This window comes from Canis aureus, chromosome 32, assembly GCF_053574225.1.
Source record: "Canis aureus isolate CA01 chromosome 32, VMU_Caureus_v.1.0, whole genome shotgun sequence".
NCBI classification, from domain to species: Eukaryota; Metazoa; Chordata; class Mammalia; order Carnivora; family Canidae; genus Canis; species Canis aureus.
In genome coordinates, this window is record NC_135642.1 from 28,124,007 (window position 1) to 28,375,943 (window position 251,937).

At 45.3% G+C, this 251,937-nt stretch overlaps 1 protein-coding gene, 5 long non-coding RNA genes and 1 other non-coding gene across 12 annotated transcripts; 4 read left to right on the plus strand and 3 right to left on the minus strand.

The window, feature by feature from the left end:
* The first annotated feature begins 4,919 nt into the window (after positions 1-4,919).
* LOC144303289 (uncharacterized) lies at positions 4,920-10,289 on the plus strand. The gene is made up of 3 exons (XR_013370350.1): positions 4,920-5,055; positions 6,940-7,067; positions 7,815-10,289. It is a non-coding gene; the product is annotated as an uncharacterized LOC144303289 (long non-coding RNA).
* Positions 10,290-22,209: 11,920 nt separating this feature from the next.
* Positions 22,210-33,981, plus strand: LOC144303290 (uncharacterized). 4 transcript variants are annotated; one of them, XR_013370351.1, is made up of 5 exons: positions 22,210-22,528; positions 22,826-23,617; positions 24,654-26,051; positions 30,387-31,584; positions 31,670-33,981. It is a non-coding gene; the product is annotated as an uncharacterized LOC144303290 (long non-coding RNA). The 4 variants fall into 4 exon arrangements; XR_013370354.1 differs by lacking the exon at positions 22,210-22,528 and having other exon boundaries at positions 22,536-23,617; positions 32,477-33,981; XR_013370352.1 differs by lacking the exon at positions 22,210-22,528 and having other exon boundaries at positions 22,536-23,617; positions 31,401-31,584.
* LOC144303292 (uncharacterized) lies at positions 26,164-40,275 on the minus strand. The gene is made up of 5 exons (XR_013370355.1): positions 40,189-40,275; positions 30,899-31,060; positions 30,688-30,741; positions 29,864-29,971; positions 26,164-28,121 (listed from the first exon to the last, which is right to left on the minus strand). It is a non-coding gene; the product is annotated as an uncharacterized LOC144303292 (long non-coding RNA).
* A 20,819-nt stretch (positions 40,276-61,094) lies between these two features.
* On the minus strand, positions 61,095-95,477 carry LOC144303295 (uncharacterized). Its single transcript, XR_013370358.1, has 4 exons — positions 93,996-95,477; positions 93,572-93,631; positions 80,394-80,493; positions 61,095-61,348 (listed from the first exon to the last, which is right to left on the minus strand). It is a non-coding gene; the product is annotated as an uncharacterized LOC144303295 (long non-coding RNA).
* LOC144303698 (U6 spliceosomal RNA) lies at positions 77,103-77,205 on the plus strand. Its single transcript, XR_013370676.1, has one exon. It is a non-coding gene; the product is annotated as a U6 spliceosomal RNA (small nuclear RNA).
* LIPC (lipase C, hepatic type) lies at positions 78,654-238,433 on the plus strand. 3 transcript variants are annotated; one of them, XM_077881253.1, is made up of 10 exons: positions 78,656-79,060; positions 96,934-97,060; positions 202,555-202,742; positions 206,470-206,652; positions 207,212-207,329; positions 210,167-210,400; positions 212,745-212,993; positions 223,012-223,129; positions 224,596-224,814; positions 237,966-238,433. In XM_077881253.1, the coding sequence occupies exons 2-10, from the start codon at positions 96,976-96,978 to the stop codon at positions 238,120-238,122; spliced, it is 1,551 nt and encodes a 516-aa protein (XP_077737379.1). In that variant the 5' UTR covers positions 78,656-79,060; positions 96,934-96,975; the 3' UTR covers positions 238,123-238,433. The 3 variants fall into 3 exon arrangements, with proteins under 3 accessions (XP_077737381.1, XP_077737379.1, XP_077737380.1); XM_077881254.1 differs by lacking the exon at positions 237,966-238,433 and adding an exon at positions 230,310-230,677 and having other exon boundaries at positions 78,689-79,060; XM_077881255.1 differs by lacking the exons at positions 224,596-224,814; positions 237,966-238,433 and adding an exon at positions 223,941-224,177 and having other exon boundaries at positions 78,654-79,060.
* On the minus strand, positions 119,730-130,071 carry LOC144303293 (uncharacterized). The gene is made up of 2 exons (XR_013370356.1): positions 129,808-130,071; positions 119,730-123,807 (listed from the first exon to the last, which is right to left on the minus strand). It is a non-coding gene; the product is annotated as an uncharacterized LOC144303293 (long non-coding RNA).
* Positions 238,434-251,937: the final 13,504 nt, after the last annotated feature.

The window sequence follows — 251,937 nt, forward strand, 5'->3', positions numbered from 1 at the left end:
TAAAGTTTTAGAGTTTTATCTCCAAAGGCTTACATCTCTTTCATAAATGTCCTTCCAACCACTTTCTACTTTTTGGGGTTTTTTTGTTTTGTTTTGTTTTTAAAGATTTTATTTATTCATTCATGAGAGACACAGAGAGGCAGAGACACAGGCAGAGGGAGAAGCAGGCTCCATGCAGGGAGCCTGATGCGGGACTCGATCCCGGGTCTCCAGGATCACACTCTGGGCTGAAGGCAGGCTCTGAACCGCTGAGCCACCCAGGCATCCCCAACTTTCTACTTTTTGTTGCTAATATAAATAGTATCTTGTAAAATTATATTTTTCTAAATAATTGCCTCTGGTATATAGAAATGCAACTGATTTTTTTTTGCAATTGATTTTTATGTCAATTTTATGTTGCAGCCATCTTGCTAAACTCTTAACTCTAATAATGAAGATATAGATTATTTTGGGATTTTTACATCTGAAAACAGTTTTGTTTTTCCTCTTCAATGCTTATACTTTTCATTTCTTTTTCTTTTTTTACTGTCCTAGCTGCAACCTCAGATACATTGCTGAATAGGAATATAGGAAGTGGGCGTTTCTATCTTATCCCTTGATTTTAAACTTTTGACTATTAATAATGATGTTTGTTCTAGGTTTTTAAGAGGTCCTATTTCAGAAATATCTCCTCTATTCCTAGTTTGCTTTAATTGCGTTCCAGAAGTTTCAAAACAATATTTTCATCATATTCATTTCTATGTATTTTTAAATTTCCATTATGATCATTCCTTTGATCTATGAGTTATAAAAGCATGTTTTCCATTTCCAAATGTAAGGGTTTTTTCTCATTATAATTTTTATTATTGATTTCTAACTTAATTACATTTGAAATTTATTCATAGAAATTCCATTTATGCTTAAAAGGAAGCAATAATTTCCAACTGCAGAGTACAATGTTCTCTATATGCCCCTTTTATCAAGCATATTAATGTGTTGAGTCTTCTATGTCTTTATTGATATTTATCTGTTGAATCTATGAATTAAAGATGATAAAGATGTTTGTATGATAAAGATGTTTAAAATCTCCCACTAGCACAGTGGATTGGTCTAGCTTCATTTTTCATGCTGTCATTTGTTTGCCTTATGTATTTTGAGCATAAATAGATCGATAATGATAGATAGATGATAGATAGAGAGATAAATAGATAACAGATAGTCTTACCAGTTTGAAATTGTTTTATGTGTTTGGGAAATCAAGCATTTTACTACTATGTAGTGACCTCTTATTACTCATGTTGTTTGCCTTAAAGTCTGTTTTTTTCTGATACTAATATATTTTTCCAGCTTTCTTTTGATTAGTATTTACCTATTGTATCTTTCTCCCTCCTTTAACTTCCAATATTTCTACATCCTTATGTTTGAAATGTGTCTCATGTAAGTAGCATATGATAGATTATATATTTTTTTATCCAGGCTATCAGTTTTCCCCAAGTTTTTATTTAAAATCCAGTTAGTTATTATATAGTGTAATACTAGTTTCAGGAGTAGAATTTAGTGATTCATCACTTACATATAACACCTGGTGCTCATCACAAGGGCCTGTCACCCACCTAGCCCATCCCCCTGCCTAGACTCCTCCAGCAGCCCTCAGTTTATTCTCTATAGTTCACTAGGGTCTGTTTCTTGGTTTGCCTTTCCCTCTCTCTCTCTCTCTCTCTCTCTTTCTTTTTACTTTCACTTTTGTTCATCTGGGGTTTTTTTTCTTAAATTCCACATATGAGTGAAATCCTGTGGTATTTGTCTTTCTCTGACTTATTTCACTTAGCATTATACTCTCTAGCTCTATCTATGTTGTTGCAAATGGAGAGATTGCATTATTTTTGATGGTTGAGTAATATTCCATTATATATATATATATATACATATATATATAATATACCACCTCTTCTTTATCTATTCATCAGTCAATGGACTCTTAGTTCCCATAATTTGGTTATTGTTGATTCAATTTTTGTCTTTTAACTGGAGAGTTTAGTTCTATTCCATTCATCATAATTAGTAATATATTTGCATTTATTTCTACCATCCTACTATGTGTTTTACATTTGTCTCACTTTTTCTGTTTTCCCACACTCCACTTCTCGTGAGCTAAGTGAGGGGTTTTTTTTATTTATACATTTGTATTCCATAGTTTTTTTTCCCTATTGGCTTCTATTTGTTTGGAAGTTATAGCCTCTGCATCTTTTCTTCTTGGGGTCACCTTAAAAATTTTAATATGCATTTTTTAATAATTCTAAAATTAACATCTTTACCTCCTCCTGAAAAATTCATGGTTTTTAAATGTATTTTAAATTCCAATTATTCCCACCTTCAATCCAATGTTTATGCCAGTTAATAGTTTACTTCTAATATGTTTTTACCCTGGAAATGTGATATTATCATTTTATAGAATTAAGGTTTATTCATATTTATCCACATACTTAGAATATATTTGTGCACTATCCCTTCTCGTATCTCACATTGTCCCTCTTGGACCATTTTCTCCCATCTGAAGTATAATGTGTAGAATTTTATTTAGTGGAGATCTTCTGGGTAAATAATCTGCTTTATTCGTTTTATTTAAGATTTTTTTAAATTTATTTGGCAGAGGGAGAGAGAGAGAGAGAGAGAGAGAACAATCAGGGAGAGCAGAAGAGGGAAAGGGATCCGGACACAGGGTTAGATCCCAGGACCTTGGGATCATGACCTCAGTTGAAGGCAGACACCCAACCCACTGAGCACCCAGGCATCCCTATTTCTTTTATTTTAAACATCTTTACTTTGCCCTCAGTTTTGAAAGAATCATTTGGCTGGATATAGAATTTTTGTTAACAGTTATTTTCTGTCAGCACATCATGCCCTCTGGCTTCCATTAAAGTGGAGAGAAGTCAGCAGTAATACTAATTGCCATGCTTTTGTAAAAGACCCATCTTTCCTCCCTGACTGCTTTCAACATCACTTCATCACCTCTTTTTCTTTATTCTGTAGTTAATATGTCTAGGACTGTGCTTCCTTTTATTCATCCTCCTTTGGCTTTGTTAAAGATTAGTGTCTTCCAAGAGTTCTCGAAAATTCTTAGCCATTATCTGTTAGAAGGAAATCCTCTCCCCATATCTAAAGGAAACTTCTCATTTGATTCTCTCTCTAAACTTGCCTTATTTTCATATTTCTTAACTTCTCCAGTTTATATCCATGGTAATGTCATTGCATCTGTCTTCATTATTTCTCTCTAACTGTATCTAATTTTCTGGTTACTCCATCATTCGAAGTGCTAATCTCCATTATTGTATTTTTCCTAGTCAAAAGTGTTATTTCGTTGGTTCTTTTTCAGATCTACTTGCTCCCTGCTCACATTTTCAAGATTCATTTACCTCCCAGAATCCTTGGTTTCAGTTTGTTTGGGAACTGAGAGGATTATCTTATTTCTATATCAGCTCAGAGATAACATTTGTAAAGATTTAAAGAAATACTTTATCCAGTATTTCAGTTGTTTTGGATGGGAAAATTGTTCTGGCTATCCAATCTACTCTATTGCTGGAAACAGAAATGATCAAGCTGTTTTATTTTTAGCCAAAGCTAATTTCCAGATCGCTCTGCACCTGTAAACCTGAAACAATTTGCATGAACACTCCTTCCCTTTCTAACTAAAAAGAATTTCCAAAGAGGATAACCAATGGACTTTTCTTAGAGGATAACATGCCAATCTGCCTGTTCCAGAGGCTCCCAGAATGACATTTCTAACTCACATTTGTTTGTCAAGCATATGTGTATTAGAAGTGTTACCTCCATTTTCACCATCACTCTCTGAGGTAGATATTATTACTAGTTCCACTTTACTGATAAGCAACTGAGGAGAGAAATGGTTATGAAATTTGCCCAAATAACGTAGTGACAGTGGGAAGCATTCAAGCTCCAGAGCACATGCTCTTAAGCTCGCTGCTATGTTATCTCTGTTAGAAGATGAGCAATCAGTGCAAAACTAGCTGCCTGAGAAATGTGGCCCATATTGGATTGTTCAGGGGAAATTATTCCTCTAGCATCGTGGTTCTTAACTGGCACAGCCCATCAGAAGCACCCAGGGAGTGTCTTCAAAACATACGTGGCACCTTCCAAGTAGACATTCTAATTTAGTTGGTTGGAGTGGAGTCTTTTATCAAGTCTCCCCTGCAGTACTGGTGGACCCTCTTGATCAGAACCTCTCCTCTGTGGGTGTTCCAGGGCTCTCACCCCGAAAAGCTTCCTCTCTCTTAGTTCACATGTTAGAACACTTTATCAGGTTTTAACTTCCCAGAGAAATGGACGTTGGGCAAGAGAGATGTCATCTCACCAGTCACCATCTGGATGTCCTTGAGCAATTCACTCCCCCAAATCTGAGCCTCGGTTTCTTCCTGTCAAATGAGAGTCTGTTTTAGTGCTAACATTGAAAATTCTCAGTCACTGAATAAGCCCGATATATTTTGGATCAGCACTGTGTGGCAACAAGTCAGTGCTCAGAGAAGGAAAGTTCTGGCTTAAACTAGGCCTGGGAATTACTTATGGATTTCATATATCCATCACTCCATATGCATGGATATTTGGAAGAGAGAGTCATCGCAGGATGCTGCCACTTAAGTGATCCTAACTCATCTCCAACACAGAAGACCCTTGCTGAAAGCCCATGCTTTCTCCTTGCTAGTTAAGTGCTTAAGAAAAGCACAAGCTACAATTTAACTGGGGAAGAGTCACTAAGGGACAAAATCCTAAAAAAAGACGGGGAGGCCCAGACTGAGAATGCCACCCACCTCCACACACACACACCCCTTCTGTCAAGGATGCTGAAGCCATCTGGTCAGAAAGAAGCTGCTTTTAAGGAATTTGGCTTTGTTGGGCCTGTGTATAAAATTCCAACACAGATGTTCCTTGGCAACCAAGCACCTGACTTCTCTGGACCAACATGGTAACAACTCTCCCTCCCTGGCTAGTTCTGGCCCTGGGTTTGAACCAACTTAGTCCTTCATTCAGTGCTTCTGGCCTGAGCTCTCCTAACCCCCAAAGGTAACCAAACATTGCCCTGCAGGGTTGAGCCAGATGTCCTTCTCCTCAGTGCTCCCTACCCTGTGCTTTATAGGGTTTCACGGCTCTGCTTTGTCCACTCATAGTGCTCCCAAGCCCAGAAGTCAGGGAGAAGTCCCTTCACATGTACTTAGAAATGTGAAGGTGATATGCTGAGTTTTCTGAGGACCCCAACCAGCCATGGGCATTGATTCATAAAACAACCTCACCTATTCATGTGGAACCCCCCAAGACATGACCTGGCTTCCCCACCAGCCCCGTGCCTGTCTCTGGATCACCATCTAAGCCTGGTTCTGTTGCCTAGACACGCCTGGCCTCCTGTGGTTGCCTTTGTAAATCCCAGGTGAGGCCTTAGTTCCTAAGGAGAGGGGCTAGGCCTTCATTCTGCTTCCCTCACAGAGGTTCTTTAGAAAGGCCACTGGGGGGATCCCTGGGTGGCACAGTGGTTTGGCGCCTGCCTTTGGCCCAGGGCGCGATCCTGGAGACCTGGGATCGAATCCCACGTCGGGCTCCCGGGGCATGGGGCCTGCTTCTCCCTCTGCCTATGTCTCTGCCTCTCTTTCTCTCTCTGTGACTATCATTAATAAATAAAAATTAAAAAAAAAAAAAGGCCACTGGGGGGATCCCTGGGTGGCACAGCAGTTTAGCGCCTGCCTTTGGCCCAGGGCACGATCCTGGAGACCCGGAATCGAATCCCACGTTGGGCTCCCCGTGCATGGAGCCTGCTTCTCCCTCTGTCTATGTCTCTGCCTCTCTCTCTCTCTCTGTGACTATCATAAATAAATAAAAATTAAAAAAAAAAAAAGAAAGGCCACTGGGCAAGGGGTTGACAGAGATGGTGGCAGTGGGAATGGAGGCTAGGAGGACCTGGTTCTATACGAATAAGGTAATGTATTTAGTGCGTTACCTGGAGTACGAGAAAGACTTACCATAGGTTGGCTATTATTAGAGCGCTTGGTAGGTGGCAGATCTTCCAGATACCATTTGAAGCACTCTGCATATATTCTCCACAATTCCTAATAAATTTCCTTCTAGCTGTTATTATTCTCACAATTTTATAGCTGAAGAAACAGAAGTTCAGAGAGGTTAAATAATTTGTCCAATGTCACACAGCCAGCAGCAGTCATTTCAAATACAAATGAGTCCAACTCTAAAATCTGGATGCTTTCCACTATTCTAGGCTGTCTTATTTCCCCTATGAAATGGCAAGTCTCTCAATGCATTTGTTTCTTAAAACAACTAATAAAATATTCTTTTAAAAATATTCATAGGAGCTATGAGGGGGAAAAAGGCTACCCTAATCAATCTGGATATTGTAATAGAGCATAAAACTATGCTCTGGCCTCCTGGAAGCCCAAAGAGGAAATGAAAGAGAAGAAATTTGTCTTCCTGGGCCCTCCTTTCCTGATGGCTCTTGCTTCCTCCCTCCATTCCCCCACCCCTCCCCCCACCCCAACATCTACTTCTGTTCCTCTACCAGAAGGATTCTGGAGCCTGGTGCTTTATTCTCAGCCAGGGCAACATCCCATGCCCTGTCCTGTCTCTCCGCCCTCAGCCTGCCAGCCTGCCACCAGTTATCATTTTTTTCTGTATTTGATGGTTACATAAAAATCAGTGAGTAAGCCCTATGCACTTAAGGCTTGATCTGAGCAGAACAGGTAATTACAGACCAGAGCAGAGTATGGTGAAGGGTGGAGTTTAAGGTTTAGAGAAGGGCAGTAGACATGTCTCCAACAGAGAAAGCATCTCCCATAAGTGGCAGGAGTAAAAGGGAAAATTCAGAATGGGAGTATCTTTGGGAACCCCACATATTGTAGAGTCCCCTAACTGCTCTACCATGGGTTGGGCTGCTCATCCTCTTAACAGGTCAACAATACAAGGTCAAGCAAGTTTCACTAAATAATCCTGGAAGAACAGGACTGCTTCTCTGGACATTGTATCCACCTCCTACTCTTCTGGTGTGCAGGGCCCAGGCAGCTAATGAAATCCTATAGGTAAGCAAGAGCCGATCAGCCTAGTCCCAATTTCCAGAGACTGAAAGTATTTTGAGAATCTGAGAATCCACGTGTCCATCAGGCATTTACATAAACTGAATGACCATTACTGTGAATCACTATTTCACAAACATACCAGACACTGTGAAATTTATTGTCCTTGGTTCTTTTGATTTTAAGGAAGAAAGTCGGGGGAAGGGCTCTTTGGTAGCGATGTCATTGAGTGACGAAGGAGGCCGATTCTCCCGGTATATCAGTCAAGATTCTCCAGAGAAATAGAGACAGTAGAGGTATGAGTTGATGCTGAAGTCTTGGAGCAGAATTTCTTCTCCAGGAAACTTCAGCTTTTGTTTTTAATGTCTTCAACTGATTGGATGAGGACCACTCACATTATTGAGAAGAATCCTCTTAATTTAAAAGTCAACAGATTGTAGATGTTGATCACATCTACAAAATGTCTTCATAGCAAAACTTTTATTAGTATTTGATCAAATAATAGCCTAGCCAGGTTGACATAAAACTAACCATCACACATGCACATCCAGGAACAGGAACCATCACAGCCTCCTGAAGACAGGAACAAGAATTGTTCTGGATCTACCAGTACCCAGACATTAATGTGATTCAGTCGCTTCCTCCCAATCTCTTCTACTCCCAAATGGCACTTTTTTTTTTTTTTCCTGTACCTTCACTTCAGATTTCCCAGAAAGAAAACATATTGATTCAGGTCATTTTTTTTCATCCTAGGCCATGTTAAGGTCAGTGTGAGGATAGATTGACCTGGAGTCAGGTGATCTCCCCATGGCCCAATCACCATTTGTCCCCATGCAAAGGCCAGCAAGGGCTTTGTCTCAGAAGAGGCTACTGTGGGCCAAGAGTTTCAGCTACGCAAGAATTTGGAGCACAGCAGACCCCGGACAGCACATCTACACCTGCCTTTCTACCTTCACAGCACCAAGCTAATGGATCCTAATCACAAACACTGCTGCACAGAACTCCTCTCTCCCAGCGAGGAGACAACCAAAGACTCACGTCCAATAGGCAGAGTGTGCAGCGGCCATGTGGGGCGGCCCCTTACAAAGTGGTTTCTCAGCATGAAGGCCACAATCTGCTGCTGATACTCATTCCTTTCATGTTCCCTCTGCAACCTTTTCTAGGGGTTATTCTTTATCCTTCTGCAAACAAAGGGCAAATGGTGAATGTAACAATCACCAACACACCTAGTAAATATGAAGGAAAAACAGAGCATTCTTAGGCTAGCAATAACTAAATTAATAACATCTACCATTTAAAAAGAAAATGGAGGGGGATATGGTATAATTATCCAATTTTCAGATATTTTAACAAGGAGGGGAAAATAAACCTGAAAAAAATGAGAGATACCATGCCCTTAATTCTAGAGTTAGTTCCAAGGCTGTAATTAACATTAGTGGCTCTTCTCCTCCCTCCTTCCATATTACCTTTGATTTTTGCTCAATGGAGTTGAATCTAACTTTTGCTATCAGGAAGTCTTTGGCTGCAAATAATAGAAAATCCAACGAATAGTGGCTTAAATAAACAGGGATTTGTTTTTCTCATATAACAAGATGTAGAAAGCAATTTCTGATGTTGGTCTAGCAATGATGTCAGGAATCCAGGGGACCTAAGTCCATTCCACTCTCACCCTCTCCCTCCTGATCACAAGATGCCACCGTGGGCGTCCTGGCCGTGTGCAAGGCAGGAGGACTAGAGAGGAATAGACACCGGCTGCGTCTTGACTTTTAATCAGCAAAGCCAAAGCTTTTCTAGGAGCGTCCAGCAGGCTGCTCCTTCTGTCTTCTTGGCCAGAACCCCATCACATGACCACTCCTAGCTATGTTGGAGGCTGTGAAACCAAATATCTAGCAAAAAAAAGAGAGAGAAATGTCATAACGGACTTAGACCAAATGTGATTCTTTGGTCATGGCAGATTACCTTCCTCCAAACAACACAAGCAAGGAAGAGGTGAGGAAATGACTGTGTACTTGGTGCACCTGCCTACACGAGAGCCATAGTTTTCTGCTACCTTTTATAGTTCCCTATGCCCTACTTTATAGTAGCAACTTCCTGGATAATCAACACCAATCTGTTTGGCCAATGTCCTGTACCCCCCAACATTTATCAAACCACCTGGTGGCAGATCTGGTTCCACGGGGCTTACATCATGGTCCTCGTTGGAAGTATTTCTCTACTGGGTCGTGAAACTTCCAGACCAGTAGAGTCTAGCTGCAGTGGTAAAAATGCATCATCAAGCAGAGGCATGAGTAGATTCCCACCTCCACCTGGAGACTCTCAGCTTTTTAAATTTTCTGGTTGTAGGAGGAGATAGAAGCATATAAAAGAACTTAAAATTATTAATGAATTCATAGTTCCTTTATCTCTTTATATCTTTTCTCAACCAGTCATTACCAAACAAGAGTGATATGAGTGTCTGTGAAATGGTTTTGACTTTCAAAACCCTTTCAAAAGGGTTCTCCATTCTTGAAGGAAGACAGAGACCCACTGGTCCAGTGGGAAGATGTCCAGGAGTTAGAAGTTTTTTGTGTTCAAGCTGGCTCTGCAGCTACCTAACCAGCTGGGCACCTTCGGAGAGATCATCTCCTCTGTCAGGACCTCAGCGACATGCTCTGGAAGATCAGCAGGATGGACTAGATGATCACAAAGGCCCTTTCCAGCTTGCTATATTTTCTAATTTATTAGGATTAGGATTAATTTATTAGGATTATTAATTTATTAGGATATTCATTAGAATTATAAATTAGGATCTATTAACTTATCTTGCAATTTTGAAATCTTATGATCCTATTACTCTCAGGGTTGAACTTTCTTTGCTGTTCTTAGTTTGCCTCCGTTTCAAAAGATAGACATCCTCTCATTTACCCTAAAGGGAATGGGCTTTCTAGGTTAACTAGAATATACTGCAGTGGCATGTAAGAAGACACCCGGTGGTGATTGGTCATACCATATTATTCACAACTTCTATTTTCAACAATAAGAAAAAAAGGAAGGAAGGAAGGAGTTTGGTACAAAAGTCTTAAATCTCCCCTAAGAAAAATAAAGCAAATTGAAACTGTCTGGATTTTATTGGGGTCTTTCACCTTCTAGACTCATTGGCAATGCATCAAAAGTAACACAAGGTTCTAAGAGAATTCATTAATGCCGAAGTTCATTTAGTCACATTTGGTGCAAAAATGACGGTGTACTGGGGTGAAATAAATCTTCATTTAAAAAATAAATGTCAAGGCTGTTTGAAGATTTCTTCAAAATTGTTTGAGTTTTTTACACCTTTCTTTCTTACCCATAAATGATTACATGGTATGCTACAGAGAACATGGAGCTAGGAATCAGTTACCGAAAATCGTTGGCGGTACTAATCATGTGGCCCTAACCAAGAAGTCCTTTTATTTCCTTTAGTTTCAAAATAGAAATGATGATAATTAACACTAAAGGCTTCAGTGAGAATAAGATCACACCAGAAGAAATACAGTAATATATGCCAAAACTTTTGTAAGCTATAAAATGATATAATTATAATGAAAGACACCTTTGAGTTAATGTGGAAATGATTTGAAAAGAATGTAAAATATATAATTTATAATTAATAATCTTTTTTGAAGTTCAAAAGATCTTTTCCACCTGATATTTTTTAGATACATTTACCATAATCCAAAGCAGCTGAACTCATATATATACACATACATACACACTTTCTTTAGTAGCATGTTAGAAATTTGTTTTAATTTATTCAGGAAAAAGAAAAACAAAATATTTTCAATACCCTAATTGTAGTTATTGTTTTACAGGTGCACACATGTCAAATCTTATCAAGTGTACATTGAAAATACGTACGATTAATCAGATATCAATTATATCTTAGTAAAACTGTAAAAAAATATTAATTCTGAAAGGTCAACTAACTTGGAAGATTAGGGCAGCCCGGGTGGCTCAGCAGTTTAGTGCCACCTTCAGCCCAGGGCCTGATCCTAGGGCCCCGGGATCGAGTCCTTTGTCGGGCTCGACAAAGGGCTGCATGGAGCCTGCTTCTCCCTCTGCCTGTGTCTCTGCCTCTCTCTCTCTCTGAGTCTCATGAATAAATAGATAAAATCTTTTTTAAAAAAAGTAAATAAATAAAAATAAAGTGAATTCACCACGAATAATATTGTCTAAAAATAAAAATTAAAAAAAAACATGGAAGATTATATTCTGGTTGACTCACTCTTCTGGCTTCCTTGTCCTGCGTCTTCATTCCTGGAAATGTTCTGAGAGAATGTAGTCAGCACACATTCCTAGCATTGAGCTCCTTCCAGTTAAGATTTCAAGACTCCCTACCACCTCTGGCGGTCATGTGGCAGTAAATGAAGACGGGGACTCTGCAAGAATCCCTGGCCCTGATGGGAGCCCAGCTTATCCTTCTCTGAGAATTCGGCCCTGAAAGGCAGACTCATCAGCTCATTCCTCAGGGAGATAAATGGAAGAGGAAGGATGAGGGGAGAGAGAGAAAAAGAGAGACAGACAGACAGACAGACAGAGAGAAAGGAAGAATGGGCAGCCCTGGGATTCAAGCCCAATACAAAAGCAAGCAAGAAAAGTAGGGCCGCCTTGAGACAATGGATTGCTGCCTCCCAGCATCCTTCCTTTCCCTTCGCCTGAGGTTTTGCTGCCAAACACATTCAGGCGAGGCCAGACAGGAGAACAGATTCAACTGAAAGCCATTTCACCCAACACAGAGATTTCTAAACGGAGAGACCATGTGAAGTTTAATACAGGACTAGAAGTGATAGGACATTTGCAAGATGACAGGAAGTTTTGGCAGAGATGCTAAGAGAAGGCTGACCACTCTGCCCAAACGGAGTCCTCTCCCGCCAACAGCAGGTACTGATTCATTCCTTTGCTTTCAGGTTTTGACTTTTACACGAAGTCAATCCTTCTGGGAGTGCCCTGTACAGATAATATTTTTATTCTCAGACAGGTTTGATAAGGGTCAGAAAGCCCAAGCAGAGGTTCTCAGGATTGCTTGCCCATTGAAGTTATCTGACTAGATTTTTAAGCTACTGATACCAGGCTCTCAGCTCCACAGATTCTGACTCCACTGGTTTGGGCTTGAGCAGAGGGATTTTTTTTTTTTAAGTCCTCCAAAAGATTTTAATGTGCAGCCAAAGTTGAGAAGCATCTCTCTTGGGCAGGGGACCCACACGGCTGGCTGGTAAGCGGATTCCCTAGGAGCCTGGTGAACATACAGATGTGTGGCTCCTCCTCAGACCTTCTGCCTGAGAATCTCAGGGGGTTTGTCCTACAGCCATCCCTTGGCCCTGGTGGTAAGAGCTCCAAGGAAGTATCCTCATCCACAGCCGCGCACTCTCACTTCACCTAGAGCATAAGGCCTAAAGCAATGCTTCTCAAACGTGCATACTGATTACCTGAGAATCTGGTCAAAACGCAGATTTGAGGAAGGAGTCTGAGACTCTGGGTTTCTAACTAGCTCTCATCTGCTGCCCAAGCTGCTATGGACCACATTTTAAGGAGCAAGGGCCTATAGCCGTGGTTTTCAACCCTGGCTATCCATAAAAAAATCCTGCAGTCTGGGGAAGTCTGATTCAATCGGCCTGGGGCACTGGGATTGTTTTTTAAAATGCTCCAGATAATTCTTAACCAAGGTTGAGAACCACAAATAAGCAAAACCAAAACACTATGTTGAAGGGATATATCTGCTTTAGGATTTTTGATGCTTTATTCTACGACAGGAACAAAATACATTAAAACAAGAGCGTATGTAATTTCTCTGTAGAGAATGGATCTTGAGGAAGAGCCTTTTGCTTGTCAAAGAAATGGCACAATGCAGAGGCTGGTGGTGGAAAGAGAACTCTTTCTACAGAAAAAAAAAAAAAAAAAAGGAGCATGGAGCTCTGAGAGAAGATGATTCCCAGATGCTGCATGACACAGGAGACAGGGAAAAGCTGCTGTGAGGATGGAACTTGGGTAAAGACAGAGAAATGACTCTAGAGAAATTTAAGACAGTTTTACTGTGCCTAGGGCCATGTAGCCTCCTTCCTCAATGTCCAGAAACCTTCAACAAAGACCTAGTCCAAATGATAGTTGGCCTCCCCTCTGTGGTGGATTTTGTTTGGTTTTTGCCTGGGTCACTCTACCTAATGGGGTTCTCATAAGGACCCTATTATTATGTTTGGAGAAGGTAAACAATGTGCCCCAAGTCTGGCAGCTGGCAGGCCAAGGCAGGGCTGAAAGCTGAATCTGACCCCCCAGGAGGAGACTGAGGCCTCTGGCTTAGCTGGGTTTGCTAGAGAAGAAACAAGGCTTCCAGGAAGAGAAAATAAGGGTTTGGATGGAAGAATAGGCTTCTGCTAAAGGCAGGAAGGCTGCCACTCAGCCCCCACCCCCCCACCCCCATCCAGGCCTGAACCCCAGGGAAAGAGAGAGGAGAGAAGAGTCATGATGTGAAAAGTAGAAGAGCTTTCTCTTCAGGTATCTCTGGGCAGACCCCAAGTGGCCTGCCTCAAGAACAAAGAAACACAAAGGTAGGCCAAGGGTTCTTCTTGCTCTGACAGGAAACAGGGCTTCAGGAACTCTGGGAACACAGCACTCGTTCAACAAAACATTTATTTAGCACCTACTGCATGCCTAGTGTTGTGGCTTCAGTGACAAGCAGTTCTAGTGCTAGAACGAAGACACGCCTCCAAAGATGTGAAGTTCACAGGCTTCTTACGCCCAAGTTCACCGAGGGCAGAGGTGCCTCTCTCTGTACGTGTTTCTGCCTCCCACACCTCTTCAACATTACTCATTTCACCAGGGAAAAATTATTTCTAACTTTCCTCATGCTCTAAAGGTTTCTGGAACTCAAAAATGAGAAGGAAGTGTCCATAAGATTAAAACAACTACCGGGTATGTTGCAAGAAGGTTCTCTCATAGCTCCTTCAGGAATGCACACAGTGTAATGTAATCCACAAATCAACAAGAGTTCCAAGGGTTATTTCTTTAGTGGCTCCTCAATATAAGTTTCCACATCACACCAAGGAGCAATTCAGCAAATAACTCTACAGAGGCCCATTTCGCAAGGGCCCGCCCAGAGGGGCAGCTGCATTCAGGACAATGTTAAACAAATAATTCTTAAATTGAGGGGTGGTTGAGGTGTTGAGATTCCCTTCGAGAACTGGAAGAAAACACTATGGAATGTCTCCCTGAGAGAAAACAGACATCTTGCACTAACACACAAAACGCTGCCTAGGATTCCAGTTCCCAGACCCCCTGAACCCCAGTCACAGACCTGTCAGGGTCTGTGAGACCTGAATACCGATTTGAGGATGCCTAGCTCAGGGGAAACGGTGAACAGCACATCCTTCAGGGCACCCTTCATAAATATTTTCTTTCAGTGGGGTTCTAGACAAAAACAAGGCAGCTACGAGTTTGAGGTTATGTTCTCAACAGGAAGCTGAAGCAGCTGCCACTCTTCAGTGACATCATAAACACAGGGGACTCATCATGACTTCTCTGGCTCATCCAACTCCTATAGTTGAAATCCCACCCTCTTCCGTTTACCTCCCATCAGCTGGTTTGGAAGAGGCATCATCTTAAATAACCTGCCCTAAGATATAAATGACTAATAGCCCTAAACCCACCTGGGGATCTTTCCATTTCAAAGAGGGGCAATGTTTATCCAAATGGTGACATTTCAGAACAAGCGACAAAAGAAAATAATTCCAGAGGGACAAAAGAAGGAAAATAGATAATGAGCACCTACTACATGTCAGGCATTGCATGTTATTTATTTGATTTTCCCAACGCTGCTGTCCACCCTTTACTAAGAAGGAAGCTGATGCCCCAAACACAAGATAATTTAACGCCGTAGAGCAGGGTTCTCAACTTGTGTGCACACTGGAGTCACCTGGGGACTTTCAAAGACACTGGGTCCCACCCCAGAGATTGTAGCCTTGGCTTTGGCATTTTTAAAAGATGCTCTGAGCATTCTACTATGCGGACAGGTTGGCAACCCCTGTCAGAGAGGAGATGGTGGAGGTGTCAAAGGCCCCAGTTCTTTCTTACTTCAGGGCAGATATCCTGCTGGACACACCCAACCCTCATCTGAGTTATATAAATCTTGGACTAGTTTTTTTTTTTATATATATAAATTTGTTTTTTATTGGTGTTCAATTTGCCAACATATAGAATAACACCCAGTTTGAACTAGTTTTGTAACAGTTGGTATGTACCTGCCAACTCAAGTCCCTGTCCTCCCCATGACTCCCCTTCCTTGCCCTGGCTCCAGGGTACCCCCTATGCCAGGAAGACTCTGGCAAAAATGTTGTCAAGTATCTTGAAGATCATCCCTGATAGTTTCTGTGCTTATTTGCCTTTCACACCACCTGAGTACATGTGAGCAAAGTTGGAAAGAAAATTGGGGAAGTTTTCTGGGCATCAGTTCCACGAAGCTGAAAACTCTACCCTTCACCTGTTCACCATACTGACACTAACTGGAAATACCAACAGCAAATTGGGACCGTTGCTCAGTTTTTTGCAAGATATAGCTTAGGACTTTGAAATCAAAATATGTTTTGTTCTTCAATGTACCAACTCCACTGTCAAGTGGTCCCCTTGAGTTGTCCAATAAATAAGAGATACTAAGAAAGAAAAAAAGGCTCAGGAAATGATCTCAGCCTTCCCAGCCGACTATACTTTCCTGTAATACAAGCAGCAGGTCAGGCAAGTCTGAGGTTTAAGCAAGAAATTCTTGTCCCCTGTGGGGCAAAGAGCAGAGGAGTACAGCTTTCCATCATTAACCAGAGTAAACCACATGAAATGGGACAATCAGGCAACATGCAAAAACAAGCTGGAAGCACCCGGCCTCTATACATCTGGTCAGAGACAATAAATACAGAAAATGAAAACAATACATTTCACTATTAGTTCCATCTCTTTCATAATTAATTGCAGAAGAATATAAGTAGTGATAAAGATCTTTATCTTACCTAAGGCACCCCAGCTGTCTGTGTATCCCCCACGTTAGTGCCTGTAGAAAGTGTGCCCTTCTTTATGCATTGAACAAACATCAGTGGAATGCCTACTATTTGCCAGGACCTCTGCTAGGAGAAAGGGTGGAATGTAAGCCTGAGTAAGACATGATGTTGGCTCTCAGGAACCCACAATCCAGGAGAAAGACACAGAAACAAATTATTATAATGCACTCTGATAAAAGCTGTAACCAGTGCTCGTGCAGGGTGCACGGGAGCTCCGCACAAGGTGTAAGTAGTTTGGCTGCGGGTTAGGAGAGAACTCATGGAGAAGTCATACCTGACATTATGCTATATAGTGGATGGGTCCAGTTGATTCCTCCTATTTATTCCAACCCTGTCTTCAGATTTTATAAAAGAAGAGAGAAAGACACACTGGAAGCAGTCCCAGATCAAGCATAAACATGTTTTAAAGGCCCCCAAAGAGTGTCTGTTAGTATCTGCTGGGTCCTGAAAAATGTCAGACTAAGGTATGACTTGAAGATTATGTCATGACATTTAAGAATCGTTCTTTGGCCAGAAAATGGTAGATACTTTTGCTATGAATCATGCATTTCCCCCAAACCTCTGATTCTCTCAAATTTTCCTTGGGGCTTCTCAGAGGCACTAATGAGCTCTCTGAAATGGCACCATATTTGATTATGTTTGCCTCAGCATTCCAATAAGGAAAACTGGGCTTAGGCTTTCACATTGAAAGTTTGGTTGGATTTTGTTTCTTCGCCTCCTCTCCTCCTACTTCTTTTTATGGGCTGGCTTGGAGTGCTGTTTTCAAATAAAATTTAAAAAGAAACTCCTGACATGCCTAAGCAGAGGCTTCGGGGGGATGTGGTGGACCTGACGATTCTTTGGAAGTATAAGTGGAGTCACTGAACCCTCTTCCCTAAAGAACAGCTTTCTTTCAAAGCCTGCTGCCTGGCAGGTAAAGGCGTGTCGGAATAGGGGAGTGGAGAAATTTATTCTAAAAGTAAATCTAAGAGCAAAATATTTGAGTGAAATGAGCAAAAATGACCCCTTTCATTCCCATTCAACAATCACTGAAGGCAGAGGCTTTTCCCATAAACTCATGTGTTCATCATTCTATTTACTGAGCATCTATACAATCCAAGAACTGGAGGTGAGGAATCAGAAGTGTAAGATGAAGGACAGGGCTCTCAAAGGATTATACACCTTATTTATAGACATGTACAGTAATTTTATTCTTTAAAAATCTTGAATAAATAGGGCACAGTGCTGAGTGTGGAAGTGGCCAGTCTTAGTCTCTATCTATTCTACTGGAATCTATCAATGTTTTTTTCATTATCTTAGGGCCTTTTAAGAAAAAAAGCCTTTGCGGGATCCCTGGGTGGCGCAGTGGTTTGGCGCCTGCCTTTGGCCCAGGGCGCGATCCTGGAGACCTGGGATCGAATCCCACGTCGGGCTCTCGGTGCATGGAGCCTGCTTCTCCCTCTGCCTATGTCTCTGCCTCTCTCTCTCTCTCTGACTATCATAAATAAATAAAAATTAAAAAAAAGAAAAAAGAAAAAAAGCCTTTGCAAGAAGCAAAGGTTATATAGTTGAGATCATCTTGAGTATACAATTTGAGGTTTGTTTTTTTTTTTAAGTTTACATGAAAAAACATGTCCCCTATCATGAAAACACCCTAGCCAATATAATCTTTAACTAGTTGCTTGGTATAACATTGTGTGGGTGTGCTATATAATTCATACAATTCATACTGTTTCTACAGTATTGGGCGTTTAGGTTGCTTTGGCAATAATAAATAACATAGCGATTAGCATCTGTGCCCATACATCTTTGTCTGCATTTCTGATTATTTCTCTAGAAGATTCCCAGAAAAGGAATTACTGAGTAAAGAATATGAATATTTTAAAGCTTTTTAAGCCCATTGCCAAATTGCTTTCTTGAACATTGGAAGCCATGCTTTTCTCCCCACACCCTCACCAGCCTTGGGTGATGCCTGAGTCTTAACCTTGCATGATGCAGCAGGGGGCAAATAGCATTTTATTATCGTGATTTGCATTTCTGTGATTACTGGTAAAGCTGAATGTGTTCCCATATATTTGTGAGGCGCTTTTATTTTCTTATCTGTGAACTGTTCACAGTATCTACCTACTTTCCTGTATTAATGTTTCAGTGTTCTTCTTATCGAAGTAGAAACTCTTTAAAGAATGAGGCTATTAACTCCTTCTCTACCACATTTGTGATAAATACGTATTCTTAGTTGGCTTTTAATTTGTTGTGTTTTTTTGTTTTGTTTTGTTTTTGTTTTAGAGAAAGAGAGAGAGTAAAGGAGGAAGAGGCGAGCAATTAATTCAAAATGCAAAGAGGACAAAAGCTATAGGGGCAGGCGGAGAAGAAGAGGGAGAATCTTAAGCAGACTCCACACCCAGTGCAGAGCCCTACAAGGGGCTCAACCTCACAACCCTGAGATCGTGACCTGAGCTGAAATCAAGAGTCACACACTTAACTGACTCAGCCACCCAGGCACCTTTGTTTGTTTTTGTTTTTAACTTGCATTTACCATACACCTTAGTCTGATTCATTTCCTTCCCATTCTTCATCGATACTCCTATGTCTAATAACTCAGGGTGGTATATTCTAAAGGGGCCATATGTGAGGGACAGCCCAGACTCTGGAGAGGGATTATAAGGCCAGGAAATAGGGGCTGTCAGAACAGGACTCTTTTGGGCAGCAGGGAAGACATACGGCTAAATGTGTGAAGAGGAAACAAACAGGCAAGATGAGGCAAAGGGAAAATAAGGGTGGGAACATAAACAGAGCCAGAAGTGAAGTCTATTCAGAAATGAAAGCCAAGAGGTTCTACACTCTTCTTAAGGGTTGGCTCTCAACCTTCTAGCACACAAGAGTGAAAAGGTATGAAAAGGCTTTAGTAAGTCAGAGAGAGACCGTGGGGGAGAGTTAAGAGGTGAATATGGAAGGAACCAGAGAACAGAGAAAAAAAGAGGCAGAGTGCCCACAATAGATGTTTACTAAAGCTCAGTCACCTTCAGACGAGAGTGATGTGGTATTACAGACTCAGCGCATGGGAAACAAAAACTTCACCAGCTCTAGATGGTGACGTGCTGGGTTGGCCACAGAGAGAAGTGCTAAGATTGATAACATCTGACATTTATACAAAGTCTGGAAAACATATTGCACAGTGAAACATATACCTCTGCAAATTGGCACTAAGCTCTCCAGGAACCAAGGTGCCAAGACTCCTAAGGTGGGAAGCGTGAAGATCGCCATGGCCTACATGTGTGGGCGCAAGATGGACTGAGCTGTTGGATCAAACACAGATTGCACCACAGGACTAAGCTTCTCTCCACACAGAAAAGCATTGCTTGGATCTTTAGGTTCAAGTAATGGCATGTGAGATCATTTAGACCAACCTCCTATCCAAGATAAGTTAATGGAGAACGGCAAATTCATCTATGTGAAAAATCCAATGGAATCTACAAATGGTTGCAGGATACAAGATCAATATACAAAAATCAATTTTGTCTCTATAGATTAGCCACAATCAGGGATTGCAGTTATCAGACATGAAGATTTTAAGTGAAAAAGTGCCACAAGAGACAAAGAAGGATATTATATAATGATAAAAGGTCAATCTACCAGTAAGATAAAATTGTAAGTACATCCGCACATAAATCAGATCACCTAAATATATAAAAAAAATATATAAAACAAACACCGATAGAACTGAAGTGGAACTAAAAAACAATAATAGTAGGAGACTTCTGTGCTCCGCTTTCAATAACAGAGAAATCAACCACAGAGTTCCAACAAAGAAACAGTGGACTTAAGGGACAACATAGACCAAATGGACAAAAGAAATATCCAGAACTTTCAACCCAACAGTAACAGAATATATATTCTTTTCAAGCATACATGGAACATTCTCCAGAAGAGGTCACATGTTAGGCCACAAACCAAGTCTGAACAAATTAAAGAAGACTGAAATCATGCAAAGTATCTTTTCTGACCACAGTAGAAATTGCAATTAAAAATCAGTACCGTTTACAACAGCATCCAAAAATGAAATAGAGATAAATCTGGAAAAATTATGTAAAAGGCCCATACACTGAAAGCTATAAAATATTGCTGAGATAAACTAAAGAAGACCTAAACAAATTAAAAAATATTCTAGTTCATGGATCAGAAACTTCGATATTGTTAAGAAGTCAACTGTCCTCAAATTGACCTACAGATTCAAAACTATCCCAAAAACATCCTAGATAGGAATTTTAAAGAAATTAACAAGCTGGTTCTAAAGGAATGAGAATGATCAAAACAAATCCGAAACAGAACAAAGTTGAATGGCTCACACTATCTGGTTTCAAAAATTATTACAAAGCAGGCAGCCCTGGTGGTTCAGCGGTTTAGTGCCACCTTCAGTCCAGGGTGTGATCCTGGAGACCTGGGATCGAGTCCCACATCGGGCTTCCTGCATGGAGCCTGTTTCTCCCTCTGCCTGTGTCTCTGCCTCTCTCTCTCCTTCTCCCTCTCATGAATAAATAAAATCTTAAAAAAAAAAAAAACTATTACAAAGCTACAGCAATCAAAACAATTTGGTATTTATATAAAGAGAGACAGATCAATCACTGAAACAGAATAGGATTCAGAGATAAACCTACAGATATACGGACAACTAATTTTTTACCAGGGCTCAAAGGCAATGTGGTAGAGAAATAATAGTCTTTTCAATAAGTCACAGTGAGATACCACTTCACACCTATCAGGATGGCTACTATCAAAACGAAACAAAACAAAAACCCAGAAAATAATAAGTGTTGGTGAGGATATGGAGAAAATGGAACCTTTGTGCACTATTTGTGGTAGTTGCTATGGAAAACAGTATGACATTTCCTCAAAAAATTAAAAATAGAACTATCATATGATTCAGCAATTCCATTTGTAGATCTATACCCAAAAGAATTGAAAGCAGGATCTCGAGGAGTTATTTGTACACCCATGTTCACAGCAGCATTATTCACAATAGCCAAGAGACAGAAGTAATCCAAGGGTCCACTGACAGATGAATGAATAAACAAAATGTGGCATTTACACGGAATATTATTCAGTCTTAAAAAAAGAAGGAAATGCTGACACATGCTACAACATGGGTGACTCTTGAGGACATTACGGTAAGTGAAATAAGCCAGTCACAAAGAGAAAATGTTATAGAATGCCACTCATATAAGGTACCCAGAATAGTCAACAGTGGGTTGCGGAAGAGAATAAGATTCCATTGTTGACATCTGAGTTTGAGATGCCTGCAAGGTTCAAGTGTGGAAGTTGGATTAGCAGTTGCAAATATAGATCCAAAGCTAGGAAGAGTCTTTCAAGCTAGACTACATCAAAGTATGGATTTTTAAAATAATAGGCATGACCGAAAAAACTGGGGTAGGGGGTGGGGAGAGGTAATTGTTTTGAGAAGAGACCTGAGCCCTGAGGGATTCCTGGTAGGTTGAAGTCAAGAAGACAAAAGGTTGGCATTACCGTCCCACTTCATAAATGAGGAAGAGCAGGTTTTGGCAGGGTAGGCAACTTGCCCCCAATCCTGCAAGTCAGAATGGGGCATGGCCAGGATTTGGACCTGTTCCATAGCCCCTCTCCTCCTCCCACTCAAAAACAAAGAAACCACTCAAGCAGGAGTGGGCACCTTGCCAGTAGTCCCCCTCACCAGTGGGAGGCCTAGTTTTCTCACCTGCAAACTGGGGAAAATGTGACTTCTCTTTCCTGGTGCACCGGCCTGTGGCGAGGACCAGGTGAATCCCAGATACAGACAACTGTTGGAGGTGAAATCTTGCTTGGTGGGGCTCCAGTCTCTGAGCAAGGGGAGACCCTTCACCCAGTTGGCCTGCGATAATCTTTTATTTTTTTTAAGATTTATTTATTTATTCATTCATTCATGAGAGAGGCAGAGACATAGGCAGAGGGAGAAGCAGGTTCTCCATGGGGAGCCTAATGCAGGACTCGATCCCTGGACCCCGGGATCACGCCCTGAGCTGAAGGCAGACTCTCAACCACTGAGCTACTCCCCCGGCACTCCTGGCCTGTGATAATCTTAAAAGCAGAGGTCATCATCTTCCCACGAATCGGCTGAGGTCATCAGTTCGAGCTCAAACTCACTTCCTCATGTTTACCTTTTTCTCTGGGAGCCATCAGACCCAGCCCAGTTCCCAGTCTCTGCCAGGCCTGTTCTCTGCCAAGCTGGGGCCCCCTCTCTGCAGGCTGGCCCTGACCTCATGCCCAGTGCAGGATATTGAACCCTTATCCTGCTCCAACCCTCTGGGACAAGAAACTGCCTTGTTCTTGGCACATCCCCACTCGGTACCAGGACTGGAATCTGGGGAGAGGCCGGAGATTGCAAGCTGCCCAGCTGGGACTTTTGAGCATCCCCCGAGCCTGAGAACTGTGAGTCACTGCCCCTGCCCACTGCCTGCTTTGTGGCCTCAGGCTCACTGCCTGCTCGGACCACACCTTTGCCTTAGAATCACAAACCTACTGGGTTCTATGTGCCGCTCACCAGCAGCCTCCAGACATCCTTTCAGCAGCCTCGGTGGGGCCCCCACCCTTTACCCAGCACCCTTATCCACCAGTGCCTGGCCCCCTCCATTGTTCCTGCACCCTTTACCCCCAAATGTACATGCTTCCTGAGATCAACTTTCTTCTCTGGATTTACTGTCCTCTGATCATCTTATCTACTCCTAGGGTTTCAACTAGCACCCTCAAGTGGAAGAGGTCTAAGAATATAAAGGTCATTTTCTTTTTCTTTTTTTGAAGATTTTATTTATTTATTCATGAGAGACACACAGAGAGAGGCAGAGACATAGAGGGAGAAGCAGGCTCCCTGTGGGGAGCCTGATGCGGGACTGGATCCCAGGACCCCGGGATCATGACCTGAGCCAAAGGCAAAGGCTCAACCACTGAGCCACCCAGGTGTCCCATAAAGGTCATTCTCAAGTTAGAATGACCAGGGCCCGAGGTTGATTGGTAGAGGAAGAAGAAAAAGAGTGAAAGTCAAGAGGAAGGCTGAGTCCCATGAAGGATGGCCCATCACCACAGCCGTGGAGGGAAAGACCCAGGCCGCCGTGGGCTCTGAATCCTCTGGCCTGGCATAGTGCCCGCCACAGATGGGTGCAGAGTCTCTGCTGGATGGATGAATGAATGAACGGGTGAAGGTACAGATGAGTTCTTCTCTCTCCGGATCCTAGTGCATTTTCTGGAGCCACCGTCCCTCCTGATACACAAGGCCAAGGGAGGAAGTGACTAAGCCAGCCAAGTTCAGAGAGGAAACATTAGCCCCTGTGACATCTGCCCGGGAACGGGAAACTAAGAGAGGACAGGATGGGCACCCAGAATCTGAAGCAGCACCCCAACTCTTGCTGGCTCTTACAAAAGCTTGGGTCCCACAGGCTTAGCCACACCACTGCCGGCGCGGCGGGGTGTTGAATAAGCCCTGACTGTTTTTATCTCGTTTAACCCTCCCGAAGACCTTCTGAGGTAGGTACTATTATTTTCTCCAATTTACAGATGTGACTACAGAGGCAGGAGGTCAGGCAACCTGACCAGGATCCCATAGCTTATAAAAATAACCGAGCTGGGATGTTTTTTTTTTTTTTTTCTTTTTCCTGCAATGGTGCTGTTTCATCTTTAAAATACCAGCAATTTGCCCACATGCTCAGCTCTGCTACAATGTGTTATTTTCAGATCTAGCAATGAACTACAGAATGGTAGAAATGGAAGAGCCTTTGAGATGAATTAGTCCAGGCCAGAGTCGGGGGGAGAAGGGGGAGGAAGGCTGAGCATACAGGCTGCAGATCCTCCCCTCCCTCTTCTTTCTGCTCCTAAAATAAAACAGGACAAAAGACTGGAAAGTTACTGGATTAGAGACTTCAGCCTCTCCCTCCCAACTCCCTGGGATTTTATGATTCCAGATAGCAAGGAGGCCCTACAGCCTGGAGCAAGGACAGGCTAAGATCTGTCCGCTGGTGGATTCAGTGATTTTGGAAGGGCTGCAGGGCAGGGGAGCCCAGGTTCCTCCCCAGCGGAGGGCCTCCTCCTAGAGCCCTTCCAGGGTGCAGGGAGGCTGCAGGCGGCCAATGCGGCCCGAGGCCTTCCCACGCTCACCGCCCAGGGAAGACAGCCCTGTCCTTCACAAGCCTTCACCTCCCCTCTGCGTCCCTAATTGGCATCTTCTGGTGACTTCATTTTTCACTCTTGGCTAAAATGGGCCTCCGATGATTTATTCTATCCTGGGTGTTGACAAGCTCAAGAAGTTGTGTGGGGCCCACTGCCAGGCACTGGTGGTGACAAAGCATGACTCACCACTCCCAGGTCAGTTGTGGGGGGTAGGAGGCAGCAGAACCAGCCGGCAGTGCTCCCCACTGCAGCGCCGGGCCTCCTGCCCTCTTGGGAGGCAGCTCGGCTCCTGGATTAGGAAACAGACACCCCAGAACCGGGTGAGGGAGACAGGACAGGCAGCCCACAGGTCTATCACATCTCAAGGCTGCTTCTCTGTTTTGTCTCCCACCCCCAGTGCCAAATGCTGAACTGCCTTTCTGAGAGAGCTCTAAAAGGGAAATACAAGCCAGCCCTCCTCGAATCCCCTCCATCACGTGTGCACAGAACAGGAGCGGTGGGGAGGGGGGAGCAGAAGAAAGCCTCAGAGATCACTTAACTCCATCTTTTTCCTGTTGCGAGAATTTGAGGCCCAGAGAGGTCAAGCCATTTGACCAAGGTCACAGAGTGAGTTAGAGGTGAAGCTGGGACTAGAACCTGGGTGTCTGTTGCAGACTTGCACTCTCTTGCCAACTAAGATACTGTGAGAATTTCACTCGCACCTCTGGGAGAGAAGAAGCAGACTCTCCCCCAGGAGCAGGGGCAAGAAGCACTACGCCCGCCCAAGGTGAGATGCGTTGGCTAGACTTCGGCTTTGCCCTCTGTTCCTCTCAGATGGGGCTCTGTGCTTTCTTGGCTTGTGGAGCACCCCAGAGTCATTGGGGCTCCAGTCTGAGCGTCCAACTCTCCCAGGAATGATGCTTCTCTCACAGGAATGTACCAACAGCAGGTGTTCTGCAGACTCTTCCTCGGCTTAGCCAAGAGCAAGTTGCCCTTCTAAGAGCCTGTTGCATCTGGCTGCTAGATGACCTTCTTTCTCATTTTCTCTCTACTGACCTTCTGGGTAAACAGTTCGGGGAGACTTAAATTCATGGAACCAGTAAATGAAAAGGGGCCACCAAGTTCCCCTGGTCTGTACTTACTCCACTCAATCCAGGGACCCCCTCTATGACACCCCAGGTGGATACCACCCTCAGCTCGAACCCATTCTCAGGATGAACCATTCCTCCTGCCTCACTCCCAGCGCCCCCTGCTGCTGGACCCAAGCGATAGAGGAGTCAGTCACCCTGTGATGACCCTTTATGCTGAAACAGACCAAGTGTTTACCCTTCTCTGGACTACAGCCTGTGTTTTCGATCATGAACAAGGAACAAGCCCAAACAGACATGACCATTCTTGATCGGCCAAAGACTGAGTGTCCATTTGGCCAAAGACTGAGTGTGGGCTAGATCGGGCTCTCGCTCAATTTACTTTTCCTATCTGATTTCCGTGAAGAAAAGAAAGAGAAAGAAAGAAAGAAAGAAAGAAAGAAAGAAAGAAAGAAAGAAAGAAAGAAAGAAAGAAAGAAAGAAAGAAAGAAAGAAAGAAAGAAAGAAAGAAAGAAAGAAAAAGAAAGAGAAGAGAAGAAAAGAAAAGAAAAGAAAAGAAAAGAAAAGAAAAGAAAAGAAAAGAAAAGAAAAGAAGAAAAAGAAAGCTTGTCTACCTGCTCTAGAGAAATTGAGCAAGAAAAAAAGATAAGTGCCCAGCCTGTTCTTTTACTTCTTGCTAGCAATCCTGGTGAGAGTTCTGACTGAGGAGGAAATTGGGCCCACCCAAGGTGAGATGCAGGGGCATATGTGCTCGGCCATTAACCTCTTTCTTCCTCTTCCCCTTGCCATTGAAGACAACTAGCATATTCAAGAAAAGTATTATTGTTGTTCTTTTTTTTTTTTAATTTTTTATTTATTTATGATAGTCACAGAGAGAGAGAGAGAGAGAGAGAGGCAGAGAGAGAAGCAGGCTCCATGCACCGGGAGCCCGACGTGGGATTTGATCCTGGGTCTCCAGGATCGCGCCCTGGGCCAAAGGCAGGCGCTAAACCGCTGCACCACCCAGGGATCCCTATTATTGTTGTTCTAAATTCCGTTTTTTCTTTCATTTTGGAAACCACATATGAGTTTCATGCAGTCAGAAAAAAAAATCAATTACTATATGCCAGGCAGGATTCCAGGGGCTATATTAGTGAGTGAAACAAAGCTCCTGACCCCAGGAAGCTTACTATTCCACAAGACAAAACAGAAATAAAGTAATAGTGAAACATGATAACACAATAAACATTATAACAGGAGCTGCCATGTGCTACAAAGGAAAACAAAGCGACATAAGGGGTGAGAGGTCATGCTGCTGTTATTTTGGGTCCAAGGCCAGGGCCAGCCTGGGAGGTGACATTGGAGCAGAGGCTGGGGGAGCTAGAATAAGGGACCCCTCCTTGGGCCTATGTGGGGGAGGCGTTCCAAGATGAAAGAACTGTGAAAACCACAGGCAACCCCTGATCAGTGTGCAACCAGGGTCAATTAGAATGACTTTCAACGAACGTTTCATAGATGGAAATAATTTTCAAGGCACATTTTGCCAATAGCTTTAAAGTTCCACGTGACATTACCTGCATTTAGAAGCCATTAGCACTCACAACCTGATTTCCAGTGGGAGGTTGGGGGGGACCAGTCATCTGTGAATGAGGCGATCAAACACTCTTCTCTCTCTCGGGAAAGCTCCCTCACATACCATCTTTTTAAATAATCACCACAACCCCACAAGGTGGGGGTTAAAGTTCACGACAGTGTCACAGGCGGGAAAACCGAGGCTGTGAGCAGTGACTCTGGTCCTGACCCAGGCCACCGGTATGCAGAAGTGCTCCATTTCTAAAGGACATTGTCCTGTTTCATTGAAACGTTCAAAAACATCTGGGCTTGGGAATTTAACTTCCATTCAGCACAATAACGGATATGGGAGACCAATACCTCTGTGGCAGTGTGGCCTGCACCACTGGGCTCTCCTTCCAGAGGACTTGCCAAGGGGAGCGGCCTTCCTGACGGCCCCAGTCAGTGCCTGTGGACGTGGAAGCGTCAGGGCCACCCTTCCGCCCGTCTCCCAGCCCGTGGTGGGGCATGGCGGGGGGACTCCAGGGCAGGCCCATCCTGCTGGAGGCCTGCTGCTTCCAACAGGAAATATTGAGCTCTGGGACTGCTGCTGGCCTGCCTGAGAGCCTAACGGAAAATACCGCAGACCCAGAACCTCCCTAACTCTTCCTTCCCTTCTTCCTCTCATGGTGCCAGACCGGCCTGAGGGGCTGAAGGCCCTCCCCGCCATCTCCTGAGCACCCTCCACCCTCCCTCACAGACAGCTCTCCCAGCAAACCTACTGCATGTCCCAGCTCATCACTTGGCATCTGCATCCCAGAGGATCCACACAGACATTTCTAATCTCAATAGTTTTGTTTTACTTCTTTATAGAAGGATTATGTTATTCATTATATCTTTGTCTTTCTGGAATTGAAAACACAGAAGAGAAAAGAAGAAAAAGTATTTTGTCATCTGCCAGTGTCAGACTTTTGGCCTCATTAATGGTCCATTTTAACAAAAATATAAAGGGAAATTCTGGGATTTTACTGGTGTTAACTGAGGTGAGGTTTTGGCCTGAGTTCCGCCAACAGCCTTTTATCTTAGCGGCTTCCGATCTGCTTTCACAGGTCCTGTCTAAGAGGAACACTTCACTGCTTTGTGTCCAGGCTGTGAACTCCAGCTTAGAGCTAGTCAGAGCTGTCAATGCATATTCCAGAGTATTGAAGTGGGTACAGGAGGTCGCTGGGGTGCTCCAGGCAGACATGGGGGTCTGAACCAGTTCTGTCCTAGAGAAATAAAACGTGAGCCATGTGTGTAATTTAAAATTTTCAAAAATAAATAAATAAATAAAAATAAATTAAATTAAATTAAAATTTTCTAGAAGCCACATTTGAAAAGGAAAAGGAAACAAGTAAAATTATTCTTAATAGTATGTTTTATTTAACCCAAATACATCTAAATTATCATTATATGTAATCCTATTTAAACATTATTGATGAGATAATTTACATTTTTGTCACAAAGTATTTATTAAAAAAAAATTTTTTTTTTCAAGTGGGCTCCACACCTTATTTGGAGCTCAATACAGGGCTTGAACTCACGACCCCTCACACTAAGTCCTTAGATGAGGCACAATTCAAGTGCTCACTAAACACATATGGCTAGTGGCTCCTATGCTGGACAATGTAGATCCAGGCACTTTCAAGTCTGAGGAATAATATTTAAATATGAAGCAGTTAGAAGATACCTGGGTGGCTCAGTCAGTTAAGTGACTGTCTTCAGTTCAGGTCATGATCTCAGGGTCCTGGGATCCAGTTCCGAATCAGGCTCTCTGCTCAGTGGGGAGTCTGCTTCTCCCTCTGCCCCTCCCTCCTCTCCCACTCCCCCTTGTGCTCTCTGCTCTCTCTCTCTCAAACAAGTAAATAAAACCTTTAAAAAAATATGGAGCAGGGGATCCCTGGGTAGCTCAGCGGTTTGGCGCCTGCCTTTGGCCCAGGGCACGATCCTGGAGTCCCGGAATCAAGTCCCACGTTGGGCTCCCGGCATGGAGCCTGCTTCTCCCTCCTCCTGTGTCTCTGCCTCTCTCTCTATCTCTCTCTATGTCTATCATAAATAAATCTTTAAAAAAAATATGGAGCAGCTGATAAGCTATTTTTTCTTAGCACTCCTCTAAGCTCCTCACCCCATTGAGAAACTTTGAAATCATTACCCAAGGGGATTTTTATTCAAAACTTTTGTTTGCTTTTTTTTTTTTGCTAGGAAATAGAAAATATTCACTTTGAAATAAAATATAAAATAAGAGGGATTGAGTTCTTAGGCATGTATAAGATACCACCAGCTCCCACAATTATTTTAAATAAATCTTTATAGCTGGAGAATCCAGGGTATAAACCTAAGAGGCTATTTCCTTCTCCCAAACATGGCTGAGCCTAGCAGCCCATTACAGGACTCATTTCTTTGGCCCCATCCCCTAAGTAGCCCTCTCCTGCCCACCCTCGGCAACATACACCCCCAGCAGAGAACACCAATCATGTCCTTTACTACTATAAGAAAACATTTATACTCTAATTTTTAAAAACCGGAATCATACATTTAAAAGCTACTCCACACAAGGCAAGTATTCACCTAGGCATTTACTCACTTTTCAACTTTATACTTTTCTCCCCATTTTGCAATTCCAGAAAGCTAAGTAACTTGCCCAACGCCACATCACTCACTCATCATTCTACAACCCTTTAAAAGTTGGCATTGGGAGACCACATCCTGAACCAATTTACAATATTGATGGCATTGTAAATTGGTTTAATCTTTTCTGAGATTAACTTGAAAATGTCTAACAAGTTATAAAATGGCCCATGCTCTTTTATACAATGATATTGGGATTTATTCTAAGGTAATAAATAAAATATATATGGACACACTCACATATCAGCTTGTGCAAAGATATTTATGACAGAAAACTTATGGTCATTAAAAAATTGTTAAATATCTCAATTTTTCATTTATTTAGCAAACATTTATTGAGTACCTTCCATGAGTCAAGCACAGGTCTAATACCAAGGATTCAGCAATGGAGAAAAAAGCAAAAGGACACAATGATTCCTATTTTCATGGAGAAGTTTCATAAACAAAGATCCTAGGGGTACAAAAGAAGGATGAATAATAAGGGCAACATACATAATTTGAAGTTGTCAGTAGTCACATTAAAAAGAAACAAGAGAAATTATTCTTAGTAATATACCTTAAGTCAATATATCCAAAATATTATTCTAACATATCAGCACAAGAAACTAAGATATTTTGCATTCTTTTTTTTACAGTCTTCAAAATCCAGTGCACATTTTACACCTATAGCACATTTCAACCTGAATGCCAAATTTTCATTTTGCCATTTTGTCTTTGATTATTAACCACTTGGCAACTATTCCTTTTGTTTCAAGAAAAAAATTTGGACTTACTAGTATAGTAAATCTTTGTAAAATTTTTCCACAATTCAAATAATGAATATTGGCAACCAGCATTAAATCCATTGTCTTCTATTTTTTCAACAGTTCTGTAAACCGGAGATGATTCACAGCATTTCCACATAGATACTGAACAATCTCAACAATTTCATCCATGACACCTTTCTGAATGTCTCCTTCAGAAAACTAAGTTCAAATATTGTCAGCATGTATCACACACAGTGGAATGAAGCAATAAGAAAAACATCCATCTCTCATTTCAAAATTCCAATAAACCTGGATATTTAAAGTGATATAGCTGGATCAGAGTACATCATGAAAGAAATGAATTTCTTCACATATAGCTAAAATTTTTCGATAAATATAAAAGATTCAAAAATATTCATACCTTGAATTCAATTTTTAGACCACACGTTGATATTTCTTCATAAATGTGGGAGTCCTTTGAGGAAAAAAAAAATCTAAATGTTACTGTTCTAGTCATAATACTAGCTTCTGTATCTCCATGTGATTCTTTGTCTTAAATTTAAATGTTCATCTATACTTATTTTTTAACTAGAAAAATAATTATATCACAATTAAAATAAATGTAGGGGTACCTTGGTGGCTCAGTCGGTTAGGCATCAGACTCTTGACTTCAGCTCTGGTCATGATCTCAGGGTCAGGGGATCGAGCCCCATGTTGTGCTCCCCGCTCAGCAGAGAGCTGCTTGAGATTTTCTCTCTCCCTCTCTCTCTTTGCCCCTCCCCCAATAAAGAAATCTAAAAAAAAAATGCAATAACATTAGAGATTTTAATAAGTGTTATTAATTATAATTTACATAGGTATCACTATAACTGCACAAAATATTCAGAAAAACACAAAACAAGTTACACCAGATAGAAAACCATCATTCAAACTGGATCAATCACCTGGCACCAACTAGATGGGTGAAGTATGTATGGGTAGACTACAGTAAGCTCTTACCTGATGGAATTAAATGTCCTACTGTAACAGTGATGTTTAACAGAAAAATATACTGCTGAAGCTTTTAAATTAAAGTAGATTAATTTAAAGTAGAGTAATAATTCCATTCTTCATTCACCCCATCTATGTTTTCAGGGCCAGGTAGCAACAGGTGACTGGTATGGGACAGTGAGAAACCCTAGTGGGAGACAAGGAGAGGGTCCAGATCACTGGACTTCTTCTGAGCTGCCTTGTGTTGCCTTGAATTTCCATGAGTCTGGAGCAGTAGAGAAAGCACTGGGGGTAGGACTTCTGGATGCTCCCCTTCACTTCAACCAAGGTGACTCCACTACCATCTGCTTTACTTACTGAATCTTCACATTAAGATTTGGTTGGAAAAAGGTGTTCCTGTGTTTTTGTTTAAGGCTTTGAAACCATTGCTCCTCGACTTTCTTGCTTGTCAATCTGGTGAATCTAGCATTGGCATCTCCTGAGAACTGGTGGGAAATGCATGTTCTCAGGCCCCACTCCAGGTGATTGATGTGCACACTGCAGTGTAAGAAACTGGGTTTTTCAGCTCCATAATCTCCTTCCCTTATGAATATCCTCTCTCATTTTCTCTCTCTCTCTCTCTCTCTCTCACACACACACACACACACACACACACACACTGTGTTTTAAAGAGGAGTTAACCCATCATGAAATCATAGCCAAACTGTAGCATTTTAGAAACAATCACACATCAGAGAATGTAGCTCTAACATCTCCTTCCTGCCTCAGTGACCTGTGTGGAGCTCCTGGATCCTGAGTGATTGTCCCCAGCATTTCCGTCCCACTCTGCTATCGTTTATCCCTGACGAAGCCCCCGAGGGGGGGGGGGCATTGTTATCATAGCAGACACTTCACTGACATGGTGGAGGAGGTATGCTTAGTAGCGAACAGTATGAACCCTGGAGCCAAACTGAGTGGATTTAAATCCCTGAGTGGATTTAAACCTACCACTCTACAGCGCTGAGACCTTGGGAAAGTTTCCTTGGGTGATGATGATGTGTCGATGTAGGTTTGTCAGTTGTAACAAACATACCGCTCTGGTGGGGGATGTTGATAGTAGGGGGGGCTATGCACTGGGCGGGGAGAGTCTGGAGTACATAAGGAATATCTGTACCTTCTCCTTCTTTTTGCTGTGAACCTAAATCTGCTCTTTAAAAAAAATGTCGTTTTTTTTTTTAAAGCCCTTCAAGTAGTCATTTTGTGGTGGACTCTGTGATATGCCCCTAGGTGAGAACAGAAGCCAGAATTGATGTCCACTCCCAATTTCTTGGTTGAAGTCATAAAGATAATGGCAAGAAGGACGTTTATGCTGGACTGTCACTATCTAGAGGATGATGTTGGACAAGAAGAGGAGGACAAGAGTGACATTTTCTCCATCAGAGGAATGAGCTTCCCAACCATGGAGAGTCAAAATGGAAGAGCATGAATTATATACTCAACACAGATTCCCAGGACTGGGCTTTGTATGACCACCTAATGGATTTCCTTGTGGACCAAGGGGGTGGATGACACTTTTTTCAGATGAGTTCAGCATGGCCCTTGATCACCAAACTTTCTCAGAGACCTCGAAAGTTTTGTCAAGAGCCAAAAGCATTTTGCCAGACAAAATGCTGAATACTTTGATTTTATGGCAGGCTTTGGTCAGTGAACAAAACCTACTTTGAAGCCAGATACATGTGCTTCAAAATGGTTTTCATCCTCATATCATAAAAAATGATTCAAATTGATTTCTGTTGCCTTCTTATTTATAATTCCTTTGTTTCTTCTCTACAAATCCATTATTTCTAGGTTTTTGTATAACATCATGATGGAGAATAAAACTGGTTTATCTCTCCCACGCCCACAAAAAGGAAGGAATGAAGGACTTCTTCCCTCAGCTGCTAGGAGTAGCTTGGAGGCCAGCTCTCAGCGGGCAGCAGCTCAGGAATTGCCTCAGCTGAATGAAGAGTCATGTCCCCAAGGTCATGGTCGCATTCCTGATTGATACAGAGATATATATATCTAGCTCTCTTGTCTCATCTCTGGATAGTTCTGAAGGGTCATCCATCTTTAGAACTGCCCTCAGGGCCACGGTCGCAGCTTCTCTTGAGACTCCATCACAGTTGGGCTTCCCCCTCTGCCGAATCTGCTCCCTTCCCAAGGACATCCCTGGTAAACTTCTCATGTACCGATCTTTCTGAGTCTGATTCCCAGGGAACCCAGAAATGAGCTGTCCATTTTGAAAGAAAGGAAGTCACACACAATATTCATTCAGAGTTTCTAACTTAGAGAATTCATGACATAAAGTTCTTTTGATTTGAGCTAGTTCCCCTATTTGACACCTCCCACAGACAAAGAACCCACCCATTTATACCTCTTTGTTTATAGAGAGGTGCGTATATTTATGAGAAGATAATTATACCTTCCCAGGGCCAGGTTTGCTCATCATTGCTATAAAAGAAAGTTGAAAGAAGCAGATAATTCACCAAAACTCTCTTTACTTTTTTGTCATTCAGTGAAAACTGATAATCACTTTGTTCTTTTAATTGGCACTGCCCCAACCAGTGAGGTTGAGAATGTTTGCAGGTGTTTATTAGCCAGGTAAATTCTTCTCCTGTGACTTGTCTATTCATAGATAATTTGCCTATTTTTCTTTTTGTTTTTCCTGTCTTTTTTCATAATAACTGGTAATAAATTGTTGGACATATGTTTCTTTTTTTTTTTTTTTTTTTTTTAATTTTTATTTATTTATTTATTTATGATAGTCACAGAGAGAGAGAGAGGGGCAGAGACATAGGCAGAGGGAGAAGCAGGCTCCATGCACCGGGAGCCCGACGTGGGATTCGATCCAGGGTCTCCAGGATCACGCCCTGGGCCAAAGGCAGGCGCCAAACCGCTGCGCCACCCAGGGATCCCCCATATGTTTCTGTCTTTAATGGCTTTCTTTAATGGTGACCTTCATCACTTTTTTAAGACAACACTTTACGTGTTGGTTTTGGGAGGATAATTTTCATTTTGGTTTTTAAAATCCATCTATACAAAAGCATATAATGAAGAAAATAACTATCTTAGTCCAAAACAAAATACCATAGGAGGATGGGTGGCTTATAAACCACGGAACGTGTTTCTCACAGTTTTAAAGCCTGGGAAGTCCAAGACCAAGGAACCCACAGAATTGGTGTTTGATGATGGCCTGCTGTTCCTCATTCCTAGATGACTATCTTTTTGCTGTGTCCTCACATGGCCAAAGAGACAAGGGATCTTTCTGGGGTCTCTTTCATAATGGCACTAATCCCCTTCATAAGAGCTTCACTCTTATGAACTAAGTACCTCCCCAAAGCCCCATATCCAAATACCATCACACTGGGGATTAGGTTTCAACACATGAAATTGGTGGGGGTGGGGTGCAGACATTCAGCCTATATGAGCAATAATGATTTAAAATTTTTCCACTTAGAGAAATTACTGCAAAATTCTTCATTTTTTCCTGTAACTATTCCCTGCCCAGTTTTCCAAATTGAGATAATGTGTTAAACTTCTACGTAGTTTTGAATTCTTGTTTTTTCATGTAATATTTAAGCATTTCCCCAGGCCATCAAAAGCCTTAATAAACATCATTTAAATGGATGTCTAAGGGGCACCTGGGTGGCTCAGCAGATGAGTGCCTGCCTTTGGCTCAGGTCATGATTCTGGGGTCCTGGGATCAAATCCTGCATCAGGCTTCCCACAGGGAGCCTGCTTCTCCCTCTGCCTGTGTCTCTGCCTCTCTCTCTGTGTCTCTCATAAATAAATAAATAAATAAATAAATAAATAAATAAAATCTTTAAAAATAAATAAACGGATGCCTAGTAGTTTATCAAATGGATAAAACCACCGTTTGGTATAATCCCTTCAGAAATGGTAGATGTGTGGATCATTTCCAATTTCTCTCCACAAGTAATACTGTGACGATCATATGCAGAACTGTTTGTATTTCTTTTTTCTTTTTTTTTAAAGATTTTATTTATTTATTCATGATAGACACAGAGAGAGAGGCAGAGACACAGGCAGAGGGAGAAGCAGGCTCCCAGCAAGGAGCCCGATGTGGGACTCAATCCCATGACTCGATCGTGACTCGATCACGCTCCAAGCCAAAAGCAGACGCTCAACCAATGAGCCACCCAGGCGTCCCTCTGTTTGTATTTCATATTATCTCTTTAAACACATTCTCTAGATTGGAAGGGAGTTAAAAGTAAAAGCATGTAAAGCCTCTTGTTATACATCTCAGTTCATTTTTGAGGAGTCATTTGCAAACCAATGTCTTACATTGGAAGAGAAATACTGCAGTGAAAATATCACATCCAGCTTTGGCCCAAGCACTGGAGGGAGGCCCCAGCCTCCAAACCACACTCCATCAAGCAAATATGTATTACACCTGCTGCTTATAGGCGACTATTTTAGGCACTAGTGGGATGCCAATAGGTTGAGCAGGATCCTGCCTCCTGTCAAAGAGCAAAGGGTCTGAGAGAAAAATAAGCAGTAGTTAATTAATCATAACACAAGAAAGGGTGAAACAGATCTTCAACAAAATGGTAAGTCAGCGTGTGTGGGATACAAGGTCAAACAATGCAGCCAGGAAGGTAAGTTGTTACATTATGGTCTCATAAACACCCTAGAGGGCACCAGGACCTTCCCAGATTCAATACTGGAAGTACATGAATGCCCAGTTTAGGATTTGGAACATAGATTCAGTATTTTACATAATGGCACAGCTAACTATGTTTACAGCTTTGCTTTTATGATCCCCTAGTGGTCAACCCTATGGCTTTCTTGATACTGGGGGTCCCCGGCGTGCAGCCTCCACATTTTTCCTATAGAATTGCATCCTCCAGGAGCCCACTCTGCACCATGGGCTCAAAGACTGCAGCGTGTCTTCCAGGCAAAGACCACTTGTACTCTTCGATGGTTCAGTCTACGTGCTGCTCAGCCCCGGGGAGGCTCCGGTGGGTGGAGAGAGACCCACTGGCTTCCAGCAGAGCGTGCTTCCTCCATTGCTCTGAAGCGGACAGTACCCCACACTCCACACCCCAAGCTGAATCACCTAAGGCAGTAATGGTGGATGGCTGTGGAGTCAGAGTTCTGAATCTGATCTTTGCTTTCCCCACTTAGTAGCCCTCCACCTGGGCAACCTACTTAAATCCCTCACCTTTCTTCCCTCAACCACAAAACAGAGCCAAGAGTGGTCATGAAAAGACAGAGAGAGAATGGATATGAAAGCACTTGAAAAGAGTAAACTGTCTTTGAAGTATCAGCACTTATTATGTTGTGGAAAATCTAAACAAAAGATTTTCTAGTCCCTCCTCTCTGAACAAATTGTGATGTCCATGGGGGTAGGGAGCCAGGGACAGGAGTTCATTGATTTACTCTTTGTTAATTTTTAAAAAGCATGCCTTAAAGCAATGTAACAGAAGAGCTCCTTTACTGGCTTTGCTGTATCATGAGAGAGGCAGACTTTGGCTAGCTGAGAACACGTTCTTGTGTGGGTCTAGAGTTTGGGAAGCTAGGAGGGGACTCTTGTAGAAGGCTAGGTGAGAAGTTTTCCTTAGGGTCTACAAGTCGATTCTAGGGTTACGAGTTGGTTCCCCACAACATGCAGACCCTGAGCCCTCGGGATTTGCCTTCCAATCCATCACGTACACAGGGAGCCCTTGGGAAGCAGACTCTAACACGATGAGGGAGATTTAGCCAGGCTCCTGGACAAGTGAAGCTCAAAGGATATCGTAGCGGCGATTTTCAGAGAAGCACCCCCACTTTGTGAGCTTATGAGGAAACTTGCAGAATTGCTATTGATCCCACTTTTGTTGGGTGGAGAACATATACAGCTTCTTTAAGAGCCTACCCACCAAGTGAAGGAAGCCATTACCCTGAGTGATGTAGTTAGACACACGAGGAGGCCAACTCAGAGGGGCTACGCCTTCTTTCAGAGACGCTCAGAGGAGAGACAGAAGTGACTAAACCGTACTCCCCAATATATATACCCACCCCCTTGCCAGCCAGCCATGTGACAGCACCGAAGAGCAGGATTGCGGCATCCCTCCCCACTCACACCCCACTTTCCATCCTTGCTGGCGCCCCGACATGGATTGACAGTCCCTGTATTGCGCTGACAAGGGGGTTGCTTCCTCTGCTGGCCACACTTCTGCTTTCCCTGCCTGCCTCCAAGGACCCTCCCCTGCTCCCAGCAACATCCCAAGGCACCTGCTTCTCCAGAGGAAGGCCAGCCCCTCATACCTGATGTCTCCCACAGCCTCTCCCCAGCCTCTGGGCAGAGTCCCCCCCAGCTTTGCTCTCCACCAGGCTTCCATCTCATCTCACGTAAGCATCCTCTTTCTACCCTCTGCTCTGAGATCCCCATGCCTGCCAGGGCTTGAAAGAGGGTCCAGGGAATTCCCAGGACACTCTAAATATAATTCAGCTCCTGCTCTGTGAATTCTCAGGCCCAGTCAGAAACATGTGGAGCCTTGCCTCAGCTCCCCACCCTGGAGAAGGGGTATTTTTAGAGGCATAGCAGAATGGGGAGGGTCAACCCAAGTGAAAAGACAGGTCTGCTGCATACAAACCTTGCTTAGAAGGAAGTAATAATCCTAAGAGGTAGCAGCTGTCATTTTCTGAGACACTTTCCTGTTTACATGTGTGCTCATAGCCATCATCTCCTTGACTCTTCAACATCGCTTGGTGAGGAAGATAAGCAGGTATACTGGCTCTGCTCTACAGGCAAGGAATTGTAAAGCCGAAAGCAGATAAGTGAGCGGCTACAGCAGAACCCTGGACTTGGGGGTTGTTGATATTTGAGGTCTCTCCAGCGTCTGACAACTGAGAGAGGGCATGGGGGAGCAGGGAGGCCAGGTCTGCCCACCTGGTCTCCGGCTATGCAGCCAGTCACCCTGCCTCCACCAGCCAGGAGCAAGGAGCCGGGCCAGCCAGCCGAGACAGGCCTGCAGTGGAGCATGCTGCCCAGAAGAACAAGGCGGGCGTGGCGTCCTGATGACAGCCTCACATCAAAGCACGGCTGGGAGCCACGCAAGCTAAGCTGTGAGAGCAATAACCCTCCACCCTCACATGAAGCAGGAAAACCTCACTCCAAATCCTCCAGACTGGGCATCACATGCCGCCACTGTTGATGCTACAACAGGACAAACTCAACCGCTCATCCTCCCATTGCATTCCCCACTGCATCTCCCTGGCACCCAAGTGTGTGCAGCTTGTTCTTCTCTCTTCCAACAAGTGGGCAGGACCTGGTCTTGAAAGCATTTCCGGCCAAGAGCAGACACAGCTCATGGGCCTGTGGCTACAAGGGGTCTGAGCAGGTGTGTCCGAGGAGAGGAACCGGCACCAGATCCCAGGGCTGGGCTGCCCTCTTCTGGGGGAGCTGGGGGGGCTCTTCAGCTCCCCACCCCCCCACTTCCCCCACCCCGGCAGACAGAGAAGGGGAAGCAGGGGCTCCGAGGCTCCTGCAGCCCCACGGGGGCATGAAGGAGACCACCTTTATCCTACATGAGTCTGAACATGGGGATCCACTTTTCAGGGTCATTTTGCTGTTTTTTCTGCTCTTTCTGGCTCCAAAGCTCTGTACCTTCCCTTAAGAACTCAGTGCTCCTACCAGGAAGAAAAAGGTGGGCGCTCTTAAAGATTTACACAGGGTACTCATCAAAGAAGGACCCTGAGATGTTAAGGACAAATATTACAGTGCTTTCGCAAACATTGACTCATCTAAGCCTCAAAGAGCGCCAAGGCATAGATGGAAAAGCTAGTAGTAGTATGGGTATGAGTACTAGTGACGTGGGAAACAAAGCCAGAAGAAAAATTACTAAAAAAAATTTTTAAATGAAAAAAAAGAAAAAGAAAAAAAAAAGAAAAATCATTAAATTCCCTCATTACCTATAGCCCATTGACGAGTCCTTGAAACAGGCAGGGTGACAGGCTGCCTCCTCCTAGATGTTAATGCTTTGCTAAGGTCAAAAGGCAATCTTAGCCCGACCCTCCAGGATCCTGTAAGTCTACTTTAACATGTAAAAAGTCCTCTGGAAACTTCCTTTATCTCTACCCCGCCCCCAAGACACATGTTGGTAATCATCCCCCAAGCATTTGGCCCACCGATATAGATCTGAAGGGTCTCACCACAGGTTTTATTAGACAGTAAGAAATGACCTTTTCTCAGCAATAGCTAATCCCCTCAAGGTCCTGGAAACCTTACTTCCAAAATTCTTTAGAGACTTATGCTCTCCCTAACCCCTCCCAACTTGAAAGCATATAATGGGCCACTTCTCCTGAATTCCATGCACCTCTTTCTGCCCTCGGGTCCTGTCGCCGTGCATGCGCCGTGCTTTAATAAAACCACCTTTCTGCACCAAAAATGGCTCAAGAATTCTTTCTCAGCCATTGGCTTTGAATCCTAACATCTTTCCTAAATCAGTAGTATCTCTATGCATATTCCTGCTGCTACTGCTATTCACGTTAGCATTTGTATTTGTATTAGAATTTGGGTTTTTCCTTTTTTTAAAAAAGATTTTATTTATTTATTCATAATAGACACAGAGAGAGAGCCAGAGACATAGGCAGAGGGAGAAGCAGGCTCCCTGAGGGGAACCCCATGAGGGACTCAATCCCAGGACTCCAGGATCATGACCTGAGTCGAAGGCAGACAAAGGCAGACGCTCAACCGCTGAGCCACCCAGGTGGCCCTATATTAGAATTTGTATTCACATTCACATTAGTATTTGTATTCATGTTTATATTCATATTATCATTCATATTCCTAGTACCCATATTGGTATGTGTCAGTATTTTAGGAGGAAGAATGGTGGGTGCACAAACAGCTAGAAAGCCCAGGGCTGTCACATCTTGCCTTCCGTTCTCCGTAAACATTGGAGATTACCTCTGGCAGTAATGACAGGTATAAAGCCTCTAGAGTCCTCTTTAACCCGGGACAGGAATGGGCTAATGGTGGTTCTCCTGGAGCTCTGCGAGAAGAGAAATTACACAAGTAAGGTCTTAAGCATGGCCTCCAACTCTTACATGAGAGGGCAGTGTTATAGCAAGGCAGTGGGAAATTATGCTAGAAATGGGGACAGGGGGACAAATTCTGACATTATGAATAACATTATGGGTTATGATAAGGGACTTGTTCTACTACAAAAGTGAGGCACCATCGAGGGTTGAGCACTCTCTCAAGACCCGGGACCCAGGCTTGGAACTCTTTCCCTCACCCAACACACCATGCACAACCCTTACACACATTCACACACACCCTTACACACATCACATGCACCCCCCACACATGCACACTCCATATACTCACCCCTACACACATACCACACCACACACACACATCACAGACACCACACACACATATTACATGTACCCCCATACATACCTCATATACTCACACATATACACCACACAAATCACACACACGTCACACACACTACATACACACCCCTCATACACATCACAAATACATATCACACACGCCCACACACACCACACACAGACACTCTGCACAGAGCTTCTGACAGTCACCATGCCCATATGTGGCTCTGTCGCTTTGAGAACCCTCACAGAGCACAGTCAAGCTTGTTACCTTAGCCCGAATAAGTTTGAGGCTTGTTCCACAGATGTCAGCCCCAGGGTGACTGGTGATAGCTATGTTATTCACAGAGAGTCTACACCACCTCAGCACATCCTTGTGACAGGAAACCAAAGCATCGACAGGCCTGCTCTTTCTGGTAGCATTCAGCCTCTGGTCACACCCTGAGATACAGAGGCTTTTGTGGGGAACAGGCCTGAGCCACCTTATGTCTCAAATGTCCTTGCAGGAAAGACCAGCACCTCACGTCCAATCCTTCCTTCATCTCATGTCCTGCTGTGGGAGGACACAGTACGAGACAGCACATCTCTGGGACTTTTCACCACAGGAGGCCAATACAAAGCCATGGGTTTCCTCTTATCATGCTATTTCATGACATAAAAGAAAGCACCCACCCGGAGAGCCGGAGTCTGAAAAATATGCACGTTCCCTTACATTAGCATCCCTTTGATCTGGAAGGACAGCAGAGAGAGGCATACTCCAGACTATAAGGGCTGCATCCTTTCCTGTTCATCATCTTCCTTCCTGCTTTGGGGGCAGTGAGTCTCACACATGCCTGGAAACCAGGTAAATGCCTGGGCTGGTGAAATGTACAACTTCCAGAAGCACACTGACAGCCGAGGTCAGGCATCAGAGTTAAACCTTTAACATCTGAAATGCAGCTTCTTGTACTTTTATTTCTTACCCCTGGAAAGACTTCTAGACCATTACAACTGAAAGATACCAGAGAGCTCACCTAACTTCATCTTTCCACAGATGAGGAAATTCAGGGATCCACTTCCCCAAGTGTGATCCTCTGAGCAGCCATCAGAATCAGCTGGAGGTAGATCCCTCAGGTCCTTCCCCAGATATGCTGAATCAAGATTTGCCGTGGAAAGGCCTAGGAACCTGCATTTTAAGCAGACCCTTTAGGAAATCATATACCTGAGAATGTTCTAGAAGGACAGCTGGTTGATACAACTCAGACCACCACCACCACAACAATAATAGTAACTATAGTACTGAGGCATGATAAATCAGGATGGCCTCGGAGACTCATCTCCTCCCGTCTTCAGAGCTTAGCAAGAGCTGGTTTGGCAGGTCTGTGCAAACCGAGAACTCGGTCACCAGCCACAGAGCTCCCAAGGTGCCTCCTTCCTAACAAGCCTATTTTCTCAGCCAGGAAGCCACTGACCCATAGGTGTCCCCTACTCTTCTGTCCCTATAATGAGGCAAGGTCACTCTTCAGGAGCTCTTGCCATGGTATGAGCAGTCCTGTCAGATCCAGCCCAAACGTGTCTCTCATTTTAGTGATTCCACAAATATCTCTTGAAGGAGCTCTGTGCCACACACTGCGCTAGGTACCAGCAGTATGATGATGAAAATAACGAGCATGGCATCCGAACGTGGGTCTCCACAGAGAAGAGGCTGAGAACTGCTCCCCAATCCTGCAGATTAGAGATTAGGTGGGGAAAGCCTTCAGATTTGGGTAGAAGAATTCCTTCCTTCCAAGGAGGAGATAGAAAAGGAAAGAGCTTCTCTCCAGGGTGGCCCTGAAGGGGGACACCAGGGAACGTGTTCTTAAAATGGTCCCTAAAATGTGCCTCTTGACCTTCTGTGTCACGTCAGCCTCATATAGGCAATTGCATACAAAATGGCTGCAGGTTTGGAAGCTCAAATGTGCCCACTTGCCTGCACTTGCCAGCCGCAGAGTAGCCACCTTGCAACAGAAGCTCTTGCCGCACGCCTTCCCCAGAGCTGAGGGTAGGTCCACCTGCACTGTGCACCTGCATCAAGCCCTGAGCCCTAGGCAACCTCAGAGCAACACACACATGCACACACACACACACACACACACACATCTAGATGACCGAGAGCCTGCTGCTGCCGTGCCAACTAAGCCTGCTGCAGAGTCCTCCAGTGCTCCCCTCCCCCAGCCCAGTTGGGTTAGTTGGATTTCTTCCCAGAATGACTGCTCTGGCAGTGTGCCCTGAGGAGTGGGCTCTCTGTCAGTGCCCCTCTCTTGGGTCTGGAGTCCTAGCCCCAAGCTGCTCACTGGGGCCTGCTCCCCAGGTGACTCTGGCCCCGGCCGGCTGCCTGGTTCCCACTAATGCCCTGGCCAGTGATGAGATAGATCAAGGGCTTTGGAGTCAGGCCTCACCTACAATCCCAAGTCCACCACTTCCTAGCTGTGGTATCTTGACTGATTTCCTTAATCTCTCTAAGCCTCAATTCCTACATCAGTAACATGAGAAAAAGAAGACTTCCCTCTCAGGTTGTGCTGTGGTCTAGAGACAACCTTCGTGAACACCAAGCACGTCTCCGTAGCAGGTGCCTAGTACATGATGGCTATCACTGTCACACTCTGTGTGCCCCGGGACAAATCACCTTTGCCCCCCAAAGGAGCCATCCACTCAGCCAAATACTTGTCAAGCACCTACTCTGTGCCAGGCACTGCAAACACCATGAACAGGACGGAACCCCTGTCCTCATGGAACGTAGGTCCACAATAAAAGAGATAAAGGGTCTGTATTCGTTTGCTAGGGCTGCTGTGACAAAGGCCCACAAACTGGGTGGCAATTTATCATCTCACATTTCTGGGGGCCCGAAGTACAAGATCAAGGTATCAGCAAGGTTGGTTCTTCCCCAGGGCTGTGCCACACCTCTCCCCCAGCTTTTGGCGGCCTGCTGGCAATGGTAGGTGGTCCTCGCCTTGCAATTGGTCTGATCTCCATCTCACACAGTGCTTTCCCTGTTGTTGGGGTAGGGGGTAGGGGTCATCTGTCTCTCTCCATGTCCAAACTTCTCCTTTTTATAAAAGGAGAAGTTTTGGGTTAGAGCCCACCCTAATGACCTAATTATAATTTGAGTACCTCTATAAAGCCAGTGTTCTGGGTTAGAGCCCATCCCAAGGGTGTCATTGTAACTTGAGTACATTTATAAAGACTCTATGTCGGAATGAGGCCACATTCTGAGGTACTGGGGGTTAGGGCTTCAATGTATCTTTTTTTTGGGGGGGGGGTGCACTTCAACCCATAACAGTGGCCCTTTCCATGTACTCATTCAGCCTCATCTGATTTCTGAATGGACTTGATTCCGCACAGGCCTCCTTCCTATCCAGTTTAATCTGGAATCAGGTGCATCCCGCATGTTCAGGGCTCTTAAAGGCTATCTCCAAGAACCATCTGTCTCCTCTCTGCTCTCAAGAAGGTAAAAGACCTGGACGTTGACCTTCCCCTGACTCAGAAGAGGGACCACATGATGTCCCCAGCCAGGGCTCAGATCATAGCCCCAGAGCCCTTCCCCGGGTCCCTGACTCCAGCCACGTGTCCAGCAAGCGCGGCGTCTGATGCAAGAGCACCCCTGCCGCAGGCCTTGGGCGGAAACTTCACATCCTGCGCACAGCACCTAGGTTCCTCTCTTGCACACAGTCATCTCATATAAATGGAAGAAGCATCTCTTTGTGAAATTGCCTATCTCCTGCAGCTCAAGTTGGAAGAATGTTTACTTATTTGGCCCCAGGGAATCGTAAACATCTTGCAGCGTATGTTAACCGTTACTCCATAATACCGTTCATTTTTAGTATCTGAAATTACAAAGTGCTCCCCCCTCTAGGATTTACCTCCAGTTGTTAACAGACTGATGGGCTCAGTTCGCCTTGTTTCAGGCCTCAGAAGGACAACATTATTGGTTCTGGTTTGTCCCCTTTGAAAAAAAAAAAAAATAATAACTCTTGATGTGAAAAAACAGAGGCACCAGCCACCGGTAAGGACCCTCATCGCGAAACTTCCATAAATGCCCAGATAGAAGAACAGTCACCGATCATAAAAGATCTAGTGGTTCCTGAATGCCAGTGAATGAGCCTGAGCGAACCTGGGATTTGGAATATGGACACCTGGAGCCCACCCCACTCCCCCGGCCTATTAAAAATCAGAATTTTAGTAGTGAAAGAGATTCTGTGTTTTTAGTGAACTCAGAGGTGGTGGTGAAGAACAGCCAGGTTTGGAAAGACGGGGTTACTGAATAAGACAACGCTCTGGTACCCTGCCCTGCGCCTCTCTGAGCCCCCACCGTTCTGGCAACCCTGCTGCTCTCTGGGTCCCTTCCAGTGCCCCCTGTCCAGCCCGCAGGGACCCTCCCCGTAACCTGCCCCAGGCATCCCCACTGCCCTGGCCCCTTGATCTGCCTCCTGCTTCCCCCCCACCACCAGTCCATCACCTCTCCCTGGGACCCCCCCAGAACCCCGTGCTTCCCCTCATGGCAGCACTCACCAGGCTCACCACATCCCTGTTACCTGGCTGAGTGAGGCCAACCCACCCCCATCAGGGCTCCCGTGGGCAAGCTCCCTCTGTCCCTCCTTTTCTGTCCATGCGTCTGTCTCCATCTCCCTGGGGCTGCGTGCACTGGACGTGCCCTGGAATCCTCAGCACCGGCCAGAGCCTGCCCGACAACTCCCTCATCCTGCAGTGAGCAGGCCCCTCTGGCTCTAGCCACCCGTTTGCCTATCTCCCCAGCATCGAGCGCCGTGCTTGGCCTCTGGCAGGTCCGTGTAGCGATCCGTGGCTGGCGGGCGGGCTGGTAGAGACGGGGTGGGCTCCGTAGACGCCGCTACCCCGAAGTCTCAGATTCCGCTTCCATCCTCACACCCCAGAGTGGATTTGCTGCATCATCCAGAGCTCATTCATTGACAGCTGTGGCTCTTGGCCTCCTTCTCTGTAACCCCTCCCATGACGCAGGTGAGTTAGGGTGCGAGGACAGTCTTAGAGCCCCTAGGGCTGCCACTCCCCAAGCCCAGAGGGGTGGGCCGCAGGCTAGCCACAGTGGCGTGGTGCCACGGCGCAAGCACCCCCAGACCCTGCAGAGGGAAGGGGCAGGGAGGGAAGAAGCAGGACTCCTCACTCCAGCCGGCAATCTGGCCACAGCAGCTGAAATCAAAAGCCAGTCACCCTCAGGAAGTCTCAGCCACGCCAAGGAGTTGCCGTCACCCAAATCCATGACCTGTTGGCCCTTCTGTCCAGCAGAACGTTGCCCAAGGTACCCCAGTCATCCTCTACGAGCCAGAACTGAGGCTGCCACACCTCTGCCCAGGTCAACCAACTGTCAGATAAAAAGAAGTGTACAGGGCAGGCCTGCCTGCAGGCCTCACGGCCCAGGGGTGCTATGGTCTTTCACCACATCCTACATACTGGGAAGGAGTCACCTGCTTCCTTCCAGGAGAGGCTGCTGGCTGACAGCTCAGCAGAAACTGCTGCCTGGAAGACACCAGAATAGACACTCCGAGATGAGCCAGCCCTGCCCAAACTGCAGACAGCAGGGTGACACTCCTCTCTCAGGAAGCAAGGCTGTCTGAGGGAAGCTCCCCGAGATGCTCCTATCAGGTCCTTGTGGGAGTCCCTGGGAGGGCGCCTTTGCCCATCCTGCCCGGGATCAACCAGGTGAGCATACAGGGGCTTCACAAAGCATCCATAGCCCACAGCCTCTCTGGCTGTGTGCAGTGTTCAGTGCTGCTGTTACTGCCATCCCTTGTTCTTTGTCTACCCCTTCTGTGGATCATGAGGAGGAAAGCTGACACCAGGATTGGCAGAGTAAGTGGCTACCTACTTTGCTGTGCTTTCATCCAACTGTCCAGCAAACACCAAGTGTCACAGGCTGTGCCTGCCTCCACTGATCCCTATCCCGACATGAGGATTTAGGAATGTCACGATTAGAAGGGACCTCTTGTTACGAGGTCAGATTACATCTGTGGATGCGAAGGTACTGGGGGTCTCTACTCAATACTTGCACCTCATTAAATTATCTGCTCTTCTCCAGAGTTCATTTTCATTTGCAGAGGAAAAGAAAGCAAGAAAACTTCTCATCTTTCAAGACACAGTCAAGCGTGACCTCAACAGAGGTTAGTTTTCTCAAAGAAAGAAAACAGCATCTTAACTTCTCATAGCTTGTTTACATTGTGCAAGCCCTATTCCTTGCGCTGCCTTCGTGACACTCTTGCAAGTTAAGCAGGGAAACCAAGCCTCATTTCCCCCCTTGACAACTAAAAAAAAATGAAAAATTAAAAAAAAAACCCTTAAAGGGTTTATCACGTTTAAAAGAATCTGACACTCTTTATTTTTAGCTGAAAAGTATAAGAGAATTTTAAGTTTATAAATAGTTGTGGCATGTTTAAGAGAACTTGATTTACTATAATTATACGTTTATTGGCTACATGAGTAATTTAAATGCTTAAGAGGGTTTTGCTTATTAATATTGTAAGTATACCCTGCCAGACATTTGAAGTGTCTAAAAAGTAAACATATTAAATTTATACATGTGGTTGGAGATGTCTAAGGGAATGTAATTAAGTTTGTAAATGGACTAATTTTAATCTTTGCCCATGAGTTACTTGAACATCAGTGAACAACTGGAAGTTATTTGTTCTCGATTTTTTATAAGAATCATTAGATGCATAAACAAAAATATGTAAGAGTTGGCTGTAAATGCATAAAGAAAATGAGCCTTTTGCATCTGAACTTGGCTGTCTAACTAACCATCTCACACACGCCCTCAAGTCTAGTGGCTTAGCCCTCCCACAAGTGTCCCCATCGCAATCAATGCCAACTTTATCCTTCCAGGTGCGCCAGACAAAAAAAAAAAAAAATCTTCAGTCTTCCTTGACTCTTCTCTTTTGCTCACATCAATCCAAGAGAAAATCCTAATGACTTTACCTTCAAAAGACATAATCCAACCATGTCTTAGGACTTGTCTGCTACACTCTGGCTCAAGCCGTCACCCTCTCCATCCCGGGTTGTGGCAATAACCTCCCACCTGCCACTCTGTCCCCTCTAATCAATTCTCAACTCAGCAGCCAGGGAGATCCTGTTAAAACAAAGTCAGGTCACGTCACTCCTCCACTCAAAGCCTCAGAGTGAAAACCAAAGTCTTCACGGTGGTCCACAGGGCCAGTACAAACAGGCTCCCTTTCCCCCATGACCACACCTCACCAGAGGCTCCTCTTGCTCACCCAGCTCCAGCCTCATATACCTCTGGGCCTTGGCTCTAGCTGTTCCTATGCCCTGAAGACTCTTCACTAGATGTCAGCATGGGATCCTCTGGGCTAGGCAGGATAATTGTGTCCTTCGTCCAAATATCCAGGTTCTAACTCTCAAAATCTATGAATATGTTGGGTACATGGCAAAGGGGCATTAAGGCAACAGATGGAGTTTGTGTTAGGGACTCAATTGCATTACCCTCAAAACTCCTGTATTGGAGCCCTGACCCCCAGTGGCTCAGAATGTGACTGTATCTGGAGATGGTATCTTCAAAGAGGCAAAATGAGGTAATTGGTAGGTAGGCTCTAACCTCATACGACTGGTAAAGAGAAGACCATGTGAAGACATAGGGAGAAGGCAGCCATCTCCAATTGAAGGAAAGAAGAAGCATTAGAGGAATTCGACCCTGCTAACACCTTGATTGCAAATTTCTAGATGCCAGAATTAGGAGAACAGGGAATTCTGTTGTTTAAGCCACCCATTCTGTGGCTCTTTGTTATGGCAGCCCTAGCAAGCTAAGAGAGGTTGCTAATCAACCATCCCTGAGATGAGATTACCCTGGATTACCAGGCTTTAAAATCCCAGGGCCTCCTAATGGAGTCACAGGGATAAATGAGAGTATTCCTGCCCTCAAGCTACTTAGTCTACCGGGAGAGATGTGAAGAAACCATGGTCAAATGTGAAAAGAGCTTTCCCAGAGATTCACAGGCACAGAAGGGTGTGGTGATTAAGAGCATGACTTCCAGTCTGAGCCACTTCAAATCCCGCTTCCACCCCTCTCTAGTCGCCTCTCATAACCTTGTACACATGGATGTGCCTCATGTCCTCCACTAAACTGGAGATAAGGAGAGAACAGACTTCAAAAAGCTCTTGTGAGAGGACACCTGGGTGGCTCAGTGGTTGAGCATCTGCCTTCAGCTCAGGTTGTGATCCCGGGGGGCTGGGATCCAGTCCTGCATCAGGCTCCCCACAAGGAGCCTGCTTCTCCCTCTGCCTATGTCTCTGTGTCTCTCATGAATAAATTAATAAAATATTTTTTAAAAATAAAGCTCTTGTGAGGAAAAACTGAGACAATGAGTGGAAGGGGCTTGAATAGCACTCAGCACATGGAAAGCTTGCTAGCTATTCGGTTCTCTGTCACTGGGCAGTGGAAGCGCAAAGAAAGAAGTGACCAAAAGGGGACTAAAGGGGTCTGGGATGGCTTCTCAGAGAAGAGATATAAGGTGAATCCCTTTCCAGAAAGGAAAGAGGGGATGGGCATTCCAAGTGGAAGGAGTGAATAGCCAAGCACCCTGAGGGTGATAGGGAACCAGTGAAAGTTTCTAAGCAAGAAAATGACAGGGAGAGATGCGTGCTTCCATTCAGAAGAGAATGAAGAGGGACGGTGAGTCTGAAGGCCGGGAGGTGAGTTGATGCTGTCAGTCACTCAGGGCGGAAATGAGAGTAGCCCGGAAGAGAGCAGAAGGAAGGCAAGGAGGGCAAGGAAGGCATGGCTTCACAGGTAAAATTGCTGACACACAGAGCGAAGGGGAGGGGAAGGGTGAGGACAGAAAGGAAAAGTTCATCTTTAGAACCCTCAGGGCTCCTTTCAGCCCTCCTTCCCCAAGGCTAACTGGACCTCCCTGAACAGCCCTGGGCCTCTTGGCTGGTGCAGATGTGAAATTAAATCTCCTCTAAGAGAAGAGACTTCCAGAGCAAATGAGCAGATTCACAAAGTCTCTGGAAGCGAGTCCTGGAGCCAAGAGAGAAAACAAAACCTGCCCAATACAGGGAGAAGGTGATGGGAAGTTCTGGAAGCAAAGATAACATCTCGAGGTGCCATGAAGATCCTACGTCTCTCTCTGGACACTTGCTCAGGTGGGTGAGCATTTGTCAGACACGAATGAAACTCAATCCTGGCCCACAGGAAGCAAGTAACTCATAAACTGTAAGAAAAAAAAAAAGACAGATATCCCCCAGCCCGATCCCTTGACATTTGCCCTTAGCTCCTCAACACACAGGACTGCAGGACACAAATAATCAGGGTATCTGGAGGCAGGCTTTCTTCACCAGTGTTTCCTCCTAGCCTAAGTCATTCTACCGACTCTAAAACTTGAAGAGAATTTGTCTGACAGCTCCAAAGATCCATCACTCAGCCACATTATGCGTGACAGGGCGTTGTTGTTTGTTTTGTAAATCTGGGTAACAACAAAACCCCAAATATTAAACATGAAACCTTCAGATCTATATTCCCCCGTTGTTGTCACTGTTGCTGCTGTTTGTCATTGCCAAATACACAAATCCCAAACATCTGAACATTGTTCCTCCAAATATAACTTCAGAATTCAAATGAGGTTTCTATCTAGAATTTTCTTTTGCTCTTGAGATGCCAAGTCTGAGAGTTCTGAGACCAGGAGAAATGAAGATACTGTGTTTTCTGCAAAGACTGTGGCTGGCCCACCACTGTAAAGAACCAGGACGTGGCTTTGAGTGACTACTACTCTCTGGATGGCCTGCCTCCCCCACTCAGGACAGAGGGGACCCCGCCCCCCATACCCGCCCAGGCAACCAACTGCTCCATTTCCTGCTACAAATCTCAGCAATTATTCTTTACAAAGAGGGGATGGAAACATTTAATCTCCCAGTCCCAAACTGAGCTCTGGTGAATGATCAGCCCACCCCGCTGTTGTTTGGGGGTAGTTTTGAACAAACGTCATCCTGGAACTCAGAGGACAAGGCTGCATTCCCCTAGAGCTGAGCTCAGCCAACTCAATGCTCAGTGATTTCTGCCCCCCACACACCCATGTTCTAAGGAGCCAGGTTCCCAGCCCACTGTGGCAAAGATTCTCATTGCTCTCTTGTTCCCACTTTCTGCTTTCTGTGTCCAGGGAATCACACATCTTTTCAATCTGCCAAAGGGCCTCATCACTCCCTTTCCCCAAAGAGGTTTTTCCATAGAGCCACCAGGTCAACTCTTAAACATGGGTTATAACAATAGAGTCAAGGGGGTTTGCCTTAGCCAGCTTGGGCTGCCATAACAAAATACCATGGAATGGGGGGGCTTAAATAACACACATTCATTTCTCACAGTTCTGGAGGCTGGGAAATCCAGGACAAAAGTGCCCGCAGAGTCACTTCTTGGTAAGGAGCTGCTTCCTGCCTTGCAGACAGCCACCTTCTTGGTGTGTGTTCATATAGAGGGAGGGAGCTGTATTCTCTATTCCTCTTCTTATAAAGGCACTAACACCAGCAATGGGGGCCCTACCCGATGACCTCATCTAAACATAATTACCTCCCAAAGGCCCCCACCTCCAAACACCACCACAAGCAGGGGTGGGGCTTCCATACGGGTTTTGGTAGAGACACAAGCATTCAATCCACAACAGGATCTGAAATTTAAAAAAAAAAGTCTGGTTGTCTCTTTCTCCTTAGGGAGGGAGCTCCTTCAAAGCTAAAAAGAGGTTTGTTTTCCTCCAGAGTTGACATGATTGATTTGCAGGGACATCCCTCGATGAGACAAATTTATAGTAATCATGCATATAACACAAGCTAAATTTTCAACAGGATGAGCTGCTGCACATATTGATAAGCTGCCTAGTGATATGGCTCGTGGGCCTCACTTTTCCCATTACCTATAACAGATGACTCTCTCCATTCATAGTAAAGAACCCTGTGAAGGGAGAAATACACACAAACTCTACTAATGGTTTCATAGAGGTTGAATCCCAGCATTGAACGGGATTTTGGTATCACTCTCTCCACCACACACTCAATGTTTTAATTCCCTCTAATGTTCCTGCCAGTGGTTACTCAGCTTATTGTAAATACCTCCGGTGCCAGAGAACTCACTGCTTTCTAGGTACAGTCTTGCTTACTTGCTTGTTTATTTGCTTGCCCGCTTCTGAAAACACACACATTCTTGGCAGGTTGTAAGTATAGTGTAGCAGACAAAGCCTGGGCTTTGGTGTTAAACAGACCTCAAAATCCCAGCTTTGCCATTTTCTGTCTGGTTTTAGAGAAATGTTGAACATTTTGAGCTTTAATGCTGTCATCTGCAAAGAGGGAAGGGCAATAATGCTTACTTCTTCGATTCTTCCATGAATATATTAGATAATAAAGTGCCCAGGACAGAGTAGGTGTCAGCTGGTGTCAGCTCCTCTCTCACTTCCTCATCACCTTCCTTTCTAGCCTTCCCTTCATTTCCTGCAATACGGATTTAGACTAATACAGAAACACTAGAGCCAACATACCATTGATAAAAGCATCACAGAAAGCCGAAAAGGAGTCATTATGTTGAAAAGGGAGACCCTTGCCTGGTAAGCAGAATCATAAATCCATGATGATAATTAATGTCCTCATTTGATTATGAATTATTCAAGGGCATGGATCTGTCCATACTCCCCATAGAATCTGGCACAGGGCCTTCTGTCTGGTAGACACTCAATAAATGTCTCTAAGCTGAATTTTGTTGGATTTTTTTTGTAAAATTTTATTTCAGGAATTTATATAGATCAGTGCAAAATACAAATAATATTTAGGTATCTGTTATTTGGAGGAATAGCTGCTCCTGGAGGCGATTACATTAATAACTAGGCATTCATTACTAATCAAACTTCTATAAAATTTAGCTATTTTCATTAAATGCATGATTGAATTACAATTATTTTTTTAGAAGACTGGAGTATTTGATAAGTTTATTCCCAGTTACCCCTATATTCCTAGTGCCTAGTACAGCACCTGGTACTGACACAAGAGACATAAGCATTCAATCCACAATAGGATCTGAAATAAAAAAAAGTCTGGTTGTCTCTTTCTACCTATCTCTTTCTACTTCTCTCTCTCTGGTTGTCTCATCTGTCTATCTACCCACTAAATATGACAATATTGTGAATATTGTGACTATTTCTACTTTGAGTATATTTGCTGAAAAACATAATGAAAATAGGATTTAGGATTATACCTAAAGGTCTAGCATATGCATTATTTACTTAAATATACACATTATAATTTAGGTTTTAATACTGTATTCTATCTGGTTCATTGATTTATTACAGAAGTCATGGTCAGAACATAAGTTACTCCGAAGTCATAAAGATAAATCACTCTCTGCGAATGAATCTGGTATAAATCAACAAATAATGAGCTTAACCACTGCAGAAATTACCCTTCCCAAGAGATCATTTGTAAATGTGTTGCTGTTACCAACTTAAGAATAATCTAAATACAATTAAGGTGATTAAAATGTGATTTTAGTGACTTAGAGAGAAAAAAGGTGAGATGAAGAGATGTGGTCAGCAATCAGTATTCTTGTGTAGCTCCCAACACTGTCCCATCTTCTTATATCTGTGCATACACCCTGCCCCCGTGAAACCAAACGTTCCAAGAACAAGCCCTTTCTTATTCATTATAAAAGCTCCCCAGCTCCTATCAGAGAGCCTGGCATACAGTGTGTATTAGGGTTTCTAGAAAAGCCTATATGTTCTCTTCTGGTCTGGTCCTCTCTAGACTCTAAACCACTTGGAAATAGCCCACTCAGTAATCAGTACACCAGCTTTCTTAATAAGAGAGCTGGAAAGCCAAAATAGTTCTTACTATTGCCCCCTATAGTGAGATCCTGGAGTTGGGAGAGTTTGACCTCTAGGAACGACCCTCATCACACAAAAGAGGCTGTAAGGCCAGGAGTATAAAGCCTATAGTTGTTGCTTGCAGGGAATCAAGGGCTCTTACAGTCAAAATTGTGGACAGTCTGGGATTTTACCCTATTTTGCAAGCTAACGATCTGGCCTATAACTGTTTCATGGATACTGGCAAGAAGATATGAGACTCCTGGATCAGAGACAAAGGACTTTATTACAGCAGATGTAATAACCAGAAGTATCAGCATGATATTCATATCAGTGTCCCAGGCCCTCCCCCAGGTCCCACAGGAACAGTGAAGTTGGCCCCAGAAGGACTCTGTGAATGCAGAATTATGTTCCAGGAGAGGAAGTTGGAGTTAGGGTGATTCACCACTTTTATAGCAAGTGAAGGCAGGCCTATTCTTTGTCTTTTTTGTCCAGGGAAAGAAGTGACCTCCTTTCTCAAGGTTACTCACTGAAAATGCAACCCTGGGTAAGGTGGGTGAAGAGCAATCTGTCTCTTGCATTCACGGCATACACAGGAAGAACGTGTAGACATGGTCTGGGCCCATAGCAGATTGTCTCTCCCGACACCAGTCAAACAAGGTCCCCCTTTCCATAGAAGGTGAAGAGGAGGGTAAAGGGAGTAAAGAAGTGTTATTCCAATATTTCTCTCTCCTGAGAAACAGAGATGCAGCCCCTTCCAGGGGCACTTCCCAGCTTTTGCGTACTTGACGTATTGGATTTAACAAGATCAATAGGCTTGTGGCTGCTCCTCTTTGGGGAGGAGAACGGCAGTTTATCAGATAGTACTGCTCCCATATTTACTAGGATATGTCCAAATCTACTATTGTTGCTTTGTATTAACTTTTGGGGACAAATTACGGGCAGTTCAGATTTTGTCCGCCATGTTGGTTAGTTTTTTGCCAACTGGGCTAGGCAAAAGTTACTGACCCAGTAACTGACCCAGTTACTTACTCAAACGCTAATCTAGGTGTTGCTGTGAAGGTATTTACAAATGTGGTTAACATCCACAATCAGTTGAGTTTAAGTGAAGGCAAATGCACCAGATAATGTGGGTGGGCCTCATCCAATCAGTTGAAAGACCTTAAGAACAAAACTGAAATTTCCCTGAGTCTCTCAGGACTGCAACATTATCCTTGCCAAGAGTTGCCAGCCTGCCAGCCTGCCCTACACGTTTCAGACCTGGAGCCCTCACAATTATGTGAGCAAATCCCTTGAAATATACCCTACGGGTTCTGTTACTCTGGAGATATCCAGACTGGTATCTCCACATCTCAGAAATAGGTCAGAAAAAGATAGTAATTAAATAAACCTGTACCTCCTTGCTCACCACACAATCATGCTGTTGCTTTTTCAGGGCCTCAAGTCTCTTGATACCTGGCAGTGCCCAGACCTCAACAGTCCATGATAAATTAGCATCTTTGCTGTACTGTCCATATTTTCTACACTAAAATATCAGAGCACATGGCCTGACAGATATAAGTGTACTTATAGGGAAAACTGGAGAGAATATTTGAAACAGAATCTGTTCCAAAAAATCTGGGACGTACAATTGATGTATTTATATATCATACAGGTCTACTTCACCAGGCCCTCGGTCCACATAAATGCTAAATACACCCTTCAGAGCCCAACTTCTGGATCCTGCAAGATTGAGGATCTCCAATTATTCAACAAATATCTACTGAGTACATACACAACAGTCCAGGCACCATCCTGGCGTTTCAGATAAAAGACAGAAGTTACAAATGCTCACTAATAGCTCACTGCTGGGACAGATGGGCAGGTAAGGAGACTATTTAAAACAAGAGCCCTGACAGAGCCAAATCCCAGGTACCCCCTCAAGGCTGTACCACCCCACCCCAGAAGCCCCCACAAGAGAGCTCCCTTCAGTGCCATTTCACCCATTTTAAGTTCAACAAAGGCTGTCTGTAATGTCCAAACTAAACTCACTTCTCTGCAGCCTACAGTCATCTCAGGGGCCCATATTCGGGGCTCTCAGTCACTTGAGGAGAAATGACCAAGCCAAGGCCCACCCTGGCAATAGCCATCCACTAAAAAGCCTAGCTTTTTGCCCTGCTCAGGCAACCCCAGGTCACCAAGGTCTGCTCCAGGCTGCTGGGTCCAGAGCCCCCTTCCTCACACTCGACTTTTGATAAAGACTAGATTAAGAAATATTAACTCTTAGGGACACCCGGGTGGCTCACCGGTTGAGCGTCTGCCTTTGACTTAGGGCCTGATCCAAGGGTCCATGATTGAGTCCCACATCGGGCTCCGGTAGAGAGCCTGCTTCTCCCTCTGCCTCTCTCTCTCTCTTTCTCCCTCTCTCTCTCTCTCTCTCTCTCTCAAAAAATAAATAAATAAATAAATAAATAAATAAATAAATAAATAAAATCTTAAAAAAAAAAAAAAAAGAAGGAAGAAATATTAACTCCTACACCCACCCTCACCCCCACCCTAGACTGGCCTCGCCAATGGTCTTACAGCTCTGGAATGTAGGAAACTGCTTTCACAGAGCCTGGGGCAGTGCCTGGTCTAGTCTCACTGCTCCACACCCCATGTTGAAGGGAAGGGGGGGAAGAGGGGAAAAAAGGCTGAAAGACACATGACACATGAGAAAATCCAGTGACAAGGTTAAAAAAAAGCGCTAGCCAGCTGGGGAAGGAGTCCTAGATTTAAACACTGCCAGGCCTTCACCTTTAGTGTGCCTTGGGGCAAATGACTCAGCCCTTCTGACTTTTCCTCACCTGTGACTATGGGATCATAAGAGCGTCTACCTCACAGCAACAGAGGGAGATGTCTCTAGAGCTTCCAGCACAGTGTCCGGCAGACAATGAACCCTGCATTTCTGTGCACGTTACCATCACAGTTATTCCATCATCGCTTCTGACCTGCAATGACCCACCTAGACAATGAAGGATATCAAACCACATGACTCCCAACTCCCTTCAAGCCCCAAAGTCCTATGACCTGGTAAGGCATAAATCAGCTTCTTTTTACATCAACTCCACATGTGACAACAGGTGAGGAGAGCAGAAGTGCTGGAGCACAACTCTGAATTCTGCGCCAGGCACCCAGGCCAGTACCAGCACCCACTTCATGGCCAGGCTGTTGCTAAACCCAGCGGGAAACCTGCCAGCCCAGGTTCCCCCCTCCCCAGTGTGACTTGTGTCTCACCTCTAGTTACAAAGCTAAGCTACTATTAAATCTTCCTGTTCAGCACACACTGCATTGCTATTGATTGGCACATTGTGTCTCAGACTAGCTTTAATGCATTATATATTCAGTCACGCACAGCTTGCTAAAACCAGCAGAGTCACATCTCAACTCCCCGCGGCCCTAGAATGTTTTCAGGACTGTAAATTTCTTAGAGAATTGAAGAAAATGTCCATTGAACAACTGGCAGCTTTCATTGGACAACTGACACTGAACAGCTAAGGAAAGGAACCTCAAAAACTCTGTCTGCGAAGAATATAAATTACTAATGATCAATTTCAATGACTCCCAGTGCATGAATCATTCCAATAATAAAACTGTTTGGGCAAAGACTGAAGAGTTGTGTCTCTTAATCTTACACTCCCAGAATTCTGTTATTAAATACGTCCAGGGCAACAATGGGTTATGGATTCATTTGAAGAATCACCTAATTCCTCAAAACTCTGAGGACTCCAGTGGAATTTGCAAGTGGAATTGGAAGATTTGTTGCTCACTAGAGCTACTCAGTAGAGCTGAGACATACGGGCAATTTTTATCTCATTAAGGAATCTTCCAATCCTTGAAAAGTGATAATCATTAAGAATTATACTTGTCTGGGACAAACAGGAGAGCACTATGGTTTTTCTTCATATTCTACAGGATTCTCCTTCTCCAACAAAAGAAATCTTCCACTTTTTCTAATAAAAGTTGCTTCAGTTTTTCTCTCCTCTTCCCCAAAAAGAAAATCACAAGCTCAGCTAAAAATCAAATCGCAGCGTGTTTTACAAGTTAGTAGTCAACTGCCCCCATATTGGTTCTTGACTGTCAGTGCTGACTCCCGAGTAGATGGTGAGGTCCCTGGCAGCGGAAAACTCCAGCCGAGGCTTTCCCTGGCTTCTCCCACATGCATTGAATGGTAGCTCTCAACGAGGACAACTTTGCCCCCCAGAGGACATTTGGCAGTGTCTGGACACATTTTGATTGTCACAACTCGGCTGTGGTGGGTGCTACTAGCCTCAAATGAATAGAGAGAGAGACCAGGATGCTGCTAAACATCCAATGTACAGGGCAGCCCACAAAAGAAAGAGTTGTTTTCCCTGAATTAGTCAATGTTTTCCAGAGAAACAGGACCAATAAATATATAATTTATATTTATTATTTATACTATATATAATTTATATTTATCTATACTTTATTATTATATAATATTTATTATATTAACAAATATAATATTTATTATATTAACAACAAATCCTCCAATTCCTCTTTATATATATAAAGAGACTTACTATAAAGAATTGGTTTATCATAAAGGATTGATTCATTCTCTTACAGAGGGTGGCAAGTCCAAAATCTGCAGATCTGATGTCTCTGTTCAAGTCCAAAAGTCAGCAGGCTGCTATACAACTTGGAAAATCTAAATGATGTCCCAGTTCAAAGACCATAATGCAGGACAATTCTCTCTTACTCAGGGATAGGCATGATTTTTTTTGCTGGTCAGTCCTTCAACTGATTGGATGAGGCCCACCCATATTAGGGAGAGCAATCTGCTTTACCCAAAGTTCACCAATCTAAATGTTCATCTCATCCAAAAACATTCACAGTAACACCAAGAATAATGTGTGACTAGATATCTGGGCACCCCATGGCCCAGTCAGGCCCCATCACATAAAATTAACCATCACAATACCCAAAATGTCAGTAGTGTTACTGACTACAAAATAAATGCTCAAAAATGTTAACTGATGGAACAACTGGTTTGTGTTCACTTGAGACAAAGGAGAAGTCAAAGCGAGGTGAGTTAGTCACGGGGGCAAAGAAAAGACAGGCTAGCTAGAAACTTGGAAGTATGTGTAGAATTTGGGTGGACAGGAAGGAGAACAGAAGACATTCCAGAATGGGAGAAGCTGCCTCAGTGGGGCACATACAAGGGGTCTCAGAGGACAAGATCCCATCCATTGGTTAAAACTCTAAACACTTGAGACTATGAGACTCTTAGTAGAACAGAACCCAATATCAAACCTGAATGAATGATGTGGTTCTGTTTGGGAGTTTTTGCTTTACAATATCATAAATTTGCTTCCTTGTATCTTTTGAGGTGGGGGTTATGAGGGACGGTATCACTGGTATTTGTGGGTTCAGACTGGCTCTACCACTTAGTAGCTCATGACCTTGGGCAAGGAGCCAAATGTGTGACTATTAAATTAGTTCATAAATGTAAAGCAGGCAGCACAAGGTCAAACATATGGAAAATGCTCAATCATGTTGGCTGTTTCTGTGACCAACATCTTTTTAATGATGGCTCCTTATTCCAGCCTGTAAGATCCCACTGGATTCCCACTCTAACAAGCAGCATCAAATTGTCTGCTGGTGGCAAAACTAAGGTGCATGAGCAAGCCCCTTTCAGGACTTTCTCAACCTTTTCCCACAGGATACTCCTCTAGAGTGCTCAAAACTAAGTGACTTCAGTGGTGCTGTTTGAGTGACCACACATTTTCTCCTGTGGCCTCCTTATTAAGCCTGTAGTTTGGACAAGCAAGCACTAAAATCAGCATATGCAGGCTGCTGCTTTGAGGAGCCAGCTGAGTAATGATGCCCTCTAGAAAGGTGTGTGTGTGCGTGTGTGTGTGTGTGTGTGTGTGTGTGTGTGTGTGTGGTGGGAGGGGAGGGGAAGGAAGAAAAAGGGGATTGCACTAGGACAAGCTGGGGTTTCTGAGAACACAGCACCAGGCTGCAGTGGGGAGGAACCTTTACCTATCCCCAGTAATCAGTATCTCTACATGGAACTTGTGTCCAAAAAAAAAAATTGTGAGAGGAGGGGAAATTTCTCACCGAAGTCACCTCCCTCATTTTTAATGGCTCATCAAAGGGAAGGGAATCAGAGGAGAGCCGGCAAGCTGGTGAGGAGGCTGGAGGCTGTGCCAATGAAAAGGACTAGGGGAAGAGACACTAATGGGGACTATGGTGGCTGCCTTCGAACAGATGAGGAGCCAACAGTGTGGATGGGAATGAAATATGTTATGTGTAGGAGCCAGTTGCAAGGAGCAGGTTTCAGAACAACCATACTGAATCCCTTTCTACTACTTAGAATAGTCTAAAAATGCAATTCACTGTTAAGAGGCAGTGAGCTCCCCATCACTAGAGTTATACAAGCAGAGGCTGAATGATTATTTTGTGGGGATGTGGTAATGATTTCATACCTTAAAGTGATTTCTGATGATATAGTTCTCAAACGTAAAACTTACATTGCCTATTTGGTTGTGAGATCTAGATACTGCATGTTGTCCCTACCTTCCTCGAGCTTAACTCTATACCAGTGATTGAAAAGTGTCCATATTTCCAAGGCCAGCTCTTGTTGATTGTTGATTGTCCCTGGCTGTCTGGAACACTGCTAAGAAGGTTTCCAAGGCTATGCAATGTGATAGATTGGTAGTATCTGCTGAAAACCAAAAAAAGGAGCAAAACAGCTCATTTTTTACCACTGTTGTATATGCAGCAGCTGTAATATATAATATGGATAATATTTTTAAAATATTTAAAAAACTAACCTCTCTTCTCAATAAGCAAAAGTCTTCTCTTTCCACCGGCATGGTAGATAAGGCATGAGGTTTATTGCCTCAGGGAAGGGGCATAGGATGGAGCCACCTAGAACAAAGAGTCCATGGGTAAGAAAGAAGATATGACATAGAGCAATTTCCAACAGACAGAAAGGAAAGTAGAGCTCTACCTGGGAGGAAGTGGAGAGTTCTGGAAAAGAAGAACCTGGGAAGAAGTAGCTGCCTAAGATCCTCCCCCCCACTTCCCCCAACACCCCCCCCCACACACACACACACACACACACATATACCTCTAGGCCTTAGCTCAGGGCAGGGGATGGAGACAGATAGAAACTCTGAGGGGAAAAAGGAAAAGCTGAACCCAGAGCAAGATCCACTGCATTTCCATTTGGAATTCCAAGGGAGACCACCTCAGGTTGCACCTGTGCCACCATGGGGTGGCCACAGCAGGTACAGGTTACAGTGTGGGATGTTCAGGAAGAGAGAGGACCTGATGCCCCTGAATGTCTCTGCTTACATGTGGAGGTGCCTGGAAGTTCCCACCCACACATGGCAAGGGACAGAGAAAGCTGCAGGGCTGAGAGCAAGGGACCCACCTTGGGTGGCCCTCCAATGGCCAAGTGACCAGATGGAGGACGTGGCTGACGTTCAGTGAGGTCTGACACGGGGTTGAGTCAATGAGGGAGGACAGCCAAGCCCTGAAGGTACCAAGACAGCACAGCCCCAGGTACACCACCGTGATGTGTCAGTAGCTGACGTGCCCAGGAGCAGATGCCAGGTCAGGAAGGGTCCAGACGGAGGTCAGAGGTCTTGCTCCAAGACAGGGGGGAAGGCAGGGGGCACCCTCTGAAAGCTCTGACAGCGGCCCTGCACTTTAAATTGGCTGCTTTTCCGAAGGCCCTTTAAACCCAGAAAAGACTGGGTCGTGGTGTCAGGCACGGCTCAGACAGAAGCACTTTCTCCAGGCGTGATCGGGACCGTTTCAGCGTCAGCTCCCTCGCAAGCGCACACCATCCACGCATGCACGGTCAACCACCAGCGCCTGAGAGGGGTCGCTAAGGCCAAAGGTCTGTAACAGAAGGAAAGAAATGAAAGGATGAGGCGTGCAGGAGCCATGATAGTGTGAGAGGAGGGAGAGAGAAGGAGAAATCCATCCGAAGGGTAACAACCACTAGCACTACTGAGTATTGCTCATGGAACAGACACTCTGCACCCCCACTGCTCTGAGCATCACCCCGAGACCAGCAGTGCAGGCATCGCCCAGAGCTTGTTAGAAATTTAGAATAGGGCAGCCCGGGTGGCTCAGCGGTTTAGCGCTGCCTTCAGCCCAGGGTGTGATCCTGGAGACCCGGGATCGAGTCCCACATCAGTTTCCCTGCGTGGAGCCTGCTTCTCCCTCTGCTTGCGTCTCTGCCTCTCTCTGTGTCTCTATGAATAAATAAAATCTTAAAAAAAAAAAAGAAATCTATAATAGCAGGCCACATCCTAGACCTACTGCATCTTTTTTTTCTTTTTCCAGCTTTATTGAGATATAAATGACATGCATCAGTATAAATTTAAGGTGTACAATGTGAAGACTATATATGTGTGTGTGTATTATTTACTACATGTGTGGTCTATGTGTGTATCACAGTAAGGTTAGTTAACATCCTTCACCTCCCATAATTACCATTTTGTTGCTGTTGTTATGATGAGAACATTTAAGATTTGCTCTCCTAGCGACTTTCAAGTATTACATATACAGTATTGTTAACTGCAGTCACCAAGGTGCACGTTAGCTCCCCAAACTTGTTCCTCTTATAACTGGAAGCTTCTACCACTTGCCTAATAGCTCTCCATCTCCCCTGCCCCCCAACTCCTGGCAACCAGCTTTTACTTTCTGCTTCTGTGAGCTCAGCTTTTTTAGATTCCATGTTTAAGTGAGATCCTGCAGTATTTGTCTTTCTCTGTTTCTACTGATCTTCATATGACCCCAGGCGATGTGTGAGCACATTCCAGTTTGAGACCCATTATGTTACATGATTTAACACAATCAATTCAACATGACAATTCCATGACTTAAAGAATCTTCTCCACCCCCCGCCCCGCCATTTTGCAAATGAGCAAACTGAGACCCAGCTGAGTTCACATATCCAGTAAGTGGTAGAACCAAGATACCAAGGCAAGCAATCTGACCCTAGAGCCCACCCTCTTCACTATACCAAAAGCTTAGGTGACTCCACTGGTTGGTTTCTGGTCAACCGTGTGTTTGCAATTGTGTTGATGCATGCCTAGAACATTTGGAAAGATCTGTGGACATACGGCACGGACAAGATTTCCTTTTCCAACATGTTTTCCAAAGTAAAACACCAGATATTCACGATTCAATCATGTCTAGGATTTGGAGTGATCAAGAGCCCCCAGTATTTCAAGCTTTTGGGCAACTCATAACTATCATGTCTAAATTGTTCTGCTTGTTCTAAATTTGCCCTACGTGTGTACCTTTCAAGAACAGTTCTTTTAGCTGATAAACCCCCATTTTCAAATGCAAATGTGTTTTGGAATGTAACCGTTCAATCACTTCTCCCTCAAAATCATACTACAGCTGAATTACTCCAAAGGAATCCGTAGTGAAGCACGGAACATTTTCAAGCATAATCCTGTGGCGCTTTTCATCTAAAAAGGTGACTAACAGCTTGCATAAGCTTATAACCAGACTTAAAGCTTAAAATCCCTGTGGAGTTTGCAAAGGGCATCGAGACAGCAAGCCAAACCCGAGAAACACAAATGTCTTTGCATGCTGACTTATCCACCAGTCAGTCACGAAACCAGTCTGAATTAAAATTGCTGTTACTCATTTCAGTTCCACAACCTCTATTTTCCTGACAGTGAGTTGAAAAGGCACTCCCTCCTCTCTGTTAAGAAAAATAAGAAACAGCTCCTACCTAACAAATGTTAATTAGGTCACGCAATGTGGTGAAAAGCGATTTGAAGTGAGAGGAAGCCCACGCACCACTACCTGACATCAAGGGGGTAATTGCAAACATCTGTTTAAAGGAATGAATGACTCTAGCCTCAGGTCCGGAACCCACCAGCTCTTTGACCTTAGGGAGCTCACTGTGCTTTCCCGGCTCATTTTTCTTGGCCTCAATGATTTCCTGAGATTCCTTCTAGCTAGCTCCACAGCCTCAGATTTTAAATCAGACCTTAATTATGTGCTAAGTAAAGTATAATATATTTCATTTGAAGGATGGCATACTGACAAAGATGGTTAAGAAGATGACAAGGCAGCATGGAAAGTACTCATTACATAACATGGAATACAAAATGTTGTTTATACTTTCTAAAGCTATGTAAGATTCTGGGCGCATTTGGACAGAAGCTAGAAGAAGAGGGAACAAAGAAAACAGAGTGAGATCATGGGTGGGTGAAGTTTCCTTGTAGTTTGAGTTCCATTAACTTGTGTTTAAAAAAATCACATTTTCAGGGAAGCATCTCTTGATGTTCTATGGAAGAACTGTTGGCCTGGTATTCGGCTCTCAGATTTTCTCAGCTTCCGAGTTGATGGTAGCCAGGCTGAGCTCCCTGCTGTTTATGGACTGTGTCAGGAGGGCTCGATGTTGTTCCCAAAGTGGTCATATGCCTGTGCCCAGGAGCTAGGCCTCCATCCTCTCGGCCTAAACCTACAGTCACAGACTCTACGCTTGCATTTCCCTCCACTGCTGGCAGGGGGGGAACAGGTATGGAACATAAAGGTACAATCAGAGGACCTCGGGTGGAAAAGGAGCTCCAAGTTTGCTCTGTCCTTCCTCTGAGGGGGTCCACTTGGAGTGTCTGCCCGGTTCATGAAGAAGCCTTTCACAGCCTGCCCTTTTTCCACAACCAAGGGCCCCAGCAGCCATGTTGGACAATATGTCCCTGCTCCCTCCCATGGCAACATTTGATGAGAGCAGCCAGCACCTGAGATGGCCAAGCAGAGCCTCTTTGCCAGAAATTTGAGGTTGGAACTAAGAAAGAGTCAGTCTCTATAGATGGTTAAATCTAAAACACGTACACATGGGTGCTAATGGGATAGACATTTCTGATCACCCATGTAGACTGTAAAAGCAGAGAAAGCTCATATGGGGAGTGGGATGCCTTTGTGCTCCCTGTGCCAGCCCCTCCCTAAGGGATACTGCAGCCTGCCCTTGGTTCTGTGCAACAGCCTGAACCCTTATATCAAGTCCCCTTTCAGCTTAGGCTAAGGCAAGCTGGCTTCTGTTCCTTGCCATCAAAACTGTCCTAATACGGGGCGCCGTGGGCGGCTCAGTGGGTTAAGCATTGACTTTTGGTTTCAGCTCAGGTCATGATCTCAGGGTCCTGGGGTGGAGCTCTAAGTCAGGCTCTGTGCTCATGGGGGAGTCCCCTGGAAGATTCTCTCCTTCTGCCCCTCCCCCTACTCATACACAGGCCCATACTCTCTCTCTCTCTCAAATAAATAAATCTTTAAAAAAAAAAATCCTAATACAGTTTAACTATGGGAGCCTCCCAGATGCCATACAAGTACGTGAGATTCCTTCTAACTCCAGAGTGATCTGGCCCTGCCGAGAGCCCCACCTGGTCACCCACCTGCGTCCCAGCCACACTGGGCCTCTGCTGGTGGTGCCACACACTGGGTCTCGCTGGGGCTTCATTGCTACTCTGCCTGAAATGTTCATAGCCTGCTGAGCTCCTTCTCCCCAGCCCAAAGGCAGAGGCAGGTAAAAAGCCTGGCTGCAGAGCCCGCTTCCTTCCTCCCTTTATTTCAGCCTTGCATGTGATTAAAGCACTCAGAGTGCCGCCTGGGCTGCTGGGAACCGCTCCTCCTAATCCTGCCCTGCCAGAGGAGACTTTGAGCTTTCGGAGAGCAGGCCCTTGCGGGGAAGCTGGGGGAGACTCGTTGCTGCAGCCTGCGATGCTGCTGCCCTCATTTGGTTTTGCTGCATTCTTTATTTATAAGGATCCTGGCCATCCAGGTTAAAGGCTGGCAGTACCCAGCATCCCCGCACTTAATGAGGAGCCAACAGCGTGGTGGAAAAAAGTCGGTCTGGGCTGCTTCTCGAGTTACAGGCACAAGTGAAAGAAGAGAGCTTCTCCAACACACCTGGGAGAGGGACACCCTGCCTCCTAAAAGATTTTCCCGGAGAGCAGCGAATGTGCCCACTTTAATCCTACCTATTTGAAAGGAACGCCAAATAATGACTTAACATTATGTAGTGCATAACGCAGCGCCTCCCAAAGTCATCTAACCGAGGTAGTGTTATCATCCCTGGTTAACAAATCAGGAAACTGGTTAAGCAACCCACTGAGGTTACACAGGGACGAAGTGGGCCTCTGGGCACAAAGCTAATGGCCTGGCTCCAGCGACTGTCCTCTAAGCCAGTGGTTGTCAGGATGTGTTCCAGGAACCAGGAGCATCGGCATCACTTAGGAAGAACCGGTTCGAAGTTCTTGGGCCCCCACCCAGACCTACTAAATCACATGCTTTGGTGTCAGGGTCTGGCAATCTGGGTGTTAACAAGCCCTCCAGGGGATTCTGGTGCATGTGCTAGACCCTCACTATTCAGTGGGGTCTGGGTTCAGCTGCATCAGTATCACCTGGGAGTGATTAGAAATGCAGACCCTCAGGCACTGCCCCAGGGAGTCAGAATCTGCATTTTAACTTCTTCTGGTGATTTGTTTGCACATTAGAGTTTAATAATTAAAAAGCACTGCTCTTCACTATGAGACACAAACAGCTGGCCCTTAATATAGTGCCAGAGTGGGCGCCTAGGTGGCTCAGTCAGTTAAGCATCGGTTCAGGGTCCTGGGATAGAGTTCCACATGGGGCTCCCTGCTCAGTGGGAGTCTGCTTCTCCCTCTGCCTCTGCCTCTGCCCCCTGCTCTTGTTCTCTCTCTCTTTCTCTCAAATACATAAAGTAAGCTCAAAAAAGAAATATGTGTAGATATATAACTAATAAAAATAACCAAGAACTACTCAGTTAAGAAATAGCATATATATATATGACTATATATATATATATATATATATATATATATATATTCAGAACTCTCAGTCCTAGGGCACATGCTGCTTGGCCTAAATAAACAAAGTGTGGTTCCACTTTTCTTATCAGTGATTGATTTAATACTAGACCTGTAAGCATAATTCTAACCAATGAGTCAGGAGAAATGAGCATAAATGTTTCCTTGGTAGTAAAAAGAAACACAAGGGCCACCTCAAACTCATTAAGATGGGTACTATTGACAAGAAGAAAGGAAGGAAGGAAAGAATACAATAAGTATTGGCAAAGAGGTGGAGAAATTAGAACACATTGTAGGGATCCCTGGGTGGCACAGTGGTTTGGCGCCTGCCTTTGGCCCAGGGCGCGATCCTGGAGACCCGGGATCAAATCCCACATCGGGCTCCCAGTGCATGGAGCCTGCTTCTCCCTCTGCCTCTCTCTCTGTGACTATCATAAATAAATAAAAAAAATTTTTAAAAAAAGAACACATTGCATTGTGGGAATGCAAAATGGCACTCTGGAAAACAGTTTGGCAGTTCCTCAGAAAATTATAAGTAGAATTACCATATGATCCAGTAATTCCACTTCTGAATGTAGAGACAAAAGAATTGAAAGAAGATCTCAAACAGATATGTGTGCACCCATTTCGTAGTAGCATTATTTACAATGGCCAAAAGGTGGAAGCAGCCCAAGTGTCTATCAGTGGATGAATAGATAAACAAAATATAGTATATGTATAGAATGGAATATTATCCAACCTTAAAAAGGAAGGAGGTTCTAACACATGATAAAATATGGATGAAACTTTAGGACATTATGGTAAGTGAAAGAAGCCAGTCACAAAAGAACAAATACCATATGATTCTACTTACATGAGATTCCTACAGGAATCCAGTTCATAGAGACAACAAGTAGGCCTGCTGCCAGAGGCTAGCTAGGGTGAAGGGGGAATTTGGAGTTGTCAGTTAATGGACATAGACTTTCAGTTTTGCAAGATGAAAATAGTTCAGGAGATCTGTTGCACAACAGTGTGAATATACTTCCCACTACCAAACCGTATACTAAAAAAATGGTTAAGATGACAAATTTTACGTGATGGATGTTTTACCAAAATTAAAAATAATTTTTTAAAAAAGAGGCCCCAAAGAAGAGAACATCTCCTTTTCTGCTTCTGGATATTATCTTGTCTTCATGTAGTAACTGGAAGAGCTGCCAAAATTTTGGGGCCCTCTGGAGAGAGAGGAAAAAAAAGTTGAGAAAAATACAACTCTTTAGTGATGCCTTTAAGTCATTGCATTAACAAGCCCTGGATCAGCCTTATCTCCAGGATTCTTATAACGTAAAATATTTTTAATTACTTAAGCTACTTTGAGTTTTCTGTTATTTACAGCCAAAAACATCTTTACAGATACAGGGCTCTAAGTGCCCAACAAGAGGCAAGCAGCCAATATGGCTCATGAAGATGAGAGGCCTGGCTTTGAAGCTTTCAATTTTGCTGCCACAGCAGTGAAATTGTCTGGCGGTGATTATATAGAGAAAGTCTCCATGCCCTACTTGCTCATAATTTTTTTTTTTTTTTTTTACTTTCCAGATATCGCTGTGCAATATATGCTTTTATAAGTAATCACTAAATTATGCTAACTTCTTGGATGGCTATCATATCATGAAATACAATGCAGCCATTAAAATGATGTTGAAGAGGTTTACTTATTAGCATGAAAAGCATCTTACCTGTGCATTAAGTGGAGGTAAATGCAAATTACAGAATGGTATGATTCCATTTCTTATGTATTAGCTCCAAATAGTTATAGATGACAGATAGATGAATGGATAGAAATATAAAATATATGTGCAGAGGGAACAAGAAAGCAAGCAAAATATTTATACTGATTATATCTTGGAGCTGGGGATTATAGCTATGTTTTATTTTATTCTTTTTCTTATATATTTTTCTGAATTTTCCTCGGTGAACCTACCTAATCTCGGCTAATGAAAATATAGGTCTTTTTAAAACCTTATGCAATAGTTTAATTCACTTTGCTCACTCGAATCTTTTTTGTTTGTTTGTTTGTTTGTTTATTAAGATTTTATTGGTGACAATAGAGCTTAAAACAAATCGACCCAAAATCAAAAGTTACATTAAGCTGGTGCAGATGCTCCATTTGGAAAACAGAATAACTACTGCTATGAAGGTGGAGAACAAAGCGAACAGCACAAAGCAGAGGCAAAGCGTTCCAAGGAACAGAACAGGGCAGGCGGGTGGGCACAGGGTGTGGCCCACGGGGTGTGGCGCACAAGGGCTCATAGCGGAAACCTATCCAAACTCTATGCCTCTATGTGGCCTATCAAAAGAAGGAATTGCCCTACAGCAATGGTAATAAATAAGAAGCCTTGCCAGAAGGAAGGTGACCTGTATGTCCCCATCTCCCAAGCACAAGCTGGAATCTGGAGGCTTTAATAAGGGCGTCAGCCTCACAGGGACGGGGACGCTGGGGAAGGGGGTCAAAATCATACATACATGATTTTTCTCAAAGACCTGAGGATTTAATTCCTTATGTGTCGAACTTTTTAACCATTTAGAGAAGACCTTTCCATAACGTATGACATAGGTCTCTGACCCTCCAATGTAGGACATAGGTCTCCGCCCCTAAAATGTGTCTAGTAATCACAATTAATGATGCTGACGATGTGGGTTTGTTGCATTATATCCATCATTACACTGTAGTGTTCTCTGTTAATATTCAAGGCTGTGGCACACTTTGCCCCTCACTAAACGCCCCCAGTTTGCTGTGTTTTTAGTTCTTGGATCTGCTTTAAATAGTTTCAGTACCGTCAGGCATTCCTCATTATTTCTCCTAGTGTCTGGCTGTTACACACCCTCTCCTCGCCTCTACTCCACAGCCTCCAATACACTGAATCTTTCGAAATCCAAAGAGCTCCACGGTTATCACTGAGTGTAAAGTAGGAGTAAATATCTTCTGAGCAAAACTCCAAAAAAGCTGTCTTGTGAGAGAGGCCCAAGAGCTTTGGTGGGAGGAAGCTTATGCCATTTGGCTGTACACAGCCTTTGTTGGCTCCCCTCCTGGCTCCTACATGTTTTCTAAATTGGCAAAGACGCTGGAGACCATAGTTCTGCATAAATGAAGTGAGAGTGCTTCTAATAACTAAGAACTACTCGATTAAGGAATAGCATGACTCCAAGTCTCTGGACGTGTCTCCTAAAGAAGAAGGGTGCAGATGGCAGGAACAGAGCCAACCGGGGTCCCTTCTACCTCCATCAAAGTGAGGTTATTTAGGTTCACCACCTGGTTATTAGATTCGCCAGATGGCAAGCCTGAGTAACTGCTCGGAAAGAGGGTAACCAGCCAATCCATTACCCTAGCACAGCCGATACCGTTAATTTAACATGTGATGCACATACTAGTACATAATATGGGTAATGAGGCATCACAGAGCCATCATAAAGGCAGCCATCTGGGCTCATGTGGGACAGCCCTGTGCACAGTGGCCCTGGGAAAAACCCGACTGAGTTTGGCACAGCAGGGGCCAGGAGGAGGTGGGGGTGGGGGAGGCAGGAAGTGGGGTGCGAGCCCACGTGTCCGCTGTCCACAGTGTTCAAATCTTCTGCTTCCATCCATAAGACATTGCTGACTCCTGCCCGGTTCTGAGAGTCACCCAGGTCTCAGCTTTTCTGTGTCGTTGTTTTCCACTTTGATGAAAAAGTATGATATTTTTACACCAATGCAGGGGAAATGGAACTGTGACTCGAGGTGGCTCTGAATGCTTTGACAGTTCTAGTCCAGCTCTGACAGTTAGTGGAATGGCTTTCCTTTAGGAAAAGCTGTGTGTGTCTTGGGGGAGCTGGTGGAGGGGGGTTTGGGGGGAGAGTTCACGCCCTCTGGCTCTCCTCTAGAACAGGCTTGTGGAGGAGAAGCTCCAGCTGGTCCCACTGGGACTGCCACAGAGGATCTGGGAGCCACTGGGAGAAAGGCCCAGGAAGAAAAGCGGGGGAAGCAGGCTGTGCCCCCCAGCCAGGCACTGGACGCCGCCTGGGGGCAGCGGCGCTCCTGGTCCAGGTTCATATCCCTTGGGGCTCCCCACAGTACGGGGGGGGGGGGGGGGGGCACTGCCCACATCAAGCCTGGGTTCCTGGCGGTGGGCATCTGCGCTTACTCAGCAGGTGCTTCGTGGCTGCTGGGCGCCGGGGCACCCCAGCTAAAGGGCTCCCAGGATGGCTCTGTCTGGCTTAGTACAACTAATTCCATATGAATCTGTAGTTACCTCAAAAGGAAAAGTGTAATTACAAACTAAATTAGAGGGATCCCTGGGTGGCTCAGCGGTTTAGCACCGACTTGGGCCCAGGGCCTGATCCTGGAGTCCTGGGATCGAGTCCCACATCAGGCTTCCTGCATGGAGTCTGCTTCTCCCTCTGCCTGTGTCTCTCTCTCTCTCTCTCTCTCTCTCTCTCTCTCTGTATCTCCCATAAATAAATAAATTTAAAAAAAAAACTAAATTAGAAAACCTTGACTGTCTGAAAGGGAGCAGCTGGGCAGAAACAAGTGAAGAGATCCAGGATTGTGGTGAGCAAGGGACGGGGGACAAGCACTGCACTGAGGGTCCCGTGAGGAGAGGGAGGGGGAGGAGGAAGGGGATCAGCAGAGGTGCCCAGCAGCGGGGGGCCGGGGGCCCCTTTCCTGGCTGGGCCCCGCAGGCAGACCCTGGGTGGCCACCCGGTAGGCACCTTCTAGGTTTCTTCCCAGTTCTAGGAATGCATGAGATGCTGACCTATTTTAAAACCAATTTTCTTCCCTGGCTCATGTTTTGTTCCCACTGACCTGTGACTGTAAATAAAGCCGTGTGTGTCTTTAATCGGCTCTTCACAGAAGCTGGGGACTTTCCACCACTGAACTTCTGAGCTGTCAGTTGGGGCGGGCACTGCTCTCGTGACCCATTCCAAGTGCCCGTCACCAGCCCTGCTGCAGTCTGAAGACTGTCCTGCCCCACACGCGGCCCCTGCTGCCGTCACTGCCACTGCCACTGCCCCGGGGGAATGGAAAGTCCTCACCCGCGCCTTGTATCAAACATACATTATTCTTTGGGGAATATAAAAATTAGTGAAAGGGAATAAAGGGAAAGGAAAAAAAATGAGTGAAAATATCAGTGAGGGTGACAAAGCATGAGACACCTTCCTCTGGGAAATGAACAAGGGGTGGTGGAAAGGGAGGTGGGCGGGGAGTTGGGGTGACTGGGTGATGGGCACTGAGTGGGGCACTTGGAATGAGCACTGGGTGTTACACTAAATGTTGGAAAATTGAATTCCAATAAAAAAAAAATACAGGAAGAAACTGAAATGCCAAGGGGACTTCAATGTCCATGACGGTTTTACAGTATTGTCTAGACGACTGTCGTGTTCATTTCAGATCCCTGAAAATGCACAATAAGCCCGCGAGGCCGCCAGTGCAGGTATCTCACAGAAAGAGTAAAAGGAGAGACAGAGCAGGCCTCACACCCCCAGCCTCTGACCCCAGCGCACGTTCTTTATCCTCAACCCCACTGCTCTCAGCCTAGGGTCTTGCTTTCTCAGTTCTTCTTTGCCTTCTCTGATCTCGGTTTCCCTCTCTCATAGTTGACCCCCATGCACCCTCACCCTTTCATCAGCGCTAACTTCGCTATTTCAAGGTTGGCTCGGCCTGGCCTCTCTGTGACTGGCTAAGTCGCCCAGACTGCAGTGTCTCCAGCCTCACTAGCTGATGTGTTCCTAGCCCCTAAGCCCTTGATCTTCTCCTGTCTTCCTCCAGGATAATTCCTTTGGGGGAGCAATCTGAAACAAGCCTTCCTTGGATGCCAGTCTGTGGGCTCTCGGTGGGGTTTCTGCATGTTTCACAGCCACCGCGGTATGGAGCACAGCAAGACCAAAACCCAGGATCCCTGAGCCTAGAGAATCAGTGGCAAGCAACAGTCCCAGGAGTCCAGCTGGAAGAGGTTGATGAGACCCAGGAGTGGGTACATGAAGTGAGGAGACCATAGATGAGGAGTCAAGGAAGTGGATGATGTTACAGGGGGGCAAGCCCGAGGAAGCAGATAGTGTCCTGGTTTGTCTGCAATAGGGAAGGGCCAGGTGTGGCTATCTCCTTTTGCTCCACAATGTCTTAAAGGCACCACCTGTCACCTGCCGGATGACTGATTCAGCAGCCTGGGAGCTCACAGGAGGCCAGCCTGCCTTGGACACAACCCTGCTGATTGGAGCCAAAGCACCTCACATAACCATGAGAGGTCAAAGTCAACAGATAGCTTCACACTCTGAATCATAGAGAAAGTCGGGACGGGAGAAGAATAATTGACAGTGTCCCTGATCAAAGGAGAAATTGGCAATGTCCCTGATCAAAAGAGACACCTTGTCACAGCATATTTAGCGGAAAATATGTGGAAAACAAAAGTCGAATTCTCTGTGTCAATGGCAGAGCCTAATACATCCCTGCCAAGAAGAAAGCATTTAATAAAATCCTTCCTTAAGTTGTATCTGGGGTAGGTGCTGTATGGAGCACCCAGTCAGCAAGCAGCCCCACCTCCCAGCTCACGGTGCACTGCGAATACCCCGGATATGGACAAACAGACACAACACATCGGCCCAACAAATACTTACTGAGCATACCTCCTATATGCCATGCACCAAGCAAGGCTCTGACAGTAGACCAGGCTGCCCTATGAAGTTCCCAAAACAAGTAAAAATAGACGATAAAGTCTGACCCCCATAAAACCAAGTGACAAAGGGGTTGTTATCCCCACTTTGCAAATGAGTAAATTGAAGCTCACCAAGTTTAGATGAGTGGTCCAAGGCCATATGACTAGTACTTAATGTATAGCTTAGATCAGTGGCCACATAAACTTTTATGCAAGGGAAAAGAATCTCAAGGAATCTTTGCCCTTCAAGTCCCCAGTTGCCTATGGACGCTTTGTTACCTGTGCCAAAAGCCAGGTTCTCAACCTCTACGCTCACTCTCCCTCAGATGTCTCCACCTGAAATGCTTTTTCTTTTTTTTTTTTTTTAATTTTTTTTTTTATTTATTTATGATAGTCACAGAGAGAGAGAGAGAGGCAGAGACACAGGCAGAGGGAGAAGCAGGCTCCATGCACCGGGAGCCCGACGTGGGATTCAATCCCGGGTCTCCAGGATCGCGCCCTGGGCCAAAGGCAGGCGCCAAACCACTGCGCCACCCAGGGATCCCTGTAATGCTTTTTCGATAGAAAGGGTAATGTATCAGTAAGGTTTTGTTCAGCTTCAAGCAACAGAAAAACCAACTAAGAGTGCCTTAGGCAATAAAAACAATTCTCTTACATAACAAGAGGTGCCAATTTAGGTAATTCCAGGGCTAGCTCTGTAGCTTGCAACTGTCATAAAAGAAAAAAAAAATAATGCATTGAAAGAACCACGATCTGTCCTCCTTTCCAGTCTCCCATGGTTAGGCTCGTCACCTCGCATCTATAAAATGGCTGCTCCAACTTTTGTTTCATGTTGTCGCAGGATTTTATCCAGAGGCAGACCCACATCACGTGGCCACCCAGCAGCAAGAATCTGGTATTTGTAACTTCCATGGGGAGGGAGCGGTGCACAATGGGGAGAGTGGGGAATGGCTATTGGAGAGCTTAATCAACAGTCTCTGCTGCTGGTCACTTTCTGATTCCTGATTAGGGTCAGAGCTGAAAACTAATTTTTCCTGAGCAGAAATATGGATTCCTTGACACTTGCTTTATTAGTTTTCTACTGCTGTGTTAGAGCTTAATGCAGTGGAAGTCTTGGGAGCTTAAGACAATACCTGTTTATTTTCTCACAGTTCTATACGTCAGAAGTCCGGGAAGGCTCGTGTAGGTTCTCTGCTTAGGTACTTGCTCAAGGTGTTAGCTGGTCTGAGCTCTCATCTGGAGCTCTAGGGAAGAATCTGCTTCCAAGCTCATGCAGAGTGTTGGTAGAGTTCAGTTCCTTGCAGCTGTGGGACTGAAGTCCCCATGGCCTCCTTGGCAATCCACCAGGCTCACTCTCAAGTCCAAAGGCCATTCTCCACCCTTGAGCAAGGCCCCTTCCATCTTTAATGCCAGCAACAGTGCACTGACTCCTTCTCATGCTTCCATCTCTCTGACTTTCCCTTCTGCCACCAGCTGAAGAAAACCTTCTGCTTTGAAAATGCAATTAGAGGGGCACCTTGGTGGCTCAGTGGTTGAGCATCTGCCTTTGGCTCAGATCACAATCCTGGGGTCCTGGGACCGAGTCCCCCATTGGGCTCCTGGCAGCGACCCTGCTTCTGCCTCTGCCTATATTTCTGCCTCTCTCTGTGTGTCTCTCATGAATAAATAAATAAAATATTTTTTAAAATGCAATTAGAGTAAGCCCACCCAGATAATCTGCCTTTTGCCATAATCATAGGTGTTAACACCAGAGAGTGACAGTCATGGGAGCCATCTGAAAATTCCATCTACCTCAGTTGCCATTGGAAAAAAAAAAAAAATCAGGATTTATTCTTGAAGGTCAACCCAGGGTCACGCTTCCCCGATTCATAATAAGGGCAGGAGGACTTGCAATCAAAACAGGGACTCTGTAAGCCAAAAAATTAAAATTAATGGCTGCTGGGTGGACAACCAAGAGTGTCTGATTCAATCAACTTTTTTGTGTGAAACTGACCTATTAACCCTAATGTAGTTACACAGTGTAATAATCCCACCTAGCTGGTGGACGTTTTTTTTAAATGGGAACATGGTGAATAAGAACCAATGACCGGGACGTGGATTCCTGCTTCATTTAACTCCCTCCCTCCCCCAGTCCCCTCCTCATCCTGCAGCTGCTCAGCCTGCAAGGTGCCCCCTCCCCACCCCAACTCATGAAGAATGCTGACCCACAGGGGTTTGATAGGGTTTTCTTACAAATATATTCAGGTGGCTAGATTTCTCATGTTGATTTTTCACCAGTTTGCATGTATCTACTAGGCAAAAGGGAAGGACAAGGGTTTACAGGAAGAGGAAGCCCATCTCCCAGAGCTTACACAGAGCAGCTCTCACACTGCCCGTGGTGTTGATAATGAGCCCTGCGGGCTTTTCCACATCCTTCGAAAGAGAAATCACATGCCCTCTCCTCTACAGGGATGCTGCATTACTAGGTCTCGCAAGGCATTGTTTTCTATTTCACTGCCTTAAACTCAACTCAGCCCGTGGTTTTTTTTTTTGGTTTTTGTTTTGTTTTGTTTTGTTTTGTTTTTAATTTCACTTAGTGTTTCCTGCTTTCTGACATGTGTGGACTTCATCTTTTTTTCCCCTCCACCAAAAAAAAAAAAGAAAAAAAAGGAAAAAAAAAGCCTAAAATCCCAAGTCAGATGTCTCCAAAGAGCTTACCTGTGTTTGCACAAACATGTGAAGAGCCTTAAGAACTGCAAATTATCAACCAGGAACAGCGCAATGCCTCTGAGAATTCTTTACTTTCCTGGATGCCGTGTTTACCTTTTAAGTGCTTTCAAGCCCATTCTCTTGAAGTCCCTTGCCTTACCAGGAGCCTTGCTCGTTTGTTCTTGTCTCCTTCATTCAGGGGCCTCCATCCATCAGTTTCTGAAACAAGGCAGGTTCTGTGCAGAATCAAAAGCCACCACATCACAGCCGACGGCAAGAGAATGCAGCGAGCATTTGTGCTTGTACACAGGCCTTCTCTCTTTGAGAGGTACCTCTGTTTGAAATGAATGAGGCAGACGAGAATGGTGGCTTCAAACGTAACTATCCTCTTCTGGGCTTTTCCTGTTGAAAAGTCCTGAGCAGCACTCTTACTAGAAAGTAAAGAGAATAAAAGGAAATCGGAGGTAGGCAACAGGTTTCCTTGACGAGAGACTCACACCTGGCCTCAGCAGGCTGTGCCGCTGGACATTTGCCTTTGCTTTGTAGATTTGGGTCTGCAAGGTGAACATGAGAGAGGCTGTTTATTTTCCCCCAGTGATTGTGAATAAAAAAATACATAAATGTCCTTCACCAAGAGCCTAACCTGGAAGTCTGACAGGCTCCTCTCTTTCCCGGTGCTTCTTCAGGGTGTCATTGCTGGTAGGAGAGCTGCGGGCACTACCGTTGCCATGGCTATGACTTCTGGACCAGGGGATTGGCTGGTCCTTGGCCCAGCTCTTCCACCCAGCTGTCATCTCCTCTGCAGTGAGAGGCCTCCTTATTCCTTGATTCATTTTCGTATTTGGCCAGTATGTTGGAGAGCACAGTTCTCCATGCCATTTCATGACCCTTCTTGTAGATCCTTAATGACACTAATGTTGATTTGGACTTAAAGTCTTGGGCTAGTGGAAAAGATAAAATGAAATTCAGGGCTCATAGAAATGATGATCCTAATAATTGGCTTGAGGATCATCACCTTCCTCTCCGGGTTGCAGAAGGTTTGCAATGACTGCTTGAAAGTTCGGATCAAATTATCTGGCCCATGACCAGAAAGCGAAAAGAAGAGTAGAACATGAACATGATGTGAAACCTCATTCATGAATTCACCTTATTTTTCCCATCCTTATCTTCCATACCTGAATTTTTTTTAAGTAAGTCTTGCATCATTTGCATCTTTAAAAAGTGTCTTAAATTCTTTTGAAGCAAGGCTAAATATAAAGAAAGTGTAAGTATATTCCTCAGAGATCTGATGGATTCTTATTAGGATGAAAGTAAAAACAAGTGCAAAGGCTTTTCTTGCCAGGAGGGGAAGACTGCATAGCGCAAAGCACCTAGAACACATTCTGTGTAAAAAACAAATGGGATCATTTAAGTGTATATTTTCTGTTGAAGAAAAAAATATACACATGATCCTTGCTTTGGCAGCACATATGCTAAAACTGGAATGTTACAGGGAACATTAGCATGGTCCCTGCTCAAAGATGACAGGCAAATTCATAAAGCATTCCTTAATGAACTCCCACTATAAGATAAATAAGATCCAGGGATCTAATTCACAGGATAGTGACTATACTTAACAACACTGTATTATATACTTGAAAGTTGTTAACAGAATAGATCTTAAATGCTATCACTGTGCATGTGCAGGCATGCGCGCACACACACACGCACATAATTATGTGAAGGATAGAGATGTTAACTAATTATATCGTGGTAATCATTTTGCAATATATACAAGTATCTAATCATCATGTTGTAAACCTTAAAGTTACATATCTGTCAATAATATCTCAGTAAAGCAGAGGAGAAAAAATTGCTTTAACTACAGAGAAAAAAATTCACACACACGCGCGTGCGCGCACACACACACACATATGCATACACATATGATTGGATTCAAGAAAACTAGAATTCTGATACAAAGGCGGGATAAGGACATGACACTCCTAATTTCAGGAAGTCCCCTACACAATTAGGGACCCGTTAACATCAAGTCACTCACACAAGATTTTGGTCAGCCTCTTCAAAACCCTAGGGTGGGTCGTGTGGACATTCCACACCAGCAAGGAGGTGCTTGGGGGGTTTTGGGAATCCCAGTTTCTAGTACACGGTAAAAGCTTTATACATATCTGCCAAAGAGATGGAAAAGATAAGCAAACAGGACAAAACAAAAAACCCACAACAGCAAAAGCAGATGAACAACAAAAACCATTATGCCTACATACTAAGTAAGATAACCTTCCAATGAACTCGGGCAGAAATGATTTGGCAGCAGCCAGAAAAACAGGAGCAACCCAGGGCCTGTCCTTTGAATCTTCTCGACAGCACTTTGAGGTCGATGTTTTTATCTCTACTGTTTTTCAGATGAGGTTAAGGAAGGTTAACTAATTTGTGCAAGACCCCATAACTAGTAGGTGAAAGACCCAGGATTTAAGCCCAGAGCCGTCTGATTCTAAAAACAGACAATTCCTTCCATCTACCCCAATATTGCCCGAGCTCTTCTCCTGTCAAGAACACACATCTGAGGCCCCGTCCCAGATGCACTGAATCAGAGTCTCTGGGGAGGGACTTGGAAGCATATGTTTAACAAGAGACAAGATGATTATGATCATCACAGAGGTTTAAGAAAGGAAAACAGCTCTGTTGCCTCAGGTGGGGAAATGCACCCATCTCTCCCTCTCACTGATCAAAGAGAAGCTATCAGAGATTTGAAGCTCACACAACAAAAATCAATCATGTCATTCTGGAGTTTATCAGATTATAATACTCTAGGATATTTATTCCTCACTTTAGTGATATAGCCTCGTCTGATTTAAGGTTAACTGGATCCTGAAACACAAAGACCATTTTGGAAAGTTGAAAACAGATGCTAGTGGAATCCTCAGACTTCTTTCACTTTCCTCTCTGTCCCTCTTTGGTCCTTTGGAGCAGAAGTATGAACTCAGCTTCAGCTCCTAGCAGCTTGAACTGATGCAGGGGTTCGGCTGTACAGGAGCTGGAGGGTTGCTGGAAGGAGAACGCTGGGCTGACCTCATGTCTGGTTGCCCACCAGATGGCTGTCATTGGACGAGCAAATTCCATGATCCAGGAAGTAGAAAATCCATCACTGCTTGGTTTGTTTTTCTTACCGTCAGTTTTTCCACGCCCAATGACAAGAGAAGAAGCCAGCTAACTCTGTCGCTTTGATCCCCCTCATGGAAGCAAACGACTTATTTGGGCCACCTAAATACTTAATGAATTAAATGGAAAACGACACGGTGATTCCTGACAGGGCTGAATTTAAGTCAAGCTGTGAAACTCCACAGCGCAGCCAGAAGTAGAGCTGGACCAGTCGAGCTGAAACCTGACCACTGCTTCTCAGCAATTTTACTGTAAGTTATTCCCATTATCTCAAGGAGAAATTTGAGATGAGTTTAGAGAAAAGTATGGAGCTCATTTCGCCCATGTTGAGCACAGATCGTTGTTTTAAGAAATTGTTTTATATGCTATTGCCAAGAAACTTGCTTTGAATGAAATTTCCAGGCCTGGTATCTAGAATAGCCGAAAATGACAGTGACATTTTACAAATAATAGTTTAATATGCTTTACTCTGCTTCTATTCCAGAATGTTCTTGATCTCATTTAATCTTCGCAACAACTCAGTAAGGTTTATACTCTTAATTAACACGATTTTACAGATAAGGAAACTGGTAACTTCCTCATGGAATCCTTAAGTAATTTGCAGAAAGCCCATAGCTTGTAGCCAAGAGTCCATCTCTTATCACTGTACCAGCTGCATTCCAAGGGAGACCATATATATAGGCCGTTCGTTTCTCCAAAGACAAATTCCCCTATTAGATTAAATCGTAAGACCCAACAACATGTTTGTTGCTTAAAGATAGGTATCTGTAATAAAATGATGCTGAAATGCTAAAAATATAAAAAGTTTTATTGAAGAAACTTGTATAACAAAAAGGAAACAGCTGGTAAAAGTGGGATCATATAAAAGAGATCTTAAAATCAAAGAAGTGGAGTACAAAGAGGTTCCTGATTATAATGAAAAATATAGAAACAACAGTGAAGACATGGATTACCAAAGTTAGAAGTGCAAAAACAAAAGGAATAAACTTTAAAAACCAGACTACCATAACGGGAGATGTGAATTCATGATCAGACTAAGATAAAAATTAGACAATCTTAAAAATTAAATAGGCAGATTTCAACAGACAAAAAAGTTAAAAGTAATTGAAGAAATGACAACAGTAGATATAATTTGAAAAATAAAATAGAGGTTATGAATGCTACGCTTAGTATACTAGAACTAGTGGGCATATTTTGAATTCAGTAACAACATTAACTATACATTTTTCTCAAGGTATTGGAAATTGTATATATATATATATATATATAACTCTTAAATTAAGGTTCCAAAAATGAATCCAGAGGAAAGTTATATAGATATATTTTCTCACCACAGTGCAATAAAGCTAAATGTTAACGATATAAGTAAAAATGCAATGAAAGGAACTTTAGATAAAATAACAATTGAGCCTATAGCCTTGAAGGAAACAGTCCAGGGTTTAAACTGTAACTCCATCTCTTACCTCTGTGTGACCTAGGCATTTTATTGAACCTCTCTGAACCTTGGATCCATCATCTAAAATGTGGCTCTACTTTGCAAAGATGTTATGAATTTTATCTATAAAGTACATAAAATAGGAATACCTGGATGGCTCAGTCAGTTAAGCGGCCAACTCTCAGCTCACATCTCCATCTCAGGTCGTGAGTTCAAGCCCTGTGTTGGGCTCCAAGCTGGGCATGGAGACTGCTTTAAAAAAAGTACATACAATAATATAATACTAAGACTTAAAGGAAAGCTAAAATCCACACATCATATAATTATGATGCCATATTTTCAATGTACTTATACTTTATTTAACTAGGAAGAAAAGCCCAGAATCTTTGTGGATTGAAAGCCAAAGTCTAGAAAATATATCTCTAAATACTAACAGTGCTCATCGGTATGCCCTGGGATTTCTGGTGATTTTTGTTATTTTGCTTTATTTTTTTACTATAAATATAAAGGTAATGTACAATAAATAATAATATAATATGAAATAAATATACACTTCTTTAAAAAATAGTACAAGAAGAAAATTAATATTAACATATTGAGTGCCCTATAGTTGGAGATTGCTGTGAACATACAGTCATTTCAGTGGTTGCCACAAACATATATATACACATACATACACACACATATATACAGTGTATTTACAATATATAATAAGATAAACCCCAATTTAATTTTATATTTAGATCTATAAATTTATTTACCTAGATATTAATTATTTCCTATAATATATACTATAGTATTATATATAGTACTAAAATACTTTATATTCAGGGAAATATAAACAAAATATAAACAAATGGTGAATCTGGGTAAAGGGTGTACAGGAGTTCTTCATACTAGTCCTTTAACATTTCTGTAAGCCTAAAATAATATAAAAATAAAAATTTACAGAAACAAAAACCAGTAAAAGTAACTAATTCGAAAATCAACAGCGAAAGCTCTCCTTAGCAACAGGGTGAGGTAATAAATTAAGAGCATGATAATAACTTATGGAATACTATAAAATTGAAAATACCACCTGTCAAAAGTAAGGGGAGTACAAACAATCAGAGCCCAGAGGTAAAGACCGAGATACATTTTTGAAATATGATATAAGCAAACTAAGCATCTGATTTAAAATCTTTTTTTTTTTAAAGATTTTATTTATTTATTCATGATAGCCACAGAGAGAGAGAGAGAGAGAGAGAGAGAGAGGCAGAGGGAGAAGCAGGCTCCATGCAGGGAGCCCGACGCGGGATTCGATCCCTGGTCTCCAGGATCGCGCCCTGGGCCAAAGGCAGGCGCTAAACCGCTGTGCCACCCAGGGATCCCTGATTTAAAATCTTATAAAAAGAAGAGAGTCAACATAAGGGAAAATAGGAAGAAAATAATAACAATGAAGAACAAAAATAAACAAGTTGAAAAACAAAAAATCAGTGGAAATAATTAGTAAATTTAATTGTTCGGTCTCTGAAAAGATAAGATATATTAAAGCCCTTGGAAATGTAGTAAATAAAAGAAAATTATGAGTCAACAAAATTAAAAATATACAATTGATTTAACTGGTATAAAAGCTTTTAACCTATAAATGATGGCAGTGCACAATTTATGATAATTTTAAATGTTCAACCAAATGGGCAAACAAAATATAAAGCTGGCAAAACAAGATGGAGAAAACATGAAAATGATGATAAAGGAGGAGGAATGTGAAAGACATATTAAAGAAATCCCTCACCTACTCAAAGAAATATAACCTCAACAAATATAGTGAACAATATTTCTATATATTCAAGAAACAGATTTTTCCATATGATATAAAAAGTTCTCAGTCATGGAGAAACAAGACCAGCTACCCAATTCATCTTAAGCGATAAGTATCGTGCTCATCCACAAATCTGTGAGAAATACCACACATGCACACGCATGCACAAACACACTCTTCGGATGGCAAACGTACTCAAGTGCCAACTCCAGTAAAACTGGTTTGAAAAGATTACAACCAAGTTCAGGCACCCAGTAGACTTTCCAAAAATAATTGTTGGCTAAGTGAATCCATAAATAAATGGCTATATAAATGAAAAAATTAATGCAGTCAATTAGCAAAGCTTCCTGAGGGCACGAAAAGCAGGAATGGCCTGTGTGAACCACGTATCACCTCATCCATATCAGGCCCAACGAGCATAGGCAGAAAAATCATTTTTCACTGAGCTTAGAGAATGCAGCTGTGACACGACAGTGTGATAAGCAATAAAGGTAAATTCCAGGAACGCCAAGAGATCACAACAAATCAAGGACACCTTTTATAAAAGAATTCGAGTTTTTTCTCTCTCTTTTTTTTTTTTTTTTTGATGAGACTTAAAAGAAAATATGAAGAAATAAAGACACTAAGGATTGAAGAGTTAGAATTTACCATCCCCCAATATGCCACTTTGGCATTAGGATCAGTTTGAGCCAAAGGCACTTGAAAAACAACAGATTCGAGAAGGACATTCTAATCTTCCCTTTCTTCCTAAAACAGGAGATAAGAATTCCCCTGTGGAAGATGCCCTTCTAGTACCAGGGGAAAGAACCATTCTTCAACAAAGAATAAAAGCTAAAAGAAATCTGTATGAACAGACCTTGTTAAAACACTTCTTATCTTCCTTTAGCTTCCCTACATAATTCAATTACTCCTCCACGTTGCCTCTCTTTGTTCAACCCCGCATAAGAGCATTTCTTTAGGTCTTCATTTCCTCATGAGGGCTCCCGTGTCCCGTAAAACTCACAAATTTGTACATTTTTCTTCTGTCAGTCTATCTTAGGTGGGCTTAATCCTCAGGCCCAGCCAAAAAACCCTAAGAGGGTAAAGGTAAATTTGCCTCTGCTACAGGATGTTCCTGAAGGAAAAGACTGCTGGATCTGACTACATGAAAGTTTAACACTGTTCAACAAAAAAACACCACGGGCAATGTGAAAAGATATAATGCAGATTTCGAGGAGATAATTTGCAACTCATGCCACCACAAAGAATCGACATCAATAAGAGAAACACTAATGATGCAATAGGAAGATGGTCAAAAGATCTGAACAAGCAGTTGATAGCACAAGAAATTGAAATGACCGATGACACGCATAAAAGGAAGCATCCTTATTTTATTGAGCTTATTTTACCAGTAATCAGAAAGATGAAATTAAAACAATGAGATACTAGTTTACATCTATCAACAGGTGAAAATGAAATCGTCTGACACTACCTGGTGCTGCTGATGACGTGAAAGAACTGGAGAAACATTCACATTTTGATGAGGATGTGTTCACTGGCATAACCATTTTGAGAATAAATAGTCAATGTCCAGCAACACCAAAGAGATCCGTATCTTAACAACACTGAGATTTCACTTCTAGGAGTAAACTCTAGGAGTTCTCACTTGCAGACAATGCAAGTCCATTGCAACATTGTTTGTAACCGCAAAAAAACACACTAACAAAAAAGTAAATCACACAAATATCCACCAGCAGAACGAACTAATTGTGATAGACTCATACAATGAGACCATCTATAGCAGTTTTATCAATAGAGATAAATCTCAAAAATATAACGCTGAATGAAAAACCAAGCTGCAGATAAGTAAGCAGAGTATAAAAATTTGTAAGCATACAAAAGAATGCCATATATTTTATAGCTACATACATATGTTGCAAACATATACATAGAGAGACCCATAGGCACCAAACTCAGGATGTGGTTGCCTCTGCGCAGGGAAAAATAAGATTAGGTTTGGGAAGAGGTAGACAGGTATTCAATTTCATATCAAAAATTAGAAGCATATATGACAAAATGTTAGGATTTGATGGGTCTGAAGAGCAGGGTGGTATTCATAAATATTCACTATACTGTGATTGAAATCATTTTTTTAAGTGAGCACCCCAATTTTAAAGATACATTAAAAATACAAAAACATACAAACTAGTATCTAAAATGTATAAAAATCATTAATAGGCAACTCATAAAGAAAGAGAATATCCAATAAAAATGAGAATGATGGGAAAGCCAAGTTTAACTCATTAGTTAAAAAAATTAAAAAATACATATACCATTTTGGCTTATCAGTTGAACATGAAATTGCAAAAATATGAACAGCTAATGTTAACAGGGGGAAGGGGAGGATAGGAGGGGGACCACATCCATTCACTGCTGACAAGAACTTAAAATGATATAAATTTACTTAATTTGGCAGTATATATGAAACAGTGAAAAAAAATACATTTATGTATATATGTGTATATATAACCTTTGCCTCAGAAATTCTACTTTAAGAAATTTAGGAGCAAAGGAAGTGATAGGAAATGTGGGCCAAGATTTATGCTTAGGTATCTTTACAGCAGGATTGCTCATCGTGGTGATGTTTTAGATACACTAAGTTGATGAAAAAAAATCAATAAGGAATTAAGGCAATTATGGTACATCTATAGAATGTCGTATTCTGTAACTGTCTCAAATAAAATTTTAAAAGAATATTTAAAGCCACTGAAATAGTTCATTAATAAGAGGTTACAAAAACATTTGTAGAGTTGTATTTTTAAAAACAAATAAATAGGAAAAATAACTTGGAGGAATCCAAATCAAAATGACAATAGTGGTTGTCTCTGGATGGTGAAATTTCAGGGGTCTTCTTCACTATGTTTTTCTTTTTGCTCTTCATTTTCTCAGTTTTCAATAATAATTATTGACTGATTTTTTAATAGAGTCATTTAAAATAAAATATTTTCCAAAATAAGCTTTGGTTGGTTAAAGATTTAAATATAAAATCTAAAGAACTTGGGAAAAATTGATAAAAAAATGTTTATCACCTCTCTGGGGGAATTTTTCCTTTCTCAGCCTGGAAGCAATTTTAATGATTGCACTATAAAAATTAGCATTACTAAAGATTTTTAGGAGGGAAAAATATTTCTATTAAACATTACAAAGAATTAAGATCTATCACGAATAGCTAATTCAAATTTGTAAAATCAATGTCAATTTCTAAAAGATAAATAGGTAAAAGACAGGACCATTCCCATAAGGGAAATACAATTAGTAGACAAACAGAGTGGGAAAATGCTAATTCTCTCTAGAAATCAAAGAAATGTAAATGAAAGCAGTCTGAAGATGACAGTTTACATATTCTAAAAGAGCCAGAAAAAATAAAAAATAAAAAGTTGAATGCTAATATCCAGTGCTGGTGAAGCTGCCCAGAAATTAACTCATACGTTCATTTATAACCATATCACTCCCACCCTTTAGGCAGAAGTGCTCCCACTAAGAATTTATTCCTTTTTTTAAAGATTTTATTTATTTATTCATGAGAGACACTCAGAGAGAGGCAGAGACATAGGCAGAGGGAGAAGCAGGCTCCCTGATGAAGGACTTGAACCCAGGATCCCAGGATCACGACCTGAGCCAAAGGAGGTTACTCAACCACTGAGCCACCCGGGGGCCCTAAGAATTTATTCTTAAGAAATACTTTGGCAGAAGCAGAAAGGTCCCTCCTCATCTACCTGACTCCTAAACGTTGGAACTCCCAGGACTCAGCCCTCTAGCATCTTCTCTCTTCCATCCATGTGCAAGGTTTGGAGGAGCTCATCTATACATATACCCAGACCTTTTTCTTCACAAGTCTCCAGGGAGGAAGCAGACCAGAGCAGAGATTTTCCTGGGGATGAGTGAGGAGGAGAGGGTGGATCTTCGAAGTAGTTCGAAGGCTCTGAATTCAGTCAAAGAAGCAATGAAGATAAGAGGCACCAGCAAAGAGACACCTAAAGCAAGTTTCATCATAATATTCGTTGCTAGGGTTTATAACCAAACGTTCCCTGGGTTATCCGCTAGGAAGTACCAGTGAGGTCCCCAGGAATCCCCTGATTGCAGTAGCCCTCAGCTCACCTGTAGACCACCAGATCTCGACTGCCTTTAACCCCCACCTCCAAAGTCTGAGGGAATTGTTTTTGTGAGGTTGTCCATAAACCACTTGAAGTAGTCAGCTCAACAATTCTCCAGAGCTCTGACGCACTAGAAGCCAGAACTCTCCCTCGGCTAGTGGCCACCTGGGACCCTGTGGCAACAAGGTGCATCCAGCTCAGAGGTCAGGAAACAGAAGCACTTCAACCCCATGTCCTACACAGTCTCTTGGTTCCACAGACATACTCCTCCATTTGGTGTCCCAGTCTGGGTTCTCTACCTCATGTGGGTCCTTTCATGGCTAAAGTATATTTGGACGTTTACCATCCTTCATTCTCATGACCCTATGAGGTCACCGGTTCCATTATCCCCATCATTATTTAGAGGTCACGACTGAGCCAAGGCAGAGCTGGGCTCAAACCCAGATCTTTTGTCTCTCCCCATGGTACCAAGTCTGGCCAAGACTGGGTCTTGCTACTCGCTTTAACAGCCTACCACTTCCTTTATTGTTCATTCATTGTCTGTGAAAAATGGACAAGGGGAGTGATTTTCCTAGCCAGAGCTCAAACAAGCGGCTTTGCTCTGGTGATGATATGACTGCAAAAAGAAAGAGTCCCCAGAGGCAGGGAGCGCTGTGTAAATCTGACTGTGCTGTCCTCCCAGCTCCGAGATCCCAATTACACACCGGCTGACCTCTGGGATCCAATCTCCGCTGTTTCTTAAGGCATCAGGAGGACAATTTGCTATCCCAGGAGTTCTCAGGACCATCAGATTAGGAGTGAAATTCTGGAGTGAAAAACAGCTCTCTCCATGGCAGTGCTCCAGGCCCATAAATTTGAAGGAAGCCTAGACACAGCAATATTTTCCTCCTCCTATCCCTGAACTTTGCCTAGAGGTTAAAGCTCCTTCTCCAACCTGGCTCAGTCAAAGCAAACACTTACTTGTTTCATCCCTGCAGAATGCAGGCAGCTAAGGACAGGTGTGCCTGTGGCGTTCACCTGAATGATCTGACAGTTTCTCAAAGCATAAAGACTTGGGGCTGATGGAACCCTGAGACATTCAGAAAGTCCTGTTTGGGGTTGAAGAGATTGCCCCTCCATCAGGCTCAAAAGGGTGGGGGGAGGAACTTCTCAAAGGCAGATTTGCACCAATTGGCCTGGGCAGGACCCCATAGACGATCCTCTCTGGTGCTCATACATGCTTCCCCCAGCAGTCCATGGATTCTCTGGCCCCTGGGGTCTGAGGAGCCTGACCGGGTATAGACTCCCCACCAAGCTCCTGGACCCGACTCCAGAAAATCCTCTCTCCAGGCCGTGGTGTACTATCGCCTGTAAGGAGGGCCCTTCCCATTTTAGAACATGTTTTCTCCTACCACTAACTTGAGAAAAGGAATCACGTTTTCAAATTTCAATTCAGGGTAGCTGGTTCAAGACAGGCGATGGGAATTACTCAAAACACAAGAAAGCAAATATCAGGTGAGGGGACTTTATTTTTTAAATGGGAAGGAATACATCACAACCTATACAGTTAATTTTAAAATCAAGGACAGGACACAGATGTCATATTTTTTTCAAAAACACTGTATCTCGGGGATCCCTGGGTGGCTCTGACTTTGGCCCAGGGCGTGATCCTGGAGGCCCGGGATCGAGTCCCACATCGGGCTCCCGGCATGGAGCCTGCTTCTCCCTCCTCCTGTGTCTCTGCCTCTCTCCCTCTCTCTCTCTCTCTCCCTATGTCTATCATAAATAAATAAATAAATAAATAAATAAATAAATAAATAAATAAATCTTAAAAAAAAAAAAAACACTGTATCTCGTTCTCCAATTCTTTCTTATAGTCAGTTACATGGGCAATAAAAGAGAAAGAGAAGGAACATGTAAGGGTAGGAGAAATAAAAAGCACAGTGAAGGGAGCACCTGGCTGGCTGGCTCAGTTGATTAAGCGTCCAACTCTTGGTTTCAGCTCAGGTCATGACCTCAGGGTCACGAGATCAAGCCCATGGCAGGCTCTGCGCTCAGTGCAAAGTCTGCTTGGGATTCTCTCTCTTTCTCTCCCTCTGCCCATCCCTCCTCTGTTTCTCTGTCTCTCTCTCTCTCTCTCTACGATAATAAATAAATGAAATATTGAAGAAAAACACACAGTGAAACATTATACTTAATAAAAATAATCATTGTGGACATGTGTTGTGCTGGACACTGTGCTAAGCACAGTTCCTGGATTTTCTCACTTATTCCTCCCTCCAAACCCTTGCGGTTAATAATAGTACTACCCCGGGTTAGAGTGGGGAAACTGAGGCACAAAGATTTTAAATAATTTGCCCACTAATCGAGCCAAGAAGGAAGAGGGCAGCATGAGGATCCAGTTCTGTTATCAGAAAGCTTCCACGCAAGAGACAAAGGTACAGAGACACAGCCTCTCCTCTCAAAGGAAACTTATCCTGCTATCTTTAGAATTCTGTAGCTAAGTACTTCCCTTTATCATTTCTTAACAATAGGAATTACAGGGGAGATTTTGTGCTCCAGTGGAAAACAACGCATTGTCTATGCACTGCGCTGCTGTCCTGGGTTATCTGATTTTGGTGTTCACTACCCTTGAGGCGGTTTACGACTCTGTACACCGAAGATAACTATAAGCAACGCAAAATGCAAGTTCTGTCCTGCCTTGTGTGGAAGTTCGATTGACTTTCCTCCCACGCTGGAAGAAGCGAGCCATGCTCCCTCTCGCACATTCTTTTCAACAGTCCTTTATCCATATACATTGAAGGGGGGTGACTTCTCCCTTGAACTAGTTATAACAACACCCTTACCAGGTTCCTCATTATAATGAGTTAAATAAAATACCTAGCATATGTTCTTTTTTAATATCTAAGTGGGAGCCATGATCTTATCTTTTTAAAAAAATTATGTCTTGGGGCGCCTGAGTGGCTCTTGGTTAAGCGTTAAGCATCTGCCTTCAGCTCAGGTCATGATCCCAGGGTCCTGGGACTGAACCCCGCATCAGGCTCCCTGCTCAACCTACCAAAGCACCCCATGGCTTTCTGGAGGACCCTGGGCATGATCTAACCTGAATGGTTTCAAGAGCACATGGTAATGGCAATGCTGTGTAACTAAGGCTACTCCTAGTGTAGCCTCTCCCCCGACAATTTCCTGTCGAGCAGTGTTCTGTCCAAGGCAAAGCTTCATGAGCAAGAACTCCAGTCCCCTCATGTTCTCTGGACTTTTCTCACCGCTGATTGGGGAAAATTCATCTGTATATAAAGTATATGGTTCTATCCCAGCGTAATGTCACTGTTGCTTTTCTCTTGAGCTAGTCTCATGGGTTCAGGGGTGTCTCCATGAAATAGCTGACAAAGGGTTTGAGAACATTTGTTTTGAAAATAGTAACATAGCAGGTATATGATCTATGTCTTTATGTGCAGTTCAAGAGCACACAGCACAAGCTTGTTTTTTTTTAACCTTAGATACTTGGGGATGGGACACTTGGCAAACCTGCTTTTTGTTGTGTGGGCTATAATTCAAATCCCATTCCACCACTTACTAGAACGTGGGTTTGGGCAACTCAGTAACTTCCTGAATCCTCTGTTTTCTTCTCTGCATGAGGTGGAATAATCACACCTGTGTCATAGGACTGTTTCTGAGGTTTCAGTGAGTCACATAGAAAGTCTGGCCTCTACGGTAGTTGGCTCCTGAACTGTTAACCCCTGACTTCTGACCTGCCTAGCAATCAATAACTAACCACATCATCGACATACCATATTTGCTGGAAAAACGATGCATCACCAGTAGCACTTGATACAGATCGTTGGAAACTGCTCCTGATTTTTCACAGCCAAGGACTTGACTTGCTAACCCCAGAAAGCTTTTGTGAGACGAGTGCACGACACGGTACAAATACCCATTGCTGCAGAGAGGTGTGAGCATTTCAATCTGAGATGCTTTAGCCCTATCTGATGCTCAGGATGGGGTCAGTGCCCCTGGGTACCCAGAGAAAGAGAGCTGGCATGCTGACAGCCCACCATCCCAAACTGTGTCTCTAGTCTGCTGCCATCAGCTTTTTAGTTCATGGCGTGGCTGGTCCCCCCGAGTAACTCAGCATCATCACCCATCACCAAGCCCAACCAACAGCCCAAGCAGATGGAGGATGAGGCAGAGTCTAGGCTATACCCTCCCTCTTTCCCACAGAGGAGAAACCCCCTTGGCAAATTTTAAGGAGCCACCAATGTTTCGTGTCTATCTGGCTGCTCTAAATCTACTTAAATCTTGACTTCTTTTTGCTTCCAAGCATAATGCAATCAGAGAAAAAAAGATTTGCCATTCTACTGCAGCTACTAAAATCATAAGACGCATTATTGGTCCCAGAGTACCTGGCCACAAAACAAACAAACAAAAAACACCATTCTGGTTTGGGGGTTTTAGTTTTTTTGTTTTTTCAATTGTTCCACAAACAAGCAGCTGAAATTCTGACAGTGAGAGTAAGTGGGCCAGCACAGAGCAGGAAACAAAAATAAGTTCAGAAACAAAAATAAGTTCTTTGCTCGTTAGCTACTTGGATCTTCACTTGAGCCTGGGAACGAGAGCCGCGGAGCTTATGGGGACCTGGAAGTGTCCCCATCCAATCGACATCTGCCTTCTGCTCAGGTCGTGATCCCAGGGTCTGGGGATGGAGTCCCGAATCGGGCTCCCTGCAGGGAAGAGCCTGTGTCTCTGCCTGTGTGTGTGTGTGTGTGTGTGTGTGTGTGTGTGTGTATGTGTGTGTCTCATGAATGAATAAGCAAAATCTTTTTTTAAAAAATTAGACATGTGGCCTGCCTTGGACAAGGAATCTGGGAGCTTCTGTTTTCTGACCCGTAAAATGAGGGAAATAATTCCTACCTCATTTGTCACAAAAATCAAATAAGTTCTGACTGTGCCAAGAGCTGTTAAAGGTGCCTTCCACGTGATAACGTTTGATCTCCTGACTCCATTTTACAGAGGAGAAAACTGAGCCAGAGAGAGACAACAGAATCTGCCCAGGGTTGCAAAACCAGTCAGAGGCAGAACCAATGCAAAGTTTATCTGCAAAGTTTTATCAATAAAGGAATGATGATCTCACTGAATAAATACCAGCCTGTACTGCGTGAAACACTTCATTCTTTCAAATAGTCTAAAACATTACCTGCAAACTTGTTTTCACCTTTCATTTGTTTACTGATCTTAAAAAAAAAAAAAAAGAGAGAGAGAGAGAGAGATAAGGAAAGGTTAAACTCCAGGCCAACCCCTCTCCAAATGAGGACATGTTCCAAGCCTTCTTGTTTTTGCCATACTCCCACATGGTACAAGAATGTCTACAAACAGATCAGTGACCCAAAAAAATCCTGGTCATTTTCCAGGATTTGGACCAGTGGTAGCCTGGTCCTAAGAAGCAATAAGGGAAGGTGTCATTTCCCAGTAACATGGTCCTAAAAGCATCATAAACATCATCTTGGAAGTGGACTGCAATTAAGGCCTAGGAAAGAAAGCCCCATGAAGTCCTAAGGAAAACCAGACACATAGGGATTAAGGGTTAGTGGTTGTTAAGAAAACTGACCCTACACTCAGATGGCCCTGAATCACCCCTCTCTGTCTTTTACTGGGGAAATATGGTTTTGTTCCAGGTCTTAATCTCTTAAATCTCAACCGCAAAATGAGGGAAATAATAGTACCAATCCAAAAGTTATTGTTTCAATTTCACTTGTTTGAGAGCTCCAACTTGAGGCTGCCACTCTTGCCTGTGTATCTCCAGTTTCTGAAGATGAAAGCAAGAAAAGCTGATCCTGAATATAAAACTCTGTTTCTTTCATAAGTGAACTTCACCATGATCCCCTGGCTTCTCCCCACCGGGGACTTGCTCTCTTTATCTCTGTAAAATATTTATTTCTTTTCTTCTGATTAACTTTCTTATCACCATTACACCAAAGGAAAAGGTTACAGTCAGGTCATCAAATGCCAGTCTCTTGAAATTTCTATTTCTTCACGAAGCTTTTCAAATTAAAAGAGAGCAAGAATTGGGCAATTTTTAAGAATCTAATTATAAAACCATTATTATTTTAGACTGAGGATTCCAGACAGTAATGATAACTCTGCTGGAGGCTCCAGCTTCCATGGGACTCGGGCCTTCCTCCTTTACAGTTCGTGGGAAATGAAGAGTCCCCCCATAAACTGCTGGGCTTTCTTCAGCATGGAAATGACTACAGATTCCACTAATAGATCTATTGGCTTTTCCAATGTTTTTGTTGTTGTTGTTTTTGTTTTTTTTAGCTTTTCCAATGTTTTGATGGAGTCAACCACATTTCAGTTAGGTCATTAAGGCCTAGAGCCACTCTATCTTTCTACGGGAGAGTTTTCACACCTTTTCAGTAAAGCACACGTATCAGTTTAAAAAAAGCTTTGGGGGCCTGGGTGACTCAGTAGGTTAAGCATTTGACTCTTGATTTCAGCTCAGGTCATGATCTCAGTGCTGTAAGATCAAGCCCCGTGTAGGGCTCCACACTCTGTGCTTAAGATTCTCTCTCTCTCTCTCTCTCTCTCTCTCTCTCTCTCCCCCTCTCCTCCTCCTCCTCCTCCTCATCCCCATATGTGTACTCTCTCTAAAACAAATGAACAACAACAAAAAAAAACAATTTTTAAGCATTCCGCCCCAAATATATGGGCATTTATATGCTTCTAAATTATGTATCACCAATATATTACATAGTGCTATATTCTAATTGTATAGTATGAATGTATTATAAATATAAACACAAAATTTTCACCTTAGTCTATCTGGGCTGCTATAATAGATTATCACAGACTGGGTAAGTAACAGAAATTTATAAACAACAGACATTTATTTCCCACAGTTTTGGAGGCTGGAAGTACAAGATCAAGGGATTGGCAGAAGCAGTGTCTGGTGAGGTCCTCATAGATGGCCATAGATCTCCTTCACAGGGGCAAAGCAAGGGATCTGCGTGGGGTCTCTTTTACAAGGACACTGTTTCCACTCATGAGGGCTTGTCCATTGTGACCTAATCACCCCCCAAAGGCCACACCTCTTATACCATCTCCTTGGGGGTTATGCTTTAAGATATGAATTTTAGAGGGACACCAATAATCAGCATCTAGCAAGAGATATAAGAATATCTGAAAGGTCTGTTATTTTCTTCTTGTGCCCCCACAGACCTTACAAGCACCAGCTGGAAGCAATGGTCCAAATTTCATGTGACAAAGAACAGCCTGGAGAATTTGTTTAGTATGAAACTTCTCCAGGCATCAGCGTGAAGCTTTAATTGGACTGTTCTTGGGATGGGCCCCAAACCCGTCCTCTCCCTGAGTTCTTGGGCTGACTCTGATTCCAGTGCCCAACCTTCTGCTTACCTACCCCTTTCATTTTATCACTGTGGTTCGGTTGTTGTCTACTCCTGGAGACCCTCTTGATGCCCTAGGTAAATCAAAAACAATTCAACAATATTAATAGCCATCATTTATTATTTCCTACTTGCCAAGATTGCTTTTCCTCGTTCCGTTACCCCCTCTAACCCGATCATGGAGGCATCAAGTAGTCCTTATGCAGATGAAAGAAAAAAGCTAAAGCTCCAAACACTCATGTCTTGCCCTTGGTCACCCCCAGTTAGAAAATGACAGGCCAGGGATTTGAACCTAGATCTATCTGATTCCAAAGCCTAGGCTTTTGACCACTGAGCACGTTGCCTCCAAAATAAGTCACTACGTTTACTGAACCTTTAGTATGAACCAGGCACTTGGCTGGGCGTTCCCCATGCAAATCTCTAATACTCATGACATACCTCCTTTTGTACAGGGATGGATCTCAGTCCACGAATTCTGAGATACAAGCAATGTCTTCATTTTCTGTAAGCCATCTGAATTACTGAACTCCTATTTTTCAGGGCCTCTGGGATTTCTCCTTTCCACCCCCACCCTATTATGCCATAGTTCTGGATCAGACACAGCACCCAACCCTGGTGGTGGGGGTGGCACCTGGTTGTCTGTCACCCATCCACACAGGTGGCCACTGAGGGACTCGTCCTCCCATCTTACATGACCTGTTAGTACTGGAGGCTCACAGCTGCTCCCACCTCATGCCAGGCACAGGGGCAGCTTTTGCCCATCTGCCAACACCACACAGCCATATCCTCTTTAGATTTTTACCACCTTCTAGCAGGGTTTGGGGGAAGCCAGGGACTGTCTCATCTACCCCCCAGACCTAGGGATAAGTCTCTCCTCCCCCACCTACCTACGAAGGCCAAGAGGCTCTCATCCTCGTGATGAGAAGGTAGGAGTGCTCCTACTCCCCTCAAATCCCTGTAAAACATGGTTAGCCTTTTGCTTCTCTTTGAGGGTTACAATTCACTTGTCCTAGGTCCTAGTTTGGGGAAGACAAAAGATTTGTAGAATTCTCTATAGTTTGCCCTTCTTACGAGGGAGGAAGAGCAAGGGAGAGAGATGTTGGGAGAAAAATAATACTAAGTTGGTATTTCCAAATATTATCTCTGGCTCATGTTACCCCATTTTACAGGTGAGGGGATGGACTCATTCAGGTTAAGTCACATTGTGCTCACTAGTAGAAAGTGGACCCAGCATCCTCAGGCTCTGGAAAGCTCACTGTGAAGTTCTCCCCTCTTCCCTGCCAGGTGTCTCCCTGGCCAGCTTCAAGAAAACACAACAGGGCTGGTGCATTAAAACCACCACAGAAGGGTGACAGGCCAGGCAGCCAGAGCTTGGGAAGATGGGAGCAGTCAGCACCCTTGAAAGGGAACAGACATCTCTCCTCCTAACCCACCCCACGAGAGCCTCACAAAACAAGCTGGTGTGAGACAATAGTAGCAAAATTCTTGGTGAAGCAGGGACTTCTAAGAGCCAGAACTTTGAAGACCTCTTCCCATGTAGAAAGTGGTAAGAGAGTGTACTCTGCAGAAATTGGGAGGGAGGGGTCTTGGTATTCTGGAGCCACTTGGATTCACTGCTTTCTTGCTGAGTTAATCCCCAAATGATGTAACTGGTTCCAGTTGAATGCCCTAGGGGCACCTCAAACCTCACAATGCCCAAGCTGGCTGCATAATCTTCCAACACCAAAACTGCTCCACTCACAGCCTCCCCACCTCAGCTGTTACCAAGCCCAATGTTTGCTTGCTCGAGGCAAAGTCCTTAAAGTCATCCTCAAGGCCTCTCTTTGTCTTGCATCTCACATTCTAATAGTCAGGAAATCCTGTTGCACCCATCTTCCAAATATATCCAACACCCATCCACCGCTCCCCAATTCTACTGTTACCATGCTGAAGCAAGCCACCATCACTTTGCACTGGGTAATTGCAATGACCCCCTCAAATCCTCTCCGACTTGCACCCTTGCTCACTTACAATCTGTTCCTAGCCTTGCAAACCGGAATGATCTTTTAAAATAATAATACAAATCATGTCACCCTTCTACTCAGAATGCTCCCCATGTCTCAGATCATAAGAGTCAAAGTCTTTATAAGGGTGTTTCCTGGGTCGTTGGTCTCCTTGTTGTTTCTGGAACCTAGCAGGCACACTCCTACCTCAGGGCCTTTGCACTGGCTACTCTTTCACAATACGTCCACTGAAACCCTCGTTTAAAGTTCAACCTCCCAACAAGGCTCACCCTGGCCATTCTATTTAAAATCACTACCTCCCCAACCCCGTAATTCTGCTATACTTTCCCTTTTTCCATAGCTCTCACTCCATTCTACAATCTCCATAAATCTCTTCTTGTGTCCATTGTCTATCATCTGAGTCCTCTCACCTCCAGTGGTACATAAGCTTCACAAAGATAGGAATGTTAATCTGTTTTGTTCATTTAAATATCTCAAGTACCTAAAACAGTGCCTGGCATATAGTAGGCATGCAAAAAAAAGGGGGGGGGGAGGTGTTGAACAAATAAAGTTTAAATAAAACTAGAGATCTAAGGAATCTCACAAGAGTCATACACAGTAACATATCCCTGGCCTGGTTTTGTGGAATGGCCTGACTTCTCAATCCTCCACACAGTGCGAGCATTAATTAGCACAGAGTTGGAGAGTTTATTCTAGGGTCATCTCCCAATGGGCCCCTCTCCCCCGCTGCCTGCCACCCTCCTCCCACCCACCCATCCCCCGGCAAAGGCATCTGGTCCTGCATCTTTGCTTTTGCTTCAGTTCCTTCTTACACTGACGTTAGAGGTTTTCTGCCCCTTTCAGCTATAGACAGACACATCACCCCACCACTCTTTGACTTCAGGCACCAGCAATTTTGCTGAACCCATCAGAAAATGGACCCTCCGGCAGCTCTCTGCTTGCCAGAGCCCTTTTCTTTTCCTTTGTGCTTAGCCTGCAATTTGAAATACCTCTGCCGTGAGCCGGCATCCCCAGTGCACTGATGTCAGAGGGAGAACGAGGTAACCATGTGCGAGCCACTGACCCCTGACCTTTGACAGAATTTCCAAACACATTAACTTTAAATTGATTAATTTGGAACTTTGACCTTGGCCCAAGAAGGTAAGAATACATGACAAGATATTTGATTTTCAAAATGTATCAGGGTTTTTTTTTTGTTTTTTTTTTTTTAAAGCTTTTGTAAATCAACCTTTGTTGAATTAGGTAGAGTTAGACTTGGGGTTGAGGGGGTAGCAAGAGAAGCGAACACTTGATAGCATGGTTAAAGGTTAATTATTAATAAGCAGGCTTCCCTCACAAAGTATCAATAGGCAATCTGGTCTCTTTAACTTCAGAAATTAGCAAGAAGACCTCGGACCCCGGGTGAGACAGGAGAAATGGAAAGTCCCCCATGTGTCTCTATTTTCTTGGTTTTGTGCATCTTTATCCAATCAAGTGCCCATGGACAAAGCCTGGGACTAGGTAAGAGCCTACCTCCTCTGCGGAGATGGGCATGGATTTTCTTCTTTAAATGTCTGTCAGAATGAATCCAAGTGTTCTTGATGGTGTGGGAGAGAGCTCAGTTCTATTAGTGGTGTCACGGGTCACAGGGACATGTCACCATTCGTGCAGGATTGAAATTTAAGGAGATCGTTCTGGAGATGTCTAAAAGCACTGGCAGCTTGCGCTGAAGTCTCTCCCGTGTCTGATTCAGAACGAGTCATGATAAGACTTGGATGGAGAATGATCTGAAAGAGTTTTGGATCTTCCTGAGTGCTAATTTGGCATCTAATTTGTGGCTGGGGAGCACAGCTTGCAACGAAATGCTCCGTCTTGCTGAGGTTGTCTGATTGTTGGCTCTCTCAGAGGAGAGAGGAATTTGTAGAGTCCTATTTCCAGACAGGTCTAAGGAAGAGATAGTGTTGCACATTCTCTAGGCTTCATTTTTTTCTGCCGAAGGTTTACTCTGAGATTGAGGAATCCAACAGCAGTCACACCCGTTTGATCTGTAAATTCATAAACCAGATTGTTGGCCAAAGATCCAAATGCCTGATCAGGTAGGTGGACTCCAGGTGCCTGACTAAACAGTACATTGAATCAGTAAATGACAAATATGAAGTAAAGTGAGCAATTTGGCCAAATTATACAGATATTTGGGACTTTTTTGTGTGTGTGCTGGTCAGGAGCTAGTAACTCTAAGGTAGAGGGTTTAGATTTCTCTTTTCTCAAAGACTGTGCTTGGAAGGACCTCTAAAAACCTTGAGAATGAGAAATTTAGTGACCAATATATGTGAAAATTCCAGAATTTTGTTTCCCCTTTCAAAAGGGCTGTTTGTTATTTTATTATTATTTTTCATCACAGGCCAGTTAATAACTGATTGGTAGTATTAATTATTACCATTTACTAAGCATTTTCTATGTCAAGCATTGTGCCTATTATTTTGCATTCATCATCTCATGCATGAAGCAGGTCCAAAAATGACAATAATAATTTAGAGGCAGACAGGCAAATTCGCTGATGATTATTATTTCCTGGGTTGACCAGGATTTTGCTGAAGGGTCTGCCCTGACCTTTGGCCCAGAATGTGGTCTTTGTTTGTTTATTTTGTATCAAAGTATAACATATATTAAGAAAAGTACCTAGATCATAACTGCCCAGTGAATGGTGGTAATCGGAACCTACATCCCAGAAGCTTCTTTTGTGTACCCCTTGAGCCTTAACATAGATTATGTTGCCTTTGGGGGGAACTTCTCATTAGGGAAGCATACAGAATGTGCTCTTTTGCTTCTGGCTTCTTTCACGAACATTACCCTGGTGAGACTCATCCGGGGCACATGTATGTGGTGGTGACTCATTCATTCTAGGGGCAGAAGCATTCCATCGTGGGAATATGTCTCCCTTCATTTACCCGTTGTGCTGTCGATGGGCTCAGAATGGTTTTAGGTGGAGACCTGGAGGTCAGAAGCCATCGATGTTGAGCAGGAGGCTGAAGGGCAAGTCAGCCTCCTCCAGGCTGCTGGACGTTGTCCAGATTTCTATCAACAGATGTTGTGTTGTCAGCTGCTGCTTCCTCAGGGCCTGGTTTGTCCCAAAGCTGGGGGAAGCAGCCATGATGAGCAGGAGGGTTCTTCAGGGAAAAGGATCAGAGTCCAGAGGTCTCTTGCTCCCTTGCAAGCAGAATCCCTTGGCAAAACTCTTTGTGCTTGAGCCCAATCTGTGTATGATGCTGGGGCATCGTCGTCCAAGGCACTGGCTGGAAGCAAGTGCCCACAGTGGAGGCCTCGTCAGATGAGTATCTAGACTGGCAGGTCTCAACCAGGGGCAAAACTGTCCCCTAGGGGACATTTGGCAATGTCCAGAGACATTTTTCAATTGTCACAGTTGGGGATAGAGTGCTATTGGCATGTAATGGGCAGAGGCCAGATACGCTACTAAACATTCTACAGTGCACGTGAGAGTGCCCACAACGAGTTATCCAGGGCAAAGTGCACCTAGTGGGTCAAGTGTTGGGAAACCCCAGTCTGTACAAAGCTCCCACTGTCACTAGCCTTGGGCCAGGAAGAGCTCCCCCAAGGACACTTCCTCCTGAACCCCACCCCTCCCGGCCTGCCTCTTTTTGTTTTTATGAACGACTTACTAATGGACCCACTCCGGCTCTGTGCACCCGGTACGTGCCAGCTGTTAGCCCATCCTCGCCATGTGGGAGAGTGAGCCAGCATTTGGGTGACCTGCAGGGGTCCCATGGCTGTTCAGAGCCAAGAAAGGAGAAGCACAGACAGCTCAATCTGAGGCTCCAGGCCTTTCTCTCTTTCCATTGTGCTCACTGCCAGGGATGTGACAGCCAGAGGCCCCTCAAAAACAGTTCTGTTCAGGGATCCCTGGGTGGCGCAGCGGTTTGGCGCCTGCCTTTGGCCCAGGGCGTGATCCTGGAGACCCAGGATCGAATCCCACATCGGGCTCCCGGTGCATGGAGCCTGCTTCTGCCTCTGCCTGTGTCTCTGCCTCTCTCTCTCTCTCTCTCTCTCTCTCTCTCTCTCTGTGACTATCATAAATAAATAAAAAAAAAAAAAAAAAAAAAAAAAAAAAAAAGAAATTTAAAAAAAAAAAAAAAAAAAAAAAAAAAAAAAAACAGTTCTGTTCAGTTCTCATTCAGAAATATGGACCGGGGCAGTTGTTCCAATCTGTCAGCACCAAGGGGAACAGGATCTGTTCCCCCGGGGCACAGAGCTACCATCACCCTCATCCCCAGACCTCACAGCTTGAGGCCCAGACCCACCCCACTGGTGTGGCCACGAGAGCCCACACTGCTCTCAGATGGAAGCTGCTGCTCCCAGGCCCTGGCAACCCCACCTTCCAGGTATCCATCACCACTGCCTCCAGGGGCCTGTCCCTCCCTCCCATCCCAGCTGCAGCTTCCAAATCCCAGAAGGCGCTGGCACCCACCCACTGAGTCCCTCACTCCTTTAACCAACCCCCCGTGCAAGCATCTGCCGTGTATAAGGCCACACACGTGTGTGGCAGTTCGCAAACTTCTTGATCTCGGGACACTGTTACATACGGAAAAATTCCTTAGGACTCCAAAGAGCTAGAGTTTTGTTTTGTTTTGTTTTCTGCGTGGAACACAGCTATCGATATTTATGATATTAGAGACTAAAATTGAGGGATTTTGTAAACTGTAATGCCTTCAAAAAGAACAGCAAACCTATTGGTATCAATACATATATTATGAGAAATACCTCATATTTTCAAAACAACAACAGTAAAATGGGAGTCTGAAGAGTGATATTGTTTTACGAAGAAGTGTTGCAAATTTCTTGAATGTCTGGCTTAATAGAAAAGGGCTGGATTCTTTTATCTGTGTCTGTATTCAGTGGATTGTGATGTGTTGCTTTGTTTGGAGTACATGAAGAAAATCGGCTTCACATATAGGCCATTCCAGAACCACTGCATTTGGACAGTAGACACTGTACAAGTTGGCCCTTGTCCCCAAATCCTGCCCTGAGCTGTTGAATCAGGGGTGGACCAGGGGTGGGGAGATGGGAGCCATCTACCCCAGATGTCAGTGATAAAAATAGACCTCCTACCTCTCAAAACAGTTTTTTACTAAAGTTGCAAACAACTGCTATGGTTATTGTTGGGTTTTATTAATATATGTGTAAACTTCGAATGATCACATTTTTATTACTTACCCTTTAATAAAAATTATGTTCCCTATCAACATTACTTTTTTTAAGATTTTATCTATTTATTCACGAGAGACACAGAGAAAGAGGCAGAGACACAGGCAGAGGGAGAAGCAGGCTCCATGCAGGGAGATCGATGTGGGACTCCATCCCAGGACTCCGAGATCATGTCCTGAGCCAAAGGCAGATGCTCAACTGCTGAGCCACCCAGGCGTCCCTATTGAGGTTAATTTTGAGAACTCCCAGTTATGTGGTTGGCCCCTGACATTTACCCATTTGGTGATGTGCTCACTGCAGGTGTCATGGTTTTGAAACCTCCCAACTCATTCTGATCACCCCATGTCTCCAACTTCTATGATACTTACTGCATTTCCCTACATAGAAACAAAAAATTCAAAATCAAAGATGATACATAATGATTGTGAAGACGAAGAAGCAAAACCTGAGAACTTACATTCTGTTATCCTATGTGACCACCATTTAGAGTTTTTATGTTTATAATGTAATACAGTAAGACAGATATTAACAGGGAACTGGGAGGTATAATACAGTTGGCCCTTGAGCAACACGTGGATTAGGGGCACTGACCCCCCCACCCCATGCAGTCAAAAAGCCACATATAATTTTTGAATTCCCCAAAACTTAACTACTAACAGCCTACTGTTGACTAGAAGCCTTACCGGTAACATAAACAGTCGATTAACATCTATTTTGCTTGTTATATGTATTACATATTGTATTCTTACAAGAAATAAGCTGGAAAAAAGAAAATGTTATTAAGAAAATCATAAGGAAGAGAAAACCAATTTACAGTACTCTGTTGTATTTATGGGGAAAAATCCACATATATTTGCACCCATACAATTCAAATCTGTGTTGTTCAAGAGTCAACTATATTTTGTTTAGTAAGTAAAAATTGTAGTTCTTACAGGAAATACTTTTAATGCATTTGAGTATCTTCAAAGTTGCAGTGTGTTCTTCCTCTTAAATTGTTCATTGCTCTAAAATTAAAGAACAAATTAAGAAAATAGTGATTCCTGATTTTTGCAACATTACTGAGAACAATTTTGTCTTACAGAGCAGAGGCATATTAAAATGATCTGTCCTGGGTATCATATACATGAAGTATATCATTGAGTCAAAAAAAGGAGATAAGATGTGTATATAAAATTTTCACGACTAGGACATGGAATGTGATGAGTACCACTAGAAAGGAGTACGATGGGTTGAATGTTTGTTTCCTCCAAATTCATGTTGAAGCCCTAACCCCAATATGCCGATAGTTAGGTGCGGACTTGGGGAAATGATTTGGTCATAAGGATGAAGCCCTCTGAATGGGATTAGTGCCTTTATAAAAGGGACTCCAAAAAATAAAAATAAAAATAAAAATAAAAATAAAAATAAAAATAAAAATAAAAATAAAAATAAATAAAAGGGACTCCAGGGAGCTTGCTCTTTTTCCAACATGTGAGTAAACCAGGAAGGAGACTCTTACCAGAACCTGACCATGCTGGCGTCCAAATCTCAGACTTCCAGCCTCCAGAACTGGGAGAAATAAATTTCTGTTGGTTATAAGCTCCCCCCACCGCCCCAGTCTACAGCCCTTTGTCATAGCAGCCCAAATGGACTAGAACTAGGAGCAGGTAGGGAGGCATTAGAGTTTACCTCCAAGTGTGGGGTACAGGGAAAGCTTTAGGGAAGCCGGTGGCATTTGAGCAGGGTCCCGCAGGATAGAATCTGAACAAAAGAGGAGGCTTTCCTTGTGCATTAGCAAAGGTATAGGGCTGGTAAAGTCCACATGTTTTTCAAGCCTAAACATTTCCCCAGGACAGGCCTTCTGGGATGAAGAAAAGTAAAGCAAATTCTAGGTAGGAGTTGACAGCAGCCCAGGTCACAAAGGCCAGAAACTAGAAACGACCGGAATGCCTAACAATAAACCATCCAGTTAGCAGTAAGTCCATCTTTAAACAAGCATTGTTTCAAATACCTACTAAAGTACTAAAAGTTCCAGGATCTTTTGGGTAATAAAGATGGAATTCATAAATAGAAGGCTTAGGGCTGGCCTCCAGGCACTCACAGTGTAACACGAGGGATATTAACTTGGCGAGGTGGGTTTCTGGAGTCTGGTTGCCTCCTGGGATGGCACCCAAGGCCATGTGTCTGTGCACTTTGAGTGAGGGAGAGAGGTCATAACTCTGGCAGATTATCAAAGGGATCTGTGACCTCCAAAAAGTTAAATAACAACTGGTCTTGTAGCTTTTAAAAATAAATACAAGGAAATCTTATATGCAATAAAGTGGGGCGGGGGGGGACAGGACTAAATAGCCTACATATTGAATCACAATTATGAAAACATCATATACATGTATATGGCTAGGGATGAGAAGCATATTTAAAGATATATACAGAGTTTAAGCTCATAGAGAGTGGGATTTTTTTTTAAGTATTTGAAAGTAAGAGAAAAAATTAAAATTAAAAAGAAAAATCCCAATTAGCTGCAATTAGATTGGTCTTGGATTTGCTGTCCCAAGGGGGCCACTGCGAAAAGGCCATACCTATTTCTATGACTTCAGACCTGCCACCTCCACTCTCATAGGCTCAGGCCCAGACTTATCCTGCAATGGGACCTCCGAATTCCTGATAGGCCTCCCCACCTGCAGCAAGAGTCATATGTGAGTAACGTTGCCGGTGACATCCAGAGATGGAGCATGTGCATTAGGAATGCACGGGGAGCCGGAGTCTGCAGGCCAGGCCCCAGCATGCTGGAGAAACGCTACCTTCTCTCTGCTAAAGGACAGATCCCATCCACTATCAGACTTCCCGGCCCAGCCCCTCGAGCCCCACTGAGGGTAACACACCCAGAGAGGACAAGCCTGAGGTAAGAGGACAGCAAGCAGCCTGTCTTCCACCCTGCTTGCTTTTCACAGGCGACCCAGGACTTGCACCCATATTCTTAAATTCTGGGTCAGGTGAATAGGACGTTTTTAGAAAAGAAACTGAGTGGCCGATTGTTGAAGGAACTGGTTGGGCCTGGGAATTGACCGTAGCACATGAATCACCAAGCAAGGAAGGCAGCCAAAAGTCAGATGCTCCCTGCCACCTCCTCCCTGCCTGTTTCCTGCACCTGCTGCCACAGTACAGCAAAGCATGCTGGGTCCTCACTTGCTGGCTCCCTCAGGGAAGGGCAAAGGGAGTGGGGCTGGCCCACAGACAGGGGTGAGCAGTCCCAGTTACATTCTCCCCAAGGACGGGGCCACCCTGACCTCAGCCCGAGGTGTCCCTGCCATCCACGGGATCTGTGCAGGCCAGAGGGCACGGCCAGCCTCACGGCCAGGAGGGTGGCTGTATGCAGGTTCCTGGGAGGGTGTCCGTTTTAGGGAGGGGCCTTCTCAGCTGGGGACTGAGGTCCACCCACTAGGGAAAGGGGGTGGCCGCGACCAGGCAGGACATCTGGATTCCTGCCAAGCAGCTTGAGGGTCATGGCTGGACTTCAGCCCCAGTGTGGAAACCAGGACCATGGGAGGGAGCACAGCCAGTCCTGCAGGGAGGGGAGCTCCCACTCAGGCCCCAGCCTAGGGCGAGGAGACCAACTCCAATGGGCTCCTCCCCACCGGGAGACTGGGTGGGGTGCTGGCCTTGCTGGTCACGAGCAAGTGCAACTTCCAGACATAGCCACAAGGGAGCACAGTGAGGACCCGACGGCTCCAGGGTTGCAGGAGGGGATTTCAGGCTTGGGAGAATGGAGTTTCTGGATGACTCTGGAAAACTCGGGGCTGCTGGCTAACCTCCCTTTCCTCTCCATTTATGACTCTGTTTCCAGGAACACTCACAGTTTTGATTTTTCCACAATGGTCCTTGCAGGGGAGGGACAGGACACAGGGGAGAGAAATCAAACGCCTCAGAGGAGAGGCCTCCCTGTGTGTCCAGAGCATTCTCCCCTCCACATACACAGTTCACCAGGGCCTGGTCAAGTACCTGCAACACAGCTTTCCATGCACTGCTGTGTGGCACTCAGAACAGTTCCGATGAAGACGTGCAGGTGGCAACACTGAATAGTATTTATAGAATTTATGTTAAGCAGGAAAAAAGCAGGATACCTGCTTATGTGTGTCCTGTGATCACAAAACTGAAAATACGTGTGTGAGGGGAAAAAATATGAAGGAAATGCACATGGAGGTTTGACTTCAGTTAAATTTATATCTAAATTTTTGTCTATTCCAAATTTTTTATAATGTTATAGTGTATGTGTGTGTGTGTGTATATACATGTAGTATATTTAACGATTTGAATAATTTTAAAAATAAATTTATATCAAAGAGATGAAATGGACTTGACCAGATCGATGGTTCTCAAACTTCAACGTACATCAGAATCTTATTAAAATAAGATCTTCGTAAATCGTATTTATTCATAAAATAAATAGTCTTATTAAATGTATTAAATAAATAAATCTTAATAAAATAAGGTTTCTGGATACCAGCTGCTAGAGTTCCTAATTCAGTGGGGTCTGGGGCCAGCTCGGGAGTTTCTATTGCTAACACGTTTCCAAGTGCTGTTGCTGGTCTGGAACAACACCTGGAGAACCACTAGGAAAACTGCCAGTCGGTGGCAAAATAAGACTTGGACCCAGTGTCCTGACTTCCAGGCCTCCAGGGCAAACCTGGCTTCATTCTGAAGTTTCCTGGTAGGGAAGAGGAAGGAATCAACAAGGACTGATCTTGCATTTGATGTCTCTCAGGGAAAACCATAGCCCAGATAATACCAACCCCCAGATAGGGACACCTGGGTGGCTCAGTGGCTGAGCATCTGCCTTTGGCTCAGGACATGATCCCAGGGTCCTAGGATCGAGTCCCACGTCAGCATCCCCGCAGGGAGCCTGCTTCTCCCTCTGCCTATGTCTCTGCCTCTCTCATAAATAAATAGATAAAATATTTTTTAAAAACCCACAATATTCATGACACTTTATCCTTCCAAAATAAAAAAATGGGCATGCTGAAAAGAAAGTGACTCTTGAAGAAAAATCCCCAAGCAGAGACTTACTTGTAATCGGTGGGAAAATACAAGCTGCCACAGTTAATGAACCATACACAGTGAACCCTCCTTGGCAGGCCTGAAAATAGGATCGAGAAAATTCTTTTCAGATGTGTTGGGCATTTCCAAAAGCTGGGCAGGGCCGTGGATCCTCGGTTCTAGGACTGGCCTTTCTGATTGCGAAAAACTTTCCAGTGACAAATGTTCCAGCTTCCTTGTCCCGAGAGAATCCCAAATAGTGAAAACAACATACAGCTCCACACTGAAACATAACAAGATCGACGGCAGCAAATTCCAGCATTCATTAGCCACCTACTGTGTACCAGGCGCCATGGTCAGCACAAGACTGCATCCCTGAGGATCCAAAAATGAAAAAGCACATTTCATTTCATCAAGGAGCTTCCTACCTGAGGGGGTCTCTGGCTCCCTACAGCTGCAGGTGAGGGTGCGCACAGGTTAGAGTTCGGGAGAAGCACAATTTCAATAGTGTGCTAAGTGCACAAGTAACACCAGGTACAAAGCATCATAAGGCTCTGAGGCAGAAGGGGTCAGCTGAGAAGAGAGAGACATTTGGGTTGAGTTTTGAGGGAAAAGATGTGGAAAGACATTGCAAAGCAGAAGGACAAGCATAAACCAGTCTCGGAGACTTGAAAAAGGTTCGTGAAATTGGGAATCCCCGAGACATTTGCTGTGGCCAAGGGTGGGCCACATAAAAAGAAATGGCTGGGGCCATGCTATGGAGTTTGGCCCTCACCCTGGAGCAACGGGGCCACCACTGAGGTTAGGGTTTAAAAAAATAATGAAAAAAAAAAAAAAAAGGAGGAATGAGGCTGCTGACTGCCTTTTTTTGCTGGGTGGATGGCTTTATCTCTCAGCCCAGCTGAAACCACAGCCACTCCCTCATGGAAGGAATGGTGGTATCAGCAGGAAAATACAGAGGTGGTGCTCAGCAGTCACCACCTCGCAGGCGCCCACAAACACTCAGATCTTCCTCCCAGGCAGGCCCCAGCCTTGGGCAAGTGTCTTTGAAGTCTTCGTGTTCGTTGCTATTCCTCACACGAAGTCGTAGGAGGGATTTACGCCGGGGAAATGAGGCAGGAACACATAGTCGAAGGCTGAATAGGAATCTTCCATTTCAAAAGTACTGTCTTCTAAGTCTGGAAAGAGAACCCTTTGGAAATTCCACATCGCGTTAGCTTAGAGACCTGCAATTTCAACATGAAGAACTCCTTCCCACCCACATGATACCACTTGCTTCTTAACAACATCCCTGTAAGGAATATCGATGGGGCAGGATTAGTATCCCCACTTGACAGATGTAAACGTTCACCAAGCAAAGATCACCAGGCGCCCACTCAGGGTCAAGTGAAAGGCTTATTGGCCTTACTGCAGCAAGAAAGAATACACCCCAGAGAAACCCCGGGGCATCCCAATGTGAGCTGTTGAGGGGGGCTTCTCCGTAGATTGGGTTTTACTGGCTGAGACGGAGAAGGGGGTGGGGGCAGTTCTGGATCAGAGTCCATTAAGGGGAGGATGGGCAACCCAATGACCAGATATCTTCATAGTTTAACAATCAGGCACCTGGGTGGCTCAGTGGTTGACTGTCTTTGGCTCAGGTCGTGATCCTGGGGTCCTGGAATCGAGTCCCACATCGGGCCCTCCGCGGGGAGCCTGCTTCTCCCTCTGCCTGTGTCTCTGCCTCTCATGAATAAATAAATAAAACCTTTATAAAAAATAATTCAATAATCAGTTATTGTCAACTCCCCCCTTGCATGGCTTAGTCAACAATGATACAGCAGGCAGCAGCGGGGCTGGGGCTGGCAGTGGCACAGGGGTGGCATTCACTGCTGTTGGCCAGAGGAGGGGAATGTTTAGTCATGTCTGGGTCCCTCTTGTCCCATCACAAACATAGAAGGTCCGGGTAGCACATTGTTTCTATTCTGTGGCCATTGTCCATGTTCAGTTGGGAACATCCTGGTGCAGCTGCCCACCGGGCTGGTTTCTGGTGCTGCTGTGTTTTGTTTTCATTTTGTCACACCCCCACCCCCACCCCTGCTCCAAGCAACTCAGGAAGTGCCATCGAGGTCTCCCAGTTCCTCCGCACCAGCTGCACAGCCTTGGTGGGGGGGCTGCCTTCGTCCCCTGTGCCTCTGATTTCCTGTGAGTGGCATGCAGGGACCCTTCTAGCACTGACACTCTGGGTGTCAACGAGGACTCATCGGGAGGTCATCACAGTGCCCCAGACCTTCAGTGGTTGCCTCAGCTGATGTCAGCTGTTTAAATGTTAAGGGCAGAGAAAAATATGAAAGCCAAGTTCTATCCACTTTAAACACGAGACATCAGCCCTGCCTTAATCCTAGGGTGACTCAACTGCCTTCAGTGATTCAAAGATTCCCAAACACCAGTAGGACAAAGAAATAATTCTGTAAGAACGATCCAAGTGGTCAATGACCATTGGACTGTTTCTTCCCCAAAGCTGTTTTTCTCCGGGGCCTGAAGGGCAAGGGGTGGAGGAAGCCTCCCGAGGTCCCTGGGATTCTCACTGATGGGGATTTCTGGCGATGCTGGTGTCCCCCGCAAAGCCCACATGGCTATCTTGGCCTTCAGACATGTTCTACTGTGGGTGTCGTTGCCAGGGGAGCCTGGGACATCCTCTGAGCCTCTCTGAACCTGACCACGTCTGATCAACGCTTACCCTCCCCACACTCACTATGAGTGACGGCCACCTCCTCAGAGGCCTAGCAGGAAATCTGTGTGCAGCCGCCAAAGTTCTGCTCCCTCTTATCTCAGCTTCCTTCCCAGTCCCTGGTTCCCCAAAGGCAAGCTCACAAACTAGGTGCAAACACAACCCCAGGCAGCCTGAAGAAAGGAGATGCCCCATGATGGCCAGACTGAAAATTCTGGGCCATTTGAAGATAACCAAGCATACTTTAGAAAAGCTAAAATATTTTTATTCACTCAGGAACCCTCTAGGTACAGGGCTGCTTTCACAAATAGACTCCCCTAAGCTTCTCTGAGGCTTGCTGACCCCAAGAGAACACCGGAGAAATTTCCTCTGGTGAGACTCCCTCTGCAGCCTATAACACAGGTCTTGCTGCTACCCCATGACTAGGTCACCTTGGCATGTACATGTCCAAGTGCTGGCCACCACCTTCATGCCACACAGCGGGAGGGGTTCCCGCACCTGAGATTCATGATAAGGGTAGATGATTTTGAATCAGAAAGAACTGGAGAGGGCACCTGGGTGGCTGCGTTGGTTGAGTGTCTGCCTTCAGCTCAGGTTATGATTCCAGGTCCTGAAATCGAGTCCCGCGTCGGGCTCCCTGCTCAGCGAGGAGCCTGCTTCTCCCTCTCCTGCTCCCCCTGCTTGTGAGCTCTCTCTCTCTCTCTCAAATAAATGAATGAATGAGTGAGTGAATGAGCTGGAGCAAAGACTCATAAGGGAGGGTGGCCAACAGCCTATCCCCTCCCCTCCAGAGAGACACCCAAATGACCCATTCAAGCAGGGAAGTCCACACTGGAAGGATGACTTCTGGGGCACGGACTTCCTCACAGATTCAGCCACACATCAGTTCTGTGCCAGGCCGGTGCAGGGACACCAACAAATTCAATATTCATCCAGTGCCCTCGTTTGCCGGGGCTGCCATCAGAAAGGGCCCCAACCTCAGAAATTTCTTTTCTCATGGTTCTGGAGGTTAGAAGTCTGAGATCGAGGCAGAAGTAGAGCTGGTTTCTTCTGAGGCTTCCCTCCTTGGTTTGTGGCTGGCCATGGTCTCCCCTTCATCTTCACAAGGTCTCCTGTAGTGCATGTCTGTCTAATGTCCTTTTTTTATATAAATCATATGCACTTAGGGCCCGTGCCAGTGACCTCATTTAACCTTAATTACCTCTTTAAAGACCCTAGCTCCAAAGAGGGTCACAATCGGACATACTGAAGATTAGGGCTTCCACGTAGGAATGTGGGGAGGGGTGAGGGAACACAACTGACCATCCAGCAAACACTTGCGAGGCGAGGCTCTGACCCGGGTCCTGGGCCAGGTACTGGAGACACTGGAGCTACATCATTGTTTGGTTTGAGCTTCAGCAGCAACCCCCTAGGGGGCTTCGGGGTTAGGAAAAGAGGTTTATAAATATACATGAGCTTGGAGAGCGGAGTAGTAAGTCTGCAGGCTCTGAATCGGGCCCAAACAGGGGAGCCTCTGCTGTGGGGGTGCAGAAAGTCATGGCCCAGCTGAGAGGCCCAGGAGCCAGCTGGCAGCTGGTGGGGGGAGGGGGTGCGGCCTCTTTCAGCAGCATGATTAAGACTTTCTGGCAGCACGAGCAATAACTGGCAGGAAACCAAGAAGGAGCCATTTATCTGGCTCATATTGCGGGTAAGTGATAAAACTTACCCTCTGGCGGGGTGCCTGAAAGACCAATCATCTTTGCTGGAGTGTGCTCAGTGGGAGCCCGTACAATGGCTCTCTCTAGCTTTGAGAGGCCTGTTTCCCACACAAGCTGTCTTCAGCCAGGCTGTTTCCTAGATGCGCCCGGGCCTCAGCCAAGGAGAAAGGGCCCAAGGTCAGCTGCCCTTTTGTCCAGGGGCCTGCCTCCCTTGTCTTCACCCCCTGCAGACCCAAAAGGAAAAGTGGTGGGTCACTTACTGGGAACAAGGAGGACCAGGGAAGATAAACACTGGGGCCTCCTACTCACGGCTGGGCACTCGGCCCCCCAGTACAGGCCGGAAATAAGTCCTGAGAGAGACTCTGGGTGACAATGGAGAACTGGATTTGGAGTCTAAAAGCCTGGGTCTCAGTCCCCACTAGATCACTTAGCCTTGGACACCCCACTATGGTCTCTAGGCCTCTGCTCGTGAGCCAGGGGGATCGTTACAGACCCCACGGAGCTGTTGGGAGGATGGACTGCGGTCGCACAGGGGAAGCACTTTGCAACTGCGTATTGTGAGCCATAAACACATGTTTGTAAACATCTACCGTGTACTCAGTCATAGACCATGATAATGCTCACCTGATGCATGCACTACCCCCAAGGTTTTCCCCACTTTTAATTACAAGTGTTCAAGTAGAGAAAAACTAGGAAAGGATAGTATAATGAGTTACTGTGTTTCCTCCAGATAGGTTCAGTAATTGTTAACATTTTAGTATCTTTGCTCTCTCTCCCTCTCTCCCTGTGTATACATATATGCATATTCATATGTGTGTGCACACAGCACAACCACTTAATTCCATCCCTCCCTCTCTCTCTCATTCTCTTTCTCTCTCTCATAGATGAATATATGTATCTCATCCCTCTCTCTCTTTCTCTCGGAGATACATGAGCCCACTGTCCCATGTCATTTGTAGACCTCTTGCCCGTGGCCCTTGGCTCATCACTCTTTGATTTATCTCCCAGCGCATCTGTCTTTTCAGTAGACTATGAGCCCCTTGTTCCTCGAGGGCAGGAACAAGTTCTAGTCCCCACTGTATCCCTAGGACCCGCGCAGGCCTGGCATGGAGGAGGCTCATGGCAAATAACCATTGAGCGTATGCCTCTTCATCAAAGGGCTAAGCACCATACATTTGTTTTAAGTAAATGTGTTTGAAGTCATTACATTTAGCAGGCTCTGCGTCCCTGCTGGCACTAATGGAAAACATCCCAGAGATCCAGGAAAACCACCTCCAGTCCTGCCCTCCTTCCCCATCTAAAAACACAGGAACAGTGAAGTCACTTGGGGCTCTTCATCAGAGGTTGCAGTCTACATCTGTGACAGAGCTATCGCCTGGCAAGGAAGGAATGATCCCCAGACCACAGTCTACTCTAGAAAGTACACACACACACACACAGGGGCACACAGAAGCTGGCTCTGCAACCATTATGGATCTTACAGAAGTGATTCTAAGTCATTTGGGTTTCCATCAAACCAAGAAACCACTTCCAGACCAGCGGGAGTGGGAAGAGGGTGTGCACAGCACATGTGTATTATCTTCTTGCCTGTAAACTTCCCACAATGCTCGCTCCCTTAATAGGAGTTTTTAGGTTTCCCCCAGCTTCAGAAGTTGCTTTCGAAAGGAAAGCTTCTCAAACTTTAATGTGCATGCGAATCATCTGGGGAGCTTACTAAAAGGAATGTTCTGTTTCAGTACATCTGGGACAGACTCCAAGATCTTGCATTTCTAATAAGCGTCCAGGTCATGCCAGTGCAGCTGGTCCCCAAACCACGCTTTGAGAAACAAAGTTTTAAAGAACACAAAATAGCTCCTCACTTACTCAGTGATGCAGTACTTAGCACCTACTACTAGATGTAAAGCAGCATGCTAGCCCTCGAGCAACGGGGAAATGGGAAAAAATATAAAGACAAGTAAGACATAATTCTTTGCCTCCAATGGGCTGGATATGCCTAATTACTATGTCTAGCATTTTGCTTAAGTTGGCTTAATTCTTACAACAAACTATAACCTACAATGTGTATATTGTTATTCGCATTTCACATGTAAGGAAACTGGGGCGCACAGCCTAATTGTTTTGTCTAAATGAGGAAAAGGATGCAGCGAGATTTGAACTGTGGTCTACTTGACTCCAAGGCTTGTGTCTTTCCCCCATGCAACTTTCTGACTCTTCGTCTGGATGAGCTTCTCATGGAGTCCTCAGACTTGATAGTGGAAGGGCAAGGAGGGGCCTGGAAGCCGACTGGGAGTATTCCTGGGAGAAGGAGATGAGGCATTACTAAGCAGGTGTTCTCAATAACCAGCAGCGGGGTGGCAGCCAGGGTTGGGGGGAGAACATTCTAGAACCTAGTAGCTTGGTCACACGCGAGCTATTTCAGATAACATGTTGTCCTAATGTGGTGGATAGAACACTGCGCACACTAGCGATCTTCAGCCATGGTTATGCCTTGAACTTTGACACCAAATGGCTGTGTGACTTGGATAAATCACTGCCCTCACCTGGGCTCAGAGTTGGGCACTCTGTACATTCTTTCCTCTCTGACAAAAGCTCTTTCAGTTTCCCTTTTTGTCGTGTCCCCACTTGGGGTCCCCCAGCCCAAACCTGTTAGCTCAGGACCAGTACTTTCTGGAACTCACCCTGCAGTCTTCTTCCTCTTTTCCTTCCTAACTTCACACATGTCACCGAGTACGTACCCTGCCCGGACCTTGTGCTCAGGGCTGGGGATGCAAAGGCAATAAGGTGCATTCCCTCCCTCAAGGAGGAGACCCAAATTAGACCACAGCCCCAGCCTTAGGCCCTGGGAACGCGGTACAGAGCACCTAACTCAGTAAAGCAGGGGCAGGCAGGGCGGGGTGGGCATCTGCCCTGCACACCAGGGCTTCCCTGGAATAGTCCACTTTGTGCTCCAGCAACCCTATAAGGTACGTGCTAGTATGTCCCCATTTTAAAGATGAGGAAACAGAGGCTTATAGAAGTCAAGTGACTGGCCCAAAGTCACACTGTTCGTAGATCAAGTGAGTCAACGTGCAAAAAAACACCTAGCAGAGCATCCGGCCAAGTAGTAGATGAATGGTAACGGCAGTGCCTTATTTAAGTGGCAGAGCAGGGAGTGGGAGCCAGTCTCATTCTCAGACACAACAAATCAACAAGTTAGAGAAAGGTCTACAAAGGTCCTTGAGGACCTTTTTTTTTTAGAGCTCAGTACCATTTATGCAAATTAAATACACTCATCAGAGATTGTCCAAGGTCACAGATGTGTCTACATAAACTCATTGGAAAGCAGCAGTTGGAAGCAGTAAACTTGATGCACGTGCAACGATGCAGTTAAGGTTGACGAACACGGTGCTGAGTGAAACAGCACCAGAAACAGATGAGATTTAGAGCACAGTACGATTTATGCAGGTCAGACGCACATAGTGCCACCGCCACCGCACAAGTTCAGGATACAGATACACTTAAGCAAACGTTATCAGTAGAATACAGATGGAGTCCATGGTTGAGAAAAAATGGTGGGAGGGGGGTATAAAAGGGAAAAAATAGAACGAGAGAGAGACTCAACATGAGCTAGTGACCTTTGAACACTTGAGGACAAAGAGCAGGCTTGGAACAGGCCATGCATGATGAGGAAACTGCTGAGGAGAGGAGCAAAAGAAGCCTCGAGAAAGGGCCTGCTGAGCTCCAAAGCGCTCCAAAGCACCAGAGTTGGCATGTGCTCCATGAAGGTGGCAGCAGTTAGTCGCGCTGGGGGAGGCTGTGGCACCTCGGGGGCCCTTGTCCCCCCTAGATGGCTGCTCCCCCCAGGCTCCGCTGCTCCATGTTTCGGCTGCCATGCTCCCCAGCTGGGTAATGGAGCCTTACGAAGCATGTTGGCGGCCATCAATTAGTGCTCAACTGCGTGTTCATTGGCTTGTCTTTCCAGGGATGCTCCACTCAGATCCACAGCAGAGGTAAACCTTGCTCCTTCTCATTCGACGGCTCGGAATTAAAATGCCACCTGCCATCTTCTCCCAAAGAAAAGGAGATTTATGGGTCACTGTCAGTATCAACACATGTTGGCCATTATTTGTATGTCTCCTCGCTCCTCAGGACTGATTGCTATTTGCTCTGAAAGATAAATGTGGCTTTATAATCCATGAGCGTTGCTGGGAAGAATACATTTCAAAGTATCAAAGTACATTTGTTTCTTCCCTTGGAGATTTTTTCATTCCACTTCCTTCCTTCCGCATAAGCTCCACCCTGCCCCCACTCCTTGGATGCTCTGATGGATTTGGGGCTCTGGAACAGAGCCAGGAGAAACCACCTGTCTTCAGTCTAGGTGCCAGTGTGACAACACGCAGAGACTTAGTGCCTTCATAGGAAAATTGCCCGTCTTAAGGGCTGACACGGCTAATATGTGATCTGGGGCCAGAGTGGGGACCACCAAGGAGCTTGCTTGGGGAGCAGGAGATGGGCCCCTCTTGAACACTTGGGGCCTTCTGTGTTGCCAGGTGGGCTGGAAACTGAGGCAGGAACTGACTCACTCAGGTAGTGGTTTGGACAGTGATTCTCAAACTCAAACCCGAGCCTGCATCCGAATTGCCAGGAGACTCTGTTAAAACAGATTTCTGGGCTGCATGCCAGACCTCCTGATTCAGTAGGCCTCGGGCGGAGCCCGGGAATTTGCATTTCTAATGAGGTCCCAGGTGATGCTAATATTGAAGCTGGTCCTGGATCCCCCCCTGCAGAACTGCCTTAGAACAAGAGTGAGAAGTATTTCAGGCCATGAGTGGGAGAGAGGAGGCTGCTGGCAGTGTTTGGCACTCTGGGTAAAGAATAGCAACATCTAAAGAGGAATTTTTATCGTTTTGCTGGGCAATGTGTGATTTAAATCCTTTTCTATGAAATCTTCAGCTAAAGGTCAATTTCCATTAATAAGCTGTGAATTGGAATCTATTCTGGAAATGCACTGAAGTGCTAATGAGTTTGGCCACCCATTGGTGGTCTGCTCTGCCTAGATTACTAGGAAGGTCATAGTCTGCCTACTGGGATGTTCTGATAACTTTATTGGGTGACATTTGTAAGGAGATCCCTGGTGTTATTAACAGAGCCCTCGGTGCTGGTTCCTACAAAATAGTCCCTAAGAGAATTTTCTTGCAACAGTCAGGATTTGCAGATGAAAGTGGGCCCAGGGCAATGAAGGTACACAGTCTAAAGACCCTGAGAGTTCCATGTTGAACACTAGAAGGTTGTTGGAGGCACGTGGTAGCTTTTTTTGTGCATCAGGGGTCTTACATGTGTAAGTGTAAGTCACAAGGCTGCAATTGCCCCGGGAAATGTGCTAGAATCATTGTGTACTGAAGCTAGGCTGACCCAAGCCCTCTCCATCGAAGTCCAGTGGACTGAGCAGGTCATCACTTGGTACTCATTACTTGGAGGTGGGTGTCCCCAGAGCAACCAAAGGCCCTGATGCTCACAGAATTTGGAGGCTGGTCCTAAGACGGGTGGTACAGTGGGGATGAAAGAAAAATCAACATATTTGAAGATGCAGGAAAAGTAGATAAGAGTATCCCATGGTTGTATTAGTCGGGACTTTGAGTCACAAGGGCAGAAATCCAACTCTAATGAGCTTAGGGAAAAAGGAGGCTTTATCTACTCACATAACAGGATGTCCAAAATACAGGCTTCAAGTGCAGCTGGATTCCTGCCTCTAATAAAGTCACCATGTCTCTCCGTCTCTCTGTTCTCTCTCTCTTCCTCCTCCTTCTCTTCTTCTCCTACTCTGTCTCTTCCTCTGTCTTCCTCCCCCTATGCTGGCACTTGGGAGTCCCACATTTCTATGGTCCTTAGAGCTTAAAATTCCAGAGAGATTATATCTTATCACGTAACTCTAGCAAAACTTTCAGAAAGAACTCTGCTGGGCCAGGTGCTCATCCTTACATAGATGACTATGGCCAGAAGGATGGGACCTCCCGGCACGTACTCCTTGTGTAGAATCAGCTGTACCCAACCCTGACCGAGCCCAGTCCACAGGGAAAGGACACTTCCTCTGAAGGGGAGTTACAGCCAGACCAGAGAGTACTTGCTGTGATGTGCAGGGATGAAGGGGAGAATAATTTCCCTGTCGCTGCTTACACACCTTCGCTATGCACATTGGGACCCTGCTCAAAGGTTTGCTGCAGCAGCTGATTCATTCACCTGGGCAGAGCTGGCCTCAAGAGCATGGGAGGGTCCTGGTGACCTTGCAGACTCCGTTGTTTGTAGAGCAATGGACTTTCAACCTGTTCTTTTTTTTTTTTTTAAGATTTTATTTATTTATTCATGAGAGACACAGAGAGAGAGAGAGAGAGAGAGAGAGAGAGATTGAGAGGCAGCAGAGACACAGGCAGAGGGAGAAGCAGGCTCCATGCAGGGAGCCCGACGTGGGACTCGATCCCCGGGTCTCCAGGATCAGGCCCTGGGCTGAAGGCGGCACTAAACCACTGAGCCACCCAGGCTGCCCCCTCAACCCGTTCTTTAACACAGAGGAGCACCAATGAGAGCCTTGAACCTCACTCCCCCCAGGGAAAGTAGTAAAATAAATCAAATCTTTATAAATTTTTTCTCAAGTTTGAGACCAGTGTTCCGTACATATATTTGATTCAATTCAAGTTCAATGGAGCCACCTACTATAACAACTAAGACTTCCATTATGAGTTTATTGATCTGTTTGAATTTAGAGGGGTATAAACCTGAAACTTTTAGAGTTCTCCCATCCCTGACTTTGACCATGTGCTATCAAGCCATGCTTTTCCATCCCTTAATACCATCTTAGGCAGGTTTCTTAACTTTTGGTCAGTTCTATTGCTAAAATTTAGTCTAATTTATTATTACTTAATTCTAAAGCCTCAGTGTCACATCCATTTGACATTCTTCCTTTTGTGCTCATGAGCTAGATTCGGGGAGAAGGTGTGATCTGAAATGGGGAGGAGACATTTCTACTCTTTAACTCCTCTTCCCACTGGGACACTGTGGGGTGGGATGGGAGAGCAGGCCTGGTTCTGGAATTCCTCTCTGGGGGAGCTAGCCTTGGGGTACAGGTCAGGGACACAGAGAGAGGGCCTACCCTCTCTGCAGGAAACTGGTGGTGGAGTACAGGTGGGGGACATAGAGATTCTAACTGCTTGTTTGTCTGTCTGGTCTCAGCTTACTCTGGGGCCATCTGCTCCAGGATGGTCCTGTGAGGATGAGTACATGGCTTTCTGAGGGTCCTGTCAGTGTGAACCCAGCCTGTCCTGGAGGACAGCTGTGGCCCCTTTGGCTTCTCCAGTGGCCCATGCCCTCCCACTCTGTACTCCTTTACAGAGCCTCGGAAACCACTAGGCTTGGGATGCCTGTGTGGGTCAGTGGTTGAGCATCTGCCTTCAGCTCAGGTCATGATCCCAGGGTTCTGGGATCCAGTCCCACACTGGGCTCCCCACAGGGAGTCTGCTTCTCCCTCTGTCTACGTATCTGCCTCTCTCTGTGTGTCTCCCGTGAATAAATACATAAAATCTTAAAAGAAGAAAGAAAAAAACCACTGGGGTCTTCTTCCTGCTGCCCTCTTAGGGCTGAGGGGAACTGACATGAGGGAGTCCCTTCTTCCACCTTGTCTGAGCCCCCCCCCCATCTGTCTTCAGATGGCCAAAGCAGGCACAGCCTTCACATTCACTCAGAGGCCCTCAAACTCCTGGAGACACAGGTCACACTCTCCCCCAAAACTCTGTCACCATCTCCCCACCACAGATGGGGCCAAGAATCTCGATATCTCAACAAGCATCCTCCTGCCAGCACCCTTACTCTGCAACCTCCATAACTGATGCTGATAGATGCCCCCAACATGACCTCAAGAGGAAGAGTCACAGTGGGAGGGGCAGAAGTGAGTTACTTTCCTACTTTCTCCTACCTCCCTTCTCCCACTTACCTCCTCCATGTGGCCAGAGGAGGGTGAGTAATGGTGACTGGGCCTGCTTCCTTGGGAATCTGGTCCCAGTTGCTGACAAGTCTCTTTAGAGAATGTGGGTTACTGAACACCTGGTGTTTCCAGCAGAGGCTCCGCTGCCAGTCCTGCTCACTGTCCTCTTACACTTACTATTTGCAGCATTGTTTTCACATATATTATCTCAGTTGACCTCACAATAATCCTGTGAGACATCTAACCTGCAGGGAAACAGGCTGAAGCCCAAGGTCACATAGCACAGTGGTGATGGTGGGATAGGGGCCCAGTGCTGCAGCCCCTGGGCACCTGTCCTTTCCCTGCAGGACTGAGATAGATGCCTCAGTGTCACTTGTCTTGTGGCTCTAGCAAACTCAAAGCAACTAGCCAGAAAAACAGCTTGCTTCCCAAGGTCACTGAGCAGCTGACAGTAAAGGGTTTGAGGCATGATGTTTCCTTAAAGAAAACACCAGTTGGTTCAGCTCATGGGTCTTGACTGTTGTTTTCCCAGGCCAAGGCCACAGGACTCCAGGGAATCAGTCAACCAGCTGCTCCTGCTTTCTTGGGGTGGGGGAGTGGAGGAGAAGGCTTATAAGTTGGTACTTCCAAAGCAGAAAACTGGGCATAAGCTAGGACAGGACTGACTGGCCAGACCCTGTGCTCTATTCCCATAGAATACCCACCCAGGTCATACAGGGTCAGGGCACCATCTGTGCCTTCTGGATGGCTCTGTCTGAAATGACTCATTTCCACACATGGTGGGTAGAGGTTCATGGTTACACTCCCTATAGTGGCCAGAGTACATGGCCACTAATTTTCTCATCAACAGATGGTATTGGAGTCCCTGTTATACACAAGAGGCTCCTTTCTTCAAGTTTAAGTAAAGACTTAGGATAAGCATGAGACCATGGCATGCCCTCATCCTGGGCAGAAGTTTCTCCAGGGCTAGGGTGCAGTGAGGCTCCACCCAGATGGGCTGGGATCATATTTCTCCACCAAAGACAAAGCCCTCAACCTTGACAGAGACAGTTGTTACATTTTCAAGAATTTTGTGAGCTGATTGTTAAGCACAGCCATGATTTTAAAATTAAGTTATAAAAACTTACAATTAAATAAATGATGTTTAAAAACAACAGTAGTGGGGCCCCTGGGTGGTTCAGTCACTTAGGTATCCAACTCTTGATTTTGGCTCAGGTCATGATCTCAGGCTCAGGAGATAGAACCTTACAGTGGGCTCCATGCTCAATGCCATATTCTCTCTCTCTTTGCCTCTGCCCCTCCCCCTCAAATAAATAAATTTTAAAAAAAACGTGGTAAATACTAAAACTCCTCTGTTCCCATTTATTTTGCTCCATTTTACTCTTATCTCTGTTCTTAAGGTTACTGACATTTTTGAGGGAAATACTGAATAGCACCATATATGCCAAAGTGCATATCTTTCCAATGCCCTGTTAGCAACATCACTGGTAGTAAATATGGTAGTAAATATTTTTCCCTTCGTAGGCCATGTGGCCAACTACACAACTTTGCCATTGTAACACAAAAGAAGCTACAGATAATAAATAAATGAGTGGACGTGGACATGCTCCAATAAAACTTTATTTACAAAAACAGCGGCAGGCCATAAGTTGCCAGCCCCTGGTCTAGACTTAAGAAAGCCATGGAGAAAATATTAATAATGAAGATTAAATGTAAAAGTGTATTGTGTCTCTAGTTGTTCCAATCGTAAATAAGACAAAAATAGAGAACATATTCTTCTAGAATTCAAAACCAATTACCTGACACACCAAAGAAGTAGCTCATGTCATGACTGAATGATTGAAGTTCCAGTACACATCCTCATTGTTTCATTTTTGTCTTGCTAATGTAAATGAAAATAATCCACCATGGGTTGGCTAATGATAGAATGCGAAAATGCGAAAATAATTGGGGGCATTCTGGGAGACGCAACTGGCTACATGGAGGTTACAATAAAGGGTACTGGATATTTTATTATTATTTGTAAATTGTATAATACACATCCTTGGTATGGATATAATATATGATAAACATATATATGTATCTATTCCCCCCCCCCCAGGGAGACTGTTATTAAATATTTTCATCACACTACTGCCTGAGGGACATCTACATAGAGGGGGGCCTAAGTCTCCAGAGCAGCACATGTTGATGATCAAAGGGAGTCCAAGGAAGGGAAGGGACGTTAGGGAGGGAAGGATGATGAGGAGGGCCCTCCCAGGTGTCCTGGAAGGCATCATGGAAGACACAGGGCCCAAAGAATCATGAGACTCAAAACAAATGGAGAGTGGCTGCACTTTGGGCAGGTAACTGGCACGAGTGAGGAGTGGAGGTTAGAGTGCCCTGACTTGGAGGCTACCAAAGAGGCGTGTCAGCACTGGGAAGCAGTGGGAATGACAGGGAGGCTGGAGACATTTAATGATGCAGGAACATGTGAGATTGAGCCCCAAAGAAGCCAGTCACAAAATGTGTACATTCATGTTAAGAAGAAGAAAAAAAAAATCACTAGAAGAAAAAAGCACTTAAATGTGTGAAATGTGAACTGGGTGATTAGATTATAACTGATTTGGGGTTTTGCATTTCTTAATATTTTTCTGTGCCTTCCTATTTGTCCAAAGTGGTGTGTATTACTTTGATAATCATGAAAAAAAAAAAGTTTTTCCTGTATGAAGGGCAGAAAGCAGGCAGCCCTAGAGCACTAGGTGATGCCTGAAGCCATAGGCAGGGACAGGACACATCTGGTTGATGCGCCCCAGAGGCCCCTGAAGGGAGGTGTTGAGCAGGGACACTATGGAGACCCCCCTCTCCTGGGAGGATTACAGGGGCACATGGGTGACCACCACTGATGCCCCCAGCCCCGCAGTAGCCCCGTCCACACAGGGTGTCTGCCCCGCCCCTACACCTCAGGTAGGTCTCTTCCATTTCTCCGTTCTCCCAGAGGCACTGATTTGCAAAGGTTTCCCCCTCCACATTCACAAAGGCAGAACTAATTGGGGAAAACAAGAGATTATCTTTTCAGAGCTTCATCATTGCTATTTTCCCAACTGAAGAAGCATGTGTGTTTTAAAGTACACCTGATTCATAGAATTGGAAATTTGGAAGGGCTCCTAGAGCACATCTAGTCCAACTCATTTCTTTTGCTAATAAGGAAAAAGAAGCTAAGAAGGTCAAGTGGCATACCCAAGGGTGCAGAGCAAGGTGGAAACTAGCTTCCAGCAGACATGACGTCCAGAGCCTGCCACCTTTTTTGTCAGCATCCAAGCACTGTCGAATGAGCCCAGGAGCTCACTGCCAGGTAATGTGAGCTGAGGAGCCCTAGTCTTCAGAGCATGGAAAATTCTCATTTTTCCTCAAGCGTACCCATGGAAAGCAAGGTTACCTACAAAGCATCCAGCTTATTAGATCCACTTGCTTCTCCAGGGCAGGGCCACAGCAGCTGTGCTTTTTCCCTCCTTTGTAGGCCAGACATTTGGAATAGCTCTCTCCACGCATCAGACCCTCCTCACCCATGTTGGATGAGACCCTCAAAGCTGTCTTCTCCTTAAAGTCTTCTGATGATGAAGGTCATGTCATTTTGTGATCAGTCACCTTCATTGTTACTATCTTTATTGGCCAAACCAGCCAGGTAATCCCATTTGGCAATCAAAAGGGCTAAAAATACTGGCTTCGTCATTTTCTCCAAATAAATTTGACCAAAGTGGATATAAGGTAAGGATTTTCACCTTACACTTACATACCTAGCAGCCTCTGCCATTCACACGGTTCCTTCTCTTCTTCCTCCTGGACCAAAGCACATGTCTTCATCCTGCCACTGGTGCTGGCTCTTTGGGTATTTTCCACACGTCCCTCTGTTGTATATGCCATGTTGTTAGTTTTAAATGATATGCTCCTGGAGTACAGGGGACATATCAGTTTATGCTTTTTCTGATCAGGAGTATCTGTAGCTAGGAGATTAAGAAATACATTTTCATGAGCTGGATAATAAAAATTAAATGGCAAAAGTCCTTGCTGTCCCCAGTAGCTGGAGAGGTTTAAAAAAAAAAAAAAGTACCTATTTTAGTTTACTCCTACAGAGACAGGGAAATTTCCAGAGAAAAATTTGTGCCCATGTATCTTGTGCCATGGTTCTTCAAAGGAGAATAAAATTTTAAATGGGGTCATCAGGAAGAGCTTGCTGAATGTGAAGCTCACCAACTGACCTTTAAAGTTGGGGCATGGACTTCCCCAAGCAAGGTTGGCATATGCTCTGGTTAGAAAACTAGCTGAGCCTTCCCACCAGGTCCCTCTGCCTCATGCAATGAGAGCATAACCCAGACAGATTAAAATACACAGCATGAGCAATCAGGTTTGTTTTTTGTACTGGTGTGCATGTCGTTGCTGCTGTTTGCAGCAGAAAGATCATCCTCATCCCTGGCTCTTTCCTCCAAGCCAGAGCACCTGGGACAACACCTTTTAAAAACCAATGTCTTATGGGACGCCTGGGTGGCTCAGCGGTTGAGTATCTGCCTTTGGCTCAGGTCATGATTCTGGGGTCCTGGGATCGAGTCCCACATTGGGACTGCAAGGAGCCTGCTTCTCCCTCTGCCTATGTCTCTGCATCTCTGTGTCTCTCATGAATAAATAAATAAAATCTATTAAAAAAAAAAAAGAACACTGTCTTTTGAGGCCTTCCCATCTCTCAGCCCTCTATCCTGGATACTTCTAGCTTTTAGACCAGCTTTCTGCCAGAGCCAGATACTACTCTTGGTCCCTTTCCCCATGAGGAAAGATCAGAAACCAAAGAACTCTGCTCTGAAGCTCTTTCCAGTAGAATCTGGGTCATCCATATGCCCTACAAATTACAAATCCAGTACCACCTATCTCTATTCCTTGTCCTTAACTCCAGTGTCCCAATAGAATGGGGGCTATAGGGGTTACAGAACCTTCTGGAAAGGCCCCTTGCTAACTATCTCTCTGGTCTTTAGGAGATGGTTTAGTTGTACATTGGGTCAACCCCAGTAACACCGCTGAGGTCCTTACATCCGTGGCTTTATTATATTTCTAATGAATATTTAAGACAAGTTACTGGATCGCAGAACGGTGAGAAGGCTATAAACCTCCCTTTGGCTATGGAGGCAGTATGTTCCAGGAGGGAGAGGTGGAGGACACGCTTCTACTTTTTAGGTGAGATACGTATCTTCTAGTTCTATTGGGATAACACCAGCTTTCAATCATTGAGAGCCAGTGGCCTAGTGGACATTAGGCAGGGCGGGCCTCTTTCAGCACTAGACCTCTTTGAAGTCAAGTCAAAAAAATAAATCTAGTGGCCAACATTTGACCTTTCCCAGTAGGCAGGAGATGCCACAGAAAGCGTCTTCTTAGAGGTCCTGCTTTGGATAGTGCTCCCCGAGGGGCAAATATTTGCTGGTGAGGTTGGATTTTAGTCCTCTGCTTAAGTGGAGTGGGATCATCTTTTCATAGCCTTTGAAGAACCGGCTTCATTGTTTTGTTTTGTTTTGTTTTTTTCCTTCTGAGATCCCTTTTAGAAAGTTAACAATAAATGCATGAGTACATAAATCAAAGCCAAAGTGACGTAACAAGTCCCAGGCTTGGTCCAGGTTTTCTGGAATGCAGCAATTTCTGGAGGAAGTTGCACCCACTCCTAAAAACAGAAAATAAATAAGAGGAGAGTCCACCAGCAAACAAGCGTTTTGTATTTCCTCTAGTCACATCAGTAGATTTTTACATTTATGGGAAAACAAATAAACATTCCCCCGAATTGGACTTGACCCATAATGAAATAGAAACCAGCCCTGGGCTCTGCACAGTGTTCTGGCTGCATTTGCCACTGTCGCAGGAAGGAACTGGAGAGCGCACAGCCCCTTCCCAAGGACGCCTGAACTAGAACAGATACTGGCTCCCTTTACTCTTCAGAGAGGGACCCAGTTATCTTACAGCCTCACAGGCCCCGTGCACGCAGCACGGCTTCCTCCTTGGCACGAAGGCCCCAGGTGGCCCTGGGCAAGGCCCTCCGGTTCCTCTGACATCAGAGCAACAGTGAGACGTGGGGACAGCTGGCTGCACTTGACAAGAACTGGCCCCTCCCACTTTCCAAGGAAGGGAGAACCATTCTCTGGACTTATCCTGAAGGCAAGGCAGTGAAGGTCTCGGCCCCTCTGCCTCCATGGCTGCCAGGGGACATCTGAGTGCAGCCCTGTGGGGGTCTGCTCTGGATGTCCCACTCAACTGGAGACAAGGGGCTTCAACATTCCAGAGCCCCGTACTGTATGGCAGACACACTACCAATCCTTCACTTAGGTTATAAATCCTAACTCCCCTTCTTTCCCACCCTGTAGGGAGCTCTTCTAACACCTCTTTCAATGCCTGGAGCACTCAAGTTCAGGACGGTTACCTTACTTGTTCAAGGACACTCCGTAAGGGGCTGGGCCAGGCTGCAAACAGTGTCACTGCTGGCATGGCTCATGCAAGCCCATTCCCCACCCTGCCATGGTGTCTCCCAGGGGGATATGGAAAAGCTCTGGGACTGGGAAATCATGGGGCACCAGAGTAGGGCATTGGGGAAAACAGGGCAGCCCGTTAGAGGGGAAGGAGTCAGAGGCCGGGATCGGAAAACCCAGGACCCCGCACCAGTCAGCTTTGGAGTGTGGCCTACTCACTTAGCCTCTTTGGCCCATGATTTTCTCATCTATAAGGGAAAACTGGCCACACTGGTACTTCTCCAAAACAGGGCACATCAAGACCTTTGAGCAAAGAAGTGGCTGGAACAGGACGCAAAAGGGGCTCAGTTTGGGGCTGGTCCACAGGCTGGTTGCAGGGGAAGAAAGCAAGCCAAGGCCAGCTTCCTAGACACGCAGAAACGCAGTTGTGAGGGGAGTAGAGCAGTGCTCGGGAGCAGAGGTTCAGGTGGTCACTGCCGCAAGAGAGTCAAAGCAAGACGCAAGGAACACTTCAAAGGAAAAACGAAGAGCATTTGGAGATGGACTAGAATAGTAACAGTAGCAAGAGCTAACACTTCCTGAGGGCTGTGCCAGTCATCCCACCGGGCCCTCAACTACCCATCTACCCAGCGGCGGGGCTGGCATCTGAGCTCAGGCGGCCTCCGTCCAGAGCCTGTGTCCTTCATCCCCTTAACCTCTGCCTTCTCCCCACGTGCCGAAGGAAAAGAAAACACTCTCCTTCCGGCCCCTGCGTTCTGTTCACGTTGCCTTTCTTGGCATGCCTCCTCCCCTCCCTGGCTAAAATGCCCTTCAAATTCCAGATTTCAGCTCCACCTTAAAACTCCCACCCATCCACACCTACCTCCCACTGTTTTGCTCTGCTGCCTCGGCCCCCCTCCAACACATCCAGCATCAACACCTCCTCATCCAAGTGGGAGGCCGAATGTCATCCTTATGCCCTTGGAGGCCCCCTTCCTCTTTGCTTCCGTCATCTCTACCTGCTTCTGGCATATACCACGCTGTCATCATATTTTTTGTCTGCTTGCTCATATTTCCACCTCCCCTATAGGACTGTGAGCACTTTGAAGACAGAAAGAAGCTGGGCCTCAGTCCAACCTGTGCATAGTGCATGGCATATAGTGGGTGCTAGATAAATGTTGCTGAGGGAATTAACGTGATTGATTGACTGATTGATTAACTGGTTTAATTCATTAATTAACCTCTGGGTCCAGGCCAGGAGTCCATCTGGTTCCAACCTTACCCTATCATCTTTATCATAAAGGCTGTCTGCATCCTCCTTGAAAGGCTAGCACTCGTGGTCCCCTTTCTGCTTTGTCTCTAATCCATCAGTTTAGGGGCACCTGGGTGGCTCAGTCAGTTAGGTGTCTGCCTTTGGCCAGAGTCATGGTCCCAGGGTGCTGGGATGGAGCCCAGCATCATTGAGCTCCCTGCTCAGTGGGGAGTCTGCTTCTCCCTTTACCTCTGCTCCTTCCCCCTGCTCGTGCTCTCTCTCTCTCTCTAATAATTAAATAAAATCCTATCTATCCACTTAGACACACACACATTCATACACATGAATGTGTGCACACACACATACTTCTCCCCGACTGCACCCCATACCAAAGCCAAGGAAACAAATGTCCCTTTCCTGCCCTGTTCCCATCCAGACAAATTAGTTCTAAGCACGAGAGGAGAGACCCTCCCTGGGGAAGGCAGGAGAAGGGCCAGCTGACCTGACGCCAGCACCTTAGATGTAAAGCCTGGTGCGGCAGGGTGACTGCTGGTTTGGTTTTCTCACCTACAGGGCAGCTCTTGGCCTCCCTCTCCAGTGTGGGAGGGGCACAGCTCTGGCTCATCGGAGGCTCCAGATCATTCTACCTTCCCAGGCAGTGCTGAAGGGAACATGTGAGCTGAACTCTGGCCTCTGCAGGCCTAGGCAGAGGGAGCAGGCCTGAGGAACCCCCTACAGGGACACCCAGGCTCTGCTCCCCTGCTGGGCCCTGCCTTCAGAGACAGGTCAGTGGAGTTATTCTTGGTCCTCATTAGCACTTGCACAAGTCCTGGAATTATTCCTGTATTGCTAAGTGGCCCCCAGAACACTGCAGACTCAGCCTTGCTTTTGAAGTCATTGTGGGAGACTCCATTAAGTGGATCCCACTCTTTCCGCCCAGCAGGGACCCAGTGGCAGAGCAGTGCTATGGAGAGTAGAAGCCAGGGGCCAGTCCTTCAGTGAGAGATGACACGCTGTGGCAGGGGCCTCCCTGCCTGGCTGCCTTGTTCCGTGGACCACTGGGATGAGAAGGGAGTCATTTGTCACAGGGTCCTGATAGCCACTGGCTCAGAGCAGAGTGCTGCTGGGGCCTGCAGTCTGTGGCCTCTGGAAAGGGGCTCAGCCCTCTAACACTATCTCTAGTACCTGTCCTGCCTCTTTAAAGGAGAGAACTATGATCACCTATGTGAGTGGACTCTGAAGCATAAAGAAGCATGTCAGTGTGACCCTCCGGGCCGCAGAAAACTGTGTTCTCACTAGGCTTCAGCAGATAGTTTGGAAGGAGGGACGTAAGACCCTTACTCCCCACAGCTCAATATCCTCCCTGCTGCCTGACAGTGGCTTTATCCATGGATGACAAAGAGCAAAGGAGACTCCCGGGCTGGGGTTTCCCTCTGGGCCCTGAGCAGGTGCCACCACTAGATCATCTCAGACAGGGGCTTGGGGAAACCAAAGGGTAGGAAAGAAGGGGTACCTAGTGTCTTGCGCTAGCACCGCCTCACAAGTAAAACAAACAGAGCCAGATGTTAGGTGGGGGGCTGTAGCAGCAGTTGAAACTGGGAACCACTGAGACTCCTTGTCTTTTTGATACATGTGGTCAGGCCCTGTGCCAGTCTGTCCGTGTGTCTAAGAGACACGAGAAAAGTAATCACAGCTTCTAGCCCAGCGAAAGCACAGTAGGAACTGGCCCAGGAACCTCACCCTCTCAGCCACACCACACCCCTCTACATGTTGCTTATTGCAATCTCTCTCTCTCTCTCTCTCTCTCTCTCTCTCACACACACACACACACACACACACACAGAGAGGCAATGCCCCAGCAGCCTGACCTCTGTCCCAAGCTCACCTTTTCTCTCCAGGTTTCCTACAGGCCATTTTGCCTCAGGGTCAGCAATGGCCTATCCTGGTGTCCACAGGGGGCAGTGGGGGGTGCAGTCAGATTCCCCACGCCCACCCCCACCCCCAGCCTCATTACACTATTTCACCTGAGGAAGAGTTTAAACCAACCAACCAACCAACACCAACCCTTTTCGGCAGCATTATTCATCTCTCCCACCCTCCTCCTCCTAACTCTTCACAACACTTGCTTCAAACGGTGGACACCCCCACTTCACTCCTCTGAGCGTCCTTGTACAGGCTGCATTCATTTGCTGGGATCTGCCTCGGGCTTCACCCCCCCTCCCCCTCCCAGGAGCCTTCGGGCCTTCCCTCTCCTCTGGACAATGCATGACTCACCTGTCCCGAGCACTTCCACTGCCAGGCTGTGTGTAACCCTACCTGGTTGTCTTTCATCTCAATGACCCCAGGGCCCTGGTTCATCAGAGGAGGAAGCTCTGGCTCAGAGACCTTGCATTAAGTGACTCAGGGCCACACAGACCCAAGGGCCTGACGGCAGGCGCCGTGCAGAGTGGCTTTCCATTCCGCAGGCCGGAGCTCGGGCAGGGCCACCTTGGAGAGGTCACTGCTCAGCGCTGCAGGGTCTGCTTCTGAACAGGTACAGTGGAAGGGGCTAGGGAGACACCCCACCCGCATCCCCTCCCCACCCCCTGGCCCCCCAGCACGCCTTGCTGTCTCGGGCAGCCCCCTGTTCCTGTGACCCTGCTCCTGCCCCTTGTCCTGTCTCCCAGGCATCGGTCGCTGCAAGTGGTGGGGGGGTTGTCAGCACCCCGGAGGGGAGGCTGCGATGTGCCTCCTGCCTTCCTATGACCCCGAGAGCCCCTCTCCCCGCCTCCCCCGGGGGACGTGCCACAAGCATTATAACCCGCTGATGGAAGTCTTCAAATGGGAGCGTCACCAAAAATGCTTTTGCCGCTGTAGGAGTCTGTGCCCCAGATCCAATCAGGCTTCTGAAATCCTCTCTGCTCTTTCCCTTCCCCCTCTCTTGCTGTGGGGTGTTCATAGGGCGAGAGCCCACACAGACCCCAACCTCCTGCCCACCGCTCACCTTCAAGCTCCGGCACCTGCCACCTTTACCCCATCAGAGCCCGCAACCAGCCCAGGGTCAGCCCCGCTCCACGTGTCCTCGGAGAGTCTCCTCTCCACCTGCCCTCGAGCTCGGGGGACCGGGGACCCGGCCCTGGGCACCAACCGGCAACTCCAGTTCCCCGCCGACTCTCTAAGGGACCCTCACCTGCTTTGCTCATCCGGGAACAAACGTCAAAGAAAGGCACTCATTATCTCTGAACGTTAGATTTCCCGGGACATCTGGCATGACTCTCAAATACGAGGTCAATACAAATAAAATCATTTAAATTACCTGATATTAAATACTTCTGACCCAAAGGGTAAAAAGCTTTTTGATTGATCGCGCCATTGATACAAGAGTCACAATGACAGGTTTCTGAGATGAAAGTAATGGATCAGAAAATAGAACCGTAGAGAAAGCACAGATGAAAGGCAAATAACCCCATCTGAAATCCAAAGCTTTCACTTTAGGGGGGAGGAAATTGCCAAAAGCACTATTTTGTGTTAAATGGATCATGATGCAAGGAGCACACACTTGCTACCTACTTGAGTTCTCATCCTCCGCAGGTGTGTGTCACTTTCCACCTTTAAGTACCGTGGCCTTTGTTGTGGCCGGTTTGTAGGCCAGTGATGCCACTAATGTCAGTGCCACAGACACTGGGGGGGAGGGGGAGGGCCTGCCCCCTGAGTGACTGATGGGGATTGGGGGGGGTACTCCCCAACCACAGGGTTAGCTGAGCCAGATACCAGCCTGCTTCCTCACTCAACTGGAATTCAACAGAGCCTTTCACTAAAAGAGCACATAATGACAAACAACCAGTGCAAACAAAGCATTTTATTTAGAGCAAGATTTAAAGACATATGAACATTAAGCGTCTTGAACCACTGTTCTTTAGCTGTCGTTCACCTCAAACTACGCCAGTCCCTGGGTCCTGTCACATTTCTGTAGAAGGCAAGTTTTCTAACTTACCTTCAACTTTCTCGGGGTCAGTCCCTTCCAGGTTTCTTATTTTTCTAGAACTTTCTGTGGCTTCATCAGGCATCAAAACAGGCACGGTCCTTCTTCTACTTTACCTTTAAAGTCCAAATGAACGAATATTACTACTACTGGTTTGCAGTGGAGTAAAGAAAAGCCCCATTATTGCAGCCTTATCACTTCTCTGGGCATCTGGAGTTTCTATATATCTTACCCCTTCAGGGACCAGAGAAAGAAACGAGCTTATCTGTCACGTATACCCCACATTTGCCTGTGTCATTCCTGTCCTTCCAATCAGAAGAGGTTGTTTACTGCCTCCCTACCTACCCTCCACTCTTTGCCCTTTGGATCAGGATGTGTTTATTGATTGATTGATATTTACTTACAATTGGTACTTATGAATTGCAACAGTTTTTACACTTGGCTTCTGACAGACTGTGCTCTTACATAGTTGTAATGAAAACTTAAGATTTTTCAAAAGCCACATTTGGAGAGAAGTCCATGAAATTCCATGTGAACAATGGAAAAGGTTTTAAGTTGGAGATTAAAGTGACCAATCAAATAAGGATTATAGGAAATGACTAATGGGCAGGGCTAGACTGGTTGAAGGAGACAAAGACCAAGAGTCCAGCTAGAAGTGGGCTGATAGGTGATGGGGAGAGTATAAAAACAATTCAGTTAAGTGGAGTACCCGTGCGGCTCTATCAGTTAAGCATCTGCCTTCAGCCCAGGTTGGGATCCTGGGATCCTGGGATCGAGTTCTTCATTGGAGCTTGCTTCTCCCTCTCCCACTAACCGCCCCCCTCTGTCAAATAAATAAAATTTTTTTAAAAATTCAGTAAGCTAGAAAGAGGGAGCAAAGAACTTAGACCAAGCATTCTCACTCCTAGGAAATCAGCTATCACAGGAAGGCTTAAACAAGTCCTGGGGATCGAGGGACGAGGAGGTTAGAGTCTGAGAGTACAGTCATCACAAATAACACATCTAAAGAGCGCTCTCTATCCTGTCTTCATCTCTACTTTCTGCAGTGTGTGGTCAATCTAGGTATAGGTACACATGAAAGTAGAGAGAGAATCATAGACCCAATGTCTATCACTTCTAATTAACACAGGGGCAGGGGAGTTAGATCTTCTGGTGGTTATCTAAAAATCCTCTGAAGTCCTATCAAGCCCCATCTCTGATGATTAAATGCCAGTTCTAAAATAAGAAGACTTACTCCCAAAACCAACAGATGTTTGGGCTGTCATCATTTTGCTTGTTCTAAACTCATCTGTGATTTCACTGTGAAGTCCTGTCTGTATGATTAATAGGAATCACTTATATAAGATTATTTGGAAAATCTTACTTGTCTTGAGGCATCTATCTATTCATCTCAGTGACTTGTCTTTTATAGCAACATAGTGGGGCATTTTGAAGGAGCATGTGGTCAACCACCTCATCGATCTAGAAAGTTTCTAGAAATGAGGCCTTCAAGATGGCCTCTCTCAGATACCTTGGTTTCATGAAAGGTAGATTAATGTTTTCCATCTTGTATACAATGCATTCCCTAATCACTTATAGGATCTTAAACAAGCTACTTTCCTCTATGGGTTTCAGTTTTCTCACCTGTAAAAATTAATTAATAAACTACATTATTTCCACAGCTTCTTTAAGTTCTCAGGATTTAGCATTATTTTAAATGCTTCATTAGCTATCTTGACCAAACTAGCATTACAGGTGAGAAACAGGCTCCAAAGACAGAAATTCTTCTAGGTTTACACCCATTAGATAAGAGCCAACCACTTTATACATTGTTGGGTTATTTGTTGATGAATGTGTCACAACCTTGTCCACATTGAAGTTCATCTATTTTTCTGCCCATTTCACATGGCCCTATTCATCAGCTGAGCATTTTACCTCCTGGGATGTATATATATCCTTCCATCTCCTTCCATATTGTATAAAACTCTTATATGTTATCACAATTACTAAGTAAAGGCACTTTTCACATCTCTTCATTCAGAAAATCATCCCAATTTTTCTGATGCCTTTATTCTTTTTTTTAAATATTTTATTTATTTATTTGATACAGAGAGAGAGAGAGCATAAATGGGGAGGCAGGTCAGAAGGAGAGGGAGAAGGAGACTCCCCACTGAGCAGGGAGCCCATTGTGGAACCTGATCCCAGAACTCGGATCATGACCTGAGCCAAAGGCAGATGCCCAACTGACTGAGCCACACAGGTGCCCCTATGATGCCTTTATTTTAATGAATAACAATTCCCATTTCCAAAGTGCTTTTCACACATCCACTGACTTACCTGACCCATCACAACAATCCCATTTTTTTGTATAAAAGTAATTTGTTACACAACATTCCTACCCATGTGAGATAGTTCTAAGAACTTCTTTCCCCGGTAAACTTTGGCATGAAATTTCATCAAATTTTTTTTTTTCTGACAGTTAAAATGGTTTTTATTCATTGTATTCTTCCCCAAAGACTTGCTTACCTCGGAAAAGAAATCTGGTAGACCAGTGAAGCATGAACCCAACTCACAGAGGGTCATTGGAACTGAGAGCTAAAGTGGCCTTCAGGGATCATCTGTCCCAATCACCCCAAACATAGGCTCTCTCGTTTCCAGGGACCAAAAGGTGCTTGCCTCTGGGACTCCCCTATGTCAGAGTGCAGAACCTTTGCATGGTCTCCTCATCTCTGTGAGCTCCCCTGAGTTGCCCCTGAGCTCACAATCTCTAATTTGCACATATCAGGTCCCACCTGGTGGCTTTTCCTGGTCCCCTGTTGTGAGCCTCCTTTTCTGTTGTTAGTGCTTTTCAAAGCTGCCCTTTTCCCAAGATGGCCGCTTTGACTTAATGAATCAGCTGCAGCATTTGTGATCTGCTGCCAGGTTTTCTGGGAGGCAGCTTCCTGGGCTTCCATCAGGCTTTTAAAGAGCCCTCTGGTCTTCCTGCCGGCTGTTTGCTCTGCTCCTTTTTCCTCCTAATTAATGCCTTCGTCTTATCTGAGTGGCCTGTTCTCAAACATCACAACTGAGTGATTGATGTGTTTTGTTGTGTTTTCCTTTAGAGCCCTCCTATCTGCCCAGACTTGATTTAATTGGGGTTTGCTCACTGTGATTTAGACTGATTCGCCCACTAGGTATCCCTTATATCAAATCCTGCTCACCACTTAGAAAAACCACTTAAAGATTGTTTGGCAAGTCTCACTGTTCACAGGGTTTCCCACTGAGGGTCAGGGTTGCCTCAGCAGTTGAGGGCTTGGGCTCCAGGGTCAGCTGGAATTGCCTCTGACGCAGTGCCCTTGACAAGGTAATGAAGTTTCCTGAACTTCAGTCTCTGAGCCTGTAAAGTAAGGATCATAGGACCTACTTAGTAGAACTGTTAAGGAAACAAATTGAAATAATGCATGGAAAATGCTCAGTACCTGGTAAGGGCCCAATTAGAGTTATTCTTGATTATCCCACTCAACCCGTGAGCATAGGCAAAGCAGCTCATCTTACTCCCAGATTATGGGGGAACATGGGCCCATAAAGTCCACGTGGCTCACCCTATGCCACACAGCAGGTGCACGAGCCATGGCATGCACTGGACGCCCAGGCTCACACTTTATCCATTTCCCTAGCAATGCCTCTCAGAACCAAGACCTGTGTCCTCTACAACAGTAGTTCCCAAAGTGTGGTCCCCAGACTCCCAGCATCAGCGTCACCTGAGAACTTGTCAGACATGTCTACTTTTGAGTCCCAGATCTAACTCATCAGAGGCCCAGCAACCTGGGCACAATGGCCCTCCTGCACTCTAATGCAATCTCACATATGAGAACCACTGTTCTATGGAATAATGAATTATCTCTTGATCTAACTCCCGAGATGGAGTGATCCCCACAAACCCTGGTGTGATCTCCAACATGAGTTAACCATTCCAGCCCTATGACACTATCCTCTTTGCAATTGATATCTACTGATACCATTGAACTATGGAGTGGTTTTCACCCTTGAACGCACATTAGAATGATCTAGGGAACTTTTGAAATACACAAAGGCCCAACCCAGACCACTTAGTCATAAAGACAACGTGGATTGAGAACCTGGGAAGTAGAAACTACCCTATGGAACTCTGCTAATCTGGGAATATGTTCATTAAGGTTTATGTGCTTTACAATCCACAGCCAGCAAACTGTTTCTTTCCTTCCTGTATACCTTGGATATCTGCCCACTTATTTGCACAGCTGCTAGCATTTGTACAGAGGTAGTTACTTATACCTCAGCTTTGCTGCCCTGTCCACACCCAGAGTTATCCTGCTTGCTCTAAAGATAGTGACAAGATATGATAAGCATTCAACAATGACTCACTATAATTCCTATTTTCCTTCTAACTTAGAAGGAATATGGGCAAATTGTGTTATGAGCACATTGGAATATTAAGGATCCTAAGATGACTCCCTGGCCTGCCAGGGTCACAATCATACACAGGGTACTGAATACCTAAGAAAGAATACAGTGTCAGCCTTTCTCACCCTCACAAGGGCCAGGAAGATATGGCTTGGGCCTGAAGCCTTCTGCTCAGCCCCTCTGAATGGATGGTCAGCAACCTCCAAAAAAGAGCCACCTCAACTTGTCCAACTGGCTCTGATAAAGGAGGCTGAGAATCTTGGGGCTGCCTTACTTACCCCAGGAGGCCTGGCCACTGTGTTCACAGCCCAGAACAGAGGAAGATCCTGGCCTTTGCAGGACTCCATCCATAGAAGTGACCTTGCCCTCTGGTAAAAATGTGGCCTGTGGATTCACATTATTAACAAACACAGCTCCTACGCAAGAGGCAAGAAAAGAATAGAGAAAAAAAGCAGGTGCTCCCTTTCTAGCACTTTCCCAACACTGTAGGGTTGATAGACATTGAACCCTATACAATGCGCACAGCCAGTTTCATGGGGCCTGAAGCCCCATATAGCTTGAGATAGGAAGGGGAGGCTCACTTTAAGAAAAATAATACAAAATTACAAATACAAAATTCGGCATGAAATTTCAAAAGGGGACTTGCACACTAGGGCCTAAGTTCAAATTTCTTTTGCCTTAGAGTATTTGCCTCTCCACCTAGATTCTTTTAGAAATTGTTCTGGATTTTAAAAAAGCAAAAAAACTGATCACCTCCAGGTGTACATCTTTCACAGTGCTAGACGACTTTCCATCATTCTCATTATCTTCACGGAATATACTATTTGAATTTCAAAAGACTGTAAATGGGAAATTTGTTCATAAAGAGGGCATTCATGTGTACAAACACAAAGACCAGCACTTAATTTATTGCCTTTATTTTTTACGAGGTATTCTATTCACATGGTCCATTGTTTAAAAGGTACAAAAGGATATATAGCGGTAAGTTATCAGCAAGTTTTATAAACTTTAAAATAAAATGCATTATTATAGGGGCATCTGGGTGGCTTGGTCAGTTGAGAGTCTGACTCTTGGTTTTGGCCCAGGTCATGATCTCATGTGTCATGGGATCAAGCCTCGAGTCGAGCTCCCCAATCAGCCGAGACTCTGCCTTTCCCCCCACTGGTGTGCGCACATGTGCATGCACTCTCTCCCCTCTTGCAAATAAATAAAAATAAATCTTAAAAAATAAAAAATAAAATGCATTATTATAAAATGCATTTTTTCTATTAAGAAAGTAATACTTGTCTCATACAAAATTTCTAAAAAGAAAAATACAGAAAAAAATCACATTTAACCCATTATCCAAAGTCAAAACTTAAGATCTTTCCAAACACCTATCAAATATGATTAGATAAAGGTGGGGACTTGTTTTTTTGTCTGTCTGCCTTTCATCCTCTCAACACCTAAGGCTTTTCCAATCTTTCCAGTAATGAGTAAGAAACAGCCTTCCATAAAGAAAGGAGGAAAGAATTGAAGCATGGTAGTATTCTATGGGGAAAATGATAAGCTTTTGAAATGTATGGAGGCTTCAGGCCATACCCAGTGATCTAAGACTCTAGGCCAAAAATGGTAAGTGACTTTCAGCTCAAGGAGCAGTTCCATTCCATTAGGGATGATTGCCATATGGAGGATCATGGGACGACATCAGACTCAATGTGAAGAATACTGTGATCCATTAGCCATGTCTGTCATGATCATGGGGAATGGGGAGAGACAATCAGAGAGCCATACACATGTCATAGTGATCTAGCATGGGCTAACCAACAAGTGGAGATTTGGCTAACCAACCTAGACAACTGGGTGATGGGCACTAAGGAGGGCACTTGATGGGATGAGCACTGGGTGTGTTATACTATATGTTGGCAAATTGAATTTAAATAAAATATTTAAAAATAAATATTTTTTTAAAAAAAATAAAAGAATCACCTAGAGTCAGAGCTACAAAAATGAAAATCAACTGCTTTAAATTAATTAAAGCAGACAGAAATATAGGGCTATCCAATCCTCATTGTGTAGAGAGGCTTGCAGAGGGCAGATGCCTGAAGGTCCTCCATCCATCTTTTCTCCTCCCCCTTTTTGGCAACACTCCCCCCAGACAGTACAGGCACATGCCCTCTCCCTCCCCTGATGACCCTTGGGCTCCTCTCCTTGGGGATCTAGCTTATCTCCCCACTGGAGTGCCCAAGGGGTAGGGGTACTCAGGTACTTCCTCCCATTACCCTCCTCCAGGCTCTACGCAGAGTCCTTGCACTGGCTGTGAGCTTCCCATACTTGACAGTTGTAATGAATCTCTCTGGCTCCTCAAAGTATTGGATCACACTCAGCCCCCGGTACTTATTCTACCCTTTGTATTCAGAGATGGAGAAGATCTAGCCCCTCCCCGCAAGGGGCTTACAGTCAGTGAGGGAAGTAAGGCACATACATAAATCATTACAATTAGATAATAAATTATAGTACTTTAAATGTTATCGATTTAAAATGTGACTTTAATTGAATTTTTATACCTATTTAAATTAGAAATAAGAGAAACTAGGTGCCAGGGAGGGACGCTCAGCATTTGATTTCTATACTGTATTTAATGTAATCTTTACAACGGCCCTGTGAGGTTTGCTGATGTTATCCCCGTTGTCAAATAAAGAAACTGAGGCTTAGAGCATTTAAGTCATTTCAGTTTGGGGCTGGCTAAGAAGGGGGAGTGGTTTGGGTCACTTTGAAACCGTCATCACGACCGTCACCCTCCAGTGTTGGCAGAGGAGAGCTGGACAACCAGGGGAGGGGACAGGGCAGCAGCTAGGAGTGTCCACCGCAGTCCTGACTACTGGGACCCACCGCAGCAAACAAGGCTCGCCCCGCCCCCGGCTTAGGCCCCGCCCCCGACTTAGGCCCCGCCCCCAAGGCTCCTGGCCCCGCCCCCTCAGCCCCGGGTACCAGCTCCGAGCTGAGAAGGCTGCTGGGAGCAAGTGGCTCTTGCATCTACCGTGCACATGCTGCTGGGGTGGGTTTTATAAGACCAGAGAGAGGCGGGGAAAACTGATGAGAAATCAGAGATCTGCCAGAGTCGGGAGATGAGCCACAGGAAATGCTTTCGTCTAAAAATATGCCATTTCTGAAAGGAAAACAGTCATTAGAGGGTGTGAGAAGCCCCCGTGGTGAGGAAAGCAAAACAGTGAGACTCACTGGGAGGCCAGTGGAACAACAGAGAAGCCCATTACCCACCCACTTCCTGAGCTATTAGCGAGACTTTAGGAGGATGAAAGGCACGCAGACAAAATGACAACCCACAGAACTCCAGGGGAAATGTCTGGGGACAGCATCCCAAGATGCAGCCGGGAGGTAGGAGGAGAGGAACCGTTCCAGTTAATACTTTTCTCGCATCAGCTGGTTCAGCTACAGATTTGGCTAAAATGTCCTGTATACTTCCTATATGCCGGGCACAGTGAGGGGCTTTGCATACGTCATCTCCTGCAATCCTATTGACCACGCTAAGAAGGAGGAACATGCGCCTTAGAGGTTAGGTGACTTGTCCAAGGTCATAGAGCCAGCAGGGGACAGAGCGGGGGCTCTCTCCCAGGTTCCCTGACCCCAAATCTCACCCTCATTCCCAGTCTGCTGAGCTGCCTCTGATAAGATCAAGCGTCCTGACCATCCACAACCTAGGCAAGTCAGGGCCGGTCCCTCCGATTTTCCTGGTGGACTACAACTGTTTCACATTCTTTATCTTGTCTTGCGTCACGGCAGGTCTTGTTAGGGGGAAATTTGCCATCGTTGATTAATGACTCGTTGTCCGCTGAAACATGCTGCAGCCACACCAGCTCCACCTACTTACCCGGGAATAGTGCAGTCTTGGGATGGGAAGATAACACCCCAGCCACTTGATCCAAGGTCCTTCTACATCCATCATGAAACAACTGTCCTTCCCCTGCTGAGAGTTCCAGGGACCGGGCAGGGGAGCATGGGGACCTTTGGTGGAAGAGGAGGGGAGGGTCCATCGGGGCGTCCTGACCATTGAGGAGCACATCCTCTGTGCTGGGAGCAGGAAAGAGAGCTTTATATGCATTTCTTATTCCACCTTCTTCCACCCTGATGCAGGGGATGTGTCACCATCTTATAGATGAGAAAACAAAGTGTCCCTGACATCGAGCCCAGATCAAGTCCCTTCAGGCTCTCACTCACATGTCAGAATTTAGTATTTGGGATCACAAAGCATTAGATCTCCGTGAAGACGGAAAGGGTCACCGTAAGGGTGACAACTTCCTCGGCCTCTGGACTCTCTCAGTCCCCTCCTCCCAGGCTAACCATCCTCAGGTTCTTCAACTGCTCTAAGTCATTTAGGTCACAACGTCACTCCAACACTGGGTCGGCCAGAGTGGCAGATGAGTCCCACACGTTGGGGGGGGGACGGGGACAGGAGGCAGTAAAATGCTCTACAGTTGCTGCCTGCTAGCAGTTAGCTCAGAGGAATGGCCTTGAGCTCCAGAGCCTCTCCCTCCCCATTTCTGCTGGATTGCACTCTGCCCCAGTTCTTCTGCACCCCAGCGACAATCAAGCTTGTTTCAGCTCAATCTGTGCCACTCTGGAGGGTCAGAAGGGTTGGTTGGTGGGTCCTGCGGCACAACAGCCTCATGCTCAGCTGCTGCTCAGTCAGTGTTTGCTGAGCTCTGAGTGGGGTCTTTCCCTGCAAGCTTCTTCACGTTTCCCTTTTAAAATATTTTCTCTTCCACTATAGTCCGCAGGCATTGGATGATGAAGCCAGCCAGTGGTCGATAGGGTTTCTTCCAGAAAGGAAAAGGGCTTTGCCATCTCCTACCTTTTTATTTATTTTTTTTAATTTATTTTTGTTTAAGGATTTGATTTATTTATTTGAGAGAGAGAGACAGAGATAGCGACCAAGAGAGCACATAGGAGAGGGAGAAGCAGCTCCTCACTAACCAGGGAGCTTGACTCGGGGCTCGATCCCAGGACCCCAGGATCATGACCTAAGCCAAAGGCAGACAGACACTCAACTGGCTGAGCCACTCAGGCACCCCCATCTCCTACCTTTTTAAACAAAACGTGTCTTGATTTTCTCTGCCAGGATCCCTTTGGACAGAGGTAAGGTGCTTCTGAGGCTCCATGAACTGAAAAAAGAAGTGAAAGAAGGAAACAGGAGTGAGACAGCCATGGTTCAGGGGCAGGCCCCATGTTTTCCAGAAAACCTGCCTGGCAGCTAATTTACCACAGACTGGGCTCCTGGGGACAGGCTGGAACAGGCCCAGAATCAGGAGACGTTATATGGACCAGAGCACTTTGAAAGTTTAATAATTCAGGGGGGACAATATTCACCACGTCATCATAAAGAGCACAAACCCCACACAGAGGAAAGTTAAAAAGTTCAAAAATTGTCGACAGTGCTTCTCCCTTTCAGCCTGTGGAAGACATGTCTCCATTCACCCTGCCTGCCCCTGAGGGAGCACCCACAGAGTCTCAGAGCCGGATGATGTAGAAGTTAGGAAATGCCTGTGTTTTCTGCTCACTTTAATTTGGGAAATTGCCTGACTGAGCAGTAATTTAATTTCATTTTTAGGATAAAATACTTGATGTCCAGGGAAGCTAGGCCTCAAGCAACTGATTTTTACCAGGTCACTTCTCCTTGACCTCTGAGGACTAGCTTGATTCTTGGAGAAAGTTTTAACCACATGCCAATCTGTAAGGATCGATAAGTCCCTCCGTGGTCTGGTCCACCTACCTCTCCAGCCCTATTTCATCCCCCTCTGCTCCCGTCAGAGGGACTTATAACCTCCCTATACCCACCTTCCCAGGCTCTAGCTTCCAGCTCCTGCCCCCACCAGGCTCACATCCTCCCCACAGTTCCACAGATCGAAGCTTGACCCACACCAAAGCCATCCCTACCCACCTTGCCTCCAGGCCGGAAGTAATGACTCAACTCCAAGAATAGTAATTATTATTATTGTAGCTTGCATTACTTGAGCTGAGTACCAGGCATTTCACAAGCTCTCTTTCAGGAACTCCTCTCAGGAACCCTGCAATGTAGGTATTACTGTGATTTCTCCCCATCTCACAGATGAGAAATCCAGGACTTAGGGAGGTAATGCAAATTGCCCCAGGTCATATAGCTGGAAAGCATAGGAGCCAAGAACTGACCGACCTCAGAGTCTATTTCTAGGCCTATGGCACACCACCTCTCCCAGGGGCGTTGTTTGATGCCACATATCACCTTCCACCTTGCTCTACTAGAAGTTCCGTGAACTTGTTTTGTAACCTTTACAGAGTTAAAATTCAGTGGACAAATACCACGCATACCCATAATTCTTCATACCTCCAAAACCACTGAGCTCTCAGGAATGAAGGAATGAGTGAATGAATGAACGAGAAAATGTACATCAGACTAGAGCATTGAGCCAACTTCTGTAAGCATTAATGGGTTGTCGTGTCAATAAAAATTCATTAAGCGCCAACCATGTGGCCGAGTTGAAGTCCACTGGACTCCCAAAATGTTCAATGGACATTTTCCAACCTACAAGACCTACTTCTCTATTGAGCACTGATTTTCAGTCTCCTGGCAGCTTCTCTGCTCATTATTACTTGGCAAACAATGTAATTTATGCATGAGATACACATATTAGGATGCAATGTAGTTATTCCAACTGTCATAACTACTAAATTGAATTGAATGGCAATCCACTCATAGTTCAACCTCTGCAGGGAAAGAAAATTGGTCTGAAAATAGTCAATTCAATAGTACTTTACAGATGTTGCTAGAAACAACTGTATAAACAGTAAGAAAGGTGATGTCATAACTATCATTTAGTAACACATGGAGTTTTGGTGTTCTGCACCGAGATGAAGGCCACAGAAATGCGAAGCTAATTTGTCCAAACAGAAATTCTAATAAATACCTTTGATTGTTCCTTTGTCTCTATACTTTACCGAAGACAGGCAATTAGCGGCGTTTGCAATATTACAAGCAAATGAAATTGGGTCTCTTCCCAGCCCGCCTACAAAGGACTTCTATAGCAATAAAAATAATCAATTGGATTCTTCATTTTCTGCTGGGTCCATGTGATTTCCTTAATAATGTCAATGCAGATTGTAATTTGCAGGGAAAAATAAATATCACTTGCATAAGGCGTGAAATTTCAGGCCACAGAAATGTCATCTTTTCTTACAGAATTGTTTCGTTACAAGGGTATGCAGCTTGGACGGCTTGAATAGACCTCAGGTCTGGTGCTCAATTTGTCTTTCATAGACTGACATATATTTTGTCTCCCAAAAACATCTTGTCTGTTTCTCCTTCCATACTTTTGCTCTTCAGCAGTTAGCAAGGGAAAGCACCATAGTGAGGATCAGAACACTGACACCAAACCCCCAGCATGGCCACACACTGGCCCAGTGACTTAGGGCATCAGTTAATAGCCCCAGAACCTCAGTTTGCTTGTCTATAAAATGAGGCATACAAATATGAAAGTGCCGAGAACCTAAGTTCTCTAGACTCCTAGAAAGTCGCACGGCCTACAATAGGCATGCAGCACATACTGCTTGAGCAAATGAGTGAGTGTGTGTCTTGCACCATATCTGGCAGCTGGTCAGCACAAATTAATTATTGCTTAGAAATTAAAAATCCATCCCTCACCTCTAACACCCACCTTCTTCGTCTTGGCCCAGAAAAATATTAGTCATTCTTCAAGGCTAGCATCAAATTCTGCTCCCCCTGAGAAGTCTTCCCAACAATACCCCAGCTAACCATGATCTGACCCCCCCCAAACTCCTAAGAAATTTGTTGTCCATAAGCCTCACTTAGAACTTTGGCTCCTGACCCTGTATTGTCACTTCTCTTCTCATAAGGGATTTGTTAGCTGCTCAGACTACTCGAGCTCCTTGAGGACAGGTCCAGAGTCTTTGATTCCTGATGATCCCAACAGCTCTTGGTAAAGTGCATGGCATATATTGAGTGCTCCATAAATATCCATAGATTGGCTGGTGGAGGAGAAAAGCTCAGTCCCCAGGGAGAGGGGCAAATGTCCATGAGCTCCTAGGATCCTACGCCTGCCCTGGAGAGGCCACTGAACTGTCCTTACATCTCTCAATCAAATGCACTGTGTCTCTAAAGACCTACTCTTCCTTAGAAGAAAAGTTTGCTCCACTCTGCAAAAAGCCTTCCCTCTTGTAAGGAACCAATATTTTCATGCCTTGTGGTGGAAGGGCAACTGTATGACCTCTTTGGGGGGACAGCATGGCAAGATCTCTCAAACCACACCTACAATTTTTCAAAATTAAAGACACACAAATATCTTTCGAGCCAGCAATTGCGCTTTTAAATGTTGATCTTACAGATTGACCTACACATGTATAGAAAGACACATTAAGAATATTCACTCTGGAGGAAGAGTCCCTAAGTGAGTGGCTCAGTTGTTTAAGCACCCAACTCTTGGTTTCAGTTCAGGTGATGACCTCAGGGTCATGGAATCAAGCCCTACATTGGGCTCAGTGCTCAACATGGAGTCTGCTTGAGATTCTCTTTCTCCATCTACCATGCTCCCAACACTCACTCTCTCTCTCTCTCTCTCCCCCCCCCACCCCTAAAATAAATAAATAGATAAAATCTTTTAAGAAAGAAAAGAGCATTCACTTTGGGTTAGCAGAAGACTGGAAACAACGTGAATGTCTGTTAACAAGGACCTGGATGAATAAATCTTGGTAAACACTTAGAAAACCACTATGCAGCCTTCAAAATGAATGAGGCAGACCTGTATGTACTGATGAGGAATATCCTCCAAAATTTAAGTGAAAAAACAAGGCGCCACCCAATATGTATGTCCTAATCCAACTTATGTAAAAGAGGACATGTGCACATGTGTGCTTGTATGTGCGTCAAGGGTCTCTAGAACAATAGCCGTGGCTGACTGGGGGAAGAAGGGTGGCAGGAGGGCCTGGGGGCCAGAAGTAGGAAGACACTTGTCACCGTGTTCAGTATTGCCATTTGTGCAGACTATATTCGTTAGCAAGTGCCTACCGTATCTTTCTCCTCTCCCTTTAAATTTTATTTATTTTTAAAAAGGTAATACATTTGCATGTACAAAATTACAAAAGCTGCAAAACAATATATGGTAAAAAATTTCCCTCTCAGCCTAGCCCCCAGACTCCCAGCTTCTACCCCAGAGGAGGCAACTACTAGGGACTCTTCCTTTTAAAGGTAGCCAGTTTTAAAATATAATATTAATAAAGTAAACTGGGGGAAATCTTCCATCTGCCTCATCTTCCCTCTCCAGCTTTCCAACCCTCTCCCCATGGTCAAGTCAACTTTTGGACAGGGTGGTCTACTTGCATGGAGTCCTGAAAAGAGCTTCCTCAGGCTTGGGAGTCACACAGATCCAAGTCTTCAGTAAATTACCTGATTTCTCAGGGCTTCATTGCTTCGTCTATAAAATGGGCAAGTGATATACATATCCCTCTTAGGTCTTATAGGTAGAAACAGTTAATGAAAAGAAGGAAGGTCACTAGGCAGGTGTGTAGAGCCACTGTGGCCACTAGAGCTCTGGACACTGCTCGCCCTCCTTGTCTGGGCCCTTCTGCCCTGAGCAGTGTTCCTGGGGACAACAGGAGACCATAAGACCCCTGGAATGTATCCTCCAACCTCCAGTAGGGACATCCCACATTTCCGAGGCAACATTCTTGGCAAACATCTACAGCAAGCTTGAAAAAGTTTAATGGCGTGGTTTTATCCAAATGATCAATACCAGTCCTCGCCCTGATTTGGAGACTTTTGCAAGGGCTCAGGATTAGAAGTCAGTAAACCTATTTTTGAGAACTGACTCTACCACTAACTGGGTCTCCTTGAGCAATTAACTCTCATCCAGAGCCTTGCACAGATAGGATAGATGATTTCTCGAATCTGGCGAGCCTTATAACCTCCCAGCGGTGATGTGTTAGGGGAGCCCTAAAGGGCTCAGTGGGAAGGTAACTTTGGGCAACAGTGTGATTTCCAGTCTAAACTACAATCTCCCTAGTGATGTAGGTATAGAACGAAATGATCTGGGTATAGAATAAGTATTTCCTAAATTCTTCAAAACTAACCAACCAAATAACTTAATTCTTCAAAAAAGGAATAAATATTTTACATTATCTTTAATTCATTTTTATCATTCCTGAAATGAAATGCAAATCATATGAACTGTGTAGAGTATCAGATACAATCCTCCCTCTGTCAAATGCTAGGTTACTAAAGATTAAGATGTGACCACTAGTAACAAAAATTTGACAGAGCAGTAAAATGGCCATTGAGGGGAGCTTTCCTGAGACTCAGTCCAATTCCAGGAGGCTCTGATCTGACATTTGGCAAATAAGGAATTAACGCCCTGCACTGTGATTTAGAATCACACCCACAATCCTAAAGAGAGAAGGGGATTTTGCACCTAGCAGAAGCTCCCCAGGAGTGCACACTGTGCGCACACACACACACACACACACATGTGCACCCCTAGAGACGTGGGTGGGGTGTGAGGGGAGCCTGTTGTCAGGAGAGAAAGGGGTCACCTGTGTCCCTTCACCAAGTCTCTCTCATTGCCACATCACCATTCAGCATACAGACTCCATTCCCAAAAATAAACCACAGATACAAAGTAGAAAGATGGTTCTCCATCTATTTTTTAAGTAAATTTGGGAAGTGAAAGAGCCCAGCTGCCTCCAATGATACTATGCTCATTGAGTAAAAATATCTCTTAGCAAGTTGTCCTAAATCAATGTTTTTAATGAGTATTCTTTTTTCCTACTTAGTATTGGTAATTTAATAGCTCTGTGAAAAGTGCTATTGAAGCAAGAAAACTAAGTATTTTCTAATTTCTTCTCTGGGAGATTTATCTATTAATCAAATATCTTAATTCCCTCCATACTTAAAAAGGGCATTTTAAAGTAACTTTCCCAGCCATCCCAGATCACTCTTCAAGTTTTTATTATCTGTTTCTTAAATTTATGTCCAACGTGGACTCTCTTCTTGAGGACCAAGCTGTTTGAGAATATTTGTATGGAAATTTTGAGAGAGACCACCAGTAGTGTTGAGTCTACCCAAGAGGAGGCTCATCTCTTCTGACCCTGTCTTTTTGGCCTGTCATTCTAATGGGTATGGAAAGAGTTCATGGAAAGAGTTATGCAGGTCTGCCTTTAGGATATTTCAGCCCTTCTTCATCATATTATTCTCTTCCAATTCTATTTGTCAATTCTCTGTGCACTGGGCACTTTTCTGGGCACCAATATACAGAGAAAGGCCTAAGCCATGTGCCCTACCTTAAAAAGGACTTTATGATTGAGAGGAAGGGGGATGAGCACATCTGACATAAATGCACTGTCACAGATGCCACACCTGGGGTGTGGGCGAAATGCTCAGGGGGCAATTCTTTTATCTACGTAACAAATGCTGATACAGCACTTACCGTGGACTGGACATGGTGCTCTTCAGGGCATTGCCAGTATTAACTTATTTAATCTTCACAACAACTCACTGAGTTGGGCCCCTTATCATTATCTCTTTGCACTGATGGGGAAACCGAGTCACAGAGTCACAGTGTGGGTAAATAGCTTGCCAAGGTCACACAGCTGTGTCAGTGCCAGGTTTTGAGCCCAGGTACCCCAGCTCCCAAGTTCACACTCCTACCACTGGGGACACTGCCTCTCAAAACACCTTCTCCCCCAAATTCAAAGATGCTTAACTGGGGTGCTTGGGTAGCTCAGTGGTTGAGCATCTGCCTTTGGCTCAGGTCGTGATCCCGGGGTCTCAGAATTTAGTCCTATATCAGGCTTCCCACAGACAGCCTGTTTCTCCCTCTGCCTATGTCTCTCTCCCTGTGTCTCTCATGAGCAAATAAATAAAATCTTAAAAAAAAAAAAAAAAACCAAAGATGCCTAACTAAAACCAGCTGCAAATGGAACACGCTGAGAATGCTACAGGACACAGTGAGGACATGACATTTACATTAAAACCTAAATGGTAACTAGGAGTTAACTAGGCTAATGGGAAGGAAGTGGGTTGCAAGTCAAGGTTCTGGGTGGAAAAAAAGTGAGATGTGTTCTAGGAACTGAGCAAAGCCACCGTGGCAGGTGGGTGGAGATAAAGGAGGAAAGTAGCTCAAGGGGCAGCTGAAAAGTGGTCCTAAGCCATAAGCTTCAGCACCAAGGGTGGTCTTGTGGCTGGGTTCCCCAAGGGTAATAGGTATCTAGCAAAGGGTGTTAGGAGGGGGATGAGGGCAGCAGCTCTGCATTCTCAGGTGACAGTGCCAGAGGCAGGTGTGTAGAGTGGGCTGGAAGGAGCCAGGGTGGAAGGAGAGACGGGTGCGGAGGTAGCAGCCAGGAGAGACCTGACGGTCCCTTGGATGGGGTGTGGATGGATAAAAGGGGATTTAGGAGAAACCTAGGAGGTAGCATTAAGAGGTGGTGGTGACTGATCATAAGGAAGATGGGAGGGAGGTGTCCGTGATAGTTCTTAAAGATTTTGGGTGTCCGTGGCGTTGGGAAGCCCTGGAGGTGGGACAGGCTGGCAGGGTGAGCCACTTGGGCAGACCCTCAGATGTGGGCCTCACGACATCCCTACAAGGGAACTCTTGGCATCCTTGTTTACAGATTACTGAGGATCCAGGAAGATCCAGCTTCAGCCAGTCCTTCAGGTGGGAGGTCACACAGTCACCCCATGCCACCTTCCCAGCAACACCGAGGGACAGGGGAGCTTGGCCGGGGCCCCTTCTCCTCAGAGGCACTAAGGTTACTCACCACGCAGCATAGAGACGTGACTCAGGGAGCCGTGCGACGCTCCAAGCCCATGCTGGGTGGGGTGGGGCGGTGAGGGCCTCGGCAAGAAGCCTGGCTGACGACCGCCAGGCCCAAAGCAGGTGTGCACCACACAGCACGCTTCTCTGTCTCCAGAATTTGCCCAGGGAAGCACCCCCCAAGCATCAGGCAGCCAGGGGTTCTCTGTTCTTCCTAGAAGTAGGTTCCAGGGAACAGACCACCCCCAGCGTAACTAAGCACACACCACATGCCTCCTCCTCTGCGATCGCTCGTTGACTTGGACCCTCCACCCTAACCATGCTGCTCTCTCAGGCCACTGTCCCTTTGCTTGTCTTCCCCTCAGCCTGGCTCCCCTTCCTCTCTCTCTCTCTCTCTCTCTCTGTAATGTGCCCAGAGAGGTCCTAAACATTGGATAAGTCTCACCTGGAGCATCCCTTCCACATCTCCTTAGACTGGGTGAGGGCGACCTGCTGTCCCAGTTTGGCTGGACTGAGGAATTTCCTGGTTTATGGGACTTCTGGTGCTAAATCAGGCAGTCCCGTGTGTAAACCAGGACAGCTGGTTGCCCTACTTAGAAGATGCCTGGATTGCCTCAGCTTGCTGCAAGCCCAGCAAGTGTCCAACTGCCTTGTACTCTTTGGTTCTCTCCTCTGTCCTGTCTCTACAGTAGATATGCCTCCTTGAGGCCCCGTATCCTGGAGGTCCAGGCATTGCGTGCAGTCAGTGCTCATGGGATGAGTGTGTGATATTAGCACGGGCCCAGATTGCACATGGTAGAGGATGGCTCCTCCCACCCAGTCGTCAGAGGGGGAAGCAAAGCAGCCAGAGGGCATCTCACTAAACTACACGAACAAAATTTGTGGCCTGCAAAAGACTGAACGCTGGCCCAGGAGAGTCAAGGAAGCTGTTTTGCTTGTTGTTTGTTTCATTTGCCAGCTGGAAGCTTGTGGAATCCCTTCCCAGATGCATTTAACTTGAAAGAATTCAACTACAGGTGCTTGGCAAGCAGACAACCAGACAGTGAGCTAGCACGGGAGAGAAATAACGGTAATAATCATAAGCACAGGGATGGTTCCGCTCACCAGGTCGCTTGGTGAGCGTGTGCCCACCATGAGTGTGATGTGGAAAGTGCACCTTCCCACATTGCGTGTCCCACATTGCTTGAGCCTCTTGCTGCCCTGAGTGTGATTCTAGCATATAAAGATACTTATTTTTCATTCAACCCGGCCTTCATCTGATGATCCACTGGGAAAAAAATACAGGCATACCCTGTTTTATTACCCAGGGTTTGCCTTCTTGCACTCTGCAGTTAGTTGTGTATTATACAAACTAAAGGTTTGGCAACCCTGCATCGAACAAATCTATCGACACCATCTTTCCAACAGCATTTGCTCACGTGGTGTTTCTGCATCACATTTTGGCAATTCTAGCAATATTTCAAATTTTTCATTATTATGTCTGTTACAGTGATCTGTGATCAGTGATTACGACTTGCTGAAGGCCCAGACAGTGGTTAGTGTTTTTTAGCAATAAAGTAGTTTTTAATTAGAGTATGTACTTTTTTTTAGACATAATTCTATTGCATGCTTAACAGACTACAGTCTAGTACAAATGCAACTTTTACGTGCACTGGGAAACCAAAAAAATGCATTTGACTCACATTATTGTAATATTCGCTTTATTGTGGTGGTCTGGAAACAAACCACAATATCTCTTGCACGAGGTCTGCCCGTATTGGCTGAACTCCATCCTGTATGAGTGATCACAGGATCGTCAAGGGCAGTTCTGACTACACATACACGCTGATTTTAGAATCCTCTTGAATGAGAGTTGGGGTCTTCCAGCAAATACCCCCGGGTCTGAGTCCCAGCTGGACTGCTTAGTAACATAGATCTTAAGTAGGTAAGTGATTGAACCCTGCAGAAACTCAGTTTGCTCTTGTGTAAATGGGGCTATAGGTCTTACCTCTACTTCCTCAGTTTGTTGTGCAGGGTGCAGACGATGCATGCACGACACATAACAGAGTACCTGGGACATAGTGAGTACTTGATAGACACTAGCCATTGTTCTTTAGCGGTGGTAACACCATTGATTTTGTGGGGCATTTAGAACTTCTAAAAATGAAAAAACTATAGAGTCAACCTGGGCATTTCCAGGTAGTCCTTTAATAAATAGCCCCCAGAAGATTTGACACTTAAAACTGACTGCATTTTTGCTTCTTGATTATCAGTCACGTTATTTCCTACCTGATGGTTCTTCTTCCAGGACAGTGTGGCCCAAACAGGCTGACTAATCAGTACACATTTCCAGAGCACATACCATCATTCAGAAGCAGTTTTCTCAGCAATTAGCAGATTTAACAGGATTGTCTTTTCCCTCCTCCCACCCCCACCGCAGGAGCACATCAAGTTATTTTAAGGAAATTCAGCTGAAGTATTTGTGGGGTTTGAGGTAAGCTTGTGTCCATCATGGATGCATCTCCAAACCCTGCTGTCAGGGACACTGAGAGAGTGCACCATGTGCCCGGGAGGCTGGAAGTCAGGAAAGCCAAGCTCTGCCCCGCAAGCAGCTGTGTGGCCTGGGGCAGTTAGTTCCACAACTCTGGGCCTCAGCTTCCTCATCAGTAAAGTAAGAAAGTAGGCTTACTCTATCCCTAAACCCCATTCCGGCTCAGGAATTGGGTGGTTCTCTGAGACAAGTGCCCAAGATCTCAGGTTGGCCACTGAATTACATGGAGCCACCTAATGCCTCAGTTTCCTTATCTATGCCACTCACCCAACAGCTGTTTATTAAGTCCCTAATAGGTGCTGGGCACAGTGATTGGTGTTTGGAGTAGTCACTGTCATATCCACCCTAACTCAGCAACCTTGTTTCCAGAAGTAGGCATCTTGGAAGGAAAAACAATCCCAAGTTCCATTTCCTTCCCATCTCTGCCTGGAATCTTCGGGAGCTGCCTCTCTGACCTGCCATGTCCTCTAAAATATGTTAGAGGAGTAATGCCCAGGCTTGTGGCCTTCAGCACAGAGGGACCAGCTCTGGGGAGAGGAAGAAGTTCCAGGACAGAAGAAATCCTGAGTTTTGTGTTTTTGGTTTTTTTTTTTTGCCTCTCATTATAGTAAAATAATTCTATAGATGAGCCAACCTCTTCCCTCTAATACTTCCTTTTGGCAATACCTGGGACTCCCTCTAATATGGGCCATACTGCAGCGTCTTCTGACAACCTAGGGATGAATTCCCTAGTACATCTTACTAGGGGAGAGAAAAACCAGGATTTGCAAGTCCAGATTTACAACTTGACAAAGGGATTTAATCTTGACCTCCCGTTTTGTCATCTGCAAAATGCAGCATTGATAGTTACTTGGAAATGCTGAGTGTGCATTTGGGAGAGCATGATAAACTGGAAAAACAATACCTGTGATCCCTCCTGGCCTTCTTCCACTTCATGGTAATACACAGCGGACTCTCCAAATAAGCTGAAAAGACAGACATCTCCATAGAATTTGAATGGCGCCAGCAAGTTTCACCTGTCCAAAAATATCTTCCCCATGGCCTGAAATTCAACTATTTGTGATTCATTCAACCACCCTATTAAGTAGCTTTGCCGCCTGTGACCTACCTGCTTATATTATAAAGAAAAATCGTATGCATTGGGACCTTGTCATGTCCTAGGCCCTTTGTAATACTTCTTTCTCATTTTTCTTTTTTTTTTTTTTACCCCAAATGAATGCAACATAGGGATTATTATTTAATACATTTTAAAAACTGGGAAACTGGACCAAAGAGAGTCTGGGGAAACTTGCTAGAGGCCCAGATGATTGATAGGGTCGGGACTTAAGTATGGGTGGGCTTAGGAAGGTGGCAGGCCCGGGGGTACACACAGGACAAATCCCGGGGAAAAGAGTCTAGAGGAGGGACACAGGTGCCAGGACATTTGGGACCCTCCACAGCCTCTAGCCTGGTGCCCTCAATGCTGGGTCACCTCCACGAAGACAACTAGAGTTTCTGCCAAGAAAGAGAGACTCTTGAGGCTGTTCACTTTCTGAAACAGCATCCCCCCTTGCAGCTAATCTGGAACTATTATTTACAGGGCTCTAGAATGCCCCTTTGTAGCTGAGTGGGCGGATAGGCACCACAAGTATTTGGCACTGCTGCTCCTCTGCAAGCCATCGCCGCTCATTGGATAATTACCCTGTTGTCTTCTCACCTCGGGAGAAAATGCAAGACGCCCTCTTTCCAAATCAGGCCCATCGCGCTAGCAACACTTGTATTTTTAGAAGCTGTTTTTCCCTGATAGTTCCACAACCTCTAATCTGCCACTCTCCGGATGAATATAAATTAAAACACCATAGTGAAGTACGGAGACATATTTTCTCCCATCATAATCTCTGGCTCTCTGAACCCAGGTCCAGGAGTGGGGGGAGGCCTGATTTGTCTCCAAAGCAACCAGAGAGCAAGAGCGGCAAGGAGAGGTGTTACCTCGTGGCTTCTGGCTCTGATGAATGACTGCCAACCAGTTATTAGGGAGGGGAGAAGCGCTAGCAAAACCTTCAGGTCTCGGAGACCCTGGAGCCAGGAAGTGTAGAGGATTATAATTACACCCAGGTGGAAACCTGACTGTAGCTCACCTGCTAAGGAAAGAGTGTTCCCATTAAATTGGCTGGATGGAATGGAGTTCACAGGGGAGTTGAATTTCTAGCAGCCTCAAAGCCATTCTCAAATTTATCCCCTAAAATCTGCAAGTGAAGAAACAAAGGCACCCCTTAAGAACAAGTCACAGGAGCCCTGTCCAAAGGGAGGGCCATCCTGTCCTTAGCTCTTGACACACATCCTGTTTACACTGCCCTGCCCCTATAGCTCAGGAAAGCCCCAAAGCTGGAGGCTCAGAAGCTGGCATTTCAAGAAATGACATGGCTCCCCACTCCCCAAATGCAAGGGAGAAATGACAGTGGCTTAGTGCAGTAAGGGAATGCCAGAGAGTGGTCGAGTGTGTGGGTCTGAGCCAGTCACAGGGTCTCATCCTAACCCTACTCCTCACTAGCTGTGTCATCTAGGACAAGTCATTTCACTCCTCAGTTTCCTGGTCTGCAAAGTGGGACTAATTATGCTATTACCTCGGTTTAAGAGCCAAAATGAATGTGAAGTGCCTTGCACACTACCTGGAACATAAAAGGTTGCAAGGTTAGTTTAATCTGTCCCTCTCCCCACCCTCCACCCCCGGACTCCCCTACACCAGAGAGCAAATTCTTAAAAGATTCCCAAGCAATGTCTCCGCTAAATACTGGTTACAGTGTTGTAGCCGGCCGCCAGGCAGCAACAACTCCACAGTCCTGCCCCATTGTTCAGAGAGGGCAAGAATCCGATTCAGGCTCCGGTGGGCACCTGCCATCGCCTGACAGGTGGCACCCAGCACCATCCCTCCCCCTCATCCTGGTACTAACTACAGGCTGTCACGGCGAGAGGGCTGGGGCACCGCAGGACTATTGATCCCAGGGAGAGCTCCATGGTGCTGGAAAAGCTGCCTGGCATGTGATTCCAGGTGGATCCTTCTGGGTGCCAAGAGACCTGGAGCCTGGGCAGCCTCTCTGCCTGCACTGTCACACATGCCCCAGAGCCGGGGGCCCACTCTACGTAGCTGCATTTCTGACCCAGTTAGATACCTCGACACAGTCCCAGCAAGCAACAGAGCACCCATTGTCCAGCCCTCCCGGCCCCAGAAAGGGACCTTGCCTGCCAAGTGCAGACGTACCACCCAGACTCTGGCAGCAGAGAGAGGCTCCCGAGCCCTTCCACCCAGCAGCACAAGCACTCTCATCACATGGCCTGGGGCCGGCCTGGCCCTCAGCTCCTGCAAGAACCTCGGCTCTGTCTGCCCTGCAGGTTGTGAAGGGCCTGCAAGTGAGAGAAACCGAAACCATGCTCTCTGCCTGTGGCCATGGAGACTTTACAGTCTATGGCTGTGATGAGTAATATTCCTATAACTAATCTCACTGGAATTAATGCTATTATAATATATATGTAGCTATAATATAAACATATAATGTAACTTTAGTAACTGACCTTTATTCTTAGTATATGGCAGGTCTGTCCTAAGCATTATCTCATTCTAAACTTCCCATAAAGGTGTGAGGTAGGAACTATCACTCTGTCTATTTTATGGATGAGGACAATCTAGACAGGCTATGTTACTTGCCCCAAACCAAACAGTTCCTAGGAGCCTAAAGTCCTATGCCACTTGGCTCTGTAGATGTGGTCTCCCAAACCTCAGGCTGGCCGTGCTAGTGGCAGAGTTCTGCAGACCAAATCGAAGCACCTAGAAAAAGGTGCTCTGCTCAGCAAACGCCCCTCCACTCCACCTTCACTTGGGGCCTAAAATTGGTCAATTTGTGTTCCTTTGTTTTAATGCTTCAACCTCTTCTTAAATGCAAATATCCTTGGGGCAGGATCAAAATCCACAAATAGATGCCTCCGTCAGTCTTATTTATGCCCTTTTCCTCCAGATAGCTAGCCTCCAGCAGGAGAGAGGGGGTCCTGAGCAAATCTTCAATATCCCATCAAAGTTTCTTTCTCCCTTCTTGTGCTTCTCATTTTTCATGCTTTTCCAACCTGCCCATGATCCAGAACTTTCACACTGTTGTAAGGAAAGCTGACTTAAGAAACTCATACTGAGGGGATCCCTGGGTGGCGCAGCGGTTTAGCGCCTGCCTTTGTCCCAGGGTGTGATCTTGGAGACCCGGGATCGAATCCCATGTCGGGCTCCCGGTGCATGGAGCCTGCTTCTCCCTCTGCCTGTGTCTCCTCTCTCTCTCTCTCTCTCTCTCTGACTATCATAAATAAATAAAATTAAAAAAAAAAAAGAAAGAAACTCATACTGAGGGATGCCTGGGTGGCTCAGTGGTTGAGTATCTGCCTTTGGCCCAGGGCATGATCCTGGAGTCCTGGGATCAAGTCCCGCATTGGGCTTCCTACATGGAGTCTACTTTTCCCTCTGCCTCTTTCTCTGTGTCTTTCATGAATAAATAAATAAAATCTTTATTTAAAAAAAAAAAAGAAACTCATACTGACAATGCTTCCCCCTTACCACCCTCCTCCCCCATGATATCCCATATCCTCTTCAGACCCAAGGCACCCCTCAACCTCATCAGAGACTTTTTTTTTTAGGAAAATATATATCCACATCGTTAGGAAGCTAACGATGAGTTAACCTCACCCAGCCTCAATTTGGACTTACATAGTAAAAGTAATAGAGTCATCAGGGCTCAACCATGTCCATGAAACCATTGAGTGGAGTTGTGCAAATGTAAGGCAACATTATCTTGATTGTTCAGCAGTCATAGTTCTGGGGACTCCTACTCTCTTGCGCCCTCAGGCCCAACTCACCTGTATAAATCAGCACCCTTGCATATCTCAGATTGCCAATACCCAAGGTCAGAGAATGAAGTGTTGCAAAATACAGCTTGGGAGGAACCTCTTTAGCCATCTATTAGATTTGATTTATAATTAGCCTTTCACCTGAATGCAAACAGTTCTCACTAGTTCTTGCTTGGAAATTATCTGTACTCTTCATTTAGAGGCCCTCCCTTCATCCCATTTCCTTAGCGACCCTGGTGTTTGTATTTAACAGACAATACAGAAGTAAGCATTCAGTCCAGCCCTCTCGGAGATATGACAGGTTCCTAAGCACTCAGCTCTAGCGTCATCGATCCCAACCTGCTTGACCATCCCACCCCCCCCACCCCACCCCCACCCCCCACCCCCCACCCCCCCCCCGGCCTGCCCCTGCCCTGGAGGCTTTCAAGACAGACCTTCTTCAACTCCAGGATTTAAGGAACTGAGAACTTCCTCACTAAGAAATGCCTCTTTCTGGAACCCCAACAGTGCTGGTCAGACAAAAAGAACACTGGACAGGAGCCAAGAATCTGGGGCACGAATCCCAGCTCTGATCTTTGTCTTTGGTGTGGCCTTGGCCAGGTCGCTTCCCCACTCTGAGCGATTTCCAGCTGTATCAAAGCCTCCACAATGCTACCAGTTATTCCCTGAGCACTTCTGAGCCTTCTCCGATGCCCCCTCACCTGCCCTACAGCACCCCGCCAAAAACAAAGTGTATGCAACCTTCGGAGGTACTCCTCGTAATTCTGTTTCTCTCCCTATGGGACAGTGTTCTGAACACTGGCAGGATTCACTTGTGTGTGTCATGCACTGAGCGTGGCACCATGATGACTTAGTGCTGGTAAATCAGCCTCACCTTCACAACTATCACAGCTAAACCTTACTGAGCACAGTGTGCCAGGTACTGTTCTATCTCATGAAATCTTCGCAGCAGCGCTGAGGTCATAAATATCACCATCTCCATCTTAACAGGTGAGGAAACTGAGTCTCAGAGGGTAAGCAGAGCCAGGATTCAAACATAGGCAGGCTGGGACCAGGTTGGGCTCTCTTGGGACTGACATCTTTTTCCACAAAGAATACAGATTTCTTGACCGCAGGCCCTATTTCTATTGTACACAGTGAGCATCTGTCAGCATTTGCTCATTAGTATTAGTATTAGGGGAAGGATTAGGCGTCTGTCCTTGGCATTGTAAGTATATGATAAAGCGTAAACTTTATCCTTCTCTTTCCAGAGCAAGTGACATAATACATTATAAAAGATAGAGCCAAAAAAAAAAAAAAAAAAGATAGAACCAAACTTACATAGACTCATAGCGTTTGGAAGGAATGTTTTCCCAACTCCCATTTTGCAAATAAGAAAAGGGAAACCCAAAAAGTAAGCAAGTTGCTTCTGATCACAGAGCTCACTCCCTTGCAGCAGAGCCAGGCAAGGAGCTCTGTCCATCAGGAGTTCCGTCTAGGGCAGTGGTTCTCATTGGTCCTCAACCAGAGTGATTTCGCCCCCTCACTGCTCTTCAAGACATTTGATACTGTCTAGGGACATTTTTGGTTGTCACAACAGGGGGCCCCTAGTGAGTAGAGGCCCTGGGGTGCTGCTCAACTACCTACAGAGCACGACACAGCGCCCCTAGCCAATAATCATCCGGTCCCTAATGTCAGAAAACCCTTCTATGGGACTCACCAAATTCCTCCGAGGCTCTCTGCTCCTGTTTGCTTATGTGTAGTCACCTACTGTTGGACACCTTGTCTTATTCATCCTGGGTTCTAGTGCCCAACAAAGTACTTGGCATGGAGTAAAAGCCCCATGAATGAGAAGGAAGGGAGGACAGGGGAGGGAGGGAGGGAGGAAGGGAGGGAAGGAAGGAAGGAAGGAAGGAAGGAAGGAAGGAAGGAAGGAAGGAAGGAAGGAAGGGGATGACAGGAAAAGATATCTGGCTTTTCTGGTGGACAAAGAAGTCAAACACTATAAATCAAGAGCTGTGTTCATAAAACAGAAGACTATCGACCTCCTGCATGTCTTTCCAGGGAGAGGAGACTAACTCTGAATACCTTAATTACGCCTCAGCATAATTTAGGCCAATTCTAACCAAGTGAATTAAGGAGAGAACCCAACCCTGCTAGAGAGATTTTCCCCTATTAAAGTAAGTCCTGATTGATGGATGTGGTGGAGCCGGCGAGGTACAAATGCACTACCCTTTTTAAAAATAACTGGTTCCTTAGAGGTGTCCACCGGGAAAATTGCAGCAGTTACAGCTGCCACTGAGGAAGACAGAACAGACAACTCTGGCTCCAAGGCAGCCGAGCTGCGGGGGAGGGCTGGCCAGTGGGCTGGAAATCCAAATAGCCACGCACAGCTCAGGCCTCTGCCCCCAAGCGAATGACAAATGGCGCCCCTGTCAAGCTGGCAGGTGAGACACCCCCCCCCCACTCTGCCTACCGTGGTGGGACGATCTGTCAGCCACTCATTCTCAGGAACGGATGAGGAAGGGGGACAAGTCGGCCAGTGGCTACTGGGCAAGGAGAGGGGGTGTCTGAGCCCAATGACCTTCTCGGGGAAATGCAGCTCCTGCCCTTTGTGGCAAATAAGGCTCCACAGCCACCTGGAGGAGACCATTGTCTCTCTGTGTTTTCATGAAGGTGTGGCGAGCACCTGGAAGCATCCTGCCTTGGAGCATCAGATAGAAGCACCCTTATACATTCCTGCCCCCTCACTCTATACCTCTCCCCAGTGCCCTCATCATGGGAGCCTTCCCCTTCTCCACTGGTGTGCCTCTTCCAGAAACCAAAGGGCGCCTTCCACAGGGTTTTTCCCAAGCTCCACACCAAAGCAATGCTCTCCCCACCCCAGGCCCCGACTGCATATGTGCCTCCCTGGCAGGTGCCTGGCAAGCTCCACCCCCCTCACCCAGTAGGTCAGCCTGTGTGGCCTGCAGCACTGCCACCACCCGCTGGGTCCTCCACTGGGCAGACTTACATGGAGCCCATGGAGCTGATGTTTCAAGACTTCCCTAAGGCCTCTACTCAACCACGCATTCACGATTTTGTACTCCTTTCCCTACACAGGAAATTGTATCTACAACTCAAGCCCCACAGAATCTGGTTCTTTCCTGCCCACAGTGCCTTGCATACGTTGTACAAAATAGGTGCTTAAAAAGGATTGGAGAGATTGAAAAAAAATGGATCCTGAGTACGATCACAATTAATTAGGAATCAGTATTTCCCACAGGCAGGCTCTAATAATTCTTCTTCTGTTGCTGAACCACAAAAACCCAGTGGTGTCCTCTATCAGCTAGTCCAGTGGTTCTCAAACTCCAGCGTGGAGGGCTTATTAAAATACTGCTGGCTGGGACCACCCCCAGAGGGTCTGGCTCACTTAGGTCCACAACAGGACCAAGACTTTGCATTTCTAACAAGTTCTCAGGTGCTGCTGCTGCTGGCCAGAGGACCACACTTTGAGAACCACAGTAAGTCCATGCATTCTCAACAAGGGCGGTGCTGCTCAGGGGAGGTGAAATGTGGTTCTTAGGGAAGGGGACACAGGAATCTTACTCTTTTTATTACAAAGCAGACATACACACAGTGCATAAACAAAGCTGGTGGTGTTAAAATTTCATGGATGGGCAATTAGGAAAAAATGTCTAAAGAGACTCCTTAGGGAGCAATAATGAAAATAAAGCCAAGAATACTGATCTGGCCCAACTTTCTGCTTGGTGCTGAGTCCCCAGTAGCCTGAGCCAGGACCCTTCACCTCCACCCCATGTCTGATGCTGTGAAAGGAGCACTGGATGGGGAGTCAAAACCCCAGGTTCTTTTTTTTTTTTTTTTTTTTTTAAATTCACAAGAGACAGAGAGAGGCAGAGACACAGGCAAAGGGAGAACCAGGCTTCCCACAAGGAGCCTGGTGTGGGACCCGATCCCAGGATCCCGCCCTGAGCTGAAGGCAGACGCTCAACCACAGAGCCACCCAGGTGTCCCAAAACCTAGGTTCAAATGCTAGCTCTGCCCAGCAGCCACTGTGGGTTCCTTCCACCCAAATCCACTTTCGCTTGTATACCAAAATAGAGAAGGTAACGTTGACCAGAACTACCCTCGGAGGGGGTGCTATATGTGGTTGGGAAAGATACTTTCGGAGGCTGTTACAAGGCTGGGGGCAGCGAGTCCCCAAACAGCATGTGGACAACGAGAACAGCACACTAATGCGTCCTGCAGTGAGGGTGGGCCTGATGACCCACCTCCTTGCCTCGCTGTGCGACGGGTGCATGAGAGTGTGCATCCTGGGGCAGAACAGGATGACTGCACACAAGAGAGGCCCGGGTGGCTAGGGGAAGGATGGAGACAGATGGGGCTGGTGGCAGCCCAGGAGAGAGAGAAACGCCTACAACACACACGTCCAGTCCTGCTGTGGGCAGCTTTCTGAGAGGCAGCTGTATAAAGTCTTTCTTCCTCACCCCTGCGATTTCTGCACTAAGTTCCTCGTCACTAAATAATGCTCAAGGAACCGGTGGATTGTTTGGGGGCACAGCCAAGAGGGATGGAGTCTACCTTAATATGTTGGCTCAAAAACAGACTCACACACAGGGACCGTCACACCGCTGTGCTACACTTGTCATCCCTACTACGATTTGCCCAAACCTGGGACCTGTCACTCCTCCTTCAGTCCTCTTGGCCCCCAGAGCCACCAAACCGTGGGATTAAACGAGGCAATCCTCTTCCCCTCCAGCTCTCTGACTTCCTGAGACCAGCTCTCCTGTGTCTCTCCAGGAGGCTTCTAGGTCTCATCTAGGCCTCAGCGCTGGTTCGTGTTGCTTCCCCCTCAAGATGCCTCCTGTGGTCCTCCTCTGCATCTCCAGAGCCACACACCTCATCGGGGCCTTTCCTACCTCCCCCAGAGAACCAGAGCAGCATCCCCCTTTACAGCTACACTCTTTCTGGAAAAGATTCAAGGCAGCTCAGCATGTGCACTTTCAAATGTCCCAGGGTCCCTACCTGAAGGGCCCTCTTTCTATTTCTCCCACTTTAGGTTTTTTGTTTCTCTTTTCAATTCTACACTCTAGTACTTCTTTGATGATGATGACAGATCTTCTCCCAGAATGACAAGGAACTTAGAAACATTTTCAACTTATTTTTAACGTCTGTGTCAATGAACAAAGAAATCATCGTTGGTGACAGGGTGGGGAAGAAGGAGGAAGGGAACTTAATTAGCTTGAATTTTTATGGGTGCGGGCTGAGCTGGGATGTGACCACATCTGATTGGGTCTAATCACAAGAAGGAAAGGTACGATAAATTGCCACAAACATATTTGCCAGTTTTTACAATGCCATTTTTAAAACTCTCTGCAGAAGCCAATTTCCTCATGAGGAAATTACCGTGCTGAGATCTTTTAGAATAAGCAAACCCCGAATTTCTTTCTTAGCGTAAGGCAGTTCATCAGGCTCTAACACGGTGATTCTGAAAACAGACATCAGTGCAATATTGGAGCTTCTGGCTCTCCACCCTTCCAGAATTTTCCATGCCTGAACTTAGGTAAGGAAACCCAAGGATGACAGGATTAACCAGATATCTGTTAATATATCTTTGGGTTAGAGGGTGGGAGTAAAACCCCAGCTCAGCCCCCATGCCTGGGTAAGCTAGAATTTAATAAAATCTTGGAGCTGTGTGGGCCAAGAGGGAGGCAGTAGCTGAAGGTGCTCGAGGCTGGACCTAAGGCCTGGCTAAGTAACCAAAGGGCAAGGCTGGTGAGTGAGAGACTTGCATGGGCCTTGGTGACAGTACAGCGCCTGGCGTGTGGCAAGAAGGAGCTGACTTATCACGACGTCTTTCTCATTCTTTTCCTCTGCTGTTGCTCTGATGGCCCAGCCCCATCCGGAAACCCATGGGCCCTTTCCCTCCTCTGAAGCCCCGCAGCGCTGTCTACACCTCTCCCACACATCGCTGTACCCCACATTGCTCATCATGCACGGGATCCCCCTCCCCTCCAGACTGTACACACCCGGACAGCAGGCACGACTTACTCGCCTATGTATCCTGAGCACTACCTGGCTCATAGCAGGTGTCAAGCGTGTATTCCATTAAAAGAAAGAAATGTTTGTGGGGCATTATTACTCAGCTCCTGCACTTGCGTTTGAAAATTTTGTGCTCACCACCACGTAAATTTCTCCCTCTTTGGCAAAAACATGGCCATTTAGCTTGCTGACACTCTTGCCAGAGGGTTACACATGTCAAAGTAATCAGCTTCGAGTCACTAATGTGTGGTCATTAGGGTTTAACGTTCCAAAATCAGAAATAAATTTTCTAAAACTAGACTTTCAAGGCTGGAGAAAAGTATAACACGAGTAGGGCATATTTATCCATCCACTTATGTATTCAATAAGCAACTTCTGGGGTGTTCCTAGGCGCCAGACAGCATATTGGATGTGCAGTGTATAAAGATGACTAAGACGTGGTTACCACCACCCGGAGACTCTCTCAGCCTGTAGACCTTTCCTATCATTCAGCAAGTATTCAATGGGCCTATGAAACATTTTCCTTGGCCAATTTTTTTTTTTTTTTCAGAACAAACACCTCCATCACACCTGCCAGGCAGCACCAAAGATAGTACAAACATAAATAATTTATATGGCTACTTTATGAACATCAACTATTATCTTTATAGTAACTCTTTGAGGTAGAGACAATTAATTAGCTATTATTACAGAAAGAGAATCTCTCTTTTCTTTTTTTTAAGATTTTATGTATTTATTCATGAGAGACACAGAGAGAGAGAGGCAGAGACACAGGCAGAGGGAAAAGCAGGCTCCCTGCAGGGAGCCCGATGTGGGACTCGATCCCGGGTCTCCAAGATCCCACCCTGGGCCGAAGGCAGCGCTAAACCAATGAGCCATCCAGGGATCCCAAGATAATCTCTTTTAAACCTCACAACTGAATGAGGACGATGTTGCTAATCCCGTGACAAAAATGAAGGAGCCGAGGCTCCGAGAAGTTAACTACTTTGCCCAGAGTCACACAGCCTATTTAGTGATAGAACCAGGATTTTATTTTCCCTCTGGGATAAGAGAACTCAGTGTGTTCCTTAAACCGTGAGCAGGACCTGTCACCAGATTTTCCTGCTGTTGATTCAGAGGCTGGAGGAGGATGCCAGAGGCCAAGGTTACGGTCTAAAAGAAGGAGTAGGGGGAGATAGTTTGTGATATGACTTTAGGGGTAACACAGGCCCTAGGGTGACTGGGACACAGGAGACACCAAGGCATCCTAGGCAGGACCCCAGGAGGGCACGGTCTGCATGGGCAGAGCCCTGCATGTGGTCCCCACTCCCATCATCGTTACCTGCCACGCAAACAAGCACCACCCCTGAGTGCCTTGTCCCCAGGAGGTCAGGCTTCCAGGCCACCTGCTCAGTGCAGAGTAGGGCGAGGATGAGCTCAGCCTCTGGGGCCCACCAAAGGAACAGGGCCCTGGAGCTTCCCCCGCCACCTGTCTTTGTGAGGCCCCGCACATGCCAGGGACCAAGCGCAGAACAGGCGTCTGAGAGCAGAGAGACCAGCAGCAGAACCCATGGAGAGATGGCATATCAGGCCCAGCCTGGGACTCTCCAGGCCCTGGGGACCCACACCCCTCAGAACCCAGGGTAAACTACACACACACACACACACACACACACACACACACACACACTCCTTAGTCTTATTTCCTCAGGTGGGCATTTTCTTAAGAAAATCACAGTCATACTACAAAGCCCATGTTCTGTATCAAGATCTTATAGGACATAATTTTCAAGAGGAAAAAAGAAAAGATTGCTCAGAAAACCCTGTTCCCTGCAGAACTCCGTACCCCAGTTTGAAATCCTAGTCTGACAGAGGAGGCCAGAATACAGCCCCTGTAGCATCCTAGTTACGGTAAAATGAGCTCCATCTGGGCCTCCCAGAAACCCCAGGCCCCTTGGCTTCAATGTCTCCTTTGCAGTGAAGTCATTCCAGCCCCATCTAGGGCAATAACCTCTCAGGGCAGAGGAAAATAAATACGCCATTGTCAGAAACCACAGGGCTGAAGTGATGACAGCTGCCCCTTCTAAATTTTTCTTTTTTATACCTGTGACCAGCCTTGGATCTTTCAGAAAAGAGATGGTGTCAGAGTCTCAGGCAGGCAATTCTTCAAGTCAAAGCTACAAAGATATTCCCACTATATCCAGTTCTATCTCTGGAGGTCAGCCGCCCGCACCCCCTCCCAATGTCAGAGGGGGCCTTGGGGTGGCCAGGTGAGGCCGAGCAGAGTGGGGTCCGAGGACTGCACTGTTGTCTCCATCAGCTGTGAGGCTCCGGGTTGGTCTCTCCTCGCTGGTCTCAACAACTCATTTTCTAGTTGTTTTTTTTTTTAGATTCTATTTATTTATTCATGAGAGACACACAGAGAGAGAGGCAGAGACATAGGCAGAGGGAGAAGCAGGTTTCCTGCAGGGAGCCCAATATAGGACTCGATCCCAGGACCCTGGGATCACAATCTGAGCCAAAGGCAGATGCTCAACCACTGAGCCACCCAGGCATGCCGTTTTCTAGCTTTTTGGTTGTTAAGAACAAATTTTGGATTGTTTTCCCCTTCTCCTTCTCCTGGCAGTTTCAAAGGTATCAAAAGACAGGAAATTTCTGCCATTGTCAGAAATGAGACCAAAATAACATGTTACCATCAAACATCAGTGTCCTTGTCACCAGAAGGCTGCACACCGAGAGGAACTGACCTCTAAGTACTACAAGGGAATCAAATGGCCCTGTTAACTCAACACCAGGAGAGCCAGGCGAGCTGTACCCTGTCTTGTAAGGCCTGTCGTGGGGGGCACCTCAGCTGGTTAAGCATCTGACCCTTAATTTTGGCTCAGGTCAAAATCTCAGGGGTCCTGGGATCCAGCCTCATGTTGGGCTCCCCACTCAGTGGAGAGTCTGCTTGAAGATTCTCTCCCTCTGCCCCTCCCCATTCCATAAAATAAATATATAAATAGAAATTATAAGGCCTGACATGCTTCTGATGGCCAAGAAATGATCTCCCGGTTCTTAGGTGGCACCAAGGACACAAGCACAGTCGGAGGAAGACTAGAGCTCACATAGTCAGATATTTTAATTCATGTGAGCCTTCCAAACCAGAGCCACACAGATGCTAGAAGATCCACTGAGGCAGAGAAGGAAAATTGCTCAGACGCTGGTCATCAGAGGGTCCCCAACTTTCTTCAGGAAAGCCTGGTGTGAGAAGCTGCAAGAGAAAGCCAGTCCCCAAGTAAGAAGGGACCAAACAGGCAGGAAAGCCACTAGAAAGCTATTCGGGTGCTAGGCCAGGGTTGGACTGATGCAAAAAGACATAGACTCACGTGCTGACCTGACCTGAGCCTCTGCTCCCAGGGCCACACACACACAGAGCCCCCTCACCTCCACCCTCCCCGCCTCTCACTAATCAGGTGGCCTCTGCAGGTCACACAGTCCTGAGCCTCAGCTCCTTCATCTAATGAAAGACTGATCTACTTCATAGGGTTGTTGAGAGGATTACATGATATAACATACAAAAAAGTGTTTCCAGCAGGGCTTGGCACATAGTAGGTGCTCAGCAGTTGCTGGACGGGAAGTCTGGTGGGCAGGGATCTCTATGAGGTGGGATCACATTCCATGAGTGAGCGTAAAAGTAGACAGTTCGCATGACCCAATCCATTGCCATTAGAATTGCCTCCCTTTATTGTACCAAGATGTGTTTCCTTCATACTCCACCCAGCCTCATACCAGCTTTTCTCTTCTTTGGCTAACTATGCCTTCAGCTGGTCCTCAGGTGACATGGTTGCCAGTCCTCTCACCCCAAGGTCAGTCGGCTTGGAACAAGCTCAGGTTGCTTAATGTCCAGCTCTCCAGCCAGTTTCCACTCAAACCAACAGTCCAAGGCCAAAACCATCACTCCCATCGCTGAGCATCCACTTCCATTCCCGGGACTTCAGATCGCATTTGCAGGGCTGCAGGCCGCCCGTCAGCTCTGCGGGAGCCAAGGCCATGCAGCCCCTTGAGCCCCCCATTCACGGCAGGTGGCTGTTGCCTCCTTTGGCCAGCCCCCACCCAGGCCTCCGAGAGAGGACTCCAACTTCTCAGTCTCCTGACACAGCCAGTCTGGAGGGAATGCCACCTCAGCTGCAATCTATTTCCCTTGACCCTGACCTCATGGAATGCGCCCTGCCTCGATTGCTCCTGGACCACTCTACAGCACCTGCCCCCCCTTGTATCACCTGTCTGCCCTGCTCTGGTCTCACACAAACACCTGGGTGGGACTCCTATCCCCAGGACCTGGCTCTCCTTAGCCCCAGAGAGGAGAGACCATCTAGGAGAGAGATGGCCACACTGCCCATGGCATCGTTGGGGACTAGGGCGTTGTCTTGCTGCCTTCGTTGATCTTTAAAACCATGGCTAGGCCACAACCCAGAAATAGAAGCCACACCCAGCCTGTGTGGGATCGGCACACTGGCTCAGCTCTGCCACAACTGAAAGGGCACATTTCCACAAAAGACACTCGACCAGCTGTTCCAGGACAGCCTCTGCTGGAGGGACAGGCCCTGAGCAGGGTGGGGGCCTGAAGAAAAGGCACAAGAAAGGGGACCCAGGCACCTTCCACTACCCCTACATTCCCAGTCAACTGCCCTCAACTCCGAATCCAAGCCCCTAGCTTCTGAGAAACCCATGCAGGCGGCAATATTCTTTTTCTCCAGATGATACGAACCACTGAGAGGCCCCCCGATAAAGCAGTAGTGTTCTTCCTAGGGACACAGGCTCCTATTGTGCTCCGCGCCAAGCTGGCTGTTTCTCGACTCCCACCCAAGCCCTGCTGGTTTCCTCCACCCCCCACCTCTGCTGAAGGCAGACACCACGGGCGTGTGGGGCCAACAAGCAAACACCACCATGTTTCCCTGTACCCATCCACTCAGAAACAAAATTGGTTTTCACTATGGCGAAACTGTTTGGAATCCCTTCTTTTTTTTCTCTTACCTTCCCAAGTGTCTTTTTAACCAAAAGTGAAAAGTATATCTGCTTTCTTTTTTGTCTCTTAAAAAAAAAAATTAAATCAGTATAAGCCACACTAACTTGGCTTGACTGAACTCACTATTAAACATACAATTGGGATCACCCCTGTTCTTGAAGTGTGACCTGTCCTCTGCCTGCAGGTCACATGACATATCTATGGTTGCATTACTTCTTTGAATCACACCTCTCCTCTCACTCCCAGAAAAGTACACGGACTTGCCTTACTTGGATAACCAAAAGGGTTCACCAAAGCGGCACCTCCTAAAATAAGGAGAAAATAGTGGTCCCTGGGATGAATTTCAGCTTCTGGAATTCTGGATTGCAGAAAGGACAGCTTACCAGTAGCTTTAAAACTTAGACTCTAGGGGATCCCTGGATGGCTCAGCGGTTTAGTGCCTGCCTTTGGCCCAGGGCTTGATCCTGGGGACCCAGGATCAAGTCCTGCATCGGGCTGCCTACATGGAGCCTGATTCTCCCTCTGCCTCTCTCTCTCTCTCTCTGACTCTCTCTATGTCTCTAATGAATAAATAAATAAAATCTAAAAAAAAAAAAAAAAAACTTAGACTCTACCAAGCACTGCCACCTTTTCGTCAGTGAAGCCCAGCCCAGCATCCCCAAAGCAGTAGGAAGTTCGGCCAGTTCCTTTCATGACAAGTGATCTGAGCACAGGCTAGTGCTCAGTGGTCACTGCAGGGGGCGGGGGGGGTGGCGAGGGCAGCCTTAACACGCCTTGGTAAAATGGGAAATGCCTTCCCTAGCTCTCTGCTTTTCTGTTTGTTGCCCACCCCCTTTCCTTTGAACTGATGTGTTAATATGGGAACACTTGTATGCATCACCTTTGCTCTGAAATGAAGCTCTATTCTTCCCCAGATGCAATGCTGGGAGCTGAGGGAGCATCTTTAAGGCTGAAGTTGTCTCTGAAAAGGTGCTCGTTAGTCCTGGCTTCTTTAATGCCTTTTTCTCCCCATTCTTTCTTGCTCCCTGTCCAGCCCCATGTGTGAAGAACCAATCAACATGTCCTGACCCTGGTGAAAGAACTGTGGGGTTTTAACCCTTCACTCTTGCTACTTTTTCTCACCATTCTACGCATCTTCCTTTCTTCCTCCCTGGCTTCTCAGCCCTACTCTCTCTTGAGTGCAAGTGGCAGCCAGTCCTCCTCCTTTCACGACACCCCAGAGCATTTGTGTCCAGTCCTAAATCAAAGCAGATCACGTGTGATAATTCTTTTGGTAACTGCCAAAAGGACTAATGAACCAAACCAAGCCAAATGAAGTACAATAAAGAAGATATGTGGGGGATGGTGGGGACATGTTATCGTAATCCTCTCTTTGCTATTTACTCAAATCCACAAGTGTTCCTCTGTGTTGTGTGGAAATACATCAGTCTATAGCCAATGGTTCAGATAGGATAGAATATACCAGATTCAACACCTTGCCTTCTTTCCAAATGATGAGCCACATTTGTTATCCCAAAATGCATTGTTGGCCCAAGTCTTCCCAAACATCCGTAACTTCTGTTGGACATTCCACAAATCTCGGGTTTTCTGAGTCAGTAAAGAGTGATTGACAAAGCCGTGGCTAGAGAATCAAAAAGACTTAGACTGGAATTCTAGACGAGCCATCCACTAGCTATGGAAAGGTGACTCCTTCTGAGTGTCAGTTGCCCCGTGTGCAAAGGGAAGTAATGCCATCCAATCCAAGGGTTTGTGTGAGGAATACATGATACATGCCAGCCTAGTAGGTGTTCAGTAAATATATATATTCTCCTTCAAAGTTCATTTCTTGCCATCACTGGCATAACCCTAGTTTTTCCATGCCTTTCTAAAGCATAAAAGTCATACTGTGACTTGCCAGTTCTCAGCAAGCCGGGGCCCTCATGGACTCTGAGTGCTTTACCACGTTGTTCACAGGGAAGCAGCCCTGACTCCTATACGCCCCAGCTTACATTGCCAGCTTACATTGATCAAGAATCACTCCTGTCACCACCTGATAGAATGTCTGTGTTCGGAAACTGAGAAGTGTTATATGCAAATACTTCCTAGTGTGATAATGAAAATTCTATCAATGGGAGTCGACCATATCTTTTCCCGTCAAAACTTAGTCCTTGTAATTGGTATCACCAGTTACATGAATTCGGAACAAAGGAGTTTTTAAAAACAGCAGAGCTATTTATATACTATTTTATTTCCATAAGACTTCAATCAATTCCACAGTTAACAAAAATATACAAGTATAGGATTCTATTAATTCCTTCATTCATTGGACACATATTTATTGAGAACTTTCTATATACCAAGAATGCACTAGGTGCTGGGCCCATAGTGGCAGACACAACAGACAAGAACTCAGCTCCCTGATAGTGCTGACACTATTTCATCAATTCCAAAGCATGCAGTTCTTCATATTTAAAATATGTTCAAAATTAAAAGATATCTTACAAACACTGGGGCCAAGCCGTGGCTGTGAGATTGATCAGAAGTGCTCATATTATCATCACTTCAACTGAGTTTTGTGCATGGTTGGGACTCCATGGGTCAAGCTTCATTGCCAGTTAAAATCTTTTTGCAAAGACCAATCTATGATTTGCATGTAAAAAGGGTTGGAGATGATATGAAGGCATACATCTGACATTTATTATTGGAGAAATGACAGTTATCCCATAATTTTTTACAAAGTAACAAACAAGTGTTTTATGGGAAGATAATCACAGTATAGGGAACAGTGCTTTACCGATGCATGTGCAAAAGGACTGTCCATTATGCTCTAAGCAAAGCAACTGGCAGGAGGAAAATACCAAACCTCCAGAAGAGACGAAAGAAATCTCAAAGCAATGAGAGGCTACTGTGACCGATTCATGCATGACACAGGACTATCATTAAGGCATCATGTCACATCTTAATTTGTAGCTGCCTTTTTTTCCCTTTTTAGTGGTATATAAAGCAATGGTGTATCATACTAACCATGGTATGTTAGGGTCAATGAAATACCGTCATAAGCAAGTAAGCAAGACAAAATCATTCCACGTCTTGAAAAATGTCATGAAACAATCAGCAAAATGCTAATAGGGAATTACAGAGCAACCTAATTTGTACAGAGAAGTCAAGGAAGGCCTCCCTGAGAAGGTAGGTAGAGTTGAGGAGAAGCCAGCCCTGCAAAGACCCAGCAGAGCACTTCAGGCAAAGGGCAGAGCTAGCATAGAGACCTGAGATGGGAAGGTGTTCTGGATCCTGGGAGTATTTCGCCCCTGGTTGTAAGGTCCTGGTCTTCTTAGAGCTCATAACAACATCATGAGGCCACAAGCAAGTCCTACACATAGCTAACCTGACATCCAGCAAGCTTTATAATAAAAAAATTATAGAAATATTTATTATACTTCATCCTGATAAATATGTAGAGTTTAATATTGTCTAATTATTCTAGTAAAGGCAATGCCCGTTGGCATCACCACCCACAAGGAAACTCAATAGTAAATAATTATGAGGGGAAGGGAATGAATACCCAATTCAGAGAAGACAAATCTCACTTTTCTGCCCTCTTTAGCTTGAGTGTGTCATTCTCTGGCATTGTCCTATGCCTCATCTTGGCGTTATTCGCAACCATGTATTTTGCAGAAATGCCACAAATCCCTTCAAACCAAAGGATAGTTTGGGTCAAGCGATTTCCAGGAGTTTAGAACTAAGTGAACCTCAAATTTACCAGTATACTGATAAATATACTGGTTAATTTTCCATAGTCAATATGCCTGCTGCTATATTAGTTTCCTTACATTCAAGCACCTAGAACGCCCCTCCAGAGCTCGCTTTCAAAAGCTTGTCCTTTTATATGTGATGGTATTCTTTTTACAACATCTAGGATGCACATACTAAGTAAGCTCCATTGACAGACAAAAAAAAGTCAAGCCAGGCAGGACAAGTGACTTGCCCCAGAGCACCCAGCTGGTCAGGGCAAAGACTACAGCCCAACTCAGGACTCTTTCATTTACTTAAGTAGGTCATGTGACCTCAAAGCCAGGCGAGGTGTAAATTGGGGTTGCCAGATAAAATACGAGACATTCAATTAAATCTGATTTTCAGATAAATAATGGATACATTTTGATATGTGTGTCCCAAATACTGTATGGGACATACTCATATTAAAAAAGAGTATCCATTACTTATCTGAAATTCATATCTAACTGGATGTCCTGTACTTTGATTTGCTAAACCTTCCAGTTAAATGGATGTAGACTATTCCTTCCCATTGTTCTCTCCTGTTGCACCAGCCTGTATAGTCAATTGTACCTCATCATGAAGGATTCTAGCTGCTCCAGACCTCTTTTCCGTCTACACACGAGTTTTCCCTCCCCACGTGTTAGAGTGGAGTTGTATGTGTACTGTTCTTACGGATGCAAAGCTTGCACTCCAAACTGGGCTGTCCACTCCGTGTGCTATTCTTACTAGCACATTTTATATAAGGGGACTCCGCCTCTGTGGCTGGAGAAAAGAAGTAGTGAAATGGCCAAAAGAGCATTAAGAGAAATAAGGAGCAAGGAAATTCCTGGGTATTTCACTAACTCAGTGCTCATCCCCAAACAGATTGACTCGGCTGTCCTTCAAGGAATAGCACCTACTCGGGACCAAAGGGTACCACACCGTGAAGGCTCGCTGTTAGGATTTTCCTAGTACCAGACAGGCCTGATTTCAAATCCATGTTTTCCCACTGACTGGCTGGGGGACACTGAGCAAGTGGCTGAGCCTCCGCTCTTCCATCTGTTAAAGTGAGGTGCTAAAGCCTCCCATGCGAGGCTGTTGGGGGATTGAATGAAATTACTTTGCAGAATGCCTGACTCTTAGCATTCTGCACTGAATGGGCACTTTATTATATGTCTGTCTTCCAGTCTGGCCCTGCCTTGGTAAGACAGCACAGACATACCATACGGAGGACAGGCACGTTCTCTTTGGCTCAACAACCTCCTGCAGCTTCCTAACCAGAGACTTGCTGGCACCTTGAATTCTCCTCCCAGGTAAAAAACCAGCCAGCCGAGTGGCACAGAGGTGTGCCCACAGCATGTTGAGTACTGACCCAAGCTGAGAGGGAGCGGAGAAAGCCTCCTTTCGAATCATGGTTGTGTGACCAGCTGCAGCCCAGCCTATGCTCATCTGAGGCTTGCACAGGCTCTTCTGCAGCAGAGACAACAGCTTTCATAGGGAAGATTGTCTCTTCACCCGCATCATTCCCATAGAGAAAAATGATGCCCTGCATGTTGCCCTGAGTATCCTCACTGTCCCAGCCACAAAAAAACTTACATTCGTTTCTTTAATCTATGGGCATGTGAATGAATAGAAAGCAAAACCGTCCATGTGCCAGGCACTGTGCTAACGAGTTAACAAAATTCTTATCTCATATAAAGCGCTGTTATAAAGTCATGAGCCTTGACCTTGTCTATTTTATTTCCGGTTTTATTCCTAGTATCTAGCCTAGCATGTGACTTCTTAATATACGTATATTCTTTTCATTCTCCCTATGTTATATATATGAATTGATGAATGAAGGAATCAGTGACTACATGAGAGGATATCAATGAAACCCCTGGCACATAGCTGGTACTCAATAAATAGCAGCTTTTTCCCTTGTTTTTCTGTTTTCCAACTTGCCCCTGCCTCAGCAGGACATCTGGACACACCTCAGAATGCAAGGACCTTATTCAATTCAGTGCTGTCATTCAGTTCATAGATGAGGAAGCCAAGGTTCTGAGGAGGTTACATGAGTCAGCAAAGGTCGTAAGGCCACTGGGGGAGCAGGCCTGGGACTGTGGCTCCCTACTAGAAACTTCCCCAAGTCTACAGAATAACTATACCAACACAAATGTCTATCCCACTTAGTCCAGTTTCCGATGACCTGCACCAGGCAGACCCAAACTCAGTGGCCCAAAGGCCCACAGACAGCTGACCTGAAATATAGCGAGAATGGCACATGGTGAGGGGCATTTCAGATGGAGTCCATACAGACAACAGCACTCCCCTCCAGGTAGGCCTCAGCATACAGAGCACTGACACACAATATCTCATCTCAGCACCTCAACAACCACACCTGGAAGGCATTATTATGACGCATATTTTACAGATGGGGGAGGCAGTTGGAATTGGTTAAGAGACTCCCACTCCCCCGCAAGGTCACTCAGCTAATGCCTGCAGAATCAAAACTAGAACCCAAGACTCCTGACTGCCCATCCTGCTTTCCCTCTGCACTACATGAAATGGTGCAAAATATGAATTCAGTGATCATCCACATTCATGTGGAATTCTGGCTGAGATTTCCAAGCTGTCGATCCACCTCAAAGGTATCCTCAGTCTTCCTCCCTTATTCTTTTCTAGTTCCTGGGGAGGGAGCGTGGTAAAAGGAAAGTACCCAAATCCTCATTAAATGCAAGGCACGAACTCCAGGAAATGTGGGCAATAAGTCATCTCACTGCGCTACCCTGGGGCTTTCCAGTGAGGATGGCAGATGCTACAGGAACATGAATGATAAATACCATACCCCCAGGGTTTAGGTTCCCATGGGAAAGGTATAGGTGTGGCTGACTTGTGACAGGCAGGACCCACTCTGGTCACAAGCACAGTCTGTTCGTGGTTTGTAGAACTAAGAGCAGTAAGGCTAGAGTCAGGAGAACAGACAGTGGCAATATGTATTAAGAGTCTTTAAAGTTCAGGGCACTTAACCTCTTAATTCCACTTCCAGGAATTCATTCAAGAAGGTATTCATCCGGGATGTAGAAAGAGGCCCATAAATAGAACTGCATCACAGTGCTGTTTACATTTGGAAGGGGAAAAAAAAAAAGTGGGCTTTTTTTTGGTCAAAGAATTCCAGAACAGCCACACAACTGGAGTTGTCCACCGCCATTGAAGCCAATTAGTGATGTTGCGGGGAAATGTCCAAGACGAAATATTAAGTTGTAACATATGTATATATTTATGTACACCTACATATACGCACACATGCAGACATGTCGCATTTTAAAGACTCAAAAGAAACCATAATACGATGGCTATCTCTGATGACAGGATTACAGGTTATTTCAGGTCTTTTTCTTTATACTTCCAGTGTCTTTCTCTATTTTTTAAGTTTCCTACAATGAACATGTATTCCTTTCTGAATTAAAAAAAAAAAAGTTTGAGTTAGGCTTTTTTTATTTGTTTCATTTTGCCTTTTTAAAAATTTTTTTATATTTTATTTAAATTCAATTTGCCAACATATAAGACCCAGTGCTCATCACATCAAGTGCCCTCCTTAATGCCCCTATCCCATACCCACCTCCCCTTCTGCAACCCTTTGTTTTGTTTCCCAGAGTCAAGAATATCTCATGGTTTGTCTTCCTCTCTAATTTTTTCCGGACTCAATTTCCTTCCTTTCCCTTATGGTTGATTTTAAGAGAGAAAAGGCCACCTAAATGAGAGGCAGGGATAGATGTGAAAAATGAGGATAGGGTCTTGGAGCCAGGAGAGAAGCCAGGAAGGAACGTGAATGAAAGACCAGGAGACAGCCTGGAAAAGCCGCAAGGATCGAAGGCTGTGGGGATAACTTCTCTAGATCCAACAGTCTTTTAAGAAAGCAGATGGAGGCTTAGACCTGTCCTATCGTATCTTTGAGTGGCCTGGCCACGTAACTGGAGCGGTGGCAGATGCATGCGTCCCGAAACAAACAGGGGCTGAGGGTTGGCTGCGCAGAGTATCAGGCGTGGGGGGGGGGGGGGGGGGGGGGGGGGGGGGGGGGATGAAAGAGGAAATCATGGCCTCTGTCTTTGTCCTCAAAGAGCTCACAGTCAATGTGAGGAAGTGAGCCAGGCATAAAAGAGGACCTATCCCAGTGAGGCTCACCCCACAACATCCTGCAGACCCCACTGCAAAAGTTCCATCTTTGACCTCCAGTAAATTAAGCAAAACAGAAAACACCAACCAAAACAAAACAAGCATCCAAAAAACAAATGCATAGAAAAGGAGACACAGAGCAGCACAGAAAAGGAAAACGAAAACAAAAACTCCAAAGTGATGACTGTCTCATCCCCAAGGACCTTTCTGAGGCATCCTAACATGGAAGAAGTCAATTCTTTCACAGCCCACAACCCCCAGATTCCACTTGGCTCAGCCTGGAATCAAGGAGTTCATTTAATGGAAGCTTAGCAGATTCAGATTTCTCTAAAATTCCACATCCCGCTCTGCCAAGAAGCTGTTTTGAAAGCTGACACTCTCTTGATGTGAATTTGCAGCCTGCCCCATTAACAGGGCTTCACTCAGAAAACATTTTTAGATCGACCCCGTTCCAGACACTTGCTCCCAAGGACAGATTAGGAGAAATTCTGCACCAGCTCAAACCTTTCTGAGCTCTTTGATGATCAGAAACGAGGGAAAATACTAGAATGAATTTGATTAATCCAAATAATTCTCAACAGCCTTCAAAGCCAACCGTGCAGCTCATGCAGAGTAGGCCCCGTGGCCCTGATTCCTAATAGCCAGGCCAACCCCTTAAAAACAAACAGATCTCAGAACAAAGGGGGGAAACGTTAAAAATCAAAGGTAAAAAAGAAAAAGGAAGAGGAAACAGATAGCTGAATGAAGGGGAAAGAGGATTGGAAAACTGGCTGCGATTAGCGTGCCTTATAAAAAGAAAAATATGAGGTATTCAAATGGCACAGCCCCCTCCAGGAAGCCCCCGGCGGTCACTCTTGTGCCACTAAGCAGTCTGCAGAGACCCCGAGGCAGCCAGCATCTGGGCCCTGTCTCGGCTCCCACTCACGAATGGCTGAGCGCAGTCCTCACCATATGCAACCGCATCTCTCTTGGGCTGGGTGGGAGGGGCGTCCCCGTTTCCAAACCTCAGAGCCATTTGCTCTCAGATAAACAAACAGCTCCCCAGCCTTTGCCAACCTCGCCCAGCCGGAAAGTCGTAATGCTGAATTAGTAGCATCTCAATCACTTCTGTGACAAGGCGGTGACAAGCTGGAATATGATGAGTGGAGCACTCAGATGTTGTTACAGGAGAGAGGAATGAAGAGAGAAGGATAACAGAGGGGTACAGTAATAATGATCATTGTAATGGGCCCCATTTACATAAATTTATAATTGCCAGGACAACAAAGTGAGCAAGAGCACCTGTTTGCAGACAGACAGACAGACCCGAGACGGAATTCTAGCTTCCTCCACTCGTAGCGGTGTGACCTTGAGCAAGTCTTCTCGACCTTTCTAAGTGTTGGTTTTCCCATCTGGTAGAGGTGGACAATGATCTATCCCTACTTCGTTAAGATTGTTGAGGAGTGTGAATGAAATAGTGTCGGTAAGGAATTTGCACAGCATTAGAAGTAATAACCAGCGCTCGTACGACTGGCATTGGAAGTAGTGTTTCTAGTATTTCTGCTAGCTTTGAATGAAATGAAAACTATTTCATTTCACGTTTGCCTCATGTAGGAGAGATAGTTTTAACCCTACTTGGCTGAAAATAAAACAGAGACCGAGGAAGACTAAATGTCTTTCCAGTTAAATATAAGAAGTTAATAGGGAAACAGGGACTGGGCTACTTTCCTAATGCTTCGGTAGCAGATCACTATAGATTTAGCAGCTTAAAATAATACAGGTTATTACCTTCCAGTTCTAGAAGTCAAAAGTCCTAAAATCACGGTATCAAGAGGGCTGTGTTTCTTCTAGAGGCTCAGAAGAGAAACACCTATTTCCTTGTCTCCTTCAGTTTCTAGAGGCTATCTGCACTCCTTGGTTCATGGCCACTTCTGACATCTTCAAAGTCTGCAGCCTCTCTCTTACAAGGACCTGTGCAACTGTACTGAGCCCATCCAGACAATCCAGGACAATCTCCCCATCTCCAGATCCTTAACTTAATCAAATCTGCAAGATCTTTTTTGCCATATAAGATAAAATTCACTGGCTCTGAGGGATTGGGGCATGGGCATCTTTGGGAAGAGTCATCATCCAGCCTACCCCAAACGGAAGCCTATTCGGCAGACTATAATTATTTGAGTTTGGTTGGGGGTTTCCTTGTTTTTGTTTTTGTTTTGCTTTAAACTCCCCTTTATTTATTTATTCAGCAAATACTCTGTGCAGGACACATTTGAACTTATAACTTGCTCCTCTCTGGACATAACCACATCAGAATCTAGCTTCATTAGTGTGAAATAATGAATTACAGTGAAATAAAAGAGGTCTCTCTATATACATGTCCTAAAACATCATTGAAACCCAGACTTCAAAAGCAAAAAGAACCCTGGAAGACCCATAAGCAATCCTCTTTTTTTTTTTTAAAGATTTTATTTATTTGTTTTAGAGAGAGGAAGAGAGAGATTGAGCAGTGGGGGGGGGGAACAGAGAGAGAAAGAGAGAGAAGCAGGCTCCCCACTGAGTAGGGAGTCCAATGTAGGGCTCCATCCCAGAACCCAGGATCATGACCTGAGCTGAAGGCAGACATTTAATCAACTGAGTCACCCAGACACCCAAGCAATCATCCTGGGTTTTTTTTTTTTTTTCATCCTGTTTTATAGAAGGGCAAACACAGGCCCAGAGGGATAACATGACATCTCCAATGTCAAATAACGGGTTTCTGAGAGGTTTTGAGGGCCTGGATTCGAACTACAATTAAAGGAAGAGAAGCAAATTGAGGCATTTGGAGATAAAATCAGATTTAGGGTTAAAGAGATATAAGAATCAAGTGCCTGAAGTGTAAAGTTTGGGGGTGTCATTCACTGAGCTGGGAACATATAGCAGAGGGAACATGTGTTCTGGAACTTGGGCCTCTTTTTGTGGAACTAGCTTAGCATCATCGTGAAACTCCCAGTACTCTCTCTCTCTTCTCCATATTCTCTCAAAAGGGTAGGCACGGGGCTATAATCTTCATCTGACCATCACATGTCAGTACTTTTTTTTAATTAATAAACTTTATTTTATTTTATTTTATTTTTAAGAGAAGAGGGGCACAGAGGGATAGGGAAAGAGAGATTCTTAAGCAGGCTCTACATCCAGCATGGAGCCAGATATGCAGCTCAATCCCCCAACAGTGAGATCATGGCCTGAGTCGAAATCAAGAGTCGGACGCCTACCCGACTGAGCCACCTGGGCACCCCTATAAACATTTATTTTTGAGAACACTTTTAGGTTACAGCAGAATTGAGAGGAACAAGAGAGTTGTCATATGTCCCCGCCCTTACATATGCACAAACTTTTCCACTAGCAACATCCCCCACCAGAGTGGGACACTTGTTATAACCGCTGAAGCTGCACAAACACATCATTATCACCTAAAGCCCATTGTTCACATCAGGGTTCACTCTTGGCTTTGTTCACTCTGTGGAATTGGACAAATGTATAATGACAGGTGTCCACCACTGTAGTACCGTACGGAGTAGTTTCACTGCCCTAAAACTCCTCTGTGCTCACCTATTCATCTTTCCCTCTCCCTGGCTCCTGGTGACCCCCAATGTCTTTACTGCTTCCATAGTTTTGCCTCAGTGCTTTGACTTTCCTACTCATACCGAGCTAGGCCTTGGGGATGAGATTCCGTCCCAGCACCTACCAACTTACATTTGTCCCAAGGCAACAGAGTTGGCTGCACATGTCTATTTGAGCTTTAAAGATGTTGCTCCACCGTCTTCTGGCTTGCGTTACTTCCAGGGAGAGACTGTTAAATTCTCCTCTGTGTTCCCTTTATGCAATGTGGCTATTTACTCAGGCGGTTTTTAAGATTTTCTCTTTACCACTGGTTTTAAGCAATCTGATGATGCTGTACCTTGGTGTGTGTGTGTGTGGTTTTTTGTTTTTTGATTTTTTTTTTCATTTTTCCTATACTTGGGATTCATCAAGCTTCTTAGATCTATGTGTTTACAGTTTCCAACAAATTTACAATTTTCTGCCATTATTCCTTCAGACATTTTTTTTCTGTCCACCTCTCTTTCTTCCCCTTTGGAATCTCCAATTACACAAATATGAGGCCACTTAAAATTACCCCCAAGCTCCCCAATGCACTGTTCTTTTATTTGGAGTCTTTCTTCCCTCTGGGTTTCGTTTTGGATAGTTTCTATTGCTATGCCTTCAAGTCCACTAATCTTTTCCTCCGCAATGCTGACCTGTTGTTAATCCTGCCCAATGTATTGCTTGTCTCAGACACCATTTCGTCAACCTGGAAGTTCAATTTTGATTTTTTTTTATATCTTCTATATTTCTTCCCACCATACTTATATTTCCTCCTACCTTCTTGAACATGTGGAATACAGTTATAACAACTGTTTTAATGTTTTTGTCTACTGATTTTATCATCTGTATCATATCCAGGTTGGTTTCAGTTCATTGATTTTTCTCCTCATTATAGGTTGTATTTTCCTACTTCTTTGCATGCCTGGTAATTTTCTATTACATGCAAGACAGTAAGAATTTTACCTCGTTGGTGCCAGATATCTTTGCATCATCTTAAATATTCTTTAGCTTTGTTCTTGATGCAGTTAAATTATTTGAGAATCATTTGATCTTTTTGAGCCTTGCTATAAAACTTTTGTAAGGTGGAATCAGAATAACCTTTAGCGGAAGAGCTGATTTGCTCTGCTCCTGAGTGATAACTTTTTCAGTATTCTAGCCAATGTCCTATGTTTACAGAGTTTTTTTTTTTTTTTTCTTCACTCTGCTGGTGAGAACACAAACTCTTCCCAGCTCCCCAAGTGCCTGGGGATTGTACTCCTGCTCCATTCAGGTCATTCTTTCCCCAACTTCACACATCTGTGCTCATCTCTATCAGCTGAAAACTCAAGGGGACCCTCTGCACATCTCTGGGGCTCTCTCCTCTCCAGCGCTCTCCTCTGTAAGCTCAGGCAGCCTGCAGTGAGACTCCCAATTCTGTGTCCCTTGCCCCCCCCGGGGGGGGGGCGTGCACTGGAAATAACTCCCCAGGTTGCAAACTGAGCTAGGCCTTGGGGCAATGGTAGAGCTCTGCTCTTTGGCTTCCCTTTTCTCAAGTTCACTGTCCAGTGTTGCTTATTACCAAATATTTGATAACTGTCATTTCATATATTTTGTCCAGTTGTCTAAGGTGAGAAGATAAACCTCTTCTCTCTTCTGCAAGCAGAAGTCCTTTGCTATACACTTTTTGAATACTAGAATTTGAGGTGGCTCACTTAAAAAGATTCAGCCCATCACAACTCTGTATTAAGATTCCCAACAACATTGCTTGTATTAATAATTACAGTACGATGCCCAGCTACTCATGTTCCACACTATTCATTACCACACTGAGTCTCCCTTCGACATTGTATTTGAATAGAACTATTTACTGCCTCACTTCATCCTCTTATTGACTCACAAAGCACAATCCTCCAATGCTCTAATAAATGCCTACCATTTTCTTGCACCAGCTTTGCACAGCACCGGACCTCTACCTCTTCCTCACATGGTGTTGTATTCCTGTCTACTCTCCATGGTGTGACACACTAATCTGAACAAAATGCTGTCAAACATTGTCGTAACATTCCATATCCTCACCTAGGATGGCCTATGGCTCTCAGCCTCTCGTGTGACAAAATTGAGCCCAAAATTCAGCACTAAAAATACCTTGCTTTTCTGAAGCGAACCCCTTTGGGAGGTCTCACAAGAATTCAAAAGAGAATTTCAAGACTGCAAGTTCTTGTGTTGAGAACCGCAACCTCGGAGAATTACAGGGACGTTTGAAGACCTGCCCACAGTTCCAGGAAACACCCTTTGTAGATGTGGTCCTTCCCCATACAAATGCGAGAATAAGAGTATGTATGGCCCTGGAAACTGAACACAGGGAAACAGAAATCCCACTGAAAATATTCTTGCACTGACATTATACACAAAAACACCCATATAAGCTCCCTCTGCTGTCACAGTCAAATAAAATAATAACATGTAAGCATTTCAAAGCAATTCCATTGACGTTCTCACTGGATCCTGACAAGTCTGTAAGCGGGAGAGGTGGGCAGCCCAGTTACCAGAAAAAGCTGTGGGAAGTGAGCCTCACAGAGGTTAAGTGATTTGAACAAGGTCAAATGGGTAGTTGGTTGGCAGAGGAGGGCCTAAACTTCCAGGGGTCTTCTACCTCTAAGTCAAGAGCTCTTCGCATTTGGCCCTGTTTCTTCTCTTCCTGTATCAGAAAAGGGAACAACCTCCAAGATTCAGTGCTGACCTTAGACTAAGGCTTCTTGACAGCAGCTCCATTGACATTTTGAGCCATATAATTTGGAAGGAGGCTGCGAATGTTGCTGTCCTGAGCATTATGGGACATTTTGCAGTATCCCTGGCCTCCACCTACTAGATGCCAGTAGCAACCTCTGCCCCAGTCTTGAGGACCAAAAACAATTAGTCCTCAAGTCTTATTGACTACCATGTTGCCAAATGGCCCCTCCAGGGAGTGAGGGACAGGATGGCCCCTCAGTTGAAAACCACTGCCCTAATGCCTAAGACTGCTGCCGGCATGATAAAGTTTGTTCTGTAAAAAGAGAAACACAGAAGTGAAAGAGAAGCTTGTGCTTGTGCCAGAGAGCCTAGACCAGGAGACTGCAATTGCACAGCACCTGGGAGTTCATCTAAAAGCTTACCTTCTTAGCTCTGCCCTGAACTTAACCTTCTGTGTTTTCACTCCACCTCCCGCCCCCAGGCTCAGCCAATGCTGCATTACCCAAACCACTTACCCAAGGAGACATTTCCAGAAGGCAACATGGAGTTAGTTAACTTGACAAAAGGCAGTAAGGCACCATAGTGCCTAGGCTCTGTACGTGCAACAACACGAATGAATGTCACATACTGTTGAGGAAGGGGAGCCATGCACAAAGACCACGTGCTGTTTGAGTGCACTTACGTGACGTTCGGGAACAGCCAATACTAACGTCTGCTGGGGGAAATCAGAATAGTGATTACATTTTGGTGGTATTCCCTGGAGACAAGTTTGGGAGAACCATCTGGGAGTGGAAATATTCTCTGACTTGCTCTGGGGGATGCCTACACTGGTTACAAACGTATGTAGAAATTCACAAAGCTATCCATTTAGGATTTGTGCACCTTACTGGGCATAAGCCATATAAGCACATAAGCTTCATCACCTCAAAAAAAGTAAACTCTGTAACCAAACTGCCTGTGTTTTGAGGATGACTCTGGCTGTCCCAGAGTGTCTTGTGAGAGGCTAGTGAATTGAGTCGGGTACTGGAGGTAGATGATGAGTGTTAACAGCATTGGAATCAAAAGGACCACAATTACAACCAGCCAGGCCAAGCGAAGGATCGAGAGAGGTGCTTCTGAACACCTCTGCCGTCCCCTTCGCCCCACCCAACCACTGCACCGAAGGCACAGCGTTGCACACGGCACAGACATAACTCAACCTAGCCCCCTCCTCTGTAGGTACCCCCACCCCAGTGATCAAGACAGGCGTGTCTGCCATTATTCTCTGTCTTCTCTATTTCCCCCCAAACTCTCTCAGGAGCTTGCTCAGGAGCTGCCCCTATTTGCAGAGCTCTTCATCAATAGACTGGATATTTACAGAACACAGCAGTTTTGATTAAACAGTTCATTTCACTGGAGACCGGGGTATTGTACTGTGTCTGCTTATGAGTTATTCTTGGCAGAAGCAGCCCTTACTGCGAGCATATATTTCTCTACATTTCAAGGCCCAGCCTACAGAAGGACCGCAGTGAAACAGATGAAACGAGGAGCAGATGGGATTGCTCTGTACCTTTCTCCCAACTGTTTCTCGGTGGAGTTAGCAGGGCATCTTTGCTGCCATTTGCTCCTTGCTGCCTTTTATTCTTCTCGCCAGGAAATAAGCAAATGCAAGAGCATGTATGTAGAAAGAGCGTGCAGTGGGGTTTTGGCAACCCTGAGTTCTAGACCCAGTATCCAGATGTGCGATTGATTAACATGTGTCTTCACTTTTCTGCACCCACCACAGCTTTTGTTTCGTTTTAATCTGTTAAGCGATTGGTCTAGATTTGTGGGTTTTAAACATATGTCATCCAAGGAACCCCTCCTACAAACAGAATCTCAAGCAGAAGAAAGTTGAAAACTGAAGGCAATGTTGTTTGGATTGAAACAGAGGTGGGCAGTCAGGAACCTTCCCTCTTAACTTCTGCATCCCCTCCCTGCCCCCGCAACAGCCCCCAGATCCCTCGGGCTTGGGATGCCGGGAGCACAATTTGAAAGCAATTCAACTTGTCTATTTAAAAAAAAAAATCATTTCCCAGCCAGCTAAAATACTGTTCTAAAGTGGCCCCATTTCTATTCATCCCACAAATTTTAATCAACAACAAAAAACATTTTAATCAACAGACTCTCCACACTTCAAAAAAAAAAAAAAATCCGTAAGTAAAATCCTGCATGCCATAGGATCTGCATGGGAAAAGATGGTAAGGAAACACCCAAAAGAGTCGAGGGAGTGGTCATCTCTGGCTAACAGGAATATGATCACAGTGATCGCAGCGGCTTTCACATGGCTCTCACGGTACTGCGTCACTACCTACAGCATCTTGCATGTCTCAAAGTGGCCAGGCCCGAGTCCACATATAAGGTCTTGCCTTCATTAGAGAGGCTAGCCCAGCTCAGCCTCTAAGACACACACACACACACACACACACACACGTGAATGCAGCTTTACCAGGATGCACACATGACAAAACTGTCTACTGTCCAACAGGATTTCCTCAAGTGTGTCCCAGGGGGTATCAGTGCCAGAGATGCAGGGCCACACTAAGGAATGTGGGGGGCAGGGACCGTCTGCTCCAAAGCAATGGCATTTGAGAACGACTGCATACCGTTTGCCCCCACTGGAGATGAAATGCACAGTAAGTAGTGGCTTAACGTCTCTGTCTGGCCAAGAGGAATCCTGATTAATGTTGCTTAATATATTTCTCAAATTTATTTGACCACAAAATTATTTCTTCCCATAACCCTTGTTAATATCTCAACAGTCCAGATCAGAAAAACCTTCACAAAAGCAGTTTTTAGAACTAAATTATAAGGCTTGAAAGAAAATAAGGAATTACAGAGGAAGGGAAGAGAGAAAAGAAGACAAGCTCAGGATCTGGAGGACTTGGAGTTGAAGACAAAGGACCACTCATGATTCCAAACAATGTCTGGAACTTTCTTCTTATCTGTTAGTGCCTTTTTTTCCCAGCTCACTCCCAGAGAGACAGAGGCAGGGATCCCTGTGTCAGTAGTCCACCAGCTCATAACACCGAAGGGGGCTAGAAGTGACACAATGCAGGGTCCCTGCCTCTACCCTTCCCTTCCTCTCAGCATGGGCTCACCATGACAAATCTCTCCCTGGGAAGAGCAGAAACATGAAATGATCCTATTAATTCAATCCAGCAAATAACCCACCTCTGTGCCAGCCTTGTGCTGGGGCTGGGACCACGTGAATGCCTAAGACACACCATAGAGCCGAGTTGCCAAGCCCGCCAAGAGACAGAGTCCCTCCCTCGGGATCTGCACGGGGGCCTGGGGAATACAAAGAAGGGGCTCTTCGCCTGACCAGCTGTCAGAAGGTTCCTGAAGCATGCATTCTTGTTCCTTCAAGCCCAAGGCTGAGGTGTGGAAAGGGGGTACGAGAAATCCTAGGGGAGGGAACAGCAAGAGCAAAGTCTCGGAGGCGAGAGAGGGAGGGAGGACGGGGACGCCCGAGTGGCTCTGGCTGGAGCAGAGCATCAGAGCATCTGGCAGGATGAGGAGGATGTGGACCAAGAAGGGTGGAGAGACCAGGGCAGCCCTCAACAGAGTTGTGGGGTGATAAAGAAGCCCAAGCCTTGCTGATGACCACGACGAAGATGAGTGTGACCGCCTGCTCCTTCTCTTTGTCTCCAGGTGGCAGGAGAGGTTGGGGGGAAACAGAAAAGGACTTGGTGAGAACGAGAGTTGTGGTGAGAACAGCAGGGGCAGGAGGAGCTAATGCCAGCTTCTCCATCCATCCCCGACCCCTGGCCCCTTTTGTCCCCCTGCGGAAGATGGGCCAGGCTGGCCCGGCCGGGAACCCCGGGCTCACATCCCAACTCCCCCCCTGTGACCAGCCTCCCTCCTACTGGCCCTACCCGGACCCCTGCCCCCCGCCCCCAGAGGATTGCACCCTCCTCCCTCCAGAGCAGCCACCAGCTCAGCTTCCCCTGCCCCCAGCTCCGCAAGTGCCTTGGGGGCGCCGCCTCCCTGCAGAAGCAGAGAGCGAGTGACCCCCACGTGCAAAACCAGGCCCTACAAGAGAGAGAATACTGAGGCAGCCTCCTCTTGGAGGCTTGGGTAGATGCTGGGTTCTAGTACAGCATTCCCTGGGGTGTTTTCAAATCCTGACACACTGGGGCCTTGTCGCAGCCTCGTCCTGGGCCAAGGCCTGGGCTCACCTCCAGCCCCCGCCTGCCTCTGGCCGTGGCCCCCACTCCGCCCTGGCCCACAGCCCCAGGGCTGCCACCAGCCTCGAAAGCCCACGCGTGTTGCATCCACACCTTCTCTGATTGGCGCTGCCTGGACCCTGGAGGGCCCACCTCGCGGCCGCCTGCACCTGGGACGGTGAGCAGCAGCTGCCTGCTCTAAAGACTTGCCACTTTCCTCTGGGGTTCAGTGTCTTCCAGGGCCTGGCACATCGGAGCTGCCAGTATGAACTGTGAGTTCCCAGAGCTGCCGATGGCACTTTCCAACATTCATCACTTTTGACACATCTAAAATATCCCCGCTCCCAGAGCTCGGCGGGCACCAGCCCAGATGGACTGGCTGCCGAGGAAGTGCCAGGCTCGGAGAGGCCCCAGGCAGAAGCTTCCTGATGGAGAAGCATGCGCCCTCCTCTCCCTCCCTCCCCGCCTTCTGAAGCTGAGAGGGTGAGGGGGCGCCCCGGGGCCCCCTACACAGCCTTCGCTGCCCAGCTTCCGAGCTCCAAGCCAGCTTCTTTCCGCAGAATTCCTCGCACCTTGGCTCCGCATGGCTCCAAGCACTCTGCCATCTGCCAGGCTCAGTTCTCCTAGAGAGGAAGCTGGCTACTTGGGAAGTTCCCCATGGGGTCACCTTTCCTCTTTGAGGTCACCTGGGAGGGAGCCCGACCTCCTGGCCTAGCTATCAACAGCCGCAGTCAAGGGCCCCTGGGGCCAAGGTCAGTGAAGTCATGGCTAGAGGCAGGGTAGGCATGTGCCTCTCCAGGCAGAGACGAAGGCCAAGGGAGATAGGCAGGCCAGTGGAAACATGGGGCCCCCGTCAGGCAGTGAGAGGTTAGCTTCCAGAGCCTTCTGGGGCCTGAGCGGCGTCCAGCAGTAGATGCACAGCATCCAGACAAATGCACACCACAAAGGTACAAATGGGAAACAAGAAGTGGGCTCTGCATCCTATTTAGGATGATTTTTGAAGAAGTAAGATATTCACATGGCTCAGATTAAAAGAATATAAAAAAAGAAAAAATAAATAAAAGAATATAAAATGGACAGATTTGCAAAGTCTTGCCTCCCTGCTCGTGTCTTTATCCATTTCATCTCGCTGTCTCCCACCATGGGTAATCACTTCTTTATTAATTTCTCCTGTATCTTTCCGATGTTTCTTTATACAGATAAAAACAAATGTGAATTTATTTATTTGTCTCCCACTTCCCCAGGAAAGATATCACACTCTAGATAGCATTCTTTACTTGACTTTTGTCATTTTGCAATACATTCTAGATAGCTCCTCAGTCAGGACATAGTGTTTTTCTTCAGTACAACTGCATGGTATTCCATTGAGGGACACTCCCCAGTTTGGTTATCTGGTCTTCAGATGGACACTTGGGATGTTTCCCGTATCTTACAATTACAGACATTAATTTCATTTCATATGTGTGCAGATATATCCACAGGGTAAATTTCCAAGAAGGGAATGCTGGGTAAAGAGCAAGTGCATTTGTAATTTTCATAGTTGTTACCAAATCCCCCTCTATCTATGTTACACTGCCTTGGATTCCTGCTAGCCTCTCCACAGAGGTGTGGGATCAAGTTCTTTAATGTTTACCAACCCAACAGGAAAGACCTGTGTCTCAGTATAATTTTAACTCATATTTCTCTTTTTAGGGAATTGAGAATAGGTTATATTCCTTTTTCTGTGAAATACCCCTTTCTGGTCTCAGCCCATTTTACTATGAGATGCTGGTCTTTTTCTTCTTGATTTCTAGGCACTCTTTATATATCAAAGGAAATAAGTCCTTTGTGTTCTGAGATGCAACTATGTTCTCTCTTTGATAGTCACATTTTGACTTTGCTAATGATATTTTTATTTTCTTTTATTAACTGAGCTGGCCATACAGAAAGTTTTTGTTTTAGCATAGTCTAATTTAATAATTTTTTTACAGATTCTGAAGTTTGACTCACAGAGGATCTTTGTTCACAAGGTTATAAAGGAATTTGTGCAAATTTTCTCTTAGTCATTTTATGGTTTCCATTGTTTCATTTAGAAATGTAATTCATTTGGAGTTTTTCTGGTATATTGTGTGAAGTACAGTTGCAACTTCTATATCTATCTTTTGCCAGGTCTCCCAAAACTATTTATTTGAAAATCCATCTTTACCCCCCACTCATCTGAGAGGCCACTGCTATCAAATACTGAATTCCTATATGTATCTAGGTGTTCTGGATCTCTGCTCTGCTTCTTTGGTCTATCTGCCCATGCACCAGTACACACAGTAGGCATTACTGACTTTTTTTAAAAGATTTTATTTATTTATTCATGAGAGACTTAGAGAGAGAGAGAGAGAGAGGGAAGCAAAGACACAGGCAGAGGGAGAAGCAGGCTCCATGCAGGGAGCCTGATGTGGGTCTAGATCCTGAGACTCCAGATCATACCCTGGGCCGAAGGCAGCCACTAAACCACTGAGCCACCCAGAGATCCCCAGCATTACTGACTTTTTATGGTAGGTTTTATTATATGGTAAGGACAAGCTTCCCTCATAATTCTTGATTTTTTTCTTTCATGGTTTCCTTGGTCACTGGGGCTCCCCCCTTGCTCATTATCATATTGTGTTCTCTCTCCCACGAGGAGGCCAGCCTATACCTGTAGGCTTCCAGCCATAAGAAAGAGTCAGCTTACCTGCCCCAAACAAGGCACAGGGACCCTCCTCCGGGGAGAGTCTCAGTAGGACACATTCCATGCACCTTTTGGAGGAAGATTTGTTGGAGAAAAATCAAGTATGAGACTTATATCTCCCCAGGGGCTTCCTAGGGTCTACACCCTACAAATTCCAACACTGATCTCTCCTGGTCCATCCGACCTTTTGAAATGAAAGGGATCCCATATCACATAGACATGAAGAATTACCCGATCTGATATTTTATCTGTTCATGATGTATTACAGATGAGGCATGGAAGGACCCTTCAAAGAGAAAGATGTAATAGCAAACACCAATCACTACTTCCGTTACCACCCATAACACAATAACCACCTCTGTTCATTGAGAACTTGCCATATTCCAGGCATGTGGGAGGCACTTTACACGTTTATCTCACTCCAAAGAGGGGCCTCCTTTTGGCACAAAGGCACAGCATCCTTGCCAAGACATGTGACATGCTGCCTAAAAGAAGTAAACACGACTCACAGAAAGGTGCTAAATAGGCTGGCAAAAATCTTTGCGAATACACACCAACAAGTATCTGGAAAGAACTCTGTTGGGTCAAGTCATGAGATGGAGGAGATCTGAAGTAAGCTTTGAAAGGAAAGAGAAGCTGTATATTGAATGTCGATAGTAAACATTTCAGCAAGTCTCATCTGCTTCTCACAACAGCCCTATGACATGGATACTCAGGGTGGCAATTTAAGAGAAGGAAATGGAAGCTCCCACAGGTGAAGTGAACTTTTCAAGATCACACAACTAATAACTGACAGAGAATCATATACGGGACCAAGTGCCTCCAAAGCCAGTGCCCTTCTTTCCACACTACTCTGCCTCCACCATTGCTTTCATGGTGCCCCAGAAATTGTTGTGTTTTTTTTTTAAGATTTTATTTATTCATTAATCAGAGACACAGGCAGACACAGACAAAAATCTTAAATCTTTTTTAAGATTTTATTTATTCATTCATGAGAGACACAGAGAGAGAGGCAGAGACACAGGCAGACACAGGCAGAGGCAGAGACACAGGCTCCCTGCAGGGAGCCCGATGCGGGACTCAATCCCTGGACCTCAGGATCATGACCTGAGCCAAAGGCAGACCCTCAACCACTGAGCCACCCAGGTGCCCTTGTGCCCCCCAAACTGTTGCAGTACATATCCATGGTCCGATAGGGTCTGACAAGCTGCAGTCAGCAGTGCCTCCGGACATAGGCAGTGCAGGGAGGACAGGGCAGAAGATTATTATCTCAGGGAAAGTGAAACAAGGGTAAAAGCACATGGCCTAAAAGGTCTTGTGGTCTCAGAACCTAGACATAACGGAGGGAGAGGTAGAGAAATGGGATTCTGGGCCCGGCTTGATTTTGTTTAGCTCACTGTTGGCCTTGGGCCAGCCAGGGAACCACTCCTTATTTCTTTATCAGGAAATGAACCTGCTGATGATGGGAACAGCTGTGCTGCAGACCCCAGAGCCTGGGGAGCCTCAAAGGTGATGCAGTCTCAGAAAGTCTGAAGGGCCCAGGGTGGAGTCTACAGCCATGACCTCAAGTTCTATAAGTATAGAAGTAACCGCATTGGCCATTCATGGGCTCTTCCTCCTTCCACATTCCACAGCCCTCTCCCCACAAGACCAACCCTTGATTGGAATCCCCAAGATGATCTGGGGAACTGGTGACACTAACCAGCAATGGGATTCCTCTGGCTGCCTTCATACCAGCCACCCTATGGCTGAGTAGATGCCTCTTCTATTCTTCTACCATGAAAATGCTTACCAAGCTGAAAACTATTGTCTACTTATGTACTTCCACCAAAAGCCCATGAGCTTCTTGAAAGTGTGGTCTTTCGTTAAAATATATTTATTTTTTATTTATTTATTCATGAGAGACACAGAGAGAGAGGCAGAGACATAGACAGAGGGAGAGCAGGCTCCTGCGGGGAGCCCGATGTGGGACTTGACCCTGGTCAGGACCCTACGATCGTGACCTGAGCTGAAGGCAGATGCTCAACCACTGAGCCACCCAGGCACCCCAAAAGTATGATATGTCTTCTTCACTGTTGTATCTACACTATTAAGCACCATCCCTGCCACATAGTAGGTGCTCACTAAATGTGCGGTAAAATGAACCAATGGTGGTTTGCCAGTCTCCAAGATCATGCCCAATGACTGGCCCTCTCAGCCCTAGGCCACAACACAGGGAAGCCCCAAGGAGGCTCAGAGGTTGGATCCAGCTCATTTCCTCATCAGGCAGCTCCCGAGTCCCTGTACGTGCTTCAGCTCACATTGCCCACCAATGTTTATTTTTGCCTCAGAGAGTAATCTTGGGGTTGTTTGGCCAAGTTAATGCTTAGTTCTTTCCTCACGTTGCAAGTATTTACCTTTGCAGAACATCAGCTTCAGATTCCAGCACAGGAGCCGGGGGTGCATTTCTGGGGCAAACAGTGCCAGGAACCCCCAAGTCACGCTACTCTGACTCTCACCTTTCTTTTTGCTCGGCTTCGCAAATACTTCCCTCTGGTATCTTTCACCTGTTGCAACTCTGAGATGGGACAGTCTTAGGACTCACATCCTAGACCCAGAGGGACCCCAGGAGCTTCTCCCAACCCTTCCGTTATCCAGAGGTGGAAAGGTAGAAAAGCCACATCTAGAACCCTGGTCCAGCTAACTAAAGGAGCCAAGGACGTCTCTCTGTACCACCATGGAGACCTCAGAGCCAGCTTCTCCCAACCCCTCATTCCCCAGATGAGGAAACCGAGGTCCAGCAAGTTACATGACTCAGTCAAGGTCAACAAAGACAAATTAATAGGAAACCAGGACCTCGTAGAGATCTGCCAACACACAGACACACCAAGAGCCAAATACGAGTGACACAATATTGAGCATCTAAGGCCACATTGTCTATAAAAGCAGATACAGTGGATGCAAAAAAGAACATGTTCAGTTGCTTGCCTCATGTGAAATGTCTCCACATTAGGCTCTGAGCCTTCTTCAAAGTCACCACAGAAATGCAGTTCAACACCGCCACCCTGGTGACCACAGAGTGCCACTCTAAGGCTGATTTCAACAACCTCATGGTCAGCAAGTATCCCAGGGAGACTGAAAGCCTCTCAAGGGCGGGGGGGGGGGGTTGTGGTTCTGAGCAGGTGATGAGCTTCCAGGACCACAAGGAAGCCGCCCGCCACACGGGGCCCAGCTCGGCTGCCTCCTGCATGACCTTGGTCAAGACACTAATCCTCGAGACCCACATTTCCTTTTATTTTATTTTTTAAGATTTTATTTCTTTATTCATGAGACACAGAGAGAGAGAGAGAGAGAGGCAGAGACACACAGAGAGAGAGAGAGAGAGAGAGAGAGGCAGAGAGAGAAACAGGCTCCATGAGGGGAGCCCGATGTGGGACTCGATCCCAGGACTCCAGGATCATGCCCTGGGCTGAAGACAGGCACTAAACCACTGAGCCACCCAGGGATCCCCCCAAATTTCCTTTTAGAATAGCACCTACTCCTAGGGGTGTTATGAGGCCTGGATAAAATGAGGTGTTCTGAGTTACTGGTGAAAAATAAATGACAGCCACATAAACAGCCGTTTATCCTGCCTCACCAATTCCACTCCCTCCCCAGTTCCCCATCATCACCTTTAATGAGAACATTCAGGGTCTTACGGGGGTTCTCTGGGGTCGGTAATAATTGTGGCTGACACCCCGTGGGGGACTTACTCCTTACTCTCTGCGTGAGGCTCATTGCAGCTCTGCTCATAAAAGTAGAAAATCAGAAATATACTACTTGTCCTAGATAGGGGAACGGTTACATAAATTATGAGACACCCCCTCCGTGGAATATTACTCAGCCTTTAAAAATGAGGAGTACGAACTCCATTAGGGATATGGAGAGATGTTTATTGTATCATATGAAATGAAAAAAAAGCAAAAAGCAATTCTGTTTCTATCCTGTATACAGAAACACAAGAAAATGAAAAGTCCCTCCGTTAGGATGATGAGAATATGAGAATACTTTGTTGAATTTTGTTTCCTGCTGTTACCCTGCTTTTGTGCAACAAATACATTTTTTTAAAAGAATGGGGAAGACACCTGATACTTGCCCCAGAAACCATTTAGATGAGAGCAACTTTCATTTCTGGGAAAAAGCCTGGCACAGAGCTGGCACTGGGGAAGGGACCAAGAGAAGAATGAGCGAGAACATGAGAGTAAACAGTAGCCCCACCTCGACACCAGCCCCAAAGCTGTGCCACTGGGAAGCCAAGTTGGACAAAAGGATTTGTGTCCTCTTTTTCCATTCAGACTACCGGCCCAAGGTCTGTTTGGAAAAACCATCCCGGGTCCGGCCTGTCTCTAGAGCTGAGAATAAGAGGGGCCTCAGCAGACACAAAGCAAGAGGAAGCATCACAAGGCTTAGCAGGGCGTCTGCACACGGTAAATACAAAAGCTGACCACCTGTATGGCCATGGATAGTGCACAGACGCAGAGCCAGACCAAGAGACCAAGAGACCCGTATTTCTTCTCCGCCAAAGAAATATGGGATCCCCCACCTACCATTGCTCCCAGCGTGCTTGTTCGGTGAGGTGGGTGGCTCAGGGCTGGGGAAGACTCAAGTACTCCTAGAGCCCTTGACTGTGATGCCATCCGACAGTGCCCTAAACCCCATAATTAGAGTTAAGGTCCTCTGCCCCTGCCCCTCCTTCTGTTCCTGTCACTTGGCAGTTGTGTCGATCACGCCAAAGACAGGAGGGAGCGATAGGAGAAACAAAGAGCAAAGGGAGGGGTTAGACCAGTCGTTACGCAGCCAAACAAAGCTTTGAAACAAGGACATTTTTCAGTTAATCTATTAAAATAGCACTTGGCGACGTGACTTTAAACCAAGATCCACCATTCCAAGAGCTGCAGAAGGACCTGTGACTGTCCCAGCTCCTGGGCAGCTTCCCGCAGCCTGACTCTGGTCAGACGCCAACATCACAGCCCCCTGGCTGTGTAAGAGTTCTAGTGCTACCTCTGTGATACAAGGAAGACATCTAGGCCGGGGGCACCTGGCTGATTCAGCTGGTGGAGCATGTGACTCCTGATCTCAGGGTCGTGAGTTCAAGCCCCACACTGGGCATAGACGCTACTAAAAATAAAAAATCAAAATAAAAAAGACATCTAGTCTGAAGGTGAGGCTGGCAGACAATGGTTCTGACAGGTGTTGGAGGGGAAGGGGTCATGGGGCTTACAGTTTTCTTACTCTGGTCACCTCAATTGGGGGTATTTCCCACAGGCAAGAGGGTGCCCCAGCCACTCTCTTCGGTGACCCAAGACCCACATCCTCTTTGACATCCAAGGACCTTACTTCGGGGGGTCGGTCAGCCTTTGTGAGGCAAGGTACATGAGCCCTCTGAGCTTTATACCAGTGACAGGAACAGAGTCCCAAAAATCTGGCAGGGATGCAGGGGGGTCTCCTCTCCCCCAGCAGAACAGGAAGACGCTGTCTTGAATGTTGCGAGAGCTGAGTTCTTTTGATTCTGCTGTTAACTAGATGCCTGGTTTGGGGCTTATCAGTTGGCCTCTCTGAGTCCCAGCTTCACCGGTAAAATAAGGCAGCTGGACCGGATTATTACCAATAAGAGGTCCCTGGTCCCTGGGGAGTAACGGTTGGAGGTGGGCAAAGGGCATCACTCCGCTACATTCAAACAAGTTGTAGAGGAAGATTGTATCACACAAGACAACGGAATGTCGCGTTTCCTTGCATTTCACTGGAATTGTCTTCTTGATGTGGTAACACTGATTCTCTCCAGAGGATTAGAAGAGTAGATTGGTGCTGTTATCCATGTCCTTACTTAAGAAGAGCAGGAAAATGAATTACTCCTCCATAAATGTAGGTTGTTTGTGATGCATGGAAAGAGAATTAAAAGTAGGCAGTAACCAGACTGGATGCCGGGACGCTGCGTGGTCTCCAGGCCCCTTGCATCCCTAACACTCTGGCCAGATGACCTGGTTTCTCAAGGATGGCCTCCCCAGGCCTCCCCAGGCTGGTCATCTCCAGGCCTCCCCTGGCCTCCCCAGGCCTCCCCAGGATGGTCATCCCAGGCCCCAAGGGCCTTGGAAGGGCCTCCAGGTATGCCAGGTCTCCCTGAGGTCTTGGAGGTCTGGCCTGTCCTGGACCAATCTTAGCATTTGGTTCAAAGTCAGGGCAGGAGGGACGTCTGGGTGGCTCAGCGGTTGAGCATCTGCCTTGGGCTCAGAGCATGATTCCAGGTCCCAGGATTGAGTCCCACACCGGGCTCCCTGCAGGAAGCCTGCCTCTCCCTCTGCCTGTCTTTCTCTCTCTCTCTCTCTCTCTCTCTCTCTCTCTCTCTGTCTCATGAATAAATGAATAAAATCTTTATTAAAAAAAAAGAACAAAAAACAAAGTCAGGGCAGGAGCTCTCCCTGCCGATTGACGCCAACCCCGAGAGGACTCAGAAACACCCTGCTCGCAGGCCAGCCAGCCCTGCACAAGTAACTGACACGGAAAGCCTGCTGTTCAGCCTAGGGTGCCCTGGCCTGGACCCTGACTGACGTGGAGAAACCACAGTGCTGCGTGACTGCAGTTTATTTTTGCAACCTTTTTTTTTTTTTTCTGTACATCTAAGGGACCATTACCATCCTCAAGATACAGAACATTTCAATCCGTCCGAAGGTTTCCCTTTTGCCTCTTCCACCTCCTGGCCTCAGGGAACCCCTGGTCTGCTCTCTCGCTGGTTTGACCTTCTCCACCAGCGTGTCATATAAATGGAATCACACAGTATCCAACCTTTCACTTAGTGTAGGTGGGTCTGAAAGCCTGAGTGCTGGTCCAGCCATTACCCCAGATTCCCTGGACCTTCTCCTTAGCCAGAAACTGGGAGGGGCTGGCTGGGTCGTGCCTGAGCTTGCTTCCCACCCTGGGATTCTAGACCCTGACACCTGGCAGTGGCCTGCGGGAGCACGCACAGGGTGACTAGCCCTGCAGATCAAGCCACCCGGGGCACTGAAGTGCACTCCCATCTCTTTCATAATGAGACTCTCTTCTCTCTTCTTATCCTTTTCTCTCCTATTTACCAAACCAAACATTGCCATACAAACCATGATGTGAGGACCCACCCACTATGGTCTATGTACGCACATCCCCATTTTGCCCTCAAGGACCAGAGCTCTTTCCTTGCCGGTGTTATGACAAAGCAAGTGTTGGATTCTAAGGGGAGGATGAAAGGGGGATCAGTTGAGCTAGCATGCAGTTGTGAACACTTCACCGTGAGAGGTCAGTTTTCATTATTAAGCAAATAAAAGAGATTGAAATCCGATGTCAAATAAAAACACTCAAACCAAACCAAACAAAAAAACATGGCACCATGAAAGACCCACATATTAGATTCGTCTATGCTACACGCTTGTGTGTATCCAAAATCTGTTCCCTTTACTGCTGAGTGGTAGCCCATTATGGTATATTCCCTGTACGCATTTATTCCTATACCAGTTGACGGGGATTTGGGTTGTTGATAGTTCGGGGCTATTGTGAATAAAGCTGCTGTAAATGCTTGTATCTTGGTGTGGACGTACGTTTGAATTTCTCTTGGGTGAGCTCTGAGGTTTGGACTTGCTGAGCCTTATGGTCCCTTTACCTTTATAAGAAATGACAGGACACTTTTCCTTTTTTTTTTTTTTTAATTTATTTATTAATGAGAGAGAGAGGGAGGCAGAGACACAGGCAGAGGGAGAAGCAGGATCCATGTAGGGAGCCTGACTCAGGACTCGATCCCGGGTCTCCAGGATCACACCCTGGGCTGAAGGCGGTGCTAAACCACTGAGCCACCGGGGTTGCCCGACAGGACACTTTTCCAAAGTGGCTGCAGTCTTTTGCAATCCAACCAGCCATATGTGAAAACTAGCTGTTCCACATCGCCACCTGCACTCGATCCTGTCGGTCTTTTTCATTTTAGGGATTTTAGAGGTGGAGAGGTGGTCTCTTGTTGGGATTTAGACTCGCCTTTCCCTCCCGAATAATGATGTTGAGCATTTTGTCCTGTGTTTATGTGCTACTTATATAATCTTTTTATAAGATGTAGCTGTTTAAATCTCTTGCCCATTTTATAATTGGGTTTGTCTTTTTATACTTGAGGTGTAAGTGTTCTTTATATGTTCTGGATCAAAATCCTTTGTTAGATATATGTATTTCGAATATTTTCTCTCAGTCTGGCTTGGCTTTTCATTTACTCAGTGGGATCTTTCAAAGATCAGATGTATTTAATTTTTCAAGTTTTTCTGTCATGATTTGTGCTCTTGGCGTCCTAAAAAAAAATCTCTGCTCTCCTCAATGTCATAAAGATTTTCTCCTGTTTTCATCTAGAATTTTTATGCGTTTTGCTTCTAAATTTAGGTTGGTGATCCATTTCAAGATAATTTTCATCCCTCCAACAAAATCTTTTATGGCAAATTATCATAATAGTGAGCATTTATATAGCACACACTACATGCCTGGCTCTATTACAGAATTTATCAATACTAACGCATCAAATCTTCATGATACTTCTCTAAGGTAAGTACTATTATTATGTCCATCTTACAGATGATGTGATAGAAAATTCAGACACCTAGAAGTTAAGTAGTTTGCCCAAGGTCACATGAGTAGTAAGTATTGGAAATGGACCTCAGGCCCAAGTCACATGGCTCCTAGTCTGGGGCCTCACCACTACAGCCCCTTGCTGTACTAACTAAAGTTTTGTTTTTTTTTGTTTTTTTTGTTTTTCTAACTAAAGTTTTAATGTGAGCAAAACCAGACCTAGGTTCTGCTTTCATGGAGCTTACCACCAAATAGGGGAGAGAGATATTTATGTAATGAATACTCAAATAGAAAATTAACAACTGTGAAATCACCTAAAAGAACAAATAATAGGGAAATGTGATCAAGTGAGGAAACTCGGAGAAATTTTCCCCAAGGAAATGAAGATTGAATTTAGATTGGGAGAAAGAATGATGTTCATTAGGCAAATAGGACACAATAGCAGAGTGTGTCAGGCCAGGGGACCACATTTGTTCCCCAGGGGGAAAGACCAGGCAGGAAGTTATGCACCCTGGATGTTGGATAAAAACTCTCTTCAGAACAATCATCAACAGGGATGGCAATTTTTATCGTCTTTTCCCTCTCCACCTATTCATCCCATTGCCCTTGAACTAGAATAACCAACTCATCGTGGTTTGACAGGACAGTTGCTCACTCTATCTTGAACCTATTAGGAACAGAATGTGCCTGTGACCTTGGAACCACTTTACAAAAAAGTAAGCACCATTATTCCTAGAGTATTGAGTACAAATGGAAAACTTTCCTGAAAAAATAAATAAATAAATAAAATTTTAAAAAAAGGAAAATTTTCCTGAACAGCATAGTCTTTCATAATCAGATTTTTTGAAAGACCAAAAAAAAAAAAAAAAATCTGATTCTAGCCAGAGTTGCAAGGGAATACAGCCTAAGAAGGTTTGAGGGAGCACCTGGGCAGTTCAATTGGTTAAATGTTGGTTTAACTCTTGATCTCAGCTCAGGTCTTTATCTCAGGGTTGTGAGTTCAAGCCCCACATTTGGGTTTGGGAAAAAAAGAAGAAAGTTTGGAAGAAAAAAAATTCCAATAAAAAGAAACATAGCCTCTATATTTACTTTCTTCCTTAATCTCCAAGGAGAGATTGATTGTAATCTCAGGCTACAGGATGGTAAGCAAAATCAGGCCAAAGTAGACAAAGTAAACAGAATAAATCAGACTTGTGAAAATAGCTTTCCTTCCATCCCTTACCTCATCGTCTTATTTCACAACAAAATGGTGATGGGCAAAATTCTAGATTGTGGAGTCAGAGAAGCATTCCTCACCACAGCCTTGGGCAGAATCTGCTTATCACCAAAGATCAGCAACAGCGAAGAGCTGAATCTCCAAAGGCCCAGCCACAACTAAACTCTTATTTAAGTTTTCCCATCCTGCCATCATGCTAGAAATTCTGAAGTCAGCGTTGTGCATGTACAAATCACAGGCCTGACCACAACAGCCAGGGATGATGCAGCCTTTGGCTACATTTATTTCATAGGTTCCTTCCATTCTGAACAGAGGACATGACTGGGGGGCGGTAGGGTGGGGTGGGGCTCAGAGTTATCATGAAATTATGGTCTTTCAGAGGCTCCTCTCACTAATCCCAGGTCTGGGAATATTTTCAGCAGTACATGTTATAAAGTTACAAAGGTGTAAAGTTAACAAATGACACACAAACACACAGGATTGCAATTTAAATAATAAATATGAAGATATTTCACAAACAACTCTGCGAGGGGCATATTAATACCTGTGGCTCCAGTATTACGCACTCATGTCCTGAGCATCAGCCATGAGAGGTGCTCAACAAAACAAGGAACTAAGCAAAAGCACCTAGCCCAGGTATCAGGGGCAGAATTCAGAATAACAGCCTCCCATTGAGACCTTCTACTGCAGAAGCCTTGGTTCTCTCCTGAGCCAGCTCAGCTGCCTGCAGTCACCACCTAATGATGTCCTTACCCAAAAGAAAATGAAATAATTCACTCCTGTATGAAACATTAGGAACTCTCAAACCTGGGGGCTGACTTAGGAATGGAGAAATTATTTGCTGCAAGGAACCTAATATTAGAAATGCAATGGCTGTACCCAGCTTCCGCTTCCAACTGATTTTGAGGAAGCTTCACTGCCCCCAGGAACTTGCAGTCATGCACAGGGCAGCCCTGAGCCTCTTTAGCCCATCAAGCCACCTTCCAGGTTACAGGGGATGACTCCCACAAAGGAACCGACCTTTTCCCTTGAATAGTCTCCCTCTCAAAACCACAGCCTCATCCCCAGATTCATATCACTGGGGTGCCTTTATCGCTTCTAAAGACAAGAGAAAATAACATTTGTAGAAGACACACTCGGAGAAAGAGCTACTCCTATCAAATACAATTGGAACACATTCCCCCCGACCCCCCCACCCCCACTCATAACAGAATCATTGGGTTTTTTCACAACTTGCTCACAGAGTTGCTGTAAGGTTTCAATGGGTCAGTACAAAGAAGACTGTTAGGAAAGTGCCTGGCACAGAGAAAATGCTCAATAAATATTAGCTTAAAAAGTGCAGAAAATCAATTTGGATATATATGCATACATAAAGAGATATCCACAAGATCACACCTAAGGAGCTAACAATTCTACTTTCGAAAATCTATACTAAGAAAATACTCATAGATTTTTCCAGACAAAGATTTATGTATAAAGATGGTCATCAGGGTATTGTTTCTAATAGAAAAAAAAAAAAAAGAAACTTGAAACTACCTGAATGTCCAACAATAATGGAATAAGTAAACAAATGATGCCACTTTTCAGAAGCATGATTTTGAAGAATTTGTAGCGCTATTAAGAAAATTATCTTGACAGGTAAAGAGGGATATGAAATCATTTGCATAATATGATTTCAATTTTGGGCACTCCAAAATAAATATCTATGGAACTCCATAATAAATGATTAGAAGGAACTACTCCAAATATTAGTTGTGTTTTTGTCCCAGTAGTGAGATTCTTTCTTCATTTTCAGCAGTTTTCAAATTATATGTATATATACATAGACATCGAGTGTGTATTAATTCTACAAATAAAATATAAAACAGTTAAGAAGCTATTTCAATTCCACAATGTAAAAAAAAGTAACATGAGGTTCTAGACTAGGCCAGTGGCAGGGGACAGAAAAGATAATCATGAGGCTGAGTCCTCAGTATTTGGTGACCCCTGAGGGTCACCAAAGGGACAAAGAGAACATTCCAGAACAGCTCTGAACTTTCTAGTTTGAGCAACACAATGGACAAATAATTGTGTTTTGCTCACCACAATAGGAAATGTAGAGAGAAAGGAAGAAGAATGGGTTGGAAGGAAGGAAAATAAATTCAGTTGGGCCTCACTGGGTTGGCAGTACTGAACAGATCCCCTGGTAGAGGTGCTCGGTCAAGAGCTGGCTACATGCAGGGCTTAAGCCTGGGAAAGAGTTTGGTATACATGTGGGTAGGGCAACAGCTGTGTGTCCTTGATGCCAGGGCTTGGCTGAGAATGCACTAGCATTCTCTGTGTTCTGTAAAAGGGGCAATCAGACTTGGCTCCCATGGAGGCTCAGACCCTCGGGCTCTGGAGCTCTATTCCTTCCTATAACCCAAAATGTTACCTGAATTGGCCCCTGCCTCCCTCGGTCACAGAGACTACTGCTGGATTATAAGAGCCTCACAGAGATTCACTGTGACTTAAATGCTTTTTGGCACTGTGGTTGCAGCTTCTGTTGAGGATGGCTGAGCACTCTCAGAGTCAACCACATAAAACCTGCTACCATATATTTTGTAGGAATGATCTTCAAGACAGTGATCACTGGGCAAGGCTTCGTCCAGTGGCCTCTTTTCACAATAACACATAGGGAAACCATCTCAGGCTTCAGGACCAGCAAAGTGTGAGCAACTGGACACCATGAATCCTATAACTGCTCCTGTTTCCCTCTCTGATTTGGCCAATAAGAAGCTCCAGAATAAAAGCTGTGGCCCATCTTCAGCAACATTAGATGATCACATCACATGAATTTTAGAGTGCAAATCTGTTAGCATTTCTCTCTTTGTTGTTTTATTACCCTTACTTTCTCCTTGTCCCAATCTGTTCAACCATGAATCTTTGCAAATGTCTTTAAGTCTAAAATTTTCTTCTGTGCCACACCCACCCATTGATTCCATCTCTATCTCCTGGAATTGCACAAGGGAATTCTCAGCCCTCTTCCCCACAGCAGCCTCTTTGAGCCTCATGTCCTCCACTAAATCTTATTTTTTTTAGGTACCAGAGCCTCACGTTTTTCAACAGTTTGTCCTAGATGTGAGCTCCTCAGGAATCTTTCATCCTTCTAGACTCAACTGATGGGGCAACTGATAGGGGCAGGCCCTATTCAGGATGTCCCTCCACTGCAGCACTTACAGCAACCACATGCAATGACTGGTTCTCATACTGACCACTCTCACTGGACTGGGGACTCCTGAAAAATAGAGGTCGTGCCCTATGTGCCTCCAAATAGTACCTAGCCAAGGCCTGAGGCATAATATATGCTTCGCAAGTTTTTGTGGAGGAAAGAAATGAATATATACACATATATACGCAATTTCCTCACTCCTATATGTGCTATAAGAAAGCCAAGCTCCCAGGAAGAAGAGGGAGAGCCCAGTTCTGTTCAATTGTTTATGGGCCTTTCTATCTGACAACTCCTTTTTCAGAGCACTCTCCTGAACAGCCTTGAGGCCCTAGGCTCCGGGGCCAGAGCTTACTCTCCCAGCTAAATCCAGAGTAAATACACATAAGACAGAATTGGTCCTGTGAGGGCAACTGGAATAAATTTTTACAGAAAGAAAGAATTTCACAGATCAAAAATGCAAGATGCCGCATGCTCCCATTCGTACTTATTTTAACAACACAGCCTTACATAGGTGCTAATTATGTGTCAGGCATTTTTCTGAGCTCTTTACAAATATCCTACTTAATCTTTGTAACAACTTCATAAGATAGGCACTATTTCTGTCCCCATATTGTTTTCATATATAGTCTTCTTAGCATTTGAGTCAGTTATCCTAAAACGAAGGAAGAGGTAGCTCTTCCGTCACTAAATAAAAGAAAATTAGTTACATTTAGTTAATGCCAGTGCATGAATGGCTGACAAATCAAATCTGAGCCTCTGATGTCAGAGCTGGATGCCACAGAACGCATCATTCACTAAGCATTTATTGAGCACCTACCAGCACTGCCCTCCACGAGCTCACAGCCTGGTGGAGAAAACAGCACACACCTCAACAAATAAATTACCAGGCCCCATGACAAGCACATTCGAAGCAAGGACCCAATACAGTGCTGACAGCAGGAGGAAGTAATGATCTCTGGCTAGATGAGAAGGCTTCCTCCAGGGTGTGATATGTGAGTTCCATTTTAATGGATGGTCCAGGGCTCACCAGGAAGCAGCAGAGGCAGAGAGGGGAGTGAGAGGGCAAAGGTAGGGGGAACCGTTGGCAGTGGGTAGCAGGAGGGGAGGAGCTGAGGAATGAGGGATTATCACGGGGGTGGTGGCCTTGGCTGTGATACCACAAAGCTCAAAATCACTAATGGATATGAGAGTTATTCCTGTTCTAGGAAGATTCTTTGAGCTGCAGCATGAGGGAGGATGTCAAGATCAAATAGAAAGAGAGAGACACAGAGAGAGATGTTAGGGAGCTGTCACAATCAATCAAGAAACAATGTGCACCTGAGCTAGGGCACTGGCTTCTAGGGATATTCGGGAACTCAAAGCTTCAGACTGATTGGAAGGCTGGTGTAGGAGTGCAAGGTGACACCCCAGCTTCCATTTAGAAGACCAGGAGGGTGGTGCAGCCAGCGAAATGGGGAGCGTGAGCTGGGAGTCCCCAGCAGGGATGAGGATAAGCTTGGGAAAACCAAACTGGGCAGCAGACATTTTCTTAATTATCACAGCAGTTATTCAGATTCTCACTCACATCTCCTTTTAATAAAACATGATGCGTTTCATTCTGTCATCATGGTGAAAAATCATTGCCCTTTGCTGGAAATGAATAACCTTTCAAATTAATAACCTTTGGGTAGGAAAATTGGTTTCATTAATACCTCCCCTCGTACTTTGTGGGTTCATCATCTCTCTCTCCTGCTGTCCCCTGAAACCAAGAGCCCAAGACTTATTGTTTGAGAAGTCTGAATGACTTTATAAGCTCAGAATGAATGATCGAGATCCTTAGTAATTAGGTTCAACTGAGTTCACTGACCAAAAATGCTGGTGCACCCCCAGCCACCAGAGAGCCACCCTGGGCTAGAAGGGAGGATGAGGGCATCCTCCACCAGCGCTTGGCCTGATCTCTAATCTTGGCACAAAAGATGCCACCCACCTTGGTGCCCCAGCCCTGAGAACACAGCACCTCTCTGGGCCTCCCCCTGCCCCCGAGCAGAGGTGTCTGTCCGGGCAACAGCATGGCCTTGCGTGGCAGCTGTGCGACTGCTCATCACTCCAAAATGTCTCAGGATTGGCATTGGGCTCCCCCAAAAGAAAGACTAGTAGGGATTTTGAGAAAACAACAGAAGGTAAAAATCTTAAAAACAATCTTTCTTCCTCCCCTCCCCCCCATTCTTCCACAGTCTTTGAAAGATTCTGAATGGATACTCAATTTATCCTTTTCTGCTGAAAAACTCCTTAGCAGCAGCCTTATCATCCAGGGCATAAAGTCCAGACTCCCCAGCCTCCCAGGGCCCCAGACACCTCGGCTGCCCAGGCTTATCGCACTCCTCCTTGTGCCACAAAGTGCCACCCTGGGAGCCCGAACTCTCCCGTTCCCCTGCTCCCTCCTACCATCCACGCTGCCCCACAAGCCCTTGTCCATCCTTCCAGACAAGATCAGCATCGTTTTCCCTGAAGAGTCCTCCCTGAACGTCCCTCCCTGCATCAAGCAGAATCGGCCACTCCTGAGATCCTCTCTCCGCCCCAACCCTACCTGGTCCGTGCAAGGCTACACGGTATAATGAGTCTGCATGTGAGAACAGGCTGGACTACATGAGCAAATGCATAGTGTCATCTAACTAAGGTGCTCTATCCACTGTCTCTGCAGCATGTAGGCATGCAGGCAATTGGAATCAGAGGGACCTGGGTTCAAATCCTGACACTACCACTTATTGACAGTGTGATTTGGGGTGAAATACTCATTCAACTGTCTCTTCCGTATCCCTATTGTCCTAGAGGTCCTCCAATATCTGGCTGGCTGATCCCATAGTCAGGATGGCAGGATGGAGGACCTGGCCCCCTCTACCTCTCTATTGGGTTCTTGTAGGGTCACCCTTCATCATCTCCCAAGGGAGAAATGGGCATTCTGCTGTGGGTTCCCCAAAAGCTGTGGTTCATGCCTACCTCCAGCACCTCATAGTAACCCTACTGGCTGGTACCCTTAGAAACCTTTGGGCTGTCCCAGAGCCAGCAGAGGTGGAACAGATGCCAGGGTAAAGCACTGTCCCCAATCTTACATTCCAGAGCCATTTGGAAGAAGATTGAGAGCTGCTGAGACAATGGAAGCATCGCAGGAGACAAAGACCAGATTCCTGCTTTTTGAAGAAGAAAGGGATAAGGGCTGTCAGATTCAACTGAATCACCCAGACACGTTACAGCAGTGTGGCTTCAACTCCTCTCTGCCCCTGGTGATGATAATCCACGGGTGGACGGTAGGAAATGCTGACATGCCTTTTTTTCTCTCTGCATGTACATTTTCTGCTTTTCTCCCTCACGTGTCCAATTTTAATAAAAAAGATAGGGAGCCAGTGATAACAACTTCATGCACTGTATTTGTAAAGTGCATTCTAATTTTCCGAGTACTTCCCCATACAGGATCTCATTGATTATCTCAATTCCATGAATAAGCAGGATAGGGAAAGTATAATTATCTCCACGTTTCAGATGATAAAATGTGGCTCAAGGAGGTCACATAGCACATGAGGACCCAGAAGAGGTTGCGGTCCAGGAAGGTGAATCTGCCTGTTTCAGATGGGAAGCCAAAAGACAGTCTCCCAATGAAATGCTGTGACCCTAAGATTTAAATGCAGCTGTGAATACCAGAAACCCAACTAGCGGTAGTTCAAATAAAACAGAAGTTTGTTTCCATTTCACACAACAATCTAGAAATATGTAATCGAAAACTGGATAAATGGCTTTGGTCAATGAAGTCCTCAGGGACCCGGTTCATTTCCAGCTTACTACTCTGCCGTTCTTAGAGTGAGGCCTTTGTCCTTATAGTCCAATATGGGAGCCAGAGCACCAGTCATCACATCTTTATTCCAGGTAGCGCTATTAGTAAAGGGCAAACACAAAGGAGTCTAAGAGCTGGGTTGTTGTTTTTTTAACAGCTTTATTGAGATATAATTCACATACCATAAAATTTATCCATTTAAAGCCTACAATTCAATGGCTTTTGGTATAAAAGTGTGGGGTATTTTTTAGGCTAGCTGCCCAGAAGCATCTGTGAAATGCTTCCACTGACATCCATTGGCCATACCTAGGTAAAAAGGTGACTGAGACGTGTAGACTCTTAGAGAAAATGTAGTCTTTTAGGAACGCTAAAAATCCCAGACAAAGGGGAGAGAGAATGTTGTGGGCAATGGTTGAAGTCAAACTATGCAAGGAGTTGTCTCCAAGAGGAATTTCTGCCTCCCTGATTCCAACCAACCCACAATTTGAAGCTTAGTTCACGACTTGAAACCTCCAGAGATTTGGGGATCTGTTTCGTGACTTGGAAACCTTTCCTGCCATCTACTTGAAAAAAATTCTTGAAACCTTCATCTGTCCTACCGTAGAAAGCCAATTGAGCCCGTCTACCCACCCGCCACTCTTTCCACATTTATTCACTGAAAGCCTGCTATGTGCAGGCTCAGAGCCTTCCCATGAACAATACAGCCCCTGTGCCTGGCGTCACATGGTAGTGGGGAGCCACGTGAAGCCACATGGGTATAGCCATGAGGTGGGGTGCTTGCCATCGCTAGGGGTAAAGAAAGCAGAGGCACCTATAGCCTGCTAGCAGCTTCCCCCTAGGATTAAAGGATACCCTCCCTACGGTTGTGGGGGTTCCACACACCCCAAGGTCAGCAGTCGAGGTGGTGCTGGGCTTTCCTGCCCTTTAGAGGGGACCTCACCTAGATCGAGGCCCTACTACAAGTTAGGCCCCTTACGTGATACATCAACTCATTGAATCCTCCCACCTCCCAACGAGGTGGGTTACTATGTTTTGGAAGAAGAAACCGCCCTCAGAAAGGCTGAGCAGCTACCACAGTCACAGCCAAGAACGGACAGAGATTCAAACCCAGCACCCTCACGCTCTGAGCTCACAGTCTCAAGGACTCCCAGTCCCTGGGGCCTTTGTCAGAGGGATCTAACTCGGTCTGGTCCTCACCTGATGAAACCTGTTTGAAAGGAAATGAGAGATCAGCCACAGAAAAGCTCTTCCGTGGGAACCGTGGGGGAGGAAAGGGATTAGGAGGCCAGTCACTAGAGAAGAGTATCCGGTTTCTTCGGCTGCTTTGGCCAAAGGGACTTTCCTTACAAGAAAAGAGAGAAGGTGGGAAGGAGGAAATGCAGCCGGAGGACAGATCTGGGCAGGGGCGCAGTGAGAAGCTGGACCCCTCAAGTCAAAAGCTCTACACACAGCAGAGCTGGAGCTTCTTCCCCCTTCTTCCCTGTGCTTTCCCCTCTGACCCTGCCCCCCTCACTCTGCCTCCACTCACTCCTCCTGCCCCCCTTACCTTTCCCAGCCTCCTCCACAGCCTCCCTGCCTCCCTCCCTCTGCCCTTGCTGTCTCCTCCTCCCTCTCCTGGCCTCCCCCTTGCCCACCCCCCACCACTTAGACTCCAGCAACACCCACCCGCCCTAGCTCCTCCCACTCCCCTGTGCCTCCTTCCTCTCCTCTTGGCCTTGGCTCAGGCTGCCTGCCTTGTCTCCTGCCTACAGTGTTCTTCTTCTTCTCCTGCGGAACAGTATCCATGATATATGGGGTGCTCCAAAGATACTTGTTAACTGAATTAATGTCTACATAAATACCTCGTTCACAAATGTAACATGAAGATAGGACCTTTACGAGCGTCCTTTCCCAGAATGAGCTCTTCATTCTTAAAATCCAGATGGGAACACAACTACCACCCTTAGTGACAGTAGCAGCAAGAGCTGCGTCACTGTGTCAGTAACTACTAACGTAACTCTGCGTAACTCTGTTTAACTCACATTTACAGAAAGCTTGCTGCGTTCCAGGTGCTGTTCTAAGTGGTCACAGTGATTAACTGATCTCATCTTCACAGCAGTCCCGGAGAAAGGCTGCTACTGTTAGCCCCACTTTCCAGATGGAAAGTGGTATAGGGGAAAGTTAACCAAACTCCTAACTAACTAGGACAGTCAGGATTTGAACCCAAGGTGCTCTATCCACATGGAAAGCCCTGGGTGCATATTCATAAGTGGTTGCACTTGACCCCAGAATGAACTGCCCACGTCATCAGCATTGTTCTCCAGCCTCTCCTCCCCCTCACCTCCATCCCCCACTCCCCTCTGGTCTTCAACCACACCAGATTCTTCTCCCTGCAGATATACCACAGGGTCCTCTCATGATTCTGCCCCTCTGCAGTGCTCTTCCTTCTGCCTAGACCACCCCAGACACCCTGCCTCACATTCACCAGCCCACCCTTATCCTGAGAAGTGAACTCCTATTTATCCTGCAGACACAGCACAAATGCTTTGTTCCGTGGACTCATCAGGAGTGCCCAGCAAGTTGGTTCTCAAACAAGGCGCACACACAGAAAGACTATGAATGTGTATTGAGCTCCTGCCATGCTGCAGCTCATGGTGCTTTATTCCCTCACGAGCAAGCATATGCAGGGTGGGAGCAGAGCTGGGATTCAGAACTGTGGCTGAGCAGGCCTCCCGGGCAGGGAGGTAATTGAACTGACCCTTAGAGGATAGGTCAGCTCTCAGCTCCTGGTTGCAGAGACTTCTCCATTATTTTAAGGCTCAGAAACTCTTAAAATAGGAGCACGTTAAGAAAATCGTTCTCAGCTGGAGGCCAGGGGGTAGCCCCCAGGGGTCATTTGGCAAAACCTGGAGACACTTTTGGTTTTCACAACTTGGAGGGGGAAGAGTGCTCCTGGCACCTACTTGGTAGAGACGAGAGATATTGCTACCTGTCCTACAGTGCACAGGACAGTCCCCACAACAGAAAGTATCTGGCCCAAAATGTCAGTAGTGCCAACGTCGAGCAACCCTACATTAAGCCCTTTCTTTTGGAAAGAAGGATCCAGCATTAATTAGTCAAGAGTTAAGAAAGAAAAAAAAGGGGTGAACAGGGAGAAAGAAAAGACTAGTGCAGCACCCCCTCTGCCCCCTCCCAGTTAAGCTGACTACTCTGCGGGCCCTCCGCAGGTGGACGGCCTCCTGGAAAGCTGGATTTGGCAGATGGTCGCCGCACTGAAGTCTGGACTGGCCCAGCCGGTGAACGTGGTGCTGGCTGACTGGCTCACCCTGGCCTACCACCACTACACCGTCGCCGTCCGCAACACCCGCCTTGTGGGCCAGGAGGTGGCAGCTCTCATCCTGTGGCTGGAGGTAAGGCCCACCCTCCCGCCTTCCCTCCCCGCCTCTCCCTTCTCCTAAGACTAAGTGAATTAAGCTGATCTCCAAAGCATCCCGGACAGGAGAACCATTCTGCTAAGCTCATAGGAATGGGAGGACATGGGGTGGGGATGGGATATTGGGGCTCTCTCAGATGCCTTGCCTGAACCCCTATTTTGCAGAACTATCTTCCCTCCCTCTCCCCCATCCACTATCTCTTTTATGCCCACTCCCTTGGATGAGCTAAGGGATCTAAACACACCCATACACCATCAAACCCATAGAAATGAACAGGATCACTGCACAGGGTGTTAACATCCTAGTAAATGGCACGCAAGCGGGGGGGCAGCATCACCGGGAAGGGTCCCAGGTAGCTGAGCCGGAAAGGCGGGTGCTAGCAAAGTATGGAGCCAGTGTGGGTCAGGAGGATGAATTAAGCACCTCACTTGCCACTCGGCACAAAGAATAAGGTGGGAGCCCAGAACAAGCTGGACCCACACAAGGCTTCTATCTGGCAACTCTTGCCTCGAACCATATTGCCTCTGTCTTCCAGGAATCTGCCCAATTTTCTCGAAGCAATGTTCATCTAATTGGGTATAGCCTGGGCGCACATGTCTCAGGATTCGCTGGCAATTACATTGGCGGAAAGCACAAGATTGGGAGAATTACAGGTAACGGTGCCCAATACCTACCGTGGGGGTGTGGAGCAGGAACTCCTACTACAGTCCTGTAATTACTGCCCCCACTTTGCGCAGTGTCTCTGCTCCCCAGAGGACTGGCCGCACTGTTCCAAACTTGCCCACTGTCCTAGACTCTTGTTCCTCGAGAATTCAGAGTAAATCACAGCCCCAACTCCTATTGCCTTTTCTCCAACAGGTTCCTTCATACATATATCTTAGTACCAGGAAAGAGTTCATTTTTCAACCTATAGTTTAGGAAGCCCAATATGAGTAAGCTAAAGGATCACAGCCCGAAATTTGTGGTAACGTGGGCTACGTTTGTACCTTAGTTTCCACATTTACGAAACACATGGGTCTAATTCTGGGACCCATTTGAAAAGTGGGGAGGGGGGTACACTAAGTTGGAAATGGCCCCAGATATCCAGGAAGAGCTGGGGCTGTGCAAGAAGGCCTTTCCTCCCAGGCATCCTTGACACCAACCTCCTCTCCCAACACTACCCCACAGTGCTGTTTCAAAGAACACATCTGATCAGACTGGTCCCCAGCCAAGTCCCCAAGGCCCACAGATACCCACAGGATGAAATTCAGAAAGCCCAGGGGCACCTGGGTGGTGCAGTCCATTAAGCATCCAACTCTTGGTTTTGGCTCAGGTTGTGATCTCAGGGTCATGAGATCCAGCCCTGCCTCAGGTTCCACGCTCCATTAAGAGTCTGCTTGACTTTCTCTCCCTCTCCCTCTCTCCCTCCTCCCCCTTGCATTTGTGCATGTTTTTTCTCTCTCTCAAAATAAATAAATCTTTTAAAAAGGAAGGAGGGAAGAAAAAGAGAAAGAAAGAAAAAGAAAGAAAGAATGCCAGCCAAGGCCCTTCTCAGTGTGGTGTTCCAGAGTTCTGCAACCTCTCTTCCCACTGTCCTCTTCCTGTAGTCCCAGGCTTCCCGGGCAGTAGGTCTTTCTCCACTTCATGAACACACCATGGCCTCCTGTGCTTCTGGACCTTTGCATGTCCTTTTCCCTTTTCCTGGAATATTTTTTTTAAGACGTTTTCCTTCTATTTGAGAGAGAAAGAGCTTGAGAAGGGGGAGAGGGAAAGGGACAAGCAGACCCCCCACTGAGTGGGGAGCCCAACACAGGGCCAGATCCCAGGTCCCTGAGAACATGACCTGAGCCAAAGTCAGACAGTACCAACTGAGCCACCCAGCTGCCCCTTGCCTGGAATATCTTACCACAACTTATCCACCCAGCCCCAGTCTACCTACCAAACTCCTACTCATCCGTTAAGACCCAGCAGGCTAAACTAAATCTCCACAGGTTAAAACAATTCAAAGGAAATTTAAGATGAATAGCATTGTTGTGACTTAAATAAATAAATCTTTAAAAAAAATTATTTTAGAGAGAGACAGAGAGAGTGGGGAGAGGGACAGAGGGAGAGAATCTCAAGCATACTCCACACTGAACATAAAGCCCAACCTGGGGCTTGATCCCACAACCCATGAAATCATGATCTGAGCCAAAACGAAGAGTTGGATGCTCAACCAACTGAGCCACTCAGGCGCCCCATGACCCCATTTTATCAAGTAAGACCATTTTTGGCAGCTAATATCTACTATTACTATTACTTTGCCAAAGAAGAGGTTGGTTTTAATATAAAGAAAGATAGGAATAATGGCAGACATTTAAACGAAATAAATTTGTCATTACGAGAACTCACTTCCTCATCCTTACCTTTTGGATCTTGCTGGTAACCGGGGACACCTGGTTCACAGGCCACTATTTGCACACCCCACTCTGTGATATAACCCTCAACAGGCTGAGAGTGAGCAGACCTTCCAAAGAAAGCCAGTGAGGCCCATCACCAAGCAACCGAGCCTAGAAGGCTGAGTCAGAATCGCAGAAGAGTGGTACCAGGCCCAGCACCCTCTCCACTCTGGCTGGGGTCATGGGTCACATCAGGCATTATTAGCCAGGCCCACTCATGACAGAGGCAGCAGGACAGCTCATTACTCCTGTCATCTCATACTCAGCCCCATGAAGAATGGAATATAAATCACACCGAGACATCTTTCATTTGTAACTATGGGTGAGAGCTAGAGACAGGCGCTGTCAGTGCCCCTTGTCAATTCCTTCACCCCCAACAGGGACGGAAGCCAGGGCTGGTAGGAGATGTCAAAGGGTCTTCCAGGGAAGGTGAAGGAAGAAAGACAGAGGAAAAACCTTGAGCGTATAAATACTCCCCGACTACAGCCAGCTGGGAGCTGCCAGTAGCCTCAGCACACACATCTGTCACTTGACCAGGGCTCTAAGCCGTCCTGTTTGCTCACAACATTTTCACCCGGGAACAGTGATGTCCCAAGGCTGTTCTGGACATTCCAATGAAATGACATTGCTGTAGGAGAAAAGCCAGCTTGTTGAGGGAAATTATTGACAACACACAGGCAAATAAATTCCTTCTCTGATGGGTGGGTTAGAACCACTTACAATAAGCACAGTGGTTTTTGTATGCAAACAGATGCTCTTGAAAGTAGCTTGAGAGGTACTTAAAATTGATTTACTTAAATAAATCAAGCATTCCCTCATAACCTTATTCCTACCGCTGGATCGTTCCTGCAGACCTCCTTCCCCATAGATAATGCACAGCCCGCGTCTAATTTTCGGCATCATGAATTACTGTGGTTTTACTGCGAAAAGGTTATAGCAAGATTTTCGAGAGAAAGATTATCCCCTAGGATTTTCTTCTTCCTGCCAGCTCATGAATGTGTAATAACGTCGAAAAGCTAAAAGGAGCCTTCTCCATTCTTCCCACCTAACCCTTAGCCCTGCTTTCCTATTAGGGCTGGACGCTGCAGGCCCTTTGTTTGAGGGATCTTCGCCCAACGACCGTCTTTCACCAGATGATGCCGATTTTGTGGACGCCATTCACACCTTCACGCGGGAGCACATGGGCCTGAGTGTGGGCATCAAACAGCCCATAGCACACTACGACTTCTACCCCAATGGGGGCTACTTCCAGCCTGGCTGCCACTTCCTAGAGCTCTACAAACATATTACCAAGCATGGCTTAACTGGTGAGAAAGAAGGCCCGGCCCAGACCACTAGCCTGCACTGGCTTACGCCCCTCACACCCCATCCAGGGAAGCTCCAGTTCTGCGGGACCCCAGGAAGGGCTCAGCAAGGGTGGGGGCCCAGGGTGGATGGTCTCCAAGCCCACTCAGCGGGAGGGCTCGTGGGAGTGTCCCTCCAGCACACCCTCCTCTTAACTGGCAGGGGTCGCTGGAGCCCAGTCTCTGACAATGAGCTGGGGGCGCCACGGGGAACCCCTACTTCTTAGTTCTCCCGGTGTACCCAACAAAGTCTCTTCCAAAGTCTCTTTGGGCTAGTACCCAAAGAAGGGCACTAGCCCTTCTGAAAACGGAGTCCTGTTGCCTGTGGTTATTCCTCCTTCTCTAGAAGCTTCCTCACCTGGGGGGCTCCTTCTATTCCCAGCCACATGAGGATGATGTACTTAATAGATCCTTGAACTATAGCTTCTTGATCCTTTAATCAGCTGGTCCTACGGGACCTTACTGGGATCCTTCCAATTCAAAATTCAGTTCTAAACATGTCTTGGTCACTTCCTTCATCTCAGGGCAGGAGGAGCTGGATTGTGGCCTTATCTGGGTTGTGATCCCACTTCTCTCTCAAATCCTAGACTGAAACATTAACATGCACATTGACAGCGCGCACAGGATTTAAGAACAAGACTGTCAGCAAAAATCATACGTTCCCTAGGTGTTCCAAATTTCTCATTATTATAAAATATCATCTTGATGAAAACATGCCAACTCACGCCAAGCCAACTGGAGGCCCCCACCCCCACCCTGCCACGTACCTCCTTCTCACCTCCATCATGTAAAACCAAACTGAGCACACGCTTTCCGGTGATGACATCACCACCTTCACCTCTCCAGTATCAGAATGACCTTCACATTCAACATTATCTCATCTTGGCTGGACTCCCAGCCTGCCACCCGCCCACAGCTGAGAGAACCTTCTGGGAACTTCCCCTCGTCATTCCTCACATGTCCCTCATGTCATCGCCCCTCCAGCCATCCACAGGGCCTGTTCCATTCCGGGCTGACCACCCAGACCTCCTCCCAGATCCACTGCCTCCCAAAGCTCAACACAGGCCTGGTATCTAGTAAGTAGCTGCCTGGTGAATACATCTCTGCTGGTGCCATTCACTCTTCCGTGCAAACCTTCAAAGTGGTGAAACCACGTACATTTATTTCGCTTGCCCAGTTTTGCTGTGGTTTTTCTCAGTTTTCTTCGCCTTTAAGTTTAAAAGCGATCCCCTCCTGGGGTGGTTCTCACCATGCACCTGAACAAAAGGTAATTTGGTAACGCTTTTCCATCCATCCCCTATGGGCCAGGTGAGCTGGAATGAGTGAATGCCTTTGAAGCTCACTTTTCTCATCCAGAACAGCTGCCTCGAGGAGCTGTGGCAAGATGTGGGGAGCGGATGAGTGAAAGCACTCAGCATAGTACCTGCCTCATAGTAGGTGCTCAACAGATGCAGCCGGAGACCAAGAGTGAAGTGTCCAGTCTTGGCATTTAGCCTTCAGACACCAGGGGAAAATAGCTTTTGGCAAAGTTACCTGTGCTGTACCTTCACATTAGGTATTTTGCACGCCTTGTGGTGGTTCTTCAGCATCCTTGAGAATCATCTATTAAAGACTAGGTTAAGATTTGGAGAGTGTAAAAAAAAAAAAAAAAAAAAAAAGGTCAAAAATCCAAGATAGATAAACTTCCTAACCTTGCTGTTTCGGGATAGGCCCATGCAGACCTGGTCACTAGGATGATCCTTCTAGAAGCCAATCCCCTTGCTGGTTTTACAGGCCAGCTACCCAACAGAGGCAACAGCTGCTTTAGGCAGAGGGCAGACCTTGCAGGAGAGGACTCCACTTTCACCAGAACACTCGCCAAGCCTCAGGAGTACCTTGGCTCTCAGTCACCTAGCGTGGTGAGGAAAAGAGGCACTTCACGCAAGCCTATTCCAGCTAACTCAACCCAAGGCATCAGCACTTGCACATCTTTAGCCATTTAAGACGTGAATTTTTTTTAAAATAAATCACCCCACTCTGTTTTCTTAAATAATTCAGTGTTTTCTTAGTGACCTAGGCTTCCAGCTAAAACACCAGGGTGCCCTCGGGAGCCCCGCGGTGCCTGGGCTGACATCTCTCCACCACGTGGCCGAGAGGGCTCTACTCCTGGAGTTTCCAGGCCGTGATCGCTTCCCACTGTCACAACCCCAGCAACCCCAGCCCTCCTCCCCAACGGGCCACTGATGGGCGCTGGAAGCAGGACGATGCTTTGAGCGGAGGGCCCTTTGGGCTGGAGGGGTGACGACGGCCTCCCTGCCCTGTGTTGCAGCCATCACGCAGACCATAAAATGCTCCCACGAGCGGTCGGTGCACCTCTTCATCGACTCCTTGCTGCACCCCAGCCTGCAGAGCATGGCCTACCAGTGCGGCGACATGGACAGCTTCAGCCAGGGCCTGTGCCTGAGCTGCAAGAGAGGCCGCCGCTGCAACACGCTGGGCTACCACGCCCGCCGCGGGCCGCAGAGCAGGAAAAGCAAGAGGCTCTTCCTCGCCACGCGCGCCCAGTCCCCCTTCAAAGGTGAGCGCGGGTGGCCCAGGGCGCAGCTCCCTCAAGCCTTGTCCTGGGCCCGCTTCATGCTCTGCTCCCTCCGTCTTTCTTCCTTCCTCTTCTTTCTTTCTTTTTTTTTTTTAATTTAAATGCAATTAGCCGACATGTAGTACATCATTAGTTTCAGATGTAGTTTTCAATAATTCATCGGTTGCCTGCAACACCCGGTGCTCATCCCACCGCGTGCCCCCCTTCCTGCCCGTCACCCAGTGGCCCTGCCTCTCAGTGTTTCTGAAACCACAGAGCCCAGATGGCGATGTCAACACAGCCTCTCTCTCCGTTCCCAAGAGCATGTCCCCCGGGCTGCCGAGCAGCAGGAGGAAAAACCTTGATCCTTTCTGGAATAATCCTTGCATCGGCCTCTCTTCATGCACTTCCAGGATCCCCCAGGATGGTAGACCTGGAGGGCCCTGAGCAGATCCTTCCACCACCCAGGTCTCCTGGGGCAGGGACCTGGATGCATCTGCGAACCCCAGCTGGAGCCCAGTGCTTTCCAGCTCTGCTCACAGCATCCGGGACCCAACAAGGCTCCAGGCTACGTTTGTGGCCCCTCATTTCCTCCGAAGTTTGGATCCACTGATCTTCTGGGGTATCTCTGGCTTACTGAGCCCCGCCCCCCCAAAGATGAAGCTGGGCTTCCAATTTTCCTCATCAGATCCTTAACCTCAAGGCAGAGGCTGAGCCCCAGTCCCTCCCTGGGTGGAGCTGGAGGTCAGAGCTGTGCTTCTTCGGGGGCTGAAGCCATCAGGGAAATGCTCCACTGAAGCCGGAGTCCTCCAGGAGTGAACAAGCTGGCACCTGTCGCCAGTAACACTGCTGTCTGACCCTTTAAACAGCTCGTGGGTGACTTCGCGTCCCCGCTGTTTCACTGCTCATGCTCACCGGTGCCTGCCGTTGGGGCTTTACCAATATTTGCAGGTGCAGAAGGTGAACACACTGTCACCCCCGCTTTGCATTTGCACGGCGTTTTGCACGAAACAGCAGACGCGGCCGTCACCTCTTTGCAGTTCCTGCAGCAGCCGGGAGGTTGGCAGGGCTGGTTATGATCTCATCTTGGGGTGGGGGGCACAGCTTGGGGGGACCACCGCCCACGGCCGCTCAGCATGGAGGGGGGCCGAGCACCAGGTGCATCCGACTCCGGGGCTGTGCTCCTCTTATTAGCACACTCACAGGTTCAAGCTCCCAGGCGACTGACTTTTTACGCACAGGATTCCTGCTTATCTGAACTTCTGCTCTCCAGCCAGCTTTCCCTTCCGTGAGGCCCGGGAGTGACCGAAGTTTGGGGCAGGCAGGAGCACCCGGGCCCTTCCTGCCTGAGGGGTCAGCGGGGCCCCTGGGGCGGGGGGGGGGGGCCTACCCTTCCCCGGTGGAGGCCGAGCTACCAGCCCAACCAGGCCGAGGAACTTGGAAGGCCTCGTGCTGCAGAGAGCTCCCCCAGGCAGGCTGCCAATTAGACACTCGTCTGGGTTCACCAGCTCCTCTTTGAAATGCCAGAGCTACCCCGAGTGATTAAGCCCCTCTGATAATCACATTTCCCTGGATCCACTTTCAATCGTGGAACGTGAGCATTTCCAGAGGCTTTTCTCCCCTGCAGTTTTGCAGACGCAGACCCCAGGCCCAGAGGGGGGAAGTCCTTTGCCCAGGGACACAATGTGAATTCTTGGCAGAGTCAGCATGTAGACCCAGACCTCCTGCCAATTAGTTGAGGGATTTTATTTAACCCCAGGAACCTGCCCCTTGTCTGTTTGTGGGGGTGAAGGAGGGAGGGGAGAAGAAGGGGAAGGTTTTGCTTTCTCCTTGAGCTCAGCCAGGAAGAGAGGAGGCTACTGGTCACCTTCCAGGGCTTTGGGGTGGGGGGTGCCTGAAAGAGGAGCTTGGTCCAGCTGGAGGACATCTACTGGGGGCTTGGAGATGGGGAGGGAGGCAGGCATGCCTGCAGAGGAGGAAGAGGGGAAACGGAGACCAGTAGGCACACCCAAGCTGAGTTCTTCCCTTTTCCTAAGGACCTAGCTGCTCGACCAGCACACACTACTAGTGTGAGCTCACAAGGATCTCTTTTCAATGAAGGAGGGCCAGAGAATTGCATTAGGGCAGCACCATCCTACCCTAGCACCCAAAACCAATGTGTTCATCCATTCTATTTATTCTTCAAGCATAAATTGAGAGAGAGTAGTCAGAGTCCCTACCTCATGGGGCTCACTGGGGACCAGCCCCCTCCTACACGTACGTGCTCAGCACCATCCCAGGAAGACAGGCCGTGAGTCCCTTAGAGACAACCACTCAGGGGCCTTTATTGCCAACTACTCATCTTGCTCCAGATGCTTCTGATGAGCTGAGACCCCCCCGAGGCCAACGACACGGAGGCTATGAGGCAGAGCTGCCTGAAACTGGTCAGAACCCATCTCGGCCCCTAACAGAGGCTCCTATGCTGAGCTGTGACTTGCAGCTCCCCTTCTCTGGGCCTTCCAAATTCTTGCACCATTCTGTTTCGGTCCTTCCAATGAGCAAAATCCTAATCTTTTCGCTAGTGAGAAGTAGCATCCCTAGAGTCACATTAAGCTGCCCAGGTTATGACTGGAAATTGTCCCCAGGTGAGACGCCACCCGTTCGGGAGCAGCTGCTTATGGGATGCTGCAGTCTGTATAACCCTGCGTCACCCGGTACGGTAGCTGGGGCTAGTTAAATTACTTAGAATTAAATGCAATCAAACGTTCAATTTCCCAATCACACTAGCCACCTTTCAAGTGCTCAGATACGTGGCTGCCATACTGGAGAGCACAGAAATGGATCACTTCCACCATCACAGAAGAAGTCTGTTGACAGTACTAGGCCCAGGCCTTTAATCTAGGTCACCATAACTACTCCTTTTTCCGCCCATCATGGTCATGATCATTTCTGGCTTGCCCCCTCCCCCGACTATTTCACTGGCATTTGATGAATACTTACAGATTCTTAAAAGAGACTTGCCCAGCCCTGGCTACAGAGAACCCGTAATTCATATTTTTCAAGAACATCTAATTGTACGATATATTTTAGTGCGGGATCTGGCTGAGCCAGATAAACAGGGCCTCCTGACTGTAGCCTCACAACGGGTGACTAACGTAGCCCTCATTCCTTTGGCTCCTAAGATATTTCAACAAAACCATCAAAGGGTCTGTTTTCTGCACCCACTCGCCAGAACCCGGTGCCCACTGGGAGAGTACGCAGCAGCGGAAGAGCACCAGGAAAGTGACACAGGCAGCTATGGCCCACTTCCATTTTCATGCTCCCAGGAAGAGCCGTCACCAGTCTGGGAGCCTGTTTTTTAAAAGAGAAGAGAAGGAACATATCCAACCTGAGGGAGTTCTGCTTAGCAAGCGCCTTATCTCATTAATCCTCTAGCAGTGGGACAAGGCCACTGGGAGTGGGGGGGGACGTGGCACTTATGGGGGCCTAGTCCATCCAAGCTCTACACTGGGTATGTTGTGCAAACTATCCCCTTTATCATATAATCCTCACAACAGCCCAGACAGAGAGGCAGAGGGACAGAGGCTGAGATGGGTGGGGGTAGGGACTGATTATGGTGACCTTTCCAATAAATGGAGAGTCTGTGAGTAGCCAGTGTAGTGCTTGACCCCAGGCTGCCCTGATTCACGGCCCTTACTCTTCCACTCCACACGGCTTCCACACGGCCTCCACACGGCCTCCACACGGCCTCCACACGGCCTCCACACGACCACCAACGCCAGTCCCTCCCTGCATCTCTCCCTCTCCCTCCGTCTCTCTCTCTCTCTCCCTGCACTCTGGGCCTCATTCCACCTTAGAGGACTTGGCTTGAGTACTCTATCCTTCTGGGTGAGACAACAAACCAACTCTGACTTGGGGGAATCTGGCATTGGCTTTTATCCACTATTTTTTTTCTTTTAATATTTTATTTATTTATTCATGAGAGACACACAGAAAAGCGGAGACATAGGCAGAGAGAGAAACAGGCTCCATGCCGGGAGCCCGATGTGAGACTCGATCCCAGGACCCCAGGAACACACCCTGAACCAAAGGCAGACACTCAACCACTGAGCCACCCAGGCATCCCTTTGCTACTTATTTTGGAAGGTTTTCACTAACTTCCAGGGAGAGATCTGGAAAAAGTACTGGATGTAGTAAAGCCAGCGCAGGCTTGAGATTGGGAAGAAGGAGTGTCCAGAATTTAGCTTTGCTGTCAACCTTATAGGTGACCTTGATCTAGTGACAAAACCTATGTGGGTCTCGGTTTCTTCAGCCACAAAGTGATTGTGTGTGGAGGAGCAGGGGGGTGAAGCACTAAAACTGGCACCTATGGGTGCAGCTCAGAGCCATGCCTGGTCAGCTCAGCATGTAGGAAGGGGAATAGGTGCCACTGGGTTAACACCATCTAGAACCTGGGCACTTTTATATATGCCATCTCATCATATCACATCCTCACAACAGCCCTGTTCGAGTCCTCTATTTAAAAAAGATTTTATGTATTTATTCATGAGAAACACACAGAGAGAGGCAGAGACACAGGCAGAGGGAGAAGCAGGCTCCCCAGGGGGAGCCCGATGTGGGACTCAATCCCAGGACCCCAGGATCATGACCTGAACCAAAGGCAGATGCTCAAGTGCTGAGCCACCCAGGTGCCCAGAAATGCAAGTTCACTTTTAAACTACTTGGGGTCCTTTGCTGAACCACTCAGGTGTTCCCAAGAGTCCTCTTGATGCCCATCTTACACATAAGGAAATTGAGCTTCAGAGAGGCTATGAATGCGCATGACCACATGGTGGTGGGTGGCAGAGAGAGGACTCCAGGACCTCAGCTGAGGGCCCTTATTGCTCTCCCCCAGGAAGCACAAACAGGATGCCAGTCAGCACAACACTCTTTACCACACACACACACACACACACACTCACTCCTCCAATCCTACCCCTAGCGGAAGAGGCAGCTGCCTACAGAAAAGGCCAGCATCCAATCCCATGACATCAGAGTATAGGGGAGGAAATGTTTTCCTCTACCCTTTTTAGGTTCTTTTGGCTCATCTATCAATTAAGTTGACATAAAACAGATTAACAGGAGAAAATTTTTAATTTCCTGTGTACTAGAGCCTCACAGAGACGTGAGAGTTGCCAAGACGTCAGGCAGTTGAGCCTGTCTGCTCTGAGCTAAAGAGAAGGGGGTGGGGCTGTGGGGCTTCAAAGAGAAGGAAGGTAAAGCACAAGAAGATGGGAAGAGCCAATGTTTGGGAAACAGATGTTTGTCGCAGCATGCAGAGACAGTAGGACGCGGGGAGGAAGCAACAGGCCCTGAGCTCCGGCTTACCACACCTCATCACCCAGACTCCGCAGCTGGCTGTGGCAGCAGCTCTCTTCCTGGACTAGGCCTCCTATCTAAATTCTTAGAAGCAGATAAGCGGGAGGTAAAACCTGAGTCTTTTGGGCTTTGATTGTCTTCGGCTGCAAATAACCCACAGGTCAAAGTGGCACATTTGGGAGACGCTCATTCTGAAGCGCTGCAAGGATGTCACACACATGGTGCTGTGAAGCCCAAATGTGGCCACCAACACAAGCACGTAGCTGCACAATACGCAAGCTTCCAAAACCACCTGCGCCTGCCGTCCTTCCTCCAGCCTGCTCTGAGCGCTGGGCCCTCGCCGGGCAACCCCCACACCGTCCCGTCCTCGGGACGTCCTCTCACTGCCCACGATCCACAGCCTCCCTTTCGAGGCAGAGGCATCCCGTGTCTAGGAACAAGCCCTCGGTGCTGCAAGACACCCCAAGAGATCTCATTCCTCCCATCTTCATGAAAGAAAATCGATACGCTGAAAGAAAAAGGCCTCTTTGATGTTTGCAAAGAGAGTCAAAATACCTCCCAGGGCCAATATCTAATGATCCAGAATCGGTTGGCTTTTTGGGGGTTTTTTTTGTTTTGTTTTTTCCCATGAGACAAAAGAAGGAGGAGAAGGAGAAGAGGAAGAAGGAGAAGAAACAAAATATTCTCTTTTCATACATTCCACAACCCCATGTCTACAGTGGCTGGCTTATAAAAAGAAACTTAAGTGGTTGTTTTTTCTGTGACACCAGTGGGGTTTGCATGAGATCAGAATCCGAGTTTTTAGAGTATCTGAATCTCAGGAGGACCCTGTATTTGAGGAGAATCTCCAGAGGCCTCACATCTCTGCTCTAGGTGGCATTTGCCTGCTCTCATTCCGGGTTAATGGACTGTTTCATGCTCTTTATCTTTAAGACCTAAAATAATTTCTCCTGCCTGAACCGAGGAATGCGTTGGGCTGGCCCCTCTGCAGTCACAGGATCAAAAGCATTTTTCTTAAATCATTTTTTAAAATCCTTATTAAACATGTCACGAGGGAAAGTGAGCAAAATTACTCCTGCTTTTTCTCCCTTAGTCTTTGTAACAGCATCATTGTCCTGGGGGCCAGGGAGAGGGGATGACAGGCAAATTGTCTCTTTTTCCTTTAAAAAAAAAAAAAAAAAAAAAAAAACCACATAAAAAAAACCCCCACAACAATCTGAAATAAGAACATCTAAGTAGTTCTCAGTATGAAAGGCTTTTTCATATTTGCAAAAGTTATGTCATTTCAAGATCTCTTCCCAAAAAAGTGACTTTCCTGGTGCGGGTACTTTGGGACTGCCTATGCCGTCAACCTGCGGAGTCCTACAGCGGGGCTCCTGCAGACAAGGGGTGCCCTCGCCCCCTCACCCCTGTGCCTCCATGGCCCGCACATCTTTCAGGAGCGCTTGGGAAGCCGGCGGGCTCAGGCTCCTCGCCACTTCTGCGCCTTTGGGGTTCTGACTTCTTGCATGGGCCCCACCCGGGGGAGACACTGCAGGAGGTCGCGTAGTCCTCATTCAAAGGATGGGAAGCAAAAGCAAAAAACAAAAAACAAAAACAAAGACAAAAAAAAAAAAAGGATGGGAAGCCAACAGGGTCCTGACAAGCCGACCCCTGGATTTTACACCTGCCCCCAGAAGCGTGGAACCGTGGCATCTCTGATGTGGGAATCCACCTCCTCTTGATTTGCAAGCAAAGCAAGAGGAAAACCCATCTCCAGTGCAGGGACATGAAACATTTATCCCCACCCAGGGGCTAGGCATTCAGGGGACAGGCAGGAAGACTCTGCAGCAGTGGTCGCCCAGGATGGACACCAGTGGGTGACAGCCGCAGGCACTTTGTCTTGGTGGCTTCATTGCAGAAAGCTTTTGACGGCAGCCCTTCTTCGGGGGCTGTTTGCCATTTGCTCTCACAGGGCAGACTGAGCCTGCAGAACCAGAACCCCAGGAGGCTCTGGTGGGAAGGGGATTTCAGAATCCGACAGACACCTGGGTTCATATTGGGCTCCACTTGTAACTCTCTGGGTGACCTAGGACGTGTGTCCAAATCTCTGCTCCCTTGTCTAATCCACCAGAATAATTGACACCCCAGGTCTCCGGAGAAAACAGGACTCTGCTGGCCGAGGTCAGCTCGAGAGGGTGGGGAGGACCCCTTACGGAGGGTGGGCAGTATGAAGGAGCCCCACAGGGCCTGCCCGTATACCCGAATCTAAGCACAGGCCTGGAGGAGCGAGGAGAGGGCTAGCCCAGGAGAACAGGACTGTAGAGCAGGGGCTGCTCAGGGCAGCCAGTCGTCGTGGGCCACAGCTACGCCGTGGTCAGGCTCCAAAGCAGGAGAGGGCAGAGAAAAAACTCCCTGGCCTCTCTCTGCTCTTCCTTCTTCTCCTGCTCATGCCTCCCAACCAGAAACCATCTGGCAAGGGGGCCCGGGAGCTCCAGGCCATGGGGTGGGCAGACGTGGATGGGGAGAGCATGGATGGGGAGAACAGGGGTAGGAGTAGAAAATTCGACCTATCTAGCGCATTAACCTTATGTAGTCTTGTGATAAGAACCAAAAATGATGTATGTGAAATACTTAGCATGTAGCCTAATGCGCAGTAGGATCTCCATTTCTCATTATTCCCGTTCCAGGTAGGGTCTTTAATGCAGCTTATGTCTTGCTTTATCTTCACACAAAGAGCCCCTGAAAACCCCGTAGGTGCCCGGTGCACACTCTGACTTGTGGAAATAGGAGCATTAAGATGACACCGAGACTGCCCTCGGGGGGAGGAGACATGGACATCGATGCCCACGAGACAAGAAGATAGAAAGTGACAGGAGTCACCGAAGTGACTCTGCTTCCCAGCAGCAAGCTCCTCTAAGTCTGGAACCACAGCTTCTGGTCCTCTTGCTTTCATTTGAATACTTTGAAAAGCTTTTTCTTTTTCCCATAAGAGTCTAATTAGAATACAGGCATATAGTAGAAAACCCAGAACTTTCAGGGACGTGTAAAGCAGCATAAAAAATTACCCCTCTCTCCTCCCCGAAGATAAGCACTGTTACGTGTTTATGAATCCCCCTCCTGTGCACTCGGCTTCATAAAGTTGGACTCATGTTAGATATGCAATTTTGTGTCCTGGTTGTTGTTTGGGGTTTTATTTTTCCACTTCTTTCATAAAGATTGAAATTGCTCCAAAAATATCTTTTAATGACTTCATAAGAGTAAATCACATGGTAGGGAATACGAACTCGGAATCAGCAGACTAAAGTCTAATTGCAGTTTCCCCAGTTCTTAGCTGCATGACAATGGACAAGTTATTTAACTTTCCCCAGCATCAGCTTCTGCATTTGTGAAATGATGCAGGGCGAGGATGAAGTGGGCGTCCTACAAAATTGTTGTAAAGAGAAATGAGATAATATGTGACACGGTTAGCTCAGTGTCTGGGACACGGTAAAAAGCTAAATGGCGGTTCTTATAATTGTCCTGATTAGTCCATAGTCATTCTTCAACTGGTGACTATCTCAGGTGTTTCTGATTTATTTTCAGTTAAACAATTCTGTTATGACACTTTTGAACTGAAATCTCTTTCCATACTTCAACTTTTTCCTTAGGGTGTATAAACCTATGGTCCCAGGCATAAACACTTAAAAGTTCAAGTTCATTCGTTTCGGAATGAGGTGGGGTAATTTCGAGAAGAGCCGCATAGCTGGTAGGTGCGATGATGCAGGCAAGTCAAGGCCACTTTAGGAGCATAGCTATAGGCCCAGGCTAAGAGACAGACTCTGCAATGTGCTTGAACAAGTCCCTTCCCTCCTTGGGTGCCAGCTTTCTTATTTATTGAACAGGGATGATGACAATACCCACCCCTTAGCATTGTTGTGGTGAGTGAATGAGAGGATGTAGTGGAAAATGTTGAACAATACCTGTGTAATAGTAAGCGATTTGCTTTTATGAATTAAATATAGACTGTATTTAGGTAAAGAAGAGTAGAAGAAGTTACCCTCTCCTAAAAAAACCCAGTAGAAGGACATTCGGAACATTTGACAAGATAGAAACATTTTAGGCCCAAGTGCTAGAACTAGAGTTATCTTATTTCCATCCGGAAATGTGCATGTTGAACCCCACAGAGCATAGGGCCCAGAAGCTGTCCCCGAACATAGAGATGCGGTCATTAGGGCACACGCTTCTTAACTAGAGCTCTGGCCACCCCAAAACTGACCCCATCGACCAGAGGCAAAAGTGAAAAATGGCAACACGTTCCCTTGCCTTTATCAGGCACCTCAAAGCGATAATATTTTTCAATTTATGAAAGGAGACTCTTGCCCAATACATGGAATTGTCCAACGGGATTGCATCCAGAAAGGGGTGAGAATGCTAGCTACACCATATTTCTATACTGTCTTCTGTTAGATTATACTTATTACTATATCATAGACACACCAGACATCCTCTGTAAACATTTAGTAAATACAGAGAAGGGAAAAGAAAAAAACAAACCAAAGCATTTATAATCCCCTCGCCCAGGAACAAAAAAAAAAAGTTGGTATCTTTTATCTAGACTTTGCTCTCTGCATTTCAGATGTTAAAAATATGAAGTTTTTAATTTTAAAAATCCTCTTTAAATTCTCTTTCTCTCTCCCTCTCCCCCTCCACCTTCTCTCTTTAGTGTATCATTACCAGTTCAAGATCCAGTTCATCAACCAACTTGAGAAACCAGTAGAACCAACTTTTACCATGACACTCCTTGGAACAAAAGAGGAAAACCAGAAAATTACCATCACTCTGTGAGTATAAGATGCAACCCTATCTGTGGTGATGACGTGCTACTTCTTCTCACAGGGTCTAAATGGACCCCCTACTTTGCAAGGGCCAGGCCAGACACAGCTTACTCTTCTCAGCCCCAAACACCTGTCAGACGGGATGTCCGCCCCAGGCCCAGTGCCTTCTCATCCCTCCTCAGCCTCACCCTGTCCCGCATGTTGCTTTATGGTGAGATTATCTGGGTTTACGATGGGTTAACTGTGATGTGAGCTGAGCAGAGAGGGAAGCCAGAGGTGGCAAATTCCCACCACAGTGTGGGAAGAAGAGGCAGGCAGGGAGGAGTAGTAAGGGCTGAAGCAGGTGTCCACAGGACGGCTCTGAGCTCCTTTCTAGTGAGTTCTGAACATCGTAACCCGGAAATAAAACTGGTTTCAACTTGGCACAAGTCTCCCATCTTGGCCAGCCTGCACTGGCAGCCCTGCCCGTCTATCCTCTGCCCTGCTACACACCTGCCCAAACGTGAGCCGGGGCCTCATGCCCCCCTTGAGGATTCCCCATCTTCACTGACCAGCAAAAGGCTTTTTCTCAGCATCTCGACCCTCACCGCGGGCTCTTCCTTGGAAGTGACACTAGCCCTCCACCCGCCCCAGGGACAGTCCTCAACCTCCAGAAGATCTCCCCCAGCTTTGGATTTATGATCATCACACAGATTCTGTCATGCGACAAGTATTAATCAGCGCTCTACCTCAGAGGTAGAGGGGACCCTAGCCCTAGGGTGCTCATAGCCTCACAGGGTGGATGGATCCCTAAACAATTCTTTACAACCTTCTACAGGAAGAGCTCTGATGAACCATGCAGAGGAACCCTCCATCCACCTGTCTCACCCTAAATCCAGTGTTACCTTTGCACAGTCCCAGACCTCTCCAGAGCAATAAATTGCTCAGTCCGTGCTGGGACATGATAATGTCTTGGAGACTAGTGAGTAAACCTGCTAACGGTACCTGAGAATCTGCATTTAAATCGTGTTCCAAATTGGTGCATCCCTTAACATGTGGTTTTCTATTACTGTTATACTTTGTCGTTTCCATTTATATGGGGAGAAAAAAGCATGAGTGGGGAGAGATGAGAGTGGGGTGCGGCTCTACTGTGCTAATCAAACCTCCAGGGAGCTGAACTGCCCAGAGGTCATTGCCAAAGCCCCACTGTCTTCTCAGGGGCAGTTTTCCTGATTTGTTAATGTTGAAGTGAGGAAGCCTGAGCTAAACAGAATTACCAGAATCATTATGGCAAAACTCTCAGAATCCTTTAAATATGCAAACCCAGAAAGACGTGGTTTCCCCTATATTAATAGTCTGTCCCACACCAGTTTGGGAAATGCAGCAGAAAAGACCTTCCCAAGTCATCGGGCAAACCCAACACAGCCTAAATGTGCCCAACATGTCTTTGCTGTCACAAATAAACTAGGTCTGATTTCCTTTGTATCTTCAAGGGATGAAGAAATTACTAGTAATAAAACCTATTCCTTTCTTATCACACTGGATTTGGATATTGGTGAGCTGGTCATGATCAAGTTCAAGTGGGAAAATGGCTCAGTATGGACCAATGTCTGGAACACGGTCCAAACCATCATCCCATGGAGCAGGGGGCCCCTCTACTCAGGCCTTGTTGTAAACACCATCAAAGTCAAAGCAGGAGAAACCCAACAACGGTGAGTACTGACTCATCCTCCCCCGACACCGATCAGGCATCTCCGTGGGCCGGCACCTCCACAATTAACACCTGCATTTATATCATAAAGTGGGCACTATCGTGTCCTAATGATGGCAAACAGATGCTCAAGCAGGTGGAATGACCATCCCGAGTTCACACAGCCACAGATGGAAGGACCAGGACTGGCGCCCAGTCTCATGACCCCCCAGTCTAACCTCTTCCCCCTGCCTGCGGTTCAGGGCTACTTACCTTGGAGTTTGAGAACCGCCCCATTGGCCCAGGGCTTTTCAAACTCCAGCACGCAGGTGAATCCCCAGGAGATGTTTGTTGGTGCTGCAGTCCAAGGACTGCACTTTGAGGGACAAGGACCAAGATGTGACATTTCTTTTTTATTACCCAGAGAAATGCTTTTAACAGATCACAGTCTCAAAACCGCATTCTGCGATGGCACCTTTCAAATCCTCGAGTGCCAAAGAGTCACTGGGGAGCTTATTAAAGACATAGGATTCCTGAAACCACCTGCAGAGCTTCTGACTCCCAGTGATTTGTGAGGGGACCCAGGACACACATTTGCTAATAAAAGCCCTAAGAAATTCTGGTGTGAGCCAATGGAGTAGCCTTAAAAAGCTCTGCTCTGTGTGATTTAACAGCTCCTTTGGCCCCAAAGTCCCCAGGGGACACTACAGCGTTGGGGACAGAGTCGGACACAAAAGAAAGAGAGGGTGGTCCAGCTGCCCCTTCAGTCCTGTCAGCAGAGCAAAGGGATGCCCAACACATTTTGCCATGGCAACTAGGCTTTTCTATAGTTCCACAGTTCTCCATGAAAGGAGAAATCTGTCCTTCCCCAGAGCCTTCCTCCTCCTTCTTCCCTTGTATTCAGGGAACTTGTCTCTCCTCTTCCACCTTCCTTTGTTGGGAAGCCCATCTCTCTCTTTGGCTTGTCCCCAGTAGAGACGGAAAGCAGCAAGCCTCTCCCCTCTGAACCACACTCCTCCCTGGAGTGTGGAGCCCTGAAGCACAGGCTCCAGGGCCGGGAGCAGGCCCACAGCAGATTTATGCCCCCGGCTCCCCGATCAACAGCGCTCTGAGATTTTATCTCCCTGGGATACAAAATCCTGGCAATTACTAAGAGCGTACTCTGCAGCCTGCCAACAGATTTCTCCACATGATCAATTTGAGAAAATTAAACTGCTTCTCTCTTCTACACTTAGCTATTCTTGCATGACTTTCTGGCCCTTTCGAAGAGCTCTCCTTCTGAAAGCCAGCCCTCCCCACATTCTCTCAGCTAGAGGGTAATTCCTCAGTTCCAGTGGCTGTTCATCATGACAATTCTCTGTGACTTGACCTGAAAGGCTGTAGAAAACACACTACAACCTTCTCACGGGCGCTTACCCATGTGGTTCTGAAGAAGGAAAGAGCAGAGGGAAGGGAATGGTGCTTCCAGAGCTCCCATGGAACTGGGTCTAGAATGTTCATCTCCGGTAGCCTTCGCAATGATGCTCTGAAATGGGTAGTCTTGGCTCTACAGATTAGGAAACTGGGGCTCACGCAAATTACACAACTTGAGGGGCATTGCTGACAACTGTCCAAGCCCAGATCTGACTCAGGATTTGTCTGATTCATTGCCTATTTACTGCCCATGCAGTGTTTCCAACAGTTCCTTCCTCCATTAATCTTGGCCCCATGAATCTGACTCTCCTTAGTCTAAACCAGCAGAGTTGCAATGCTGGATATTAATATATATGCACATCAAACCCTTACTCAGAGCTAAAGGAGGGACACACTGAGAAAAGAGGAGGGATTGTGGGACCTATAGTTTTTTAAGTTGCAAGTACTCAGTGGCTCCTGTGGGTCTTCACAGCATGAAGTACCATTGGGGGATACCAAAAAAAAAAAAAATCTGAGTGTGGCCCTTGGCATAAACAAAATTCAGGACCTAATTTTCCTAATGGAAAATCAGATGCATTAATTTTACTAATAACAGGCTCCATCCCAGTGCTTCTCAAACCTTAACATGCACAGGGATCATCTGGGAATCACGTTAAAATGCAATTAAAATGTAGGTTGGGGTCGGGGGGCTGACGTTCTGCACCCCTAACAAACTCCCAGGTGCTGCTGCTGGCACTCAAGTTGGGCCAAATTGTTCACGTGGCATAAGTGAAGGTCTAGTATTGCATGAGCTAGGAAGCCTGAAGAAAGACATCAGTTCAGCGGTGCTGTGCTACATCAGGCTTTAGAGGGGGCCAGGAGCGTTTCCAGAGGGACAGGCAGCGAGCAAAGCAATATGGTAGGCGGAATTTGAGGACCTGTGTCTGCCAGTCTTAAGCTCAAACTCCACTTGCTGCTCACCACCTGTATAGCCTCAGACACTAATTGCACCTTTCAGAGACTCAGTTCTTTAGTGATAAATGGAATTTATAAATGTATCTCATAAGACTATTAACAAACTACCAATTTTTGAGTACCTCTACCAATCATAATCCCAGAGCCAGGATGCAAACATTCAACCTCATACTCTTACTCTCTCTGCTAACTACAGGGGACAAAAAATGGTTAAATAACTCACTCCGTGCCTCCACGGGAGGAATTCAATGAGAGGTGATTTTCTCTTTCAAAGGCACAAAGTCAGGGGTGAGAGGGCCTATTGTGGTTGAAGAGACAGGACAGCAAACATTGGTTCTACAGCAGGACATAAAAAGCGATCAGCTAAACGTAATGAGAAAGTGTTCAATCTCCACAGTAATCATATAAATGCAAAACAAAAATCAATGCAATTATCATTGGCCACTTATTAGTTTGGCAGGAATTAAAAAACAGACAACATCCAGAGTTGGTAAAGGTGTGGGGAAACAGGCATTCTCATACGCTGTTTGTGAGAGTGCAAATTAGGGAGCTTCTGCAGAATTTCATTCAATGACTAAGATTTGGTGAGCACCTACCTTACACCAGGCACCGCTGTAGGCACCAGGTACACAGCAGTGAACAGAATAGACAAAACCCTTGGTCTCATGGAGCTTATATTATCAAAATTTTAATGTAAAAAATAACCAGTATTTTAACTCTAGGTGTCTATCCTGGAGAAATACTCAAAATATCCACCAAAGGTAAACATGTACAAAAATGTTTGTTGAAGTACTATCTGTCAATAGTAAACCATTGGGAAAACCTCAATGTCCTTAATTTTCATCAGAGGAAAATGGCTCTAATGCACTGCGGTACATCCATACAATGGAATGTAGTGCAGGAGGTGAAAAAGAATGAACCAGACTCAGGGCACCAGAGTGGCTCAGTCAGTTAACCATCTGCCTTCTGCTCAGGTCATGATCTCAGAGTCCTGGGATCAAGCTCCCATGTCATGCTTACTGCTCAGTGGGGAGTCTGCTTCTCCCTCTCCCTCTGCCTGCAACTCCCTCTGCTTATGTTCTCTCTCTGTCAAATAAATAAATGAAATCTTTTTAAAAAATGAAACAGATTTATAGGTAATGAGATGAACAAGTCTCCAGGTCCACTGATGACAATGAATAATTTCCAAAAAATATATACATTGTAATTCCACTTTTATTAAAAATTCTTTATGTTTTCATATGAACATCAGATATATGTGTAAATGCATAGAAATAGGCCTGGAGATGGAGCACCTGGGTGGCTCAGTCAGTTATGCATCTGACTTATGATTTTGGCTCAAGTCATGATCTCAGGTTGTGAGATCGAGCCCTGTGTGGAACTCTGTACCCAATGGGGAGTCTGCTTAAGATTCTCTTGCTCCCCCTCCCTCTGACCCTCCCTCTCACTCTCTCTCTCTCTAATAAATAAACAAATCTATAGAAAGGGAGAAAAAAAGAAAAGAAAAAAGAAAAAAAGGAATTGGTCTGGAGAGACATAAACCAAACCAGGAAAGTAGAGGGGAATGATATTGGTGAAAGGTGATGGCAAAAAGGATCTTTGATATTGGACTTCATTTATTTGCATTTGAATTTTTCACAACTGCATTCACAAATTATTCATACCACATTTTAAACTTTAGTTTTACTGAGATATAATTGACAAATAAAATTATGATATTTAAAGTGAACATCATTGTGATTTGATATACATATACATGCGAAAGGATCCCCCCAATCAGGTTAACTAGCACATCCATCGCCTCACGCATATATAATTACAGTGCTACCAACTACAGTCACCCTGTTTTACAGTAGATCCTCAGATATTATTCATCTTATAGCTGAAAGTTTGTATGCTTTTGCCAATCTCTCTATCTTCCCCTCCCCCAGGCCCTGGGAACCACTTTTCTACTTGTTTCTATGAATTTTACTTTTTTTTTGGGGGGGGGGGGGAGTAGCAGATTGCACATATAAGTGATATTATGCAATATTTGTCTTTCTCCAATCTGGCTTACACACTATTTTAATTTAAAAAGTCTGATTTAATGAAGACTTGACCTTAGATGCAATACAGAAAAAGAAGAGGAGGAAGAAGAAAGAGGAGGAGGAGAAGAAGAACAGAAGAAGGAGGAGGGAGAAAGAAGGGGGAGGCGGAGGGGGAAGAGGAGGAGGGTCTGGAGGAGGGGGAGGAGGGAGTGGAGGAGGAGGAGCCACAAACAGGAATTCTTCGTAACTATTGATCATTGTCTCCTAGTAGACGCAGGCCAGCAACACCAAACAGCATCTCAGGCCAAGCTAATGAGCAGTCAAGGCAGTCTCAGGGTTGGTCTCCAAGAGAGACCCAAACACACGGTGATGTCCTCTCCAGCAGCACCCAGGCTGCACCAACAAGAGGAAGGGGTGGGCCTTAGGGGCTGAGCTCGGCAGAGGCAGAGGCAGAGGCCGGTGCTGCGGCCTGGGCCCAGGGCCCTCCAAGAGCAGCCCTGACAACCGGGAGCACGTCCAAAGAAGGAAAGCCGGGGAGAGCAGCCTGCCTGGTGAGGGCCTGTTGGAGGAACTGCGCATGCATCCTCGGGAGTCAGGGCAATGCAGTGAAAGGAACAATAGTTCCCCTCAAATCTTTGAAGAGCTGTAGTTGGGGAGAAAAAGAACTGCCCCGGGGACTTTCTGTTCTTAGGGAGCTGAAATCACCCCAGTGCAGGGAGCTCCAAGGAAGCAGCCTCACACTGATTGCTTTCACTGACTTGGGTTTTATTTTTCTCTGAAGTTATGAAAATATTTGTGCACCAAAGAATCTAATTTTTAAAAAAAATAGCATGCACAGGAGCTCCTGGGTGGCTCAGTGGTTGAGCATCTGCCTTTAGCTCAGGGCGTGATCCCAGGGTCATGGGATGGAGTCCCCCATGGGCCTCCCCACAGGGAGCCTGCTTCTCCCTCTGCCTAGGTCTCTGCCTCTCTCTGTATGTGTCTCTCATGAGTAAATAGATGGAATCTTTAAAAAAAAATAGCATGCATTACATTAATTGAGTTTTTATTTACGAAGGATGAAACATTTCCATAAGCTCCAGCTAAAAGTTAATGCCGTGTTTGCTCTATGTTTTGTATTCAGAATGGCATTTTGCTCAGAAAACATGGATGGGCAACAGCTCCCCCAAACCCAGGAGAAAACCTTTGTGAGGTGCGACATAAACTCTCAAAAATTGAAGAGGAAGATCAGATGAGCTTTCATGAAGCCCCGGCGGGAAGAATAAATGATCTGATGCCTCATCTGGAATGGTTACTTTCTTTGGAAACCCAAGTTATATAAACAATCTTGCATAAAGTTTAAACAAAGTTTAGCTTCAAGGGAGGAGTGTGTTTCACTATTCTAAACTGAACAGTTTAAAAAACTATATTATGTAACAGTATTCAAATATTGGTGTAACTAAAAATTTCCCGATTGTATCTTTGATTAAATGGTAATATATGCAAACATAAGTACCAAGAAGAGCCATTATAAATCCACTGTCCTGAGTTAAAATGTCTTTTACAATTAAGTCAAATTTCCCATATTTCCTTCCTAGTTTATTCTGATCCATTTTTTGAACCACACTGGAGAAGTACTTCTTTATGACAGAACTAATGTTTCAGTAAAATGACATTCCAATTAATCACTAGTTGTATGTCCCCAAGTATACACATGCTTTAAGACAATTCAGCTCACTACAGGAAGAAAAATTCTAATTAATAGCTGCCATCATGCAGATTATACAATTATTTCACTGAATCCAACCCATAAAAGTAGAATTCTGCTAAAACTACGAACGGCAACATGAAAGCTGGACAGTTGGTCATGTTAACAATGAAATTACTATCGCAAGAAATACAATCTTTCTCTTCTACTGATGCTTGCAACAAAAGCTACTGGAAGTTTACCTCAAAGAGTTAGATGGCAAATTTCAAACTGTCCAATAAATGAAACGATGATGTTTGAACCAGCAAATTCCACCACAAAGCATATGAAGGGAACACTAGACATGGTCATGACTTGTGTACGTGTTTCAAGTAACTCAAGAAGAAGAAGAGCACATCGGGCCTACTATACAACCTGAGCTGCTAAAAAACAAATCCTAAAGAGATGCCCGCCTCTGATGCTTCTGATTTAAGACCGCCTTGCATGATTTGCTTTTTTTTCCCTTGGAAAGACCCACAAAACTAAAGACGGGGGTGGGGTAATAGGGAGGAAAAACAGCTTGGCCAATGTTGCCTCCTGTCCCGAATGCCGATCCTGCCTGCAGAAGTACCTGCCCACACTTTTGGGTCAAGTGTGTTATGTGTGTCCAGAAATGACAGTCAAATGAACATGTCCCACTATGTCTAAAATGCTAAGATTTACAATAAGATCACATTTGCATGGATTGGGCATGTTTTATCATTAACTGAACCAGAAGGAATTTAAGGCGACACTTTTTTAAAAACAACCTGAAGACACTTTTGGCTATCCGCCCTGCAGAGTCGATGCACACGTATACCAGCAAGCACAGAAAGGAAAACCCGTATCAGCCTTGGAGTCGTGACAACCAGAAATAGCCCAAATGGCCACCAGGACAACGCATAAGGGAACTGTGGTATAGTCTTACAAATGGACTCTTCACCAGAGGGGATGACCATGAACCAAGGCCACACACGCTATAGGAACAGGGCCGATTCTAGGGTGAAGATACCCAGTGAGGCGCCCAGGGTGCAAAATTTAAGGGAGTGCTCGTGGGTTTGTATGTTGGCACAAAGACACAAAAAATACATCCAGTGTAATACAAGCCAAACTAAACTATATTGTTCGAGATGAATATATACGTGATAAAACTCTAAGTTAAAGGCAGTCAAACCACTGGCACAGCAGTGGCGCCGTGGGAGCTCTAGCAAGACGTTGGGGACGCGCCCCGGAGTCCCAGCTGCCAGCAAGACCGTGCTTCTCACTCTTGGGTGCTGGATGCTTGGGTGTTCATACTTATAACCATTTTTTTGAACAGTACATATGTATGTTATTCACTCACTTTGGGTATGAATGTCACATTTGGCAATACGTAAAAAAAAAAAAAAAAAAAAAAAAAAAAAAAAAAAAACCACCAAGAAGATAGAGGGCAGAGTTAAGACCCACATTTCTTCACTAGACTGTGAATGTATTGATGTCAGTATTAATGTCGTTTCACACAAAACATAATTATAGAAATTATTTCATGTCTAGTAGGAACACCCGAAGTGACACAACGTCATAACATTTGGGGCAGAGAACTCCATAAGCAACCAACATGACAAATGGTTAACTGGAACGTTTGAAACTCCTCTTGGCATGGGTTATTTCCACTTGGGAAGCTGTGTTCATCGACATCCCATTTGCTGAAGCACATCTCGGGAGGGAAGTCAAATAGGGAAACTGAATAATGCAGCCACATCTGTTCATTGCACATGCAAAACGCTGGCTCGTGCGCTGATTATACGCACCTCTCTCCCCAGAATGTGTATTTATGAGCCCACTCAGGAAAGATAATGCTGGCATCCTGCCTTTCAGGCGGAAGCCCGTTTGTGCTTTTACTTCTAAGAGAGCACCAGGATCGAGCCGGAGAGCGGCGATTACGCGGCAGCTGGGCTCTTGGGGGTGCGCGAAGTCAGGGAGAAGCCAACTGCTCTCCATTCATTCGCAATGCACGCGCTCTCCTCCCTTGCAAAGCTCACTGTGCCCCTGTCCACCTGGATCCGGGGGCAGAGCCGCACCCCACCCGCCGCGTGGGAGGAAAGTCAGGTGGGTGGGAGGCAGAGACAAGCCAGAGCAAGAAACACCAAGGCTCCAGCTATCTGCTAAGCGTATAGGGTACCAGGGACTGGTGCCCCGATCCCATGATGAACGGCCCCCCAGCACCCCATCCTCTCCCAGCTCTGCCTTCTGTTTCGCCTCCTCTCTCTTCCCGTCTCCCCTCAATCCCCTCCTCCCTGCCCAACTGCGTCCTGCCCTGGTCTCCAGCCAGGCCCCTTCTTCTCCCCAGTTATTTCCTAGCTCCGCCCAGCCCTTGGGGATCTTCCCTAGTGTGTCATCCCTGTTCCTGCCTCTCTGGCTCCTGGGTGTCCTTGTCCTCTCTCTACTGTTCCAGGTTGGCTCTCCCCGGGGCTGGGCCTCCTCTGCTCCCTCATTCTCTCTCCCCAGGCATCGGCAGCCACTGTGCTGGCTTTCTCGTTGACCCTGTGGGCTTTGGTGTGGGGCTCTCCCCCTGATGCAACTGCCCATGTAGCAGTGCCCCATGTCTCATAAGCCCAGAATGTTCTATGCTGTACCTCCCTACCCTCCCAAATCCATGGGTCTCCATGCCCCCTGCTCTGTGGCTCATGAATGTCCTCACCACCCCTCAACTGCTGATGCCTGACGCTGAGTATGTGTGTGTGTGTGTGGGGGGGTCATTCATAATGTTTCCTCTCCTTTGGGCCCCCACGATCGAAGAATCACCAAACCCTTCAACACGTCTTCATCTCTGCACCGTGGCTGCCACCAGTCCAGCCCCTGTCACCACTCTCCTCGCTGGATGTTTGCAACAACTTCCCACCTCTTCCCACTGTATCCACTCTTCTCATCACAGCACCAGGGTGAGCTTTAAAAAACGGGGTGAGGAGGAGGTCGGATCCTATCATTGTCCTGGCGTTAAAGCCCTTCAAAGGAAAAAGTACCAGATTATGACCCCAACCTCCAAGGCCTCCAGCCAAGCTGCGCTCTTCCCTCCAGTCTTCTCTGGCCCTGGTTCCCTCCACCACCATCCACCAGGTCTCAACTCAGTCTGCACATTGGAACTGCCTTGGAACCCTTAAAAACCACCCATGCGTCCACCCTAGAGATTTTCCTTTATTTAGTCTGGGCAAGGCCTAGGCATAGAGACTCCAGAGCTTTCCAGATGTTTCTAACATGCCTTGGGTTTGAGAACCAAAGTTTGAGAATGGTCGGTCCAGACACAGGGCCCCTTTCGGTTCCCTCAAAAGTGCAAAGCTCTCTCCTGCCTCTGGGCCTTCACCTGTTCTGTTGCTCACACCTCTTCCACTTCTCCCATCTTCTTGACCGGCTTTCCTCCCAGTTTGGGTGTAACCGCATCGGGGAGAATTTAACAAGGATGATCCCACCCCCTGCAAACTTCTATCAGCTCAGCCTGTTCTACATAACTCTTTTTTTAATTTTATTTATTTATTTTTATTTATTTATGATAGTCACAGAGAGAGAGAGAGAGAGAGGCAGAGACACAGGCAGAGGGAGAAGCAGGCTCCATGCACCGGGAGCCCGACGTGGGATTCGATCCCGGGTCTCCAGGATCGTGCCCTGGGCCAAAGGCAGGCGCTAAACCGCTGCGCCACCCAGGGATCCCTGTTCTACATAACTCTTAACACCCTTACACTCCTCTGGCAAAACTGTCTGTGGCCAGGTCCTGCGGAACCATGAACAAAACGAGAAATCAGTACTACTGATCCTGTCCTTATGTAAAATTTTGATATTTTATTTATCATAGTTTTTTTTTCATTCATTTTGATCTTTGACAAATATTGCCTTAAGATATTATTTATGTTGATCACTGAGTTTCTGGAGCCCCCGCCACCTCATCCTTGTCCTGGCAATTTGTGGGACCGGTCACCCAATGTGGCACAGAGTTGCCGTCTTGCAAATACGTATTGAACTAACAAGTTGTGGGTCATCTTTTTAGAGGTACATCTAGTCTTTCCGATCAAATTGTAAACTCCACCTACCAAATCTGTTCACTACAGAGTTCACAGCTTCCTCATCCCGTTTAAAAGCACAGCCAGGCTGGTGTAGGGGGTGGCTTCCCTTCCCACCTCAAGGACACTGCCATCTTTTCCGACCCACTAGCCTCCTCCCTGCCTGGCTTGGCCTCTGCTTCAGTCACTTCATTAAATGTCCTTGTGTTCCTTGACTGCATTTTCACTTTTCATATAGGTCTATCACAAAAAGGGTTTTCTAGCCACTGAGGGCTCTCTTCATGCCGAATAAGTTAGAGTTGAGAATGACCCTAAAGATCATCTAGGGCACTGCTTCTCGAACTGTGCTGTGCACAAGGACCTTGTCCAGGCCATTTCTGACTCAGTCTGCCGTGAAACTCGAACTCTTGCATTTCCAGCAAGCTCCCACCTGATGCCATTGCAGGTGCCACCAGGGCTGGTCCCCAGGCCACACTGGATGCAGGCCAGTGTTTTCCAACCTGTTCTGCATCAGGTTGGGACCTTGCATCACCTGGGACCTAATGAAAATACAGCTTCCCAGCTCCCTTCTGTGAAGATTCTGCTTCAGTGGGGTGAGGACTGATCCCAGAGATTTTTATTTTTACAAGTTTTCTGGGTAATTCTTCTCATCAGAACATTTGGGACAACACAGACCTCATCCAAAACCCTCCTCTGGGGGAGAAGGGGACCATCGCACCTGTGGCTGAGCATCTGCAGTGAAGGGAGGTCCCTATCCTTACACAGAGGAAATCTGGCTGCCCGTAATTTCCCTTCCTCCATTTCTTCCCTGGAAGCCCTAGAGACCAAATTGATGCCTCACAGAGCCAAGGACAGTCTGTATGAGACTGGGACCTCTTTTCTTAATTAAGATTTTATTTATTTGTTCATGAGAGACATAGGCAGAGGGAGAAGCAGGCTCCCTGCTGGGAGCCCAATGTGGGACTGGATCCCCGGACTGGGGATCATGCCTTGAGCCCAAAGCAGATGCTCAACCCCTGAGCCACCTGGGTGTCCTGAGACTGCGAGCTCTTAAGGGCAGATGCTATCATGTGCCCTTGGGTTTTGTTTATGTGGTTGTTTTAAATTTCTCATTTTTAAGATGTTAAAAAGCAAAGTGGAAGGAAAGCAGAGATGAATACAATCACGTCCCTGCAGGAACAGCCTCCCACATTATTCCTTTGAACATCCACAAACATGTGTACACACCTAGGGTTTTGATTGTTTGTTGTTTTCGCTGAAATAGAATCATAGGATATAGACCACTCAGCAATTTGCTTTTATTTTTTAGGTAATGATATATTATTTGTATCCCTGTAAGGCAGGAGATACAGATCTTTTCCTTATTTCTATATAGGTAGAATTATATGTGCTAGAGAAGTTAGCACAATATTTTCTGACTCTTCTTGCTCAGGCCAGTGCCTTGTCCCTTGACCCATGTTGACAACTAGAGATGTAACTGAAATTTGTCTACAGTCATACACCCAACACACAGTCTACATTCTCATGGAGAAGGGAGATGTCACTCTTTTACAAAAATGTGATATCATAAATTTTTTTCAACAAATTGGTTTTCCTACGGTACCTCCTGAAATCTTCCTAGGTCCATTGATCCAGCTTTCATTATTTTTGATGACTGCATAATATTCTACATCATAGTACTGTCTTTATGTATTCAATTAGTCTTATACCAACGTGTCTTCACTTTGCTTCCAACTTTTTGACACCCTGAAAAATGCTGCATTTAACAGCATCATATCCCCCATCTACCTATTTAAGGGGAAATATTTCTTCTAGCAGTGGAACTGCTAGATCAAATGATCTTTATTAAATTTAAGAGATGTTGCCATGTTACTCTCCCAAAGCAAGAATTTGTAGCTCCACCAACAATGTATGAGTACCTATTCTCTCCCCACCTCCTTCTAAGCAGAGATATTTACTGTTTATTTTGATTTTTGCCAGTCCAATAAGTATAAATGATGATCTCATTGTTACTTTATTTTATATTTCCCTACCTGCTCCTGAATTTAAGAATCCTTCCAGATGTTTATTGAATTTGCTTTCCTGTGAATTAAATGTTTAAATCTCCTTTGGTATTAGAATGCTTTTCTTTTTCTCATCAGTTTGTAAAAACTACATGTTTTATGAAATATGTTAACCCTTTATCGTTCAGCTTCTTTGCAAATATTTTTCCAAACCTATTGATTTTATAGTATTCTTTGCTATACTGTAGTTGAAATTTTTGTTTAGGTCAAAAAAGTTTAACATTTCTTTTATAACATGGATTCAATTCCCCCCAAATCACTGCTAATGTTCTAATTGGGAGTCATGAAATACAGAAATTAACACAAGGAAAGTTGAACATTTTGTTATATGAAGTCTTCTCATTCAGGAACATTGTATGTTTTCCATTTGTTCAAGTCTTTTTTAAAAAAAAAGATTTATTTATTTATTTATTTATTTATTTGAGAGAGAGAGAGCAGGGGAGAGGGGCAGATAGAGAGGGAGAGAGAATCCCACGCAGACTCCATGCTTAGTTCAGAGCCTGACATGGGACTTGGTCCCACAACACTCAGATCACGATCTGAGCCAAAACAAAGAGTCAGACACTCAACCAACTGTGTCACCCAGGTATCTCTCAAACCTTATTTCATACCCTTCAATAAGTTTTTATTTATCCCTAAGAATTTTAATTTTTGTCATTATTAACAATAGAATTTTTCTTTTTAAAAAAGATTTATTTATTTATTCATGAGAGACACAGAGAGAGGCAGAGACATAGGCAGAAGGATAAGCAGGCTGAGCCCGATGTGGGACTCGATCCCAGATCCTGGGATCACGCCCTGAGTCCGAGGCAGACGCTCAACCGCTGAGCTACCCAGGTGTCCTGAGAATAGAATTTTTCATTCCATTTCTATTTAATGGTGGTTATTACTATATAGAATGGCTTTGGGTTTTGTTTATATATTCTTTGTCTAGTTTATCAAACTATCTTACTAACTCTATCTGTTTTTTTTCTTACCAGAATCTCATGGTATACAATCGCTTCATCACCAAAAAGACAATATATATTGATTGCTTTATTTTTTTCTCACTTTAGTGGGTTTGCCAGAAGTTCCAAGACAATGCTAACTAAGAATGCTAATAGTGGACACTACTGTTTCATTATTGATATTCATTAACAGCTTTAATGTTCTGCCTTTATAATACATTTATTTTGTTTTGGCAAGTAAACTTCATTGTAGTCTATTTTTATTAGAAATGGCTGTTGAAATTTAGGAAATACCTTAGTAATATAAAGATTTTCATCTTTAGTTTATTCATAGAATAAATTATGCTCACAAATTTCCTGATACTGGCTCACACTTGCATTCCTGGATTAAACCCTCCTTGGTTACAATGCATTTTATTATTACATTGCTGGACTTGACTTGCTAAAATTTTATTTAGAATATTGCCTTTGTTGAGGAGCTCGGGTGGCACAGTCAGTTAGGCATCCAATTCTTGGTTTCAGCTCAGGCCATGATCAGGGTCGTGGGATCAAGCCCCATTGTTAGGCTCTGTGCTCAGCATAGAGTCTGCTTAAGACTCTCTCGCTCTCCTTCTCCCCCTCCTGGCCCCCACACCATTTCTCTCTTTAAAATAAATAAATAAATATTTTTAAAAAAGAATTTTGCCTTTGTTTTCATAAGTGAAACTGATCTACATTTTGTCTTAGTGCTATCATTTTCATGCTTTGATATTCCACAGCTTTAATATACGGCTTTGAATAGTTCAGATAAGATTGTGATGATCTTTTTATTTTTTTTTAATTAGAGAAAAACTCAGCTGTGAAACCATCTGGTCCTTGTGCTTTTGCATGTAATATTCTTAGGTTTTCAGCTTTTACTTGTTTATTGCATATAACATTTATTAAAATTATTTTTGTGAAATGCCTTCAAGCAAGAGTACAAAGTTATATATGATCATGATCATGAGTATAACATTAAAATACAGGAAAGAGTCCCAAACTAAACTCTGAAATTCAAATAATTCTGCCTGAAGTAACTGAGTAAATGCATACGTTTTTCATAGAAAAATAAGATTAAGTCACAGGAATGCTATGTAGTGCTCTGTCCAACATTAAATTTAGATATAATCCACCAAAGGAAAAAAAGGAGGGGGGTGACCAATAGAGTATAAAGTTAAATTAGTTAACTGTAAAGAGAAACTATGCTAGAGAATGATAATATTCCTCCCAAGATCTAGAGATACTCTTCTTAAGAATATATTTAAATACTATCTTTTTTAGGAAGTACATTTGGAGTAATTCTAAGTTCATTCATTTCATGGCTGATGTTCTCTGAACAGCCCACTTGTTTGTTTTCTACCTTATATCCTGAAATTCTAATGGAATAAGAGGTACAATGAGTCTCATTTTTTTTTTAACAATGACATACAAGGACGTGGGTAAGCCCATAAGATAGGGCCATCAATTTAGGAATATAAAGTAAGGTAAGAGATGTAATGCACCTTAAAAAAAAAAAAAAGTTTCTAGGAAAAAAAAAAAAACATCTAAAGGACCACATAAATTATGTCTGCAAGATCTCTTCTGACTGTAGGATGCCTGGGTGACTCAGTTGGTTAAGCCTCTCTTGGTTTCAGCTCAGGTCATGACCTTGGGGTGGTGAGATTGAGTCCCCTCCCCTCCTCGTGCTCAGCTCAGTCTGCTGAGACTTCCTCCCTCTCCCTCTGCCCCTCACCCTGCTTTTGCAAGCAGGTGCGCCCCCCCCTCATAAATAAATAAATAAATAAATAAATAAATAAATAAATAAATAAATAAAATCTTTAAAAATTAAGAAAAAAGATGTCTTCTGCCTGTACTCTCTTCTATGCTAGAATAAAGTTAATAAACCCTAAAAGGTCAACAAATACAAGTTATATCTGGGTTATTATGAGTTTAATTTAAAAAAGAAAGGATAAAAAATATAGTACAATACCTTTTTCTCCCTAAGAAGGAAGCTTTTACTTTCACAGTCAGGGCCAGGACTGGAGTGAGACAAAAAAGGCACCTACCTCACAAAATCCAAAGAGGCAAGATTGTGCAAGTGAGACCCTATGACCTCTTTAAAAGTGAGGTGCCTCACATGGTAGGGTTAGCCTTTGCATGACCTTGTCTTCCGTACTTCTGTGCCGCAGGCACCTTGCCTATGACTTCACAGTCGTAACGCTCTCTGTGGTCATTCCTTCTTCATGATTTCTTTTGCTTAATTTTGTTCTTCCCATGAATTTATTGTGTAGAAAAACAAGGACTTGTATTCTTCTTTAATAGTAATGGGATGAAAAAAAAATAGTAATGGGATGTAAGTACAGATCTTGATATAAAACATTCCCCTTCCCAAATGCTTTTAGTTTGCTGTTTTAGTTCTATTTTCCTCTTTGCTCCAAAAGTTATCCAGGCAGTGTTCCTTAATTTATAAATTATATTCTGAATACTTAAATTGTTTATTTCTAATTTTATTAAATGTAGCTACAAAAATCTCTCACTTCTAAATTGAGTAAGGTTTTCTTTGTGATCAAGCACATGATGGATTTTTATAATGTTCTATGAATATATTAAAAAATTCTGTTTTTTTACTTAAGGGACATAAGGTTATCTGTATAACTTTTAAATTGAGTATGTTGATTGTATTATTCAGTTCTTTCTATAGTCTTATTTTTTGTAAATTCTGATTCTGGAAAACATGTTTTGAAATCTACAAAATTTTTATCAAGTTGTCTTTGCATCTACATTGTTTCATATACATAGGTTTACTAATGTCAATTCTGCATACGCGCTTTATATTGTTATGTAACATCCCTCTTAGAGTGCCTTCAGCCTTAAACTCTTGTCTGCTATTAATTTTGCTATTCCTATTTTCTTTTTCATTTTGTTGCATGGTATCCTTGTCCATCCCTTCATTTTCAACTTCTCTTTATGTTTTAGTTCTTTAAAATTTTGCTTCAGGTATTTTCCTTCTAGATGGTGTGCAGCTGGCTTTATTTATACTTATAGCTCAATCTGTGTCTCCGACTTTCAATGGGAAAATCCAGTCCATTCACATTTAGCATAATGGTCAGACGACTCCTGCTACCTTATTTATTTGGTGGCTTATTTGACTTATTATTTCCTTCTTTTACTTGTATTTGTTTTTGTAGGTTGATCAAATTGGTATTATTTTCCCTTTTTCATCTTGTTAACAGGATCTCTCTTGTGAATTTCCACTCTCTTTCCAGCTACTCTCTTTCCTATTGCTCATAATCAGATACATTATTTCTTTACCATGACATGAAAACCAGACATATTTCTCCCACCAGAATACTCTGTTCCCGCACTACTTCTACCCCAAACTTTAGAATACTTTCACTTCCTCCACCAGTTCCACAGCCACTCCCCAGATGAGACCTTTGGAACACTTCCCTCCCTTCCACCCACCCCCGCCGATGCCTAGATTTGCTGAGATTCACTTATTATTTTTAGTTCCAGACTGTTTTTAGAAGAGTTGTCAAGGCAGATGGTGATGTGATCAATCCGGAAAAAGAATATACTCTTCCAGAGTGGAGAGCCCAGCCACACTCAACAGTCTGAGGAATGAGCTTCTCAGTGCTTTGAGTATCCAGGTGCTGATGATATACCCGGATTTGGTGATTCTCCTAAGATTTTATTTATTTTTTCTTAAAAAAAAAGAATGTATTATTAGAGAGAGAGCAAGTGCACAAGTAGGCAGAGAGGCAGGCAGAGGGAGAGGGAGAAGCAGGCTCTCTGGGCAGAGTATGATGCAGGACTCCATCCCAGGTGCCCCAGATTTTCTATTGTCCTCGCCCTTCTCCAGTCTTCTGGAGACACTGACTCTGAGTTTATTTGCTAGGTAAAAGCAAGTGGTAACACATTGTTGGGTTAATCTGCAGGGCTCAGTGAATTGAAGGTACAGGAGATTTGCCTTGGTGGATTTCCACCCAATCCTCTTTTCTCAGTTGGTCAGAGGTTTCCATATTGTAGCTTCCAGTGTTGTAGATGAGCAGTCCAATGCTAGGATGATTGTTTCCCCGTTAGGGATAACTTATTTGCTGTGGAAACATATAAGATGTTTCTCTTCCCTGTAGCTCAAAGAATATGCCTAAGAGTCTTTTCATCATCAATCCTTCCTGGAACTCTGTGAGATCCAAGTCTCTCTCAGCTAAGAAACTTTTCTTGTATTATCGATCGCCTCTTCTATCATGTCCCCCACCCTCCTTCTGGATTTCTATCCATCTTTTATCTGTATATTTGTGCTCTGTGTCTTTAGGTGTATCTTTCTCTTAACTTCCAGGACACTAATTCAGACATCAACAGTGACCTCTTTCTCCTTCAATTCATTTTTTGGAATTTTTACATCAAAATCATTTTGGGCTCAGAAAATCAATGTGTATGTGTGTGTGTGTTGCACTTAAATCTCCTTAACTTCTCTTATTCTTTTTGTTCAAGTTATCTATGCCGCAGCTATTTCTATACTGAGGATTCTCTTATAATTCTCTATGAGGCTGCTGGGCTGCATTCTTTTCCTTTGTTTGCTCACTGGGGCTCTGTCCCAGGTCCTGGGATATCTTAAATGGCAGCATTCCCAAAGCAGTAGAAGGAACAGTAGTTTCAGCCTCCCCTGGCCCAAGCTTAGTAGCAGATGGGCTGCCAGTCATCTGGTGAGGCACGAGGAGGAAAAGCCTTCCCTCCTCTTCTCACCTCTCCAACTCAAGGGTGGAGGCAACTCAGCCCATCTGTTCAGCTCTTTAGGAAGCAGGGAGACCAGGTACACTCACAAGGACCTTCCCCCTGAACCCCTCCTTGTGACTCCCTGTTCCAGTCCTCTCTGTGTCAGGACTCTGCCAGAACCTAGAGCTTCACCCACATTCCGGGCCTTGTCTGCCTCCTGGAGGCCCCAGCAGCTGCTCTTCTCAGAAGAGGCAGATGGGTTCAATTGCAAGTAGAAAAGAGGCAGGATGTGTTCCAAGCTATCTTTCCAGAACCCCCATTCCTCATGCTTGAAACTTCTTCTCTTCATGTTTAGTTTTGCATTCCAAGGTACTCAATAAGTATGACTGAATAAATGCCACCACTGTTACCTCAAAACTCCTCCGGTGCAGCTTCTATTAATTATGATGCTTTGGAAAGCTAACCGAAGCAGGCTTAAGTTTCAAAAAAAAAAAATGTTTTCTTTTTTTTTAGTCTTACAAAAATGTTAGCCCAAGGTAGGGTGAGCTTCAGGGATGGCTGATTCAGCAGCTCAGTAATGTCATAAAGATGAAGTCCTCCTTTTTTCTCTCCTCTACCATCCTTGATCTTGGCTTCATCCTCAGGCTGATAGCAAGCTGGCTACTCCAATTCCAGGCAGCACACTTAGACAAGAGAACATCCAGAGAAAGAAAAGTAGAAATCCCCTCATATCTCACGGGCCAGATTGGGTTACATGCCTGTTCCTAAACTTGGCAAGGGTCATAGGATTGACCAAAGACCAATCATCCCTAACCACATGGCTATTTGAGAAGATACTTAAAATCAGGGAACACCTGCTTGCAAGCTAAATGTTCTCCATTCAATAAGCAGTTTTTCACATGAAAACAAGAATAGTTGGCATTGGAGTACTCACCATATGCAAGGTGCCTTACAAACATCCTCATTTAAGCCTCATCAGGTACTCTGAGGTGGCTAGTATTATCATCCTCCTTTCACAGGTGACTTACTTACAGCTTAACTTTTACGGGGTCACACAGCTAATGAGCCATCATTTCCCTCCTTATAGATTCTTTAGGTCTATGAATGCAGCCTACCATTGCAGTGAGCAACACAGAAGGCCCTTTACATATTAATTCCCTTGAGCCCCAGTGAGAACTATAATTAGGTACTCTACTTATAAAGATACTGTCTTTCATATCCTGGAACTTGGTAACTAGCTAACAGTGCAATTCATTCATGGCAGATCACTAGCTGTGCTCTTCCTGATGCTGCTAGGACTTTGCAGGGGTGTTTGGCTTTGGAGTTTTACCTTTGTCTTATCATGTATCAAAAATTATACATTGTGGGATCCCTGGGTGGCGCAGTGGTTTGGCGCCTGCCTTTAGCCCAGGGCGCGATCCTGGAGACTTGGGATCGAATCCCACATCGGGCTCCTGGTGCATGGAGCCTGCTTCTCCCTCTGCCTATGTCTCTGCCTCTCTCTCTCTCTCTGTGACTATCATAAAAAAAAAAAAAAAAAAGAATTATACATTGTATTATAAAACAAGGCTCAAGATCTTAACATGGAACAGCTGAGCCCTATCTATACATTTGTAAACACTCTTGGCTTACACATTCATTTTGTCTTTTCCCTTAGAAACTAACAAGAGTCTGAGAAATCAAGTATCTCAAACTCCTGTCTACACATGAAACTCTTCACACTGGGGGCTCTGTAGTGTGTATGTGTGTTTATGTTTAATTTTGTATTTTCCTATTATAAAAGCAATACATGCTTATAGAACATATCCAGGGAAATGTACCTGGAGCTCTATTCCCCAACTCTCTCCCACCACCAAGATAATCCTGTTAACTATGTGGCTTATCTCTATAGACTTTTTTTTTTTGCAACGCATTTATTTTCATTTATTTTTAATTTTTTATTACAGAAATATTCAAATATACATAAAAGAAAAAATAGTATAATGAATCTCAATGTTCCCATCACTCAACTTCAACACTCAACATTAACAATGTATGAGGGGCACCTGGCTGGCTCAGTTGGAAGAGCATGTGACTCTTGATCTCAGGGTCATGAGTTCGAGTCCTATGGTACAGAGGTTACCTAAATAAACAAAACTTTTTAAAAAATGTAACATATTTGACATCACAATGGATTTAGTGACTTTAAAAATTATTTATTATAAAAAGAGTCCAAGTTCATAAAAAATTCAAACAATATGGAAAGATATAAACCTCTTCCTTTCCCAAGACCCTTAAGTCCAGTGCTCAGAAATAACCATTTTTAAGTTATCAATTTAGACATTTTCTATACATAAATTATACATTTTTACAAACTTAAAAATGTTTACATACAAGAAATCAAACCATACATCTTTATTAATACTTGCTTTTTCCACTTACTCCCTTTTGGACATCTCTGGGAGTAAATATGTAGAGGTGGCCTACATTCTTCCACAGCTCCAGTATTCCACTGGAAAGCATATTTAACCCAGGAATGCGAGGAGGGTGACAGATAGTTTATTTGAAAGATATGTAGATTCTGTATCTAAAGCCAGAGGTTTACAAAGTGGGTTGTTCACACACCCAGGTGAGTGCAAAATGACTCACTGGAATGTGGTTAAGAAATATTATAACTTCCATTAACTTTTAATCTTGTCCCTTAAAAGTTTTGCATATTTTCAAACGTACAAAATAGTGCAATAACACATCGATATCTAAATCAGGAGTATGTACTCAAGATCTTTAAGTATAGGGTATAAGATCAACACAGCTGGAGACTACTGTCCCAGGCAGCTGTTTTCAAGAATGCCACAGAAAGCAGAGGTGATTCTCAGAGGCGAAGGAGGGGCTAAATCACCTGTCCTCTGAGTCTCTGCAACCTGTCGACCTATCGTCCCTCCAAGTGTTGTAGCATTTGTGAAACTCCAGCCTAGTGAGAACTCCTTATATAAGGAGAACATGTCCCTGCCTGGGGATCCTACAAAGGTACCTGCCATCTAAGCAGTGATCCCCAAAATGCTTCTGCAGAGCCCAGACTCTTCAAGGGGAGAAAAAGGAGAAGAGTTGATTAGTTGGGAGCACTGCATACTTTAAGGAATCTTTTAGACATCATAGTGGAGGCTCTAAATGGTACTTTATTTAAAATAAATAAATGAAAATAAAAAGAAACAAAAACTTGATTTTAACTCAGCATTTCCATTTGATCCTGGGAGCCATACCCACCCCCAACTTTTTTTTTTCCTGAATATTTGTCTAAAAACCCACATAACTAGAATTTTGTGGGAAAACTTTATAGAAAAATGTTGATCAGGAGGTTTGTGGCAGGAAAATACCATCTACAAAATGTTTAACTTCCACTTTTCATTATGAAATAGTCAAATAAAAAATACCATAGATGATTTATCTAAAGAAAACACTTGTTCACACATGAAGAAGCTAGGGCCTCCCCATGTAATTTCTAATTTGAGCTTTCTGAATCCAGTCCTCCTTCTGCCAGGAGCTACAATTTGTTGCTTATACACTCCAAACTAAAGCTGTGTTTTCCCCCATTTGCGCAAAACTTGGTGGGTAGATTTTATTCTCTATAAATACAAGTGCATGTTAGATTTTGAAAGAAAATTTCTCCCTGGAGGCTAAGGAAGGTCATAGCCAGATTTAGAATCAGAGATGTTAAAAGAAGTATGGGTGTCAATAATACGTTGTAATGAGATTAACTTTTATGCTTATCTTGTGAAATTAGCTTCATTTCCTATTTACAAAGTGTATACCCTTTATTAAAATATAAATGTTTATGGAACACTTACTATGACCAAGTTTGAGGACACAGAGACTAATAAAGTAGAAGAACCAAGAGGGAAGAGGCAATTTAGGCAGAGGGAAAAACATACCCACTGGCACGAAAGCATGACAGGGCAGGAAACATTCAAGGAACCACCCTGCAATTACATCATTGCTCAAAACTTGTGAGAAGAAGTTTGGACAAGTTAGAGTGAACTTTTTACTAAAACTCCAAAACTCGGCTCAAGCCTATCTCCTTTGGGAAGTCATGGCAGCTCACATGTGCATCTCCCCTGAGCTTCTAGACACCCTGTATCTGTGTATTTTATAGCACAAACCCCTCAGCATTCGAATTGTTGGGCTCTTTTTCCCTACAAGACTATGAGCTCCCTGAGAGCACAGACTACTGTCCCTGGGGTGCTCTGAGGACAAAATGCAGGAAGCTGATAAGTGAATGGGAATTGAGGTAGCCAACAGGTACAAATGATCCTTTCCAGAACTTGGCTTAGATGAAGCAGGGTTGCACTGCAGTGTGGTATGTGCTGTGTCAGAAGCATGTATAGACTGGCAGAGAGCAGATCAGAGGATCACCTTACTAATAAGCATGGTATGAGGTCAGACATCCTGGTCCTGAGTTTATGGGTTGTCATGATTCAGAGGAAAAGATATGAAAAGCCAAGAAAGAGCCTTTTGGAACCTCCAAAGTGTTAGGCCGACATCTTTAAGAATCACCACCAAGTATGTCAAAGGAAAAGCCAGCTCTTTGGGAAATGAATACAGTGCTAAGCAAAAATGAAAAACCACCCTTAAAAACTACACAAAGGAACTTGATTGGCTAGTTCACATACAATAAAATCAAGCGCAAAAAAATAATTGCCTTTCCTCAAAGAAAAACTAGCTATCAGTCCCCAGTATATAACCACTCAACAATAAAACCTGTTTGAGCCACTTAGCTTTTTCCTCATCCTTCAGATCTGGGCTCCAGCATCACTTTCTTGGGGAAGTCTCCCCTGACCTTCCTGACTAGGTCCCACCTCCTCCCTCAGTCCCATCCCTGCATGGTGGGCTCTTGGGTCACTAGAAGTATCCATTTTGTAGCATTTATCAGGGTTGGAATTGTACATCTACCACATGATTATTTGATTAACATTTGTCTTACCTACCAGACTGTAAGCTTCATGAGGGCAGGGACATCGTTGCATTCACCACTATGTTCCTATTAATCTAGCAGATGTGCTGGCACAACCAAGTGCTTAATGATCCATCCCATGAAAAACTGAGGTAACGGGTGCATGTAAGTCAGCCGATGCACACCAGAGGAGCCAACGAATTCCAAACATCCTCTGATAAGATTTCAAGGAAGCAGGAGGAAAATGGTTAAAAAATGTCAATGCACTTAATCAGACGTGCTATTAATAAGAACTTATGGAAAATGAATAGTCACAAAACTAAAGAGTGAAAATAAATCCCAACGTAGTGACACTTCAGTGTACAAAAACTGGACTTTTTTGCTTAGAAATAAAAAGCCTAAAACTCCCAGGCCCAAAAGGCAGGGGGCAGGGGTGCGCATAAAATAGACATTTAGAATGAAAAATTGCTTAATTTATTCACTATTTGCTTTTAAAAATTATTTCAAAAACTCATGTAATGGAATCACTTTTTATATAAAACCTACACTCAAATTATTCTAATTTCTTTATAATGAGAATAAACAACTCTAAGATATCTTTTTAAAGATACATTGCCACCTCTGGAGATCATTATCATTTCAACAAGAAAAAGGAGAGTGTCTACTTACGCTATTATGGGACACACAGGTTAAATGTGAATAACCTGATCACTCCCTGACACGTTTTAACAGAAAATAAATATTTCCCTTAAATAAATAGCAAGACCAACAAAAAGTACTGAGTATAGAGGGATGGAATGGCCCGCTTACTATGACCACTGAATTACGGACAGCTTCAAGCATTTACCCTAGCAGTTGAAATCAATTAATCATTCATTGTAACTGGAGCAGAATATAATTAATTATGTTAGCTTGACTGATTTAAGTTTAATTCCCAGTTAAAAAAAAATCATTGTAAATACAGGCTATGATCATGAATTGTTGTTAAAATAAAAACAATGAGTAAGTTTCTATATGAATTTCATTCACACTTTAAAAAACACTTATGGGAAATTTCTAATATAAACACAGGTAGAGAAAATAGTATCTGTATAATGAATTCCCAAGTACCCATCACCCAGTTTTTCAGTAATTATCAACTCCTAGTCAACTTTGTTTCATCTCTATTCCCACACACTATCCAGCTCCAATTCAATTATTTTTAAGCAGATCCTAATACTGTATTATTTCATTTTTAAGTATTTCGAATTTGCATCTCTTGTAGGGTCCCTTGTAAAAAATGTAACCGCAACACCATTATCACACCTAAAAATAATCATAAAACTCTTTAAAGTCATCAAATATCCAATTATTTCCAGATTTCCTCAATGGTGTCACTTTCTTATTAAGTTTACTCAAATCAAGATCCAAATAAGCACATAAATTGTATTGGAAGATATATCTCTTAAGTCTCTTTTAATCCATCTTTTTTTTCCCTTGAAATTCAGTTCTTGAAGAAATATAGTTGTCCTATAGTTTTCCAGAGTCTGCATTTCGCTGATTTAATCTCTTGTGGTATCATTTAACGTGTTCCTTTCTTCCCTGTATTTCTAGTAAAGAGGTGCTCAGCTATGGAGGCTCAGTCAGCAACAGATTCGACTTTTGGCAGGATTGCTTCCTGAGTGGTATATGTATTTCCATTAGGAGGCACAAAATATCTGCCATCTTTTCGTGAGGTTAACAGTCACTGGTGTCACTATCTAGGTCCATTAATCATTATGGAGTAAAATGGTGATCTCCTACCCTTCCTCTTTAACTTCTTAGTTGGTTATATTTCTTTAAGAGCATATTCCAAAGGTGACTATGCTTTTGTAAACTCAGAGTAAAACATAACGTGAGCTTCGATTTCTTGCAGATATTATTCTTACTGATGTTAAAATTAGCTCAGCTTTGGTCAGTGGGAACTTGTTCAAGGGGCCTCCTGAATCCTTTTTGACAGAGTTCTAATGGCTTATGTGCTTTCTGGTATGACACAGACTGGTTTTTAGGCTCTTGTACATTTCTTTCTCTAGACCTGGAATTAGCCATATTTCAAGGAAGTCTGGTTTTTTTTTTTTTTTTTTGAAGAAAATGGCATTTAGAGACTACAATTGGGACACTACATTTGACTTGCATTTGAATTATGTTCAAAGCTAATAAAGTCAATTAAGCAGGAGTCTTCCACTATTTCTGATAAATTCATGTAGCTGTGTATATGTGAATTTTTAAGCATGGGGCACTCAGATTTTTAAAAAACTATATAATATGTTGGGGTGCCTGGCTGGGTCAGTAGAGCACGCAACTCTTGATCTTGGAGCCCCCATGTCGCTATAGAGATTACTTTAAAGAAATTATATAATATGCTAATGGTGGAAGTATTCTTATATGATAGCAATAGAACTTGGTACTGTCTATCTGAAAGACAATATTGTCATTTTTATCCATGACCTCTAAAAAACCTTCAGCCCAACAATTCCACTTTTGGGAATTTATTTTATTAGGTTTAGGTATTTTCCCTGTAGGGCTGTTTAAAATAATAAATGATCTAAAAACCTACATGTGCAAACAAGAGAGAACTGGTTAATTTTAAGAATGTACAGTAAAGACACCCATAAAATGAAATATTTAGTCATTAAAATGATGTAGGTATCAATATATTGTTAAAGATGAAAGGTGGGTACAGAAGCGTCCATATTATGCTTTTAAACACATGCACAGAAAAATGTACTGAAGGCTATCTCCCAAAATCTGAACTGGGCACACTGGGTTATTTTCATGTTTCTACTGCTGGCATAGGACTTGGCTTACCTAGGTCTGCCTGGGGATGTCCCCCTGCTTTTCTATTTCAAAACCTGTGCTCTTGTTGTCTTTGCTTCAGTATTCCTTATCCTTGTTGGATTATGCTCTTTTCTTTCCCCAGTCACCGTGACTTCAGTGAAGATTTTAGGAAAGAGCAGAGGCTATAAATATTTTGCTCAACCTTCCGTTTTACCTAGCATCCCATTGCTTTTTATGGGAGAGAACACACAATCTGAAGAGCCTCTCAATTATAAAATATATGAATTTCTACTGAAAATAGTACACATGTGTATATATTTTACACACACAAACAACATCGCAATATAGCACACAAAGGCTCATTTTGTATCCTAATAATATGAAGGGCTGGATACAGAAACGATCATGGAAAAGCTAAACTGGTATTAAATGGAAAAATATTTAAATGGAAATTGTTTTAATCAAGAACATAAAACCAGAAATCCCAAAACTGAAGCTAAGCTCTGTGGGGTAAACTGATCATATGTATCACTTAGAAGTCAAAACTGTTTTTCAAGAAACTATAACTTACTGCAAATTTAGACTTCCTTAAAGATGAATTATCCTGGCAGCTGCTTTAAAACTGTATCCAACTTCCTCTCCAGTTTGGGGAAGCACTGACCTTTGAAATATGGACCTTTTAAATATGAACATCTCCTCTCCTATCCCTGAAGATGGCATGTCCAGTTCTGTAATGCACTCACTACACTGACACCCCCCCTTTTATACTTTCCATTAGAAATACTTAACAAGAAATTAAAAGCCTTCTCAAGCACAATCACCTACAATTAACTGCACAGCTGCCAAGGACACTAATTCTATCTTTGGAGAAATAATCATCATCATTAATCTTAAAATGTACCAGCCACATGGACAGAGAAAAATTAAAGGTAGTTTGCTCAATTTGGAGAAATCATTAGTTCTTATGAGTCTGTGAATATGACAAAAACGAAGTATCCAACACACAAAGTCCTGAAAACACATCCGAAAACAAGATGTGTCTGATCAGGTAGTTGTCTGTCCTTCCCTTTAAAATGTCCTTCCCCAAAACTGTATGATCTTGCCTGAAGCTATGGGGAACACTAAGTCCAAATACTCTAATAATTTATTTTATTGATTTTGTCTGTGAGTTGTTGCCAGGATTTAGATAACTGAGGGGGGAAAACATTCTAAACAAATTTAAGCATTCAATTTTAAGTAAAAACAAATTTGCAATCATCTGAATTAATATTAATGGCTTCATGAACAAGTAAGACTAGGCATGATATATACTTTGATATTTGTAAATCAAAATAACTTAAAAAAAGTAATGACTATGCATACTCATTTAACAAATACTACTTATTTATAGTCAAGAAAGAAAGAAAAGAAGAAAAAGAAAGAAAGAAAGAAAGGAAGAAAGAAAAAGAAAGAAAGAAAGAAAGAAAGAAAGAAAGAAGAAAGAAAGAAAGAAGAAAGAAAGAAAGAAAAAGAAAGAAAGAAAAGAAAGAAAGAAAGAAAGAAAGAAAGAAAGAAAGAAAGAAAGAAAGA

Excerpts from the sequence above, each read along its gene's own strand:
- LIPC (XM_077881253.1), top strand. The coding sequence starts at position 96,976 with ATGGAAAGTCCCCCATGTGTCTCTATTTTCTTGGTTTTGTGCATCTTT. Across the intron at positions 206,653-207,211 it reads CTCTCATCCTGTGGCTGGAG|GAATCTGCCCAATTTTCTCG; the intron begins GTAAGGCCCACC and ends TCTGTCTTCCAG. Across the intron at positions 224,815-237,965 it reads GCAGGAGAAACCCAACAACG|AATCTCATGGTATACAATCG; the intron begins GTGAGTACTGAC and ends TTTTCTTACCAG.